Below are 238,830 nucleotides of genomic sequence, written 5' to 3'. Positions count from 1 at the left end.
AACTCTAAAAAAATAAAAAAGTAAACGACAAAATGGTGGCCATAATTTTTCAAATTTTTCAAAATGTTGGCTGGATTTCCACCACTTTTTCATTTATTATTTTTTTTTGAGTTAACGGAAGAAAATTAACGGAGGTTCACAACCGCCACCTTATTAAAAGGCGAAAGCAAACTCCGGCCAATGTAATTTTTAAAGTCCAGCCAACATCTTAAAAAATTTGAAAAACTACGATCACCATTTTGTGATTTACTCATAAAAAATTATATATAAAAAGTAATTTTATAAGTTTAGGTTGATATGTTTATTTATAATTATAGCTACTGTTTAAAATTAATAATAGAATAATAAATATCACAAATTACTTTTTAAAATGACCAAAATAAAATAAAATGAATAAAAAATAGTTGAAATTTTATACGTCTAAATCAATATATATATATAAAGGAGGATGCGGGCGTCTCTAGAATTGTTCGATTCAGTCTTCTGATTTTTCTTAAATTTCGAATAAAAAATATAATTATAATTCAAATTCAAAAAATTAGGTTTAATACAATTCTAATGATAATACAATTCTTTTCTTATTGGATTCTGAAAATAGTACTCCAGAATTTAGAAAAAGGATTCTAAAAGTAATTTTTTTTTCTTATTTAGGAATCATAAAGATAATATTATTCTTATTTTTATTTATACATTATTTTAGAAATTATTAAAGAAGTACAATTCTAATTTTCAAAAGTTATAAAATTTATAATTTTATTTTATTAAATTTAAATAGAATCCAAAATTTCCCGTTAGCACGATCCCCTTTTTTACCAATCGATGGACTACGTGCACAGTGGATGAGAATGCATGTGAATGGCTATTAGATTAATAATGATATTACTGGGATAGCAAGATCACCTGGGTAGTTAAGAAATTTTTCTCTGAAATAATTTTTCGAAAAATTTTTCGTTTAATTTTTCCAATTTTTTGAGAGAAAATAGATAAGATAGCTAAAAAATAGTAATCGTAAAAGAGATATATTCTAAGTAGTTAAGAAATAGGAATTTTAGCAAAAATATAATAGCTAAAATCTATGATATTCTAAGTAGTTAAGAAATTGAAATTCTAAAGAAAAGAGAGATAATTCTAAACAATTAAGAAATAGGAATCTTAAAGAAAAATATAATAACTAAAATCTATAAATTGGATATATTTATCCAATTATAATTATAATTTTATCATAATGTAAATGATTCTTAATTAGTATTTTGTTTGAGGGGAGGGCGGCCCAAATTATCTTTCATCTAAATAAAAATAAATTTTCTATTAGTATTATGTTTTACGGGAAAGCGGCTAAAATAATTTTTTATCTATGTTATAATATATTGGAAGGCCGCTTACAAAAATTTATATTAATTTTCATATTTTATATTAATGATATGTTTAACGGTAACATGAATCAAAATAACTTTTATGCAATTATAATATTAATTTGTATCAAAATTTATAAAAGAGATTCCTGATTAGTATTGTGTTTGAGGGGAGGGCGGCCCAAATTTATTTTTATCTAAATAATAATAAATTTTCTATTAATATTATATTTGACGGGAAAGCGGCTAAAACAATTTTTTTATCTAAGTTATAATGTATTTTTCTTTTACTAAAACGGGACCACGACTTAAAATAATTTTATCCGGTTATAATCTTTAACTTTATCATAATTATAATAATTTTGTCGTGTATTGTGTTTGACTGTAGGCGACTCGAACTAATATGTATATTTTAACTTTTTGTTATGAGTACTGTGTTTGACAAGAGAGCGGCTCAAACTAATTTTTATCTATATTGTTATATTTAATTTTATCATAATTATAATAATTATTGATTAAATTATCTTTGATGAGAGGGCGGTTCAAACAATTTTTTTTATTAGTATTGTGTTTGACAGGAGTGCCGCTTAAACAAATTTTTATATTAATTATAATTTTTTTATTAGTGATATGTTTAACGGAAACATGACTCAAAATAACTTTTATACAATTATAATATTAATTTGTATCAAAGTTTATAAAAAAATCATAACGCCGCCGCGAAGCGCGGCTTTATTCACTAGTTGATCTTATAAGTTACTATTATATTACTATTGGTTGTTATGTAAATGCGCATATTTTTTTGTAAATAAATAATTTAATTTTGTAAAAAGCAAATATTAAAACGTACTTTAAGGCAGAGTATGAGGCTTTCTGACCGGCCATAAATATTCCTCAAAAAAAAAGAAAAAAAAAAAAAAAAGACCGGCCATAATTCAGCTCCCAATGTAAATACCTGCGTCCAGGTCCAGCAGCCCACTTGATGATAGAAACATAGCTATACAAGACAAGCGAAGGTTGTCACATATCACAGTCTTGAATCAGTTAATTCATCGACGCTCTGCTACTCATGTTTCAAATTGGTCCCCGGATCAAGTGCCTGTTTGGCTGCAGCATGAAAAATTCATTTATAACATTAATACATACTATCTTCAATATCTAAATCATTTTTTATAGAGATAATTGCATATCGCATCCCCTAAGTATCGTTCAAAAACGATAGAGTACCTATACTTTAAGAAACTCAACTCGCACTCCTTATCTTTACTTCTCAAAACCGAGATGCACCCCCTGCCGTTAACTTCCATTAACTCAGTGCACTCCGCTAAGTCACTATATATATAATTGCAATTCGGACCCCCTAACTTACGTTCAAAAACGATATTGTACCCGTGCTTTTGGAAACCCAAATCGCACCACCTATCTTTACATTTCAAGAACGACACGCACCCCCTCCGTTGAATTCCGTTACCTTCCGTTAAAGTACTCTTTCGTCTCAATTTACATGTCCCTTTTGCTTTTTGAAAAGTCAGATTGACTAATTTTTGACCAACTAGTAAAAAATTATTCATTTACTATTTTAGGAAATAGAAAGTTACATATTAAAATATACTAAATTTTGTTTTAAAAAAATATCATTAAAAAGTAAATCTAGCCTGTTTTAATAGAGGTAAATAATAGGGGGTCCGAATTACAGTTAGCTCTATAATTTGCGAAATTCGGACCCTCTATTATTTGCGAAAACAAAAAGACTAGATTTTTTTTTTGATGATATTTTTTTAAAATTTTTTTGTTTAATTAAGTTATGCCCAAGTCAAAATGATTTTACATATTGAATGATTTTAAATTTTTAGTGACATATGTATTAGGTACTTAAAATATACACTATATTAAATATAAAAAATAAATATTATGTGATATTTATTATAAATAACACATAATTTTATCTATTGACTAAAATATATAAATTTTAATTATTCTGTTTGGAAAAATTGATCAATTTTTTTTTAAAAAATATCATCAAAAATTAAATCTAGTCTATTTTAATAAATACATATTTTCAAATAGTTGGTCAAAAATTAGTCAATTTAACTCCTCAAAAAGCAAAAGGGACATGTAAATTGAGACGGAGGAGTATTTTAACGGAAGGTAACGGAATTCAACAGAGGGGGTGCGTATCTTTCCTGAGATGTAAAATAAGTGATGCGATTCGAGTTTTCAAAAATATGGGTACAATATCATTTTTGAACGTAAGTTAGGGGGTTCGAATTGCAATTATATATAGTGACTTAACGGAGTGCACTAAGTTAACGGAAGTTAACGGCAGGGAGTGCATCTCGGTTTTGAGAAATAAAGATAAGGGGTGCGAGTTGAGTTTCTTAATGTGCAAGTACTTTATCGTTTTTGAACGGTACTTAACGGGGTGCGATATGCAGTTACGTCTTATTTATATCAACATTCTATCGAGATTTGGTAATGGACCTTTTATCCTTGTCTGGGACTTCACCTGCACTCTATCAGAAGCTGAAAAACTTGGTAGCTGTTTGGCAAAGGCTTTTAAGCTTGCTTCTGGGCTTATAAGTTAGAAACACTTATTTCGTACTGTTTGTGTAAAAAGTCAAAAAGTACTTATAAAAAGCTAGGAATGCTAGTTTTTGTTTTAAGGCTTCTACTTATTTCCCAAACACTTTAATCATTTATAAGTCTTAATTTTCTTCTAACTTCTACTGCACTTTTTTATTTTAAGCAAGAAGCATTTATTTTAAGTTTACCCAAATGGTCCCTTAATTGCATTTACAACAAAAAAGATTTAAAAGAGTCCACGTGTTTTGTGGAAAATAATGGATTCTGGGATGTTCCTCTATTAAATTTCTCTTTTAACTTGGTTAGGTGGAAATAAAAAAATATAGCAGAATTGACGGAATTTCACTGAATTAATTATGGTTGTGTGTTCCTTGCAAAAACAAAATTAAAAAAAATACATGGTTGTGCATTCAAGTTGTTTATTTTTATCTTCAGATCACATACCTCTGTTTTTCAGCTGCAAGTTGTTGATTTGCTGAAACATTCAAGGAACTCAACCCACAGGTGGGACATGAATTCAAATGGAAATTGTTTTGATATAATTAAGTCATTGGAGCAAGAAGGGTTATGAATATATTTCAGAGGTCCAGACAGCTTTTGTTTGAGGAAGAAATATTATTAACAGGTATCACTAGAGGAATAAATTTTGGGATATTAGTCATTTTTTTAAAATTCATTAATTTATTATTTATAAAAGATCATATTTCACTTTTCATGAAACAAAAAAAAAAAATCAAAAATCATAAAGTATATTAAATCAACAAAAAGAGGGTTAGTTTTGTAATTTGACATGCTTAGCCCACCAGTTTTTATATTTGGTGTCTGCAACAGTTTTTCTCTATTCTGGAGCTGCCGCTGTCAAAACACACCTAGGGTTCTTGCTTCTCGTTCAAACACAGGTACATCTTTTCTCCGCAACAATCTATACATACATATGCGCTTGTATGTATATTTATAATTGAATAATTGAATTTATTCTCATTCTTGCACATCAATTTTATTTTTAATTTTGAGATTGTTGTTTATATTCATATCTCGCATCACGATAGAGATTTCATGTTTAATCTGCTGTTTTTGATTAAATTTCGTTTAGATCTATGTGTTTTTTGTGTCGGTCTATTGGAGAGACGGTAATTTTTGTTTTGATTTGTGTTTTTACCTTTGTTACAGGTAATTTTGATTTCGAGGACTTGTATGTGTACTTGATGATTTTATGTGCACTATATTGTATCAAATACGTGGCGTGTCTAATGATGTTTTCGTCAATTATGTTTATTGTTATTGAATTTACTTTTGAATGTGCAGAAGTTATTGTTTTGTAGTAATTGTTAGTTAATTGGCTGTTTTTTATTTTTGATTTGAATGTTTGATGATTGTGTGTCAGTGTGTGGATTATTTATGGTTTGAGGTTGCCAGTTCTGTTATTTTCCGCCACATATTTTGCTTTTGGTAATTCTGCTGTGAAGATTATTAAAAGTTTTTATATTACCTTGTTAGGTGAAATGAAGCCTGTTTTCTGCGGTAACTTTGATTATGAGGCACGGCAGTCTGATCTGGAACGGCTTTTCAAAAGATATGGGAATGTTACTCGTGTTGATATGAAGTCTGGTAATATTTTGCGCATCCTCTTGCCATTTTTGATTGCTTTGTCTTCTGCTCAGGCAGATGCTTTTTCTCCTTCACTCTAGCGTTTTCTCTGGTTTATAACTTTATTGGTTCAGGATCCATGGTAGCTTATAATAGCACGCGGCACCCCAGTGCCTTACTCACAAGCTATAGAAACAACCATTCTCACCTATTGTGCTTGTGAATAGTACGAAGTGTTAAAAAGATATTACCTCTCCATAAACCTGACTTGAAATTAAGTCCGAGTGGCTGGTTTATTTGTATTCTCAAGCATAAGGTTCCCAACTTCTGTATGCATATGGAAAAATCCAATCCAAGTCAAGTTTGAATTCTAGTTTTGACTAGTGAAGGTAATGATACTTTTTTCTTTCAAAGTATATACACTTTCACATAGGCAATGGCATATCTCATTTGGGAAGAGTGGATTGAGAAATGTTGAGCAATTATTCTCAACATCGCTGGTGTTAACTTGGCCTCATTCATTGGAACAGATGGCTGTTTGAGTAAATTGACTAATCTAACACTAAAGACTTCATTTTAATATTATTGTTTGGTTGAATAAAGTTAGTCTTGAGAGAATTACTTTTTTATGCTTAGTTAACACGTCTTAAGTTGAATGTCGAAGCCCCCACTCCTAAATCTGCTACCATGTATATGGTAGCTTGAGAATTGAGATCATTCAACATTGCAGCACGGCTACAACTGCAGTTGTCCTTCCTCCTTGAGTTGCAGTGGGGTTATGGAGTATGTCTAAAAGAAAAGTGTGTTTTTTAGAGTGTAAAACCCCCGTACTCAACTAGTTCTTTGGCGCAGGACTACATTATGGCTGACTTACCACCACATTCCATTGCCGTGACGTGCCTCCTCTTCTTGTATTCTAGAAGAGCCACATCTTAAGGCACGACTGTCATACATTATCCTCAGACATTTGCCTTTATTCCTCTGTATGTGTCTTTTGCCCAGCCCTCATATCACAGACATCCTACCTCAAAGCAGGGCAACAGAAAAAATTGGAGAAGCCACAATGTTTTCATTATTCTAGCATGAGACTTCCACGTTTGGATTCTTGTCCCTTGACATCACTTAGTCCATTATTGAAGGTCTGTTACTGATTTTATTGGTCAATGGTTTGTAGATTTCATAAAAGTAGTATTTTATTTTGGGTCAAATGTAAACACCTTTTATCACTGATCTTATTGGTCAATGGTTTGTAGATTTCATAGAAGTGGAGTTCTTATTTCAGATAAAATTTCAAACACCTTTGGTTTTTCAGTGGAAAATTCTTTCTCCGCGAACGTATCCTTCCGTCAAGGAGATCTTATATCAGTTTTATCTGTGCACATGTAATTTAATTAGAATCTCATTTAATTTAAATGTTGCATATTATAGGTTTTGCTTTTGTTTACATGGAGGATGAGAGAGATGCAGAGGATGCAATTAGAAGACTTGATAACATTGAGTTCGGTAGAAAAGGGCGACGACTTCGTGTTGAGTGGACAAAGGTAATAAATGTGCTTTGATTATATACAACATTTTTTGATCTTTTCAGTTTCCTTAATTTTTGCGGTTGTAATACAGCAAGAACGTAGTGTGCGGAAGCCTGAAAACTCTAGGAGATCTTCATCTAACTTGAGGCCCTCAAAGACTTTGTTTGTTATAAACTTTGATCCTTATCATACAAGGACAAGGGACTTGGAGAGGCACTTTGATCCATATGGGAAGATATTGAACATAAGGATTAGAAGGAATTTCGCATTTATCCAGTTTGAAACACAGGAAGATGCCATCAAAGCTTTAGAAGCAACAAACATGAGGTGAGCTTACCTTTACAATTTCTATAGATTATAGTCTTAAGTGTCTACCTTTAGAAAGTAGGTATCACTATCTTGATACCCTCTTCTGTTTGTGTGCAGCAAGCTGATGGACCGAGTTATTTCAGTGGAATATGCTATAAAAGATGACGACGAAAGAAAAAGTGGATACAGTCCTGATTTGGTCCGTGATAGGTCTCCGCGTAGGAGAAATGATGATAGGGGAAGATCTCCTAGCCCTTACAGGAGAGAACGGGGAAGTCCTGATTATGGCCATGGTCATGGTCGTAGCCCTAGTCCTTATCGCAGAGAACGTGCCAGTCCTGATTATGGTCGTGGTGGTAGTGGTACTCCCAATGGAAGGATAAGAAAATCTCATGGCCGTGGAGGTAGTAGGAGTCCGAATGGAAGGGATATGAAGGCTGACTATGGTCGTGGGAGTAGGAGTCCTATCAGAAGAGAGAGGAAAGCTGACTATGGCCGTGGTGGCAGTCTAGATGGAAGGGAAAGGAAAGCTGACTACCGCCGTGGTGGCAGTCCTGATGGAATGGAAAGGAAAGTTGACTACGAACGTGGTGGTAGTCCTGATGAAAGAGAAAGGAAACTTGACTACGGCCATGGTGGCAGTCCTGATGGAAGGGAACGGAAAGTTGATTCCCACCGTGGTGGCAGTCGTGATGGAAGGGAAAGGAAAGCTGACTATGGCCGTGGTTCAAGTCCTAATGGTAGGGAAAGGAAAGTTGACTATGGACGTGTTGGCAGTCCTAATGTTAGAGAGAGGAAATCTGACTACAGTTTTGAGAAGAGTCCAAGCCCACCAAATGGTAAGGACCGAATCTCCTATGGCCGTCGGAGCAGCATTAGTCCTGAAAGAGAGTTGGTTAGTCCTGACCTTGTTCATAGTCCTAGCCCAAGAGAAAGGCTTAACCCTGAGTATGATAATGGTCACAGTCCAAGCCCTCAAACAGAAAAAGTTAGTTTTGATGATTACAATCGGGAGGCTAGCCCAGATTACAAGCCTGAAATGGGGGACAGTCCAGGATACAGTGGAGGAGAGAGCCCTATGCGGGACCACTGAGAATAGGTATGAAGGCCTGTTCATCAAAAAATTTAGACCTATATTTAATTTTGTTTAGATGCCGGCTTACATAGACCGTCTTTGAACTATTTTAAAAATTTACATCTTCACTATCTTATTTTGGTGTTAAAATCAACTCTAGCCTGACTTGCACAAAATTTGGAGTAAATTTGAGTGTTCTTTGTTAATTTCAACTATATGCTTTTGTACTCTTTAATCAAAAGAATTTTATTCCTTCTGGATTTAAAAAGATTTAATACTTCTTTACTACACAAACAATATTTTTTGCCCAGGAGTAAAATTACCTTTGGTGCTAAATATAATGTTGATGGGTGAATTGTTTTTTAGATATTATAATTTTTAAACTAATTTATTTGTATCCTTCTATCTGTTCTTAAAATCCTAGCTAGATTATTTTGTTGGTTCAGCAAAAAAAAATAATGATTTGTTTTTTCTTGATTATGCAGTCAGCCACTTCTGGTACGGGTGAGGTTATTTCTGGGTGAGATAACAAATTTGATGCTAGCTTAAACTCAAAATTGTTGTGTTTTGGCCGAATCGATGAATGCTGTGTTCCAATTTAATGATACATTGGAATAGAGCAGGAAAAAACCATGACAAAGCATCTGAGGGTTGATGTTTCCATCAATATTTTGGTTGTCTAGGTCATCTGTCTTTCATTTCTGTTGATTATGTAAACGATTTTAACTTCTGTATCTGATAGACCTATGCTGAACTCGCAACCATTGTATTAAATGCTTAATTAGCTGTCTATCGTTTCTTTGCTCTATGGTTGAATATACTTTGAATTTTTTTATTTTTTATTTTTTTGGTGCCATTTGTTTCTTGGTTAATGTTTGGGTAGTCTGGTTGGAACTGGTTGCTACTAGAGTTGCATATTATCATCATTATTATTGCACTGTTTAGTTGGAGGAAAATGGGTTCGGGCAGGTAAATTGGAACTGTAATTTGATACCAAAATCAGTGTTTAGATTGATGGCTTGGAATGGGAAACTGTACCCATTAGCTAATTAACTGGTATAATTGTCATTAGAGAAAATGACAATTATACCGGGTTTTTTTTTAAAAAAATGTATAAAAGTATCAATTTCCATGTTAGGCCAATTCTACTATCTTATAAATGCGTTCGAAAACTTCTGTCGCAAACAAGTCTACACTTTTTTGGAGTTCCTCTGATTTTCAGAGACATGTACCTACAAGTATATCTACGCCTGTTATAGTTTGCGCTCATTATGATATATACAATATACTTACAAATATATCTACGCTTTTTCAAAATAACTAGAAAATCAAAAATATATACCATCACTACACACACAAAGTATGGTCATGTAGTTTAGTATTGTTAGCCTAACCAGAAAAAATGATGATAATACCATTTTAAAAAATATATATATTGAAGTTCCATTTTTCAGATTTCTTCGTCTTATTATTCCTTTCGTCTTATTACTCCTTTTTAAAATATGTATTAAAATTCTACTGCTGGCAGATTATAGCCAACAGGAAACTAAATCAGATATATACATACAAGCAGGGTCGTGCCTGAGAGTGTGCAAGGTGTTGGACGATACAGAGCCCATAATATTTTAGAGGCATAGTTTATATGTATGTATTGTTTGAAAAAAATATTATCTTAGCAAAATTAAGTCCTTTTTTTTTTGTCTAGGAAAAAAATGTTATATTAGTCTTAATGATAAAGTAATTTATAATTTTTTTAATAAAATTAATAAGAAAAATATTTTAATAAGAATATTAATCTATTTGATTAGTAATTTAGACTACTAATTTTAATAATTAAATATAACGGTCAAAATTAGTTTTCATTTAGACAACTTGTACATTATATTATTTTTAATAATTTAATTTTTGGATATCTAATTTATTTTAAATTAGGTTTCTATTTAATGTTTATATATTCAATGAAAAAGTTAAATTAGAATTAATTAATCCATTAGTTAAAGTTTTACATCAAAATTTAATAAATTTTATATATAAATTAGTTTTTGTATGATTATATTTTTTTATAATTATTATATCTTACTATTTTTGTACTTGTTTTTCTAGTTTTTAATATTTTTATAATTATGTCAAAATAATAAAAAAATGATTAACTTTTATTATTTTATATAATTACTATTACTTTTTTATTGTTGCGGCACATATTTTTAATTTTGCACATGGCACTTAAAATTTCAGTCACAGCCCTGCATACAAGTGTATAAAATCTATAAGGATAATAATTAACTGATTTATGTAGAGTTTTAATATCGAATCAAGTAATATTATGCAAAAATTGAGTCTGATAAAATATCACCTTCTATAACTATAAGATTACTCGAACATCTAGACAATGTCTTTACCGTGTCATCAAGTATAAGAATATCATTTTCATGACTAGCACAGGACCGAAATAAATAGCAGATTCAGGATTGAAGGGAACCAAACATAACTTATTTGGATGTTGCAAATTTCGCAGAATTGAACAATTTATTGTTGACCATCTTTTCGATATCTATACTTGCTTATCTTTGCGGATTTTGTACTATCTTATTACATTCATCTGTATCAATTTTCGTTAGAATTTTATTGTTTCGACTTTTTGAACATTGTAACGTTTGTTAAATTCATCACTATTAATCTTCGTAAAAGTTTTACTTGTTCGACTTTTAGAACTCTGTAACGTTTTGTTACATTGTCATAAGTAAATTTTGTTATAACTGTTAAAAATATATATCGAGCATATACCGGTGCATAGTTGAGAGCATGTATCGTGTATAATTTTCGTTTTTTTGCCGATCGGAAGGTTGTGTCTTGCTTTTCATTTGAAATTGCAATAACTCATTTTCTCTCCAAACTATGTATTTTAGATGGCCGATTAACTCGAAACTATGATCTAATTAGTTTGCGATTTTATTATAAACGTATTTCAAGTTTGTTTTAATCGAATTTTGATGAAGATTAATAATTTTTTTAATAAATTAATTCTAACTTGTATTTACATCTTTTATGAAACCAGATACCCATATTAACAATTAGAGAATATGTCTATATTTTTAAAAAAGAAAATACTAATACTAAATGTCTAAATTAGAGTAATATGAGTACAGTGAAAGCTAAAACTTGAAAGTATCACTCATCCTGCTTTCCACTTTTTACCATATATAGTGTATATATGACATTTTAAAATCTCAGCCAAACAGTCTTATCAAAACACAAAAGAACTTTGCACTCTTCAAAGTTTTCAAGTGTTAATATTGCTTTAATTGTGAATTTATTAGGTGACTCGAGTGATGGGTCCCAACAAAGCTATAAAAGTAATCTTATTAAAGCCCAGATAAAATCTGAAATTGTTCCTCTATTTTTGTTTACTAATTGATTTTCATTTTTTTCTTTTTGGCAGCATGAACATCTTCAAGAAATTGATAACCTTAACTTTTATCCGCGGTATGACTCGTCACTCCAACAGGTCTTTATCAAACAGGTTACAAGTCAAACGAGCCCCCTTTTGCCTTCATCCGCATTCTTACTCCCGCTAACCTGGCTGATCATATATTTCTACATGGTAAAAATTTCACAAACTTTTATCCAACAATTCCACAAGTTTAACTTCTTGTGATCTGTTTTTTACTTTTGTGTTATTGATTGCACAGAGTCATACAATGTAAGAAATAAGATGAATAATCTTTTTACAATGTACTGATATTTTATGTGATTGTATTGCAGAAGTGGCTACATATACGTCGAAAATGAGAGGTCATCCTCGCCGTGGGGTTTCATTTTTCTGGAGTGATGTGATGTGTTCGTTTAACTGGGATCATCTTGATAAGATTAATAAGATTCAGGATTTGGACGCCTATGCGATTACAACAGTGATTATCCCAAGGAGTGCATGTTGTTATATATGAGATGGTCCCAAAGAGTATTTGTTGTTATATATGAGATGCACTTTTGAAGATATTCAAAAGGTTTTCATGTTTTTGCGGTCAAAGAAGATTAGCGTAGTTGTTGGTGCTTATTCGAGTTGCATCCCCCACAGTTCATCCACGGAATTCATCTGGCTTAGTGGGCTTACCGTCTCAAATTCTCCGTGCCTAATGCTCTGCACTGATGCTTCACTTTTAGGGGATTCTGGAAGCTACGGTTATATCTTTTCAGATTCAGCCGACAGATACTTGGAGTGGGATTATAATTGTAAGAGTGATTGACACTTTGCACCTCTTATGTTTAGGCACTTTTTTCGATTTGGTCTCAAACAATTTTTTTTGGCAGTATGCACCATAAAGTTTGCACTCTTTTGACCACTCTCCGTTTAATTGACCGTTAAAATTAACAGATGTGCGGTTACACTTTGCAATATCTAATGCTCATGAAAAAAGTTAAAACTGCGGGTGCAAAGTGTAAACCCCACATCTGTTAACTTTAACGGTCAATTAAACGGAGAGTGGTCAAAGGGGTGCAAAGCGAATCGCTTTTCAAACTTTATGGTGTATACTGTCAAAAAAAATTGTTTGAAACCAAATCAAAAAAGCGTCTAAACATAAAAGGTGTAAAGTGTCAATTACTCTAAAATATTAATATTATATTTTTTAAATATAAAACCCTTGATTTATATCGAAAGATTACAGCTGAAGCTTCAAGTCTAGGGATCTGTATGTATCTTGTATGTATATTCATTAGGTGAGTTTTTCAGCAACATATATGCGAAAATGTCGGGCACCAAGAATGTTCTTGACAAGAAAAAAAAGGGTGTTCATAAAGCAATTGCATCACTCATAACTCAGCTCAAGGACTTTGAGAATCTGTTAGAATCCCCTTCAACTTGTGCTGAAATCTTGAATTACTCTCAATTTGGGGCTCAGAAATCGAGGCAAGAACAATCAAATGCGGGGTTGGGGGAGAATCAAGTCAATCAATTGACAGTTTTGAGAAACCCCACGAGTGAGAAGGTGAAAGATGTGGATTTTAGTGGAATTGGTGAGGTGGGGTTGAAGGAATTGTGGGAAAAACTGGCTGAGAAAGAGAGGGAGATTGAGGGGAAGATGAAAGAAGTGGAATTTAGCAGGAGATTTGTCGAGGATCGGGCACTGGAGCTTGAGGTTAGGCAGAAGGAGCTTGATGATGGGTTTCGAGAATTGGAGTTGAGGAAGAGAGAATTTGCTAATAAGATTTCTGGGATTAAACGTTCAAATGCAGGTTTATGTGATTTTATGATTATGTTTTTGTCTACATGTTTTTGATAATGTTGTTGCATTGGCACGATTAGGTTTTTGTTCTTTGTTTTTTTATATTATGAATGTTTTGCTCTTATATGTATGGATTGGTATTTGCAATTGTATGAAGTGGTTAGTATGTGTTTTTGAAGATGTATAATACAATTTAGTCTCCTCAGTAATACCTAAAGGCTTGGAGGGACAGTTAGCTTAATTACGTGTCGCCGTATCGGAGATAAGGTTTATATGAGTTGGAACCCTTAAGAGAAATGTTATTGTCCTATCGAATGAGAAGGAATTTTCAACAAATATAATCCATTCTGATTCCACCCATCTACTAGCACCTTTAGATTTGTGAGATGTGGTAAGATGACATGTATTTTAGATAAATTTATTTTATAATTTGATGAGTTGTTTCTTGTCGGATGATTAAAATATAGTCAAGTATCCGTGCAGGCGATTTCTGCCAGTTATAGCGCTGTAGCCTGCATGTCCAGTCAAGCACTTAAGGATTTTTCTACTTTTTATTCTATTTTCTGAAGTGTGTAGTGTACTGCTCTGGCATTTTTCATGAATCCTTTAAAGGAAATCGTTTTGTTTGTTAGGAGTAATTTATAATGGCACTTATTTTTTGTGTCCAATTAGATAAGGAATTGGCATACATTCTTGACATTATAATAATTTTGAATTATTGTTTTTGAGAGAATGCATCTCCTTACATCTGGATCTCTGAAATGATAACTGATATTGTCAATGAGTTTCTTTAGGTCGGAGAGATTATTGTTGGACATTCATATATTTCTTATAGCAGGCACATGAGGTTAAATGCTTGCTGTTTAGTTGTTCATAGTGAGATCCTCTAGTGAAAGTGAGATATGGTGATTATAAATGTAGTAGATAACAAAAACACACTTGTAAATCCTCTATATACAAAATGGTATTTAACCTCATGCACTAAGCAATGCAACATCTGGTGCATCAGGTGATCACAAACAGCCTTTTAATACAGACAAATTCAATCAACTTGCTCACTGTTTGGGTACTAGCCCAGAGAGTCAGAGCCGACTGGAAGTTTAGAACATCAAACATCATGTCCTATACATGTTCACAAATCGAAGTGCACCCAACTGGCCAGCTGTTTGTTTGAGCACTTCTATGGTTTCTGATTTTACAGAGTCTCACTTTTAAGTAAAATAAATACATACTGATCACCAAACTTCCCATATATCTTACATAAATTTTTATTAGTAAAAGAAGCAGTATTTAGGTGTGCTAGTTTTATTTTAAAACTGGAATCTTTTGTTTTATCTTTTACATACTCTTTTAACTTTAAAGAATGACTTCCACACTATAAAAATTTATAAATTCTTATTAAAGTGATTAACTTAGAAGATTGATGCTTACTCTAGGTGTGGTGAAAGTAAAACAAGAACCTTCGTCTGCCAGTGCCAAGTGGGACGATGACACCCATCGAATTTTTACTGAATTATGTGTTAATGAGGTTCGGAAAGGCAATAAACCGAGGACCACCTTATCTAAGACGGGCTGGGCAAATGTGCGCAAGGAGTTCAGTGCCATTACCGGAAAAGTGTACAATAAGAAACAATTAAAAAACCATTGGGACTGCATGAAAGTAGAGTGGATTCTCTTTGACCAATTAAGGGAGAGACATACGGTGTTAAAATGGAACCCAGAGAAGAAGACAATTGTGGCTGATGATGCATGGTGGGATGCTGAAATCAAGGTAACTTCGTTATATTTGCAGTTTCATTTGTAGATAAGTTGCAGTGGTTTCTTATTCTGGCAGTCCTCTGTTTATCCCAGTGTACTGAGATATTTTGGTTAACATTACTAGGATTATAATTAATTGCTCCAGTGACTGATCGCATGACCTGCTCTGCTTTTGACTTTTGTGCTTATCCTTTAGTACCTTCAGGCTTCAATTATTAAGATTATTTGCTCTTATCCTATTATACTTTACCTGTTGACTCATCTATTGAGTTTTAATTAGGAGAATACCAGTGATGCGAAATTATGTTTTATATTGCATATGCATTCATTATAATATGTTTGTTTAATATCTTCATGCAATTATGAATGCAATTTCAAATATGTTTTATTATTATAAATACCTGAAGTAAGAATTAAAATAGAGTCAAAATTCTATTTAGTTGTAATGGCTTGTTCTGTGATAATATATCTGTCTGTGTTGTATATTTGCTGGAGCTTGAAATTGATATTTGGTAATATCTGTAATGCAGCAAACGTGTTAGTAGATGATCGTTGGCATGCTGTTAGATGGTTATCTCATTTTAAATGTTTACATTAGATATGATAATGATGTTCGTTCATTGTTTCAGATTAATCCAAAATATGCAAAGTTCAAGAACAAAGATCTGTCAATTATTTGGTTTAATTATGATATTTTATTCGGCGATGTTGTGGCGACTGATAATAGAGCACTAGTGCCCGTTGGACTCTCCCCCGATTTTAAATTGAAGGATGAAGATTATTTTATTGATGAGGGTGATGCTGCTGCTGTTGAAGGGGCTGAAGAAAGTGAGTGTGGTGATAGCCAAGCCAGTAGACAGCCAGGTAGTGATGATATTAAAATCCCCGTGACATCTGAGAAAAAATTGAGTAGTGGGACGAAAAGAAAGATTGGAGCTCTGTCCTCTAAAGATGGTATTGATTCCCTCGACAATGTGATGGCTTCTAATAGCACAGAATCAAGTTTTCATACAGCTGATGCCCCAAGTATTAAGGAATGTATGGACAAACTCGAGGAAATTGAAGAAATTCCGAAGAATGCTCCTCTCTACTGGTATTGCCAGAATTTGTTTACTAGAGCTGACATGAGAACGATTTTCATGAAACAGCGCTGTGATCGCTCTCGAGTTGGATGGCTAGAATATAACTTTAGCGAATATCTAAACAGAAAGCCTGTTTGAGAATGCTAGTATTTCCTTAAGCACTGGTATTTCAGATGGCTCTTCCGCGAAATGGTCCAATGCTGTCATAAAGTAGAGATCCAGAAACAGGTTGTATGAAGATAAATCTGTAGTGTTAGCTGTTATATATGCAGTAGTACTTTATCAAATTGTCATGGATGTTGTATGCAATGAAATGGCTATTTTCGTTGGTTTTAGTTAAAAATGGCTGTTTTTCCACAAAAAGAAAACGATTTTATTGACTTCTCAAATCATTCGACATTACAACCTACAGGGAGAAAGGAATTCCGGATGGGCTTCACCCTCCTGGAGCTTCATGAGTTCAAAAATTAAGATAGCATAAAACTTTACTTCTTATAAATATAGTTAAAACATTTAAATAACAAATCTTTAGAACAAAAGAAAATTTATTTTAACGGTTTGTCTTGAGACATTGAAGAAATATTACTATTACTTAATCGAGTTTTCATTATAAAATAATATGGATGTTTTATTATCTTATTTTTTTAGAATAAGTGTTTTTTTTTAAAAATGTAAAAAAAAATATTTTTTTAAATTTATTATTTAATCTGATTTATCTTTTTAGAAATAAGTGTTTATCTAGGAAAAGAAATGTATATGAATATTTTTTCATAAAACAATGACTTGTTTTCGTGAAAGAAGTAATGTCATATATCCTCTTAGTCACTATTTTTTATTATAAAAATATATATATATGTAATTTTATTTGGAACAAATTCTTATATTTAAAATACTAAATGGGCAGAGCCGCAAAGTATATAACATTGATAATCTCAAATTTATTATTAATTTCGAGATTATATAACAAATATACGCATGAAATCAGCGGTTACAACTGAGCACGATATATCCCATTCAAATAATATTATTCGTAAATATTTCACATTTTCACTCGCATATTAATCGTAAATTTTAATTAAATATTTCACCTTTTCAATCGCATATTTCTATTGTCAGGAAGAGGGTAAAAATGACAATTCACAGCTTTACATGTAGGACTTGTATATATACACCAAAATGATACGAGGCAAGTTAGGGTTTTGGATTGCAAATAAGCAGCAGAAGCGGCCGCCATGGTTCTCAAGTAATCTTACTCATTCATTTTCATCATGAATTCTCCTAGTACATATTGATTTGATTAATCACTTGAATTTTCATTCAGATCGATATCAAAATTTTCAATTTTAGTGAATTATTTTTCACCTAATTGATTTCTTTGATCGATTCTTCGTTTTATTTGATTAGAAGATTAGAATTTGATTATATATAAATGGTTTAATGTGTTGATTACGAGTCCTTTTGTTACAGATTGTTTTTAATTCATTTTCTATTTGATTATTGTTAGAAATGCTTTTAAGATGATGTAATTTAGAAATTTTATGTGTTTATCTGTGTGTTATACACGTGAAGCAGATGATTTAGGGGTTAGAGTTGAAATTGTTGATTATATTGCGTTGGATTTGAATTGTTGTGTGCTTGAATTGGGGGTTTTACAGGACTGAGCAATGCCGATTCAGTGGTGCCAAGATTTATCCAGGAAGGGGTATTAGGTTTGTTCGTGCCGATTCTCAGGTGAAAAACAGCTTGATTTTAAAGTCTTTTTATCGTATTGTAGAAATTGTGGTTTTGAAGAGTGGGATTCGGTTCTTAATTTTTTGTGTATTGGATTTTTAGGTGTTCCTTTTTGTGAACTCAAAATGCAAGCGGTATTTCCATAACAGGTTGAAGCCGTCCAAGCTGACATGGACAGCAATGTACCGTAAACAACACAAGAAGGTAAATTATCTTTAATTAGTTCTTATATGTTGGTGTCCATCTAAAAAGGCAAATAGAGTTGTTAAACTTTTTTCGTTTGTCTCCATATAAGCTGATGTAGCCAAGTTGCTTAGCTGTTATGTGTACTGTAAATGCACTTGCAGGATAGTGCTCAAGAGGTTGTTAAGAAGAGGCGCCGTGCAACCAAGAAGCCTTATTCAAGGTCTATTGTGGGTGCTACTTTGGAGGTGATCCAAAAGAGGAGAAGTGAGAAACCCGAAGTTCGTGATGCTGCTCGGGAGGCTGCACTTCGGTACTGTAATTTATTTATACGTAAAGTTGTTACATATCTGTTAATATCAGAACTGTTTCACACCATGGTTCTTTTAACTGCAGTGAAATTAAGGAGAGGATCAAAAAAACCAAGGATGAGAAGAAGGCCAAGAAAGCAGAGGTGACTGCTAAAAAGAGTCAAGGTAAGGCTAATGTGCCCAAAACCGGAAAGGGTCCCAAGCTTGGCGGAGGTGGCGGCAAGCGTTGAACGCCAGTTTGTGTTTCCTTAGATATCATAAGGTTGATAAGAGAATTTTTGCAGGTTTCCTGTGTTTAATATCATTGTTGTTTAGACAAACACTTCTGGATGGATGTTTTTATTTATGCTTTAAATGGTGCACAACATCAAAACACATTGCATTTCATATTACTTTCCCATTATTTTAAATCTATTACCATGAGGGGTGTTTTATTTGATTGTCTACACAAAAATATTTTTGCAGTTTAGTTTGTTGGCATTGAGCAGCTCATGGGTTAATGTGGTTATGTAGTAGTTTCAGAAGATTATGTGTTCTTTATAACTAGTGAGAATGATTAAAGGTTTTGGTTGCTTTTCTTTTTCTACGGAGCTTATTATTTTACATGGAAATGGAATGGTGTTCGCTGTCCAGTGGTATTCTGAAATTTCCTTGTTTAGCAATTGTAAGCGTGTCTTTGCAATTATTGGCGGTGAAAGTACCTAGTGATTAGAGACTTAGTGTTTCCATTATCTAAATCAACTATTTCTGCTGCTGCAGAACCAGTGGTAGGAGTCTGGGCTTGGCTCAAAATTTTAATTATTTTTTAATTTTCCGTTATGTTTTGCCCTATTACATTTTCAGAATTTCGTCAAAATTTATCATAATATATTATATTTCAGTCTTGTACCGGGTCTTTTAATTGGTGTTTCTGCCACTAAACAGTTTAGTTATTAATGGAAAACGGTTGCAAGATTTCTTGACTTCATAAAAGAGATAAAAAGTGTATTGGTGCAAGTATTTATTAAATCATATCAAAACTCATCTTATTTAAATACATCATCAAAACTTTATTGCTATAATTTACAGAAAAGAACTTTTTGAAGCTCGAATAAAAACGAGTTTAACGCATCAGAGTCCTAGTCTATTCCACAGTTTCTTTATCACTCCGCTTTTGAATACATGTTAGCTTGACTTCATACTATATATACGCAACTGTCAAAAATAATTATCGAGAACTTTTCAGTAATTAGTGTTAAAAAATTAATTATCGAGAACTATTCAGTAATTAGTGTTAAAAAATTAATACAACTTTAAGATAGATGTACTAGAATGTTTATGGCCTCATATAAACGCGTGTAATTCATTTACACGGTGAGTTGCTACTCCCTCCGTCCCTTTTTACTTGTCCCTTTTGAAAAAATAACGCATCTTAAGAAAATGTTAGGTGGATATCTTGTTTTCATATATATCTCTAATAAATGTAATGAATTAGATAGAGTTGTGTATATATATATATGCTAGTCAAACATTGGAAATTGTTACATTTTGAAAAAACATACAAAAAGTTGCTTTGAAAAGAGAAGTGAACAAGTAATTTGGGACAAATTTTTTTTTCAAAAGGGACATGTAAAAAGGGACGGAGGGAGTATTACATGTGTTCATAAACATTAAGAAAAAACGATCATATTAATTGCACTATGAAAATTTCACAATTAGAACTGTGTTTGTTGCAGTATGGGATTTTACTAGCTGGCGAATAGTTAAGGCAGCTGGCCCGTTTTGTAGTCATTCCTAACGGGTGTCACCTTCCTATTTGTACTAAATTTTTTAGAATTCAGGATATTTCAATTATTTATTTTATATTCCATACTTTATATACGAATTTTCTATGATGTACCTATGGTACACAATAGTCACTAACTTATATAAAAATACTCACTTTTGAGTGATGGATGGATATTAAATGTTGATGACCCATGCATTTACACGAATTCCACCAATCAAATTAAGCTATTTTCACGAGAATTGGTGCTTAACGTGCCCATGGACACGCTACAATAACCGTTTTATATAATACACATAAGGAAGATTTTAAATATTAGAATGCAGAATGTGATTTCTATAACACTAATGAAATAAATATATAAATTCTGCCTTTGTTGCCAGTAATCAATTTATATTGGGAGTGTTTAGCCTAATTTGAAAGAACAAATACTTATAAGTGAGATTATATTCATAAATGAAAAACAACTTTTATTTATGTGTATGTATATTCTTTTTTATAATTACAAATTATCATGTATAAAAATTATTATAATAACAATAAATATTATAAATTATCTTTTACGGTAGTTCTTTACACTAAAAATAAATCATTAAAAAGACAATATTTTCAGTTTTTCATATTATGATTTATAAGTGAGGAACTTATTTATAAATTCTTTATATAAACGATACTCTAGTGTAGAAGTTGGATTTAAAAGTCTCCATCATCGTATACTTGACGAAAATTTTATAATTTGAAATTCGAGGATATTCAGGATAATATCATATATAAACAACGTATAAATTGCGGATAAGATGATATTATATCACATTCACATGAAAAACCTGAGTCCTAAAAATTTTGCTTTTGTTGCCAATAATCATTTTAGATTATATACTTGGATGTAATTTGTAGTTTATAGATCTTGGATGGATGTTGATGATAACTACAAAACAGGTGGGACAACAAAAGAAACATTTTTGAAAAAAATTACTCCCTCCGTCCCGTTGGATTGTTAACATCACTTTTTGGCACGCTTTTTAAGACCTCTATAAAATATAGTTGCATGAGGTTTTTTTTTTATAAAAAAAATTCTGAATAAAAGTTTGATGTTTAAACTTTTATTCAGAAAAAAAATAAATTAAAAAAACATTATAGAACTGTACTCCCTCCGTCCCACCAGGTTCTTTACGTTACTTTTCGACACGCATTTTAAGGCTCCTATAAAGTATACTGTATACCTACATTATATATATATTTTTAAAAAAAATCTTGAAAAAAAGTTTGATGTCTAAACTTTTATTCAGAAAAAAAATAATTTTAAAAAATATTATTGACCTATTCTTTATAAGAGCCTCAAAATGCGTGCAAACAGTGAACGTAAACTACCTGGTGGGACGGAGGGAGTACTTTATAAGAGCCTCAAGATGCGTGCAAAACAGTGAACATTAACACCGGTGGGACGGAGGGAGTAGAAAGAAAAGAAACTGAAAAACTCCACTGTCCTACCTTTTCGCTTCACTACAAAATACGGGGTACATTATATGCTTCTTCTAATCTCTACGAGAGAGAGAGAGAGAGCAGCAGCCCATCTCAGCATCTCAGTTCTCTTACTTCAGGTATCTTCTTCATTTCATCTAAATTTACATTCCTTGAATAATAATTATGCAATTGAACTCAATTCACTATTATCTTTCTTTATAAAGTTCTGTGCTTTACTTGTTATATCATTGGTTAATCTTGCTTAGTACTTGTACTGTTGTTTTTTCATATATTTCTTGAAGAAATGATTCTTGATACTAATGGGTATGTGTCTACATCAAGTTGTTAGACAATGTTCTGTAGATTATCACCAACTTACAATCATCCCCACATGTGAAGAGACATAATTGTCAAAAAAATTGAGTTAAACAAATTGGTGGGCTGTTGTGGGTCATTAATCTTTTTTGGGTTTTTCCGTAATAATTCACCGAAAAATGACTACCAATTTACTTCTTCGGTAGAGGTTATCACTATAATTATAATTCACTGTTGGGAAAGGCTCAATGGTCCACAAAGAATATGTTAAAACAGCAGCCTTGAAATTGAAATCACCAACTGGATTGCATTTGCAAAGTCCGTGTTCATTTCTGCAGAAAAAGGCAGGGAATTATTCTTGTGAACTAATATGAAATCTGTTCTTGGTTTGAACTTTGTGTATACTTGTGTATATGGGGTTCTTTTCTTCATGGCTAGACAGTAGTTTTGCATTTAGCTACTACATAAGTCACAATAATATTCTTTTAAGCGAGAAATGTTATGAACTTGCACGCGATTGGTTTTTATATTTGAATTGTCCATTTAAATATGAATATATGATGGTGCATCATAATTTATTTCATGGGACATGTGTGTAATTGTGGCAACAATATCTAGAGTAGATAGAATAAGATTTCTTTACTTGCACGTTCTGGGAGAAGGGTGATCAGCTACCAAAGCTAATAGTTGGAGAGGAGCCAGGCAATGTATTTTCTTGTTGATATATGCTTCCTGCCTATTTAAACACTTTCTGTCCCCCAGAGTTAAGCTACTTTTCTTTTTACTGACCGGTGGCTATATTATATGAAGAGTGAAGGTAATATCTTCATAATCTGGAATTTGAGATCCCCTACAGTTTCATTAGCCATGATGAGGAACATAGAATTTCAGGACCCCTATTTGGCAGGAAATATTCCAGCAGAAATTGCAGAAAACTGGAAAGAATTTTTTCCCGAAAATGAGGATTTTAGTTGCGAAGAGGTTCTTGTTCAGCAGGTAATATTGAAATATGGACTGAGTTTCTCTTTAATAAGATCAAGGAATGTGATACTTCTCTAGAACACAGCTCTTATATTATTCGAGTTCAGCCAGTAATTTCATGATAATTTCCTTGTCATCTTGCAGGAGAGCGTTTATCTATCAATTCAAGAGAATGGAAGGGATAAGAGAAGCACCTCTGGTTGTAGCCATAGCAGTGATAAGAGTCATCTGGTTTCCGAAAAGGGTGGATCTTCACATGGTGGCAGTAATAATTCACAGGTAGCTTTGGATGAAGCTTTAGCTAGATCCTTGCAGGAGCTAGGAGATGACTTTGAGGATTTCTATCCACATGAAGACAATGGTGCTGAAGCCGGTAAGCCTTATGTTTGACCTTTAATTTGAATATGTTAAAAATTTCTAGTACGACTACTGACTACATCCTATTTGATCTGTAATTAAGTGTTGTTGTACTTTATTCTTTTGGGAGATAGGCTGGTAGTCGGGTTGTTACCTTTGATGCAAAACAAGTTACTAGAAAGTATAAGGAAAACGAAAGGTTACGAAATTCTTTACTAGAGTTGCTGCTTGTGCAGAAAAAAAATGCTGATAACACAAATATTTAACTGAGACGGTCTTTTAGCGACTAAAAGATAGGTTTGTACTTTTTTCAGTATAGGTTTAACCACTAAATCAAGCTCTGGATATCCATGATACTTAAAGGAATTCCAGCAAAAGGTTTCCCGCCATCTTGAAAGCATAAACCTATTACTGAAAGAATAAGCCTGTTACAGAGGCTCACATTACGTCCAATGTATTAAAGTATTGTAAATTTTGTTAATTGGGGTGGATTATGGGTTGCAAGTAATTGAGTGATACATCTTTACTGAATTGTAGTCACAACGAAGTGTGAGGTTGATCCTGACTATATACATACAAGGGGTTAGCATAATGCCATTTTGAGCCGAAGCATCAAAAGTAACCAATGAGTTCAACTATTATTGCAGGTGTGTCATTAATCCTAGACATCTACAGTACTTGCCTACCAAAGGCAATCATTGCTAGTTTACAGACTACAGTACAATTACATAATGATATTTCTGCACAGGACTCTCTCAAATTTTCAATGGCCCTTTTCCTCTTGTAATGTCTGACATTTTAATTATAGTTCATTGCAATAATGATTTTCTTCTTGAATGTTATGCAGGGACTCGGATTAGAGAAGTTAGTACTGTAGAAACTCCAACCAGGGTAATAATGAAACTTATTAGATTACTTTCCATTGTAGCATATACTGTTGATTCCAAAATTCTTAGTTCTAATGTCTGCAGGCTGTCACTCATAATCTGATACAAGATGACATTGATCCTGATAATATGACTTATGAGGTAAGAGAAGAAGCTGATGCCTTTAGTATAATCTTCTAGGCTGTAGCTCTTCTTGCCATTTATACATGACCTTTTATAAAAAAATGCCCGAAAGATATATATTACTACTTATCATACGTAAATTTATTAACATCATACTATCACTTTACACACTTTTATCTCATATAGTTTATGTTTGCCAAGTAAACTTTTGAGATTAGCGAATATGTGTTACTAGCTTTCATACTGGAGGAGCTATCAGTGCTACTTCAAAAAATAACCGTGAACAGTTTATCTAGATTCATTGCTCCTAAGTGTTTCTGTTTCCTTAAGATTAATAATGCTGACAAAGTTGAATGTTTTAATTGCAATAATATATTATTATCACAATTTTAAAGTCTCCGTTCTTCCAGTGATAATATCTGAAATAATTGTCTCAATTTTAAAAATTTTCCTTATGGTTTTGATCTTATACCACCCTATAATCTTATGAATGATAGATGGGAAAATAAGGAGACTAATGTTTATTCAAGTACTTTTTAAGCATATAGTTTTTCAAAGCACAGCTTATAATTTCTACATTCTTCAATTATCCACAGTTTCTTTCATCAAAGTAATGTGTGCTATTTATTTTTGTTGTAATCTAATGTTTTCTATTTACATATGTTAGCAATTACAATCATTAGGTGAAAGTATTGGAAGCGAAAATAAAGGACTGCCAGAAGAGCTTATCGCCCGTTTACCAACTTTCAAGTATAAATCAGGATTCTTTTCTAAGAAAAAGAAAGAAGAGTAAGATACATACATATACTTGATAGTCTTTCTCCCTGGCTTTTCTTGTTTATTTTGTTTGTATGTAATAAAATGTACGCATAGCTCTGTGTTTTGCTCTTGGGGAAAATTGGAAAACGTATATGACTTTGTTTTTTATATGTTACTTCTCATCCTCCCTTAGTCTGAATGTGCATGATTATAAATCATTAGAACTTTTAGAAGTCGGAGGTGAAATGGTGGAATAGAGGGTCAATGCGGAAGGGTTAAATTTCATGAAGTATACGCTGAAGCATTTTATTTAATGGTTTTGGCGGAACTCTGGTTGTAAATTTGCTATCATCATCTCCCATGAGGTGCTTATTAAAATTCCATCTTAGTTCCTGCAACAGGACCCAATATTTATTACTGATAATATTGCAGATCGAGTTCTTTTAAATAATATATAAGTTTGGATGTCCTTTGCTAAAATTATTAATTAGATTGACGTGACTATATGACATAAAGGCTATCAAATGTTTCATTCTATGCTCTCTTTTCCCGGAAAGTTCTTAGCAGAATGCCTTCTTCACTAGTACTTACTCTTATTAAATTCTGTTTTATCTATCTTGTGATAAACCATACAATAATTTCAGTTTAGCAATTTGGAACGATGAGTAATATAATGAATAAAATAAGAGTACTGTATTTTTATCTGCAACTTGTGGAAAATCTTGAACATGACAAAGTCAACGTTGCTACCTTTAGATTTTTAAAATTATATGAAGAAGTCATTAAATGGTTCTTGTAATCCAGGTGTGTGATATGTTGCATGGTGTATAGTACTGGAGAAAGGTTGATCAACCTGCCCTGTGCACACCAGTACCATTCTGCGTGCATTAAACGTTGGTTGTCAGTGAATAAGGTACACTTATCTTTCATTGTCATAAACTCATTATTCTTGCTGCATGGATCAAACTACATTCAAAGTATACTTAAATACTTGAACATCTAGATTATGCTTGAAATTGTGGTCGCCTAGACACTTGCCGTATTTATTTTAGTTTTGAGAAATTTATTATTTGTATCTATTCCTAGGAAACTTGCTCAACTTTGTCTTACGTTAGCTATCTATCCTAAAATTTTGATTAGCACCTTGGCAGATCCTCCTTTGACACTTTTAATCAAATTCTTGAGACATTAAGTCATCCGCCCTATGTTTTTCAAAGTTTCTCTATGGCATGAGACACTTAAAGGCAAGGTGTCTGTTTTTTCACTTTCTATGTTGTGTCTGGATTAGAAGAGGAATACCTGTTTTAGATAATAGCTTTGTCTCTATCTTTGATTTGATCATAAATTAAGTAATTTCTACAGCCTAATTCCACATTTCCTGAAAAAAGTAAAATTCATTAATTCATTCCTTTATATGATATTCTTTTCTGGAGAACTCGCGCAAATGTTAATCTAGCTTAGTTCACTGACAGCAGCATCACTTGTGTTATATGATTCCGTTAATGTCTAAAGATTTTTACTGGCACAGTTTGTCAATATAACTGTGCATTTCACACTAAATGCTATTTCTTGTTCTCATCTTCTATAAATTACACCTCTTTCTATTTCATCCTGCTTTGTAGCAATGCCCTGTCTGCCAAACGGAGGTGCAAGATGAATGAATTGAGGACAATATGCGAGGACTGAAGGCAAATGAACTCATGAAGTGCATGTTTATTCTGTTACGTTGTTGACTGTTAGTATCTAGTACAATTACGAAGCTTAAGTTATCGTTGTAAAAGATTACAAGTTTCTTACCTGCTCGATTATAAGTGCTCTCATATCTCATTGGCTTTGCTATGTAAACTGTAAAGTATCTCTAGTCAGTAAAAAAGAGGAAATCCTTTAATAGATAAATTTAGCAAGAGTGGCTTTTATCCCCCTCAGTCCACAAGCATACCATTCATCCCCCATTCCTCGCTCTTGTGATATTTGTTCTTCAGCTGTTCATTATTCATTAGGAGAGGGGAAAGCAAATTCATAGGATTCAAATAAAAAGAATACAACCCAAAACCTGGGAGCTCCAATTATCTATCTATACATTTTGAGATGACATTTTTATAGGGGAGACTGAGGCGATTGAAATCATAGGTTGTACAGTTGAAGAAAACTGGAGGGAAAATAAAAAATTCCATTGCCGGGAATCGAACCCGGGTCTCCTGGGTGAAAGCCAGATATCCTAACCGCTGGACGACAATGGATGATGATTAGAAAGATTCATACAATCTATTTCTACTCAATTACATATTCCCTACATACGGGTTGTGACTTGTTTTAACCCTACATATCATGGTCTTCCCGATGATAGTCCTAAACTCCAAAACAACAGCGGAAAATATTGTTTATTGTATGGTAATGAACGAATCACCAGATACATTATCATCAATGTTTTGCACTTCAAATGTTGGACTTCAGTGCAAATTTGCTTGAACAAAATTGCCAATGATGGCTTAATCGCAGCTGTAGAAAATATTGGCCAAAGACAAGACACAAGCAAAACCTAAACTCAACAAGCTCATCTCAGACGCATAAATAAATAATATATAAATTTCAAGCTAGACTAGTTTTTCTCAGAAAATTACACTTGAGGGTTTTGAAACAGTAAACACAACAAGAAATAGGAAACTAAAAACTATTGAACATATCTAATTTCTAGCTTCATGACATTTTAACTTGAGGTGTTTTAGTTCAAATGACAGAATTCATAGACTATTTAACTTGATAACTTGAGACATGTACAAAGGAGAAATGAAAGCTGGTCTAAGCAGAGCTACACAAGTTAAAATCATGCCTTCCAGCCACCATAAGCCATAGTTTCGTCGAGATCACTAAAAAGACCATGTTCTGAAAATTCACGAGCAATATCCTGTGCCAATTCGTCTGACAACTGAAGGTTTTGTTGTAATTCAGATGCTTTTTGGCTGCTTACATTATTGCCACCAGCAGCTGCGGAGGAATCACTATTGGAAATTCCCTTAAAACTGTTGCTTCTAGTTGGAGTGGGTCCATTAATAGAAGCTGCTCTGTTGCCCTGAGCTGCTGTTCCTACATATGTTTTGCTTCCCGATCCAAGACAATCTCTGCCCTCATTAACATCAGCACTGCATGTATTGCTGTTGCTGTTGATATCATGTAGCAGCCTCTGGATCATTTGCTGCTGCAAAGATTGGCTGCCGTGGGATGATTGCGGATGGTTCTGTTGCAGAATGCCACTAACATTAGGAGAACGCTGCAAAGGTTGCAGGACATTAGAACTTGAGAATCCACCGGCTGGTAAATTTTGCATGGTTCCAGGCAGTTGAGAAGCAGACCCTTGAAACGGCGAGGATGGCTTCTGGTTAGAATTGTTAAAAGCAGGTGGCTCATGTTGAAGTGAATTAGAATTCGAGTTAAATGAGTTTTGTCTCATCAACATATTCTGGTAGTTTGAAACAGCCAGGGAAGCACGAGGAGACCCACTTAAGGCTGCTCGCCCGACCATTTGATTACTACTGTTGATCTGATTATTTAGTCCAGCATTTTGTGCTACTAGCCTGTTGAGGGTTCCACGGTCAGTTGGAAGACCCTGAACACTTGCCAGCTGTTCCAACTCCTGCATCTTTTGCAACTGAACCTTGGCAGGATTGGTAAGTCGAGGAAACTTTTTTAGACACTCTGCAAGTAAAATAACAACTTAGAAAAGTCTGAAGAGGATTTATAGAAAATAGAAATTAAAACTTCATATGCAGGTTCAAGAATTCTAGTTCAGAAGAAAAAAAAATATTATATATTAATCAGTTCATTGGTTGACAAATACATTCATTTATGTGAGTAGAATATTCAGGGTAATCTAAAATCTTCTGCAAGTATAAAGCAGGCAGAAAAGAGATGTTAACAGCGAATTACTTGTCCCCGATTTCAAATGATCAAATACTAAAGTTCACCGTTGATAGACTCTACTTCTGAAATTTTTAATAGATACCCTAGCATTTTACCCCGACAATTCTTTCACCTCGAGTACCCAAGTGTTACATTTGACACTCAGACAGGAAACTTGACATTTCACCATGGGCTGAAAATGCAAATTTTCAGCTATTGTCTATTCCAACACTTGGACACGTGTCCATATTGGACACTTCCAGCTGAGACCAGGTAACATAGATCCTAGCTATGTTTACTGATGATTTGCTTGACAAGGAACTCTACATGGGTGATTAAATTATTGGTCAAATAATAATTTACTAGAAGTGATCATGTTTGAAAACATACAGAATCAGGGGGAAGTTGGTACTACATCGTTCCCCTTCTAGGACATTAGACTGGCCCAGGAATAATTATTTGAAAGGTGACTAACACTGCAAATTTGGTACTACAATTTAACTGAACAGTGAAACTAAATAAAGGGTAATAGTAGATTACCAATGGGTCCATCTTTCCGGTCTTTGCAGAAATCCATAAGATCTTTCATGCTGTTAAAAACCTCAGATATCTGTCACAAAGTAATTCAACTGAAGTTAAGATACTTCAAATCAACCAACCTTATATCATACTATTAGAATATAAAGTGAGAATCTACCTGTAAGCACCGCACATATCTTTTGGAAAATCCCAGATCATTTAGGGACTGCAACTCCAAACTCTTTGCAAGTTGCCGGCCAGCTGTCACCACCCTGACCAAAAAAACAGCAAGTTGTGAACATTGGGATCCACCGCGAGCCATGACTAAAATTTTAACCAACTGAATTGTGTGAAGGTAAGTAAAAGATTGGAATTAAGTAACTGATGATCTATGGCTCAGTCACAATAATCATAGACAAAACTTGACATATAGCAAGAGTATATGTGGGCTACTTCTAGGAGAAAAATGATTGACAAAAGGTCCTAAGATAAAATATGAAGCCAGCTACCGAACTAGTTAGCTAGATAAATAGGGGATTAACTACATATATCAATGAAACCCCTTCAAACAACCAGACGACAGGTTAAATGTATAAGAGGATACTCAAAAGTTCATCTTAAATTAAGTCACTTATATGTATCAAATATGATTAAGAAATTTGTAACTCACATATTGCTGTTGTTCTGCAAATCCTGCTGAGGAATCCCATCTTGTCCACTCTCTGTTATTGTACTTTGGCATTTCTGTGCAATCTGTAACAGCTGATTCACCTGGAAAGAAAAATTCTTAACCTTCCCTTTATTACATGATTCTTAGAGTGTTCATCTTGTACAAATTTACATGACCAATACTTTCATATGAACGGTCATATGACTTCGTCATTGATGAATAGAGCAGATAATACACTAAGAGAACATTTTAAGATACAAAAATAGTGGTTTATATTATAAAAAAGGTAAAAAAAATTAAAAAATCCTGAGTTCATTCTTACAGTTAATTCACCTCATATGAGAAACAGTATTTGTAAGATAACAAGTAGAACTTAATTAATTGATCCTCTAAATCCTGTCTCTTTATTAGTTCCAATGTTCACAGGACCTATACCTCTTAATTAACTAATAAAGGTAAACGAACAACTAGCAGAAACAGAAATTCTAAGAACTCGTCAATAAGGTTGACATGTTTATTGTGTAATCTACTGAGTACTGACCAATTATCTATAGCGAAGTTGCTAATCAATAGATGCAAATTTTCACCAGATATATTAAATAGTGAATCAAAATCGCAAACATAGTGCCATACGGCCCATACCTGTGGTGCAACCAACCTACGGGGAAGAAGTTCTTCATGGCGCCGTGCACAAAATTCCCAAGACAGTATCTGAAACATGTGTTGAGTTGTTCAGGAAAAATGAAGCACAACTCTATGTTATTCAATATGGGAAATGTAAGTATTGACCTTCAAGTCCGCAGTAAAAATCACACGCAGCTGACCCTCACGAACCACCCGAAGTTGCTCATACACAGTTTCTTGAACCGCTTTTCCATATTCCAGCATCATTATTCCAGAAGGAAATCTACACTCACGGGGTAAGTCCAAATACAAAAGCTCATCAATGACTCCGCTGCCAAATTTAATTTCATTCAGTCTAGGAAGCACTTCATAAGTTGCCTCTGTAGAAACCAGCAGCGAAGGTAAAAAGTTAGAATTGGGTCCACTAACATTAGACCATTGCAGCTCACAGTAGTAACATCAAGTAAAAAAAAGCTAGCCAATAAGGTCACAGCAAGACCTACTTAATAAATCAACAATTAATAAGTAATTCAAGACAGTCATATAATGAACCTTAGACTTTAAACATAAGAAACTGGCAATGAAAATAGGAAACAATATCTTCATTCAAAAGATAGATCGGTTCCCACTGTCTGCATTTTATATAATATTAAGAGGACAATGAACTAGAGATAAACTCAGTGCCTAAAGGATGTGCAATGGTCATCAAAGAAAGAGGGGAGGGGGCATAAAAGCTAATAAGTATAAGAAATATAACTGATTCGGATCTAACATATAACTGTCAAACAACAGTCAGTGAAACCAAAAACTGTCAGTGGTACCCAAGGCAAAAACTCACTGTAAGAAGATATTAGAGATCATACTGGAAAGAGCACAAAGACAACACTAATATAGAGAAACACTCACCAAATCCCCTTCCTGATTTTGAACCACAGATATCACATTGCCAAGCATCCTTCCAACCAGAATGAATACCATGAAAAAAAAATAGTTTGTGATATGCACGGCTGATTATTTGGAACAATAAATAATACAGTTATCATATCTTATCATTATCCTCGATCCTAAGTAAACAATCATGTCAAACCGGGGATCAATTGGTGAATACCATAAGGACTCATATGATGCGATATATTTGACTCATTTGTATAAATAAGAGATATAAACAAATAGCTAACCATGGCTGCCTGGGGGAATACGCCCAAAGAGTGAACCCCAACATTATCATACAACGACAAGCACCATCTTTTCTTTGCACGTGGAGAATAGTACTCGGCCACAAATTTCCTCCAATAGGCAAAAGCATTGTCCTGTTAGAAAGTTGATGTGGTTAAGACCTCATATCAGATGCAGGACATAAGCTGATACCAACTTACCAAGTTGAACAATACAAAATTTTTCACAATCCATTTATATAATTCAAATAGAAGTATGTTCCCCCTTTCCCAAAGAAAAGTCAACAAAAATTTACTCACAGCTGGCCGCCTCTGATGATATAGGTACTGCATTAGTCGGCGGGAACAAACACCGCCATCATAGGGTCGCTTTACACCAGAAGTAGGCTGTACCCCATGTTGAAGCTGCTGTCTCATCTTCTGCTGCTGCTGCTGCTGCTGCTGTTGTTGTTGCTGCTGCTGCAACAAATGGGCTCGTTGCACTTGTGGCATAGCCTGCAGCAACTGCTGTTGCTGCTGCTGCTGCCTAAGTCGCTGCTGCTGCTGAAAGAAAGCTGGCATAGAATCTTGTCTTTGCAGCATCTGTTGTATAGCCTGTTGTGGCTGGATGTCTTCCTGCTTAATATCCAGTCGAGGTTTCTTCTGCAAATGAGAAGTATTGGTGGTATCCTGAATAAAAGATCCAGTAACTCTTGGACCAGACGGAAGTGAAACTTGACCACCTAGAGCTGCAGGAAATGATGTGGCACTAGATGCACCTTGGTGCTGTTGACTCTGGTAGCAATTAGGTTCTTTAGTAGAGCTCTGCTGCACTACAGAGGACCCATCCATTACTGATGATCCCGAAATGCTTATGTTATTTGATGAGAATGACATAGGCGAAGCTGGTAATCGCATGTATGAATCTGTATTGATGCTAGCACTTCTCTGTAAATGAGGGCCCCCAGAAAGTCCCGAGTTTGCATCAGTCACCAATGAGCTAGCCCCAACACTAGGCCCAGAGGTGGGTACACTGTTTAATATCGTGGTACCTACATCTCCAGAACTTGGCCCTATATTAGAACGGAAACTCCCAGGAATTGAACCATACGAGTTTCCAAAAGAAGAGCTCAAGTGCGAATTTCCCACTCCATGAGACTGTCGATCCCCCTGGAAAAAGATACCAGACGTGGCAGATGAATTCACCATCCCTCCACCCACCCGAGAAGGTACCATTGGATGTCCCGCTCCCTGGTGGCTAGTATCCAAGTAACAATCCAAGCCTACCCTTTCTTCTTTCAAAACCAATAATCAATTCCAACACAATCTCCCAAATAGATTAAAATCTCGATAGCTACGATCCGTGCAAGATAAGCCCTGCTTACCAAACTCCCTAATTCAACCTTCAACACGGAAGGAGCAAAACGATTATCATTCTTGAACTAGTAAACCACAAAATTAACAGCAGATAAATAATAATCCATAAAACCACAGCAGCAAAACTTAGCAACTAAATCAAATTAAAATCAAAACTTCAACAATTGAACACAATATACAATCAGACCCACAACCCCTAATTTCTCCCCCAAATCAAAACCCTAACTTTCCACACCAAAAATCAACACCGCCATTACATAATTATTGCTAAAACAAGAAACAAAATCAAAATCAAAGAATCCCCCATCAATAATATGAGCAGTAAAATCAAGTAATCATCAACAATTATTATCACAAAACAAAACAAACAAACAACAACATACAACAAAACAATAAAAAAAAACAAAAAATTAAAAAACAAAAGAATAATAAACCCTAGAGAAAGTTAAAAGCGATGGAAACAGTGGAGACCTTGAGAGAGAGAGTCAATATATATATATAAAGGAGGATGCGCGCGTCTCCAGAATTGTTCGATTCAATCTTCTGATTTTTCTTGAATTTCGGAGAGAAAATATAATTATAATTCAAAAAATCAGGTCCAAGAATTCTAAAAGTAATACAATTCTTTTCTTTTTTAATTCTAAAGATGATACAGTTCTTTTCTTATTTGGTATTTCTTATTAAATTCTAAAGATGATACAATAGTATTTCTTATAGAATTCTAACAATGATACAATTCTTTTCTTATTTAGTAATCCTAAAAGAAATAGGATTATATTTATTCAAACTAATAATAATAGATAAAATACAATTTATATTTAAGTTATGTAAAGTAATATATGCAATTCTTATTTTCGATAATATATAATATATTGAAGATATGTTTAACGGGAACACGACTGAAAATAACTTTTATGGAATTATAATATTATTTCGTATCAAAATTTATAAAAAAGATTATTTATTAGTATTGTGTTTAAGGGGAGGACGGCCCAAATTAATTTTTACCTAAATAATAATATGTTTTTATTAGTATTATGTTTGACGGCAAAGTAGCTAAAACAATATTTTATCTAAATAACGCCGCCGCGAAGGATAAAAAATATAGTTATAATTCAAAAAATCAGGTTCAAGAATTCTAAAAGTAATACAACTCTTTTCTTATCGAATTCTAAATATGATACAATTCTTTTTTTATTTAGTTTTTCTTATTGAATTCGAAAGATGAGACAATTCTTTTCCTATTTAGTAATCCTAATAGAAATAGGATTATATTTATTCAAACTAACAAAATTATAGATAAAATACAATTTATATTTAAGATTTGTAAGGTAATACGTACAATTTTTATTATCGATTTAGTCTTATAATTTTCTTAAATTTCGAATAGAAAATAAAAGATTGTAAAGATAATAATCATTAAAAAAACTGATAGCAACAAAAATTAGAACCATAAAAGAATAATAATTTTTAACTAATAAATAGGCATCAAAAAATAAAAATAATTAACAAATAAAATAATATATAAAAAATAGGAATCATATATTAATTTTATGATAATGTAAATGGGTCTTGATTAGTATTGTGTTTGACGAGCACGGGAGGCGGCCCAAACTAATTTTTATCTAAATAATAATAAATTTTCTATTAGTATTATGTTTGACGGGAAAGTCGCTAAAATAATTTTTATAAAAGAATAATAATTTTTAACTAATAAATAGGAATCAAAAAATAAAAATAATTAACAAATAAAATAATATATAAAAAATAGGTATCATATATTGATTTTATGATAATGTAAATGGTTCTTGATTAGTATTTCGTTTGACGGGCACGGGAGGCGGCCCAAACTAATTTTTATCCAAATAATAATAAATTTTTCTATTAGTATTATGTTTGACGGTAAAGTCGCTAAAATAATTTTTTATCTATGTTATAATATATTTTTTTGTTACACAATTCAAAATAATCTGTAATTTTGTCATAATTAGAATAATTTTTAGTAGTATTGTGTTTGACAGTAAAACGACTCAAACTAATATCTAAATTATAATGTTTTGTTATAAGTATTGTGTTTGACAAGAGAGCGGCTCAAACTAATTTTGATCTAAATTATAATATTTAATTTATCATAAAAATAATAATTATGAATTAATATTGTCTTTGACGGGAGGGGGGTTCGAACTAATTTTATTATTAGTATTGTGTTTGAAAGGATGATCACTTAAACAAATTTTTATATCAATTATAATATTTTTCATTTGTGATATGTTTAATGAGAAGATGACTCAAAATAATTTTTATCCTATTATAATTCTAATTCATATCAAAATTTATCACGCCGCCGCGAAGCGCGGCTTTTTTATAAAATATAATCTCTAGAATTGTTCGATTCAGTCTTCTGATTTTTCTTAAATTTCGGATAGAAAATATAATTATAATTCAAAAAATCAGGTTCAAGAATTCTAAAAGTAATACAACTCTTTTCTTATCGAATTATAAAGATGATACAATTCTTTTCTTATTTTAAAGTAGGATGCAGCCGTCTCTAGAATTGTTCGATTTAGTCTTCTAATTTTTCTTAAATTTCAGATAGAAAATATAATTATAATTCAAAAAATCAGGTTAAAAAATTCTAAAAGTAATACAACTATTTTCTTATCGAATTCTAAAGATGATACAATTTTTTTCTTATTTACAAATCTTAAAAGTAATAGGATTACTAGCTATTATTGATAAAATACAATTTATATTTAAAATTTGTAATGTAAGTTAATACAATTTTTATTTTCGATTAGCTCATCGTCGCCATCTTGAACGGTCAGATTCTGATTATCACCAACTTAATTTGTATTGCTTGCAACAAAAAAAAAAAAGCAAGGATGGCCCTGTGTTTTATTTATTCAATATAACAATTATTGAACAAATATAATTTAAAAATACAATTCTTATTTTTAAAAGTTATAAAATTTATAATCTTATTATATTAATTTTTTTCAAATTATATATCTAAAAAATAAAAACCAGCATATTGCAGAATCTCAAATTGTCTAAACAGGTTTGTAGCGCTAAACTCCCATCGTTCCATAGTGGTCAAGAAGATTGCATCTCTATTATGAAAACATCTTTAAGATTTTCACAACCTCATTCAAATAGTATGCATTGACTTACAACCGATCTCGATAATAGTTGGATTCAATCTTATAATTTTCTTAAATTTCGAATAGAAAATAAAATTATAATTCAAAAAATCAAATTCACGGATCTTAAAACTCTTTTCTTATAATTTTCTTAAATTTCAGATTGAAAATAGTAATACAATTCTTTTCTTATTTAGGAATCCTAAAAGGAATAGGATTATATATATTTAAACTAACAATCCTAGATAAAATACAATTTATATTTAAGATTTGTAAGGTAATACATACAATTTTTATTTTCGATTTACTCTTATAATTTTCTTAAATTTCGAGTAGAAAATAAAGGATTGTAAAGATAATAATCATTAAAAAAATAATAGCAAAAAAAATAGAACCATAAAAGAATAATAATTTTTAACTAAAAAATGGGAAACAAAAAATAAAATTAATTAATAAAATAAAATAGGATATATAAAATATGAATCATATGTTGATTTTATGATAATGTAAATGATTCTTGATTAGTATTGTGTTTGACGGGCATGGGAGGCGGCCCAAACTAATTTTTATCTAAATAATAATAATTTTTCTATTAGTATTATTTTTCACGGGAAAGTGGCTAAAATAATTTTTTTATCTATGTTATAATATATTTTCTTATTAAAACGGGACCACGGTTCAAAATAATTTTATCCAATCATAATCTTTAATTTTATCATAATTAGAATAATTTTTATATTTATTTAAACTAACAATCATAGATAAAATACAATTTATATTTAAGATGTGTAAGGGGATACGTACAATTTTTATTTTTGATTTAGTCTTATAATTTTCTTAAATTTCGAATATAAAATAAAGTATTGTAAAGATAATAATCACTTAAAAAAACTAATAGCAAAAAAATTAGAACCATAAAAGAATAATAATTTTTAACTAATAAATAGGAATCATAAAATAAAAATAATTAATAAAATAAAATAGGATATATAAAATAGGAATCATATATTGATTTTATGATAATGTAAATTTTCTTGATTAGTATTGTGTTTGACGGGCACGGGAGGCGGCCCAAACTAATTTTTATCTAAATAATAATAATTTTTCTATTAGTATTATGTTGGACGTGAAAGTGGCTAAAATAATTTTTTATCTATGTTATAATATATTATTCGTTAAAACGGGACTACGGTTTAAAATAATTTTTATCCAATTATAATCTTTAATTTTATCATAATTAGAATAATTTTTATTAGTATTGTGTTTGACAAGAGAGCGGCTCAAACTAATTTCGATCTAAATTATATTGTAATATTTAATTTTATCATAAAAATAAAAATTATGGATTAATATTGTCTTTGACCGGAGGGCGGTTCGAACTAATTTTATTATTAGTATTATGTTTGACTGGATGACCTTTTAAAAAGAATTTTATACTAATTATAATATTTTTTTATTAGTGTGTTTGACCGGAAGATGACTCAAAATAATTTTTATGCTATTATAATATTAATTCGCATCAAAATTTATACAAAATTTATAACGCCGCCGCGAAGCGCGGCTTTATTCACTAGTTACGTAATAATTTATGTTAGCGCGTCTGTATGTATAGGTGTACGTATATAGAGGACTGGAGCTGTGGAGTTAGATTGCGCTTATATACCCAGCGGGAATTGCAGAGGAAGGTGACTGGCTGAACCGGTTAATACTTGTTTGAAACCGGGAGTGGCCGGTGGATGTGGGACACGTATTGTTGTTATCGAGTGACGTAATAAAATCGGTGATTAATCTTGCGGTCAGGAGACGAGGTTGCGTTTTGTGTTGTGGGGTATATCTTCTGATCGGGCAAAGGATACAGTACTCCCTCCGTCCCTCTGATTTCTATACACTTTCTTTTTCGGGATGTCCATTTCAAAACTTTCCTAAAATAGTAAACTTTTATAATATAAAAATCCCACTCACCCACTAACTTCATCTACTTTTCTCAATCTATCACTTAAATATTAATGGGTCCCACTACTTTACCTATTTTTCTTTCTCTTTCTTATTACTTTACATTACTGTATACACTTTTCTTAGTCTCCGTGCCCGATACAAATGTATATATCTCAATGGGGACGGAGGGAGTACATATGGAAGAATAGTGAAGTCGGGTTGTACAAGCGGCCGCTTGGGCTTGTTCGAGCAAGCCCAAAAAGTTTATATTCGTTAGTTAAAAATTGGGCCTCCCTTTTTCTCTGAGCAACTCGTATCCTTTGATCCTTTTCTCCTGCTTCGGTGACTAGTCCGATCTTCATCTGTTAGTAACCGTATCCTTGTAATTGGGCCGTATCCTTGTAACTGGGCCGTAACTTTGAACCATCACAACTAGATGACCATATAACAGATGGGCCGTGGGCTTTTCCCCAATTACAAATTAACTCTTACATCGTACAGAAACCAAAGTATGGGCCGTGGGCTCATCGTGCAGCAGCGGTAGATTATGAAGTGCTAGACAAATCTTTCCAACGTATGAGGATTGATAACAACAAGTTCAAGAATCTACTTATAAGCCGAAAGAAGTTGTGTTTGATTTTGGATTTGGATCACACTCTTGTCCACTCGACATATGTTTACAATGCCGAGGTTAGGAGCTTCTCTTACTTGGTTAAGTTGAGACCTTTTGTTCAAGAGTTCTTGAAAGAAGCCAGCAAGTTGTTTGAGATGTATATTTACACTCTTGCATCACGCGGTTACGCGTTGGGAGTTGCTAGGATTCTTGATCCTGATGGGGTTTACTTCGGGTCAAGAATCATCGCGTCAGAAGATTCTACCGAGAAATATGAAAAGAGCCTTGATGTTGTGCCTGGTGTTGATGAGAGTTTTGTTGTTATTTTGGATGATTTGGTGCGTGTTTGGTCAGGGTACTTGCGGAATCTTATTGTTGTGAGGAGGTACTTCTTTTTTGATCCGCCTAATAGGGTGTTTCGTGATGAACATGAGGGTTCAGGAGCTTTGAGCTGTGCATTGAAAATCCTTAAAGAGGTACATACTCTGTATTTTAGTAGAGATGATCTTTCGGGAGACTGTGATGTGAGAGACCTGTTAGAAATCGTTATGAAGAATTTATATCCGTTTGCTGTCGTTGATAACTATAAAAATGTTGAAGCAAGTGATCACTGATCAGACATGTTTTGAATGACAAATTCCTTCCATCAGCATTAGCCTAATTAGCCTGCTAGACTGAGTTATGAATGTTGCAGCCTTAAATCAGGATATGGATTATTCGTTTAAAGTTAATTTGTTTTTATTTAACCATGTAAATTGTTCTGCAAATGCTTCTTATATACGGAAAGAAAGTTTATTGTGAATGAGGCATTATTGGATAGATAATCTTGAGCATGGTGGCGGAATCAGGAATGACATTACATTTTGGTAAAGCTCATGGACAATAATTTAATGTAAGAAATTATCATAATTGAGGACAAAAAAAGTTGTTTGTTCCAAAAAAACCATATCAACAGAAATGTAATTGAGTTTACTAGTGCCGTTCGTCACTTATTGATAACTCACACTGGTGAAGGTTTCATAATGATCCAACTGCAGAGTGACCAGATGCTGCAGCTATGGAATGTGAACCCCTAGGAAATTTATTATTTGTTCTATAAAAAAGAGTTACGTTTGCCAAATATATACACATTTAGAGTTATTATCTTTTAGTTTTAGTATCTGTTTTCATATCTACCCTTAAGGAGGGAGGCTTAGAGCAACTCCAGCAGCTTCCCTATTTGGAGTCTTAAACCAAAATATGAGGAATATAGGAAAATAATCCACTCCAACAGTATCTTAGTGATTCCCTAAGAGCATCTCCAGCAGTGTCTTAGTGTCTTCCTTATAAATATTATAAAATATTGAATCCTAGTGATTTAGGACAAGATTTTGTATTTCAACTCCAACAATGATCCTTATAATTCATTCCTTATTATTATTATAATAATAAATTTGGAAAAAGATTGATAAAAGATGGAAAGAAGAGAGAAAAAATAAGTTACAATAAGAGAGAGAAATGATTTTTTTATTATAGAAATCAAATAAGGCATGGCTAGTGGTGCCTTATTAATAAGGCATGGAAGGAGGATCCTAGTGATTTAAGGCACCTCTAAGATACTGCTGGACCACTAATTTATGTCACATTCCTTATAATTGGACTTAGAACATGAAATAGGGAATCTGCTGGAGTTGCTCTAAATCACTAAGATCCACTAGCCATGCCTTATCTTTAGGTAACCTCTCTCCTCTCCTAAATCTTATTTTATAATAAATTTTGAATACAAACATGTTCTCTCTCTTCACCTATTGCAATAATGATAACTTTTAATGATAAAATAGTATATAAGGAATGAATATAAGGAAATATTGTTGGAGGTGAGAATAGCTATTATTATCTTAAGTCACTAGGATCCAATATTTTATATTATATTTAAGGAATGGGCTAAGATGCTGCTGAGATGCTCAATTGATAGCACTAGAATGGAAGCTAACTGACTAACTCCAGAAAATTTGATTGTGGTAGTTCACCAATTAATGTAAGTAGACTCATTCGGTAAAGCACAGTTCAAGTTTAAATGCGTCTGTTGTGGTCGAACAGAGGTAATAAACTTTGGCAAGAGGTACTAATGGTTCTGAAGCTTACACTTATCTGCAGAGCTTCTTACATCTGGGGGGTGATAGACTAAACGACTTTTGAGCGACGAATATAACAATATAGAGCTATCTTATCTTAACCCAAGATATCAAATTCTTGAGTAGAAACTTATTATGCTTTTGCTAACTAGTAATTGAAAAAATTGGGCAAAGGCACCTGCTCATCACTGTTAAACCTCTTTCGGTGTCATCCGTAATAAGTATAAGTCCCAGGTGCTTCCAAATGGATAATCATCTATCCTAGATTGTCTCGAGGAAGTCTATGTCAAAATATTTCAAATAATGTAAAGAAAGAATTCGTGTAATTGTGTGGGAGGGATGCACTCTATGCACAATATACAAACATTGTATGTGGTAAGTGCTTGGTTTCATAACACCTGCCTGGGTCTAACATTACACGATAATGATTATAGCTGAATTGATAATATGGCGTGAGCGTTTTCTTTCCATTGGTTCCTGATTCAAAACAAAGCGGGGCATTTTTTTTTTATTTGGAGTAATAGAACCTGCTGCTAAGTATTTTTCTGCTTCAGTAGATTATTACCAGAGCAGTTCAAGGCGTGCATTATATTATCCTTTCTTATGGTGTGTTTAGGATGTAAGATATCATTTCAAATACCGGATTTACCTGAATTCCAAGACGTATAGTATCTCACAGGACGCGGATTGCTATTCTTGAACCTCTCCAGCATGTTAATAAGATGACATTCTAATATCAGTCAAGTTTGAGTAAGTGATTTAAGATGACATTCTGATATGCCGATTGCTATTCTGTTGTATTCTAGATCCGAGGGAATTTAGGAAAATAGAGGGAAAATAATAAACTAGTTGAATGATTAAGACAAGACCTGCTTATTGCTCAAGGCCAATAAACATTTCACCCTGGTTCATTTAGGAAAAGAAGATTTCCAGCCTGTATCCAGCTTGGAGATGGGTCCGTTCGAGTTCATTGACGAGACTGATGAATTTATCGTTTTAAAGATGAAAAGGCTGTTCGAAGGAATTAGTACCACTAAATTATGTACATGGTCAGGATTAGCCTTGTTTTCTCCGAATGTAAAAAGATTGCTTGATTCCAAACAAAAAATGAGCTAAAATTTTCAGGAACAGAACATGTGGACTACTGGAGTCCCTGATACAAACAAAATCAATGTTAATTCAGTTTCCTCTTTATAATGTTGATTGGCATTAGGTGAGAATTTTCGTGATGTCGTTCCCTTGAACTTATTCCGTTCCTCTGTAGTTTCTACTGCAAGTAGGTGTAATAGTGTCGACTGGAGGTAATGACAGGAAGACGATTCTAGAATTCCAGTCGTATGATCTGCGAAAACACTGCTGCAGCTACTTTCATTCCTCTGAATGTTAATTGTACAACTGACTGGTAGGGTTCGTCATAACTCCTGCCTAATATGGCCGCTCAATCCTGTATTTAAGCATTTTCCTCCAGTAAATGTGGCTTCATCCACAATGTTAGTAACCTTTTAGGTAAGATACGGGGTCGTTTGGGCAAGCTTAAAAAAATGATTTTGTGCTTAAAGTAAAAAAGCGGATTAGAAATGAGAAGTAAATAAGTTAATAAATTGTTTGGAAAAAAAGTGGAAACTCTAAGAGAGAAGTTAGCATTCTCAGCTTCTTAAAAGTGCTTCTACTTATTTACGGGTTAAAAAAACGGAAGCCAGAAGCAGCTTCTGCTTCTCCAGTACAAACAAGCCCATAAAATTTTCATTTATTTCACTACTTTTAAATAAAATCCAAATTTTTTCAAATAAACGTCCTCAGAGCCGAGGGTCTTCAAGAAAACAATCCCCGTCGTTACAAAAAAACGCTTATACTTAAATGATAGGCGCCTGCCAACGATCGAAAAAAGGGATCGGTGTTTTTAGAATTTTGCGTAAATTTGCAAGTAGTGATGAATGCGATGGTTAGATTTTCGGATGCTTGCGGGATTCACATGAAAGTTTGCTTAAACATTGGGTCCAAGGAGCAAGATGGGCAGAGATGTTGTGACAAGCATGTGTACCAACTGAACCGAACCAAACCGGGCCCTGATGTATAGTAGCTTGCAAGTATGTATGGGTGAGCCTGCAGGCTTGAGCTGCAAGATGCAGACTGTTTTCACAGACGTGCATGTTATTATTCGAAACTTGAGATGCTTTGCATATGACAAAATGGTAAATGTTTTTGAGTCAAAGCAACAGACAAGCAAAGGCTCGAAGAATCATTTTGGATCTGTACTTTGTGTAAAAGCATTCCATAATTGTGTGTATTTTAAAAAGAATAAAGAGCACTAGAAATTTCCAGTTTGATCAAAAGAAGATGGATGGCAAAGTAGCGTGACTTGTATAGAAATTGGTTCGGTACTGTTGTTGGCTTGTTGCGGTATCAAAAAATTATCAAATTATTTTTTAATTTGATAACAATATTTATTTTATCGATATTACTTTAACAACACAACAGTTTTGAAATTATGATAATTATAAATTCAGTTAAAAACAAACTATGATTATAAATTTAGTTAAAAATTATAAAAAATTTCTCCGAATTTAGAACAAGATATGAAAATGTATAAATATTTTCAAATTCTGGTCTAATAGCAAACTTTACTGCTAATACGAGGACTGAATTGTAGATTGGGTTGTTGCGATATTATATAATTTTATCTCTTTTTAAAATAATATTTGTTTGAAGCCTAACTTTTTCTTGATATTTATTCCACTAAAATGTGCTCCTCTATTATCATCCGGCTCCGCCACGGCCCTATCTGTGCCCCCGACAAAACTTTCATTTCTGACATTTTATAATCAAATCTAACATTTATTTTCTATATAAAACTTTATTTGGGCTTGATAGTTTCTAACAATATCGTCTTTCAAAATTGTGCTACCAGCTAGAAAAAGTATTCGATAAATTTTAGTGTGATTATAAAATTCATAGAGATGTTTGATAATATTTTTAACATTTATCTTATTTAAATATAAATATATGTCAATAAAGTAAAGGTAAACAAGAATCGGAGAAATATTCTGCGACAGCAAACTACTTGACCAAGTAATGAGACTTGATACTAAAATTTATAATCATTTTACATAAAAATTGAAATATATATTTTTTTCAAAATACTTTCCCTAAACAGTTTTAAAACAAAATTGTTATATTTATTTGGATAAGTCATGGTTTGTCAACCGACTTGATTATCGATTTAAATTGTGGTTTAAACATTAATAATAAAATTAATACTCTTTAGTGGTTGGATTCTAAACCTCATTGCCCAGCTTTCGCATGCTACTCATCCATTAACCTATTTAGGTAGTGATTTTTCAAAATCCACATTCAGCATACATAATTTCGAGATACATATACATGTTATAAGAGATGGGATTTGAGAGTTTTGTCGACCCTCTTTATTTGGTATGCATAAATTCTTATAAAAAAAAATTAACATATACTCCCTCTGTCCCTCTCATTTGTTTACAGTTACTATTTTGGGATGTCCCTCTCATTTCTTTACATTACCATAAATAGTAAGTTTTCTCATCATTACACCCACTATCTTCCCCCACTATCTCATATTTAACAATAAAAACTACTATTACACCCACTAATTTCCTCCACTATCTCAAATCTATTATTAAATATTGATAGGTCTCACCACTTTACCCACTTTTCATCTAACTTTACTCATTTTTCATACATTGTCTTGGTCTCCGTGTCCCCCTCCAATGTAAACAATTGAGGGGGACGGAGGGAGTATCTTCTAACAAAATGAAAATCCTAAGTCATGAAAGTCGAGAATTATGTTAATTCTCTCTCGTCCATATTTATTAATATATTTTCCTGGACAAGCTAGAATTTTATAACAATCTCGGAAATTTATTGACTACCACATTTTTTCGTTAATAATTCAAAATACAGTGTTTTCATTTTTGTTTCGTTTATAATTTACACAGTACTTTCTATATACTTGGATTAAAACAAATCTGGACTAACATCTATTAAAAATGGTACTACAAATATCTGTATTTGTCATCTGAAACAAAGAGAATAAAAGCAAAGGACAAGCAACCAGCAAAAGCAAGATTAAAAAGGAAGTAATACCATCTCTCAATTGGGTGGTGTAGATCTCATGTCACTACAAATCCAGGGCCCAGATTCAACCACGTGAGACATTAATAAATAAAGCCAACCCACTGTCGGTGTTATTTTTTCGACAAATAATTAAACGGTTTGTTTAGTGTGTACCCATGAGCACATGCTAAGTGGGGAAACTTTTGTAATTGAGAGATTTTGGTTGGTGTATTTGCCGGGAGTCCACCATTATCAAGAGAAAGGAGCCAATCAAAATGATCCAAACACAATATTTTCCGCGCTTAGCATGTGCTTATAAGCACACCATAAAAAAACCGATAATTAAATACTTTGAAGTTGAGCTGAAGATAAAAATAAATGTACGCATTTGTGACGCTGACATGCGACTATAAAATTAAGATATTACCGGTCGCCTAACTTGAAATTGAAACCCCAACGTTTCATAATAGACATCTCTCGTTTTCTCATCTCGCTCTACGCTTCTTTTTCCAGCTATACTTATCTCACAAGAACATTTGTTTTTGTGATTAAATTTTTTAACTAAATTATCTACATCGAAAGACGCTCATTTCAAAAAATTTATCTTTCTGCGAACAGAAATTACTAAAATATATTACTAATAATTGACGAGTCCGTATCAGTTATTTTTTAATATTTTTGTGAATTATGAATTCTTCAATAAAATATTGAAATCTCGCACCGACACAATTGGGAAGTGAATCCGCAGGAGGCAGTCTCTGACTTCCTGCCCTACACACCACGGTGAAAGACGAACCAAGTTTGGGTTCTCAAGTCACAAGTTACACCCCTATTACACGGTTTAAACTTTAAACACTCCTTCTCCTTGCAGGTCCCATATTTTCCAATTTTAACACTCCTTCTCCTTGCAGGTCCCATATTTTCCAATTTTTTCCGGTAAATTTTGTGTGTATATATATACTTTAATAATTTTAATGATATAGCCTTGTTGAAATTCTGATCAAAGACCCTCTTTTTTAATTAAAAGTATGTATATTTTATGAAACTAATCATCCTTTAAAAATATCCTATAAATATGGAACTCCAAAATACTACTTCATGTCATTAGATTGGGATTTAAAAAAAAAATATCATGAAATTAAGAGTATATTAAATTCTTGGTATATTTAATTGAGATGTCAAATTATACTATAAAAGTTGGTTGTATTCAATGGTATTCAAATGTTGATGAACTTTTTTTATTTCATAAAATGACGAATTTTGTGGGATTGTTGAGTGTGTTTTAAAGTTTTTGGAATATCACCAAAATTCATGAGATTTTGAAGAATTGTCCTTTCTAAAAAATCTATATCAACTCGACGACATTTTATCAAAAAACTACATAAAATTATATAAAATCCCATTAAAATTTATAAACTAAAAATAACCCCATTAAAATCCTAGGTGAATATACCCCATTTAGTATTTTGATTTACTAATAAAATGATTAGATTGATAATAAAAAAAATTCAATTGATAACTTCAAAAGTACATATTTAAAGTTCCTTCAAAAAAGATAAGTATTAAATTAAATTAGACTTTCTTTTTATATTTTCTTCTATATATATACCTGTTAAACAAAAATTGAAAAAGACTGAAATTAGATAAATAAATACAGACAAAATTTATCAAGAATTTTAAATAGAATACTCTAGATAATTATATATTCTACATTGCTGTATTTAGTAAAAATAATTTTATAAAAATCTCTGATTAATTTTCAAACAATATTTTATCTATTTATGGATTATATTCTGATTTGATTTATTAAAAAATTCTAATTTGAACATATCAACCCGTTAGTTCAAATTACTAAAATTCACATATATAATGTTGCAGCAGCAGCAGCTGTATAATTATCTGGTGATCATGTGTTCTGGTTGTCCATTTTCTTTCTATTATACTACCTCCCCTCTGCTTCTCTTTCTCTCGTCTCTCCACAGAGTCTCTGAATTCTCCCTCGGCTTCTAATCTCTCTCGCTCTGCACTATTTCAAGCCACAATCTCATTTGCCACACAATCACCATCTTCATAATATCATACACCCTTGACTTTATCTCACCCCTCTTACAACTTGAAACATTCACCTCTTTCATTCATAACATAAACTCACTTGATATTAAAGCCAGAAGCTCTGTTTGATCAGCTTGGTTTTCAAGGTTTTTGCTTTGCTGGAATTAGCTGGCTTTGTCTGAATGTATTTTATATGATTGGTCTATTTCATGCTTACCCACCAGATTGGAAAATAAAAATAAAGTCAAAGCTTGAGTCTTTATCAGTCTTGAAACGCAGAAACACACTGTTTTGTGTGTTAAGTAGTATTTGTTGAGTGAAATTTGTGTTAAGAAGTGGAGAGAAAGATGATGAGGATGAGGAGTGGAATTACGGAAATGCCATCCAACAAAGGTGGCCCTGGTGGTGCAGAGAATGAGTGGGAAATGAGGCCTGGAGGAATGCTTGTTCAGAAGAGAGACCCTGATTCTGATCACCCTAGGGTTCCACCTCCACCTACTATTCGAGTCCGGGTTAAATTTGGCTCCATTTATCACGAGATCAATATCAGCTCTCAGGCTACTTTTGGTAACTCACCATTCTACATTGAAATTTCTGATATTCATTGATGATTAGTTTTTATGTATAGTTTTATGGTTGTTGAATAATATAAGATCATGTCGGGGCCTTCCTTTGATACCTTAATTTATTTATTTTTTGTAATGTTGATACCTTAATGATTTTGATGGACTAGTTACTTGACATAGTATTAGAGCGTTAATAGTGAATTGATCAATGCATTGTCCAGGAATTTTGTAGGCTAAATTACATTTTTATGGGTAGAGTAGGTCTTTAGTCTTGTCAATTGCCACCAGGGGATTGATGAATTGCGGTCTAGCAATGCTTTCGTTTTGTAGATTTAATTTTTAAGAACCTTGTACAGGATGATTTGTTAATGAAGTTGTTGTGGTGTTGCAGGAGAGTTGAAGAAGATGTTATCAGGGCCAACAGGGCTGCATCATGAAGATCAGAAATTGTTGTTTAAAGATAAGGAGAGGGCGTCCAAAGTGTTCTTGGATGTTGTGGGAGTTAAAGATAAGTCGAAGATTGTGCTTGTTGAGGATCCTATTAGCCAGGAAAAGAGGTATCTTGAAATGAGAAGGAATGCAAAGATGGAGAAGGCTGCAAAATTCATTTCCGAAATTAGTTTGGAGGTTGATAGGCTAACCGGACAGGTAATGTCATCTTCAATTATCTGAACTGAGTGTTTTTCCACTTTTGTCATATGTATTTAAAATGGTTCTAGAGTCTAATATAGTTGAGGCTTATGGAAATTGAGCAGGTGTCTGCACTTGAATCTGTAATTTCTAAAGGTGGAAAAGTTGCCGAGAAACAAGTTTTGAGTTTAACTGAACTGTTGATGAATGAATTGCTCAAGTTGGATGGAATTGTAGCAGATGGAGATGTGAAATTGCAGAGAAGATTGCAGGTAATAACACTTATTAAATTCTTGACTATTATAAGTTTATTTGCCTTGATGAGGAATTAAATCTAATACTGTGCCCTATTTTAAAGGTGAAAAGAGTACAAAAGTGTGTTGAAACACTTGATCTGTTAAAGATCAAAAACTCGAGCCAAAGTGTTATTGATGGAAGTGATATTAGCGATACTATTCAGCAGCAGGAGAATAAGCCCGAGTCAGTAGTTGAAAAGCGTGAAGAACAGAGGTATCCAAATGGTAAAATACCATTCAGAACTCAACCGCAATCAAGGCGTACCACTGGCCATTCGCAGTTACAGATGCAGCAGGACGCTGCAAGGCACTCACCATCAGCACCAGTTGTTATAACAACTCAATGGGAGACCTTTGATCCCGTGCCAGCAATGCCAACGCCTGTCCAGCCTGCTGCATCAAGCGGCAATAATACAGTACACCCGAAATTTACATGGGACTTGCTCTAATTGGGGAAAAGTATATGTTTTGAGTGTTGAAGTGTGTCTTTTTAGTTTGTCATTGTTGGTTTGGTATCTATTCCCCATTATTGTCTGTACTTAGAATTTTGGTAGCATCTCTTTTCTCTGTCATTTACTTGAGAAAATAAACGGGGCTACTACTACATACTGCAACATATAATATACATTTCATACTTCCTTCGATCAAGTTACTTCTTCCTTGTTTATGGCATCAATGAGAGTGTTGATCCCAGTAGCAATAGATGGATCAATTTACTTTCAAGTACTCGTTTCGAAGAATGTACTTTCAAGTGCTAATTTCAAAGAAAAATAAACAAAAGGTATAGTGTCTGCAGTGTTAAATCCTCCTCCTAGTACCTCAACGTTTTAGAAGAACCAGTAACAGGTTTTAGAAGGACGGGTAATTTAACATGGTACCAGAACCAGTAACAGGTTTTAGGACGGGTAATTTAACATGGTAACGGAGGATGTAGAACATGATGACAATGGATTAGTTTAAGTATCATACCTACAATTGGTTAAGTAGCCATACAATAACTATGATCGCCTTGAAACTTTTTCCAGATATAGATGAAGTGCACAAGTTTAAGTAACTCCAAAACTGGAAAGGAGATGATTTGGGAGATACAGGTGTTGAAGTAAGATAAGATGATTCATTTGCTTTGCCTCCTTGTGAAGGAAACTGAGCTATCATGGTTCTTGGTCATATGATTAGGTGAAATGGTGAATATCCAACCAACTCAAACGTTAGGAACTAGGTGTCACATTATGTGTCTTTCCAGTTTTGGTGTTTTGATGATTTTACCTGCATAAGATACCTTCTATTTTGAAAAGTTTAAAAGTATTTTGCAATTGTGCATGTCACGCGGTTTGGGATAGCACTTTTGATCTATATTGTCATTTGCAGTTGTCTTTGTTGCAACTACGGGTAAACGCCACATTTGCTGACTGCTTATAAATCAGTCGAACGATGTCTCTCTTATTTCTTTACGGTTCAATTGAGTTCTGTTGATTTAGGGTGAAAGCTGAAGTAGATATTGAATTGGCATGCATGACGTAAGAGCAGTTGATATCAAGAGTGTCGAAATATTAGTTATTGCAAAAGCTTATCAAGCCACTGGATCATTCTTTAATTTGAGCTATTCTGAATTAAGAAAATTTTATAAATTCTTGCGTCGCAGAGGAGAAAATATATATACGTGTCAAAAAAAAAAGGGGGGGTTTAAAAAATCCTGACAAAAAAGTTTAAATCTGCTTACATTAACAGCTGGGTTTGGTCTTTATTTGGGCTGGGCCAAGCGATATATGCTACTAAAGAATTTATGGCGACACTGATTTGTCTGTTTAATGAGAAGGTAATTGACAAAGCCCATAGGCCCAACAAACTGAATAGTTGAGAAATGGCATAAAACATTTTAACAAAACTCAATTATTAAAAATTTGTTAGAAAGTGACGGCAAATTATTTAGCCTTTCAAGTTCTGTAATCCGAAGGTTTTTGGATTTTTATAATGAGTTAATTGTAATTTATAACTCTTAAATTTGACTTAATTGCAGAAGAATTATTCATATTTTGAAACGTGATATTTGGCCTCCCAAACTTTAAAGAAATCAACGCAAAAAAAACCATCCAAAAAAAATATGTGTAACGAAATCAACGTTTTAGAGTTGTGTTAGCGAATGTAAACACTAGTTTAGCATGTTTACATTATAATTAATCATTAATTAAAAGATTTTTCCATCTTTATCTATGCGCTTACACCATGATTATTCATTAATTAAAAAGATTTCCCGTCATCGATATATTTCATATCGATAAGGAGACGTTAGTTTTCAATTTCTCATCTCAATACACATTTTTGTATTTTGAAATTTAACATGAAGATTTAGTAAACATCAATTAAGTGCAACGATGTCTATTTTGAAAACAAACCCCTAAAATAATCTAATCGGCATTCCAATATATACTTAAATTATAGAAGATTAATTAAAGTGAGTATTATTAAATTTTGTTCTTTAAAGTTAAATATATGTATTATTATTGAGGTAGATTTATTTAGGAAATAGTAATACTCATTCTATGGGCCTGGGCTAAAATTTTTATTTAAGACAAAATCAGTGGGTTCCCACCGCTCTGTCCGAAAAGTCCTGCAGAATAGTAGCGGTAGTACTTGTATCAATAAGTATAGATACAGTATACATACATTTGATCGCAGAAAATAAATATTGTAAGAGTTTGGAAATCAAGAAAAGGAATCTAAACTTGATAAGAGCTTCTGGGAAAATTCAATTAAGTAACAATAACTAGGTCCATTGACTATTGTGCCTATCCACACTCTGTAAGTCAGCTCTATACCTGGAACAAGAACTTCTTCATAAATCTCTCTCTCTCCCAGTCTCTCTCCTTCTCTCTCGCTGGGTCGCTGTATATAATTATTTTTTCTTGCTTTGAATGAATTGTTTATATAAATGTGTGGCAGCCTTCCAACCACTAACAGATCCCAACATCACTGTGCGTGTATTTTCTAGAGAGATTTCTAGAGAGAGATAGGGGTGGGGGCCACAAAAATCCCTACTTTGTATTTTAGCTTTACCTTTTACATTACATCACACCCTTCACTATTCTTTTACCACTTCAGTTCTTTCTGCTTTGCTGTACCAGTGTACTCTATATGCCTATATATATAGGAGTCTCTTCGTAGAGGATTAGGCTTTGATAATAGTGTGGAGAGATTTAAGAGAGAGAGAGTAAAAGGTGAAAAAAGTCAACTTGGTCTTTCTATAATTTGTGGAATTTCATTTTCATAACATGTCTTTGTAGAGGTATTGGAAAAGATCCCACCTTTTTATCTGTAATTTCATTTTAGCTTTCATTTTCTTGTTGACTCATGACAGCTAGAAACTGTCAAGCCATATTGCCTGTACCTTAACTGGGTTATTTGTGGTGGGAGAAAATATAAAGAGCAGCGATAGTAATTAAAGGGTTTTTTATGGTTGTGTATTGGTACCCTTTTATTTTGCTTCTTTAATTTTCTGAGTTTTGGTTGGTGAGAATCAAGGTCTTGTCATAACTTTCATTTTTATGACTTTGAATCTGATCACTGAGATGAGAAAGAACATCTAGAATATGTCCATTTTGGTCTAACTTTTGTGGGTTTCCTTGAGTTTGGATTTTTCGGTGAGAAAAATTTAAACAAGGGTTTGTTTTCTTGGATATTTATTTGATGAGTTTTGGGGGTTTCTTTGCTGGTGGTAGTGGTAGTGGTGGTGGCGGTGGTGATGCTAGGTTGTTGGTTGATAGTCCATACACTAACAATAATATGGCCATTTCTGCTATTCCTCACCATCACTTGCTTACACCACCTATTGCTCAGCCTCACTTCAACTCTTCTGCCCTCTCTCTGGCCCTTGTATGCTCTCTCTCTCTCTCTCTCTCTCTCTCTCTCTCTCTCTCTCTCTCTCTCTCTCTCTCTCTCTCTCTCTCTCTCCCTCCCTCTCCCTCTCCCTCTCCCTCTCCCTCTCCCTCTCCCCCCCTCTCTCTCTCATCCTCTCTCTCACACACATGAATGTGTATATGCAAGTGTGTTAATAAAGCATGTGGACTTATATTAATAAAGCATGTGGATTTATATCAGATATGTTAGCATGTTGATCTTCCCAGTGGTTTTCTTGATTGTGATTCAACCATAAATATTAATTTCCTTGTTTGTGCTGTAGTATAATTGTAACGTGTATATTATCTGGTAGATAAATAAATGATATTGGATTTTGTGTAGAAACCCAAGATGGAGGGTCTTGATGATATGGGTCTGATTGGTGGTAATTTTCATCCTGGTGCAATGGTAAGGACTAGAGAAGAGGAATTTGAGAGCAAGTCAGGCAGCGAAAATATGGAAGTTCCTTCCGGTGATGAACAAGAAAGGCCGAGGGGTAGATCTCAAAAGAAAAAGAAATACCATAGACACACTCCCTTTCAAATCCAAGAGCTTGAAGCGTACGTGTTAACACATTTTGCAGATTTGGCGTGTTTCAAGTTTGTTTATTAAATTACCGTGTCTTGATTGCTTTCATTTTTCATTAGTTCATTCAAGGAGAATCCTCACCCTGATGAGAAACAAAGGTTGGAACTTGGGAAGAGGTTGAGCTTGGAAAACAAGCAAGTCAAATTTTGGTTTCAGAATAGACGAACACAAATGAAGGTACTAATACAGATTCTTTTTTACTGTGTACGACGATAAATTAATTGAAACTGATGTTAATTATGTGATATATAGACTCAATTGGAGCGCCATGAGAATTTAATTCTGAAACAAGAGAATGATAAGCTTCGAATAGAGAACATTGCTATCAAGGAAGCCATGAGAAATCCGATTTGCAGTGGGTGCGGTGGAGCTGCAATACTCGGTGAGATATCGTTTGAGGAAAATCATCTTCGGATTGAGAATGCAAGATTAAAAGATGAGCTCAATCGCATGTGTGTCCTGACTAACAAATTCATAGGAAGACCTTTGTCTCCATTACCTGGTCCCTTCCCTCCTGCAATGTCAAACTTCAACTTGGAACTAGCGGTAGGAAGGAATGGCTTTGGTGGTTTAGGTCCTGCAGAGGCATCATTGCCCATGGGATATGATTTTGGCACTGGTGTTCCAAATGCTTTGCATGTTATGCCTTCAACCAAACCTGGCATGGCTGGGCTTGATACACCGTTTGAGAAATCGTTGCTTCTTGAACTTGCTTCAAATGCAATGAATGAGTTACTGAAGTTAACTCAGATTGATAATCCACTCTGGTTCAGAAGCTTGGATGGAAATTGTGAAACACTAAATTTTGAAGAGTACACGAGGACAATTACTGCTATTGACATGAAGCCTGGTCTGAGAACTGAGGGCACCAGAGCCATTGGTATGTCAACTATCAACAGTGCGGCCTTTGTTGAGATGATGATGGATGCAGTAAGTTGTTTAATTTCATATTTGGTTTTGATTCTTGTAGTTTTCTAATTCTACATATTGTTTATAAGATTTGATTACACACATGAGCATGAAAGTTGAGTGACAAAGAGATTGTTTTCCGAATTAACTTAATTTGTAATCCAGCTAGTTAATATAGCTATAGTGTTGGTGATGAACGTCTATATTTTCTGGACCATCTATTATGTGTTTGATTCGAAAAGTCTATATTGTATAGTTTTGGTGACTGTTTCATGACTTCACATTTGTATAGAATCGATGGGCTGATATGTTTCCTGGCATGATTGGGAGTAGCTCTACTCTTGATGTAATCTCTGGTGGTATTGGTGGCTCTAGAAATGGTGCTCTGCAGTTGGTATACATCTTCAGAATTGTTTCCTATATTATTATATTTCCTAACCAAGGGTACAAAATGAAGCTTGAAAATTTACACTGTAGATGCATGCGGAGATCCAAGTCATATCACCATTGGTCCCCACTCGTCAAGCGAGGTTTCTTCGATTCTGTAAGCAACATGGAGATGGGGTGTGGGCTGTCGTCGATGTTTCTGTTGATACCGTCTGTGAAGGTCCAAATCCACACACATTTATGCATTACAGAAGGCTTCCTTCTGGATGCGTTGTGCAAGATATGCCTAATGGTTATTCTAAGGTAACCGATTATACATGCTTAGTATGTTTCTTCCTGTATCTATCTTTGATCTCTCTTGTTTCTTTCTTTGCAATTTATCCTTGTTGATTCAGATTGTTCACAGATTGCTTTTGTTGCAATCGTTCCTTAACAAGGATCTATGTTCTTTTTTACCGCATTGTTGTAAAGTAATGGAGTGCTGATAGTCTAGCTTACTTGGCCCGTCCTCTGAAACAGTTTAAATTGTTTAGTCCTAATTATATAAATAGTACTTTGACCTCAGAATCTGAACCTTCTACGAGTACTTTAAGTGTTTTACCTGCGGAGATGCTGCTTAGATTTGTTTTTATAATATGATCTACATCTTTTAATCTTATATCTATACTTGTTTCAAGACAAGAAATGGATATTTTAATATCAGTGGATTAGTGGATACTTTATATTATATTTATGCATCTCAAATATAATAAAATAATTGGGTCACATGAGAAAGCCTTGGAAGTTCCATCCCTCTTTTTATAAGCTATATATATGACCTTTTTTGTCTCCCGTATTTTCTTTTACTAATCACAATGTTATACAAACTGGATACAGTTTCCATGTTTATCAAAACATGCAAAGATATGGCATTGATTTCTTGATCATTATGTTGCCTGAAAGGGAAAAAAATATAGCTAATTCTGCAATATTTCATTCTAAAAGGGAAAAATAAATAGCAAATTCTGCAATATTTCATTCTAAAAGGGAAAAAATATAGCTAATTCTGCCAAACCTTATTTATTACCTTGCTAGTATAAACCGATTCAAGGGTAACACTACTCTTGGTCCTTTCGAGAACCTGTTTTTGCGGCACATTAATATGTAATCCACACTTTTTTCTGGATTCATGCACAAATCTTTATGATGAAGTATCTACATGTGCATGTTCATGTTTGTAAGTAATTTCACTGCTTCACAATGAACTTATATTACAGACTGCTGGGGGGAATCCCAAGCTTCGTGTCTGTATTAAATTATATTAAGATATTAATAAAATATATATATAAAGATTTTAGGAGGAATCATTTGGTACTGACTACTGCTATACGTAAACAATTTGTACTCTGTTGTTTTTACTTTCAAACTGAAATGTACAATTTACCAAGTGAAATCCAATATTGTATTTTCTGCTGTTAGTGTTGTTGCAGTACTGCATTCTGTTGGTATGCATGAATACAATCTTCTATGTTGACTGTTGATATATTTAATAGTTATTTTGCAATTTTATCTTGCAGGTTACCTGGGTAGAACATGCAGAATATGATGAGAGTTCAATCCACCACCTGTACCGTCCTTTGCTCCGGTCTGGCATGGGATTTGGTGCACAGAAGTGGATTGCAACCCTTCAAAGGCAGTGCGACTTCTTGGCAAGCATCATGTCCTCTGCTGGACCCAGTGAAGACAATTCAGGTCAGTTGGCATCCCGTTGTCCCACTTGATTATTTAATTATAACTGTAACATGTGATATTAATATACATCCATGAAAAACAGTTATCACACCCAATGGGAAGAGAAGCATGGCAAAGTTGGCGCAGCGCATGACTCGTAACTTCTGTGCTGGAGTTTGTGCAACAAAGCACAAATGGGAAGTTGTCCAAGTCGGGAATATGGGCGAAGATGCAAGGTTGATGATACGTAAAGGTGTTAATGGACCTGGAGAGCCATCTGGCATAATTTTGAGTGCCACATTATCTGTTTGGATTCCTGTCCAACAGCAGCAATTGTTTGAATTACTGCAGAATGAAGAACTGAGGAGTCGGTGGGATCTTCTGTCCCATGGTGGTCAAATGCAACAGATGATCCGCATTCCTAAGGGACAAGATTCTGGCAACAGAATCTCTCTTTCATGTGCTAATGTGAGTTCACGTACTCTTACAGTATAAATTTAAGCAATTATATACTACCATACAAATCAAGCAGTATCAGCATAGGCTGCAGTGTCAAATACAAATACTTGATATTCTGACTAATTATTTATGTAAAAGAAGGAAAAAAAATTGACAGGGCATGGCTTCTTCTCCACTGAGCCATCTTATTTTATTCCTGTTGCAAGTTGTCTAGCCATACAAGTGCATGGTACCCCCCCTGGTCATTTCTGAATTTTCTGTTTAACGGATGCTGCAGGCTTCCGGTGGTAATTCAAATCAGAGTAACGTGTTAATACTACAAGAGACATCCAGTGATGCATTCGGATCACTAATAGTTTCGGCAGCTGTTGACATGTCATCAATGAATGTGGTAATGAATGGGGGAGACTCTTCATGTGTAGCCATCCTTCCGTCTGGCTTTGCAATAGTGCCGGATTGCTTTCCAGACTCCACAGGGCCTAATGAAATGGTGGGAAAAGAAAGTAGCTGCCAAGGTGGCGGTTCTCTTCTGACCGTTGGGTTTCAGATAATGGTAAGTGATCTCCCTGCAGCTAAGCTGACAGTAGAGTCAGTCGAGACCGTGAACAATCTCATTACTCGCACAATTCAAGGAATCAAAGAAGCAATCCATTGCAATTAAACAGAAAGGGCTGGAGTAAACTGACTGAGTCAAGAACGAACCGTGGTAAATCCAATGTCTTGCGTCGAGTAGCGAAGGATGATTATGAACTTGACAGGGAAGCATGCATGGAATGGTGGTTCGGGTATTGACTCAGTTCACCTACTGGAGATGAGTTAGCTCTTACTATTCAGTCACTTTATTTATTGTGTATCTAATTTGTTTGTTTGAGAGAGAATAATGGACTCCATAAACTCTCCTGTCTAGTACCATGTCTCTTGATTTCTTTCCTTCTGGTCTGGATACATTTTTTTATTTCTTAATCATTAGTGCTGTGTGAGGTTTGATCAAATAGCTCTTTATTTATTTATTTAAATAGCTCTTAATTTTTGTACTTCATATTTCCTAGTTGATGGAAAACATTACTTTGCGTTTCTTTTAGTTTGACGGAATTATAAGAGCTATGAATTATAAATTTGAAACTCAGTAAGATTGAAATTAACAAAGCGATAAAATATAAAATCTGAATTTAAAATCCGATTCAACAAAAATTTGATATATTCGAGTTTGGTCTGAAATTTTGAAACAAAATTAATAGATATCGAAGAAAACTTAAATAGAATAGGTTCGATTAAAATTTGACTTGATTAGATATATAATATTTTTAGTAATGATATTAGCACAAAATTATTCGATTAGGCGTGTGAATCCACGGACCGGACAATTATAAACTCAAATTTTTTCAAACTCAATTTCGAGCTTGACTTGATTAATTTTTAGTGAGATTTAAATATTTTATTAATCGAGTTCATCTCGTTTACACTCTATGATATAAGCTTCTGCAATGCATGTGTAATTGAAATGTGCATGTGTTAGTTGAAATGGAGTAGTTGAAAATTAAAATGGAGTGGAGCAGGGGCAGCTATGCGCTCTTATTTTATAAACTGAGCCGTTACGAAGTATCCCATGTTTCCTGGAATCAAGTTTCGATATTGCTAAATTCAATTTTAAATTATTCGCATGAAAATGTCTTATTAAAAAAAATCGGGTGAAAATGAATATATATTTGTTCGTAGCATATTTTTCTAATGCTGTAATGCACAATGCAAAAACGAATATTAAAAATTCGATTCCATTGAAAATATTGAAAAAGTTTATAAAAAGACAAATATTTATTGAATCATAAATCAGCGTCGGTATTTTCAATGCTACCCAAGGACAAAAACAAAACAGCAGCTTGACTTTTTTCCTAAGTTAAGCGCCTAATCGGTAATCTATAATTATATGTACATGAACACAAGGCTACTAGGTGTGGGTCCTAGTATGGTTCCATCTCAACATGTAATAGTATCTGTAATGTCGTAAACAAGATTTTGTAATGACCCAAATCCAAAAATTCAACATTAGAGAAAGAAGGCTCCTAGATGTGGTGCCTGTTTTCTTCTTCCCCTTTTTATTCTTCTGTACGCCCCTCTTTCCCCTTCTCAATTTCACCTAATATCTTTCCGATTTTGGTTCAAGATTGATTCTTTACATATTCATTGAGAGAGAGAGAGAGAGAGAGAGAGAGATTCTTAAACCATTCATTGGCATATTGCGAGTGTGTGTTTGTTTGAGAGAGAGGAGAGGGAGAGAGAGGGGGGAGAGAGAGAGAGAGGGAATTTCATTGATAGTGAGTGTGTTTCTGGGGTGTTCTGAAAATGGGTAATTCATTTGGGTGCTCAGCTTCTGGAGAAAGACTGATCTCAGCAGCTAGAGATGGTGATTTTGTTGAAGCCAAGATGCTTCTTGATTGCAATCCTTGTCTTGCTAAATACTCCACCTTTGGGGGCCTCAACTCTCCCCTTCACTTTGCTTCTGCTAAAGGCCACAATGAGGTCAACCCCCTTTTCATTTCTATGTCTATATCTGTATGTTTGTGTAATGATCTTTCTAGCTACTTATATTCTTTTTTGATGTATTGTATTGTGTTTAGATTGTTGCATTGTTAATTGAGAATGGTGCTGATGTGAATTCAAGAAATTATTGTGGCCAGGTGCAGTCTCTTTTCTTTTTTTGTTATTGATTTAATTTAGCTTTCCCAATTATTGGGTGTCAAGTTGATTTAGTGCTTCATACAGCATTGAAAGAAAGTTGCTTTACTTAACATCTGTAAGATAAATTCGATTGTGTGTGCGTGTGTATTGGGTTATATTCTAGTGACTGTGGATGGTGTGATGGATTTGGGTCCTATGTTTCTTTTATATTGCGAATAGACAGCATTGATGCAAGCTTGTAGATATGGGCACTGGGAAGTTGTTCAAACTCTTCTTTTGTTCAGATGTAAAGTAAGTTTTTGTTTATATATTAGTACTTTACGAAGGTTCTTTCTTTATTGATCATATATTTAATGCAATGCGCAAAATGTTTCGTCAGGTTACAAGAGGGGACTATCTTAGTGGGAGGACTGCTCTCCATTTTGCAGCCGTCAATGGGCATGTTAGATGTTTGAGACTGGTGGTAGCTGATTTTGTTCCGAGTTCCCCTTATGATTCTATAAATGGTCAAGCTAATGGCGGTGATGCTTCCAACTGCAGAAACAAACCTGATCAGAGGTATGCCAGTTTTTGTTTTCTGTTTTCCTCTCCTTTTAAAATTTAGTCAAGAGACCATGACATATTTGAGCAGTAGTATAAGTATGTGGGTAATGTTGCAACAGTAAATTTATGCCAGTCATGTTCACGCAGCCAAGAGGCAACAGTAATGTATGGAGGATTGAGCTTTGCTCCAAGTTAAGCAACTGTTAAGAGTGTATATGTGTGCTAATATATCTTCACTTAGCTTATACCTTAATGAACTGATCTGTAGTGGAAGAAATTAACCATAATCCTTAGCATTACAGAAGTAGTATCAATACCCTTTATTAATAACCGAAACCCGTTTCAGTGGAACATCGGTACCAAAGTACCAAAATTTGGTCATCATATAATATATTTAATTATTATTATTATTTATCATTATTATACTCCTATTAAAAGTATTATACTCCTATTAAAAGTTATAAGACATATATATTGGTCAGGACATTTTACATAACGAGTACTCATGATATAGAATTCTATCCTACTATAATTAAATATTTTAATTTTTAAAACCAAAACAATTTAACTTAGAAATTAACTCTATAAAGTTAAGGTATAAAGGAAGGTTCAGTTCTTTATTGCTGTATTAGGCTAATGGTTTCTTAACCCATTATCATAGCCGTGTTAAGTGTTGCTGAAATTTTATATTAATCAATATGTTTCCAGTAATCATCTCATGATCCTGTATGAATCTAATTTTCATATTTCAGCGCCTTGACAAAGTTTGTAAATAAGGCTGCTGATGGTGGTATCACTGCTCTTCACATGGCTGCACTGAATGGCTATTTCGATTGTGTTCAGCTACTGTTAAATTTCCAGGCGAATGTTTCAGCCGTCACATTTGATTATGGAACGTCAATGGATATGATAGGTACATTGTTATTCTCAAATAAAATCTATACTCGTTGTTTGCTTTTAATTTCTAGTTGTTACAACTTACTAACATATAAATTTACAGGAGCAGGGAGCACCCCCTTGCATTATGCGGCTTGTGGGGGAAACTTGAAATGTTGTCAGGCAAGAGTATAAAGAATATAATATTCTAATATAATTATAGACTTCTTGATGTTTGCGTTTTCTTTAAGTATTGACATGCCAATCTACTCTGCAGATCCTCCTTGCAAATGGTGCTAGTCGTTCAATGCTAAATTGCCACGGGTAATTGATCTCTGCTGGCTCCTCTTGCATTCTCATTGCTGTTGTACTAGTTCTTGTTTCTGAATGTTATTAGCTTAATGAGATTTCATACGCCATTTCAGGTGCCTCCCACTTGATGTTGCTAAGACATGGGGACGTCATTGGCTCGAACCACTGTTAACGCCTAATTCTGAGTTGACAGTTCCAGTGTTCACCCCTTCAAATTATTTGTCATTGCCACTCATGAGTATTCTTAACATAGCAAGGTAATTTGGGTTAGTATTATCCATATGTGCCCATAGGATAGACTCTGCAACCTAGAAATGTAATTTTGATTTATTTTGCTGTGAATCCATTGCTTGTCTCATGCCAGGACCTTTTACAGCAATATATTGAATTATGGCTGGGGGGCTATGGATTATTTGCTACACTTTCAAAATAATTAAGCATGGAAACTGGTTTCTAATGGGTGGAAATACTTGTAATCATATGATCTAAAAGACTAAAAGTCTAAAACAATGAAACCTATGGTAGAATCATTTTAATAACTTAGAATGAACTGAACCAGCCTCACTGCCTCAGCTTTGGGCTTTTATTCAATTTGAGTACGTGCTGTTTTGTTTTCCAATTGTTACATCAATATAAATAGTGTAAGAATTCTAGGTCTTTGTCTTCGCCCATTCCAAAGGATCTCATCTTACAGTTATTCATACTGTTCATCTCCACCATGTCCATTTGGCGGATGTGCGGATAACCGGCCTAAATAGCTGATTAATCGTTAGGTGGCCCCGGGTGGTGAAGTTTGTAGAGCGATGGGGAAATCTTGAAGGAGGGTTTTTTCACAGTCTCATATGTTGATTTTGTATTGTATATAATATTATATTTATATTTTGCATGTGTGTGTGTGTGTGTGTGTGTATGCAATATATAGATATATCAGATGGTGATTTTGATTTAAAGGAACAATATTTAATTTCTAGCGCTATAAAAATTTATCATATTGTTAAATACAATAAACTAGAAGTTTGATTGCACTTAGACAAGCCCAGGTGCATAAACAAATTAAGGTGGCAGAGTACCACTTTAATACGAAATGGGGGCCAAGGTTTGGAACAGTAACCATAAAGTTTTATAATGGTCGGTGTGTCTAGATATATGTGCTAGGGTACTATAAAATATAAATTAATTCGAAGTGAAGATGCTAAAGTTTTTTTGTTTTTTGTTTTTTTTTCCAATCAATAATTTTAACAATCCCTTCTTCCTTGTAGTTCTGAGTTATGAACTTTGATCAACTGAGTAGAAAAAATGAGTATGAGTTCATTGTATTCCAGTCAAATATCTCACGCAGGCTGTCAGTCTCAGCTTGTTTGGTTCTTCAAAATTCCTCTTTCATTGAGGGTGTCTATTTGTCTGGTGCATACACTTGCTCCGTCATTTATTTTTCAGTTATCCTTTTATTATATCGAATGGTCATGAAGCTGTATTTGCATTTTCTTTGAGCATATGATGTTTCTTTATGAAAAATATGGCATTCTTGATTGCATATATACCTTGTTTATCTTATCAAAATGATAAGGGGGATCACTGAATATATATATGGTGTTATCAGAGAGTTTGGTCTGCAGTCTTCAGCAACTACTGATGATACTGACAATTGTGCTGTTTGCTTGGAGAGGCCATGTACTGTAGCTGCTGAAGGTATACTAATTCTTTTTGTTATTATCATATTCTTTTAGGAAAGTTCTATCTGTCCTTAAATCACATGACCTTGAAGTCCATCATATTTTTGTCTTCATCTTTAGGTTGTGTTTAATTTAAAACTGACTTGTCAACCTTGATATTTCTAAAACATCTTAAGCAAGGCTGGGGAAGGATCCAAATCAGGCTTTTAAGTTAAAAAACCCGATGCTACTTAGGATTCAGCTGCCTTCTTAAATTCTTGAACTTAGTTAATATTCCCTCCATCTTCCAAAGAACCCTTCGTGCATTTTTTACTCTTCTGAAAATTAAACTAAGAGATCATTTTGAGTTAAAATGCCAAACATCATTTGGTGACGTATTTATTGAATGTTAAACATGAAATCTTAAATAAACAGCAAACATTGCTTTCAGATATAAATAGATCGAGAGTTAATATATTTTTGTAACGTTTTTAAAGAAAAGTTTGTGCAATTTGTTACAAAAACGGTCTTCGTATCTATTAGTAAAGCAGATGTTCCTGAAGTTGTGAACTTCCTAAAAAGAAAATAAAGATGAATTCATATCACATGTCTACATGTGGTAGCTATTAAGTATTAACCCATGGTAGCTTCAGTTTTATATCTGGTAGCTATTACCCCATGGTAGCTTCAGTTTTATATCGAGTATCAGACGGACCAATCTCTTGTTCATCGTTGGGCATCTGAACTTATGATATGAACTTGTTCAGGTCTTTCAGCTCTAACAAGTTCTGGTAGAGCTTGTGGTATTGTACCAAACAATGAAGAATGAACTAACAATTAGGAATATATAGCATACCCAAGCTTGTACACATATCATAGTGATTTTATTGCAACATTCTTCAAATTATGGAGCCACGGACCAATCTATTCTTTTTAAAAAGAATGAACAATAAAAAAAATAAAATAAAGAAGTCCCTCATAGGAAGGAATACTGTTCACAGCCTATAGTATATAACTGATATGTAGCATTTTTTAAATGTTACTGTTCTAAATTTTACAGGCTGCAGGCATGAACTTTGTGTAAGATGTGCACTTTATCTTTGCTCCACAAGCAATATTGGTTCTGAACTATTAGGTCCTCCTGGCTCCATCCCATGTCCTCTTTGTCGACACGGTATCATCTCTTTTACTAAATTGCCGGGTTCTCAAGCAAAAGAAATTAAACTAAACATGTCTCTCGGCCTATGTACCCCGTGCATGATACACACCCGAGAATCAAATCATTTGACACCAGCTTGCACCCCTGAAATTCGAAAGAATCGTGTAGCTTCGGTATCTTCAGATATATTTTGTCCAGTTACCTGTAGCCCGTTTCCTTCGGTTGCAATTCCTATGTGCACCTGCAATGATGGATCATGCCCATCTTTTGAACCTAGAGAAGGTGCAACCGAAGATGAATCTTCTCGCTCACAATCTCCATCTGTAGACGAAGATAAGATGTTAACAGTGAGACCAGAGAGAACTAGTTGCTCAAAAATGTTTTGGAGCAGAAGAAGCTGTAGCAGGGAGCAACAATGCAATTCTGAAATAAACTCTTGACTATCATAGCACAACACCTTCCAATTGTTTTTCTAGCCTAACTGATTACATTATTTGAAGAGGCAGAGCAAGTGTTTCTATGTTTGATGAGCTCTTGTTTTCTCGGCTCAGCTTTCTGGCGAACACTTTGCATGGGAAAAAGTTTAGAGATCCAGCTTTGGGTTTGCCTGGTCCCCTCATAGCATATTTGAGCAAGGGTTTCCAAAACTTCTACTGCAGGTAAGTTATTGAAGGATTGAAAATATAATGTTATCACATTGCTGACGACGTAGTAGTTCCTATAACAGTTGTAACTTGTATCGTATTGAAGCCCAGTATTAGAAGCGGGTAGATGACTGAGTAATTTTAACCGAGTCTTCTTGATTATGGTCATTCTGACCAATTCTGGCGCCAAGAATCTCTGTGGTGTATATGTATTATTGGGAATTTTGTGTTAATAGTTATGATTGCTCGTTTGCTGTGAGAGAATACACTTCTAAATTTACTACTATACTTGAATAATCATAGTTTTTAAATTAAATAAATAAAAATTATATGTAAGCAGTACTTACTGGGGCAGGAGTACATTCATTTGATGTAGGATGAAACTAATTTAATATGCAGGTGTCATAAATTAGAAAATGAACAAGTCCATGATTCAAGTGACAACCGTTTGTATATACGAACAGTGAGGGTATTTCTTTATGAACTTTTCTAAAATTGTAAAACAATTATTTTGCAGACATTTATTTTTTTACAGGCTTTTTCCGATAAAACATGTCGGCTTCTGCTTTTCTTGTTCCGTTTGTGTAGAAAGTCAAAAATACTTATAAAAAACTGAAAATGCTCGTTTTTGTTTAAGGATTTCTGCTTCTTTGCCAAACAGTTTAATCATTCATAAGTCTTAATTTACTTCTCATTTCTATTACCTTAAATCTACTATACACCGTAAGATTTACTTAAATTTACACTCTTATTTAAGTTGCATATGTATTCTGCCAATGTATTTATACCCACTATTTTTTTTCTGTGAGCAAGATTACTAGTAATTGACGTATAATAATCGAATTCAGAACCCGTGCGCCGTGCACATTATTATTTGAGAGAGGAATATAATGAAAATCACTGCTATAAAAATTAGGTATGATCCGTATCCTATGGCAGTATCCTTGCAGATACATATCCAACAACAATTGATTTACAAGCCACTATAACTTGGTGCTTTACAACTTTTGTTATAAAAAAGCTAGGTGTTGATCACTCATTCGACGCACAATCGTAATATAAGTATATCAAACCACAGTGAATCGGAATCCTACGAAATTAAGATATCAGATCCTAACATTAACCAGTAGAATGAAAAGTAACTTTCCATGTCCCAATGACAAATGTTTGATAGCCAAATATTATTTTCTCGAATCCATTTGTCTAGATTTGAGACGGACAGAGAATAAACCTTTACCACTCGAAGAGTAAACATTTAGTAGAATTGTGCACCTAATTGATTAAGCTAGTACAAGGTATCTCCAATACAAGAATGATGACTAAAGCCTTGAAGAAAATGGAGTTATTAATAAAAGAGTTACACATGCAAAACCCTAAAAACATCTCACACACAACAATCACGTACATATACATGAATCATGGTACTGCCAAGCATATGTATGGTACTTTAGAACAAATGTTACACAGTAGTACTCATCAGGATCTTCTTCTTGCAGCAGTTTCTCTTTGAGCATTGAAGTAGACAGCAGCCACGGGGAGACCCAAACCATACTCCTCAGAGAAGCATCTGGTGCTGAAATTGTCTCGCGATGACGGTGCTCCGTTCACTGCATGCCTTCCTCTCTGCTTAAACAGAACAAAAACGTAGCGGTGGATCCCTATCACCGGCTTTGGCGTCTCGTAGCTCAGTACTTCTCTTCCTGGTAAAATAATTTAGTTATACACTTGCAAAACTATTATCTATGAGTACTATCAAGAGGGTTTGTGCATAATGCGTGTCCTCATAGATCAGTGTTGAGTGGAGATTCTAACCGAAGGAAACGTCTGTTGTACCCGGAATATCAGTCACAATCCTGAAATTCACGTATCAGATAGAGACAACTAATTGCGATGATTAATCTGTTTATGTTGGTGCATGTGTGTACAAATAGTGAGTGTTTTAGTATACAATTACAAACCAGTGGATATGTTCCTTCAAATATGGATCGCTGGGGCTCGGAGCATCCGGGTCTGTCATTATCTTCAAAAATGCACACACTTTTAGATCTAAATCATAAGATACATTCGACAAAATGTAAAACAAACCAGTGTCTGAACCATGCAGAGCTCTTTTCTATCAGACTGGAGGTCGAGAGTTCAAATCTTGTAACAAAACGCACGAATTTATTCAAATAACAAGATAGAACAGGAGGGGAGAAACTAACTACTTATAACTTACAAGTGTATAAGCTTCCCTCAAGTCCTGACCACCGATCTCAACGCGAGGTCTCCACGTAATGACACTAGGCATAAGCTCATGACCATTGCAAACCAGCTTATTACTGTTATATGTAACCTTCATCTTCACACTAGGACTGAAAATATCCACCACTTCTCCCACAACTCTCCCTGCTGCAAGTGGCTCTATCATTCTAGACATGATCTCCTAATCAAAAATCAGATAGAACTTTAATTAAAACTTCTGGTATGCAATAGCTTTATATAGACAGACAAATGGGAACTAACATGAATAAAAAAAGCCCTTTACAATGAGTAGTGTTTCCAAACTGAGAAGGCCTCTGCCGACTCTCGCTTTACTTGAACCTTAGACAATTTCCTGTTAAGGAAATATATTCTGAACACCTAATTAATTTCCATTTCCAGAATTGTTTTATGCATTACGATACTCTACATTATATACGCACTGCAAATTTATATTCCATCGCATAAATTAAAAATCAATAATCTTGCTGGAGCTTGTCGACATGTTGAGATCCTCGCTTGTCTGTGGGTGATTGGCCTCAAGAGAATGAGGAATATAAGTTTGTGGTAGTGTATAGAATACAATATCTTTAGGCAATTGGGCATTTTAGCCATCAAAGTGGTTTTATCAAGCTCTATATTATAGACTGGTATTGCAGAAACAGGAAAAAAGTTAAGTTATCTTCAAGCAGTTGTGGAGAGACAGAGAGTGCAGAGTTAATTGTTTATCTGGAACTGGAAGATGCTCCCCAGCGGTTCAATTAGTTAAATAGTTTAAGACTTTGAGTAGGCATGACCATGCAACTTTCCTCATTGGTCCATGTGGTTTTTATGTAACCAGTAAAGACTTTCCTTGTACATAGCGGCACAGGGGCAGACGTGACATTCGAATCCTGTTAAGCAAATTTTCGGAAAATTAAAAAAATGTTTCATTTAATGACAACTATTTCAAAATTATTAAATTAAATGCTCGTTGTGATTAGAAAAATTGTATAATAAAGTTTCATATAAAAACTTGTACATATTCCTGTTTAAAATGTAATATAATCATCATAAAAGTATCTCAAACTATCGCCTATTAGTGTGTATAACGAAGACGGCATGGTAGTGGAATAGTAACAACCCAATACATGACACTGACCGAACACTTGAAAGAATTACGAACTTTATGATAATTGATCCACTATAAATAATGAGGCAACACCGAATCATATGTTGAATTCCCTGGAAGGTCGACACGTTTTTTAAATCTCAAAGTTGAGTCATATTCAAATTGAACTTTTCCCCATATTCCCATTTGATCTTTTCTTGATAGCTAGGGCTCCTCCACTAATATTGGTACATGTATCACACATCTTCTGTCAAAGTAAAATTCTTGCCGCTTTTAAGCTCCCTCCCTGGCTATCTTCTCTTTCACTGAAATCGCTACTACGTGTTCTTTATATCATAAGATTCCAACCTCAATTGAGTTTGAGGAGAATAGAAATGAGTTTTTATCAATAATACATTTTGTTGTAAAATTTCATTTTCATTAATCAAATTTGAAATTTGAATCTTATAACTAAACAAAGATTTATCCATGTTTGAATCGATCAATGTAATATATATTAAATTTATTAAAAGAAATTATAAGAAATATAGATTACTGCTATTGTGCGTCATTTTTTCTCATGAAATTTTGATATCGGAAAATAAAAATAAGATTTTATCATTTTGTGCACAATTTCGCAATGAGATCTCATTTCCTCCATCAATAAGATTTAAATTTTATGATCCAAACAAATACTTGATTTATGAAACTTTCTATTAGCACTGTTTAATCTTATACTCTTCTTCTTTTTCTTTTTAACTAATTTATATTCTATACTCATCTTCTTTTCTTATAAAAAAAATGTAAAATTTACCGCAAAATATTATGAATGTGTAAACATTCAATTTTATCTTTAACTTCTTTCATTGTAGAAAGTTGGAAGTATAATTTATTTATTTTGCAGTAGAAAGTTGAAAGTTGGTTGGTGTATCCTACTTTTGTTTCAGCCGTACACCGGCAGAATCTCTTAAAGAAATTACTACACGTAAGTATAAGTTATACCTAACCTGAAAAGCATAATAGAAGCATTAGCGAATCTTCTACTTTTGATATTTAAATTTATGTTCTTTTGTTGCTTCAAAACTTAACCTTCATATTTTTATTTTCTTATATTTTAAAAGAACCTTGGCCTCAAGTTTTATGGGCACCGGGTACTCGGTTTGTTTTGTTAATATTTGTTGGCTGTACAGAGTCATCTGCATTCTCAATACCCTGGACCGTGGTCTTTGTTAAGCTAATTTAAGCTAAGCCATATCCATTTCCAAGACGCAAAACGGCAAGTAAAGATCCATCTCAAAGAAGATTGTCGCAGAAACGCAAATTTACAAGAAAAGAAGGTTACTCAAATCAATTGCATTCCTTGTGCCAGAATAATTAGAAAGTAAAATGACAGCGGGGGGGAAATTGAAGATAATTAAGAACGATATGCATTACTCTTCACTAGACTGCTAAGTTGGTGGCATATCTTTGCAACCTGCAATATTTGATTCTTTTACGGAGGAAGACACATCGCATTTCCTGTTCTTGAGCTGGCAATTTTCATCCTCATCAGATTCTTGTTCATGTAAAGAACCCTTTTGCCTGAGTTCTTTCACCTTCCGAAATTCATCATAGTGAGCTCGACGATGTTCCCCAAAGCTATCCCTCTTTTCTGAACTGGAACCTGACCAAAAAAATGGGAAAACAAGAGGTGTCTCATTCCAGACAGCATCACAATTATAAATCCAAGAACAGCAAAAACCTGTAATAATGTTTAAAGTACACTCAGGGGCGGAGCCATGTAATAGCCAGCAGACGTCATAGCCTACCCTGACAAATCACTTTATAAATTTTCTTTTCTTTTTAATTAAGGTCTCAGTCTCTCAGATCTCTCTCTGTACAAGTGAAGCAAGCTAAAAAAAGACCATGTCATTAAAATGAATTGAAAATTATTAATATGCTTACTAATTTGGATTTTGGACCCATTAAAAAATATATTATTTTTTGTTCACTAAAAGAAGATTAAATTATCATGTAAAAAGCTAAATTTGAATCATAGAATTTTAGATAATACTATATGAAATGTGACTCTATTGGCTAAATATATGGCTAGTTCATTAAACTTAAAAGAGGATGACTTATAACATATAAAATAATTTGGTTAAAGTGTATGACTATATTTATAAAAAAAAATCTTGAAAATCAGATTTCACATAGTTTACCAAATTACTATACCATGTTATTTATTAACATTTTATAATACCAAAAAAACAATTATATAAACTGATGTAGTTAACATCTATCATATCTTAAGGACACCGAAAACTCCCGTGAAAAGAATTTGTCAAAGAAATTTTTTTGGCCCATCCTAATATTCGATTTTAGCTCCACTACTGACTACATTAGTGGCTAGTTCAACAAACAGTACTCCATGAACCATCAAATTTCTCCCTAATTAGAACCAAATCATTATTGAATTATGAGTATATTATGTTGCGCAATTAGTTACTCGCCAAAAGCTAATATCACAACCCCCACATGCGCGACCGGACCACAGGATCAGAAGGAGATAAGAAAGACAAAATAAGATATCCGTGCATGGTAGTATAAACGTGCCAACAGATGTACAACAGAAACAGATAAATTTAGATTAAATGCAAAAATAAACACTCACCATCTTCATCCATGGCGTCTGCCTCATCTTCAGAAGATGTCCATCCAGACCGATGAGAATTATATCTTCTGGAAGATGCCACATCACTCAACGCAGAACCTTTTTCATCTCCATGCACAGAATTGGCAGTACCTTCTTCAAAACTACAAGTAGGAGACAATGATCCTGCAACAGTCGACGACTTTCAGGTGGTACTAATGACAGGGGAATCTCTTATTAATATTACTGCTAGCAAGAGCTCAATAACATATTAAGTATCCAGTATAAAATAGTATATTATTAGCGGTCTATACATTTGAAGTCTAGCCGTAGAACAGAAGTGGGTGCACGAAGCATAAGAACTGACGAACTAGCATATGATCTATCAATCCATCTTAAATCGGCCCAAATCTATGGACTTCAAGTCTTCTTATATTTTTCAAAAGAATATCAACGTGAAGTGAAAAGAGTCCAAGAACATCTTCACATTATCACCTTTAAAATTTCTGAGTGTTGACAAAGGTAACAGGAGGTTTACTTTACAAATGCGCTAAACAGGCCTGTAGGTTTGCCTCCAAAAACAAAATGGTTTGCTACATGGGTCTAACTTTAAGTTGAAATTTCTGTTTTACACATTCCTAAGGGAAAGAAAGTTGCTTCATGACCAACATTATTTTGAAAAACTTTCCAAATCTTGCATACTACACTATATCACTTCGGCACTTGTTTTAATTTTCAAATGGAACGAAGAAACTCAATCTTATACAACCTACTTCATTCAAAATCCCTACATCAGATATTGATGGCAAGGACATATTATATGTGAGTGTGACAGTATGTCTGCTCAAGTAGAATACATGACATTTCAAATTAAAGAAACATATTTTCACAATTTAACCAGTTTAAATCCACCTCTCTTCTCTAGATTCCCAACTCACCAACAAACTGCCTTAACTTTTTTCATAGTAAAACTGTATAAGAATATATTTGAAATGCTAGCTAAAGTTTGAATAAGTATGACCACAAAAAAAGTAACACAAGTTGGGACTATGGAAGTACTGTTTAAACTAGAGAGCAAAAGTACTATTTTATGCACCCATCGCTATCAATTATATTGGGACTACTATCACTAATTGCCATCAATAAGTACTCTCTTACTGATGAGGATTGCAGAAGCCGTGAAGTGTACAACCTCCTCAACCCAGTTCCGAATTTTTGATTATTTTCAATATACAGCATGTGTCGTGAAGTGTACAACCTCCTCAACCCAGTTCCGAATTTTTGATTATTTTCAATATACAGCATGTGTTTATAAACAAATTTCATAATTAATAGTAGAATGCCAATATAAAGTTATATATTTAGTTTGGCATAGTTTTAATCAGGACGGTAACAACAGCCTAAATATTGTAAAGATGATCAGATCTTATAAATTATATTAGTTCAAAGTACCATCATCATCAATCATTTGGTGATATGGAGTCTTTGGTTCTGCTATTTTCTGCCTCACAGGTTTGTTTGCTTCAATTTCACACAGATTCGCTTCATTCCACCTCACCTTGCCGCTACTGCAACAACAAAGATACTGCATCAACCTTCATTTAACTGTTATGCATACATTTTTGAGAATGAAGCACCATTAATATATCTAAACTAGTGTTTCAAGTGATAATTATGTACAAAATCTGAAGTAAAATTTTTTGTAAGTAGAAAGCAAAGCAAAGCTAGCTATGAGGAATGCTTGTATGCCTATTTCCAAGTGTTCCATTATTTCAAAAAAAAAATATTGGAACCTGATGCAAAAAATGGGAGCTTAAATTGGTAATTTGAAATTGATATCTAACACAAAAAGTGTAGAATCAGAAATACCATCCATCAGTTAAAAATAGAAACCGCATCAATTGTAGTTTTATGAAAGAAAAACAAAAAGTTTAAGCAATATACATGAAGACGGGACCCAAGTTACGAATTCTGATGCACAAAAATTACCTCATTTCTGATTTGTTCCGGTCTTTTATATCTCAAGCATCAGAAAGTGGTTGAGAACAGACTGATTGCTGAAGTACAAAAAAACAGATTTACTAATGTTTTCTAGATAACTGTGAAAATCAGGTATTTTAACTCAAATATGAAAAGAACAGGTCTAATTCAAGGTAAAAGGTCATATCATAAAAAGGAAAGGTAGATTAAGCAGTAATATATGACAATTCAAAATTACATAAAAAAACATCTCGAGTTAACACAGCATAACGCTTACACGATGCAAAAAGATCATAACTAAAATGAAGCTCAAAAGTCTGCTTTGGTTGTACTATGCGCTCAGCACCATTAGCATTTAAGTTTATTTATAAAAAACAAGTAACTCAAAATCCACATTGCACACATAAAGGCCAGTAGACGTAACATATCTGTTCTTTTACATTTCCGCTAAGAAGTGCAAAATTAGCTCCTTTTAAGCAAGCACAGCATTAAAATGAAAAACAACAGGTCACATGTTTGCTGATGAGCCTTGTGTTCGCATGAGATATAAATGTATTACAAATTTTATGACATTGAAAGGTAAAGCTGCACAACAGGTTACAGGCCGAAAAGTGGAAATTAACAAACATGGATATCGGATGTCCCGGGACAACAGAGGATACCCATAGCTAGGCTATCCAATCGTGCTCTAAAGTGCAGATGTTTTAAATGCAATACAATCACATTGTAATAACAAGATAGCTAAATGCGGATCAAGCTGACAGGGGTACCAAGTCTTGTAAGAATTGAAACAAATTATAATGATATTCAACATCAATTCATCGCAACGTATCATTACAAAACCTTTGAAATTCGAAAATTGTGGTGAAAATATAGATGATAAAGCTTATACATACATACATTATACATACGAAACGGGGAAATTGCCTCGCCGGTACATCATACGACGTTGATTTGCGAGACCAACCGATTTATGCTGACACCGGGTAAAAAGATTTCTTTTTACAAATATCGGGCTGAAAACTGGATTCGTAAACGATCAAACAATATGTAGTGGATAATTGAAAATTAGAAAACCTAAATAAATAAAAAACTAATTCTAAGCGATTAAATCACAATCTCGCCGCGCTTCCGGCGGCGTTATGAATTTTCATAAATTGAGACAAAAAATTGTTTTAGCTACTTTTTCTTCAAACATAATACTAATAGAAAATTTATTATTATTTAGATAAAAATTAATTTGGGCCGCCCTCCCCTCAAACACAATATTAATAAAGAATCTTTTTATAAATTTTGATACGAAAAAATATTATAATTAATATAAAAGTTTGTTTAAGTGGCCCTCTTGTCAAGCACAACACTAATAAAAAAATTGTTTGACCGCCCTTCTATCAAAGACAATATTAATTAATAATTATTATAATTATAATAAAATTAAATATAATAATATAGATAAAAATTAGTTTGAGCCGCTCACTTGTCAAACACGATGCTAATAATAAAACATTATAATTTAGATATCAGTTTGAGTCTCCTTACTCTCAATCACAATACTAATAAAAATTATTCTAATTATGATAAACTTAAAGATTATAATTGGATAAAAATTAATTTGAACCGTGGTCCTGTTTCAAAAAATATATATTATAGCATAGATAAAAAATTATTTAAGCCACTTTCCCGTCAAACATAATACTAATAGAAAAATTATTGTTATTTAGATAAAAATTAATTTGGGCCGCCTCCCGTGCCCGTCAAACACAATACTAATCAAGAATTATTTACATTATCATAAAATCAATATATGATTCCTATTTTATATATTCTGTTTTATTTTATTAATTATTTTCATTTTATGATTCCTGTTTATTAGTTAAAAATTATCCTTATTTTATTATTATTATCTTTACAATCCTTAATTTTCTACTCGAAATTTAAAAAAATTATAACATTGAATCAAAAATAATAATTGTACATAATTATCTTACAAATTTTAAATATAAACTATATTTTATCTATGATTGTTAGTTTAAATAAATATAAAAATTATTCTAATTATATTAAAATTAATGATTATAATTAGATAAAAATTATTTTTGGAAAATTTTACTCGTTTATGATTCCTAAATAAATAAGAGAATTGTACTTGAACCTGGTTTTAGATTATAATTTTATTTTTATCCGAAATTTTAGAAAATTGTAGAATTGAATCCAACCATTCTATTCGAATGATTCTGTTGGATAGAAGAAGAATGCAAACATGAATATAATTAATTATGGTGTTGCAGTTGAAACCGGAGCTTATCATGAGAATTTTATGCGATCATCAATTGGGATGAAACTCAAATTTTTACTTCCTCGGTGCATGCCAATGTGCGAAATAGCCACAAGGTAGTAAGGAAATTCCTCGTGCTTGCAGTTGGCACTTAAATAAAAATAAATAGTGAATATAACGAAAGATTTAAGATTATGTGTCTTTTAAATAATTATTTTTTTTAAGAATTATACTATTTTCACAGTCCTTTTGTCTTTATAATATTTGAACCGGATTTTTAGAATCCTTTTTTTAGATTCTAGAGCACTATCCTGAGAATCCAATAAAAAAAAAGAATTGTATTACTTTTAGAATTTTTGAACTTGATTTTTTGAGTTATAACTATAATTTTTATCCGAAATTTAAGAAAAATCAGAAGACTGAATCGAACGATTCTAGAGACGCCCGTATCCTCCTTTATATATATATATATATATATATATATATATATATATATATATATATATATATATATATATATATATATTGACTAGTGAAAAAAGCCGCGCTTCGCGACGGCGTTATAAATTTTGATATGAATAACATAAAAATTATTTTGAATCATCTTCCCGTTAAACATATCACTAATAAAAAAATATTATAATTAATATAAAAATTTGTATAAGTGGCCATCATGTCAAACACAATACTAATAATAAAATTAGTTCGAACTTCTCTCCCGTCAAAGATAATATTAATCCATAATTATTATTTTTATGATAAAATTAAATATTATAATTTAGATCAAAATTAGTTTGAGCCGCTCTCTTGTCAAACACAATACTAATAACAAAACATTATAATTTAGATATTAGTTTGAGTCGCTCTGTCAAACACAATACTAATAAAATTATTCTAATTATGATAAAATTAAAGATTATAACTGGATAAAAAATAATTTGAACCGCGGTACCATTCTAACAAAAAAAAAATATATTATAACATGGACAAAAAATTATTTTAGCCATTTTCCCGTCAAACATAATACTAATAGAAAATTTATTATTATATAGATAAAAATTTGTTTGGGCCGCCTCCCGTGCCCGTCAAACACAATACTAATCAAGAATCATTTACATTATTATAAGATCAATATATGATTCCTATTTGTATATATCCTAATTTATTTTGTAATTATTCTGAACCGCCGTTTTAACAAAAAAAACATTATAACATAGATAAAAATTATATTAGCCACTCTCCTATCAAACATAATACTAATAGAAAAATTATTATTATTTAGATAAAAATTAGTTTGGGCCGCCTCCCGTGCCCGTCAAAACACAATACTACTCAAGAATCATTTACATTATTATAAAATCAATATATGATTCTTATTTTATATATCCTATTTTTTTGTTAATTATTTTTATTTTATGATTCCTATTTATTGATTAAAACCTGATTTTTTAAATATAATTCTATTTCTTTTAGGATTACTAAATAAGAAAAAAATTGTATCATCTTTAGAATTCAATAAGAAATACTAAATAAAAAGTAAAAGAGTTGTATCATCTTTAGAATTCAATAAGAAAAGAGTTGTATTACTTTCAGAATTCTTGAACCTTATTTTTTGAATTATAATTATATTTTCTCTCAGAAATTTAAGAAAAATGAGAAGACTGAATCGAACAATTCTAGAGACGCCCGCATCCTCCTTTATATATATATATATACTAGTGAAAAAAGCCGCGCTTCGCGGCGGCGTTAATTTTGCTACGAATTGAAATTATAATAGCATAAAAATTATTTTGAGTCATCTTAATCAATATTATAATAGCATAAAGATTATTTTGAGTTATCTTCCCGTTAAACATATCACAAATAAAAAAAATTATGATTGGTGTAAAAATTTGTTTAAGTGGAAATCTTGTCAAACACAATACTAATAATAAAATTAGTTCGAACCTCTCTCGCGTCAAAGATAATATTAATCCATAATTATTATTTTTATGATAAAATTAAATATTATAATTTAGATCAAAATTAGTTTGAGCCGCTCTCTTGTCAAACACAATACTAATAAAAAAATATTATAGTTTATATATTAGTTTGAGTCGCCTTACTGAAACACAATACTAATAAAAATTATCCTAATTATGATAAAATTAAAGACTATAATTGTATAAAAATTATTTTGAACTGTGGTCCCGTTTTAACAAAAAATTATATTATAACATAGATATAAAATTATATTAGCCATTTTCCCGTCAAACATGATACTAATAGAAAATTTATATTATTTAGATAAAAATTGGTTTGGGCCGCCTCCCGTACCCGTCAAACATAATACTAATCAAGAATCATTTACATTATCATAAAATCAATATATGATTCCTATTTTATATATCCTATTTTATTTGTTAATTATTTTTATTCTATGAGTCATATTTATTAGTTAAAAATTATAATCTATAATTAATTACAAAGATTTATAAACTTATAATGACCAAGTGGCTCATAATCAGAGGAAAAAGATATTGTAGTGAAGACAATAAAATTGCACAAAATATGAGTAAATATTTCATAATAAAACACACAAAAATTATTAGCAATATTTCATTATAAATAATTGCAATTATACAGTTACCTTACGTAAGTCCTTGTGCCCTCCGTTGTTGGATTGCCTCTGTATATATAAACTCAAGAATATTAATCTGCAAGGTTTTACAACAATTTTGAAGGTAAGAGCATTTGTATGAAGTGTGACTGTTACAACTGTGTCCCAAATCCCAATCTTCCTGTTAGCACTCTTTTCCAATCCCGCGGGATTATAAAAAAATTGATTCGATAGAGCTCTGAAAATATTAGAACAAAAGATGTGCCAAACTTTAAAAACTAACGGTTAACCAAAAGAGGCGTTCATAACTTATGCCCACCACCTCCATTCTCCATGAGTTCAAGCATAGCAGAGTGCAGACTAAGGGAAGATTCTTCTTCTCTTTAAACTCAAATATCTTTTATATATTTTAGAATCTGATAAGAAAAGAATTATATTGACTTTAGAATCCTTTAAACATATTTTTTGAATTATAATTATATTTTTTATCTGAAATTTAAGAAAATCAGAAGACTGAATCGAGCGACTCTAGAGACGCTCGCATCCTCCTTTATATATATATACTAGTGAAAAAACCGCGCTTCGCGGCGGCGTTATGAATTTTTTATAAATTTAGACAAAATATTGTTTCAGCTACTTTCCCGTCAAACATAATACTAATAAAAAAATATTATTATTTAGGTAAAAATTAATTTGGGCCGTCCTCCCCTTAAACGCAATACTAATAAATAATCTTTTTTGTAAATTTTGATACGAAATAATATTATAATTCCATAAAAGTTATTTTCAGTCGTGTTCCCGTTAAACATATCTTCAATATATTATATATTATCGAAAATAAGAATTGTATATATTACTTTACATAACTTAAATATAAATTGTATTTTATCTATTATTATTAGTTTGAATAAATATAATCCTATTTCTTTTAGGATTACTAAATAAGAAAAGAATTGTATCATCGTTAGAATTTTATAAGAAATACTATTGTATCATCTTTAGAATTTAATAAGAAATACCAAATAAGAAAAGAACTGTATCATCTTTAGAATTAAATAAGAAAAGAATTGTATTACTTTTAGAATTCTTGGACCTGATTTTTTGAATTATAATTATATTTTCTCTCCGAAATTCAAGAAAATTTAGAAGACTGAATCGAACAATCCTAGAGACGCTCGCATCCTCCTTTATATATATACTAGTGAAAAAAGCCGCGCTTCGCGGCGGCGTTATAAATTTTGTATAAATTTTGATACAAATTAATATTACGATAACATAAAAATTATTTTGAGTCATCTTCCGGTTAAACATATCACTAATAAAAAGTATTATAATTAGTATAAAATTTGTTTAGGTGGTCATCCTGTCAAACACAATACTAATAATAAAATTAGTTCGAACCGCCCTCCCGTCAAAGACAATATTAATCCATAATTATTATTTTTATGATAAAATTAAATATTATAATTTAGATCAAAATTAGTTTGAACCGCTCTCTTGTCAAACACAATACTAATAACAGAACATTATAATTTAAATATTAGTTTGAGTCCCCTTACTGTCAAAAACAATACTAATAAAAATTATTTTAATTATGATAAAATTAAAGATTATAATTGGATAAAAATTATTTAAAACCGTGTACACGTTTTAACAAAAAAAATATATTTTAACATAGATAAAAAATTATTTTAGCCACTTTCCCGTCGAACATAATACTGATAGAAAACTTGTGGCAGAGAGGAACCGGAAGTGATAAGCTGTAGCTCTAGCAACTGGTTAATTGGGAGAATACAAAGTCATGTCAAATCTTTTCAATAATGGCCTCACAATTTCATGAAAAAATATATACAATTTTTCATAAAAAGTCATTAAAAGTCTATCAATTATATTTTTCCACCAAAATCATTGATATATTGAATAATAACTGAATTTTAATAACTCTTTAAAAGTTGTAATTCAATACCTCAAATTTTGAAAGACTTTTTAAAAATCCTCATACAATACCTACTTACTTTTAAAGAGTATTTAAAAATCTTAATTGAATACACCTAGATTTTAAAGGTCATTAAAAATGATGATACAATACCACCCTCTAAGTTCGAGAAGACGTGAAAGTTGTTGTTGAGAGGATTATAATTGGACAAAGATTATTTTGAACTGTGGTCCTGTTTTAACAAAAAATATATTATAACATAGATAAAAAATTATTTTAGCCACTTTTCTGTCAAACATAATACTAATAGAAAAATTATTATTACTTAGATAAAAATTAGTTTGGGCCGCCTCCCGTGCCCGTCAAACACAATACTAATCAAGAATCATTTTGATTATCATAAAATCAATATATGATTAGGTTAAAATTTTATTTTCAATTTGAAATATAATTAAAAAAATTATAAGACTAAATTCAGTAATTCTAGACACGCTGAGTTAATAAATTTTATGATTCGAACTACTATTTAGACTCTTAAACACAGTTTTGATTACGGACCTAGTATTAGATTATTCTTCAATATATATTATCGAAAATAAAATTTTATAATATAAAATTCAACTACGTACATCTTCTATGTATCTTATCGAAAATAAGAATTGTGCATATTACCTTACAAATCTTAAATATAAATTGTATTTTATTTATTATTGTTAGTTTGAATAAATATAATCCTATTTCTTTTAGGATTACTAAATAAGAAAAAAATTGTATCATCTTTAGAATTCAATAAGAAATACTAAATAAAAAAAGAATTGTATTATTTTTAGAATTTAATAAGAAAAGAATTGTATTATTTTTAGAATTTTTGAACCTGATTTCAGTTAAAGCTCGGACTCGGATAAGATTGTGCCTTGTGTTGGATGTTGGATGCGACGTCGTGTTTTCAGTTAAAGCTCGGTTTTTTGTTACTCAAAATATGAGTAGCTTAATAAAAAACAATGATAAAAAATATGAGCAGATTCAATAACTATTAACTATTTTGTGTTTAAATAGTGTTATTGAAGGTGGAAATCAAATAAGAAAAGAATTCTATCTTCTTTAGAATTTAATCAGAAAATAATTGTATTATTTTTAGAATCCTTGAACCTGATTTTTTTTTTTGAATTATAGTTATATAGTTTCTATCCGAAATTTAAGAAAAATCAGAAGACTCCGCGCTTCGCGGCGGCGTTATGAATTTTTTATAAATTTAGATAAAATATTGTTTTAGCTACTTTCCCGTCAAACATAATACTGATAAAAAAATATTATTATTTAGGTAAAAATTAATTTGGGCCGTCCTCCCCTTAAACACAATACTAATAAATAATCTTTTTTATAAATTTTGATACGAAATAATATTATAATTCCATAAAAGTTATTTTCAGTCGTGTTCCCGTTAAACATATCTTCAATATATTATATATTATCGAAAATAAGAATTTTATATATTACTTTACATAACTTAAATATAAATTGTATTTTATCTATTATTATTAGTTTGAATAAATATAATCATATTTCTTTTAGGATTACTAATAAGAAAAGAATTGTATCATCATTAGAATTCTATAAGAAATACTATTGTATCATCTTTAGAATTTAATAAGAAATACCAAATAAGAAAAGAACTGTATCATCTTTAGAATTAAATAAAAAAAGAATTGTATTACTTTTAGAATTCTTGGACCTGATTTTTTGAATTATAATTATATTTTCTCTCCGAAATTCAAGAAAATTTAGAAGACTGAATCGAACGATCCTAGAGACGCTCGCATTCTCCTTTATATATATATATATATATTGATATATATTGATGATTGATTGATTATTATTTGTGAAAATAAAAAAATATCATAAAATTTAATGGATACCACCAATAAAACATAATACTATTTTTTATAGAACAAAATTATAAAAATTAATAGACATCAAATAATATATATTTTAGTTTCAAAGAATAAATCAAATACCAAAATTTATATATTATATATTAACGTATTCAAATATAAGATTAATTTATGAAATAAATAAATATATAGTTGTATAAATATATTAAATAATTTTATTAAGTACCAAACTTTAATTATATCAAAATTAGATCATTTAATTTAGTAAATTGAATAGATAAATAATTATTCAACTAGAAAATTATGGATTGCAAGTTACAAAAATTAGAAAATTTTAACTAAATAAAAGTTCAAAATTGATAAATTAAATCAGATAAATTTATTAATTAAATTTCGTGATTTGTTTATGTATTTGCTGTCCACGTATATATATACACGCTTGAACTACGAAGGAATTTTAAGAAATTTCAACGGTGAGAATTCGTAAAAGGAAGACGGCAACACTGATTCACAACTCGGGGAAGCCTCTCCCTTTGCTGATTCAAACCATCAATTTTGATGCTTCACTGCACTCACAACTGTGAGATATCCCACCCTTATTTACTTTAATTTTTCAATTTTTTTTACAGATTTTCTTGATCTGGGTGTTGAATTATATTGAACCCAGATGCTATAACAATGATATTAGTTTTCATATGGGTGATCCAATGTTTCTTTGATCGTGGGTTGCCTTTTGTTTGATTTAATTTGATTGAGATCTGGATTTTAATTTTGTTGTGTACTTTTGGGATCATTTTTCTTTGGTTTTGATAGATTTTGGATAGTGATCAATTGATGATTATATGGCAGGTTGTTTTGATTAATTAATGTGTTGTAGTGTGAAGTAAAATGGGTTGTTGATTGTTGATGTGAAGTACGGTTTGATGGGAAACTATCGAGTATTCTATAATGAGAGTATTTTTTGGGGGGGTCTAATTATCAGAGCTAAATGCAGTGTCGAGGTAAGATTTTTGGCAGAATGGGATGTGAAAGAGGTTAATGAGCTGAAGTAATAGTAAATATGAAAAAATTAATTCAGTATATGCTTGTATATTTAGTTTATGATGCGTTCCTGCTCAGATGGGCTGAGCTGCTAGAGCGTGCAGACATGTATGTATTTGGATGTACATGTACTGAAAACTTGTTTGTCAACTTCTCTGGCATAGAACTTGGTTAGCCTAGATCATTATTCATTTGTCTGTTTTAAATTACTCATCGACAATTGAGTATAAGAAATAGAATCATGAAGTATTTAGATGCAGGGAAATATGTTTGGGATAGTGGAGCTTTAGTTGTGAATCTTGTGAAAATCGATGCCTTTCATTAAATTTACATCATTGGAAGAACATGGCTCTTTCTAGAAGACGTGAATGCAAATAAGAAAGCATTTCTGGATAAGCTTGATCTAACATACATAGAATCAGGCTCTTGCTATTTAATCTGAGTTGGCAGAGCTAGACAAAGTGATATAATTTAATAGTGTGCATAGTTGTTTTAGCTATCATAGATATATAACTTAAATTCTGGCCTCATTTGTTTATTTTTTGTATATTCCAGGCTTATGATATGACTGGAGATTTACACCGAAGAATAAATCTCTGAGCATAGGGTGGGGACAGAGATTATAAAGAAGCAGCAATGTTTTCGTTGTTTTATGGATTCTGGAAGTACATGTTTACCAAGACAGAGTTCCATGTTCTTATTCTTGGAATCGACAAATCTGGGAAAACGGTAAAATTATTGCCTTTTTACTTCTAGATAACAGCATTGTTGTATTAGGCCATTTCATGGTTTCAGCTGTTATCCATATGCTGTGGTTCTGAGTGGACAATGGCTTATGCTAATTATACACTTTTAGCTTCTCAAGAATAATATTAGAAACAAATCATGCTCAAAGCATATAGACTTAAAAGCTTTATATCATAAAAATAGACACGTGCCCTCCTTTCCCCTAAAGAAAAGAGTTGTATTCATGTCAACAGCTAATACTAGACACTCAACCATCACAGCATACATCAAAACACAAGAAACCACAAACAAGTCAGTAATGAGCTTGCACTCTATAAATATTATTACTTTCCCATGGAAAGGTCGTGGTCACCTAGTATGGATAAGTTGAGTCACTTTACAATGAGTGACTCACTTGATACATTTGGACCCAATGAGTGTTGACTTTGCCAATTAACCCGAAAATAATGTAAATCTGGTTGTATACAACCCTTGATGTGTGTGTACCTGTATATTATATCAGTTGACAATTAACAGAGTTAATCATTTGTGGCAAGAGATATTAACATTCTTTGTTGGTAAATGTTAATAGAAATATACATCTGGTCTTTAGTTATAATACATCTCATGAGTTTTGTCAAGGTGATTTCCCCATTGGGACTTCAATTCTTGTTTTTTTGGAACATCACCTTTATTAGAGAGTGATGGAGGGAATGAGTCCTTTTGTGTTATGATTTGTATAGGACACATGCTTAGGTGGTGATTCTTTTTCGAATGAAATTATAGCTTGAAATATTATTGTAAATTTCCCCCCACTAATTGAAGTTATTTTAAGTGTGCATGAACAAACGTTATATACACGTGTTTATATAATTAAAATATACAGGATATCATTCTGACACGGAGAGTGTATGAATATTTTATGGTCAAGAAATATATAGTACATTGCTGGCATTTACAGAAATGTCAATACTCAAATGTTGTGGAGATGTGGAAGACCTTCCACAAGTATTGAGATTTTTAACTGTTTTCAGAATTGACAATACGGACTGTCTTATAAATTTGTTGTAGACATTACTCGAGAAGTTGAAGTCTCAATACTCAAATGTGGAAGGCCTTCCTCCGGATCGAATTGTTCCAACAGTAGGACTCAATATTGGTCGCATTGAAGCATCAAACACAAAACTTGTGTTCTGGGACCTTGGGGGTCAGGTATATACATGTTACTTTTGGTGGTTTATTTACATGCTAATTTTATTTTTCACCTTGGATATATCCTAGCTAATAGTTGCATATGCATATATCTTTATATCATATGTTCTATCTGAAAATTTTAAAGAAAACATAATGTATTAATGTATGTGTGAGTGTGTATGAGAAGCAAGATGATTGGAGATACTGCTCACTAGTGTAAGCGAAGGTGATTGCCCTTGTAAATTTGCTAGAACTGTCTCCACGTAGAACTATGCTAAAGGCCTTTCAAGCCACCATTACCTTGACCAATGAAATCACTCGTCCAAGAGCTGATCCAAAAATCTGCTAGAGCCATCTCTCCGTTGAATAGTGCTAGAGATATTTTGAGTCACTAATTTCACTGACCGATTACATCACTTGTGCATGGGCTGATTATTAACATAGGATGAGAATTCAGTGCTGAGATATACATCTAAGACGGGATTTGAAACGCCAGGCACTTATTTGCTAGTATTTTTTTAATTTGATGCCCATGAGTGTGAATTACTAGGTTCCCACACAGATAATCACAATCTTTGTTAAGGCAATGTCATTTCAGATTTTATATGGACATAAAGGTATTAACTGCTATGAATTTTTGTGTTATATTTCGTCCTTGAAACACCTTTGGTCATAGCAAAATACTGTTACAAAATATACATCCCCACTATCAGTGTTTATTGAACGTATTTGACGTGAAATGTGTCTCATCTATTTATTCCATCTATTTTATTATTTTTAGTGAAGTGGAGTTGCTCTTGTATTTTTTAAGGTTGGTTGCACTTTATTTTTAGCTTTCATACAAGTCATACACATTCATGTCTCCACTAATTAAAAACTTTGATTACAAAATGTTGGAATTTTTTTTAAAGTGATGATAAGTCGGGGATCATTTTTTTCTTCAAGTAAAAAAGAAATTTGCTTTCAGGTAGAATCATTCTGCTCAGTTGAGCTGTGGAATCTATTGTAACATGCATTAATATTTTATATATATATATATATATATATATATATATATATATATATATATATATATATATATATATATATATATAGCTAATAATCTAGCATCTTTGAAGTTTTCAAACCTGTTAGAACTCTATTATTGATGCAAAACATTTTATTGTTAGCCTGGTCTTCGCTCAATATGGGAAAAGTACTATGAAGAGGCGCATGCTGTAATCTTTGTTATAGATGCTTCTTTACCATCACGGTTTGAAGATTCGAAATCTGCACTTGGTAAGTACTATTCAGCTTGTTTAGCTCGTGTATAAGAACATAATGATTGTCCTACTTATTATCTATGGTATACCTTGTGTTACCCTTTATCTGAACTTGGTCTATAGAAAAGGTACTTCGGCACGAAGATCTGATAGGAGCTCCTCTTTTGATATTGGCAAACAAGCAGGTGTGTAAGCTAAATTCTTGCTCTGTCATCTAGCCAAGTAGGAAAAGTTGGACAATATTTTATGTATAAACTTTTTCTATAGGTTATCAAGCAAGAGAAAATGTGTTTTACTTTGAATATATTAGTTAACTTCTTTTACATGATAAAATTGAAGTAATTTCCCACATGTTTACTATATAAATTTAGTAAACATTTTTTCAGTTTTTGTTTATCATATATCAAGCTTGATAGGCTGGACTGAAGTTTAAGCTGTGATGTCAATGCTCAATCATAGCTACTAATGGGAGTACACACATTCTCAAAAACTACAAAATTTATCTGTAGCTCCAAAACAGAAAAGTTTGAACCACATGCTCCTGTTCCTCTTGTAGAATGCTTCTTTATATTTCATTGTTACTTCAATTGATATTCGTCATTTCTGGACTAAAATGTGATGCTCTACGACAGGATCTTGGTGAAGCCTTGTCAGCAGAAGAACTTGCACGGTATCTTGATCTGAAAAAGTTGGACGAAAGGGCATATTCATATGAAGCTGTTTCAGCATATGACGGGTGAGTAGATCCACTATGGATTTAGTAATCATGTAACTAGTGGGAATGGATAGCATTTATGTATTCTTTCCTCCACTGGAATGGAACACAGTAGGAAACAACATAATGCTATTATGGATTTAACTGCAGGTTGGGAATTAAAGAAAGTGTAGATTGGCTAGTTGAGGCAATGGAGAGAAGTAAAAGAACTGAAATGTTGAGAGCGCGTGCAGGCCTAGCAAATTCAGTGTCTAGTTAGAAGAGTTCATATCTACTTGGTATTAATGTACCAGCTTTTTGGTTAATTTAACGATTTAATGGATCAAACTGGTTCAAATGATTACATTTTCCATCAAGTTTCTTGTTGCCAGCATGCCACACCAAAACATACTTTTGGCATGTCATATCTTGATTTTTGGTGTATTTAGGAAAAAAAGATGATGTTTATACAAAATAGTAGAGCTTAGTTTATAAAAGATTTATAAATTGTAAAGGCTTCATGCTTTGATGGTCATGGTGAAGTTGTGTAAGTTACTATAATGCCTTCTGCTTTTGCCAATACCTTGTAAAACATTTCATGATTACTTCAGTTCCAAATCCATAATATGCATGAATTGCGTGATTTATATGTTCCTTCAGTTTCACTGTTATACAGCCAGAACCAGACGGCGACACTGTGTATCTGTCCGGGACACCATAATATTTGCAACCGTACACCATAATGCATTCCTGAAATGAATGAAAGAATGAAAATTTTATATACTTCTTCAGTTACCCCCAATTTTGGATACAAATTTCATTCCAATTCCCTTCATTCCATCCATCCAATAAAGAAAGCCCAAGTAGAAAAGATAAAAAAGAACTAAAGCAGGTTGCTTGAATATTATCATCCTTTCATCAAACCAAATGACCAACTTGAATTATATGTTCAGTGTTTTGTCTTTGAACAAATCAACGATAAGCAACTAAAGCCTACCATCAATGCTAAAACATGAGGACCTGGATCCAGTTACAAGTTGCAAACATCAAAGATGAAAAACGCCTAATATAACTTAAATAATTCTGCCAAACCTATAAGCTAAGAATTATACTGTAAATTATGGATGTTGACTGGAGGTTCTGTCCTGTATACTTTGGTGAAGGACAGTGCTGCCTGATGTCTGCAAGCTTCTACTGCTGCTTTGCGGTATTCTAGATGCTGCCGTAACTTGTTGCTCCCTATTTTGAGGCTTCTCAGCAGCACTACAACGTTGTGATATGTAATCAGTTGGGCAGAAACTATTTATGTTTGGAGGCATAGTACTACTGACTCCTTGAGTGTCTGATGAGCTGACTTGCTGCTGCAAAAGATTCTGCATACTTAAATCCTCATCCAGGGGTAAATCACCAGTAAGAGTCTTTACTGCAAATTCAATACAAGGATCCGACCATATATCCGAGAAAGACATTTCTGCTGATGACCCAGAATTCTTATCAGCCTGCTTATCAGCCTGGTTTTCTTCCCCAATCGGAATTACACCGGTTAAAGTTTTAATGGCAAACTCAATGCATGGGTCTTGCCATATATCTGCCATAGAGAAGTTTGTAGATGATTCAAGTAATGAATCAATAACATTAGCATGTTCTTTCTCTGCAGTTTCCTCCTTCGAAACAAACAGAAGTTTTTCCTTTTTGCCTTGATTTTCTTTAGAAAGCATTATTAAATCCTCAGCTTCATATTGCTCTCCAGATGCATTTAAAGGTTTCTCCTCTGCCGCTTGTTCTTTTAAAATAGGTGAAGGTTCCTTCTCCCCAGCCTGCTCTTCAGAGAATTGTAACTGTTTCTCCTGTACACCTGGCTCCTCATAATTTGCTAAGTTTGCCGGGGGCAAGCCAAGAGACAGTCTTTGATGCTCACTAGTCATAGTTCCCAATACAAATTTTCCAGGAAGCTCTTCTGTAGTAGGCAAGTCATGAGTTTTCCCACTAAAACTAGTTGTTGCTTCTCCTGACAGTTGAGCTGCGGGTCGACGAGTTCGATCATTAGTTTTTAGCTCCAATACTGGGTCTAATTCAACACCAGCAAGGCGCTTTGAAGACCGACGAGGAAAGTCAGATGAACTCTTGTCATTTGATTTGTTTATTCTGGTCTGGATCCTGTCAGTCTCATGTACTGCCCCATTTTCCACTAACTCTATAGGCACTGGGTCTAATTCAATGCCAGCGAGGCGCTTTGAAGCCCGGCGAGGAAAGGAAGAAGACCTCTTGGAATTTGATTTGTTTTTACTGTTCTCAAACTTGTCAGTGTCATGGATTTCCGCCCCATTTTCCAATAAGTTCTTAGGATAATCTTCAACCACTGGAGATGAAACAAGTGTATTTATATTGGAATCCGATTTCCCTTCTACTTGCTCCAAACTTTGGGTACTTTGCGAGTTCAAATCACTCTCTGTTACGTCACTTCTACCTGCCATATGCAATAAACATTAAACAAATGCAAAGGGATAGATGCAATCCAGTAAATTAACAAAACCAACCCGTGTGTCCATATGACATGGTTCACTTCCAAAAGATATCTTATTTCCACAGCATGAAATTCCAGTACTAGTAATGATGGGTTTTCTATCTTATTATTAATTACAGTAAAATACTAAAAGAGAAGGCAAACTAATGTATCTGACTAATGTTTTAGACTCTCAGAGGCTTTACATACAGAGGAAAATGGAAACTAAAACTGGAGACGAAACAAAAGCCAAAAAGATGCATGTTAAGAAGAGAATTGAAACATAAACAGAAGATGACAACTATTCAAGGTACAGCGAAACTGGAACAGAAGTGCAGTAGTAGCATATTATGAGGCTACATATATAAGCTTACTCTGATCAGAATTTGGATACTGGAGGCATATGTGATCTTCTGTGATGGTAGGAGTAAGTATCTCTTCTTTATTCTCAGTACCCGGTTTATCAATTCCTCCGTCTTGTACCTCCTTTCCTTGATCTATAGCAGGCGACTGACAAATATGCACAACAGAGAAAACACCCTATCACTATTATTGTGTCTTACCTCAACTCTAAAATCATGAATTGCAAATCATATCAAAGGAAAAGGTAAAACTTAGCATCAAACAAATGGGACACAAACAACATAAATCTTATAACTGTCATCTGGCATATATAATAGAGAACCATAAAACCCATTCATTAAACACAATGACTGAACTTATATAATAGAGAACCATAAAGCCCATTCATTAACCCAATGACTGAACTTGCAGTACTTGATTAAACAAGGAGAAAATGAAGAAAAGGATACATGTAAAAAAAAATTTCGATAAAACAGGCAATAGAGAAATAAAGCAGTTAGTGCAGGTAGGTAATACACGAACAGAGAAAAATTGGACAACTAATTACTGACCAACTTGATTTACAAACAGTGGCGGAAGGAGCAGTGAGACTGGGGGGTCCATTGCCCCTGCTTAACTCGTATGTAAAAATATTTTACAGGCTTCATTTTGTTGATTGATCTGGCTGCCCCGGCTTAAATTATAAAATCAAAACTTTTGTACACATAAATTTCCTAAGTCCATAGGTTAAAATAGCCCAGGCCCACCCAGCAAGTTCACTTAAAACAGAAGAAAGAAATACACGCACTAAAACATACAGTCAAGAAATAGAGTTAAGAAACAGAGTAAGGATACTCCCCATCTCGCCTAGCAAACAAAACACCATTCTCCGGAAGCTCTGATCAGAAATTTAATGACCATTATAATATTATGTTATTTATATGACGCCCCCCCTTACATGAATTTCTAGTTCCGCCACTGTTTACAAATGACAAAAACAATAAAAGTGAGAAGCTAATGAGCAAGCAAACTTACAGATATATTATCACTTTCCAGCTCCATATCTACATGATCTTTATTTTTGGGCTTGTATGAAGACTTTCCTAATACTCCAGTTTTAAGATAGCGCTTACAATCCTTTAAGGAGAGAAATACGTAACCACTGATAGGATCAGTGTAATACTGCAGAGAACAGATATCAGTTAAACCGTACTATAAACCACATCAAAAAACCATCTGCCCACTGTAAGTATGTTATAATACAAATCATTATACTTTCAAAGTTGATTTATGTTTCTCATTTAAAAAAATAAACACAGATAAGAGGGCCTGAGATTTTTTAAAGAATAAGTACCGAATCTCTTCTGATGCTTTTACCCCTTTGTGTAACTCTCACTTCCTTCATCCATCCAGGGGGCAGTCCTTCTGCAACAGCCTCCTCAACTACAACCTATGCTCTTCACATTATTAGAATCTTAACAGAATAATTACCAACAAAAACTAATTCCTCCACCCCAGAAAAAGGATCATTTTAGTATGTATAACCATGACTTAAAAATCCTCATATACATATGGATATATCAAAATTTCAAGATACCAAGGCTCCAGGCTCCAATGGATGGTAACTTTAAACCAGTTCCTGATAGATTTTACTCAAATTAATTATAAGTAAAATGACAATAATTTGAAACTATAGGATTTTAAACACCAATACATATTACTGAACTGAGACTCTTTTCAGCGTGGAGGAACTAATGTTGTGTTTGGTTGGATGAATGAATTTGGAAGGAATGGGATGAGATTTGAACTCATTATGAGTAAATGTACAAAGATTTTATCCCTTTGCTCATTCCACATGGAATGCTTTATTCTTCCTTATACCCATTTTCTTCCCAAATGTCGATAGAAACTTTGCATTCACTGTTTTTTTTTGTCAAGTCTTCCCCAATACCTCCATTGTTTTCCTTTATTTTCACCTGTTCTATTTCATCCCTTCTCCCCGACCAAACACAACATAACATATATAGGAAATACAAAATTACGAACATTTTTGTCAGATTGCACGATCATCTCCTTGCTTTTTTCTGGTAGTCTAGGAGGCCCGGGATCTTCACTACTGCCTTCTGATTTGAGCGGGAGATTGGATTCAACTCTGTTAAGATAACGAATCACCTCAGGTTTTGAGAGGAATTTGAGTTTTTGCGAAGGATCAGTATAGCACTACAATGAACAAAATAATTCAAAGTTAGAAGAAGCCTGAAGGCTTCACAAATCCTGTAAGAAATCCTAAAATTCAGTTTTGATTCAATATTAGGTTTTATTCATGTAATTGTGTATATTAACAGCTGATTTAAAGTTCTAATAATTACAAACTACTCATAGTGCGAATATATGTCTAAAGAACTGCTCCCCTTCCTCCAAAACTCCACCCCGTTATGAAAATATATTTCTAAAAAAGAGCAAATGCATCCCACGATTGGAATACTAGAATATTAGACATATGATACTAGCTTATCACATAAACTTGCCCAGTGGAACTGATGAAGCATGTCCTTAGAAAATAGTCCATCAACAAAACAAAGTTCAACAACTATGCTTCATAATTGTCTAACACTCTAAATCCATCACAGGGCGGTCACATTCTATTTTTCTTCATTGCGAGTTGAAAAAGATGATCCATGGTTTAATTTAAGGTAGAAGAAATCAAAAGTTGTATTTGTTTAAAAAAAGGTCAATTCAGCTGCGCACATATACTTGTGAGTTTAGGCAAGTTCTCTTCTTCTTTTTTTTTTTTTTTTGACTTGCGATTTATTTCCAAGTTTAAACTCACAAAAGACCACTACTTTTTAATTCACAATCTTGCACATACTCGCGCAATGCGCGAGTGAGCATGCTTTTTGCCAAAATACAATAATATGTTATCTCTCTTTTATTTAATTTAGGTCAAGTTCTCTTGCCCTCTACTAGTAGTAACGAGCCATAGATAAGCTTAGAAAAAGGAATAAAGTCTTGGATTGAACAGGTTACGGATCTGATAAAAACCCAACAGAATTGCTCTGTTTGCTGGTAAGAGAACTCATGGAGAAATGGGTCAAGGGAAAGTGTGGGCGGTAACAAAACTAAAAAGATTATAGTTTCAACGAGCAGTAGAATTCCATAAGTGTTCAGCGGAATCTTGCATCTAAACTAAAAAAGTAATTGTCCAACAAGAATGTGATATCTGCAACGTGTCTTGTATTATAGAACCAGGCATTATTTTCTTGATATATGAACGTTTTATTTACCTTGTGTTCTTATCTATACATAAATCATATTGTTTTGCCAGTATCTCTAAGGTGGAAGGCACAAACTCATAAAGAACACAAGTCAACTTTAAGGAACAACTCGGAATTGTAACCACACAATTTTTACAGAAAGTTAAAATAGTGTAAATAATTGTATAATGATATAATACATAAAAGGGAACAAATTTGATAAACATTCAAATCATTAACAAAATGATAGCACATGCATAATCTGAACTAATACAGAAATAGGTCAGTATACATCAACCAACCAAAGTTCAAGAACTATGCTTCAGGGTGTCTAACTTCATCTTAGGGTGCTCGTATTCTTCTATCTCTTTCATCGTGTTGTCCTCTCCAAAGTGCAACTCTTCTCAAATCCTCATTCAAAAGGCGCTGAGAAGAGTCGAAACAGAAATTTAGCTTAAAAAGATTGGAAAAAGAATTTAGCAAAAACAAAGAGATAAAAAGTAAGCTCCTTGGTTGGTTTTGAGGTGGAAAAGATCAAAAATTTTGTTTCCTCCAGTAAAAGGTCGATTGAGCTTTGCACCCAGACTTGCGAGTTTAAACAAGTTCTTTGATTTTGACTTGGAATTTGTTTCCAATTTGGAACTCACAAAAGAACTTAACTATATAACTTATAAATCTTACTCAAAGTCGCAATGCGCGAGTAAACACACCTTTCACAACACACGACTATATCCCATACCTCCTTTATTCGGTTTTGGTCAACTTCTCTTTTCTCTATTAATAAATACTTGAAAAAAAAAGGATCATGGACACACTAATTTATCACAATACTAAAAATACTACCTACTATTCATTGTTTTCGGATCCTAAACATACAAAAGGTTCACTCACTACTTTTGAAAATTGGCGCGAAAATTGAAAATAGAACAACACCCCTTATTTCTACCCATCAAACCTATTTTTCTTATAATTAAACACACTAACGCACTCATCATGTTTTTGACAAGATTCGAAACCCTCGATCTCCCGTTAAACGGAGCAGCGAGAAAGAGGTATCTTAACTATACCACAGTCCATCAATGAATCCCAACACACTCCTGCTAAACTTTTAACAAAGATCCCCCTTTCGCAACAACCCGAAAAATCATATAGCACACATACACCACCGATGTAAAAGGCACACAACACAGCAGTTAATCTAAGTAGATAAGTCTACTCAGATACATATATATACAAGATTAAAGCATGATTTTGAGCTTATACTGCAATAGATGTAAATAAATGAGTAATAAAGCTAAGTTAAACTGAGCAATTAGAAAAAAAAAGTATATACCTTGTATTTTCGACCGTTTTTTGAGGTTTTGACCGTGGAGGTCCAGCCGGCCGGAAGCTGCCACTCCGACGGCGAAGATTTCTCCGCCATCACTCCGCCGGAATCTGTGAAGAATGTTTATTAATGTTTAATCTGGTAAGTAAAGGAGAGTTGAGAGTGTTTTTGAGTCGAAAAAGTCGTGGCTTATTCAAAGCGGTATAACATTAAATGTGACTCCTCACATGTATGTACAAGTGCGATGAATGTTGAATCTCACGTGTTCTTTCACCCTTTTTTGTCTATTTTTAGTGTTTTCGTTAAAAAATTTAAATTGCGAGATAAATGCGAATTCTCATATTAGTCGATATTCAGAAAAAATTATTATAGTTTCTCAGTTGAAAGATCTTTAGAATCAGATTTTGGAAGTTACAGGAGAGGCTACGGTTACTTATTTAATATTTGAGAATATATTCATAATTCACACATATAATCTTCTGATTTGATTTTAATTCTTTTTCTGTGAAATAAAATGTAATTTTAAATGTTTTCAAATAATAAGTGATTGCGTTTTAATTTTCGATCAAAATTAATTAAATTGACAATCAAAATCGTCAAATATAACAACTAATTTTAACCAGAAGAATATACCGAAGAGGAGTATAATTTGTTGGACTGACATCTGTGCCCACAAGATTATACAAATTTAGCTGAGCAGTAGTGTAGAATTTGGGGGTTTTCTTGTTTTTATCGCCCAGTTGTGCTACTTCTAAAATGAGAACTAGTGACACAGCCGTAAATCGTAACCGAACGCCTACCATTGAATATGCGAACAAGCCGTGAAGGAAAGAAAATCTTTGGGTATTTCGTGTACTGGAAGCTTCAAGTGTGTGTTCTATTTATATGACTTAAATTTTACCCCATTATTTGTCAAAAAATAAAATAAAATTTACCCCATTATTGTCTAAGTAATGGATGATTTATTCGTAAACAAAAAGTTTTATTGATTATTACTAGGGAAAATAGATTTTTTTCCCACCGAACTTATTACTCCCTATGTCCCTCTCATTTCTTTGCAGTTATTATTTTGGGATGTCCCTCTCATTTCTTTACATTACTATAAATAGTAAATTTTTCCCATCATTACACCCACTATCTTCCCCCACTATCTCATATTTAACAATAAAACCTACTATTACACCCACTACTTTCCTCCACTATCTCAAATCTATTATTAAATATTGATAGGTCCCACCACTTTACCCACTTTTCATCTAACTTTACTCATTTTTCATACATTGTCTTGGTCTCCGTGTCCCCCTCCAATGTAAACAATTGAGGGGGACGGAGGGAGTATTTGTTTAAAAACCTACCACTGAACTATAATTTTTTTCTTTTTTGTCACTAATGTTAGGTTCGGACTTTTTTTTTTATCCCTAACGTTAGGTTCGGATTTGATTATTAACACTATGTTATTTTTTTCGTATTATTAAAATATAGTGTTAGTCTGCAATATAATGACGATCTGATATGTGTCTATATCTTTATGTAGTGTCCTAGGTAGTTTACCTTGCAGGACGAGAGTTGGACACGCATTTTGAGACTCCAAAAAATTTTAAAAATTATTTTATTTTATTTTTTCTGAATAAAATTTAATGTTGGTTTTTTTTTCCTTATAAAAACGTTGGATTTTTTTTTGTCACTAACGTTATGTTTTGATTTGATTATTAACAATATGTTATTTTTTTAGCATTATAAAAACATAGTGGTAGTCTACAATATTATGGTGATATGATATGTGTCTATAACATTATATACAGTCATTTATATGTCTCTTAGCTAGTTTACCTTGAAGTACGAGAGTTTAAGAGGCATTTTAAGAACCTAAAAAATTTAGTTTTATAAATTATTTTAAGACTCCACAAATATATAGCATCACTTGACTTTATAGTTATTTACCACTACTTGTCACGTATTTTAAGGTTCCCACTTTTTATAAATATAGTTCTATAAGTTAATTTTGAGATTTCTTTTCTGAGTAAAAAATCCGTACTCTCGTCCTCTAAGATAAACTACCTAGGACACATATGGAGTAATTACATATAAAGATATAGACACGGATCACTATTATATTGCAGACTACTGGAAAATAGATTTCCGAAAAATATCGTTTAGATGGTCGGAAAATTTAAATAAAGGTCTGATTTTAATTAAATATAATAAAATTTTCCAAAATGCCCCTTCAAAAGTTAACGGTAACGGCAGAAGATAACGGAAAGGGTGCAAGGTGTCTACGGGTTAAAAGTAAGGGACTGCATAGTGTTTATTCCAAAACTATTAGGTGCAATGTGCAACATGCTGAAATCAAAGGGGTGCCAAATGCAATTAACTCAAAATAATAACATTGTGTTAATAATCAAATCCGAACCTAACGTTAGTGACAAAAAAAAAAATCCGAACCTAACATTAGTGGCAAAAAAGAAAAAAGTTATAGTTCAGTGGTAGGTTTCTAAACAAATAATAAGTTGGGTGGCAAAAAAATCTATTTTCCCATTAATTAGGAGTTTTAAATTCTTTTCTCGAATGATACGATAATAACATAAATAATTCATTTTGTTTGGATGATTTATTCACATGTAGAGATTATTAGTCTGAACAAAATTAACATTTCATAGCATTTTTCATTACTGACCCTACACTTTCAATTTGTCAAAGTTTGACCTTTTGTGATTCTAATTTAAACCGTGCAAGTGTTGGGCTATTCACTATTTCAACCTTGAATTTCTGATTTCCTGAATGCAATAATCAGAATAGACACTTCGCAAAACTCACTTGTTAAGCTGTGTTTCTGCTAGCCTGCTACTAAAAAACTTTTCATAAAGCCAATCTTCTGCCACCCCTAGCATGAAGAAAAAAGTGTCACTTGCTGGGAATCAGAACAATTTTATCCGTCTTCCTTCTACAGAAGCAGTAAGGTTTGCGTGCTGTTTCAGTTGAAGAATTCCAAGTGAAACAGCATCGCAGACTGTACTAAATTGTTGACAAGATAATAGTAATTTCAAAATACCTGTAAATTAGATATCATAACTTCCAACACACTAGTAAACACGCAGAATTCGTTATTCTTACAACTTATGATAAAAGTTTAACTTATATCCCCTAAAATGGGAAATGAGATGAACAGAAAAAACATCATTCATTACTTTAATCACCACTTTCCCTGTTACACTGCTGTTCAGATGTGAAGGCCATTACTCTTTATCAGCTTCACCACCGGTCGTGGTTTCCTTTGGTTCTGGGACTACAGACTCTGATGGAGCAGCTTCTGCCGGCTTAGCATCACCTTCAGTCGTTTCACCATCAGTCACTGGTACTGTCTTCTTGATGGTTCCAACCTTCACATATTTGCTCATGAACTTGTATTCCCAATCCTGCAAGGCGTCAAGCTCAAATACACCAAGACCACTGATATCCGAAGTTAGATCACTGTCCTCAAATGACATCTTCGCAAGGGCTCTGCTCGCATCCTTTCCCGCGAACAGTGCATATGGTCCACCGGGACCATAAAACATCCTACACAAGTAGATGCACCACAGTTAGACATAGGTATAAATATGCTAAGTGATGGAACATTATGAATAAATACTGCATTTGTCGTTTATGAACTGATATAGATTCAGCAAATAACTATAAGGACTTGTCATGAGCGCATTATATCTCAGAATCACTACAAACATGTACTGTACCATCTACACGTCTTATCACAAGAAGCTACGTTCTGTGTTTTATCCGGCTAAAATTCTAAAACATATCCACGCTTGTCGCTTAACAATTTAGCTGTCCTCAAGTGAAGTTCTTGTCGTTTCATTGTCAACCAATTCCCTGCCGCTTGATTCTATTTCTACCACACAAAACAACACCTACTGCCTACAATCTATGTGCAACTAAAAGGACAGAAAACCGAAGATTCCCAACAACAACTCTCACACCTTTACTCCAACCCTAAGTTTTTGAATTTTAATATCATCACATAAAGTCCCTAGGTGCTATCTTTACCAAACGAATTCACTTATTTCCGACATACAATTATCTCAACCTCTCCACAGAAAATTACACACACATCCATCTCTACATACTAACCGAAACCAAATAATTTCAATCACAACAGCTTACACACACATCCATCTCTACATACTAACCAAAACCAAATAATTTCAATCACAACAGCTTAAACACTAACAAATAAATTCAATTCAATTAAAAAACACAAAATTCAAAATCAAATTGAATTCAATTAAACACAACCTGCTCTGAGAAACATCATAGATCTGGCCTTTAATAGCCATAAGCAACGGCTTATTAGGATCAGCGCCGTCATAACCTCTCAACTCCTCCTCGGTAATCTCGCCGAGCTGAACCGGCGGCGGCAACGGCTGCACCTCCTCTTCAGCGTCTCTAGACCGCTTGTACTGCGCCTCGGAAGACGACGAACCAAAAAGCTCCGAAACGACGTAGTATAAGGCCAGGCCCAAAGCTATGACAGTGAAAAAAGTCGCCGGAGATAAGCCGGTGTAGACTGTGATTGACTCTTTCAACGTCTCCCATAGTTCAATCGCCATTATAATTTTACTTGATTTTTATTTGGAGATAGATGATGAAATGAAAAATATATATATGGATCTTCAAGATCAGCAGGCCAATAATATTTGGGCTTTTAATTATTGTACTTACTGCCCCCATTCTGTAAATTTCTGGGCCGAGTCTTCTGTTTGTCCTATTTTGACTCTTTTATTTTGATGTAATTATTTTACCATCAAATTAGCATAAAAAATAACCGACGATTCTTTTGCTGTCACGATGCTTTTTAATTTGTAAAGTTATGCATCTAATTTTTCTCTAGCATCGCTCAAATAGAGACTTTAAATGCTAATAAAATATTGAGAAAGCTAATCTGATAATGAATGAATTTTTTATTGATTTAAAATCTAAAGATGTCAATAATTTTTTTATTTAATTTGGGGTCAGAGTTAAGTTTATGTATGTGCTTCAGATAATAATAATATGTAATAACTTAAAAACATACACGTAGTCGATAAAATAATACTCCCTCCGTCCCCTTTTACATGTCCCTTTTGAAAAAAAAATTTGTCCCAAATTACTTGTCCACTTCTATTTTCAAAGCAACTTTTTTTATGTTTTTTCAAAATGTAACAACTCCCAATGTTTGACTAGCATATATATATACACAACTCTATCTAATTCATTACATTTATTAGGGATATGTATGAAAACAAGATATCCACCTAACATTTTCTTAAGATGCGTTATTTTTTCAAAAAGGACAAATAAAAGGGGACGGAGGGAGTATTCAACATTCAAATATAATAAATGGCACCGTATGAGAAGAAAACAGAATTAGGCTACATTGTTATTACCAAAACCAAACAAACAAAGTATATTCACTCAAAGGACATCGAGTGTACTATATTACTTAATAAATAACATATGTAGATGGGAAACAGAAATATACAAGCCTCATTTGACAAATATTAAGAATGGTAATGAGGCATATTGGACATTATATGCATGAGTTATTCAAGATTTTCAGATTGCTCGGGATTTTACAACGTCGAGACTCATCTCACTGGGATCAGTTGCTTGCAACTCAGCTCCGATTCCATCCAATTCTCTCTTGAATCTATCCTTGGAGCTTGCGTACACCATCTTCATTCTCACCCTAGATGTATCCGGTGACCTGCAACAATCATCGACTCGATTATTTAAAACTGCTTCTCGTTAACCATAGGAGTAAGGTCCGCGTATATCTTATTTATTTCCCCAAGACATCCTGCTCGGGGATTAGACTAGTGACCACACTTTTTTCAATGAATTATCGCGTAAATTAAACTAAAAAAACAAATAAATAATTATGTTACCACGCAACAAAGAAGATCTTGCTTTTCTGGCAATTCTCAGAAGTGGTGAAATCAAAATCATAGATAGCATAGCGGCATTCATCAGCTGGGAGAGAATTGGTGAAATCATCGTAAGTTTCATCAGGGCCCCCGAGCTTGTCAACAACTACTTGTTGATCATCAATCTTGTAGATGATATAACGGAAGTTTCGCTTTGCTTTTAATTCCAGAAACTTGAGTTTACATTCGTCATGCACAGACATTCCAGATGCGGCGTTCGACTACGTATCATTGAAAACAACGTTAAACATAACAACAAAATTTGTAAGATATCGAGTTACATGCTACAAAACATAGCAACAAAATTCGTAAAATATCGAGCAACATGTTAAAAAAAAATTACGAAGATAGTTTTCTTAAAGTTGTTTTTCTAAAGTCGTTTTTCTTACAGATTTTCTTTATTAAACTATTCTTCTCCATAAAATCTGAAAGAAAATAATCACATATACCGGATACAACGGTTACTCATCTTTCAAGAGGGCGGGGGATATTGTAATCTATCGATTACTTCTCTTTCTTACGAGAGGTTGAGAGTTCAAAAACACATTGCATAACGATTCAAATTTGTGCGAGTGTTAATTGATGTGAAAGAAAGACAGACTAATACAACTTGTTACTTACCATTGTGTCTTTTGGCGTTGGGGAACGACCAACCGGCCTGTAAAATGAGAGAGAAATCAAATACAATTGAGAGAAGAGAAAATGTAAGACAGAAAATGAATTAATTAAAAGATCCTTCAATTCAATAGAGAAGGGGACTTTTTCAAATAAATGCGAGAGACACTTGCGGGGAAAAAACTACTTTTTTGAGGGTGAAAACAAAGCTTGGGAATTTCTAATTTTAGCCAACCATAAATCCTAAAGAATTCAAACAAAAAAAGGGAAAAACAAATATATTTTTCCTGTAACACCTTTTCTATATATGACATGCAGTAAATATAATTTTCCCGGATGTGATATTTGAAAGACTTTCTGTACTATTTTGATTATTTTCACTCAGTTTTACATGTAAATATAACTACTTTAAGGTGTATAACATGGAGGAAGTAAGGTTGAGAAGTTGCAATAGCTTTATGTGTTGTAAAATGAAATTAAATCTCACAGCTGATTCTTTAAAAGAAAAATTAAAATGTTATCTGGTACATGTAATACTGCAATTGTGGCAGACTATGGAAGGACAAACAGACAATTGTGCATTCATTCAAGCCAAAAATATAGCCTTCATCAGCCAACGAAATTCACAACTTTCGGTCCCTGATTCTTCTTTGTTTTTTCATTGCTTTCTGAAACCAAAGACGGAACTTTCTCATTAGCGGGTTCTTCGGCATCAACTATATGAGCATCCTCCACTGTAAAATCATCGTCAAGATCATCGCCACTGGTGAGCTTTGTCACCTGCCCTGTGGGTCTATCTTCAAATCTAGCTGCTGCAGAGAACATAGTCAACGAGAATTGCTTGGTTCAGATAGATGGCAATATGGCATAACAAACCGACAAAAATAGACATCAGTCTATATATTAGAGATGCAAAACACTTGACGGATGTATCAAATGTAATGTTCAGTTTACAAAGTGAGTAAAGAACAAACAATCGAGTAAAACCTGTACGCTATCAATTAGAAAATGGGCAAATATACGAACATACAGTTTTTGAAAATCCTCCAATATGAACCTTAAATTTTGACTCACTAAAAAACAAATAGTACAATAGAACATGGTCATGTGTTTACAGCAATGAACATCAATTTGGTTGTAATATGGAGTATTAAATAGCTAATTAGAGTTTGCACACAGTTTTAAGAATTACATCAAGTATGCAAAACAAGCTTTGCTTCTGTAAGAATTTAATATATAGTTTAAAACATGTCACGAGGAGCATCCAAAAAGAAACTAAATGTGACTGTCAGACTAGTATCACATAAAAACAGATCGAGGGAGGGGGTCCAGGACTCCAGTGAGGTCCCTGGCCCTTCCTGAGTTTGTGAACTTTTTTACTTCCATATACTAAATTTAATTGCTCTATATACTTAGAGCATCTCCAATGAGATCGGCTATAATGGTTGGCGAAATTGGACCTATAAGACATTATGTAAAATTTGTTGAACCTGTATCACATTTTGTTTCGATGATAATGGCTATATTTATCGACTATATTTTAAACATAGCATGTTATCATTATTTCAAGTTGTTATAAATAGAATGTAAAGTTTTAATATATTAATTCAGGCCCCCATGAAAAAACTTCTGCGTCCGTTACTGCACACTTCATATTGAGGTACCATAAAACAAAGTACTATCGGAATACTTACATATTTTGCCAAACCCAGTATTTCTGGTGCCTTTGTTTGGACAATCCCTTGCCAAATGTGTCACACCACTGCAAATTTTACAACAACCACCCTACAGAAATTTAAGCGGAAAATGTCAGTCTAAGACTTCGTAGACTTCTCTGGTTATGTCAGACAATCAATTTAATAAAAGATATGAGAAAAAGAAAGGTCAATTTGTACATTGGTAAATGATATATGGAATGAAGTAATATATGTGTATGATATCATATCTATGTACATAATCATGCATAAATCAATACACACACACACACACACACACACACACACACATAAATTGCAAAAAATTACAAGAGATCGCAATATCTGATGGTAAAAAATTGTACCTTTGGATAGATACCATGAGTGTTTTTAGGGCAGTTCTTGCTCAAGTGTCCACGCTCAGAACAGATAAAGCAATTTGCAAATTTGGTCCCTCCTGTACAAGTCATAGATTGCATTCATGAAAAATGCCATAGTGAATCGCGATCCATTTATTTTTTTATATATAAACAAATCTCAGCTCAGCTTAAAGATATCCTCCTGACAATATTATCAGCCTACATGCTCTTGTAACGTGCAAGTCTATATGATGTCTTTAAACATGATTACATAAGGGTAATCACAGACACAATCCTTTTAAATAATTACACAATTCTCCTGCTATCGGCAATACAACTGGCATGCTTCTACTACAATTAGTACATAAACAAGCTAATCTGACCCCAAAGAAAGAATCGAAGTACTGTCAACAATTGCCTATCAAAATTATGATACAAATTTAAAGCAAAAATATTGCAAGTAAAACTACAAAACAGGACAAGCATATACCAGATTATGTAATCTATATTTTGTGTACCCTTATTTAATCCCACCACAACCAACTTTGAGACTTTCAAAAAAATATGACAGCAAACAGAGCCAATAAAAGAGCTTCAAAGTACTAATAGGAAAGAAGAATATACACTACACAGCAGGACAACCATGAAAATGTGGTTTCCTCACACCACACGAGAGAAAAACCTATTCATCTATGAGGTTCTCCAAGATTATTTAGTCCATCCGAGAAGTATGGAATTTTACCACTGTAAAGTCTTATATTGGTTCTAAATGTTCAATCCGAATATAAACATAATTGCCAGTGTAATATTCTTAATAACGATAATAAGCAAGTTAGTATCATAAATTACTTAATCATCTGACTTTGCTCAGAGATATTCTCTGTACATACCCCAAGATACAATGAGTACATATTTTATAGTTCTGTATGAGTTCTACATTGTATGCTATGTAAGACATTCTTATTGTTTTTTATAATAGAGGTTTAAAGTCTTCATAATAAACTGAGGGCAGAGTAAGCCATCCACGAGCCAGGCCCCTTGTCAAAATGAGCAGTGGAGGACCCAAGGGGCAAGCAAATAATTCTCTAAATCACAAAAAAAATAACATCACTCAATAATGCCAAAGCTTGTGGCAATATTACATGCATCATGTTATGGCCTAAAATCACAGCACCACTATAGAAGTCTCATATTGTTAGCACACAACTCACAATATCATCTTAATTTAGCTTAACTAAGCATACTCATAGTAACTACAACTAAGTTATTTTGGAGATCTGTACTGTTTGTACAAAATCCAAAAGAGAATACGAGCCACTTAATTATGCAATATTACTTTTAGATACACTACCATGATGCAAACTAAATTACCTTCCTCACGTGGTTGAGGGCATTCTGCAAGAGAATGACTAGATTCTCCACAATTGTAGCATAGTTTCTTATCCACCGTGTGTTCATTCTTGTTTGGACAATTCTTAAGACTATGGCCACGTTGTCGGCACGATAAACATATCTACAAATATCATAAAATATTCTTAAATAAAATCATTATACAAAATTATTTGTAACAGTAAAACAAGTCACATGCAGGATGTTTAGTGGTCTAGACATAGAGTGCATTCTAAAATTTAGATTTACTTGTGAAATTATGCACGAGGGAAGTGTTTGATAATTTTAAGCAGGAAGGAGAATCCTCTTGGGCCCTATACAAGCCTACAATGATGCATTCATTGTATAAGGTTTATCTTTCCAACTATTACGAGACGGAAGCAATTGCTGAAACAAATTTCGTTGTTTTCATAATTTATTACACCTCAAAAATATCCTTCACCACCTCTTGCATAGAAAACACGTGATTCCAAATTTGTTACCAAAGGAGAAGCAGTCATTCCACACTTGGTACCAAAGGAGAAGCAGTGAATGCACCTCGATTTCTTTAATATGAAGATGATAAAACATCTGAAAATTGTCCAGATTCAACTTACCCAAACTTGAGGTGCTTAAATGGTCTTATGAACTACTAGGATTAAAACAAAGAGAACTTCATGAAGGACATGATCTCCACAGTCACTTATATATGAAATTTTGTTGTAAATACAAACATAAACATAGCTACCAGCAAATTATTGGTACGATGATCGAACTTGTAGCTTTAACTACTATAATCAAGGATTTACGCCAAAAACACCAATTAAAATACATATTCAAATCCAGTAGCAGTAATTAAGCAGTCTGATTTACAGCAAACATAAAAGAAAATCTCAAATCATAACTTAAAATCTACAGAGTCATAGTCATCCAATAATAAAATATGTCAAATTCCAGTAATACAAATTCACAAATGCATTACACCACATTCAAAAACCAGAAGTACTATTTAAAAAAAAACCCGAGTTTCCGGAAAACAGACCTTGTTCTTTTCCCACTGAGCTTTCTCAGGGCAATGTTTAGCAATATGATCAACTTCTTTACATATATAACAGCTCTCACCAGGCCTCATTCCAGGAACTCTAAGTGGGTGTTTTTTGTGACTCGATATTCTCTTGGTTCCCTTATTTGGGTCACTAGAATCTGCCTTTTTCTTCTTGAATTGGGGCTTGTTCTTCTTCTTCTTGTCTGGGTTTTTAGCTGGGGTTGGTTCTTGTTTTGGGAACTTATCTGGGTTTGCTTCTTTGAACTTTTTTCTGGCTATTCTTTGTCTTTGGCTCACCATTTCTGAGGAACAATTAAGCGAGTTGATAGACACAGATTGATGGACCTGTGTGTAAGCAAGGGTTTGCAGCTGCAAGACAATAAGGGTTTAAGGGAGTTTCGGGTTTCTTGAAACGGGTTACGGGTATGGATAGAGTTGAGTTTGACCCGTGTTGTCGATGAAATTTATGGGCAAGGCCTGACTGCCTGAGGGCCTCGGGGCTGTAAGTGACTTGTGGGCCTGTGTCTGCGGGGTAATAGATTGTGAATATGGCCTTTGTTCGAATTTTTTTTTTCTAATATTTGAGTTGATAATATATAATTATTTTTAAGTATAATAAAAATAATCATTTAATTAAAATCAGAAAAAAAATGTAATAAAACGTTGGATACATAATATTATTTTTCTCTAATTATTTGACGACCTTTACATTTGTGTGTAGTGATTGACTTTGTTTACGAAGATTTCGGGTTTGTTAATATTATAATTTAAAATTTAAAATCATATGATAGATAGTAATTTAATTAAATTTATTAAAATATTTTTCTTATAAATAATTTATAATTTAACAAAAAAATAATAATAGATCAATATATTATTAATTTGAATGATGATTTTTATTTATTGAAAATTATACAAATAAAAAAGTTGTTCAGATATATGTTTAGCTTGCCAATTTCGTTTTAAGCTGTTTTTTCAATTTAAAATTGAAAATCACCACTAATTAATTAATTAAATAAAGGATGATGCATCAATGGGTGATAGAACAAATAGATCTTTGGTGTTTTAATTTTTCTGAAACTCGAATTCGAGCTGAGTCAGCTTCCTTCAAATTTTGAGTTGACTTTATTCAAATTACATGATTTACATCCCTGTTTAAAAACCATCTCTTTCTTATTCATTTTTATCTTTAACTTTGATAGCACACATTAAAAAATTGCAATGACTAATTTTGTGCATAAATAACGATTTTAAAATTACTTAAATAGTTACATTGCAAAACAAATAAGGAAGAACGAGCACTAAAACACCAATCCTTGACTTGAACAATGTAAAAAAAAAATATAAAATAAAAATGAGGCACCAGGTTGAAACAGTTCACACCATAGATATCAATTAACGTCTACAAATATTGTGAACACAAAAATTTCGATCACAATTTTTTTCTTTTTTGCTAAGCACATTGTTCACGTTTTAATGAATAGCACTTTATTCCACCCCAAGGACTGCAATTTTTAAGAGTTGGATATGAGATTGATCTAGTCTAGGCTCCGAATTTCGGCACTTTAGCAGTAGAGATTAGAGAAAGGAAGTGCTCTGCAACAATCCTCCTTTGGATTTTCCCTGTGGCAGTCTTAGGAACAGAGTCTGTAATAAAAACCTTCTTTGGCACTTTGAAAGCTGCAAGATTCTTCTTGCAGAACCTCAACACTTCTGCTTCATCAAGGTCTGTTCCTTCTTGTGGAATGACGGCACAATTTATCTGAAATTAACGTAATGCATTATATATTGTTAGCTGCATATCAAAATACCGAAAACATACAGTAGGACCATGTTTTTTCTTAATCATGTAGAACTCCAAGCGTACAAACAATTTTTAGGTACTGCACCAAAACAACGTCGTTTCTAGTAGTCTCTAGGAGTAGAGGCAATGACTTTCACGGAACTTTTATACTCACAAATAGAGAGGGGCAGAACTTCTAAAGTCACATCCTGTCCTATCTCCGTGGGAGTTGGGACTATATTGGCTCAGTATCAAAATCATCCTAAAGTCAGAGATCCGTGGTCAACATGTACAAACAAACTACAGCATCTTTAAAACGGTGCTCATTAGTCTAAACCATCTTTAATGCCATCTTTTTTCAGTTGAGCAATATTTATTTACAACAACAATATATTACAGTAACACATCCTTTTGTAGGGAGTCAATGGTTTTCTAGAAGTTTTTTCGCAATGCAGATAGAATGAAGCCAATAAAGACTGTAAAAACAATTGGACAATAGAGAGATGTTCCTCACCTCTTCTCCATATTTGTCGTCAGGCACTCCGAAGCAAACTGCTTGAGCTATGTTCGGATGAGACAGGAGAACGGAGTCGACTTCAATTGGAGATATCTTCTCACCTGAAATTCATGTAAAGAACACATAAGTGAAACAAGTCATGGAAAGCCACTGATGATGCCACCAACATTTGAGCAAAGTAACATTCTCTCATTCCCATTTTACCAACACCCATTTTAGCAAAGTTAACTGTTATAGTAATTGTTCAACAGATTAAAGTGGTCAAATATAAAAATTAGATGCTTAAACTGGATATCTAACTCATGTAAACAGCAGCTAAGATGGGTAATAGTGATCCTTAGAAGCCTGAGTTTATAGTCACGAGTGTGTACACATCGACTGAGTGAATATTTAAGTTGTGCAATCAATAATTTCGCAAACAATGTTTTTTCCATCTTGGTTAAAAGATGTGACAAACTAAGGGGCATGTATGTTACTAGAAAATGTGAATTTATGAGTAAATAGTAAGAGCGAATACCTCCACGATTGATAAGCTCCTTGATTCTTCCAACTAGATGCAAATATCCGTTTGAATCCAAATAACCAATATCTCCAGTATGGAACCAACCGAACTGAAAGCCAGTTTTGTTTGCTTCCGGGTTATTTTTATAACCTTTTGTCACATTTGGACCCCTGATACAGACCTCTCCATTCGCTCCAGCTTCTTGTTCAATCCCATTTTCATTTAAAATAGCCATTTCTTGACCTACAGCTTTTCCAACCGAGCCGGGGATATGCGGCCCATTTTCAGGTAACGGGTTTGAACACATCAAATGGGTAGCCTCTGTCATTGCATAAGCCTCCAGAACTGGGGCCTTGAATGCTTCCTCAAGTCTCTCCAATATTACTGGGGCGAGCGAAGCACTACAGCTCCGAATAAAACGGAGCTTCGGGTAATCGGTTTCAGGTTTGACCGAGTGACGATCTAATATGATTTGATGTATTGTAGGGACAGCTGTGTACCACGTAGCATTATAATTTTTCATGTCTGCCCAGAAAGTTGAGGCAGAAAATCTACCAGCGGATGGTAGCGTTACAGCAGCTCCAGCTACGAGTGAACTCAGTAACCCGCAGATCAAACCGTGGACATGGAATAACGGAAGAACAATCACAGTCGAGTCTGACTCTGTAAGTTTGTAAACCGATATGATGTTTTGCACAGATGAAGCCAAGTTGAGTTGACTAAGTGGCACGCCTTTAGGTCGACTAGTAGTACCTGATGTGTGGAGAAATAGAGAGATGTCTGATGATTGGTTGATGATTTCTGAGACCGAGTTCGACTCGGATTGAGATGTAGAGAGTGTAATTTCTGAGTTAGCTTGAGGAAGAATGGCTGTGACATGCGGGATCTTCAGTGATGAAGCTGCAGCTTGAGCTGATTCATTTCCTTGTTTTGAAGTTATTAAGAGTTTTGACTCTGAGTCAGATAAGTAGAACTCAAACTCCTCAGATGTGTAGGCTGCATTAAGCGGGGCTGCCGTTGCTCGAACTCGAATCACAGCCAAAAACATAATGATGAACTGCAAATAAGTAATATAATATCAATTACAACCTGATGTTCACTAAGCAATATAGAACTTGAATCACTGCCAAAAACATAATTATAAACTGCAAACAAGTCATACAATATCAATTACCACCTGATGTTCACCAAACAATATAATCAGGAATAGTAGTTCAGATAGTAAACTGTGACCAAACACAAGAAAATCAACATGTTTTTATATTCATGCTGTCAGTTTTTCACCACATGAGCCTACCAGAGCTTCTTAGGAGAGTCGAAAAGTGGTTTTGCATCAAAAAACTGAAATAACTTGTTGCCTGACTACATTTGGGAGCATCAATCAAGTAATCCATGCTCAAAGCAATTTTCGGGGGGTTAAATACTAGAATTACTACAATTGAGTTGTTCCAAGGTAAATTTCCACCAAAAATGGGTCCTATGTTGGCTGCCAGGATTTGTTTTTGGGCTCCCTCAACAATCTTATACCAATGGAAGTTCTTTGGCTACTTATATTCAATTCAAGACAAATCTTTTTTATTTTTATGATGTGGGACTTGGATTGACACTCATTCAACAATCTCCCTTCAATCCAATTCTTAACCTTCGGGTCTGATGCCACTTGTTAGCCTCGCAACACCCATTAACTCCACATTAGTATATGATATTGTCTGTTCTAGACCGTGATCAAGCCCACAAGGATCTGTTCTTCACTTCTTCTCCTCCTAAAAGACCTCGTATTAATAGAATTATCAAGACGATGGGACTTTGATTGACACAGACAATGAGACTTGGATTAACACTTACTCAACATCCTAGTGATCCTCTCTTCACTCTAAAATCGAGGTTCCGAAACAAGAAAGAGTTAGAAAGTACTATTTGAGACATGCTACAAGCAGGGGTTATGCAGGGTTATAAAAGAGCTTCCTGCTTCCTAAATCCTCACAAAGGCCTTAAAACAGACAATATCTAAAATACAGAACAAATAAAAATAAATTGAAAACACGACGTCGTACAATTCGAATCTTGTCAAAGACAACACGAATACGTGAATTTGTTAATTATCAAAACAACCATGAAATACCTCAACAGTGTTGGGGAAAGTGAGAGCGACAACATCGCCAGGCTTAACCCCGGCCGCAACAAGCCGAGAAGCGCCTTGCTCAATCAGCTCATCCAACCGAGCATGCGTCAAATCAAACTCGCCGGACACCGATATCGCCCGCCGCTCCGGAAACTTCCCGGCGGCTCGCTTTAACAAACCGGTGAGCGTCAAATTATCCATCCCCACTTGTATATAGCTGTCTGTGTGTGTAATAAATCGATGAATGTGTTTAATGTGTTTGTGTAATTGACAGGAACGTGGTGTGGTGATATATATAGAAAGTTGGGGAAGCAAAACAGCCAGTTGGAAGGTGGTGACTGGAAAGGCGAGACTTGGGGAAGGTTGTACACGTGTCAGATGGAGAGTGCTTTGGGATGCGTGCCGACTTCTAGTGGCTCCATGCTCGAATCAACTTGAAATCTTGTTACTGCTACAAGTTTGCGATTTCTGTTTTGCTTCCTCGTCGACTTTGTTGACAGTTGTTCTTTTATTTTACTTTTTCCTGACTTTTAAAATTTATAATTATGATTATTGTTTGTTCAGGTATTTTAATATTCTAATAAAATATAAATTAATAAATTTTTTGAAATTTTTTTCCTAAACATACTTTATATATATCTTAGTTTTATATGTCAGTTAAATAAATTTATAAAAAAATAAGAGAAAGAAAGAGATATATATGTTATTTATAATTCCTGATGTCTTTTTTGTTAACATGATAAAAAGACGGGAATTCATGAATGAATTATTATACACTCGAAGTGAAGAACCCACTAAATTACGATACATGATATTCCAATTTCCAAGTGATTAAGATGTTTTTTTTATTTTTGTTTGTAATCAAAATTCTGGTCACGAGTAGTATGTTTGATAACAAATTTAATTGACTTGGTGATTAAGAATTATATCTACTTTTTATTTTCCAGAAAGACTAAATAATATTCAATTCAAATATTGTGGCGATCCCACTAAGAATATTCTAGATTTTATACGTACTAACTGTAAATAGAATGAATGGAAATATATTATTTTTGCATGAATGACTTTAATTTCAAATAATAAATATTTGTGTAAAAACACTTTTTTTAAATATTAGATTATTCACCGCACAGGCAAGTGGTTCAACGGTTTAAACTTTTAACACCTGTTGTGCCACTTGGCTTTTGCCTTTTCATCACCCCCAGGTGTACTGTTTTTTATACGCAATCTAATAATAAAATTTTTGCGAATAGACAAATATAACACGTACGAAGAAAAATATACTTGCGGTGTATTTATATTCTCATCAGCGGCCCAAGTAGAATTGTAGAAATAGACCGCGCCTGACACTTTCCTAGTTCTAGTTCTGATGCAAACACAAATTGTATATTAATAATTTTTCTAACCGAAAGGGTGTAAACACAAAAAAAAATAATCTAAACATGTAATCAAAATTTGCTTCTCACTCATAGGGACCGTTTGGCTTAATTTAAAAGAAGTGACTTATTAGTTAAAGCAAATAACTGGATTATAAGTAATAAGTGAACTTTAGTTATAAGTTATTAAAAGTGTATGGATAACTTTTATTTATAAGTTAATTGAGTGTTTGGTAATTTAAATTTATAAATTCATGCAAAATTGAAATTATTAAAACAAAGGAGACTTTATTAATAAATAAAGCTTATTACATATTGAAATTTTAAAAACTTCAAATAAAATACAAATACCTAAAAAAGCTCAAAAAAGCTAGCATTTCTAACTTCCGGCTTAAAAAACTCAAAGGAAGCACTTCTGCTTCTTTTGCCAAACACTACGTAAAAAGTAGAAGTAGCTTAAAGTGTCAAAAGAAGTCCAGAAATGCTTATTTTAAGTATTGCCAAACATCCACATAACTAACTTTTCATTTATAAGTTAAAAACAATTTGTTCAAAATCAAGTTAAATAAATAATAATTTGGAATTTTCTTAAGTTTACTAATTTAAAAGCAGTTTTTGAATTAACAATTATTATTCAAAAAAATATTTTTAAATTCAGGGAAACTATTTTTCTTCTGTTTTTGAACAAAAATACCATCTATATTATTAGCCGAGACAATTATTAAATAAATTACCAGGGTTAAAAAAGAGGGGCAGAAGGCTGTTTGTGTTTTGCCTCTAAATGGGTCCAGAAAGGCAGTCATCCATGTTGGACCTGGGTTTTCGTTGGATCGAAGAACCAGCGGCGAATTTTATTCCTGGGTTCCACATGATAATGTTTACCTCTCTAGCATCTAGAATTAAATCTCTGATAATTAGAAGTAATTTTGTCAGGAAAGAAATATGAAAATTTTAAAATGTTAGACTAACACGAAAAATTGTTTTAAAGAGTTTTTTTTTTAAAGGATTTGAAGAGGGAGTTCAAATTTCTCGAGACATATATGTTTTGATTTTTAATCACTGTAAACCAACTTAAAAACGAAAGTAAACTTTTTGGAATTAATTTGATTTCAAAACAAAATCAACTCGGGAATAAATAGAAAGTAAAACTTAATTATATATCATAATATTAAAATTATTTCACTCTACAGCAAATGAAATTGGTAAAATGAGTGGTGCTCCACAACAAAATGAATACGATCGATATATATTAGTAAAGTGCTCGACGAATATTAGCTAACAATTTTTTTTGGGTGCATAAGAATATTAGTGATTTATGATGGTTGTTGCCTATAATATAATCGGGGTTCATCCACTTTAACTAAAGTTATGGAATCTTTCTCGAAGATTGCTTTTAATTGTGAGAGAATTGTTGAAGAAACAACCACAAAAGTGAGGAATTATATGACTTGTGAGCTGCGAGGAAGAGGAAGTGTAAATTTAATAAGCTACTTTTACATCGCGCAATCATTAACTTTGGGCTTCAAAGCAGCAAGCCAACCCACAGCCCTTTCAATTAGACCGCATGTCTTAAAATAAAATTAGAAGAAAGCAGGCCCAGGTGAAGAATTGGTAAACTTAACTTCACTCGGGCTTGTTAAGTTAGCAATTCCACTACAAAACTAAACTTCAACATCATGAATAGGAAATGGTCTTGTAACTATTCAGCGAATAAATTAAATAAAAATATTATTTTTCATATGATCACATTTTTATATCATTGTTCAGTGTATAATTTTTGAATCACTATATTACTAGCATATGTAGATGTCAATTTCCCTTTATAATATATTATTCATAACCGAAATCAGAAGAAATATTTTATTAACCACTATATAATTGTGCCGACTCCGTCACAACTGGAAAACGTTCAATTGAAAAACTTCCGATTAATATCCTATAGTCGTAGTTCTTCCAATTCATCTCATCTACATTTTGATCGATTAATTGAAATTAGGTTTTTCTAAAATGGATTAATACCTGATTTTATGAGAAATTAATATAATGAAAAATATACGTTTTATCCCATAAAATACTTCGACTATTTTATAATCCACGGTCTTAGCCGACTTCTATGGCACTTTTTTCTTTTTCTTTGTCAGGCCTTGCATGACGCTTGAGTTTTACGAGATACAAAATATTAAAAAATAGAAATATAGAAATATAAGCCTTTAATAAAGAAGTAGAGAGAATATTGTACTGCTATGAATGTAAATTTATACCGAGACACGAGATGGACTCTTTACACTTTATAATATAAACATTGGCATTTAATTTGCTCGATTTAGTCCCTTCGAATATCGTTTATTACCCGAATATTTCTTCCAAGCTGACATTACTTTTTTGTTCTTTATCAACAAAGCAAGCATAACTCCTGAGGACCCTTTCAGGCTACAACAGCCAACACTCGTCTTGACTCCACTCAGAACTCCCAATTATAAAGCTAAAATTATAGTGCTAAGAATCAAACTAAACACACGGACGACAACATAAATCGGCAATGCCGAAATTTTAACCTTATTATAATTTTTTCAATAATGTTTGACCATAATAACTCAAAATGCTGCAGGCGAAGGTGTTCCACAATCCAGGACTACGAGGCTGGTGCTAGCTTCTGGTGCATCTGCTTGCTCCATCAGCTCACCCACAGCATTAGGTCCCTCTGCCACCATTAGCTTACCCGCACTCACCGGTCCGCCCGCAACAAGTCCGGAGCTTCTGATCTCGGCCATGCTACGTCGCGCATTCTTTCCTTGAGACTCACAAAGTTTCGGAAGATACATTCCTGTAAAAATAGTGCCCCATTAGCATATACGTTTTGACTTTTTGCATGTAATTTAAGATGTAAAATAGTACCTTCACCGGCAGCAAGATTGAAGTAAAGATCGATAATGTTAGGGCAGTTATTGTAACATTGAGTAGAGCAAAGCTTTGTGGCGAAGTGTGGCTCGAGGAGAGAATCAGACGAGATTCCAAGAACGTTCCTCTCCAGACCACATGCACGGATACATTCGTCGCTTTCAATCCAGTCCTTGAGTTTATCAGCCTCAATCTCCGACGCGCCGCAAGTGTAAGCTCCCTCGCCACTTCTACGCACGCGTTGCTCCAGCACACACCGCTTCCCACTTGAAGATATTGCATAGGCGCATGACTCCTTGTCTAAGTTCTCACATGCAATGCTTCCTGTAAAATGCCAAGAAAAAAAATTCAATTCTCAACTTGTCATATACAACTTAATACATATAATTAAGTTGTTATTTCAATTCTCTGCATATAATTTGCATTTCAACGAATATTAATTTCCGTTATCCTAAAATTTCAAAGCGCAGGGATGATAATTTAACCGAATCGGATACTAATACGACCGCAAATGTACCCAAGGTGCCTTGAGTGCAGAAGATAAGTGCAAGTGCCCAAACCGCTAAAACCGCTAAACTTTTAAATACATAGTTATAAGAAGCCATTTTTCAAAACATAAAAAAACTTGTTTCTCAGATGGCTGTGATTTGTGAACATTCATCTACAAAGAAGCCCTATAAATACATGTAAAAACACTGTATAGTCAGGACAAGTGGCACTAGCTAGGTCTAGATGAACGGTCGAGATTAACAACTGTAATAAAACAACCATCCAAAGCCCTACATATATACGTACACTATTGATGAATAATTAATGAACGATTGTCAAAATTTTCATTGGCATTATATAGCAAAATAATTGGAAAATTATTAAAGAGAATAGTGATATGTGGGTGCATAATTCTGTAGTGACTGATGGACTTGCAAATGTATGAATGCGTAACTGTAATCTGGAAAGGGTAGATTTAGATGAAGTTGTACACGCGTCAGGCGGTGAGTGTGTTGGTAAATGGTAAGTGCCGACTTCAATGTCTGATGGCTCCCAGTCAGGGTCCCGTACACTATCTGTTTTGTTTCTCGTTAGGATTGGACGTACTGCTTTATTCGTTTCCCATCATGCATCGCTGTGATAGTGTGATAATCCCTCCGTCCCATTTAATTCTATACACTTTCCTTTCTGGGATGTCCTACTCAATTCTATACATTTCAAAACTTTCCCAAATTAGTTAATGAGTCCCACCACTTTCTCACTTTTCTTTCCTTTTCACACTACTTTTTACTCCACTATCACTCTTTTATATATTAAAAATTAATGAGTCCCACCACTATACCCACTTTTCTTTCTCTTTCCCATTATTTCATACTACTTTATACACTTTTTTTAGTCTCCGTGTCCATTTCATATGTATATTATTCAAGGGGACGGAGGGAGTTCATTATTTTCATTTTCAGTATACATTTAGAAAACATTTTTTCTGTTACAAACAACTAAACAAGCAAAATATGGCCGGGCACTTAATACTTATAGCACGATTCCTGTTTTTGAACTCTTTTTATTTAGACATATGAAAGATGGGTGAAAGCTTTTGTGTATAAAAAAAATCATCACTAATAATGAGAATGTGATAAATAAAAATGTGTTAACTATCTAAAAGATAATTATTAACGAACACCCATTATAAAATCCGTTATTCATGATTATGTGCTAATTTACACGAGAAAACTGTAATGTGTATAAAAATTAGAATAATTCACGGCACAAGATGGAAGTCATGAAGAATATACTCCAAATTGAAAATGTTAGGGCAATATTTGTAGCTGTGCAGTAGTTGAAATGATCATTTCTATAACGGTCGAGTTTAATCAAATCAAACTGTATTCAATCAAAGATTACAGTATCAGTTTTAACTGTATTTCACGTGTCAGAACAGTAATTTTTGTTTGTCAACTCGAGACAAGTGTCAACGTGATCACATCACCGAACAGAGTGTATTCCCACAGTGGTGCTAGAGTCGGTCAAAACTAAAGTCAGGAACGGATCTCAAGTTTTTTTTTTTTTTTTAATTTCAAATTTGCAAATATGCGTTTATCCAATAACTCAGAAATGAAGTCAAAATTAAAAATAAATTGGAAAGTGATTTCAAATCAAGGATTTTAAGTTTTTCAAATTAAAGTTAGTTCAAGTTAATATTTTTTCCTTTTTTATTTATTTATAAAAATTATCTATAGATTACAATTTACTAATAAATCACTTTTTTTACTATCATATTTTCAGTAATTCATAAGTCATTAATAAATCAAAATTATTTAAACAGATAATTTAAATTACCAAATTAAGTCATATTATAAATTTGTAAATAATAATTTTAAATTCAGCCATTATGTACTCAAGAAAGAACCAAATTAAATGATTACCGCTCTTTATACCACCAAAACAATCGCAAATTAAAAGACCAAGTACATTTTAATAATAGAGTTAAATTCTATGGAGTACATAAAAACATTGGAGTATTGAAGTACAAATCATAATTTTTTAGTTTGATCCTATATAATATCTTTGATTATCCAAATTTTGATATAATCTATCATTTATAAGTTGTCTTGCACATAATTGTCAATTAATCATTAATATCTTTCAACTTTAACAAATATTAAGATTATTGTTCTGCTTATTAGTTATATTGCAGAACATAGAGTCCTGTGATTTATAAAAGTAATTATTCTACCATTTGATCACGATATTTATGTTGCAGAACATAATGTGCAGGTTGTCAAATATTTACAAATATTATTGGACAAAAAAAATTGAAATTTAGATGACTAGATTACATTTTATCAAACTTTGTACTTCAATACTTCAATTTTTTTTGTACTCCATAGAACTTAACTCTTTAATAATAACCTAGTCTTTTAAATTATTCTTGTTTTATTAGAAATACAGACATATTAAAACAAAATAGAGGTTATGGTTGATAACAAACCGTCACCCTTTCTTATTCATGATACCTTTTAGAGAATTATAATTATTTTAATAAATTTCAGAATGCGTAATAAAAAACTCATAACATGCATGAAACCACAAAGACAATGCCTTAACACTCGTCTACTCCATTGTGTTCGCCGTACTAGCTTTTTAATTTAAGGGAATGCATATTTTTATAACTGCACTATTTTATTGCCCTATATTTTTGAAATCATAATTTTTAATAAATTTATGTATTGTGTTGGAATTTTTAAAAATATGTCAGGCAAGAATTTTGTGAAATTTATAAATTTGGTAAACGCCAGCCCCTTGTCAATGGACTCTGTGTACGTGCACAGTAATTTGCTGATATCCAATTCAATATTGATGCTGATAAATATATTAACACCCGCAGATAGAAAACACTAAAAAGTTGCTGAGTATTCGGTTTTTACTTGATACTCAAACCTAGACAATTTGTGTGTAGCGCAAGCGAATTATTTCCTTGCAAAATACATTTATCTCCTCTCCACGTATGAAGTAACCTCTACGCAAATACATATATAATTAAATACCTCCGTAAATGCACCACCATCTCTGTGTTGGAATAATCTTAAACTTATAATTTTAATTATTTGTTTAGTTTTTAATATTAGCACCTGTTAGCCACGTCTATGCAGTAAACCAAGTGTTTAGTTTGTTTCAGGTTGTTTAGGTGAGTCATGGTGCAGTTAGGAGTGTGTTGGAGTAATTCTAGGTGCATGTTGTTGCTGATTTGTAGGGAGTAGTTATATCAGGTGTATTTAAATCTCTATGGTTTTTTTGAAGTTCAAGCCAACGAAATAATACTTACTGTTTTTCTTAAGTTCCAAAGAAAACAAGCTTGTCTATTCTATGAATATTAGGACTTTTATTTTCAACACTCTGATCACTCAGATAGAAAACAAAGACGAGTAAGATGCAGATAATATTTGTGAAATCGTTGGACAGCAAGACTATTGCCCTCGATGTTAAGTCCAGCGACTCGGTTGAGTTCGTGAAGAGACTGATTGTTCAAGAGAGTGGTGGTGAGTTCTGAGCTGACTGTACGAGTTTGCAGCGTTTAATTTGATGATATTTAACGTCTTGACTCGTTGCATGTTGGGTACGTGTTTTTTTTTATAATGTTTACTGTGTTTTGTTTGAGAAGCTGGTGCTGACGCGGAGGAAATGAGGCTGGTGTTTGCTGGTAAAGAGCTTGAAGATTATCATGTCGTTGCTGATTATGAGATCCAGAACGGTAATGTTAATAGTGTGTGTGTTTTTAATTAATGTATAGAAGTAGTTGCAATGAGTGACGATTTTAATGGTTGTGCAGAGTCGACGGTGGATGTTCTTGTGAGGCTGAGAGGAGGAAAGGGAGGGCATGGAAGGATCGATCCGAACTTGATTGTGTTGGCTCAAAAGTACAACCAGAAGAAGATGATTTGTAGAAAGTAAGGCTGAGTTTTTTTTTAAAAGTACAATACAGTGCATGCTTAATGATGTGTTATTATCTTTAATGATGTTGATTATGTAGTTTAATTGATTGAATAGATGCTATGCACGTTTGGACATTCGAGCCAAGAACTGCAGGAAGAAGAAGTGTGGACACAGCAACCAGGTTGGATTTATATTTTCATCCCATTTGTAATACTAGTGAACGAATACAAGGAAATACCTTGGCGCTTATGTTTTTTTGTTTGTTTTTGCAGTTGAGGCCCAAGTCAGTTCTGGATTCCAAGGGCTCGGGTTAGGAGTCATTCTGAGTTTCGCTTGAGTTATCTATTTTATATCTTGTAGAAGTTTGATAGTTGAGCCTTTTTGAGTGTAATAAGTGATTGGCACTATTCTAATTGCCGAAACAAGTTTCTGACTCGAATTGGTTTGAACCTTGATCACCTTATGTTAATGGTTATATGTGTGATTGCAAATAAACTATTTATCAATGGTCTCACTACAAGAAAAATGGCTAAAAGCTACCGTCAAAATATGGTTGCTTTTAGATAAAAGCAACCGAACTGGGTTGCTTTTGACTAAAAGCAACCGAACACTGTCGGTAGCAAATAAGGGGGTTGCTTTTCTCATTTCCGGTTGCTTTTATATAAAAGCAACCGCCTTGTTGGTCGCTTTTATTGAATTTTGGATTTGTCCAAATTACTTCATTTTTTTGGCGAAAATTTGAATTTCCCGCCGAAATCAAAGAAATTCTACCAAAATCAGTGGCATTTAATAAGCCACCATAATTATTTCCGGTTGCTTTTATATGGTAATTTCATAAAAAAAAATCATGCTAGTTTTTTGACTACCCCAATCAAAAGGTGCCCAACAACATTATATTAGGGGGAGGGATATGAATATACATCATCATATCAGAGGGAGGGGTATTAATAAAATTAAAACAATAAATATATCAAAGCTGCATAAAAATAGATATAACATTTTACACAACCTGTCCAACAACCCTATACATCATCTCCTGTTTGATCTCAATCAAACAGTACATACCAAAAGATTACATAAAACTAAAGCTAATAAATAACCATCCGACAAAGTCTAACTAATACATACTTTAACTGACTATGGACACAGAGGATAATGAATCAATGTACATCCTCCCCGTCGAGCTCCCCATTTAACAAGAAATCATTCTCCACCGGAACTTCAGGAACATTTTCCTACACAAATAAAAGTAGTCAAGAAATTGTTTTCCGAGTCTTCTTCTAACACATAAACCAGATTAGCAGATGTTCATGTATGTAAACCCGTCACCTATAAAATCATGAAGGGGGGCGGCACCTAGCTAGGGTTTATATTAAAATATATTTGAAGCATATATAGAGAAAAATTGTATGTTAAATTACATACCTATAATTCCAACATAAAACACTAAGATATCAGTGTACAGAACACACAAATCACATCTTACCTCCCTGTCTCCATCCCCTTCCACCGCTGCTATTACTAGCCTGCATAAAATACAATAATGTGATGTAAGGATCACATTTGCAGTGTATAAAACGACAACGAATGCCTAAATGCGAGGGTAAACTATTTTACAACTACAACAAATGCAGTGTAAAGTATATCATTCTAAGCATGTGATTATGTTCATTTGAATTGTATTTTCCTATCTAACACAATTTATCTCTCATTTGAAAATATCAGGTTCTGATGTAGCAAGATTATCACATAAATTCACAAAAAGCTTCTAATTCCAAATGTAAAAGGAGGCAGAAGTGTTCCAACAAAAAGGACACCTGTAAAGAAAATTTGGAGTGTAAATTTGAGAATTTCTGCATTGTACTAATGTGAATTTGTTTGTCCTTCCCGACAAATAAACAGAGGCAGCGATGAAAGTAGTATATATCGAATTAAAGATAGCTTATCAATTAAGCCGTCTAAGCTGAAAGATAATTTGGAGTGTGCTGGACCATGATGTGTCAGTGTCAGCCAATCGAATATACATGTTAAGAGGAAAAGTAAATAGCTACTGTAGAAGTAATATGAAGACTCTACAAATTTAAGTAAAGTGGGAAAGAGGGAAAGTGAAAAACCTGGGCTGATATGCGTGGGAACCCGAAAAAATAATTATTTTTTTTATTATTACATAAGTAGTAATAAAAAAATAATCCGAGTTTGACTTCTCAATTGTTTATTGTTTTATTTAAAAATTATTTTTAAAAAAATTAAATGTAAATTTATATATGTTTTGGTCTTTTTTTTTTTTTGGCAAAGTATTAACATTATGTGTTTTACCATTAAAACTTGTGAAAGATTATTATGTCAAAAATTATCAAACAGGTAACTTTTATTTGAACTTCATTATTTCAAGTGTGTTATTAAAATATTATTATTACTCCCTCCGTCCCAAAATACATGTCATTTTGATTTTTTTCACATAATTTGAGATGCAAAAATATTATACTTCTACATATTAATTTTCAAATTTCTTTTTCTGAATAAAAATTTAACATCTATATTTTTATTCAGAAAAGGAAATTTTGAAAAATAATATGTAGAAGTATATTATTTTTGCATCTCAAATTATGTGAAAAAAGTCAAAGTGACATGTATTTTGGGACGGAGAGAGTATTAGATAATTTTATTATCAATCAGTATATAACTATATATGAGAGAAAAAAACTAACTAAAAATAATTATTATATATTATAATATTATATTTACTTAGACTAAATGGTAGTTATTTGAATAATTGAAATAATAATGATATTTAATGTTAGTGAGATCATATCCGGCTCATTCGATGGATCATAAACTACCCGGTTAAAAAATTAAAAAAAATACATGATGACCATCGTCATAGTAAAGGTCAAGAACTTCTTGTATCCGTCCGTCCGCAGTAATTTCCAAGACTTTATTTGTAAGAAGTTCCCACAATTGAAATATTATATAGTTAGACATATACTTTGTACTAGTTTATAGCCCGTGCCATGCATGGATGATTTATAAAATTTGTGATTTTATTCTCTATTTTTTAAATTTAATTGAAATACAAAGCGATCATAATGGCAGAATTTTTAAATGTTTTGACTTAATTGATAATAAAAAAGTTTATTTGAACATGTTATATATTAAGGAGGCCCCGCCCGTAAAATAATACCGACCAGCTGATAAAACTCGACTAGCCAATAAAATTATCAATATTTCATTTTTAATAATAATAATAATAATAATAATAATAATAATAATAATAATAATATAGTATAGTATATAGTATAGTATAAACTGATAGTAGAGATTCATGATATTACTTTTAAATTGATAACATGAAGTAACTAAAAAAAAAATTAATGTATTTAGTTCAAACATATCATCGGTTATATATTAATAATTATATATAACAATATTCTTTTTAGTATGTATGTTGCATGTGTTATTTTTGGAAAATTGGTTTTTTAGGTATGAATCTAAAAGGATAATGTGTTTTGGTTAAAAAGGGTAGTTGCTATGTTGTCCAATATTATTTTGTAGAAAATTAAATCTTTGAATTTGGTTTTAAGCTCTATATCATCGTTTACCTGAATTATATAGAAACAAATTATATATATAATTTTGTCAATAAAAATACAAACAAATAAGAAAAATATTATATAAGAATAAAGTAGCTATATAAGAAAAATGTTATATAAGAATAAAGTAGGTATATAAAAATAATCGGTAGCTTTTATAAATTCAACTGGAATCGGTTACTTTTATAAATGCAACCGAAATCGGTTGCTTTTATATCTACAATTTTTAGTCCTTTCCGCGGGAATTTTCCCGCTTACTTTTACGGAACTTAAAAGCGACCGCCGGTTGCTTTTATATTTAAAAGCGACCACTTAAAAGCTACCGCCTATAAAAGCAACTAAACAAAAGCAACCGAATGTAAAAGCAACCACTTTCGGTTGCTTTTATGCTTCAATCTCTTATAATCTAAATTGTCTTTAAAAGCAACCACATACGGTTGCTTTTGAACCTGGTAGCTTTTAGTTGGTGGCTTTTGACCATTTTTCTTGTAGTGTCTGGTGATTAATTTGGTGGATGGCTGTTTCTCACCGATTCCATTATCATCTAATGCTGAAAAAGAGAAAAGGACAATCATCGGAAAAAAAATGTAACGATATGAGTAGCTAAGCCAACACATATATTTCATATTGATTCACTGGATTATGTTCAATTAAGCTGAAATACATATGTGAAACCAACTCAGAAACACAGATTTTACTACAGCACACAACCAAAACAAGTCGGGCCAAACTGGAATCCCAAAATATTCCTTATTACAACACCTTCAGTATTTTCATCCCTTGATGTATCAAAATGCTGGAGCCTCCGCTTCTTCCTCCATCCACATGTTGTCTGCAGCCGGTGCTTCTGCCTCCTCATCCATAAACTCCACAGCTTCGGGTCCATCCGCCACCATGAACTTACCAGCACTCACCGGCCCTGCTGCAACACTTCCGGAGCTTCTGATCAGCTCGCTCATTCCACGTCGTGTTCTCCTTCCTCGAGATGCACAGAATTTTGGTAGAAATAATCCTGTACATATTAAAGTTTAATTATAGTTATTGTATCAGTATTAGATAGAATGCTCTTTTCCTAATTTGTTAGTTCAGTAGTATTGAGTTGAAGATTCGGTATTCATTTATTTTTTTCTGAAGGCTCAACTCTTAGTTAAAAATCAGTAGTAAAAATATATTAGCGTTAACTTTTTTTAGTCTCTGTTTTTCAGAATCCTAATCCCGTCACTACCAGCAAGTATCGTGTACATATAAGTATATATAAAAGTAAAATTGTACCTTCACCAGCAGCAAGATTGAAGTAAAGGTCGATGATGTTAGGGCAATTGTTGTAGCACTGAGCAGAGCAGAGCTTCCTGGCGAAGTGTGGCTCGAGGAGAGAGTCCGACGAGATTCCAAGAACGCTTCTTTCCAAACCGCATGCACGGATACATTCGTCGCTTTCAATCCAATCCTTGAGCTTATCAGCCTCAATCTCCGACGTACCGCAAGTAAAAGCTTCCTCCCCACTTCTACGCACACGCTGCTCCAGCACACACCGCTTCCCGCTCGAAGATATCGCGTATGCACATGACTCTTTGCTCAGATCCTCACACGCTATGCTCCCTACAACAACAAAAAAGAAAAAATAGTTAATCATCACAAAATAACACATATAGCATAATTAATTAGCTCGTATAGCATAATTAATTAGCTCGTATAAGTGAGCACGGTTGGATAGCTCAAGTGGTTAAGAGCTTATCATCGGTCATCCTGGGGCTAGCTCACCCCGATATAGAACTTATTAGAACAGATACTCATTTGTAAGGTTATAAGTTGTTTTTGTCAAAAAAAATTAAAAAATAGCTCGTATAAGTAATTAATAAATTTTGTACCGAAGGTTCCTTGAATGCAGAAAGCAAATGCAAGTGCAGAAACTGCGAAAATCCTCAAGGCACAATTAAAAGAAGCCGCCATTGGAGATATATATATATATAGCGCGCAAGCTGCTAGCTAGGTTGGCTTGTATTTGTGTAAGTTGAGATGGTTGTGAATTATCATCTCTAGAGAAGCTCCTTATATACACAAAGTTAAGCTACTGTAGAGTTAGGAACAATGGCACTAGCTATGTGTGGAGTGTTTCAATTTAGACTATTAGCGCACATCATCTCGATATCTACATGTATTCAAAGCTTATTTTTATGTGTGTCCATGGGACCGACACATAGGTAACACATGAAGTTGAAGTACAACATGTTAGTTTCGTCAGTCTGGTGTGTGTAATTAGAATTATAGAAGCAACAACGTAATTATCAATTAATGTAGGCCAGCGATTAAGTTGACAATCTACTTGGCTTTGTGCTGATCGATCCATCCATCTCTTTCATCCCTTCTATTGAATGGAAGCTACTAGGATGAGTTAAACAATGTTCGCAATAAGCAACGCAGTGACTGATTTATGGTGCAAATCAGTCGTACGTGCTGTTAAGTGTAACTAGCACTCGAAATCCTAATTATTAGTTTGTTATGTGTGTGTTTATGTAAAAGTTCCTGTCATGTTTGTGACGTATAAATGTATGTGAGTCGTTGTGCTTACCTCTCTGGAGCAGAATTATCGAAAAATGGCTTCTATTATTGGTAATAATGCAAAGAAAATGGGTTTTTACCATCGACGAATTAACGAGAAATGACTAAACATCAGCACTACATGTGATTTTCGTGCCCAAAAATGCTATGGAGATGATAAGATTTACTGATTTCTTAATGCTAAACATGACGACGGGAAATTGAGTTTTGTCTGTACCAATTATTGATTTCCTTTAAAACAAAATAAAATTGGCTGATCGAATCCCCGGTCCAAATTGAACAACAAAATCAATATGAGTATCAAGCGTTTGTGGTCCGCATGCATAGATCGCCACCAAAACATAAAAACAAAAAAATGTTCTAAATTTTAAGTTATTATAGTTGTTTTTGTCTCGTCTTCATCCTCCCTTTCTCTATTTTTATGATTATAATACAAGCCTAATTTATTTAGGAGTAGACTACCTGTCATAATTTACACAGCTAAAATATTATTATACACACACATAAACAATCCTAAATTTAGAGAACGCCTGATGGAGGATTATCGGTCATATATACCTTGCCTTATTTTTCACCAACTAAGCATGGAGTTTTTTTTAAAATAATATGTAAATATTTATAATTTTTTTTAAAAATAAATAATAGTTTGTGCAAATCAGAATATTTAATATCTTCTAAATACTTAATTCCAATAATATATATATATATATATATTCCTTAAAATAAATTCTTAATTGGCTAAATAAGTTTATAAGTTTAACCAGATAGAACATTATGTATTTTAACTTCTTTGACAATTAAAAAGATTTAAAAAACAAAATTATGCTAATAACATATATCATCATTTTAAGAATTATGAGTATATATGGACTTGATAACTAAAATTAAAATGATTAAGAAAAGGAAATACAACTATAATTAATAATGAAGATGAAGGGAGAAACGGAGATGCAAAGTGAAAAGGAAAGATAAAGCTATAAGTTTGTGAATGATAGAAATGACTTATTGATTTATAAGTTATTTAATGTTTCAAAATAAGGAAATTATAATTTGTAAACAAAAAATAAGTTATGATTTATAACTTTTTTTTTTATATTTTTTGTACATGTGTCGAGTTTGAATCTATTAACCCTTTTAATTTCACCCGCTGCCCAGAACCACCGTACCAGGCTACCCCCAGCTTTAGATTGAAATACTCAAATTTATTAAAGACGAAAATTATGTGAGAAATAAACTTTGGACTTGATCGAGTTTGCGTAATTAATTAATAGCGATGACGTTAAGTAACTTCGTACTGCAGTACAGTACTGCTGTTGCGTTGATTCTAGAAAAGAGAGACAGACCTTAACGAACAAATATAATAAGATGGGTAGCAACGCCAACACATATATATAATTCACATTAATTAAATTGATTTGTTTAATTAAGCTGATATACAATCAAACATCTAACATTTCTTTTCTTATTAAAGATTAAAGATACTTAATTATATATATGTAAACGCAGATATTACTACAGCGCACAACCAAAACAAGTCGGGCCAAACTGGAATCCCAAAACATTCCTTATTACAACACCTTCTCTATTTTCATTCCTTAATGTATCAGAAGAATGCTGGAGCTTCTGCTTCTTCCTCCATCAACATGTTGTCTGCGGCCGGTGCTTCTGCCTCCTCATCCATAAACTCCTCCGCTTCGGGCCCCTCCGCCACCATCAACTTACCAGCACTCACTGGCCCTGCTGCAACACCTCCTGAGCTTCTGATTAGCTCGCTCATTCCACGTCGTGTCCTCCTTCCTCGAGATGCACAGAATTTTGGAAGAAATAGTCCTGTCCGTAAAAAAATATTTAGTCATAATTATTTAGTAGTCTTTTTTTGAAACACGACTTTTAGTTAAAAATCAGTAGAAAAAAAAATATTCTCGAAGTATAGAATTGTGTAAATTTAAGTACATAATTTTTTACGTATAAATGTACCTTCACCGGCAGCAAGATTGAAGTAAAGGTCGATGATGTTGGGGCAGTTGTTGTAGCATTGAGTAGAGCAAAGCTTCCTGGCGAAGTGAGGCTCAAGAAGAGAGTCCGATGAGATTCCAAGAACGTTCCTCTCCAAACCGCAGGCACGGATACATTCATCGCTTTCAATCCAGTCCTTGAGCTTGTCAGCCTCAATCTCCGACGTACCGCAAGTGAATGCTTCCTCCCCACTTCTACGTACACGCTGCTCCAGCACACACCGCTTCCCACTCGATGATATCGCGTAGGCACATGACTCCTTGTTCAGATCCTCACACGCTATGCTTCCTACAACAACAAAAAAAAAAAAGGCTAATTAATCATCATAAAATAAAACCTATAGCGTAATTAGCTCTAATCAGTAATTATAATTTTTTGGTACCTAAGGTTCCCTGGAAGCAGAAAGCAAATGCAAGAGCAGAAACAGCAAAAATCTTGAAGGCAAAATTAAAAGAAGCCATTGATCAAGATATATTAGCTAGGTTGGGGAAGCTAAGTGGCTACAATATTTAAGCTTGTAGGCTTGTTTTTGTGTAACTTGAGATGGCTGTGAAGATTCATCTCTGAAGAAGCTCCTTATATATACCAAGTTAAGTTACTGTATAGTTAGGACAGATGGCACTAGCCATCTCTAGATGAATTGACAAGAGTGAGAAGTGGAAAAACAGTGTTTTAACCCTAACCCCACACATATACTGATAGAGTGATCTGTAATTGCCTGAGTGATTCAATTTAGAATATTTGCGAATATCTCAATCTCTACACCACTAAATGTAGTCAAAGGCTACTATTTTATGTGTTTGTGGCCTATGGTACGAACGACACATAATTAATTAACACGTGAAGTTGAAATATAACATGTTAATTTTTTTTCTCTGGTATGTGTAATTGGAAATTTAGAAGAACAAAATAATTATGTATTGCAGAAGGTCAACAGTTAAGTTCACATCTACTTAGCTTTGGGCTCATCGATCTCTTTCATTCCTTTGATCGAAGTAGTGATTGGATTCGATAGTGAACGGAGGGGAACTAAGACTGTGTCTTCAAGTAAAGTAGGGCAGTAATGTTAACTGTCATGAACTCTCCAAAACCTTAAAGGTGGTGCTGTTAAATATTGCTGTTGATTTTAACGTATATGAACTGTTATATATACGAAAACAGCCTCGTAAGTTTGGTCAACAATGGATTATCTTGTTGGTAATATATTAAGGATCTGACGTTCGAGTGCCGAAGTATATTAGTTTTAAATGCCATCCGATAGTATCTAGTAGGGTAGTGTTATCTCTAAGCAGCCCATGCATGCAATTAGGCATGTAGTTAAAAAATTCGTCAAAGAACAAATATTCCGGAAGCGGAGCCTAACTTAACTTTTACATGTAACTGTACTGGTGCAAGAGCAACTCCGAACAGGGGCGTCAACAAAGGTGTCAATGTCATATATATAACACGGCATGACACTCTTATTAGCTCTTTATTGGATCGGAAGGAATGATATATACGAATATCAGGATAATACAAGATTATATTTCGGCAATATACTTGTCTACAGAGATCAGAGGGACTGGTGTATAATTTTACACTCTCTCACTCTCTGGCTCTCCCTCCCCGTGTATGTGCATGTTCCTACTTTCTATTAAAGATTATATTTAATATTAATTCTTCGAATACTATGCTCAAGTTGGAAAAATCAATATTATTTACTGAGAAACTAACCGCTGTAGTTTAACTAACTCAGGTAAAATTTCTTATAATAAAAAACTTACACCTGTAGTTTAACTAACTTCAGTATAGTGCTCTTACAGTTATAAGTGTTGGTGTGTTGTAATACAAGCCACCAGTGTAAACGTACTATTCGACAGAATCATCCAAGACCGAGATATTTTACACTTGGGAGTCAATATATTCTTAAAAATTTCAACAATCTTCGAATATTAAATGATCCACCATGATACGGAATCTGAGTTTCAGCAGTTTCAAGTATAACTCGATGAACACATTTTTTTGGTGGAAGAAGAGATGTGATACTGTATATAACATTTTCATGATTTAAAGTCAGTCTGGAAACAATTAGTTCGATATTTTGGACTTTGCAACATACCAAACTTGTAACTTCTGATAGTAGGCTATCACGCAAAGGACTTAAGAGTGATCCACGTTTATAAGCATATAATTAAACAGCAACTATCGAAATGATTTCAGATGTGTACATACATATAGATATGGTATGCTTTGCTCTTCTTTTGACTATGTTCCCATTTATATAAAAAGTAATCTGATTCCTTAATTCCTTGACATAATCTGGAATGATTGGGGGGTTTTCGTTTAGTCTAACCTACCCTCAGCAATACTCTAGTCTTCTAAGGTAACTATGAGAAGTTTCGAGATTTCCTCTAAAATTGTTACATGCTCGAGGGGATTCGAAACAAGATTTCATATTATTCAACACTCTAGAGGAGATCTAGAACATGATTCTATATTATTCGGCACTCCTTTTAATTGTTCGATTGAACCATCCATATAAAATAACTAACTCGTTTAAAAAGAATCTTATATGGTTAAGAGAAATATCACAGGTGTCTGGCCATGAAGACGAATATCAAAGACATATTTAAGAGTGCCCAACAAATGCCTTGTATGATGTCATATAACCATGACAACCTTTTATAATCTCTTCTGGCTTTATTTTTAAGTCACCACTTTTTTTGTCATATCTTATATTATTTTATAATAAATTATTTTGCATACTCCCGCATAATTTCGAACTGTCTTATAACCTTTCCTTTGTACATGATACTGATCTTGGGCCGGGGCATATATATGTTTGAGTTGAGAAGTATAAAAGTTTATTATTAGACAATCAATAAAAATTGTGCATCAGACCATCAGTTCATGATATGCCTGCATGTATTGCATTTCAAGTCAGAGCCCACAACGCTAAATTGCATCAATCTGGCTGCACACACTCTGGGCCAGTCTTGACAAAGTTGACACATTTTTCACCTATTCTCTTTGATCAACTAGAACCAAAAAAAGATTCATTACGATTGCCACACAGAATGAACAACAACAACTTATGGCCTACACATGCAACATTTCTTCACCATAGCCATCATTTCATGGAAGGACGACAATGCTTGTTAGGAGCTGGCCCTGTGTCTAGTAGTTTCGCGGCCTCTGTCATAAATTGATACTTCTAACCCTCCTTGTCGGTTTCAAAGTAAACACAGCGGGCTCTCACAAATCATTATCATTATCATTATCATTTTAGTCTTAGTAATCACAAGATTGCCTTGGGTTGGCTTGATGATCCATGCATGAATATTTTTTGATCAAATGTGGACCAGAATTAAGGCACTTTATAACTGTATTGCCTATCAAAAAGTGGAAGGAGAAGCATCTTGTCATGGAACAAATTTTTTTGTTGGCACTTGTGTGTTTGAGCTGACATATACAGATCCAGTACTAGTACTGGTTCTTCTAGAATCTAGACTTCTTTTCAATGAGTTAGCCGTGTTAAGGTGATGTAATGCATCTGGAAATCAGGACAATTTATATATGAATGTAATTTTATTGTTAAATTTTAGAATTAGAAAGCTTCTTGCATACGAAGAAAATTAAGATCTTTCTGTTTGAAAATATTAATCTATTTTTTAAAAAATTTAGACCGCACACTTAAAAGTATTATTTTTAAATAAAAATATAATACTAATGAATTTAATATTTCTTTTTATATAAAAAAATTTCAAAATAATATTTTTAAATAGTGGTCAAGGCAGTACCGTGCAAAGAAACAAAAGAGACCAACATATTTGGGTATGAAGTATCTTGAAATTTTCATAGATAGTGAAGGGCTTGGCAATTGAAATCGAGCCAGTGAAAATAGGAATGGGCCAAGTGTGAACCCACATAATCTCGTATGTCTCATCTCATCCTATATTGTACTCCCTCCGTCCCACCCAATTCTTTACATTGGGTTTGGGCACGGAGGTTAAGAAATATGTATAAAGTAGTGGAAAAGGGAAGGAAAAGTGGGTGAAGTGGTGGGACCCATTGATTTTTAATATATAAAAGAGAGTTGGTGGAGTAAAAGTAGTGTGAAAAGGAAGAAAAAGTGAGAAAGTGATGGGACCCATTAACTATTTTAGGAAAGTTTTGTGATGTAAAGAAATGGGTGGGACGGCCAAATAAGGAAAGTAAAGAATTTGGTGGGACGGAGGGAGTATTGGGCAAATTTGAAAATATTTTGGAACTTCGGTATGTCGGAAACTTGAGTATTAAGAATTTATTGTTATATGTCCATTTAAGATACAAACTAAAAATAATTTATTAAATAATTTCATAAATCCAAACTGTTGGTTAAAACGTATACTAGTCAAAACAATTATTTTTCAAATTATTAATAATTAATTACTAATTACTAAATATGATCATTATAAAATACTAGTTATATAATTTTTTTTCTAACTTACAAAGACATTTTGTATCCATGGGACCAGTTATATAATTAGTTAACTGTTTCTCAAAAATAATATGTTATTATAAATTAATATAAAAAGTTTATCTATTTAATAAGATATCATACAATGGAAAATCTGTTATAAGACTTCCACAAATATTCGATAAAAAACAAAGTCTTCCACAAAAAAAAGTCTTCTAACTAAAATTTTATAAATGAAGATTGACTCATTGGATCAAAGATTTTTCATATAGTCACTACTTTTTATTATTTTTATGTATAACAATTATCTTATACTCTATATAATTGAAAATGTAATACATATCAGTCCATCATATAATAGCACAGTTCCTCAGAGAATGATATATGGGTCTAGCTCCTCTTTTTGTTTTGGCTTTGGTTAAAGTCAATTTTGTGATTTCCTCCAAGAATGATATATAACAGACTATGCTTGCTTATAAAAAAAATATATATATATACAGACTATGCTTGCTTATCAAAAATATATATATATATATATAATAGCACAGTTTTTTTTTAAATAATACAAAAACATACTCCCTCTGTTTCATATTACATATTACATGTGATAACTAAAAATTGTTTCAAATTAGTTGTGTCATTTCAACTTTCAATACAATATAGTCAATAGTTGTATTTCCAAGATGAAGTTTATACCACATCTTACTAAATTATATTTTCTAGATCAAATATATCCCAATTCCCACATATTATACTTGGTCACTGCAATAAATATAATAATAAATGAAAGTTTTCTACAAAAGTTAGTTTTTTATATGTGATTTGTTCAGAAGTAGATGAAACGGAGGGAGTACTTACTTTTAATCAGCATTCAAATCAAACGAGGCAACCATTGTCTGGTTTAGTACAACATAATCTGAACACTGGATCGCCAGTTTCCACCCCCCCTTCAAGTGTTACACGCAAATGAAACAAACTCAACTTTCGGTCTGGCTATGAGGGAATCTTCGTTCTCTTTTCTTTATATGTTAAAAGGCAAAATCTAAGACCAATGCGGTGAAAACTAAGAAAATTTGTACGAAGACGTTTAACTTTTTGCAAAGGGAAAGAACGTGACTTCCAAAAAATACAATGCATACTTTGCATCCAAATTCAAAATTCACCTCATTTCATTCTAAATTAATTTGACTATAATAATTAGTTATTATTATTTTGAAAGTTTTATAAAAATAAAATATTGAATCAATATCAATACTAAATTATTTATATTCACCCAAAACATGCTCTAAGTCATATGGAAATTTAAACTAAATTTTATTTTTTGTATACAAGATATAATGTAACACCCCAGTCCCACATCGACAAGTGTGGAGACTTAAATTCAGTTTATAAGCATAAGTACTACTACTAATTGCACCAACAAATCATGATCTTTTGGGGGCATGTGGTGAGCTTGTGGATTACCCTAGTTGTTGCAGTTGGGCCAGTTTATTTGGGCTTATTTTAGGATTCAGATTTCGGGACTTGACCCGATTTTCGAAAAAGGCTCGGGATTTGACCCGGGTTGTTTGATATGGTATTCAGAGCAGGCTCTCGAAAGCTTGATTCGTCAAGTTGCCGGAGGTGGGGACACGAAGGCCGGTGGTATTATCCCGCAATGGACAGAGATCCGGAGGCGGGGACACGAAGCCCGCCGGTATTATCCCACAATGGCTAGAGAGGTTCGATCTGGGCCTATGGGCTATCCGTTTCGGCCTGACGAGGACGTCAGGACTTTAAGTGGGGGAGTTTGTAACACCCCAGTCCCACATCGAGAAGTGTGGAGACTTAAGTTCAGTTTATAAGCATAAGTACTACTACTAATTGCACCAACAAATCATGATCTTTTGGGGGCCTGTGGTGAGCTTGTGGATTACCCAAGTTGTTGCAGTTGGGCCAGTTTATTTGGGCTTATTTTAAGATTCGGATTTCGGGACTTGACCCGATTTTCGAAAAAGGCTCGGGATTTGACACGGGTTGTTTCATATAATGACTTAAAATTAGAAACGAGTCACAAAATTAGAATTATTTATATATAAGTTATTATTTTAAATTATTTATATTCACCCAAAACAAGCTCCAAGTCATATCGAAATTTAAACTAAATTTTTTTTATACAAGTAAGATAATGACTTAAAACTAGAAACGATTTACAAAATTAGAATTTATATATGTCCATATATATATATAGGCCAACATTCCAGAGAGGGACTCCTTATATGGAGTTACGTAGTGCGCCACTATAAATCATCAATTTTATTATAAATTCTGTTATAGAATAAATATAAAACGTGATTCTAATACAAAATACTATAAAATAAATCTATTTTAAGTAATTCTACACTTAAAATTTGATTAAAAAAAGTATATTTTCGAAACTGATTCTACAACAGAATAATTCTGGATGATTATTATTCTGTTATAGAATCATGTTGAGATATTGCATAATTTTGGATGATCTTTGGAATAAAAAAATTGTATAACTTCGTTTTCGATTTAATAATCAAAATTTGCAATTATATTTCATAAAAAATATAATAGAATATATATTATGTATATATTTATAATGGTGTGCTACGTAACTCCATATAAGAGGGTATGCTATGGAGTGCTACCCTATATATATATATAATTAGTATCTGAAATTTGAGAAAAACATGATTTTCAAAACTGGTCCTATAGTAGTATAATTCTGAATAATTCGATTGTGGAGTAATATTAATTGGAATATTTATAATTTTTAATAATTCTTGACAAAAAAGGTTATTATATTCTGTTTATAATTATTTCTTTTATGAAAAGTGATAAATATAGTATATGAATTTATTATGATATATAACGCAAAGTTTGGAGGGTCATCGTAAAAATATGATTGCAATACTAACCGAGAGAATACAAGATTTTAGATTTATCACCAGCCCAAGTAACGGTCTTGAAAGTGAAAGTCGAACCTAACCTGTGCAAACCACTTTGAAACGGAATTAACTACTGACGTACACCACCGTCCAGCAGCCGTTATTTGCTGTACCTTGGAGTCAATGACCTACTCTCACAGTTTCACGGCTATAAGTCCTAGCTCCTAGCGTTGTCATAGTTCATTAGGTATACTTGCACTTTGTTTTTTTCTCAAAATAATTATTATTGCCATAAATTACAAGTACTAACGTTACCGGCCTCAAGTCTAAATTTTTCCTTTCAAGCCAACAATTGTTTGAGTTGTCGGCAAGATTGAGACTTTGCACAATTCAAATGAGTTAAGTAGTTGATGTACATTCTCTTTCCAGCGTTTTCAAAAATACAAAAAAAAACAAAAACAAAAACAAAAGAGAAAATTTTAGATATTACCAGACACCTACAATATTATTTAGATATTAAATAAACCACACTACCTAAACACATAATTAATATTAGATTGAAATAATTTACATTTCCATTGACCAAAGTGCATAAATTTAATCACTAATATTCATTCATTGTTCAAAATAAGTTATATTTAATAACTCAAAATTAGTTAAATCTAATAAGTTAATTATAAAGTACTGATTAATTATTTTTTTATTGTTACAATTTATAATTTTAAAATTGAATATTGGTACTGAGAAATTTTCGAGTTGAGTTGGAATCCAACTTAGAATCAAAATGAGTATTAGAACCAAAATGAGTATGGGAAAGAATGAAATATTCCTTTTCGAATTGGGAGTACAATCACCGAGGTACGGAATGGGATGGGGTAAAAAATAAAATTTATAAATATTTATCTAAATCCACTTTCTTTCGTATTCATTCCTCCCAACTAAACACAATATTAAACTATAATTTAGTATTAATTACTTATAGTTATTAGAGACGAATGATGTTAGTTTCCAAGTGTCCCGTCCCTGGTGAATACGCCCCCAATAGTGGCCTCCCATATATCCTCCCGCATGCCCAGCCAAGAAGAAAATGATTAAGCAGTCCAGTCCCTTCTCATATCCTATTGACAGCAACAACAATGTTATTATTGTACATATAAATGCTTTCCTATTGTGAACATACGTGCAACCGAAATTATCTTCTAGAGATTGTGCATGACCGAGTCTTAGCTAGTGACACATATCAGTGAGATCTCAGAGTCAACGCACTATTCACTAGCTACCATATAAATCTTGCTCAACTTATGGCTCCCATTTGTTAATTTGGTCACATCATAAACCCATGACAATTTAAATACACAACGTATAAACTATTTTTAGACAGCTGTGCATGTTTTCATTTTACTACTTTTTCTCCATTTTTTGTTTTACTATCGCTCGGGAAGCCAAATATACAGTACGCTTTGATGTTCGAAGTGCAATGCGATTCACACGAGATTTTCGTAGCTGACGAGGCAACAATATAACGTTTTTTAATGGAAAGTACAAAATCAACCTTTATTAGATCCGCTTAGAAATGGACTCTGGAAAAAAGTCAAATCTATTTGGTTTATTTGGATTGGATTGTTTGAATTGGTGTGTGATTGCCGATGTAAGATTTCAAGCTCGATTGATCGTAAATAGTCCATTTCAGACTCTAGTTTAATTGTTCAGCTAGACTTTGGGACTCATGTTTGATTGTATACATGTTGATTATTTATAATCATTTGAAAAAAATCACTCCCTATTTTGCAGTTCTTCTTGTTTAATTCCGATAAATAAACGACTGACATACCAGATTTTAAGTTGAATCAAAAAAAAAAAAGATTTTAAGTTGAATCTAACAAATTGATGAGCAAATCTACTTTCCTCACGAGTACTCTCAGAGAAAGTGCAGTTAAAAAAATATTACTATATAAATTAGATAACTGTTAAACAATAATTCTTTTGTTACATATTCGAATAATAACATAAAAAAATAATATATCTCATGGTGAGGTTTAATAATAAAATTTATAATAATTTCTCGCAAAAACTGAAAAAAAAGCTTACTCCAAAAGTACATGGGACATTCTTTTTCCAAAAACATTTTTTGAATTTAAAGCTTTTATTGAGAAATGCTATTTTTAAATTTACAAAACAGTTTTTCACATTATTTTTAGTAAAATATATGTTAATGTCTACAACAATAATGTCTTAGTCTTGGTTGATTTCTTAATGAGATAATAATATCTAGGAAATAATGTTTACTATATATGACTATTTTCTTTAGTTGGTGGGACTAATATTTAACTTGGTAAATGAAAAAAAAATAATTAATATCACAATTATATCTCATTTTGAATTATATATATAACCCAAATAGCATAACAATTTAATATACATATTTTTATGTTAAATGTAATTTCTAATAATATCTTTTTATTCTTAAGAGGATAACTAACAAAGGGAAACTCAAACAATCAGTTTCATTTTTTTTTATTATTTGTTTTATGAAAAATGTTATTCCTTTGCTCTTTGTTTTGGTTTTAGATTAACCCAAAATCCCTCGTAATCTATTTCCTGCCCCTACTAGGTATTTCTTTTTCTCTTTACTGATTTTTATTTCATTTTCATTTATATTTTATTTCATAAATCTTTAACTTTAGAAGTAATATGTAAAATATTTTTGATAATCAAAAATAAATTTTAATTTAGTTTTTATAAAATAATTTTAATATAATTTATAAGTCAAAGTATTTAAAAAATAAATAAAATTTTAAATAATAAAATGTATTAAATTATAAACGTAAATATATTTGACACTTTTGATATCATTTAATATTTAAAAATCAAATATAGAGATAATATTATAATTTTTCATTCCGTTTACGGATTATATAATATTATAAAGAGACTGTTGAATTATATAATAATTTTGAATATAAAATTTTGATTGGATGTATGTTATTTTCTGGTTCAATATGTTTTTTTTTATTTTTATTAATAACGGTTCAATATGTTCTTGTTATTCATATATATACTCATGTATAATCATCTCATTTTATTTAAATTTGTGACTGGTTATTATTAACAACTAATCTGATTTTATTATTTAACGATGTTATATTTAGAAAGAAATGTTTCATATAATCAATTTGCGATACAAAAAAAAAATCGTATATGTGAAAAGATAAAAATTGGGTCTAAGACATGATCAATAGACGATGTATTTTCTAGTGAAATATTCTCTTTTTCTAAATTACACTATTATTTGTTAGAAGTCACACTATTGTTTGTCAAAGGTCTCCGAAAATTTGAAGAAATGTAACGCAAGATCCCTAACGAATCCAATTTAACATTCAAAGAGACGGTAACATGTAAGAAATTGCATAGGCAACTCATACCATGTTATACTACTGTTACAAAAACATCTATCAAAACGAAAATACGATTGGACGGAAAACACAAGTTCAGTCCTGATAAAATTCTTGAAAGAATCTCATCACGTCTTGAATGACGAAGCCCAACTACGGTACATTTCATTATTATATTTTGACTTTATGAAAAAGCAGATCAAGTGAGATGAGTTTAATAATAAAAGTGGGCCAAAACACTTTTACCCTTAAGAAGACTGGAGACTTTACTGGTCAAAAAAAATCTGTAGGGACGCCGCCTTGTTGCGAGAATGTGTACTCGTTCCGGGCCGCAGGAACATGTGATTAGAAAAAACAATTAAACTAGTTAACTATAATGAAGTACATTTTAGAATTCGAGCCTTTGTTCAAAAACAAGTTAAATACAAGATCTGACTCGTGTACGTATTTTTCCAGTCAAATTTTGACATTAGATCCTATTCTTGTTCTATAAATACCCCATTTGTTTCTCTCAAACCATAACAAACCATCTGATATCCACATACACGGAGAGCTTTACCTCTATTTATACACACATTCATTCAAGTTCATTTTTAGAAATAAGTGAGACATGGAGTTGCTTTGGTTTTTTAAAGATGTGGGATTAGCCTTAGCTATTCTAGTGTTTTTGGGAGTGATTAAGATCGTTTACAGGCTCTGGATATTGCCAAATATGGCTTACCAGAAGCTCACGAGGAGTGGGTTAAGTGGCCCGTCTCCGAGTTTTCCTCTGGGAAACATTGATGATATGGTGAAATCAAAGACGAAGAGGATTCAGAGCGATTCCTCTTCGTCTTTGTTGGGCATCATCTCCCATGACATCCATTCGAAAGTTTTTCCTTATTTTGCTCAGTGGCAAGAGTCTCATGGTAAGTACTATTTCATTAGGCTATCAGTATTATACACATTGTGCTTGCATGGATTGGAAATTTACGTTATGTGGTGGTCTAATTGTGATTTTTAATTATTATTTTTTTGTTTTGTTTTTCAGGCAAAGTATTTACCTATTGGTTAGGGACAGAACCATTTCTCTACATTGCCGATCCCGCGTTTCTGAAGAAGATGTCTTTAGGTGTTTTGGGCAAGAGTTGGGGAAAACCGAGTGTTTTTAGAAATGACCGAAAACCCATGTTTGGAAACGGCTTAGTCATGGTGGAAGGTGATGACTGGGTTCGTCATCGACATGTTATAACTCCGGCATTCTCTCCGGCCAACCTCAAGGTACATTGCTCAATCCATAATACACGATTTTTTATTTTTTTTTTTGGTTATATTTTGGGACGACCCAAATAATTAATTATAATGTGAAATTTGCATTTAGGCCATGGGAAGCCTAATGATTGAGACGACAAATGAAATGCTAGACAGATGGACGTCCCTGATACACTCCGGCCATCAAGAAATCGACGTCGAGCGAGAGATCATCAGCACTGCCGGCGAAATCATAGCCAAGACGAGCTTCGGCATGAGCTACGAAAACGGCAAAAAGGTATTGGAAAAATTAAGGGCCATGCAACAAACTCTATTCAACTCCAATCGTTACGTTGGAGTCCCATTCAGCAAGTTCATGTACCCTAAACAATACCTCGAAGCCAAAAGGCTCGGAAACGAAATCGATGTCCTTCTTCTCTCAATCATCAACGACAGAATCAAATCAAAAGACACCGAGAGTGGCGCTCAGAAGAATTTGCTGGGCCTAATGCTGGCTGATAATTGCGTGGATGGTCGGCTAGTGAATTCTTTAACAACAAGGGAGCTGGTGGATGAGTGCAAAACCTTCTTTTTCGGAGGCCACGAAACGACAGCATTGACACTGTCATGGACATTGCTTCTCTTGGCCATGCATCCGGAGTGGCAAAACCAACTCAGAGAAGAGATCAGACAGGTTGTCGGAGACGAAGTTGTGGATGCCACCAAGCTTGCCGGACTAAAGAAGGTAAACTTGCTATAGTACAATCACTACATCTTCCCAAACACATGCATTCTTTGGTTCAATGAAACTAATGGTTTTAACAACTTTTTGAGCTGCACAATTGCATCTTACAAATTAGGCCTTACTTGCACACAATCACATATATCCGCTTACTTGAAATTAGTACATGTGTACTAATTGAACAATTTAACTACTACATCCATGAAAATCAAGTCTTTAAGCTTTCATTTTTTTGTTGTCCAAAATTTCTAAAAATAGTAACTTTCACGATATAAGAATAATCTCATCCACCATACTTTCATACACCTTTTTAATTAAATTTATGAATTAAATATTCACCTGCATTTTTTACTCTTTTCAATTATTTTATAATTGAAAAGAGTAAGAAATTGAGAGAATATTTAATCTTATAATATTTAAATTGGATAAAAATGTAATTAATTAAGAACTTTGATCATGCATATTAGAAGTGAGGAGGGGGAGTGCAGAATTGAGTTGTGTTTTTTTTTTTTGCATGGGTGTGAGTGGGAGATGCATGCAAATATGTGAGTGGAATATGCGTTCAATGCGCGTGTACATTGTGTGGTCAGGGTTGAAAGCATCCACGTGTTACCCAGATTCTTTTCAGGAATAACAAACACTAACACACAAACGTTGACATTCCACCTAGATAATGGGGCTGTCCGATGGTGATGCTAGCACCCAATTTCGGAAAACGACTGTACAGTCTGTAGTTGTCCATTTCGGAGTAACTAATGACAGCTCAAACTCTTTTTCTATAACCGACATCAAAAGAAAGCTCTAGAATATATTATCCTCACTCGCATTTATATATGGCTGATTATTTTGGCCGGAAAATAATAAATCCATATTTTAAATACTAATACATCATAGTAGAATAACTACTGGTATTCTGTATTATTTTTAATGATAGATTTTGTAGGACTGTTCGGTGAATATGATCATGTTATAATCTTTAATTGTTGTTTCAATTTGCAGATGGGATGGGTGATGAGTGAAGTTCTGAGGTTATATCCATCAGCACCGAACGTCCAAAGACAGGCAAAAGATGATATTCGAGTGGACGAGGTGACGATCCCGAAAGGCACAAATATGTGGATCGACGTGGTGGCCATGAACCATGACCCCGGCCTCTGGGGCGACACGGTCCATGACTTCAGGCCGGAGAGGTTCGAGGCCGACATGCATGGAGGGTGCAACCAGAAGATGGGTTATGTGCCTTTTGGTTTCGGAGGAAGAATGTGTGTTGGTAGAAACTTGGCCACCATGGAGTACAAGATTGTTTTAGCCCTAATTTTAACTAGGTTTTCTTTCTCTTTGTCACCTTCGTATTGTCATTCGCCTGCTATTATGCTCTCCCTCAGGCCAACTCAAGGGATGCAATTAATAGTTAAACCTCTCGAGAAGTAGCTGCGAAGATAGATATATGTTAGATTGATTGTATATGTAAGTCTGAGTTATGCTGTGAACTACAAATATATTTTTATTAATTTGTAATATATGTGTAATATTATAATTGGAAGGAATTACATATATCTATTTGTGTTATCGTAAGTTTGAAATAAATTTATTTATGAAAAGATATATAAATTTATGCTTAAAAATTTATTAAAATATTTAATTCTAGAAATTGTTATGTTAGTGTGGAATTCTCTTCCTAAAACGACATCCTATTTTTATTAAGAAAAAGTCAACATGCTCAACATATATGGCACATTACAAATATTAGACAACACATAAAAATTTGATTACATTGAGGAGAAAAAACATTCTTGCCTGCATCCCATCATATTGCTAAATCTATAATGACCTGAGTAAATCTCACATTAATTATAAATTAAAATTATATATACATTTAAAATAAAAATAAATTTTATTTTAAAAATATACCTCATCATTAAAATTAATCTTGCTAGTTTGTCGGATAAGTAAAACTATAATATTTAATGTTGTTATTAAATTAAATGATATCAAGTGCAAGCCTCACAACTAAAAAAATTAATTCATTAAATCTCTTAAATTAGAAAGTTAAATTTTAGTTTTATACTCCCTCCTCCGTCCTTTTTTAGTTGTCACATTTCTATTTTTATCGGTCAAATTGACTAGTTTTTAACCAAAGATTATAAGTCACTTTTTCATTATTTTGAAAAACGAAAAATTACACCTTAAAGTAGATTAAAAGTTATTTCCAGTGATATATTTTTTTTATATTATCAATTCACAAAATATTAATAAATTTCAGTCAAATTTTGGTCGATTTTTTATTAGTTCATTTTTTCCATTTCAAATTATTTGAATATTTAAATTAAAATTCTAACCTAAATATTTTGAAAGAAATGTTCATTTCACTTCTTCATATTGTTTCTTATAAATTTCATTATAAAATTTAAATATTACAGATAATTTATTAATTTCTTATGCATAAAATTTCTGTATAATTTTTTATTTCATCTATTCACCTCATTCCATGGAACACAACCTTAATTTTCAGGTGCTTGAAAACACAATGCTGAAAACACAAACCGCTACGATCTCATCACGCTTGAGAGACCAAGTTATATAGCAAGTAGAGTCGGTGGGTGCTCACTGCTCGGTGCATGAGGGACGTATTTAGAGGGGTGCAGTGGGGGTACTTGTCCTCACTGATCTTCCCAGTAAATATATATTTTTAGTATCATTTTCAATAAATTATTTATTTACCCTCATGATTGAGTGTTTTATGTTAACCCAGAGGCAGAAGTTCGATCTCTTCTGGCAGTTTTTATAGCAAATTTTTTACCCCTGTTCTTTTCTTTTTCTCTCTCTTATATTTTGCCCCCACTAGTTCAAAAGTTTAGCTAGGCCCCTGGGTGTATGCGTCCTAGAGGCCTGAAGCAAAAAAGCAGGCAGACACAGATTATAATTTTCTTTCGAAAAACTCAATAAGTTGAGTTATAGTGAATCTTTTATAAAGTAATTTTGGCAAAAATGCATGGCATGTTTACTTATTTAGAAAGGTAAATGAATATGCGCTGCAAGCCTGCTATAATTTAAAGCCATGCATGCATATTCCAACTTAGAAAACTTCTTTTTTTAATTGGCATCCCCATCCCATGACCACGACTCCACGAGCTTCGCGTTGAATCTTTCTACACTAGTATTCCTAGCTGCACGTGTAAAAGGAAACAATTAACACTGGATTTTTAAAATATTTATTAACTATATTATAGTATAGACACACAATAATTTAACTTTATAGGTCTTCAGAAGTTAATACTTTAGTCTTCATGTCCGAGTATACTGTTTCAAGGACTAATTCTCAAAGGCAAAAGGTGGTAAACAATTGCTCATGATCAGTCTACCGCACACTTGACTTGTGTTAATTTTATTAATTTTCGGTTGTATTGGAGTAAATAGATATATATACATAATGTTTATTCTAATAACGTATCAGTTAGATAATACTCCCTCCGTCCCAGCAGGATGCTTACGTACACTGTTTGCACGTATTTTGAGGCTCTCGTAAAGTATAGTTCTATAACGTATTTTTAATTTTTTTCTTTTTTTGAATAAAAGTTTAAACGTCAAACTTTTTTTCAGGATTTTTTTCAAAAATAAATATATAATGTAAGTATACTTTATAAGAGCATTAAAATGCGTGCCAAAAAGTAACGTAAAGAATCTGGTGGGACGGAGGGAGTAAATATTCTTGTAAACGGAGCGAAGATACTTCATTTCCTCCTCAAAAGTTCCAATCATTCGTATGCATCCATATATCTCATAGATATATAAGTATAAAATATGTTATCAAAAATATCATTTTTTTTTTACTAAAACACATTATCTTTTTTAGATTTTCTAATTAATTTAAAATTAATATATTATAATTAACACGAGCGACATGTATTAAAAGTATAACATTATATATAACTATTAATAAATAATCAGTGATATTTTTCAACTAAAATATATTAACATTATTTTTAAATACTCTAATAGTCTTACTTTGAAAGTAATATTATAAATTTATACTATATTATATATTATTATATTATTAAAGTTTAAACAGTTGATCGGTCCTCTGTAAGTCGAGTTTGTTCAGCGGATTGGTATTCGACGACCAACAGAACTTCTTGATATATAACTTTTTACAATATATCCTTTATTATCTATTAAACCAAAATATTGATCGTTTGGATTTATACGTCTCTTTAATTTATAATATTTTCTATATTATATTATTAATCATTAATAATGAAATATTAAAAGGTTGATTGGTTGGTTTATATATGAGTTTATACGTCTTCTTAAATTATAACATGTTAAAAATCACATTTTAACATTCTCCTTAAAATACACATGTTCGAGCTAATTTTTAATTAGTCCTTTGACATACTTAATTATTAAGAAATTATTCAACCATCAAATAAAAAATTTATTTAATCATATTATTCTCTCATAATTTTATATTTTAATAATTTATATAACTTAAAAATATTTAAATTATAATAAGTATCATAATAGTACATAAAAATTATGTATTAAAAGTGAACAATAATAGTTATAACCTAGTCATTTAAATTGAGTTAATGTCAATGTTAACTTCTTTTTTTTATATATAAAAAAGAATCAATTCATTAATTGAAAACCATACAGCATCTACAAGTATAATTTGAAAGCTATGTGGAATTTAACATATATTATGAATAAAATCTGAAGTTCATATTTTAAATAATATATTATTTAATTTATATAAAATATTTTAATGATCAATTAGTCTGGGTAGATATAATTATTATTTAAATTGATAGACTTCTTGAAGCATATGATTGAAAAATAAAGTTTATAATTATTATTACCTTTATCGTACCGGTGACTAGGATCCATTTTGTTGCTTGTTATTTGATCATACGCAGATGATGGGTCCAAAATATCATTTTATTTTGTGCCTTTTATGGTGCGTTTCATGGTGAGTATTCCAAATGTATGATGTCCATTGTCCATGGTTATCTAAACGTATCCTGGGTTTAAGAGATATGCTCAGACAGAATTTTGAAATGATAATTTTAAAGCACATCGCGTCATTTAAGAATCGCCTATTCGCTGGCTGGCTGCTTAAGTCGAATATTACTTGTATATTTGATTATACATAACAATAAAGGTATTATCCCGAGGCTGTTCTTTGGGGAAAAGATCTGATAAAGAACGCATAAAGTTAAAAAAGATTATCAGACTCTTATTCGTATAATTTAAAAATAGAGCCATTAATACAGTATGGATTATATTAATTGTTAATACAAAGTGCATCATGTTTATTTTATTTAAATATGATTTCCCTAATCAATTATATATTTATCAATTGAAGTGCAGTAACATTGAATCTATATCGATTTCATATTTCTTTACGTAATTTTTTTCTTTGCTAGTTGTGGTTTAATACTACATACCTACAATCCCTATGAATACGGAAGGATGATTTTTTTAAAAATTTTTATAAAACAACCATATATAGCTCATTGAAAATGTAATAATATCAGTTATTCTCAATGTAACTAATAAATAAATATATTTATTATTAGTATTTTATATAATATTAATGTATAATAAAATATTTATATCATATATAATGCTTTTATAATTTAATTTGTGACATAATTTTGTTAATATTTTAGTAAAAATAAATTAAAGGTTGGTTAAAATATATTATTTGATTGTTTAATTTTTTTCTTGAAAATTAGGACAACACTAATTAATCAAGTAATTAATTAATTACATACTAAGAATACATGTGGAACCACTAATTAATCAATTAATTAATTAAAGTGGGGCCCACATGGTGCGTCCACAAGTAGAGCCTACACGTGGGACCCACAAATTAATTAAATCACTCATTATTTAGTTAATTTAATTGATTAAATAATTTAATTTAATTAATTATTTAAATAAAGTGGTGCCCACATTAATTAAAGTGGGGCCCACATGATGAGTCCACAACTGGAGCCTACACGTGGGATCCACTAATTTCTTAACACATTATATAATTAATCTAATTATTTTAGTAAAGTGGTGCCCACACGTGGGGCCCACTAGGGGTGGAGCCCACACGTGGGACCCACTAATTAATTAATTAATTAATTAATTTATCAATTAAAGTGGGGTCCATGAGTGGAGGGTACATGTGGGACCCATTAATTAATTAATTAATTTTGGCCGTTGTAATATTACTTTGAGTAGTGTTTAATTATGTCAAAATCTTCAGGGCTATTGTAATACATGCTTAGATTAAGCGTTTCAATAACCCATATATATGACCATCAAATTTTATTGGATTTTAAACAATCACAATTAAATATCATCGAATTTTTAAGTATAATTTAAAATTCTAATTAAATATCATCAGATTTGTAACATAATTTAAAATGATAATTGAATATACCAAGATTTTAACTGATTTTAAAAATCTCAATTGAATGCACACTAATTTCATGAATGAATAAAAATCTTTTAAAATCTCATTGAATACTCAGGACAAGAGGTCACCACTCAAGAGAAGGGTATACAACCTTGACAAACCAACACATACAGGCTCATCTCAGGCACACAAAACTGACAAAAGCGATGGCTCTTCCAACTTGGTTTGTCAGAACTGTTGAATTAGCATTGGCTATTTCATTTGTCTTGGTAGTGTTAAAAATTGTTTACAGCTTGTGGATATGGCCAAACATGGTGTACAAGAAGCTGAGAAGGAATGGCTTAATTGGTCCTTCTCCAAGCTTTCCTCTTGGAAACATCAAACACATGGTAGCTGCGAAGAACAAGAGAGCTTCTGCACTATCTTCTTGCACCACCGTAAGCCATGACATCTATTCCAAAGTCGTCCCACACTTCGCCGAGTGGCAAGAATCTCATGGTAAGAACATGATAATTTTTCGAGACAAAAAACGACTTTGTGCATTAAATATTTATCATAATAAATTTTGGAAAATGCTTGGTGCATATAATCATGTACAAAATTTTATACATAATGACATGTGGTGGATTTTAATTGAAATGAGCCTCTTGTATTTACATCTAACAACCCCAATTAAATAAAATTCACCATATCAATTGTCACCTCGTCATGTACATAATTTTGTGCACCTACTGCTACTCAAAATTTTTTGCTATTGCAGGAAAAGTGTTTATCTACTGGCTAGGAACCGAACCGTTTCTACGTATTGCGGATCCTGAGTTTCTGAAACAAATGGCCTCGGCTGTTCTGGGAAATAGCTGGGGCAAACCGGATGTTTTCAGAATCGACAGAAAAGCGATGTTCGGAAATGGCATAGTTATGCTGGAAGGCGACGATTGGCTTCGACACCGGAATGTTATTACCCCTGCATTCTCTCCGGCAAATCTCAAGGTGACATTTTAAGCATATTACAAGATGTTTGTTTGGCGTACTTGTGTGAACAGTAATACTATATTAGCATGCAAAGGAATTTTATATGCAGCTCTTATGTATTATTTAATTTCTAAAATAAATCTTTTCCTTGTGTATAATGCAAAATTAGGTTCTCGCACTAACACTTTTTGCGTAATTAATAACAATATATTTGATATCATAGTTGTCCTTATTGTTGCAACTTGTATTCGCTCATTGACTCGCTGTGTTTAGTTCTATTTTCATAATGCAGTGGGCATCTGAGTAAGAACTAGACATCTGAATGTCTCGTTGAGTTGCTTGACAAAAAAAAATAACTAAAGTTTATTCTAAATAGTCAAAACTTTTAATATTTCGATATTAAATTTTTAAGATTTCGACTTTAAACGGAACTACGTGGCTACCTGTAGTATAATTAGCATATATCCGATCCAACTTTCTACAGGCCATGGGAAGCCTAATGGTGGCCTCAACAAACGAAATGCTGGACCGATGGACCTCTATTATCAACTCGGGTAGCCAAGAAATCGAGGTCGAATCAGAGATCATAGCCACAACTGGGGAGATTATAGCCAAGACGAGCTTTGGAATGGATTACAACAACGGCAAAAAGGTGTTTCATAAACTGAGGACCATGCAGCAAGTTCTGTTCGCTTCCAACCGTTATGTTGGAGTCCCATTCAACAATTTTTTCTGCTATAAGGAATACTGTGAAGCAAAGAGGCTTGGTGATGAGATCGATGCCCTGTTTTTAACAATCATCAAGAACAAAATTAAATCAAGGGAAGCGGGTGCTCGGGTTGGCATAACTAATGCTCGTCAAGAGAAGAATTTGCTGGACTTGATGCTGGCTGATAAAGATTGTAGAAGGACTCTGACCACTGTAGAGCTGGTTGATGAGTGCAAAACCTTCTTCTTCGCAGGCTTTGAAACGACAGCTTTAGCGTTAATATGGACCCTGATGCTCTTGGCTATGTATCCGGAGTGGACAAATCAACTTAGGGAAGAGATCAAACAAGTAATTGGAGATCAAGTTGTCGATGCCACCAATATTTTTGGACTGAAAAAGGTTAATTAAATTTTTTGGAAATTAATTAGTTCTGCCTAGGAGATCATAAATTTGTCGGTTCAGCATATAATTATGTTCTATTTGCTTTGCAGATGGGATGGGTGATGAGTGAAGCATTAAGATTATACCCGTCAGCAGTAAATGCACAGAGGCAAGTCAGAGAGGACATTCGAGTAGGTGAAGTTGTCATCCCTAAAGGTACAAATATTTGGATCGATATGTTGTCAATGAACCATGACCGCGGTCTTTGGGGTGACACTGTAAACGAATTTAGGCCAGAGAGGTTTGAGGCTGATTCTGTGCATGGAGGCTGTCTCAGCAAGATGGGGTATGTGCCTTTTGGTATCGGAGGAAGAATGTGCATTGGTAGAAACCTTGCAATCATGGAGTACAAGATTGTGTTAACCTTGATCTTGACAAGGTTTTCATTTTCGCTATCGCCTTATTATCAGCATTCCCCTGTTCACATGTTGTCTTTGAGGCCTTGCAAGGGGCTTCCCCTGGTGTTTCAACCGATTAATTAGTTAGGCAGACTAAAAGTTTCTGCAAGTCTGAACATGTTTTTTTTTATTTGTCTGAGCACCTGCAAGCCAGAGAACCTGATGTCATAAAAGATCAGTACTTCAATTCAGCGTTTTACTTAATTTATGCTCAGTTACTAGTTTTTTTTTTTTATTATTTATTTGATTATAGTGGGGCTATACATTGGGTCCACTAGTGGTGGAGCCCACATGTGGGACCCACTAATTAATTGATTAATTAATCAATTAATTATTTAAAGTGGGGCCATATTATGGGTCCACAAGTGAAGCCTGCACGTGGGACCCACAAATTAAGTAATTAATTTCAAATAAAAGCAAGAACTATGTGGGTGTTTGGCTCGTTAGCTTCTGGGCTTAGAAGCCCATTTCACTTATTCTGTAAGTGTTTGGCTTCAGCCGGGCTTAATATAAGCACAAAGAGCAGAAAAAAAAGCTACAAAAACTGGTTTCTTTTGTTCTCTAACTTATTTCAATGCATTGTTTCCTGTACGTGTCTATTTATTGTTTATGTATTTAAGCTTTCTCGTCTCTATGTGCCCATTCATTTATAATTTTTTCCACAATTTTCTCCTTTTTCTATATATAATATAATATATAATAGATATAGATATAGATAGCACTCCATTACCGACCTTCATATATTGAGTTTCGTAGTATACCACTACATATATATATATATATATATATATATATATAATTTATATATTTTTTGTGAAATATAATTACAAAATATTAATTAGTTTACCAAAAATACTAACCGGAAACGATAATTTTTTTTTAATTCCAAAAATTATACAATATTCTAACACGATTCTATAACAGAATAATAATTATCCAGAATTATTCAATTACGGGAACCAGTTTCAAAAATCAACTTTTTTGTTTTTACATTTTGAATCTGTAAATATTTCATGTATTTAATAATAAAAGGTCTTGTATTATTATAATTTATTTTTAAATAAAATAATTTATATATTACAAAACTATACTAACTTATAAGTTATGTTATCCAAACACATACAAATCTTATAAGTCACGGTATCCAAACACTTCTGGTAACTTATAAGTGCAAATCAACTTCTCACTTCTTATCCGCTTCTTTACTTTAATCAATAAGTCATTTCTTTTAAACTCAGCCATACAGCCCCTATATTATAACAGTGGTTTTACATGGTGGCAACACTGTCATGTCTATTGTAACACCGCATTTCGATTATTGTAATATTACTTGAGTATTGTTTCATTATGTCAAAATCTCTTTGGCTATTGTAACACGTGCTTGAATTAAGCGTTTCAATAGTCCATATATGACGTAATGACCATCAGATTTTAATGGATTTAAAACAATCCCAATTAAATACCATCCTATTCTTAAGTATAATTTAAAATCATAATTAAATATCATCAGATTTTGTAACATAATTTAAAATTTCAATTGAATACACCAAGATTTTAATGAATCATAAAAATCACAATTGAATATGCCCTGATTTCATGAATGGAAAAAAATCCTTTTAAGGGTTACTACGAGGTCATACCACTCACGAGAAGGGTATACAACCTTGACAAACCAATTCATAGAGGCTCATTTCAGGTACACAAAAGTGACAAAAGTCATGGCTCTTCCAACTTGGTTTGTCAGAACTGTTGAATTAGCATTGGCTATTTCATTTTTCTTGGTAGTGTTAAAAATTGTTTACAGCTTGTGGATATGGCCAAACATGGTGTACAAGAAGCTGAGAAGGAATGGCTTAATTGGTCCTTCTCCAAGCTTTCCTCTTGGAAACATCAGACACATGGTAGCCGCAAAGAACAAGAGAGCTTCTGCACTATCCTGTTCTTGCACCACCATAAGCCATGACATCCATTCGAAAGTCGTCCCACACTTCGCCGAGTGGCAAAAATCTCATGGTAAGAACATGATAATTTTTCGAGACAAAAATCGAATTTGTGCATGAAATATTTATCATATTAATTTTTTGTTGTTGCAGGGAAAGTGTTTATCTACTGGCTAGGAACCGAACCGTTTCTACGTATTGCGGATCCTGAATTTCTGAAACAAATGGCCTCGGCTGTTCTGGGAAAGAGCTGGGGCAAACCGGATGTTTTCAAAAACGACAGAAAAGCGATGTTCGGAAATGGCCTAGTTATGATGGAAGGCGACGATTGGCTTCGACACCGCAGTGTCATTACCCCTGCATTCTCTCCGGCCAACCTCAAGGTGACATTTTAAGTATATTACAAGATGCTTGTTTGGCGTACGTGTGTGAACAGTAATTATATGCAGCTCTTATGTAGTATTATTTATTTACAAAAATAAATCTTTTCTGTGTACATAATGCAGAATTAGGTTCTCGCACTAACACTTTTTGCGTAATTAATAACAATATATTTGATATCATAGTTGTCCTTATTGTTGCCACTTGTATTCGCTCATTGACTCGCTGTGTTTAGTTCTATTTTCATAATGCGGTGGGCATCTGAGTAAGAACTAGACATCTGAATGTCTCGTTGAGTTGCTTGACAAAAATAATTATAACTAAAGTTTATTCGAAATTAGTCAAAACTTTTAATATTTCGACCTTAAACGTACGTGGCTACCTGTAGTATAATCAGCATATTTCCATTCTACTTTCTACAGGCCATGGGAAGCCTAATAATGGTGGCCTCAACAAACGAAATGCTGGACCGATGGACCTCTATTATCAACTCGGGTAGGCAAGAAATTGAGGTCGAATCAGAGATCATAGCCACTGCTGGGGAGATTGTAGCCAAGACGAGCTTTGGAATGGATCACAAGAACGGCAAAAAGGTGTTTCATAAGCTGAGGACCATGCAGCAAGTTCTGTTCGCTTCCAACCGTTATGTTGGAGTACCTTTCAACAAGTTTTTCTGCCATAAGGAATACCGTGAAGCAAAGAGGCTTGGGGACGAGATCGATGCCCTGTTTTTAACAATCATCAAGAACAGAATTAAATCAAGGGAAGCGGGTATAACTGCAGATCATCAAGAGAAAAACTTGCTGGACTTAATGCTGGCTGATAAAGATTGTAGAAGGACTCTGACCATTGAAGAGCTGGTTGATGAGTGCAAAACCTTCTTCTTCGCAGGCTTTGAAACGACAGCTTTATCGTTAATATGGACCCTGATGCTCTTGGCTATGTATCCGGAGTGGCAAAATCAACTGAGGCAAGAGATCAAACAAGTCATTGGAGATCAAGTTGTCGATGCCACCAATATTTCTGGACTGAAAAAGGTTAATTAAAATTTTTGAAAATTAATTAGTTCTACCTAGGAGATCATTTTGTTGGTTTGGCATATAATTATATTCTATTTGCTTTGCAGATGGGATGGGTGATGAGTGAAGCATTAAGATTATACCCGTCAGCACCCAATGCACAGAGACAAGCCAGAGAGGACATTCGAGTCGGTGAAATTGTCATCCCTAAAGGTACAAATATGTGGATCGATATATTGTCAATGAACCATGACCGTGGTCTTTGGGGTGACACTGTAAACGAATTTAGGCCAGAGAGGTTCGAGGCTGATTCTGTGCATGGAGGCTGTCGCAGCAAGATGGGGTATGTGCCTTTTGGTTTCGGAGGAAGAATGTGCATTGGTAGGAACCTTGCAATCATGGAGTACAAGAATGTGTTAACCTTGATTTTAGCAAGGTTTTCATTTTCGCTATCACCTTATTATCAGCATTGCCCTGTTCTCATGTTGTCTCTGAGGCCTTGCAAGGGGCTTCCCCTGGTGTTTCAACCGATTAATTAGTTAGGTAGACTAAAAGTTTCTGCAGCATGTTTTCGTTCATTTGTCTGAGCACCTGCAACCTAGAGAACCTGATGTCAGTAAAAGATCAGTACTTCAATTCAGCGCTTTAGTTGATTTATGCTCAGTTTATAGCAAGCTTGTTGATTCTTGATCACTATTTTGGTAACTGATTTAGATAATAATTTGCAAAGTTGCAATATGTTAACTTTAGTTTTCAGAACTTGCTAGTGTTAATGCAATCAGGGCCTAATTAGATATGCCCTGACCCAAAAAAAAAAAAGGAGGCCTAGACCATCTCCAATCATAATTTTATAAATAAAGCAACTTCATCTTCATTTTTCACCTTTTTCACTTTATATTTTTATCCAACTCCAGCCATTACTTCATTTTATAAATAAAGCAATTTTAGCTTTATCTTCAAGTTCAACTTCATATATAGAGTAGGATAGTGCATGACTTTATGTATAAAGATAGAGTAATGGATGATTGGAGATTGATTACTCTATTTATAAAGTTAAAAGTGAAGAAATATGAAGTTTAGAGTGATAGTTGGAGATGCCCTTGTATATATATAGCTCATATGTGATGGAGGATCAGAATCTTCAATGGGCCTGTGAGGCAAAGTAGGGCTTTTCAAAATAAGATTTATTTTTGGAAAGAAAACATATTTCCGTAAATTTCTATGAAATAAATATAAAAATTCATATACGGAATTCCATTGATATAAGTATATATTTTCGAAAAATAATACATATATTGAGCCATAATTTAGAACAAGGAGGTTAATCAGAAAATAATGAATAACAATTTTCGTATACTTTACTCACACTTTAAGATGTTAGATCAAATACATGAGTTTGAAATATTACAAACATGACGCCATTTCTAAGACAAGAATTAATATGTTTTCATGCAGATACGATTAAACTCAACAAATTAGAAAAACAGATAGTTCACCTCAAAATAATAAATATCATCAATTTTCTAATAATTCAACAAATTATAGTCCAAATGAATATGATCTCTCAGTCTCTCACAAACATATATAACAAATTATTATATTCAGAATATTACCTTTTCTAGTAATTTGGATGATATCAAATCTTTGTATTGCATTAGAATAAGATTTGATACTTGAAATTCTAAAATCTCATATCTTTAGAAGGCATATTAGATCCTTTTGTAAAAACAGGAAAAAGAAGGGGAAAAATGATATTTCCGCTGATCGTCAAAAATATATAACATGATATACAATTCTTAAAATGTATCGGGTAATTATTTTTGACCGGAGTTCTGAAAACGGATATTACTCAACTTTGGAATTAAAAATCAGATATTTTTTGACATTTTTCCTCTAAATATCTATATTTTTTGGAAACGTCCATATATTTAGGTGGTGTTTGGCTACGGCTTTTAAGCCGACTTCTAGGCTTATAAGTTAGAAGTACTTATTTCGTACTGTTTGTGTAATAAGTCAAGAAGCACTTATAAAAAGCTAGGAATGCTAGCTTTTGTTTCAGGACTTCTGCTTATTTGCCAAACACTTTAATCACTTATAAGTCTTGTCTGGCTTCTAACTTCTACTCCACTTATTTATTTTAAGCAAGAAGCACTTATTTTAAGCTCAGCCAAACGGCCCCTTATACTTATTTTGATATATGCGCATCTAAGATTTTATATTTCGTGTACGTGTACTTATTTTATTTATTTGTTCTCTCTCCACTGGGCCCTGATTCAGCCACCGGTCCCCTTGCCTTATAAATCAACCCCATGTGAGAAAACATTAACAGATACAAGCTTATTCGAGAAAGAGAGAAGCTAGATTATCTAAAGCCATGGAATTGAACTGGGTTTTCAAAAATGTTGGATTAGCCATCGCGACGATGCTTCTCCTGGTCTTGTGTAAAATAGTTTTAAGCTTCTGGTTATGGCCCAACATAGCATACCAGAAGCTTAAAAGGAGTGGCATAAACGGCCCTTCTCCAAGTTTTCCTATGGGAAACATCACTCATATGGTAGCTATATCAAAGAAAAGCAAACAATCTCCCGTTAATACCAATTTGACCACCCACGATAATTATTCAACGGTCTTTCCCTACTTTGCTTTATGGCAGAAATCTTTCGGTAAGTCTCGACTGTTTCAGAATCCTGGTTCCGCGATATCGTTACATATGATATGAACTTTGTTTGTGATGATTATGTGATTATATTTTGGCAGGAAAGGTGTTTGTGTACTGGCTAGGAACCGAACCATTTTTGTACGTTTCGGATGCGGAGTTTCTGAAGCAAATGAATGCAGCTGTTCCGGGGAAGAATTGGGGAAAATCAAATCTTTTCAGAAATGATCGGAAACCAATGTTTGGAAGTGGCTTAGTAATGGCTGAAGGTGAGGATTGGGTTCGTCATCGGAATGTTCTTACGCCAGCTTTCTTACCGGCCAACCTTAAGGTGACAGATTCCGAATACAGTATTTTTTTCTTGAAAGATACTCATTTTATTTTTTTAAGTAATGTAAATAATTAGAAAGTCATGATATATTTGGGTTATGGTGGTTACAATTTCTTAATGATAATAGGCAATAAATAGTATATTTCTTAATTTACTACTACTGATAAGAAAAGCAATAAGTATTTGCAGTATATATTCATAAGTAGTATTCTAGAAAGCGTATTAAGCTGTCGCAAACGACTGTCTAAATATATTTGGTGTCTAAAGCGCATCAATTTTGTACAAAACAGGTGATTGAGCGTTTTTGAAAATTAAACAGATTATTAGATTATTAAGCGAATTAAACAGTCATTAAGCGGAAGAAGCGGTCAAAACGATAATATGATTATAATTATATCAAAATTTTATGAAAAAAGTATTATCATCAAGAATATTATAAGTTTAAATTATTAACAAATCTAATCTAAAATAATAATAATATATCTGAATATAATTAATTAATCCGCTTAATGAGTCCGTTTAACGGCTTAAGCTCTCTTGCGGCATAGAACCGATTTATCCTTTTTAGAATACTTTTCATAACTCATAAAGTGTATTAGTCTAATTATTCAAGAAAAACATGTAGGCCTTGGCAAGCTTAATGGTAGCATCAACAAATAATATGATAGACCGATGCACCAACATTATCAACTCTGGGCAGCAAGAAATTGATTTCGAAAAAGAAATGATAACGACAACAGGGGAGATTATAGCCAAGACCAGCTTCGGTATGAGCTACGAGAATGGTAGAAAGGTGCTGGAGAGACTAAGAGCTATGCAACAAGCTCTGTTCAATTCCAACCGTTATGTTGGAGTACCATTTAGTAAGTTTTTGTGCCTGGAGAAATACCGGGAAGCAAAAAGACTAGGTGACGAGATTGATGCTCTTCTTCTGGCGCTTATAGAAGACAAAACTAAATCAAAGAAAGATGGAGATCAATCTTGTTTTTCTGCTGATCGTGAGAAGAATTTGTTGGACATTATGCTAGCTGATTACGAGAGTGCTAAGTCGTTAACAACTAAAGAAATGGTGGATGAGTGCAAAACATTTTTCTTCGGTGGCCATGAAACAACAGCTTTGGCACTGACATGGACTCTGTTCCTCTTGGCCGTGCATCCCGAGTGGCAAAATCAACTCAGGGAAGAGATCAAACAAGTTGTAGGAGATCAAGTTGTAGATGCCAGCATGGTTAATAACCTTAAGAAGGTACATAAATACTTTTATCATCATATACTGCTAAATTTAATTTAGTAGAATCATTTGTTTCTGATTTTTAATTTTTTGAATGTTGTTGCAGATGGGGTGGGTAATGAATGAAGCTCTACGATTATATCCGCCTGCGCCTAACCTACAAAGACAAGCAAGAGATAACATTCAGGTAAACGAGGTGATTATCCCTAAAGACACCAATATCTTGATTGATGTTATGGCAATTATGCACGATCGTGGCTTTTGGGGCGACACAGTCCACCAATTTAGGCCTGAGAGATTTGAGCCTGATAACTTATATGGAGGATGCGAACACAAGATGGGGTATGTGCCTTTTGGTTTTGGAGGAAGAATGTGCATTGGTAGAAACCTTGCAATCATGGAGTACAAGATTGTGTTAACCTTAATCTTGAGTAGGTTTTCGTTCTCGCTTTCACCTTTCTACACTCATTCCCCTGCCATCATGTTGTCTCTTAGGCCTGCCAAGGGAATGCCCCTCGTGGTTCAACCTTTGTATTAGGTTGGCACTCCGGCAGGTTAGATTAATTTTCGATTGTGTGCTTTCCAAATAACGTGGACAATTGTAAGCAGACATATTCTAGACCTTGCAATCTTAGATTGTCTGTTGCTAAATAACATTTCATATTATTACTTATATATGTGTTTCTAGTACTTGTATGCATGTGTTTGATCATCTTTGAGTTTGTTGCAGCACAGCCTATCTCATTGCAGCATAATTTTTTTACGCCGCAAGGCTGTTTCATAGAGATAATTTTTCTATTGTGATGCAAGTGCAAATATTTGTCCCATTGTTTGGACAAGTTGCACCGCGCACTGTTGGTTCCGTAATGAATGCAGTAGCTAGTTGCTACTTTCTTAGGTGTTGATCATGGTTTTCTTGTTCTCGGTTTGTTGCTGAATATTTACAAGATAATTTTTTCGCAGAGCAGGGCACTTGACGGTTGTATGACCATAACTAAAAATGAATTCATTTTTTAAGCGAAAACAGTTTTTATAAATCAAAGAGAGCGTTTGGTCGTATTTTAAAACAGTATTGACATCTGGGTAGGCGAAGCTGCCAAGTTTTTATAAATCAAAGAGAGCGTTTGGTCGTATTTTAAAACAGTATTGACATCTGGGTAGGCGAAGCTGCCAATGCCATCCGTAGAGGTACAAATATGTGGATCGATATAGTGTCATGAACCATGGTTGTGGTCTTTGGTGTGACCGGTGACGGTTCTGACGATTTTAGACCGGGGAGCTCTGATGCTGATGGCGTGTGCATGTAGGCTACAGCAGCAAGATGTGGTATGTGCCCTTTGGGTTCAGACTTCAGAGTAAGAATGTGAACAAACGGTGGAGACCCCTAAGACCTGATGAACCGATTAAAACATCAAATTTATACCTAATTAAATTGAATACAATGGTCAGTACTTGATTTCAGTGTGTTAATTTTTTTCAGCTACTGTCAGTGTGATACTTTATTTCTACTCACTTTGTTACTTGTTTCCTGCTGTATTTTGTTGTTAATCAATACTAGTAATGACTCTGTTAGTCACCAATTACTACTACATAAGAGCAAGCCCAATGCAATTCCCTATTTTCAACCCCTAAAATATTATATATTAATTGTTGACCTAAAAAATTGGGGATCAAAAAACTATTTTGCTCCAACGGTGTTCCCTATTTGATTCCCTATATTTAAATATATATATAAAACTCAAGGAAAGAGAAAGATTGAACTAATAAATAACAGAAAAATAAGAGAAGATATGAGCTGGTGATGACATGGAGCATTCAGGGGGTTGCTTTTTCATCCCTCAAATAAGGGGTTGAACTTTCTCTAACCTAAAATTAATAGGGGATAGGGAGTTGCGTTGGAGGAGCTCTTTTTGTTCTCAATCCTCAAATCTCGTCCATGTAGATCAAATATAAGTAAGGAATGAGTGCATTGGAGTTGCTCTAACAAATTGCATAACCATGAGAGAGTAGCTAATCAGATTTCAAATTTCACGAAATGACAGTATTTGACGCTATCACGGAAATGACTTCTTCTAGACATGCATTTGCAGTGGCAAAATTAGCTCACAAGACGAAGTTGCAGATGCCACCAAACTTTTTCTTCTCACCGAAGAAGGTAAACTAGTCATGGAGCCTGCTCTGTTACAAAATATTTTAGAGTATATTACACTTTGTAATCCCAGATTTTGGCTCATTAGCAAATCAGATCCTAAACTTTGAAACATGATAGTTTGTAACTCTAAATTTCATTTAGCTTGTATATATATTAGTTTCCAACAGCTACTTTACCCATGTGACCTCAAAAATTATGTATTTTATTTTGAAATTATTTCTGAACACACAACGATGTAAAACAATTTAAAATAACTTTTAAAATATTATTTATATAATATTTTCTCACTTGTACCCTCATATAAATGCACAAATGTAGACTATTATTCAACCCTCATTAATTATTATATAACTTTCAAGAATGGTAATTTTGAAATATTGCCAATTATATATTTGCAAAGTGGACAAATATTATGAGACAAAAATTTCTTTCAAAAGAGACTTGTATTGTGAGACGGAGGGTGTATCATATATTCAAATAAATTTAACTCAAGCCGAAAAGATTCAGCTGTTACAAAAAATATACCGGACTCATCTATGTATCTATGTATCTAATATTCCAATATCATTCTTCCATGTATTTATTCTGATATCTATGTACAATATGCATAAACTCTTTTTAAACAGGACCCGCTGAAAAGGCAAAAAAAATACTTCCTACGAGTATATTTTATTTTGATTCTCTGTGGGCCTCTTCCACCCCTGGCCCTCTTGGCATATAAATCCACCTTCTCACAAGTGTAGCTTTAGAAAACATTACAGATACAGGTTTATTCGAGAAAAAAAGAAGCTAGATTAATCAAAAGCCATGGGATTGTACTGGGTTTTCAAAGCTGTTGGACTGTTATCCATGGCTGCGATGCTTTTTACGATGTTGCGTAAAATAAGTTTGAGTTTCTGGATATGGCCAAACAAAGCATACAAGAAGCTTCAAATGAATGGAATAAATGGACCCCCTCCAACATTTCCTATGGGAAACATTAATGATATGGTAACCATATCAAAGAAAACTAAACCATCTCCTGTTAGCACCGACTTGACTAGTCATGATAATTATTCAACGGTCTTCCCCTCCTTCGCTTTATGGCAAAAATCTTACGGTAAGTCTCGACTGTTTCAGAATCCTGGTTCCGCGATATCGTTATATATGACGTTAAATTTATGAATTTTGTTTGCTTTTGGCAGGAAAGGTGTTTGTGTACTGGTTAGGGACCGAACCGTTTTTGTATGTCTCGGATGCGGAGTTTCTGAGGCAAATGAATGCGGCTGTTCCTGGGAAGAATTGGGGAAAATCAAGGCTTTTTAAGAATGACAGGGATGCCATGTTTGGTGATGGCATAGTTATGGCGGAAGGTGAGGATTGGGTTCGTCACCGGAATGTTCTTACGCCGGCTTTCTTTCCGCCCAACCTTAAGGTCACATATTTCCGATGCATTTTGTTTTGTCCTGACATGTTTCCGATATGTTTTCCTTCTGTAACATACTCATTCTACTTTTAAAAAATAAAAAAAAATTGTAAAAATCATGATAGTGGGCCCGTTTAAGAACCGTTACTTTTAAAACGGGTTAAATATCACATACATTACTCGTTGGGTTGAAATGTATGAAGTGAGTCACTCATTACAAATGTGACTCAACATACTCACTGCAGTGAAAATTTTTATCAACTTGGATATTAAAAAGTTGAAATTTTGTATCAATTTAGTCATTGACAGATGGTGTTCTTGATTCAAATTTTATAAGTAGCAACTAAATCGAGTCACTTTTACAATAAATGACTCATTTGATATATTTAAATACAATGAGTGATGTATTTGATATTTATCCCCTTTTAAAATTAACGGCTTACTTTTTTTAAAATATATACATATATTTTGTAATTTTTTTGAATATAAATGTTGAAGATGTTTTTCATTGTTTTGGATAAAATTATTACCGTACGTAATTTATATTTAGTCAACCGAAAAATTGACATATGAATGAATAATGATTATGTAATGTGTATTTATCAATTGCCAACATATAAAAATTGTCAAGAAAATAACATGGCTGTACTCCTAATAACCTGTGAAAATTGAGATGCTTTACATATACATGTGAATGAATAATATTGACTTGAGCAAATATGTGTAGGCCTTGGCAAGCTTTATGGTAACATCAACAAATAATATGATAGACCGTTGGGTCTCCATTATCAACTCCGGCCAGCAAGAAATCGATATCGAAAAAGAAATTATTTTGACAACCGGAGAAATTATAGCCAAGGTAAGCTTCGGTATGACCTATGAGAATGGAAGGAAGGTTCTGGAGGGACTAAGAGCTCTGCAACAAACTCTTTTCACTTCCAACCGTTATGTTGGAGTACCATTTAGCAAGTATTTGTGCCTTAAGCAAAACTGGGAAGCAAAAAGGCTAGGTGAAGAAATTGATGCTCTTCTTTTATCGGTTATAAACGACATTACTAAATCAAAGAAAGTTGGAGATCATGCTAGTGTTGCTGATGATGAAAAGACTATACTGAACATGGCACTGGCTGATGATGAAAGTCTCAAGTTATTAACAACTAAGGAAATGGTGGATGAGTGCAAAACGCTTTTCTTTGGAGGCTATGAAACCACAGCTTTGGCACTAACATGGACTCTGTTTCTGTTGGCTCTGCATCCCGAATGGCAAAATCAACTCAGGGAGGAGATCAAACAAGTTGTTGGAGATCAAGTTGTCGATGCCAACATAGTTGCTAAACTTGAGAAGGTACACAAATAATTTTGTTATATACTGCTACATTTAACTTAATTAGTAGAATGAGCACGGTTGGATAGCTTAAGTGGTTAAGAGTTTATCCTCTGTCGTTCCATGTCTCGGGTTAAGGCTATAAGCCATATTTGTCAAAAAAAACTTAATTAGTAGAATATTTTGCATCTGATCTTTACTAATTTCAATTGTGTTGCAGATGGAATGGGTAATGAATGAAGCTTTACGTTTATATCCACCTGCACCTAGCCTACAAAGACAGGCAAGAGACGACATTGAAGTAAATGGGGTGATCATCCCTAAAGAGACCAATATCTTGATTGATGTTATGGCAATTATGCATGATCGTGGTTTTTGGGGTGACACTGTACACCAATTTAGACCTGAAAGATTTGAGTCTGATATCTTATATGGAGGCTGCGAAAACAAGATGGGGTATGTGCCTTTTGGTTTTGGCGGGAGAATGTGCATTGGTAGGAACCTTGCGATCATGGAGTACAAGATTCTTTTAACCTTACTTTTGAGTAGGTTGTCGTTCTCGCTTTCACCTTACTACACTCATTCCCCTGCTTACATATTGTCTCTTAGGCCTGCCAAGGGAATGCCCCTCATAGTTCAACCTTTGTATTAGGTTGGCAGAGTAAGATTAATTTTGGACTGTGTGTTTTTTCAAATAAGGTGGACAATTTGATCCAGACATATCCTAGACATTTGCTGGTTTTGTTGCTTAATGGCATCTCATTTTCTGCTTTTACATGTGTTTTTATTGCTCCCTATGTGTTTGATCATCTTTTTCATCAGTAGCTAAAAGTAAACATGAATTTACTGATATTATTCTCAAACCAAAAGGATGACTAATACTGGAATCATCCTGCTGGCTGCTCCTGATGTTGCTGCTAGCTCAGATCAAAAGAGTCTGTTGCAGCAAAGCCTATCTCATTGCAGCGTAATGTTGTTATGGTGATTAACTTTTTTGGCGATACCACAAGGCAGTTCCGTAAGTATTCTTTTTCTGCTGTAATGCAAGTGCAAATATTTGTCCCATCTTCTGGACAAGTTGCATCACACGATATTGGTTCCCATATGAATGCAATTCCTACTGTCTTAGATGTTGATACTGGTTTGTTTGTAGATATTTTCAACATGAATTTATCGCTTCTCAGTAACGCTTAGGCTACGTTCACTTCGATGTAATGAAATAGTGGAGAATGGAATGAAATTTGTACTCTAAATTGGGGTTGACAGATAGAAAATACATATAAATTTTATTCCGTTTTTGGAAGGAAATCAAGGAATGTTCATTTCACTTCTTCGATCATATTTCTTTACAATCTTCATTCAATTCCATCAAAGTGAACACGAACTTAGTTTTTAGAAAATTGGGCGGCCTTTTGGTAGCCAGTGTTTTGAACCAGTACCAGCTTTATACAACCCTGTTCATGATAATAGATAACTCAGGCCCTTCTATAGGTTTTATTACAGAGATCCCCCTGGTCATTGCCACAACGAACGGATTGTGGTTCTTATTGCTATTGCTAACATAGACTGAATGAACTTAATCTCAAGAGACTGAAAACACACGAAATAAAAATTAAGCTTTTTTTTATTTGTCAAATTTATGAAAGTAATACAAATTCAATCAATTATAAACATGTGTGCTAAAAAAATTAACCGAGTATCTAAAACATGACCCATTACCCTCTGCACACAGGATAAACCAACTAAATAATATACCAATGGAAATACTAGTAGCTAAGAGTTATATCTTTTTTTCTTTTATGCACCATTAGAGTCTTAGACCTTTTGAACCTCGATTGAAGTTTCGAAATCTGCTCATGGAAAAATTAGTTAACTTGATTAGTATAACGGCATCTGTGCTACGTCCCTGTATAGTGTAACGGCAATTGTGCCATGACTCCTCTGCTAAAACGACCAAAATTTAATTGTATGAAGCGCCTTTCCTTGTTGTATTAGCCTATTAGGTTGTGGCAAGTACGGTCACAGGGATAAGCACAATCAATCTCCTTGGTGACCCTCCTCCCAAAGTACCAATCACCAACAGCATCTGCAATTGTCTGCAAGAAAATTCTGGTAAATGATGATAGCAGAAAGCCATAATACTTTTCATGAGATTTGTATTACAGAAACATTCGAACAGAAAACCAAACAGAAATGTAAAATATGATTAGTCGAACCGAAATAATTGCGGCTATTTGGTTCGGTTTTCGGTTAACCAGACCAACTGCTTATCCCTACTCGGCTGCTCAGCCTGTATTATCCCCCACAAATTTGCTTTGCTTTAAAACAGTGACAAGTTAAATTACCTTGCGGATCAACTCTTTTTTTTCTTTTTTAGAGTTGGTTTAGCAAAGGACTAAAATTGTCAAAGTATAAATATAGTAGAAATGACTGTTACATTAATCAAATTGTTATCATGCTCCATGAGGTTATGTACCTTATTGTGCACTCTTGGTGAGTCAGCTGCATACCAGGTATCTTGTGATTCACTTTGGCAGTGAGCAAAACAGGAATTTATAAACATCCCTCCCCTTCTTGAGTATTCGTAGAAAATATACAAAGCTGCCAGCATTTCTCTCCTGAGTCCTGAACAACCATACTGTCAATTATTTTTTTAATTATATGAAGGGTATATCAATGTTGATAAAGTTATTTATCTTCTGAAAAGACATCAGTGCCAAGAAAAAACAACCTTGTAAAATATCTATCTGTAGGGGAGTACATGCTGCTGGATTAAGCTTGCAGCGATTCCAATGTCCATGCGGATCAGCAGAAGGTGGCACAAATATATGATGAAACTGTGGACAGAAAAGTTTATTTTCACTTATTATCATGGCCTCGCATTTAACAAAAACCATCTAGGTTGTTAAACTCGTAGTAATTGACATGAAGAAGATGGAGAAAAAGTCTTACTTGGTACACATCATATGCTGAATTTAAAACAAACAAAGGTGTCCTAATATATCTCATCGCATGCTGCGGGAAGAAACACTGCAAGATAACTTCTTGTTATAATTTAAAAGCTTTATAATAGTTTAAACTAAATGAAGTGTCTTCAACTATTCATACTTGAGCCGGATAGTAGAGAGACATTGTGCAGTTTTTATCCAGGTTTTGTTCTACCCCCTGCAGCAATTACAGGTCGAACAAGTTATTCCTATTTTGCTCACAACAATTTACTGAACTAAGTGGTAAAACAACACCAATCGTTACAATTTTTTAGTTTTTTTAACTACAAAAAAACTATTGATAACCCACTTTACGATCTGATTTAAATTTAAATCCCATTTTTCCATACAATTTTAATCATTACCTTCTAAAAAAAGTGGCTGTACAAAGATTATATATCAAGAAGTGGAAAAAAATGTCTAAAAAATTCTTCTCTGACAAAACTGCATACCTGTAGGGAAATTAGGTCTTCATAGAAAGTTCTAATAGTATGGTTCAGCATTATGTCTCTGCTGCACAGGGGAAATTATCACAAAATAAAGACAAAGTAGAAAATTGTAAACTGGTACTTAAGATATGAGTAACCTACGCATCCAAGAAAAATCCGGCATCACTTAAGCATTTGACACTGGCATTATTTGGCAGATAACTGGTGAAGTTATCACAGTGTAGAAAAACTGCCAGACCCCCTGCAGAGCACCCGGAAAGTAAAGCCTGAACAAAATGAAGCAAGATAACTCAAATAAAACTATGCAATTGAATATATTTGAAAGTGCACATTCTCTTGCTAAGCAAACACAGTTTCTTTTCTTCACTCGCATGCCGTATACTCACATGTCGCATTGATGAACCAGTCGGTTGGTGCAAGCATTTGATTATAAACCAAATTGTATAACTTATTAATAGATAACTTAACATTATAGTAATTAGTAAATCCACGAAGAGAAACAAAATAGAGTATGATATGAATTGAATATATCACCTTAAGCAGAGGACTACACCTTTTTTGCATAACGTAGACCTTTGGGGAGAAGATCTAGAATAACTGATTGCCAAATCCTTTGCCCTCTAAAATAAAGTAATGATGTCTGTTTTTATTCGAACAAGAACATAAAAAAAAAACAACTATTAGTCAGCATCATGACAACTACAACTTCCTGTATATATACAAGGAGGTTTGGCAAGTACTTCTACATGGTTTCAATTACATTGGTAGGTTAAATAAATTATAAGCATCTTTAAGGAGTTGTAGGCACACGTTGCATCTTTCACCTGAAAATTCTGATCTTTGCAGGAAAAAATATACTATGGGCAGATATCTAAATTTTTCATTTTTCTATGTCTTGGTATTCTTTTCAGGCAAAAGAAAGTGACGTTATAAAGTTTTGGAAGTTTCTGAAACTAACGTCAATCTCAACCTGCATATATAGAATGTTCAAAGAAATGCAAATTGCAGCAACAAATAGCTATTTATACTTCTTTTTAATAGCTATCAATGTTTAAAGACACTTACCGCGCTAACACTATCCAGATCACCTAGTCTGAGTTTTAAGCCAAGAAACTAAGATATGGGACGGGTAATATCATAGGAGTGTGTTCACAGAGAATATACCCCATTGTCAAATTTGGCATCCCCGGCAAATGAAGCACCGTCACAATACCGAATCTTCACACGGTTCCAATTGTAAAAATCTGCCGAAAAAGCCACACATTCTATAGCTTAGTTGTTACTAAATTCAACATCATATAGTTTGATTCCATTGAAGTAAACAAAATTGTTCAAAATATTTTTAGTGCAACACTACTTCATACAGAATAGCCGTGATTGATAGCATCATTGCATATAGACATGCTTATCCTGGAGAGAGAATACCAGAGTGCCCCCTTCAACACCAAAAGTCTAAACCACGTGAAGTCTTAGGAGAGTTTGTAACTTAACATGGTAAGATTGGGAGATGTTATTAGTTTGATTTCCTTCAACCTCATCAATCGCACATATTTATAAAAATATACTCACTTAAGACACATTATCGGATGCTATATACAACAGAACCTCTGTAAACTAACCTCTATAAAGCAAAATCATTTGGGACCAAAAAAATATCTCTATAAGGATTTCATTCCTAAAAAGAAGTCATTTTTATGAAGAGCTATATAGTGTTGGGACCATAAAATTTTACTGCAAGGTTGTTATTCTTATACAGAGTAATACTATACCGAGGTTCTACACTTCAACTAAAATATTAAATCAAATTATGATCTTATCTTAACACCTTCATATTTTAGGAGAACATGCTCATAAACAGCATGTAGGAACTTAGTTTAACATGAGCGTGAGCTCATGCTCATAAACAGCATAAACAGCATGTAGGAACTTAGTTTAACATGAGCTAGCCAGGGTGTAATGGATTATATGACCAGTGTGTTCAGCCAACTGCCCCAGTGATGAGTGTTTTCTTGTAACCATGTGAATATGTGATGTCTTCATTTACATATAATTTTGTCAATAATGTGATGGAGTGATGTGGGTGCCCCATGCACGCCACACTACCACTGTACCACAGACAACAACAAAAGATTTTAATAAAAAAGTAGAAGGGCTCAAGGGCATGATTATTCAAATGACAAAAGTAGTTAATGGGGACTCTGACTTGCCTGGGCAATGACTTTTATAACTTGTATCTACTCACTATTATTAGGTGACGAGCACAAATAGAACATGGATAGTTTTGGCATTTAACAGTCTTCAACTGACAAATTGGGCTGGCATGGAAGAAAATATGTTCAAGGTACTGGGCTAGCACGGGTAGTGAAAGCTAGCTGGAAGGAAACAGGCACAAAAGCAATTAGCTGGCTGATTGCTGCACAGGCCTCAATAATTTATCACGTGTAAAAAGGTCAACAAAAGTGATTGTGATTGACTTGTTTCTTTCTTCTATGATTCAAATCCTAGTACAAAATCGGTTACTTCTCCGTCCTTGTCGATTCTATAAGTTCACTGTTTAGCACGCATTTTAATGTTTTTGTAAAACGTGGGTTTATAAAAAAAAATTGAAATTTTCATTTTATGAATAAAAATTTAATAAATAAATTTTTATTCTGAAAAGAAGAATGTTAAAATGTTACTCCCTCTCATTTCTTTACACTTACTATTTTGGGACTCTCATTTCTTTACGTTACTATAAAGTAAGTTTTTCTCATCATTACACCCACTATCCTCCCCCACTATCTCATATTTAACAATAAAAACTACTATTACACCCACTACTTTCCTCCACTATCTCAAATCTAATATTAAATATTGATGGGTCCCACCATTTTACCCATTTTTCATCTAACTTTACTCATTTTTCATACATTGTCTTGGTCTCCGTGTCCCCCTCCAATGTAAACAATTGAGGGGGACGGAGGGAGTATAGAACTATACTTAGAGAAGCATTGAAGTGTGTGTCGCCCCCTGCGACGTATACTGTTCAGGAAGACGGAGGGAGTACTTACTAAACAAAGGCGCAAACGAGTAAAAAATGTTTTCCTCGTAAAATATTCATAATTTGATTTTTAATTTTCTAATAATTTATAATTAGATCAGTTTTCCAATATTTCGACTAATTCGGAGAACTAACACTCTTACCTACTGAACATGAATTCATAATTCGACTTGTTATAAATACTGTGCAGAAAACTGAAAAAAGAGAAGCGTACCAGGATTTAGAGAAGCATTGTTGCTGAGAATGCCTGAGAAAACTTCCCACTTGTTCATGTAACGTGTAGAACCACGGCGTGTCTTAGCTCTATCCAAACATGAATTCACGTCATTACACCACCCACCACCCTGTGTGTTTTATGATTTCCATATTAAATACCGCAGAATTATTTAATAGGGTGGTACATTATTCTCGGGTTCACGCATTTGTGTAGGATTTTACAATAAATGAACCACAACAATATTCTATTATTTCTTTTTTGGGTATGGGAAATCTATTTTTTGATTGGACATCTCAAGTTACTCCACCCAATTGGCCAATACGTATCTATCCAGTACTGTCCCACTCTATCTGGGTCATTTGTTTTGTACACATTCATTACCATTATCACAAGTTCATAACATTTGAGAAATATAAATATGTTAATTATGTCACAATGTCTTATTGTTCTAAGAGGCCGTTTGGCCAAGCTTAAAAAAATGCTTCCATACTTAAAGTAAAGAAGTAGAGTAGAAGTGAGAAGTAAAAAAGTTAATAAAGTGTTTGGAAAAAAGCAGAAGCTGTGAGAGAAAAGCTAGCATTCTCAGCTTCTTAAAAGTGCTTCTGCTTCTTTACACAAACGGGTCAAGAAAAGCAGAAGCCGGAAGCAGAAATTACTTCTGCTTCCCAAACAGCCCCTAAATCTATGTGTTCTGCTATTACAAATTTTAATAAATCAATTATATCAGATTAAATTAAAAACGACATGACCCGAAACCCGACAAACCTTGAACCCGAAACGAGGAGAATGTTATGTGCGAGAAAGGATAAAGAACAAAACATTGCCAAACCCAAGAAGAAAGAGTGTCCTGGACTCCCAGTAGAGAGCAAAAAGGGAATTACTCATTTTGATAATAGTACTATTAATTAATACTTTGATTATAAAGAAGACAAGAAATGACAAAAAGGAAAAGCAATCAAATAGGAATAACAAAATACACCCCGAAAAGTACCTCAAACTGAAGAAGCCAATTGTGAACTCCAGCTCCGAATCCTCTGTGCAAGTGATAAGCTGGTAAACTTCCGTCCAAGCAATCTATATATATACATACATAAATATGTAAGTATATTCACACATCGAGACAACTAAAAAAACGCTCGTAAGATTCGGACTCTCGACATCCGATAAACGAGAGCGGTGCTAAGCGAGTAAGAGATCATTTGCAAATATAACTGTAAGATTAATTAGAGGTGAATTGAACATACAAGCGCCGAGGAGAGAAGCGTTTCGAACTAGAGTCATGTTCACAAGCAACCTGCTATCGGAATAAATGTGCTTCGGTGCGCACATTAGCAGCAGCAGCGTAGTAAACAGCATTTTCATTCTGCTTATCATCTTTTGAAGATCTGGACTGCTTGTGTGTTTCAGTTTTTAGATGAGGAAAAATTGAAAGAGTGAATGAAGTTGAAACGAAAGAATTAATTTAATAACGGAGTTGTGATGTGATGAGTTAAGGAAGAGAGAGTTGAAGAAATGGAGTCATGAAGAAATGTAATTATGGAATGAGATGGAGGGTGGGTAAATCAGGAGGGAAAAGTATGGATGTTATATACGCACGAAAGGAAATTGTGCGCGTGTGAGAGAAAAGGACAGATAACAAAAGGAAGGAATGAAGTTTGGATTGGGTTTTAGCTTTGGTGAGAGGCAACGGAAATCAGTTATTTTCGAGCTCCATGTGTAAGGATGGGCATTTCACCCATCCCGTCTAATCCCGATTTGATCCCGGTTCTTAAGAGGTCGGAGATTTTGGATTTTTTTAGAGACACCGCGTAGCGAAATGAAAGTCATAAAAAATTGTCAGATAATTAGTGTATCTCATTCCAATCCATCGCGAAATTCTCTCTTCGTTGATCCGTTATTATAATAAAAATTAAGGTAAAAAAATGGGGCGGTTCGGACGTGGACTTCATTATCCAGCCATGTCCCATATATATTTTTTCCCCGTCCTATTCCTCGCGGGGATTTATTTTTAATCCTCATCCCCGCCCCACCGAGGATTTAATATAATTTTGCCCCGCCCCATCCCACCCCTGCGGCTATAATGTTACACTTTAAATAATTACTTTAAAATTTAGTAATTTATTCTTCAAAATTTAATAAAAATATATGATACATGTATATTGAAAGCAAAAAACCAAATATAATAGAAATCAAAGAGACATGTTATATATTGTAAAATTATATTTTTTGTTTTATAAAATAATAATATTAAATATATTATATTAAATATAATTATTTATATATATTAAATATATGTGGGACGGGGCAGGAAATCCCCGCGCGGATTCATCAAATACCATACTTGTCCTATATTTTGGGGGCCAGAAAATCATTCTCCGTCACTACTCCATTCCCCATATTAGCGGCGCGGATCTGTCCGATTCAGGGCGGGTTCTCCATTTCCCCACCCCATTTTTAACGTTAATAAAAATATTATATTTATACCAATCCTCATGTAATTTATACTCTCTCCGTCTCAATTTACAGGTCTCTTTTGAAAAAAAACACGCATACCAAAAAAAAAGTTGGTTAGATATAAATTTATCTCATTTATCATTAATTAGTGCATTGATAAGTGAGAATAGAGTTAAGTTTCAAAAAAATCACAATAAATATAGGGATTTAGTGCATTAAGAAATGAGAATAATGTTGAGTTTCAAAAAATTCACAATTAATATATAGATAAATTTGTATGGAAAGAAGAGCGACAAGTATTTTGGGACAACTAAGAAAAAAAAATAACACATATCAGATACACATATCATTTTCCCCAAAATTCATTTTCCCCAAAACTTTGGAATTTGGATTTCCACTATCAGATAAAACACATATCATCAAACCCTTGTGATTCCTTCGTGCAATCTTAGGGCCTACCTTCTCTAGCTACACATGACATTAGTAATCCGTTTAGTCGTCCATTTGTTCTAGAACCTTAAACTCCATTGACAAGTAGTTTGCAGAATTCCCGTGAAATATTCAATAATCGTAGTTTAGAAATGAAAGTTAGTTTAATATAGTTATAATTTTGTTAACATGATGATTGTTTTTAATCTTATTAACTTTTGATTTTTATTAGCATGATGGTTGTTAAAAATTTATTACCATTTGTTTTCCGATTTACTGCCGTAAAAGCTGGACTGCTTGCAATTTTTAAATACTGCAAGCAAGTGAGTTAATAGATCTTTTAAATTAAATTCCTTTATATCCTAATTTGATCAAGTTTTTAGTATAACTTTGGAAAAAAAGGTCTCGTTTTGAGATATCTATAAAAAATATACAATTTGAAAAATATTTGATTAATTGTATCTAATTATAACTTTATACTAATTTGTTATATATTTTATTATATGTAGGGACGAGTTAAAAGGATCGAAGGTAGTATTTCTTCTATTTCATATAAAATATTTTGTAATGATGATTAATCGAAATGAACATAAAAAATTTAAAATATTCATAATATGTAATTTTTTGCCGTTTTACAACATAAATAAATCATATCAACCTTGATTAGAATGGTGGATACGGAACGATAATATAGAAAACAAAATTTTTAATATTCAGATTATGTTATTTTTTACCGTTTCACGACATTATGTAATATTCAGAATTTGTTTCCAGAAAAAAATATGTGAAAAAATATTTTAACTATAGTCAAAGAATTTTAAAATATGTGAAAAAGGTCAAAAGTGGATATTCAAAAGGGAAGGAATAGATATTATTTTTGTGGTATTTAGAAGATGATATTTATAATTTAAGATTATGAATATTTGTTTGATTTTCTTAATAAAATACATTTTACTAAAATACTTATGGCAAATACTGGTTATTCTCAGTACAATCTTTAATGTACAAATTTCATAAGACAAAAAACTGAACTTGAAATCTATTATAATATTTTGTAAATTAATTATTTTAATGATAATTTTAATCCTTTCCATTTAAAATTAAAAAAAAATATATATTATGAAATTAAAGTATATTCAACATTTTAATATTATATAATCTTGAAAAATGACTTATCACAAATAGAAAAATGAATTTTTAATTAAAAATTTATAGCTATTTTAAACTATTTACCTAAATATTATAAATGGAATGTAAATTTTTTGTTTTATTTATTTATATAATTTATATTCATTTTTCATACTCTTTGTATATTTGATGTAATATATTGAATGTTTCCGCTTACGGTATTTGATTATATAAATGGATTAATTATCAATTAGATCGCTTGCTACACTTCAATGAATTAAGTGGATCACCGAAAAATTTATTTGTTATTTTTTATTTCTTGATAAAAACATATAGCTAATGACGATTCATAAAAATGTAATTAAAATAATGTTTTTTTATTAAACTAAAAGTTAAAATTTTATATAACCAAACATAAAGAATGAAACTTAATTTACTTTTACAAATATATCAATAAAACAAAGGATAAATAAATAAAATAATAAATACATATCATAAAAATATGTTTTTAATATAACAGGTATACGAGAATAAATGTTTTTGAAAATATAAAATGAAAACGGTCTACGTAAATCAAAAAGGAGTGAGTAAATTAAAAAGGAGCGAGTCAGACGGTTGTGGATCGAGTACATATAAAAGCCCAGTTATAGAGTTCAAACAGAGGCCCAGTTATAGAGTTCAAACAGTGGAAGTAAGCACATATGTGAAAGCTGAGTTTTTTTTCTTCCCTTTTTTATTGAATGCAACAACTAAATCAATAATAAAATCTTAAACTATTCAACAATTATCTTATCATTTGACTATTTATATAGCCAATATTTAATTTGTAATTAATTTTTCTGAATTTTAAGACTGATTTTGTATAATTATCCTGTATATCCTGTTTATAGAAATCTCTTTATAATTTAAGAGATTTTGAAAGTTTGTGTTTAAATTGTAAGAGCGTCATATAAAATTTGCTGAACTTTTAAAACATTTTACTTGAATGATATTGATTATATTCATTGACTGTAACTTGAAAATAGTATATTATTAATATTTTAAATTGTTATATAAACCACATCGCTATGGCAATGAGTGATGTTTAATTTTTTAACAGATTTTTAATGACATGTGATGGTTCGACAAATATATTCATCTACAGGAGTTTGGTTATAATTATAAATAAAGGAGTAGATATGATTGGAGCATGATTTTTTTATATATAAAATTGATTATATTTTTTATTTTTGATGTGATAAAACACATTTGACGTAAAAAAATTCGTGGTAGAAATTGTTTTGAAAACCATAATTAACCATCTAATATTTTATCTTAAATCCATCAGACTTCTCACAGATAACATGAAATCACCGGTCAAATTCGTGAATCATTATCAATCTATTCATCAGACTTCTCACAGATAACATGAAATCACCGGTCAAATTCGTGAATCATTATTAATCTATTCATAAATGGTTTTAATACATCTAGAGTCTTTATTACTGGACAGTGCTTTTAAATTTTAATTCATTTAATAATAAAATATATTTATAGATTGAAAAATGTTAAGTACTCAAGAAAAAAAAATCTCAAAAGATCTCCCAAATTCCACATATAATTCCGCTATTAAATATCAAACTGCTAAATAGATTTGAATCCCTAGCCGTGATTAATATAATCATTTCAAATTGAAACATCATCTGTTTGGAACATTTTTGAAAGAATATTTTGATTTAAATGACATTCTTTATCTTACTCCCTCCATCCCTATTTATCTGTCCACTTTGGAAGTAAAAATTTGTTCCTATTTATCTGTTCATTTATATTTTCAAAACTAATTTAATGATAGTTTTTCAAATATATCCCCATAATTTCAATTTTCAAGGCTTGACTTATTTAAAACTTGGTTGAATTCATGTTTTCAAGACATAAAGTAGGGTATTCCACCATTTTAATGAAGAAGTTTATACAATCAATTTTTTTTGGTATGTGTTTTTTTTCCAAAATGGACAAATAAAAAAGGACGGAGGGAGTAATATTTTATGATTGAAGTCGGGCAGCGGGGGACCCGATTTATTTAATTCCCACCGGTGAACGGGCAAGTTCACAAAACCTTTATTTCAATCACTATCGAAAACAAAAAGCTCAATTTCTCCAATATTACTATTATTATCTGGTAGGTAGGAGATAGGACACATAATCGTAGATTTTACCAGTGATAACATTCAACATTCACACCCCACTCCAAAATCAAACATCATCATCTAAACCCTAAATCCAAACTTCTCAAATTCAAAACCCTAGAATTCACCATGACTTCTATGGCTACGACATGGTGTCCTAGCTCATTTCAGCTCCGATTAGCCCTCACTCGTCAGAGACCGACGGCTCAGTTTGTGCGATTTCCCCGAATTAATCGCCTGGATTTTCGGTACCGAGTGTATTGTGTTGATGGAAGTGGAAATGGCAATGTTACTGAGTCTGTGCGGGTGGAGAATGATGCTTGGGCTGGCTCGAATTCGAAAAGCCCCGGTGACGAGTTTGCTGGATGGTCTGGTGTTAATGGGAGCGAATCGGATGATTCGAAAGGGAACAAGTGGAATGGAGGTAAGTTAGGTGTATGTTGTGGCTGTGATTTTGTTGAATTAAGTGAGTGTTGTTGTTTGTGTGGTTGAATTTGGTGAATTTGTTTCGGTAGTTACGGTTTGAATGGGGGAATGTATGCTAATTGCAGACTTATATGAATTTTGTTGTAACGTTTATTTAGTAATGCTAAGAGTGGATGTCAGGTAATTACATAAATACAGATAAAGTTGTTTATAATTTGTCGTCAAGCTTTGGTTAACAAGATTGGAGTGTTTGACTGTGATTTGTGGTCATTATTAAATTTGTCGGTTCTAAGTTTTGAAGTGAGAGATAAAAACTTTGGGAACGATACAAATATTTCAAAGTCTTTAATAAGGCTGCTATAAGATAAATGTGGTAAGCAGCTTCTTAGGTAAAAGTGATCGGAGCAATTGCCAGTTGTTTGACTTGAATATGCACATATATTACTTTCCCTAGCAGGAAATCCCGCTTTCTCTGTACCGTTTTCTTTGTAGTCATTAAGTACTTTCAATCTCTTCTCACTCCAAAATGAATAGAATAGAGATCAAATTCGAGTGCTGCCGCAGATGTATGTGCTGTCTACATCTGTGCACTCGATTGCCTTTGCATATGATTGCAATGCCTACTGCCTATATTTTTTTGAAAGAAGTGCACGAGTCCTGTCAGTAAGGTTTTAATTTTTGCAATCTCAGATACTCAATACCTGTATGGGTACTTTGATAGTATGGAATTGAGAGCAAATAATTATGCAATCCTATGTAACCAGTTTTCTCTGGCGCCAATACTAGCTACGGAATTCAAATGATGATAATGTTATATCTTTTATTGATATATAGAATAACTATTAAGGATTTTATGCTTCTGGTGTAGGTAAATTTATGATTCGGTGTAGGTAATATCTCTTGACAACTAATAACGCTTTTAAAGTAGTTTGTTATCAGGGATTGTGGGAGCTGGAGTTGCTGGGGTTATTTTGTTTGCTGGACTATCCTTTGCCGCGCTTTCCATAAGCAAGAGAAATTCCAGTACGTGCTTAATAAGTTCTGTTTGTAACTTATATTAGCTATACTATTAATTCTTTTTATATCCTTCTATGACCCCCATCTGTAAGTATTTTATTGGTTCTACAGAACCAGAAGAATATATACTGCCGTCAACCACAAAGCAAGAGCTAGCATATGATACAACTGATATTAATGATAATGCTGAGGAGCAAAAAATTGAGGGGAAGAGTCCAACACCAGACACTAATAGTAGTGAATTCAGGCCAGAAATGGATCAGGATTCTACTTCTTATAAGGAAGCTGATGGAGCCGTATCCGAAACTAGACTCAGTCCTGAGAAAGATATGGCCAACTCAACTGATCTTGGTGATGTTGACAATGATAATTCCATTCTAGAAGATCTGCAAAATGAAGTTGCTCATGATGACATACCCGTTGCTCCAGATGGTACTACACTACCTTTCGTTGTATCCAACGCAGTAGATTCAGAAGAGAGACTTGCAGAAGCTTCCAACATAAATTCTGAATTAGAGAAAGCTTCTAACGATTTTGAAGTGGACAATTCACTAGTCTCAAATACTAGTAACACAAGTTTAAGTAAAGACCTTCATGAGGGAGTGCCCACGTCAAATGAAACAGAAGATTCAAAACTTTCAGCGGACGTGTCATCGTCCGGTGTCGTTGCCGACACTCCTATCGCGCCTTTAGATTCTAATATGTCGGTCAATTTAGAGATAGATATTGGTTTAGAGGATCAGGTATCAGGCCAAGAAGATACGGAGACTATAGGTTTGCAAGTAGAGAGCGAAGGTATCGATGTAGTCAAGATGGTGGAAGTCTCAACTGAGCAAGTATCGCTAGAGAATAATGTACCTGAAGGTGGACCATCTGCTTCAACAGTGGTTTCTCCACTGGCTTATCCTGTGGTAAATGAGTTAAACGAGAATGGTTTTGATGATACGAAATGGAACAAATCGTTTTCTGACTCGAATCCTGAGGATTTATCATTTTCTGCCGGCATGCCTGCTCCATCTGCAGTTTATCCAGCTCTACAGGCATTTCCAGGGAAGGTTTTAGTTCCTGCAGTTGTTGACCAAGTTCAAGGGCAGGCATTAGCAGCTTTGCAAGTTTTAAAGGTAACTTACTTTCTTTTTCAGCAAATTAGTGAAGTTGGTGTAGATGTAGAAATCGTCTTTTATCAACAAATGAACTTAGTTACCTTTCAAATTTTTGGGCATCATACATGTGTGTCAGCCAAATACTTCTTGATACTCCGAGGTATAGGTTAATGTTAAGTTCATGCTTGTGTTGATAAGATCAATGGGCACGAATTATACACTGTGGCACTGTTTCCAACCATCTTCTTATAAATTACTAATTTACTTGTAAGGTCAGCCAAACGACCCCATAATTACACCTTAATGCCTCTTGCTAGTGGAAACGTAGTTTTAATTATATAATTGTATGTTATCACGTCAAATATTGTCCCCTATATATTCTTTGTATAATTATACAAAATAGAAAATGATTTGAAAATAGAACGTTTTATATTTCTAAGTTTTGAGTACTTAATCTGCAAGAATAAATTTTTCAGGTCATTGAAGCTGATGCTCAACCTGGTGACTTGTGTACTCGTCGGGAATATGCTCGCTGGTTAGTTTCAGCCAGCAGTGCTCTATCCAGGTATGCATGTGTAGCATGTTCCTTTGTATTTTTAACTACTGTAGGGAGATGAACATGGTAATAGAAGAAAGTGACATCAATTCATTATTTGAAAATATTTTGTCTCATATTCCTTGTAGGAACACTGTCTCGAAAGTTTACCCTGCAATGTGTATAGAAAATTTTACTGAGCTTGCCTTTGATGATGTTACACCTGAAGACCCTGATTTTCCTTCAATTCAAGGTGATGATAGTAAAAGATATTTTTTGCTTGAAACTATGTTGTTGTGGCCTAGTTTTTGAATGGCTTGACCTCTCAGGCTTAGCGGAAGCTGGGCTTATAGCCAGCAAGCTTTCAAGACGTGACATGCGTTCTTCTTCTGAAGTTGAAGAGACTCCCCTCTGCTTCTGTCCTGAAAGGTACACGTCTACATTGTTTCATCACACTTTCATTTATAATATTAAATAGTCTGTTTTATAGTAGTGCTCCTGCAGATGTAATTGTTCACATTTCTCTGAGTTATTTAATTACCAGAGCTATGTGTAACATCCATCAAGGAAAACTTCGAACTTTGTTACTCTCCCTAAAACAATTACTCCCTCCGTCCCTCCCATTTCTTATCAAATGGGTTGGGCACGGAGGTTAAGAAATATGTATAAAGTAGTGAAAAAGAGAGGAAAAGTGGGTGAAGTGGTGGGACCCATTGATTTTTATTGTATAAAAAGAAGATAGTGGAGTAAAAGTAGTGTGAAAAGGAAAGAAAAGTAGAGAAGTGGTGGGATCTATTAACTATTTTTGGTAAGTTTTGAAATGTAAAGAATTGAATGGGACATCCCAAAAAGGAAAGTGTAAAGAAATGGGTGGGACGGAGGGAGTATATTTTACAAAGAAATAATATATTCAATTGAACGCATAAATTTAAAACTGCACTTCAAATTACAAGACAAATAATTAGCCTACTTCCATAGTAAAAAGTTGGTCAACTTTATATATATCTAATCTAATACTTTAATTGTGCACGACCACAAGTTAAAAAGGAAAGGTCAAGCTCCTGCAACTTGCTCTCAACATTTTAGTCCCACTAAAAATTTCTTTACCTGCCGGGATAAAGAGAATGAGTTGGCAGTAAATGAAAGCTCGGATATGGACAAATGATAACTATTTGAATTTTCAGTATTTTACAACAGACTTGCTGAAGAGTTGCAAACTATAAGAGAGTAAGAGACAGTATCAGTAATGGGCTAAATGGCAGTTTCAGTTCCAAAGTTTGGAACTACATAGTCTGAGGATGCATATATTAGACCCTAAAGTCGATAAAAACGACATTTAATCCTCGGGTTGAAATATTTTTGTGAAATTTATTCCTGTACAAGGTCCTTTGTTATTTTTTTTGTGTCATCCTTTCTAAATCCATTGCGTACTTTACCATTTCATTCCCATATTAACAGTCATAGGGCCATATTGTAAGCTTTAGGATCACATTTAGTGATTTAACATTAAAGTCTGATATGTATCCAACCTTGAAGCTGAGCTCCAAATGCCATTTAGCCAAGTAGCCCCACTGTGCAGGTAATGTTTGACTCACAATTGTGAATATGCAATCTTCCAGGATAAATTGTGTAAATTTACACCAACACCTAAAGATTAGCAAGTTTAGTGAAATCCAACCTAGAAATAAAAATTAGAAAAATTTCTAAATCACATCGAAATATAGCCTATATAGTATGCAAATTGATCGTTGTGGGATGAAGAAATTACAATGAAGTCGGATTTAAAAAAAGCTCACTGATTGATGTGAAAAATCAAATTAGAAACGGGGCAGATTATGTGGGAGGGTGTATTTTAGTTGTGTGTGGTGACATATATGGGGCCATTAGATTAGATTCATCTAATGGCTTAGATTTGTTTTAAGTTTCTATTTTAACTTTTGTTTCTATTTGATCACTTTCCTATCTATATATATTACCCTAGCCCAAAAATATTGATACATCATACATGTATGATGTATTATACTAATTATACATATAATTAATTCTGCAAAGCATTAATTTGTAAACTAGATACAAGTTACGGGATGTGTTTCATTTTTTTTAATAATAAAACTATTACATAGATATCAGTGAATTCTTGTTTCTGCATTTTAGCAAATATTGGCAGTGTTTTTATGATGTATTTTATTGCTTAGTGTCTGTCTTTTAATTTGACATCTCTTTCTCCAGTCCCTTGTCTCGTCAGGACCTTGTGAGTTGGAAGATATGTCTCGAGAAAAGACAGCTCCCAGTAGCTGACAAGAAGGTAATAGCAGTTCAATCCACATTTAATTGCATCAATCATTTATATTAAGATAGCATTGTATAAAAGCTTGAGATTAATACACTATTTGCTTGACCAGATTCTCCAACAAGTTTCTGGGTTTATAGACATAGATAAGATCGACCCAGATGCATGTCCTGCACTGGTTGCTGACTTAACAGCTGGAGAGCAGGGAATAGTAGCCCTTGCATTCGGTTAGTTTGATTCCTATCTGACTGTGTCTTCATTAGATTTTATCTTACAGGATTTTGAATTATATATTTATTTCACAGGTTATACAAGACTATTTCAGCCTGATAAACCAGTCACAAAAGCTCAAGCTGCTATTGCCCTTGCTACTGGTGAATCATCAGACATAGTTAGCGAGGAACTTGCACGTATTGAAGCAGAGTCTATGGCAGAAAATGCTGTTGCAGCACACAGTGCATTAGTAGATCAAGTGGAGAGGGATGTCAATGCTAGTTATGAGAAAGAGCTTTCGCTAGAAAGGGAAAAGGTCGATGCTGTGGAGAAATTGGCTGAACAAGCAAGGGCAGAACTGGAGAAATTAAAATCTGAGCGAGAGGAAAGAAACATTGCGTTGTTGAAGGAACGAGCTGCTGTTGATTCAGAAATGGAAATAATGTCAAGGCTAAGGCGTGAGGTTGAAGAACAGTTGCAGAGCCTGATGAGTGACCAAGTGGAAGTATCTTATGAAAAGGAAAGGATAACTAAGCTGCGGAAGGATACAGAAATGGAAAATCAGGAGATCACCCGGCTACAACATGAACTGGAAGTGGAGCGAAAGGCTCTGGCTATGGCCAGGTATGCAGTTTACATACTAGAAAACTGATTAATGTTATATTTGAAGTGCCAAATCTTTTGGTATGAACAAGCTTCTGTATAAAATAATTTAGGACTAACTATGTTACTAAATCTTTTGGTGTGAACAAGCTTCTGTATAAAATAATTTAGGACTAACTATGTTACTAAATCTTTTGGTGTGAACAAGCTTCTGTATAAAATAATTTAGGACTAACTATATTACTATGGATGCCTGCGCAAGGCGAGCGAGCATTAGCCCATAGAGGTAGTGATTGGCTACATGTGCACTCAGTGCTAGCTTGCATTCGGAGGGCCATTTCATAGAAATTAATTCATCTGTGAAAGCCGCTACACTGTTGAATCATTATCATGTTTATGTATATGATTCGGTTACCTTAGATGCCAAGCCCTTGTTAGTTTTTCTGTTTGTATGACTAGCACCGATATGCTAATTCTTAATTTATCTTGCAGGGCTTGGGCCGAAGATGAAGCGAAAAGAGCAAGAGAACAAGCTAAGGTGCTAGAAGAGGCTAGAGATCGCTGGGAAAGGCGTGGAATGAAAGTCATTGTTGATGATGACCTCAATGATGAGGCCAATGCTGGGGTTGCTTGGCTCAATGCTGGAACTGAAACATCAGTCGACGGAACTGTTAGCAGAGCTGAAAGCTTGGTGGATAAGCTCAAGGCAATGGCATATGATTTAAGAGGGAGATCTAAAGAGACAGTTGACCAGGTCATACAAAAGATACTTGTTTTGATATCTGTCTTAAAGGAGTGGATAGCAAAAACAAGGGACAACAGTGTAGAGGTAAAAAATGTTGTGGTCACCAAAGTAGCAGGGTCTTTGCAAGAGTTCCAAAACAGTTCAAGTGAGTTCGTTTCATATGCCAAGGAAGGGGCAAAGCGTGTTGCAGGAGACTGCAGGGATGGAGTTGAGAAACTTACACAAAAGTTCAAGACCTGAATGTGTCCCCGTATCCTCTTCTTTTAGAGTGATTCCAACAATCCGATTTTGCCTAGTGCTAAATATGTACTTCTATACATACTTGTCTTATTTTTACCTGTAACCTTGATGATAATGCCCTAGTATACTTCAGTGACCCGCCTGTGGTTAATGTTGTGTTGTACACACTTGTATCCTACAGTCCAGTCAGGGGTCTAGAGTGACAGCTTGTCTTTGTTGAATAAACCTTGTAATGGTTATAGGAAATAAATCCCCAGTCTCTAATTCAGGCCAATTGCTCAAAGACCTTTTTGGGATACAAGACCCAAGTCAATTGGTTCTGAAGAAAATAGTACTCTGTTTCAACAATAAAATGTTTGCAACATCAATGTCTTCTCTCTTAGTTGTATATGAACTATGAAGCTGCTCCATGCTTATTAGGCTTAGCTCATCCTCTCCATGTCTCATTCATTACTATACTCCATGTCTCATTCATTACTATATGTTTTTTTTCACATCTTGACACAAACTTTAATGCTCCATAATTTATAACTGTGTTTTTAAGATTTTTTTTGCTGAATAAAAGTTTAAATTATTAAAAAAAAGAAATCTTAAAAACAAGTTATATAATTATATTTTAGCGAAGCATTAAAGTGTGTGCATGTTTCAATATATACAACTCAGGGGACGGAGGGATTAATATTTAAACAGCTTCCTGAACATCGATTAATTAATTTTTAGCCCAGGATCCCACTGCTAAATGTACCACTTGCTTAGTTGCTTTGCAGCCGTCGTGCAGATGACGTCTAAATCTGCACATTTGAGTGATTAATTTAGTGCCTGGTACCAACTCTGGTATTATAATAATCTGTGCTTGTCCACACTCTGAACTCTAGAGCATATTCTGAATATACTAGCTAGCTACTACAAGTACCATTCTGCAGAAGATTACGAGACTAGTACTCCTGAGTCCTGATTAGTTGGGTTTGGAGTTGACTTGTAACCAGGTATTCCCTCCCTCTTTCCACATTTTCTGTTGCTTTTCTCGCTCTCTTTTTCTGTATAGTTCATTAATTCGTTTTATATCACTTTTTGTTTGAATGATCGACCGATTTGGATCTTGTTTTTTGATCAATTTCTGGTTGTATATACTCCTTAAAGTTTAATCCCCCTGTTTTTTTATCACTCTCAATTTTTCCATGATTAAACTACAATTCCATTATTTTTGTTAAGTGACAGTTCTTCTAAAATCTCAAGACGTACCCTCGCTTGAAAGCCCGTTAACCTGAAGGTTTTATGAGGAAGACTTACGAGGATCATATTATATTCTTACAGTTTTGAGTATTGTAGTCTTTTCTGATCTTATTCCTTACATGATACACTTGCATTCACCGGTTTTGAAGTTCATCTCTAACCTTTTATGAATGTGTTTCAATCCAAACTAAGTCGGCTTACAGAGTACAAACAAGTGAATTTATCTGTCTTGTTACATATAGATTCTGTTAAATCTTTAGTGATTCATGTATATTTATGTACTGAATCTTAGATGTTTATATATTAACTTTTATGTTGGGTTGCAGTAGAATTTGAAATTATGTCTGTACATGCATTTTTTTCTTCATAATCTGGCTACTAAGAATTGCAGTTCCTAACTTCCTAAGTATCCAGTTCAGTTTTACTCTCAATATTTACATGTTAGATAAGCCTATATATCCACTGGGCGTAACTTGAGAGCTACTCTTGTCATCTTCAAAATCTGAAACTATCTAATATGTCATTTTATTAAGCCCACCAACTTTGCTGATGGAATAACAGATTATGCCGAGATGGATGTCAAGCTAGCAACAAGTTGTGTCAATAGCTCTTTTAAAACGGATGCTCAATCCCTCCTCCCTGATCTATCTTACAAACACTAAGTCCAACCTTAAATGTCCATTATATGTGGCCTCCCGCTCCTTGAATGTGTTTATTGTCTGGCATGTGCCAGTTGGGCATGGAAACGTTGTCTTCACACTGCAGGCCATGACAGTGAGACTTGGGGCCTAGCCAGTGCTCAAGAATTTGAGCCGGTGCCTCGGCTATGTCGGTATATACTAGGCATTTATGAAGATGATATTAGGAATCCAATTAGGGAACCTCCAGGAGGTTATGGGATTGAACCAGATTGGTTGCTTCTTAAGAGAACTTATGAAGATACCAATGGGCATTGCCCGCCATATATTTTGTATGTTGATCATGCCCATGTTGATATCGTTATTGCCATCAGGGGACTTAATTTGGCAAAGGAGGGGGATTATGCAGTACTATTGGATAATAAGTTAGGTAAAAGGCAATTTGATGGTGGTTATGTGCATAATGGACTACTTAAAGCAGCTGGTTTAGTTTTGGATGCGGAGTGTGACACTTTAAAGGTATTGATGGAGAAATACTCAAATTATACTTTAACTTTCACGGGGCATTCACTTGGCTCTGGTGTTGCAGCACTATTGGCCATGGTGGTGGTACAAGATCTCGAAAGATTGGGTAATATATCTAGGAAGAGGGTCAGAAGCTATGCTATTGCTCCTGCCCGATGTATGTCTCTGAATTTGGCAGTGAGATATGCAGATGTTATCAATTCAGTTGTGCTACAGGCAAGTAACTTCTCTCTGTTGCAGGTCTCAACTATACATTATTTTGTTGTTTTAGCTCTCAATTTGTTAAGTTACCAGCTTCCTAAAACTTGAAGGCTTAGAAGAAGGCTTAGTTGGATTATACCTCATTTGCATAAACTGGTCAAGGGAGTAAAATTATACTAAATTTTACAAACTTGCATCATCTTCTTTGTACTATTTTCAAATTCTTTTCAAATTGCTGCCTTGAAAAAAATAGGATGTAGTGTGATCCCTTGTTTTTCAACAGCACCCTAATGTTGGCTTATATTTGCTGAATGCAGGATGACTTTCTGCCACGAACAGCCACCCCCTTGGAAGACATATTCACGTCTATTTTCTGGTAAAGTACAAATCAGAATATATTATTTCTTGGTACTTCCTGCTGCTGTTAGGATCCCAAAGTTACAATGCTCTTGTACAAGCAAGTTAATATGTAATTAAGTTTTTCTGCTTATCCAATTTACAGATACAACCTGCAAGTATTTATTTAATCATGGAAGACTTCTTGAAAGTCGGTTTAATATTTTTTTTATAATTTATATATGCTAAGTAATATCTCTGGGTGTTGTACTAAACTCTAAAGTTTGCATAAAATTGTCAGTTTAGTTAATTAGGTATATATAAGATGTTTGGATAGTTTTTATCTTTAAACTTTTTGAAGTTTAACGTAAGTCTTATATTTCCTTCTGACAGTTTGCCATGCATACTATGCCTAAGGTGCATGAAAGATACATGCATATCAGAGGAAAGGATGATCAGAGATCCTAGGAGGTTGTATGCACCTGGTCGCCTCTATCACATCGTTGAGCGAAAGCCCTTTAGGTATGTAAAAGTGCAATGAACAGTGAGACTTCGTGTACACTGAATCAACCTGCGGGTTGTTGATTACCATAAAATCTGTTAACTCAGAAGCTTAACTCTAAAATACCGTCAACAGCTTATTCTTCATGCTGCCATTGCTCAGATATGTTGAAGGTGATGTTGTGTAGCATGACAGACCCTATCTGCAATTAGTTTATTTCTAGGAAACATAAATTCCCCAAGGTCAATCTTAAAATTTTGGTGTTATGCAATTCTTAAAAAGCATCCATACTTGAAATAAATTTGGAACAAGATAAACCTTTAATATAAACACTTCAGTCAATAAGGTGTTCTTTGTGTTGGTCAAATTGTCAATTCCCATCATTCTTAATAACAACAAACCTGCACATGTATACACTTTGATAAGTTAATTGATGACTTGGGATGTTTATCAAATGACTGACCAATATCAGCACTGCAAGTCTGTATGAGTTTCATTTTGTTTCATTAATGATCAGTTTGGAATTTGAATGTTTCACGTACATTTCATTTTTCTAGATGTGGAAGGTTCCTCCCAGTAGTGAGGACAGCAGTACCTGTAGATGGAAGATTTGAACACATAGTCCTTTCCTGTAATGCGACTTCTGACCACGCCCTTATTTGGATAGAGCGGGAAGCTAAAAGAGCTCTGGAAGTGAGTTAGCATTTCGTATTTAACTAGTGGCTAATTGGCAAAGGCAAAATATATTACCTTAGCTCCTTTTCTTCGTTCCCCTCTGCCTAAACCAATATGCTTGTCCAGCTAAGTCATAATTACCGACAACAAAATATAGTAGTAATACTCTTCCCCACAATGAAATTGATAATTAATGTTAGAACACTAATGGAAGATAATCTGATTGTCGTTGTTCACAGCTTGTCATAAATCTCTGGTTCATGTCAGTATGTCACCTATAACCCCTTGCAAGAATAGAGTTCAGTATCTTATTACTATGCATAAAGTATTTTTTCTTCTAAATCTTGTTATTGTTCAGATATTGCTAGAGCAAGATCCTATTACAGAGATTCCAGCAAAACAAAAAATGGAGCGACAGAAAACTTTGGATAAAGAACATAGCAAGGAGCACAAGGCTGCACTGCGCAGAGCTGTTACATTGGCTGTTCCCCACGCTTTTTCACCTTCCAGATACGGAACCTTTGAAGACCAAGAAATTGGGGAGAACTCAAACATGTCGAGTGGAGATTCATCGAGTGAGATGAGTTGATCACCTGTTTGAAACGATCGAGTCTGGTAACATACTACTGCAAAAATCATACCCTGAAGATTAATATGTAAATGCAGCACAAGTCCTAAATGTACAGTACACATCATGCATTGTTGTTAATAATTCATCATTCATTTGTAAGTAGTAGCTTACAAGCTAAACTTCATTATTCGTTATTTTCATGGTGCAGTGTCTTTCAAAGGTGTTGTTTGATTTGAATGTGTAGAATTTTGACTAAATAGAAACTGATTGCCCAGAAAGATGAAAGACTGAAAGCTATTTTCTTGCAATTGTATGACTGACAACTAACAGTCTAACATCATATTTTCTTTGAAATAGGGCATACAAAATATCCTCTTAATAATGCTGTGAGATTCCTCAGAAATTATTTTTAAGCAGGAAAGCACTAAAAATGTGATAGTTTTATCATTTATGTTTTTATAAGACAATTCTTGTTATGTGTTCTGCCGAAATAGTGCATCATTTGGGGAAATCCTGTATTTCTGTCGGATTATTAAATAAATAAGTGTTAATAAAAAGCACTGCAGTAAAAAAGTAAAAAATCAGCTATAGTAACTTTTTTTTTAATTCGAACAACAGGGGTTGTATTTGGTCCTCGAGGCTTTTTCTTATTGTGGAGTGGGTGTTTTGACTAGAATTTCTTTAAAATATATTAATTATGTTAAGTTTAATAAAGACGGTTTTTTAGATTTAAGGTTTTTAAAATTTTAAAAGCTTTTCAGAATTTAAATTATTATTTATATTTGAAATATTTAATTATAATTCTATAAAGATATTGAGTTTTGATGAATTTGAGATTTTTTATATTTTATAAAATGATAAATTCTGATAAACTTCATTATATATTTTATATTTTATAAAATTCTCTCTAAAATTTCTATGATTTTAATGGATTTGTGCGACTTTAACAGATTTTGCATGAACTCCGTCACATGGTGTAGAATCAAAATCAATTTATTTTATTAAAATTTATAAATTATTATTAGTTTATGTAATTATACTATATGCGGATCAATGTTTTATCCCGTTTTATAAATAAATTTTAAACTTAAAGTTTAGTATTTAAAATTTTGCAATTTTTTTTTTAGAATTTTACACTACATCCTGAACACATGTTTTTAATGTTAAATATCTTTGAAAAATACAACTACTCCCTGAAATATTACAGCAAATGGTGAAATTTTGAAAAATAAATTAGAATCGATGCGATCACTATATATTTACTATCACCATATTTAAAACTGTGATCGCTTGTTAGATTGAATGTTTCAAGTAAGAGACATGGCAACCCATCTCTCAATCTGTCTTCTCCTCGCATTCATTTTTTCCTTCTCACTTGCTGATACGTAAGCTCCCCATCTTTCCATTATTATTTTTTATTTTTTTACATTTGATTTATTATTGATTATTTTGTTCTTGTTTTTTACTTCTACTTCTGTCTCTACAACTGTTTTCTTGATACATTTTAGTGTTCTTGGTGCTTTTTTAGTGTATGCTGTGTGTTTGAATTTATTTACTTGCAGGGTTTGGATTGGAACGTGTGAGTAAATGCTGAATTGTTGAGAGGTTCTGAAATGTATTACTGGTGATTTTATGTCTGTGAACTTTGGTAGTATGTTGTATGAAGCTTATATTAGGTTTTTTTTTTTTAAAATGTTGACCTGGGACTCAAAATTAGGATTTATTTATTTGATGAATGGATCGTTATGAACCTCAGTCATTCAATTTAAACATCTTGCGAACTTGTTGACTCGTAGAAAGATTTGTCAGGAATAACGAGTAAAGCAATCGATTTCGATTAGGCTTTGATGGTGCAAAAGCAGTGAAGCTCGTCATTAACTTTAGTACAATAAGGTTTTATGACTCAAAGAATGTCTGTAATCTCCTGTTCTGTTGATTAGCATCAGTGGTCAGAAAGTTTTGGTGAAATTGTAATTTCAACTTCTTACCAAAATTTGTATATAAACCTTGAAACATGTGGAAACTATAATACTTGCTTTCTTTTTGAAATAGGGTTTGATTGTTGTAGAACATGATCGGAATCCATATGGAAAAGGTGAAGACCATGCCGGTCTTTAGCTTCAATGGTTAAGTGGGCTCAGATTTATAAAATGTTGCAATCTCCATATTTTTGTCGAAATTTTTCCCTTTTGCTTGCTGTGTTTTGTTAGTTATAACAACATAACCGTCTTTATTTTGGTAAAATGCTGCTGAGAGCCATTTTATATATTTTTTTACTTCAGAAGTAGAAAGGAATTAAGAAGCAAGGAGGTGGACCAAGATACTATTATACAGCTAGCTCGTCCAATCCCGTCAATTAAAGTCAATCCCACACGCGCAGTCCAACTCTCTTTGCGACCAAGGTCAGGTACATCTTCAGTCACTTTGATGCATTGGTGTAGAAACATGTGTTTTATCTTTGAAGGAGCTGTTGTAGCATATGCATCATAACAAGGGAAATAAATAAGTTTCTGAAACTCTCAAGTCTTAACAAATTTTGAAGATGCTATTGACACTAGTTTTTTGTCATAGGGTCTTTCTATATAAAGGTTTTTTATCAGATGAGGAGTGTGATCATCTAATTTCATTGGTATTGGACATTCATCTCCTTCACACTATTATTATCCTTTTTTCATTCCTTCATAAATTGGATCCAACTCCGTTGAATCCGATCCTAAAGTACTTATTGGACTACTATGAGCTACTGATCCTTGGATTCCTTTGTCTTGGTTCAGGGCCATGGAAAGAAAGAAGAGTTTGTCTCTGACTTTGATAATATGCAAAACGTAAGCAAGCTACTTGCATTAAAATGGAAGCATGTGCTGAAACAAACAATTGCATTATAATTTCTGAATTTGCTACTTGGTTAAAACTGCTATTTATATGCTTTTTAAGATCTTATTTTTGCTTCCTGAGTGTTACGAGTTTCCTACTCTAGTTTATAGGAAGTTTATAACTAACTATTTTCCTACTCTAGTTGAGATTTCTAATTCACATGAATATTTAAGGCTGTTCCCAACAAGAATGGCGTTAAATCTGAACTATTTCTACAGATGCTTATGCACTATAATTCTTCCCTCCAGTCTTTCTACAAATTTAGACTAGAAAAATATTCAAACAATTTACAAATAGATGACCCCTCTTAAAGCCTACTCAAGTCATTCATTAATCTCATCATTTCTACCAATTTATGCGCCAACTTTGTCTAAATTAACTCCTCGAGGAAAAGGAGAAGTATATTTATATACTCATATATTTGATTATTTTAGTGACATTTTTAACCATATCATGGAAAAGGTTAGGATGTATTAACAGTGCATCATTTAATCTGCAAACACATATATTATACGCAAAGCAATAACTCTGTGATGGAAGGGAGTAATCTAGTCTGATTCTATCTCGCTTTAGACTCAACAAAATTTAGCTTGTGCCAGCCAATAGACAGGTTACCAGGTTCCTTACAGGTTTCATTGTACGAAATTGCTGTAAAAAGTAAAGTTTTTTCTGGTTTACAGGATGAGATGATCTCAAGGATTGAAGAGAGGATTTCAGCTTGGACTTTTCTTCCTGGAGGTGTTACTTTCATCATGTTTCTTCACTTCCTAAAGTTGTTTTTGTATTGTGGTTTAAGCCTTATGTGGTGTCTTATGTCATTGCTTAATGTTTTTGGTGGTCTAGAGAACAGCATGCCCTTGAATATTATGCATTTCGGGCCTGAAGATAACAAACAGAAATATGACTTTTTTGGTAATCAATCCAAGCTGCTGCTTACTGAAAATATAATGGCAACAGCTATATTCTATCTCTCCAATGTCAGTCAAGGTGGTCAGATCCTCTTACCTGAATCAGATGTAAGTAAGCAACCATGTATGCTCTGTTGTTATTGCTCAAGTCGAATGTAAATCAATTTATTTTTCAGGATTCACAGTTGGGAAATTCTCATGTTTGGTCCGATTGTACTAGAGTCGGAACTGCCCTGAGACCTACTAAAGGAAATGCAGTTCTTTTATTTAACGTCCACCCAAGTTCATCTCCCGACAGGACTAGTTCTCATGCTAGGTGCCCTGTTCTTGAAGGTGAAATGTGGTGTGCTGCCAAAATTTTCCACATGCAAGTTGTTGCCCGTTCAAAGGCGGAACTGCAGGTCGAACTGCAAGTAGATGACAGTGATTGCACTGATGAAGATGAGAGCTGTCCGAAGTGGGCTGAAATTGGGGAGTGTGAAAGAAACCCGGTGTTTATGATAGGCTCTCCAGATTACTATGGGACTTGTAGGAAGAGTTGCAATTCCTGCTGAGGGATGACCTTTCTCAGTTGCGGTAGAAATTTACTCCTTAATGATTTTTCTTATAAAAAGCACGAGAGCTTCACCTATACTGGGAATAGTAGCTGATCTCAGTGAGATTCACCTCAGTTAGCTAGGATGGGAATTGCATCTTATTCCAGGAAACTTACATTGCAAATGCCAAGTATTATTATCTTTGTTTGTGATGAACCACACTTTGTGATCTTCAGAATTATTACAGTAATTGTTACAGTAAATGATTTAGCATAATCAAACTCCACATACAGTAAAAAGAGAACATTCACACATCAATTTATCCCACACAGTAGTATTTTAGTTTCCATTTCTCACTCCCACCATAGAGAACTAGTTCCTCTAAACTTAAGCTTATCAATATTAACTGTTCTTTTGTCCATGTAGAAGAAGGAAAGTGCGTCTAGGTTTCTTGTTTTTTTTTTTTTTAAATAAAAAAACTCCCCGGTCCGGCCGAACTGTCTGATCAGATTACATCTTAATATTACCTCAAAACACACATATAGGCTATAGCACTAACACATAATAGGAACACAAGATTCATTGCAAAAAAGCTTGATTTCTATAAAGTTTAAACCTTTATTATAATAACCCACCACTAAAGACAAGCATAACTGTATAAAAACAGATACAATTTCAGGGTAAATTTGGGTTAAAAAACATAATTGAACAACCCATACGATGATAGATATGAGAGAACAGACCAATACAAGAACATATCAAGAGGTAGCTTTTGCAGCTGGCTGTTTGACAGAACAAGAAGACTTGAAAGCTTCAATATGAGATTGGCATTTAACATAATCTCCTTTATTTTCTTGCAAGCATTTCTTCAGGGCTTCTACATCACAGCCTGATGCTATTTTCTTGTTCTTCTCTCCTTTGATTTCCTCCATTGTCTGGTGTTGATTCTTCTTCAGATCCACCTAAATTATTTATTTGTTTGAAGATTTGGATCAGACCCACCTGCAGAGCAAGAATTAAATCAAAATTTTACTCAAATTAAACAGCTTTTTCCCAAGAAAAGTACACAGATGTTGCTGGAAATTTGGTGATGATCAATGAGCCCAGTTTATATAGAATGGGTTTAGTTCGGAACAAGTGGGCCTTTATAGCATAAAAAGGCTGAAGGATACCAAGCCCAGCCCAATCATTTGTTTATTGGTAAGGGACTTTCCAGTTTCCACCTGTGTTAGCGAGTGTCACTATGGTAGTTAGGGCGTCAGTGTGTACACGGTTCGGGTTGGGCGGGTTAGCAGAATTTATTGACCCAATCCGATTAAATCGGGTTTTCAAAATTTCAACCCAACCCGAACCGTATAAAGTTGTAACCCAAACCAAATCGGTTTGGATTGGTTTGGTTATAATCAACATCCAATTTTTTACACTAAAAATTACTTTAACAATCTTATCAAAGACATAAAATTAAATTCAGTTAAAAAAAAATAAGTAGTAACAAATAATGTACAAATATATTCATGAATTTAGTCTCATATTCATAAATTTATTCTCATATATATTTAAATAGCAAACAAAAATTAATATATTAAATTTAGGGCACACAAATACAATAAAACTAATTGGACTAGGTTAATATGTGATGAGATAGATATATTTAATATGTTCCCATATTTTTTAACCGGGTTGGGTTGGATCGGTTTATAAAACTCGAAATCCATGTCCAACTCAATTAAATCAGGTTAATACTATTTCAATCCAATTACTAATCGGGTTAAAAAAATTCGGATTAGATCGAACGAAATATGATCGGTTTGGATCGGGTTGGTCGGTTTTGCCAACCCGTGTACACCCCTAATGGTAGTAGTTCTATTACTCCTCCATCCCAAATATCCGAGCTTAGGGTTGGATTGATTATCTAGTTTCGAAATTTGTTTTTTTAATTTTTTTTCTAAAATTTCAAATTTTAATTTTTATTTATAAAAATAAACAATACGACAATATGATAAATATACCTTAAATTATGTGACGGAAATCAATGAACTCGTCTAATTTGGGATGGAGGGAGTACTTTTTAATTTTTATCACTTTCAAAATTTTTGTTACATAAAATAAATAAATTTTGATATGTGATTTTAAAAGTTACACTCTTTAAATATTTAATATATTATAATTATAATTAATTATAAAAATAATTAAAATTACAAATGGAGATGAGGCTCAATGGCTCATCCGTGTATGATTTTACGGTTACCTAAATCAAGACATAAGTATAATCAATATATATTTTCTCATTATTCATTTGATTTTTATTACATATTTTAAAATATGTAGATGATATATTCTATTAATTACTCATTAATTTTGGGAATAAAATTTTACTAATATCTTTTTTATTCGACCTATTTTTAGAAAATAAATTACATATCATTGCTTGTTTTGTATTTTAATAAAGAGACATAAAATTCATAATAGCTACTAATTTGGAACGAATGGGGTAGTATGTTTATATATTCAATTACAAATAACATAGTAATATTTAGGATATTGCACAATGATTTTTAAAGTAAATTTCTATAACTTTATGGGAACTTTTCTACAAAAAGAAATAAAAAGCGTGCTCTTTTGGTCTTAATAATAATACAGGTCTACAGGATACTAATAATCACAGAATCACAGACATTTAATTTTTATTCGCACCCCTTTATTTAGAAAAAAAAAACAAAAATACTCACATTTACAGCAAACGCCATTACAGAAATACCCTTGACAAGATCTGGAGCCTCCCCAAACACAAATTTTAAAAAACAACCCCTATACAAAATTAACGGCTCCTGCAGTTTCAATTCAAAGACTTCTCTGACACTCTAGTTTCTTCTTCTCCCATTACAAATACACACAATCAACACACATCTATACTCACATCTGTAGTTGTAGACTCGATGCCGCCTCGCGGTTCCAATTCATCTCGAAAAGTTCGAATAATCGCAACAATCCGTGGCTATACGGATCAAGAATCTGGGTCGATATCTGAGAATTCGTTGCCGTTGATCTCTGTGTATAAGCACGGTGAAGGTGGATCAGATGAGAAAGTTACCTTGTCGTTCGGAGAACAACCGGCCTGGTAAGTCATTATTCTTCGAAAACTGTTGCTGCGTATCGTTTTTTTGTTTTTGGAGTTTAGTGAAATTATGTGGAATTCGAAGTGTTTGTGTGCTATTGTAGGGCTTTAATGAAGTTAATTTTATGTATTGGTTGTTTTCTAGTCGGAAAAATGCGTATGATATGGATTATTGTTATGGACAAAATGAGGATTCGAGTTTGATTTTTGTGAAAGAAATTAAGCCTTTGATTTCTGGAGTTATGAATGGAAAAAATGCGTCGATTATTGCTTTTGGAGCTAGAGGCAGCGGTAAAACATGCACAATTCAGGTTAGTCCAGTACCCTTGTAGTATTGTGTAATTGATTGTATATTTGTTAGTTTTACTATGTAAACTAGGTGGCTTTAAAATTGTGTTGTATTGTTCTGATTATTGACCAATATAAAGGGCTCTGAGGATAAACCGGGCTTGGCAGCTCTTGCAATGGCGGAAATTCTTTCAGCAGTGGAGGAAAATGGGAATTTAATTGCAGTATCTGTGTATGAGGTGTACCAGGATAATGTATTAGATGTTTTGGATGCAAACAAGAAGGTTCAGCTATTCGAAAATGCTCATGGATATACTGAATTAAGAGGGATTTCTCAGGCAAGTCACGATTCTATTCTGAGCATAACTGTTAATAGAACATTTGGTAATACATCGAGTGTATAATTCTGTTATCTTGATTGCTTTGTAGGTTCGTATCAATTCGATGTCAGAATTTGTGAAATTGTATTATAATAATGGTACACGAAAAGCTACAGAGAAGGTAGGCCCTAAGATTGCACGAAGGAGTCACAAGGGTTTGATGATATGTGTGTTATCTGATAGTGGAAATCCAAATTCCAAAGTTGTGGGGAAAATGAATTTTGTTGACCTAGCAGGTACACACTTGAACTATAACTGGGATCCTGTATCTAGCATATGTACTAATATTTGCTACTGCTTATATTGCACAAGGCTACGAAGATGCAAGAAGAAATAGTATTGATTGCGCAAATCCGGTGGAGACTGCTAACATCAACAAGTCTTTGTATGCCTTGTTAAATGTTGTGTATGCCCTCAATACAAATGAAAGTCGAGTGCCATACCGAGAAAGCAAACTCAGTCGTGTACTGCAAGATTCTTTTGGGGGTAGCAGCCGGGTGTTGCTCCTCACTTGTTTGGTAAGAAGTAATCTTATTGGTACAAGAAGGTTTCTTGATAATGCGTAGACTATAGATGAGTACTGAAACTTTGTCGCATGGTGATAATTGTTATCTAATCTGTTGGAATGTAGAATCCTGTATGTCAAGATACAATGTACACGGTAAGCTTGGCCTCACGGTCCCTTCAAGGCACCAATGGACTTTCAGACACAATGATCAGAAGCAGCGTGAGTTTAGCTAAACCAGTCCAATCATCGATGAAAAATCAGAAACTTCCAATTCTTTCTGATGCGACAAATAAAAAAGTTGGCTCAACCACAATAATGAGAAGCAGCAAGAGTTTAACTAAACAGACACAATCATCGGTTAAGAATCAGAAACCTGCAACTGTTTCTGCTACAAGTAAGAAAGGAAAAGAATCACAATCCCGTTTTCATAAAAAAATTGTTGCCAAAAGCGGGAGGTATTGCTTTGACTTGTCTATTCAGCTATTCCACTATAATGTGGAAAGTGGGTTCATTCTAACAAATTTAATGTCTCCTCTATTTTAAGGAAACTCTTTGATGATGGTGTCCCTTCAACTACCCATAAAGAGGTAAATTTTAAAATTCTTTCAATTGTTTTTAGGAGTTTCTCATAGAAGGCATGATTGTATTTGAGTAATTGGGATAACTGAATGGTGTTTGTTCAGATCATGTTCATCATTACAGTTAATTATCTGTTTGTAGCATTTCACTTTGTTGATTTTACTTGAAATCAAATACATAGGCAAAGTTAGCCGTGGATTGTTCTTCTGCAATATCTCTGAATGAAGCTGTTGGTGTTGCTTCATCTCCAAAGAAAAAGGTACAATACACAATGACATTCGCATCGTATAACTCACTTTGTAAACGGGAACATTTAATCATAATATAGTTTTCTGCAGGAAGAGACTATCGAAGATTCCTCCTTAAAAATCATGGACTCTACCGAGATATTGGAGAAGGTATTCGCTAATGAATCAATGATTATATGTTTAGGCCTATTGCTAAAGATCTAGTAATAATATTTTGTTGAGCTAATGCTAGGTTAAACTATTCAATTAGAAAATTATAGTATATTAAACCTGCATTGTGCTAGATATTTGTTTTCAGTAAATAATTTGTCATCACTGATATAACATCTAATCATATGTTTCATATATTTACATATCTTACATATACTGAGGCTTATTGGATTCATTCAGGAAAATTTACTAGCACCTGCTTACCACGCATTAGAAGATAAGGTCATTACACTGTGCTAGAAGTTTCTTTTCATACACACACACGTTTCTAGATATGCTAAAGCTTGTTGGATTCATGCAGGAAAATTCACTAGCACCTGCTTGCAATACATCAGAAGAGGTCATTAATTTATCATTATGATATAATCATTAAAAATATCAGTACCAAAACTTGGTAGTATTTATACAGCATATACTTTATTCCTTTCCAGGTTGCTTCTCCACTCATCTCTGATATTGACTTCAAAGCATTATCCCCTCTTGAAGAGGAGAGTAAGTATTAGCAAACCTGCTGACTTTGAGTTAAATATTGTATAGTATATATCTTCTTAAATCTTTGTGCTTAATCCACAGGTGATATCATTAAGGAGGAGAATAATAACTCTCAAATATTGGAAAAATCACCACCACTCAGTTCACAACTACGAGAATTGTCAAATAGCATGAAGTCTTTGTATTCTTCTACACCTTCAGTAATAGCTACACAGGACATTAGTAATCCGTTTAGTCGGCTATCTGTTCTAGAACCTCAAACTCCTCAAACTCCATTGACAAGTAGTTTACAGAATCCGCGCGAAATATTCAATAATCGCAGTTCAGGAATGAAGGTTAGTTTAATACAGTTATAATTTTGTTAACATGATGGTTGTTTTTAATCTCATTAACTTTTGTTTTTCATTAGCATGATGGTTGTTAAAAATTTATTAACATTTGTTTTCCAATTTACTACAGCAAAGTCTGGTGAAGGACTGCCTGCAATTTTTAAATACTGCAAGCAAGTGAGTTAATAGATCTTTTAAATTCCTTTATATCCCAACTTGATCAAGTTTTTAGTATAACTTTGAAAGAAAAATAATTGATTATTTGTACCTAATTACAACTTTATACTAATTTGTTCTATATTTTTTTATATGCAGGGACGAGTTAAAAGGATTGAAGGTAGTATTTCTTCTACTTCATGCATAATAAAATATTCTACATCAGCTTAATTTTACAAATAATATTTATTTATGTAGGGTATTGGAGAAAAGAGAGCGACTTACATTCTTGAGCTTCGTGAAGAGTCCCCTGAGCCTTTTAAGAATGTAAGAATATAACTCATTTATTTTACCATACTTGCTATATAAGCATATCTATATGCACATTGATACTGTTTTAAAATTTGTATTGCAGCTTGATGATTTGCAGGATATTGGGCTTTCAGCAAAGCAGGTATTGCCGCCACTATGAATTAATTGTCTATAGTCTACATGATTCCTATTTGTACATCTGCAATTTCTAGAAAAAATTGCTCCTTAAATACATTTTTTTTAAAATTATTTGCAGGTCAAGGGTATCATGAGAAATGTAGCTGGAGACCTTTTCAATTAATCTGATTTTGCCTATGAGTGATGTTAAATGTGGCAACCCAAAGTTGCCTCCAATGTGTGTCATTGCCAGTGTTCTATCTATTTCGAGTCTGTAAGGATTTGTAGTTCTGCAATTGAAAGTTCATATGTTTATTTGCCGTAATTTCAAACGGGTAGTAAATCATAACTCTCCTGGATGTATTTTGGACATGCATTATGTGATACATTTATCATTTGGTGGATTGGTCCTTCAAGTAAAATGACAGACCTGGTTTATATTATCTATTTATAATCTTAGTGTTTTTTTATATGTCCATAATTGTGAGTGTGAGTGTTTGACAAAAATTATGTTAAAATTATGTTTTTCAAAAAAATAGAAAGATAAAATAATAGTTGATGAGTCCAGATCCAAGCACCCAAAAACACCCATTTTATTTTAAAACTTTAGTGTTGATATTTGAATTTGAAAACAAAATTTTGTTGATTTTAAAATTTAAGTACATATAATCAATTGATGTTCTAACTCTAATATAATTTACTCGTTAAATGTAAATATTTAAGGAATTATTTTATGTCATTAAATTTTTTGTGACAAAATTATAAAATTGCAACATATTATTTTTGAATAAAATTTTAATCATATAATTTCATAGTCATTACATTTTTTATACAAAATATTATAAATTATTAAAAATTTAATTTGTTAGGCCGAAAACTCAAATTTTAGATTCATTGAATCTGAAATTTGAGAACAGTCAAACTAGTGATTAGATAAAAATAATTTTTAAAGTGATTGACATAATTAAAATTAAAATTTGAATGAGATGGAAATTTACAAATGATTATATATCCACTTATTATAATATTAATACTAAATAATTATATTTTATTAAATATAGCATGAATTCTTTTCGATAATAAATCTAATCAATTTCTTATACAATAATAATAATAATAATGAATGAATTTCCAAAATATTATTAAAATAATCGCGGTAGTATCTTCAAATAAGAAAATCAATTGAATTTCTTACATAAAATCAACAAACTTGTATGCTTTTAAGTGAAATTTAGTTGGTGCTTCAAAAATTACGTCCCTCCCCCTTTTTCAAGTAAACTGGTTCTCATATATATACACAAGCATCGATATATACATACAACCTATACATACACATATATACACATTCCTTATCACTGTACTGTAGCCGCCTTTCCGGCAATCTCAAATCTCTCCGATCGCCGTCGATCTCTCAACTCTCATACACTGTACGTATACACACACCTATACACACACACACTCTCTCTTGCTTTCTGTTTCAACTCGTTTATAAGCTGATCACAGATCAATGAACCTCAAACCCTAGTTTTTTTTTTTTGTAATTATTTTGTTTTTTTAGTTTGATCTGATTTTATTAATTGAATTTTAAATCTGTAATTAGTGTTTTGCGTGATTTTTACTTGCATAATTGTGAATTTGATGTAATTGAAATGTGATTTGCTTATTTTATAAATGTCTGTTGTGATGATTTGTGATTGTTGTTTTAATGTTGAAATTAGATGATTGTTTTGTTAGCAATGTGTGTTGTGAGAGGCGGTGGATCTAATTTAATTTAGAGTTGAGGAGATATTGGAGTTGGGTCCGGTTTCGGTGTAGAGGATTTGAGCGGATATTGGATTGTTTATCGTTGTTATGGTGTATGCTGACTAAAAATAGGAAGTGATTTTTATCATGACAGTCTGGCTTCCTCACCTTGTGGAAAACGGAAATGCAATGTGTTTATTTTTTACCTTTTACTACTTAGGTCGGGAGTGATTTTTAAGTTAATAATCTAACTCTTTGTTTGTTGTTACTACGTAGTGCACACGTACTACAACTGTTGATTAACAAGTGGTTTAGAGTTTAAACTGTCTTAGTTTTCAGAGCATTGTTGTTTATGTTTCGCTTAAAAGTTCACAGCAGTTTTGAAATATACAGACCTTTTTCATACTGTTTTTCTTATGGCATCTGAGTGTCAGGCTATCACAAAATCATTCAACGGGAATTTCGTATAGATTTGATAATAAAGTTATAGGCGACAGGGAAAAATTAGGCTTTACTGCCTTAATGACCATCAATATCTGAGTATCTTATATGCCAGCCTTTACCTCCCCGTGATACTATATTCACGTCTTACACTGTGACTAAAGTCAATATGCATTAATTCTTTGTTGCACCAATGTCTTCATCATACTCTCTTTTAAGGTGTGTGTCTTGGATCGTTTATCTTGTATCTCTTTATCTGTTATACAGATATGCATCTTGGTAGTTAAGTTTTGAAATTGTTACAGAGATTACCCGAAAGTGGTCATTTTTGCCTAAATGCCAATTCCAAGATTGAGTACCAGCATTACTTCAGATGTAACGAAGTCAGTGGAGGGGAATGATTCTCTAGACACTTTTATTAGACAGGCAGTTGGAAAGGAGCCTTATCTTTCTTTCTCAAGGACAAATGATAGTCCAGTGCAGTGGATCCAATTACTGCACGCTCTAGACCAACAAGGTGCTTAACCTTTTTTGCATTTTTGTTGGTAGTTGACAATATTTTTTAAAGTGTATAACTATAGTTGGATGTAAGGACCATACCATTGACCAATTCTTGCACTAGGAGCACATTTTCCACCGCTCAGGCACTCCCTGATTCTCCTCTAATTGTCACAAATTTATCAAATCACATATCATTATCATGGTAGATGCTATATTTCAGATCAAATTAAACATTTAAAAGCAATAATACCATTCTTCCAGAAGTATACTTTATAGCATTAGCAACCTCGTGAGAAATCTCAAGGTGATCATCTTGTTGGTTATGTGGTTAGCAAGGCCAATGGCGGGCGTAAATAATTAGCTTCAATCACACATCAGGCCATATATGTTTTTTTTATAATAATTTTTTCTAAATTTTACTATGTCAATTATTGTAAAGTACCTATTATCCAAATACAAGACAAATTATACATTGAAGAGATAATATAGCTTAACGGGGGCAGTACATGGTTTTTTATATATATAATAAGAAACTTAATTGAAGTTCCTTAAAAAAACATGTTACTACTTTTGAATTGGCGGTGATTATTTATGTTTTGACAAATTACTATATATGTATTACTCGGCATTAAATTGACAAATTTGATTAATTAAAATTTCACACCATATTATTATTGAAACTAAAAAAAATGTGATTGTATAGGTAACAGCTTCAAGATCATATTTACTGAGCAGACCACTTCACTTTAGTATCACAGCAGTGTCGTCTTTGTTATGTCCCACGCATTGCGTCAGGGACTAGAGTGTGTTTATCTTTGTTTGTCCACGTAATATCTGAATATGGTGCTCTCTGGTTGTTTCTAGTTGCGATAGATGAGAATCTTGGCTTAATATACAAAGGCTGTAGAAAGCAGTTTTCCTTTTTTAGCAAATCAAACATCGTGAGTTCATAAGTCGCGGTAGCTCGAATAAAATACAACAGTCTTCTTTGTTATTTAGTATTTGGTTTTCTTGAGTTATTGCCTTATCTTCTTCCCTTTTAAAACCTTTTGTCCCTATTATTCAGGTTTAAAGAATTTAAGGTCCCCAGACCCAAATCCAAATCGATCCTCAAATTTATTAATTCTTTTAGTCAGTATGTATCACTGTTATTAGATCTTTGTTTTGATTAGATTCTGCTTGGCGAACAAATCTAGGATTAGTACAAAGTATTGCAAATTTTGTTGTGTTCAGCGAGAATAATTTTTTTCCTTTCCAAACAGATCTTGATAGTTATTTCTTGTTTTCCTTTCCAGATCTTCCTGGTTGGCCGCTGCTAACACCTTTGAAGGTTCAAATGCAGAAGTGTGACAAGTGTTCGCGGGAGTTCTGCTCTCCGATTAACCACCGGAGACATATACGGATGCACCGGCGGTCTTTAAACGTTAACAAGGTTTTGTAACTATATTCATTATTATATGTGTTTCATATCTGTATTTAAAAAATTAAAAGCTCTTGAGATTTTAAAATTTTGGCTTTTCATATTAGATTATAATAAACAGAATTTCAGTTTGTGGAACACAATTATAACACGAACATGTGTAATTGAATTTCTCATTAGAGTCGATAAAAATGTCTGATTATATGTTATCGTAATAAATTGCAGGAATCTCATAAAAGTAGGGATTTGTTGGCAGCATTTTGGGATAAGGTAATGATTTGGATCATTGGATGGTCATGTATTTGAAGGTCATCCTCTTATTGCAATAAACTTATAACCTGTTTTATTGTGCAGTTATCTTTTGACGAGGCTAAAGAAATTGTATCATTTGATGATGTGGTTCTGGAGGTATAGGCATGGTCCTTGCATATCTTATATATGTTCCAATTGCTTGTCACACAATTACTCTCTTGAAAATTTATGCAGTCTAGTATTTCTGTTTTAATTTATCATACTAGAGAGGATTACATATTGAGCTTGTATAAAGTGCAAATGCTTCAAAATAAAACTGGGTGTTGAAGAGTTGTTCATTTGGGTTGATAACTATTGAACCAACTTCCTTGCATCATTCTTCTTTTCTCAATATGTGGAATCTTCCTTTTGTTTGACTATTGCTTAACTCAATTTATCTAGGAAGTTTCTGGTTCTTCAATAATAAAGGCATTGGCATCATTCATCTACAAGCCAGGATTTTTTGCTCTTTCACAAGTCTATCAAAAGGCTGGCTCTTCGCTCTTGGTAAGGGATTTATTTGTGTGGTATCCTTTTTATCTTTGCGACCATCAAATCAACACCTATGATGTTTCATATATAATTTTGATTCACGCAACTTTCAGTGCCCCTTTTCCTAACATTGTCAAGTCTTGTAGGATGTAATTCAAGCTAGACCTTCCAGGCTTCCAATATCGTCCCAGGAGCTATTTAGCATACTTGATGATGCTAGTGAGAGAACATTCTTATGCGCTGGCACAGCAGAATCAATGCAGAAGTACGTATTTGACAGGGAGGCTGGAAAAGTTGCCCTTGAGATGAAAAACTTGGTTGCTTGCACCAGCTTCCTTATTGAACAAAAACTGGTATGTTGAAATTCCTATATATATTTCTTGGTTACTTTCTCAATAGATATTACCCCCCCCCCCCCCCCCCCCCCCCCCCCTGAGATGAAAAACTTGGTTGCTTGCACCAGCTTCCTTATTGAACAAAAACTGGTATGTTGAAATTCCTATATATATTTCTTGGTTACTTTCTCAATAGATATTACCCCCCCCCCCCCCCCCCCCCCCGGTCCACACACACACAGAGAGAGAAATAAGAAAAAGGAAAAGTTTGAAGCTGAACAAGAAACATGGTATTACTTGATTTCTAAATGTAATAAACGTAAATAGAGCATGGAGTCTCAAATTTCTACTCATATGAAATTGTCTTCAATCCTGGTGCACCTTCCTGTTGCTACCCACCATTTTTTTAAGAGAATACATTTAATAACTAAATTAGTTTTTAAATGTGCTCAGGTTAAAGCATGGCTTGCTGACAAAGATGCTGAAGCTTTAAGATGCCAGAAATTGCTTGTGGAGGAAGAAGAAGCTTCCATGAGAAGGTAAATTGAACTATGTGTATCGTGTAGTGCCTATTTCTGACAAGCGATTAGTTCTGCTACTCTGTTCATCACCCTGAGATTTAACTCTCATGGATTGAGGATAATTTGAAACCACAGGATTCTCATTCCACCAAGTATATAAATCCTTATTCCTGTATATGTAATAAAGATTATTTGCAGTTCATTCCCTTTTACTAAGGGAACTGTTTGTACTTGTCATGAAGTTGTTCAACCAATATTGCTGGTGGAAACCAATTTAGCATACAAGCCCATTTATTTATTACAGGCTGCAAAATTCCATAATCGATATGCCAGATATGTTCCTACTTGTTCTTTACCCTAGGTAGTTCCAATGTGAAGTGGCACCATTGCATGAAAAAGAAATTAAGGAAATGGGTGTCCTATATGGATAGCGACTGTACCATTGCCAACAAGTTCTTATGATGGCTAAAAGTTTTAATAGTTTTTTAGAATGGATCAGTCTTATATACTAGGCCGTAATGTTGGATTACTATTTATTATACTTTATTTTTTACTTTGTAGGCAAGCTGACTTGTTGGAAAGGAAGAGACAGAAGAAGCTTCGACAGAAGGAACAGAAAGCAAAGGAACAATTCCGTGAGGAAGAACCTCTGAAGAATATGGTTGATAATGTATCAGAGAGCTTGACATCTGCAGAACCTTCTAGTCCTACAACCCTTGTAGATTCACATCTTTCAGGTGAAGGAACCTCTGATGATGTTCCAACAGTCCTTGTGTCTGTATCTAATAATGAACCTGCAGAAACTGAAGCCCAAGGTGTACTCAGCAGTGAACCTGTTGATTTATGTCTTGCCCAAAATGATGAACACAGGAAGAGTCGAGGAAATGGCCGTCAGCATTTAGGGTCAACCAGATGGCAGGTGCCAAAAACACAAAGAATTGGATGCAATGGCTGTTATCACGGCCCAAGTTCAAATGTGGTGAAAACTGAACCTACACCAAAGCACATTTTCCACAGGGATGCAAGGGCTGCCCCAGTCAATCGCAATAAAGTGTGGACTAAAAAAGCCAAAGCAGATAATGGGGGGAAATGTGCAGCAAGCAGAGGGGTAGTGGATGTGAATCAAATTGAGCAAACTGGCTGTGCAGTTATGATTGGATCTATATCCGTGACGGTGAGAAATTCTGAGGCAGAACAGGCTAGTAGTCAGTCTGAAGCTCAAGATTCCTGCGATATCAAGCATGTTAAGAAAGTTGTTGCTCAAGACAAGCTGATGAAAGAAGATGTTCCGAGTAGCACAACTCGGTCTACTGTGAAGTGTTGGATGCCTGTGAGCAGGCATGAGAATATAGGTCGAGGTCAATCTGCTCAAAGTGACAATCAAGAATCTGACAACAATCCAATTTCGAGAATTGGTGGTGATAGTATGATGCCAGGTAATAGTGGTTTTTGTTCTTGCGAAATGGAAAGCAGTTATGGTAAAAGCAGCGAAATCATGGAGACAAAAGACTCGCACTTCTCCACTCACCCTGCAAGAGCGTTTCTCGCTGAAAGTATGTTAATATTATGTCATATATTGTGAAAGCTAATTATTTTCTATTGATAACTATCCCTTTCTGTCAGAAGCTAGTTTTAGTGTCTAATTTCTCTTAAATCAAATGCAGGATGGAAAGAGGCCGTCTCAGGGGAGCATGTGACCTTGGTCCTATCTCCAGAATCTGACTGTCAGCTAGCATCAATGATCAAGGAATGCGACGTTAGTGGCGTAGCAGGTAACAGGCCGGCCAGAATTTCTCCAAGCAACAGGCGCCAGAAAGCCAAATCCAGAACAAAGTCTGAAAAGAATGTCCAAATAAAATACATTCCCAAACAGAAAAATGTTACGTAGGTAATAAAAGGAGAAGAATTAGACTGTTATACAAATTGTGCAGTTAAAGTGTGCCGCAATTACATCATTCCTAGCTTCAGGGGTTCCAGCTTTATTCGTGGCACTCCAGTCGGAGGAAAATATTTACAGTTTTTTTTTATATTTATATCGTTGAAATTTTGGGTAGATGGGGATATTGTCTCACTGTCTAGATGAACTCTTGCAATAAACTGGGTCTCTAGTGCAGTTGCATAGGTTTTTTTGCAGTGTATTCTATTTGTTTCAGACCTATTGATATTCTCTTTCAGTACAGCAGCAAAACCCCAGTTCAGTAGCAGCAATATATCTCCGATATCAGATGTCAAATGTTTTTACTCTTCCCTTATAGTAACCAATAGCTTACAGGAAATAAATATGGCTTTGCTTTTGTGTTTTTCATGCGAAATAAAAATCTGTAAGCTAAAACTTGTTGGACTGGATCTACAAAGGCCAATCTATTATGGTGGATTAGTTTACATAATCCAGATTCCAGCGATCCAAAATACAGTTACTTTTGAAAATATGTGAGCGTCAAAACTGGATTGGAATAAGAATCGGGATTGAGAATGCAACATGAGAGTGGGTATCTTAAAAATATATAAGAAATAATTTAATTTTTAAGTAAGATTTAGATTTCTCATTTATATCATTATATTGCTAATCCAAACATCTATTTGAGATTTCGATTTGAGTTTGAAATTTCGAACGTTAACGAGACTCTTTAAACATCAATCAAGCGCTACGTACATTTTAATTCCGCTACTTATATTTCAGCTCCGAATAAGACGGTGGTTCATTCATTTTTGCCCCAATAGAAAATTACCACCCATCTCTCTCATTTGTAGCCACGTAACCTCACTGAGTCCCAAAAGTCCTCACAACTAGACACGTATCACCTCACCTCAATATTCTTCACACAACACCCAAATCATATCCATCACAAACCACAAGAACTTTTCAGTTTTCACCCTTTTCTCCTGCTCTACTCTCATCTCTTCTCCGATCAAGAAAATAAAATAAAAAAAAGTTAAAGAAAGATTGTCAAAAAATGTCAGGAGGGGTTGGTCCAGTGAGTGAGATAAGCACCTCAAAAGAACAAGAAGACGAGGCCACGGTGAAGGAGAAGCAAGAGCACAAAGTATTCAACAAACCAAAAAAAACCAACAGCTTCTCGTCTCTCCAACAACTCAACGCTCTGGCCGTGATCATAGTCCTCTCAGCCAGCGGCATGGTCAGCATCCAAGACTTCGCCTTCGTAGTCTTCACTCTTTTCTACATGTACTTCATCTCCAAGGTCGCTTTCCCCACCTTCTCTTCGTCAGCAGAGCCTCCCGTCTTCGGCGAAAAAAACAGAATTTTAGGCCTCTACGTGTTCACCGGAGCCCTGATCGGCCTATTTCTCCCCATAGCTTACATATTCGAAGGAGTCGTGGAGGGAGACAAAGAGGGTATCCAGGCCGCTGTGCCACACGTGTTTCTTCTGGCGAGCCAGGTGTTTATGGAAGGGGTGGCGTTTTCGGACCGGTTTTCGCTTCCTATTCGGGTTTTCGTGCCGGTGGTTTATAATTCAGCGAGGATTTTCACCATCATGGATTGGTTGAGGACTGAGATATCGAAAGGGCACCGAGAGTTTAGTGGGAGCGAGAGGAGATTGGTTGTTGGGAGAGGTTTGGCGGTGGCGAATTTGGCGTTTTGGAGTTTTAATTTGTTTGGGTTTTTGTTGCCTTTTTATATGCCGAAAGCCTTCAAGGCTTACTACGCTTCCTCGCCCGAGATAAAGAAGGCAGCTTGATAGTATTAGATTGAAAATTAAAAACCGTGTATCTACCTGGTTTTAGAGTTCTAGTTGTGTTTGTTCCTAAGATATGCAATGGGATTGTAATTTTAGTGTTTCATGGTTCAATCATGGCAATAATCCCTTGTTTTGGTCTTTTAATTGCTAAACCTGTTGAATTCTTTTTTGAAGCCAGTCGATTTTGCTCGATTCCAAACTCTAATAGGTACCAGTGCTATGAGTTTATGACTTTATGGTGGTAATTGACTAATCACTGTAATAAATATGAAATTCTGCTGGTGGAAAAAATCTTCCAAGAAAGACTTATGATATGCAGCAAGGAAGTAATTACAAGAATTATAATTTACTTTTGCTATATACTGAAATAAGTGAGAACTGTAAAATTTGGGGGGAAATGAGTAGCTAATAAAAATGAAATGGGAAGAATGACTCGTATTGCATGGCCACCAGAATTGAATTTACTAAGTTCTCCAGTTTCATTCATCTCGGACACACGATATGACTCGTCACTTTGCTTCATAGTTTAAACTTTAAACCCACCCCATAACTCGTTATACTAGCAGCAGTCAGGGACTCGGGTAGAGAGTTGATATATATCGTCAATGACTAATTTAAAACTGCGTGCAACCAGAACTGATTACAGCACCAAAACACATCCTCAACGATTAGCTCCACGGACAAAGCTATGTATCCATGGAAGACTTCCCAACAACAAGAAGAGAAAACTGATGGAAGACTTGTAATACACTGTCAAAAAGATGTACTAAACTCAGTTCATGTTCTTTACCCCTTTGTTCTCTATACTGGTCGTTTTTACATTGCAATGTGAGAAAACTTTGTGTCCAAGCACCCACAAGAAAAAACTAACTATACCCTATGTACTACACTCTGGTATTACAGTTTGATAACAATAAAAAAAATTCAAATCAAGACAAATAATTAAAAAACATCAAGTAACAAAAATAAATTGTGAGGGCAAAAGAGCCAACACATTATAAGAAAGCGCCAACTGCCAAGTTGCCAGGTGTTTGTCACCTTTTAGCTTCTTTATTGAGCTCCCTCTTTTCCCTTTTCCAGTTTCTCCACCGTAAAAGAAGGCCACATGTAAAATTGCCATTATTCATTGGAGAAACGTGATACCAAGGTAAGCAGTGCACGAGCACTCCACCATGGGACCTTCATTACAAGACTCAGGCTGCACATCAGGTAAGAAACGGTTTAGTACCAACCATCTGCATTCATAGTAGTGGAAGGCTAGTAAAACCTTTCCTATCTATGTATACTTTTTGGGCAGGTCAAAACAAAACCCTCACAATCATAGTAGTTTGCTACCCTAACAATCTAATTGTTGGGTACATCAAAGTAACATTTTTTTGTATACTGTGTTGTGTTACAACTTCTGTAGTTCTACCGACTAAATCCTGTTGTGTAATTATCTAACATCATTATATCACAAAAGACTCAAACAAGACAAGTTGTAACATTAAATATTCTAAAGGTTAGCTACTACTTAAAGTTAAACACTTTACTTATAGAAAGACAATCAGTATGAGTTTTCTATAAAATAAATGAGCCACATTCATACTGCTTCCATTTCGCTTGCCTGTGTATCTTGCAACAGAACTGTTGCCATGTATTTGTAAAAGCCTTCTTTCTTGACCCAAAGCATAGATCTCCTGCATTCTCTCCGGCCACACTGAGTTTAATCTCCGAGCAAAATCTTCTACTTCCCTACAATTCCACAGATATAAAGTATGTAATATCCGCACAAATCAACAAACTACAATCACAGTGCAATATGCAACTGTACTCCTTCGAGAGATTGTATAGGACTAATCAGAATGCTAGGAATCAATCTAAATGCATACTGCAGAATAGTTTTGTGGATTAAAAATTATATACAGGCGTATAGTAGATGCAGATTGTTAGGTTACTTGGACAAATTCTAGAGGACAGGGGGAAATTGCAGATATCCTTCCTCGAGGGAATTTGGCCCTCATTTGGGGGTAACATGACCAGAGTTTCTGCATTTCCACGCTAGCTCAGGGCCTCTAACCCTCACTCGAGGGGCATTAAACTCAAAGGTGTGACACTTCACTCAAGGTTGACTTGAGTTGGTATTTTCTTGGCCAAGACATTATTTGATTTATTTTTTACTACTTTTATATTATTCTAGAATTTTATGAACCATATATATTTGTACTTTTCTTCGGTTTGAGTTGGTTAAGATTGAAGTTTTAAAACTGAACATCGTTTATAATTAACTGGTTTAGATGCTATATCATGTATTTAAGCTTTCACTACATCGAAAGTAAGCATCAATTTCGGAAATCTAAAAGTCCAAAATCACTCATATTTTTACTAGAGGGGCAATAAGTCTTTATTATATGCCAAAATCTGTTAGCTACAAATTCTCAGGTGCAAATTATGAACCAATAATATAGACTTTGTAGTACAGACGAGCAAACCTGTCAATTTCTTCCTTCAAAGCAGGATCCAATCCATCATCAATATCCGCGTCATCAAAATCAAGATTGGATAATAATGTGGCAGATGATGAATCTTGCAACATTAAAGCTCGATTTGAGCTAGAAACATCTTCCACTGCACCATTATAGTGAGCTGAATTGAGACTCTCTGTTTCCTGGAACCATAGAAAAACCACCAAATCAAACAATAAGTTGATGTGAATCCTTAAATGAGAACTCTGTGCCAAAATCATGTGAACGAAAAGATCATAGAGGCAGAGAGACAGATCAAGAATCAGGCATAACCAAGCAAACCTTCTCGCGATTTTCATTGTCATTGTTTGATGCAGAATTTCTTGGTTGATCTTTTCGTCTACGGTTTTTCTTTTTATTTTTGGCAGATCTAACACATTTTGAGTCTGCAAAAGTTAAAAATTCCTATAATTATACTTAGTTTTGTAAAGGAAAATGTTAATAAAAACTGAAGTCAGAAATTAAAAACACCACAATATATGTAGATGTATAAAAATATGAAAGGGCTTTGACATTTTCTGATTTTCACGAAGAACATAGAGCAGATATGTTGCACATTCTCATTAAAAACAAAAGATAGGAAAAAGAAGTTTGCCGGTATAGAACCGCTGGTGAAAGTATTTATCTACTACAGCAGAAAATCTAGTACTAGTACTAGCTTTTAAAATTCTTCAGTAAGAACATGCATTACTCTGTATATAAATTATAAACAAGTAAAATATGCAATTTCAGAATTTCTCGTGCCAAATGTTTTGGGAAAATGCTATATGGACATGTACTTTTTATACCAGAACTAGATAAACAAGGTGAAACAATACAAGATACTACTTCACAGCCATGAAAGACAAGTAGTTGTGATTAAATTCAGCATAATATAACCCGAAGTCCTAGACTACCATTAATGTTAAAAATTAATATAGTACTAGATGATGGATCAAAATTTCTAAGTAATTGTCCTCCCAACAATAACATGCAAAACGATTATATAATGAGAGAAAAGAAGTATGTCGTTATTGTAAGACTAACCACCGTCACCACCATTTATGAAGGACAAGAGATCATCCACAGAACGTTTATCCATGTGCTCCTCTGCAACCTCAACATTCTAAAATGGAAGAAAGGAAAAATAAAAATGAAAAATGTAGAAAGTAAAAAAGTAAAAAAGAGAGAATTCCTGTTAGTGCACATGCAACAATTTTTTAGTTAAATTCTGCAAACCATATTTGGTTCCTTAGTACGAGATTTCATATCCACGCTCATTTAACATTGAAAAATATGCTTTACTAGATATCATATACAGCTTGTAGAAGGTCAGTGAACTGAGAAACAACATTATATACATATTTAGTCACCTTTACTTTCTCTCTCTCTTTCAATTCTTTCCTCTTTCTTGCATACAACCGATTCAGGAGCCTGATACGTGGGTCATCTGTCATGTTTCTTAAGGGCTCTAATTTTTCTTCCTGCCAAATTTAGTTCTGTGAGGCTATGAAATGGAAGACAAAGGTTTTACAAGTTTGCATTAACCTTGTTTTTTGGCAATGAGTACCTCTGTAAGATCATCAGGTAAATGAAATGTCTCGCGAATTTCCTCAGGAGTTTTGCCTTCAATAATCCGAGCAAGTGCACGGCTCGTAAGATCAACCAAAGGCCTCAACTGCAGGCTATCAGCAGCGGACGTTAACTCGCATAAATTTTTGGTGTCTAACCGGATAAACTTCTCATCATAAGTTTTCAGCTCCTACAAAAATGAAGAAATTAAGGTTAATAAGATTAGGCCATTGCTAATTAACAGAATAAGACTAAAGTTCCAACTTCCAAGGTAACGTTGTATTCTCTAATCATTACAGCCTGGCCAGAATTAATGAAGAAATTTCAAATATTATCTACAAGTTCATATTTATGTGTGGGTTAATGCTCTATTTCATCACTCTACTCGATCAAAACTTTCAGTTGACCTACCGAGTCAAAAAAGTTTTCAGTCAACTAATTGTACCATTAAAAACTTTCAAATAGGCCACTCCGTCAGTCTCCGTTAAGTTTTTAACGGGTTAATGTTCAATTTCATCACTGTAATCAATCAAAATTTTCAGTTGACCTACCGAGTAAATGAAAATTTTCAGTTAACGGGTTAAGTTTGTAATTGAGATTTGGGGGTTTCATTTATACTGATTCTGGGCAAGAACTAAGGGCGTAGGCGTGTAGATCTGGCTAAACGGTTAGGTGGTTGGCAGTTTTGATGGCATGGTTGAATTCCTGGTATCATGAGGATATGATCTGGAGTGGGATGAATAAAAATCCGGCAAGCTCCATGACGCCGTAAATGGCGGTGCTCGGCCGGAAAGAAAAGGGGAGCCATAATCTGGTGGTTATGGCAAGGTGAGGGAGGGTCCATTTCCCTTCTTTCTTCTACGTCTATCAGAACCTCCGCTAAAAACATGCAAATTTGTCAAAAATTTGTAATTCTGTTAAATTTAACGGTAATCCGTTAAAGTCAAAGATCACTTAACGGCGCTGAAATTTTGTTTAAACTTAATCACATGATTGCAAGTTTTTAAATACTTTATTATTTAATTGAAAACTTTTTTCACTGGGTAGGCCAACTGAAAGTTTTGATCCAGTACAGTGATGAAATAGAGCATTAACCCATTTATGTGTTTAGTAATGTTTGAGCCAGGAATCTTTCTAGTAACGACCTCTTTGCTCTTTCTAAGAAGAGGTATGGTATGCATCTGCATACATCTTACCTCCGAGACCCTGATCTGACACCGAGTATGTTTGGTTTTCTTATTAGAGGAGAGCAAGGAAATCCTACCTTATTAGAGTGACCAGGTAACTGATGAAAACGACAGTAATCCAGTATCAAGCCCAGGACCGCAGGATTCACCCTCTGAGGAAGTTTTATTGCATAATTTTTGGAAGATCCCATGCCAGTCTGAAGTACTTCTCGACATATCATGGGGCAGAACATAGCAACCTCTTCCTCTACTTCTTGGATTGAGCCATCAGTAGTTTGGAGCCAGATGTAAGACTTCATCTTCATAGACACAAGGAAAAAGTAAGGAGAGAAACATTAATTTTCTGGTAAGAGTAAGAAAGAAATAGCAAAGGTACATATAACACTTCTTGTTCTCTATAAAACAGGCTCTTGATGAAAAATCTACATATACATTAACAATCTTCAAGATATCAAAATGCTCAGCTAATTATCTGACATTAACAAACCATTTTTAGCTCAGATTCCAGTTACAGCCTTACAGGTTACTGCATCAAAAGATTCAAAACTCAAAACGCCAACCTAGAGACCAATACAAATACAATATTGAGAGAGAGAGAGAGAGAGAGAGTATACAACTCGTTGACGAATAGGGTGCTTAACTACTACTATTGGCAACCAAAAAATATAACAAAAGCCAATTCATTTACATAAATGTCCATACAAATACCTCTGGTCTGACGATAGCCATTGGCAGTCCCCACACACATTACACGTCCAACCTTGGAAATTCCTTTAGAATTTGCACAATATAAGAACCTTATAACTTCCAAAGCTTCGTCACAGGATAGTTACAGCTGTAAACTGAGATGCTTCTTAGCGAAGGTACCTAAAGAAGGTTCTTCCACAGTAGATAAACTTTTTCGGATGATAATATAAACTCTTAAAGTAGTTGAATCAAAAATCGCACAATGCCTTACACCTATATGCGAGTATAATCTTTGTCTTATTAGATGGCTGTCTTGAACTTGTCTCTCTACTCAAATGTGTTGCGAAGAATGTGCTAGGCCCAAGAAATCCTGAAAAGCATAAATCAACGCTGTATTAACTTAAAGCTAAGTAATTTATTAATAAAAGTAACATTCGTGGATGTCAGCCTACTATACATATTTAATATATCCTTTGCTACTTCTTTAATAATATTTACTACAGAGGGAGGGTTCAGCTGGAATTTCTTCTATTGACACTCTATAATTTTCTGAAATGTATTTAAAAGTGTATATCAGGCGAATATGACAACATGTACAATATCCACTAAAGTTAAAAACTAAAAAAGTTACTACAGCAATGGGTTTTATCCTCGTTATTTCCAATTTTGCAGGTGCCTAGTCTATTTGACTATCTGTCTAATTGTGACACGATTAATTAAAAAATTTAAAACATAGCAAAAGAACTTCCAAAATCATGCTTGCAGAGAACACAATTCAAGATACAAACTACTATCTAATACTGTATTAAGATTAGAAGATACAAGCTACCGCAAATTCCCATAAAGTAATTGAATCAATCCACGACAATCTTTCGCGTTAACAAATCAAATCATTCAAGGTAAAATAACAATATAATCATTCAAATTGTTCACAGAATTAAACATAGCAATCAAATAATCAAGCTCTAATTAATTGAATCAAAACACGACTAATACAAAACACAAATCGCGAATCAAATAAGCCAGTAAACAGCACAAGGACTTCCTAAAGCAAGCTCAACTACAAAACACAATTCACGGATAAAAAACCGATTGCAAGACACAATTGAATATCGATATCAACAATTACATCTAATAATCAAAGTTCTAGTTGCGCATCGAATTACACACCAAATCAAATCACTCAAAGCAACAATTACACACACATACAATCCAACACACAATTGGCAACAAAACAGATTCAAATTGAATGATGAAACCATATAATTAAGCTCTAATTCTGTAATTCATAGAAATGAAACAATAAAAATGAAAACTTCGATAGTAACGCCACGAAAATAAGTAAAAAAAAGAGGTTAAAAAGAGAAAAAAAGGAGATAAAATGTAGAAAATGAAAGAGATTGTACCTGAAAGTATGGAGTGAAGAAGGAGCAATGTTTGTGTGTATGTATAGGTGTATGTATAGGTGTGTGGGGGGTGAATAGATAGGGGGGAGGGGCTAGGGTTAGTATAAAACCAGAAATTTTTGGGTGAATTGGGGTTGGGTTGGTTGTGAGGAGATGGTTGTGTTTGGCACGTGATAGTCGTTGGACTCGCACGTGACTGGCTTTTAGACGGTTAGAAACAGATGCCGTTAATGGATGAGTTTAGTTATGTTCCACACTTCCAGTTAGGTAACAGTAAGATCTTCTGGGAGATAGGATAGGTAAATTGTTTGTATTAATGGAGGACGGATAAATGGAGTAATTTATAGCGTTATTTATTTATTTATTTTTGAAATAAAAATTTATAGCGTTATTAGAATTTAGATTAATATGTGTGATTTTTGATTGAATTTTTCTAATATTTTTATATGTCACTTTATTTCAATTGAATATTTATAATATAAATACATATACATGAAATTCTTAAAATTAGATTTTTACTCTTTTCCAAACCAAAAAATATAGAAAATTTTACTATGAAGTTGTAATTTCAAGTATAACAATTTTGGTCAAACAATTTCGAACTTGTGAATGGGAGAGAAAGTTTAAACAATTTATATGATTAATAATTCATATAAAATGATATGTCATAAACAATCCTGATATATCAAATTAAAGATGTAAATATAAACGGAGGGAGTAATTGATATAAAAGGATGTACATTCAGCGGAGTTGTCAAATCTTTTGATGATTTTGTTTAAATTATTGTGTTCCGCCGCTTCCTGAGACTATTCCAAAAATATCCGTTTCGCACTGTCCCAGGTTTCAGAAGAATGTCGATAGATATGCTTTGATAGTAAACTTCCTCTTCACACACCTGAGGACTATTACTGTTACATTTATAAAAAGGGTCGAGGTCCCAGCAATCGATTGTTGGGGAGCCCGAACACACAATCTTTCAGTAGTCCAATGGACAAATCAGCGGTCATGATTTAAAAACCGTCCAGCGCTAAAAAAAAAGGGTCGAGGTCCCAGCAATCGATTGTTGGGGAGCCCGAACACACAATCTTTCAGTAGTCCAATGGACAAATCAGCGGTCATGATTTAAAAACCGTCCAGCGCTTTTTTAGCGCTGGACAGAATTTCCCTCGTGCAGCGCTAAAAAAGCGCTAGACATATTAAAATTTAGTTTTAATCCTGGCCGCTGGATATGCATCCAACGGCCAAGAAACTGTATGATTTTTAACAGGCCCCTAGCATACGTATGCTAGGAGCTGGACCCTTATAAAAATTGAAGCCAAAGTGTCAAAGTAGCACAAATTCATATTACATCCAGTACTAGTGTATACAGTATACAAGAAAGAAACAGTTCAATTAGCATTCGATGATCGATGTATTTGAATACAAAAACGTATTATAGAGTACGGACAAATTTTCGCCACACTTCTAAGGCTCCATAAGGAACTCCTTGTCGGCTTCTAGTTTCTTCATAGCATTAGCTTGCAAACTGATATCTACATCGATGCTTTTCCCTCCACTCTTGCCCTCATGCAAAAACACCATCCCATCAAACCGGTTGTTTATCCCACTTCTCACACTCTCCGGCCTTCCCCAACCAAAGTCCACGTCGTAAACCTTGAACCTCGGTGAGCTTGCCATTAACACGCTATTTGGCCCGGCATCCTCAAGCCTAACGATCTTCGGGTTTTTCTCAAACAACTTGCAGGTTCCTTCAATGGCTTTAGCATCTTTCTGGTTAATAGCCTTGTGGATCAATTTTGCACTGTACAAAGGTGGCTGCGTTAACAAAAGTCCCACTGTACTAACTGCAAATGCAGCTTGAATTAGGTTTCCAAAGTAGGTTCTCGGCATGGGAGGACTTATTCTTTTCCGGATGTCTGCAAAAACGGCTAAAACAGAGTGATCATCTGGCTTCAGTTGGCGAGCTCGAGTAATTGCACGCCACGCATGGCTAGAGAAAGCTTGGAATGTTGAGATAGGATCCGAGACGTTGGATGAGTTGAATTGACAATTGACTTCATTTCTTCAATTTTTGAGTTGGAGAACTTGAAGATTTTGTCTCTTATCAGTGGTAGGTCCTGGTTTGGTGGTTGAAAATTGAATGGCACACGGCTGTTCCGGGCTGCTGTGCGGTTGAGAAATGGTGGGATCAAAAGGGTGGGAGACCTATTGCACGTGTTGGCCCATGAAGTCATGAAATGCCACATCGAAGTACCATCCAAGACGCCATGGTTGAAGGCACAGCCTAGTACCAGTCCATCCTTGAGTTTTGTGAGCTGCAGATTTAGAAAAATCGGATGAGGATTTTGAAGTGAAGCCTCTCCGGTCTCGATGTTGTTACTTGTTAGGCTTAACGAAGAACAACACAAATGACAGATAATCGATGTTCTCAGGCCAAGGCAAAAATGCATATGATAAAAGGGTCTGTGAAAACATTGGGCACAAGAAAAACAGGCTTAAAGCTTATCGTACGTAACCATTGAAAAATATTCAGAAAAAAGCTAGAAGGAGCCGAATCGAATAAAGTTCAAGACTCGGACTCATAAACGACCAATTTTGATACCGATGACTCAAGAATCCGCTAACAATTGTATGTGTATAGTGTTAGCATAGCACCTTGTTCATGTACAAATTCACCAACAACTATATAATTGCCTAAATAACATGATCTCCGCTAACAAGTATGTGTATAGTGTTAGCATAGCACCTTGTTCATGTACAAATTCGCCAACAACTATATAATCGCCTAAATAACATGATCTATCCCGCACCTCATTTGACTAAGCTACCATGAATAATTGAATACTAAAACAACAATCCAACACAGTGATGATAAATTTTGTGCATGAAGCATTTTTCGATGATAAAATACTAAAACGCAAAACAATTCACATGAATAAGCAATACCTGAATAGCCAGCAATGGACGATGGAACCCCTCCAAATTGTAAACACCAGTTAAAGGCACCAAATCTATTAAGTCATTCGCACTCTCAGCAGTCATCAATTCTGACACCTCTCTCACCTCCATGGATGCCACCACCACCTCCACACCATTCGAATCATCATCATATTCCACCCTAACAACCCCGTCTTCATCTCTCCCTAAGCTCCCAGCAAGTTGGTAGAAATCTTGCAAAACCACACTTAGGCCATCCTTGAGTTTGTCTACCATGTTTTCAAAATCGACCCCTCTGTATATTATAATCTTCTGCGTGTACTGGATGGATAAGAAAGGGAGATCAAATGTAATAAGCTGGCACACTTTCCTGCCTACTAATTTCTTCGGCTTTACATAGGTTTTGCTCAAAAATTTTAGCTTAAACGTGTTCGTCTCCATAGTTATGGACTCTCAAGAAATGCTAATACGTTATAAGCGTTAAAGCTTATAGTATAGAGGTTATGTTTCTTTTGCAGGATGATTACTTGGTTCATGAATCTACTTACGCAAGAGAGTGCTTCTCCCTTTGCCTTGCAGTGAATTATCATATTCACTCAGTTTAAATAACACATACAGAATATTTAATTGTTAATTTTCCCTGGATTAGTTTTCAAGTGAAATCGAACTCTCTGAATTATTAGCGAAATAGTCTATTTCTCCGACTACTTCAATCGAATAAATTGTAACTAAAATTTTAAATTATTCTTATAAAATTTTAAAATCTAACAATTACATTTTAAAGTAGGTAACAAATGCTTTTTACTGGTATAAAATCTTAAATTCTAGTCGGAGGGAGTACTTATTGTATTTGATTGCTAATATAAAATACTTAATAGAATATTAAGTTATTTATTCTTTCTAATAGGATACTGAAAGAACACTAAAGAATTTTATTTAGCCACAAAAACAAACTAAAAACTATATTCCGTAAACTTTATTTTATTAGAAATTTGGTGACAGATCATTATCGGACTTAGAATTTCGTCACTGTATTAATATTTATTATGCCTTGTTAATTAATATATTAATAATAAACTATATTTGTATATGTCAAGTGTATTATTATATTATGTAAAGTCAACCTAAAATTAGCGGTAGAAGTTGAATATATGTTTGGATGATTTTGATTTATTAATGATTTATGACTTATTAAAAATATAATAATAAAACAAGAAAATTTATGTCTTGTGAGTAAACTTTTTCAAAAAAAAGTTTAAAAAAATTAATTTTCTTGAAAGAAATACCTCAAACTAAATTATGGTTTTAAGTCAGTTTCCAACTTATTTCTGACTTTAAGTTAGCTTTCTATTACACAAACAAACATTTTTCAATTTAAAATCGGAAAATCTCTGACCTTAAGTCGGGACATGGCTCTATTACAGATTTACTCAGTGTTTTGACTTTTTGTCATGCTTTTGAGATAGGTAGTGATTTTTATCGGCTCCTTACTACAAAGACTTTTTAATTATGCAATCACAACAATATTTTCATCTAAATAAAAAATAGTTATCGGTGTGTGATCCGTTGCTACAAAGACCTTTTAATTATGCAATCACAACAATATTTCCATCTAAATAAAAAATAGTTATCCGTGTGTGATCCGTTGCTACAAAGACCTTTTAAGTTTTAATTATGCAATCAGCAGTGGCGGAACCAGAGGGGGGCTAGGGGATGCTAGAGCCCCCCCTAACGTTGAAAAACCAGTGTTTTTTTTTCCAACCCCCGCTGAATTATTTCTGTCAATATAATTTAAGGTACTTAGATCGAGTTCAAAAGATTCCTTATTAGTATCCTAAGTCATAATTTAGGATATTTCATGAAAAATGTTGATCCAACAATATCCCAGTAACATCTTATATCACTAGGTTAACCTCTTGCATATCTCTCTCCTTGTTCTAGCTAATCTATATATTGTAGTAAATTCTTACATACTCTTTCTCTCTCTGCTTTAGACTTGTTGTTAGTCTAGAGAGAGTCTGATTAACAAATACATTCAAACATATGTGGCGTTAAAAAATCGTTCTCTCTCTTAGTCTAAACATACTCTTTATCTCTCTGCTTTGGACTTGCTCTCTTTGCAAGTTTTGGGTTAGTTGGTGTAAAGTGTTGAGTTAGTTCGGAGGTCTACAACCATCATGTGGCGTAAAAAAAAATTTATTCTATAAGTTAACTTTTTTTTCCGACGCCGCTTCTTACTGCTGTATTTATGCTAATGCACCCTAACAACGGTCTCTTTCTGGCCTTTTATCCAATCAATAAGTGCAACCTAGAGAGATGGTCGTCTCTCTTTTGATGAATGTGATGTCGAGGTTCAGTATTCAAATTTCAATCAGTCGTTTACAATCTCACTTGCTTCCAATTTTGAACCCCACCTTAAAATTATTCCTAGTTCCGTCATTGGCAATCAGACAAGTATTTCAAAACACAGGTATACCTGTTAGAGCCGGCCTGTGTTCAATAATTCAAAGCTGGGAATTTGGGCTGTGACTTGTGAGCAACCTCGTAATCAACTAAACTGATTCCTCCGCTTCAGAGTCCTGGGTTGCTAGACGCAAATTTTGAACCATGTAACGTTGTACCGTGTACGTATGGACTACCGGTTTCTTTGATTATTGTTCCCGCATAGTCGACGCCAACTTCCTCTGCTCTTTGGTCAAATTTATCATAATTTGACTTTGATTTTATATAACGATATGAGGTTTAATCTGCTAAGCTTTTTGTTTCTTAGAAATTGTCAGCTCTCACTTGAGCTCAGGACGCCCCTGCATATAGACCTCTTACCCAGGACTCCAAATCACAAGATTATATAAAGAGCTTCTTAGCAAAATTCAACACTTAAATAGGTCGCCAAAAGTTATTGAATAATACAATCATCCCACAATTTAACATAGAATGTGCACCATGTTCAAACACAGGAACTAACACATAACAAATTAAACAGCAAACCAAACATAATAACAGTACTCCACAAGAACATAATTATACGAAACACTTAAGCCTCCATGAGAAACTCCTTGTCCTTCTCCAAGTTCTCCATTGCCGCGGCATCCAAGCTTATCTCAATGTCGATGCTTCTGCCTCCACTCTTTCCTTGATACAAGTACACCATGCCATCAAACCTGTTGTTAGAGCCACTCCTCACACTCTCTGGTGCTCCGTAGCCAAAGTCCACTTCATACACGTTGAATCGCGGTGAGGATCCCACCGCCACACAGTTCACTCCAGCATCTTTGTATTGGAAGATTATAGGGTTGCTCTCCCATTCATCATTACGCTTGTTGATGGCTTTTGCATCGTGCATGACAATGGCTTGTTGCACAAGTTTTGCTCCGAATTCGGGTGGATTGGCTAGCAACAATCCAGCTGCAGTGACAGTGAATATGGCCTGAATCAGGTTTCCGAAGTAACTCTCAGGCATTGGTGGGTCCACCCTTTTGCGGCAGTCTGCGAAGATGGTGAAAACAGTGTAGTCCTCTGGCTTGAGCTGCCTGGCACGTGTGACTGCATTCCACACGTGTGTAGAGAGGGCTTGAAATGTTGAGAAGGGCTTTGAGTCCTCACTTGGTTTTTCGTTGACTTTTGCTTTGATTTGGTCAATTGCTGACTCAGAAAACTTGAACACTTTCTCTCTGAGGGGTGGTGGGACCGCCTTTGGCACGTCACCGTTTTGAGGTGCGGCAGCTGCAGGGGGTGTGAGGTCGAGCTTCACGCGCGTATCACGTGCCTTGGTACGGTCCAGGAAAGGAGTGACGGAAATGGAGGTGGCCCCTCTGCATATCTGGGCCCAGGAGTTCATGAAGTGCCACGTGGCGGTACCATCTAAGATAGCATGGTTGAAAGCACACCCGATCACAAACCCATCCTTGAGCTTGGTAAGCTTTTGGATGGAAACAAAAATGTATTAATGATGTCAGATCCAAAGGTGGTTGGAAGTTTAATTAATGATATTTTAAAATTTCATAAATACTGTAAATAAAAATATAAAAACAAAATCTTCATTTAAATATTGTAGATTACAATGGACTGACCCCACCACATATTCTGTCATTGTGCCCCGGAATAGAAGCCAAATTCAAGGCTTTTTTACTTGTGTACTTACTATTATACACCACTTAAATCAGCTCAGTGTATTTCTCCCAAAAAAAGACATTCAGATTTATTCTGACAATTTAAATGGAACCACTATATAAATACTCGTATAACAAACATCCATCTGCTTTTTTATTCCGAAACTCACTGGCTATAGACTTTAAAGGCAAAGTAGCTTGCAGGAAGTAATTAGCAAGAGATGAATATATGATCCAGTTCAATGTATTAGTGCATTTTTTTATAATTAATAATTTGCTTAAAAAGACACGGAAATGAAATGTGAAACCATTTTACAACTCGTAGGTTGTCAATGTATAGAGTGTCTCTCAAAACAAGTACTACTAGTAGTATATAGTGAAGAAAATCCTTTTTGCTTTAAGCCTAGGCAATGCACTAATCAAGACACAAATTGTCTATATGCTTATGAATCTATCTATATTATAAAAGCTGTTGTTTTTTTACCCTTGAAATGACCATTCCACCCATGTGTATTTGTTGTATTTCCAGAAACACTTATGTACAATACCCGTATGTATACGTTGGTGTCATCCACACCTTCCTTTCCCTTACCAAAGCTCCACGTGTTGCCCATCCCTCTCTCTACGATTCTCTCCTCCAAAATCATCTTACTACATTCAAAATTTTCAAATTTAACTCCTTCCGCAGGTAAAGCTTCTGATCCCATTTTGTTTTTCGCCGCTTTTCATTGTAATCCAAGTGTCTCCATTCATTGTATCACTTCTTCGTTTATATAGTTTTTCAGTTGTAATACATGGATTCTTTAGAAAGAAGCCCTCTCAAGTCGTCGGCATAGGAGTTGGGTAATTTTTTGTAACCCATCTCCTCTCTTCCTTTTATAATTTGTATAGATTTTGTTATGTATGTGTTGTTTGCTCCTGTAATTAGTGTGGTTTGCCTATATCTGTTATTAGGTCAAGATCAGTTTGAATTTGGCCACGTTGATTGTAATAGTACACTGAGCTTTGTAACTCAAGTGGATGGGTATGGTATAGTCTTATTATTTCCGTTATTTTGTTGGTTATATATCTTGCACAGTCTGATTTTAATACATTTACAAATTTATTGCAGTGTACATGTTTGATAAAAGATCTAAAAGGGATCTTTGTGTTTGATATTTTATAATTACTTTATAAGACTTTAAGTCTGATACTTCCAGTAGAGCTATGTTCATTGTTAACATAAATAACATTTATCGGGAATATGGGTTGTAAATGGATATCTTAAATAAATTGACTCAAATTTTGTCTCCCTTAATTTGCAGTTTCTGGGAAATCATCCAATACATGTCAAACTTTCAAAATTAATTGTAATTGTGGCAGGTAAAGCTTCTTCCTGTTTAATTCTTTGCTGCTCTTTAATTAGTTTAATCCAAATGACTCCATTCATTGTATTAATTCTTCGTTTAAAAAATGTCCTGCACTTCCTGTTGTAAAGTTTTGCTGCATGCCTATTTATTCACTAAACAAAAATCATCCGCGAAAAAACAAAAAAAATGAAAGAAAATATATTAACTAAATATTTAATGTTATTTAAATAAAACAAAATTATTTAAAGTTTCTCTATCAAAATAAATAAAATAAAAAATTTAAATGGAAAAACTTCGAAAACAAATAATTTTAATTTTTTCTTAATATTGGATAAAGAATTTAATTGTAAAGCCCGCGGAGCGGGCAAACATACTAGTACAAATATATCGAACAATTAATTTTGCCAATACTCTATCGATTTCTTAAGATATGCTATATTCCGAAAGACGTTACCCGCTTGGCAAGATTAAATTGGTAACACAGGCAACAAAACTCAACAATCATGGTATTATCACAAATAAAATATAATCGAACGAAAATGTTAGAGCATTCAAAAATTATCGAAATTTAACATTGTTAACATTTAATGAGAAAGAAATTTATTTATTTCTAATTAAAAAAATTGTACCTGGACGCCCAACAATGGCCTCTGGAGGCCTTCCAAGTTCAAGACACCATTGTAAGGGACCAGCTCCTTCAACCTAGCAGTTCCCTCCTCCTTGGTCAGCTCATCAACACTGATCTCCTCCGCCGCCGCGACCACCACCTCGACACCATCCATGTCATCATCGTACTCCACCTTAAACACACCATCCTCGTCCTTCCCCAGCTTCCCCGCAAGTTGATGAAACTCCTCGAGAACCAAAGCAAGCCCATCTTTCATTTTCACCACAAGATCATCAAAATCAACCGCCCCTTTGTAAATCATCAGCTTCTGGTTATAGTAAAAGGCTATGTAAGGGAGATCAAAAGTCACCAGCTGACACTCTCTTCTTCCCACTGCTTTCTTGGGCTTCACATGGCTTGTGCTGATGATCTTCGCCTTCAACATGTTCTTGCTCACCTCTTCTTCCACAGCTTGAGTCCCCATGATTCTTTTTTTTGATTGAAATTTTTTATTTGTTGGAGATGATGTGATGGTAATGATACAGAGAGGGAGAGATTTATATAGAGATAAAGAAGGGGAGATGAGGCAATGTGGATTGAGGTAAATATCTTTGAAAAATTACAACTACCTGCTAGCTTATGTGGTTGGGAGAGCATTAATGGGATTCATGAATACAGTTGTGAGACATTAATTCTGCTTGCTGCTGTATTGTTGGTTTCGGTGGGAGTTGAGTTGAGATCCCAGTACTCTGTTATCTGATATCTCTCATTTATAGCCCCTGTATTGCTTTTTTACATTTTTCAAATATTGGACGTTTGACACTTTTTAAGTGCATAGTTATGATTAATATTTTTAAAATTTTCTTTTTGTGAATTAAAGTATAAGATTAATATTTTTATTAAAAAAAAATTAAAAATAATAATTCCAAATATACAGTCAAATTTTTTAGAATTGTGTGTCAAAAAATTAAACGTCAAATATTTGAAAACAGGTGGAATAACTAGTTCGTTGGTGGATATTAAAAAATCAAACATGAATTGTGTTCAAGAATATTGAGAGAGATATGGGGGATATATCATAGGTTTTGTTTGACATAGGTTGGATTTTAATTTTTATTACTCTCTTCGTTTCTTCTTAGTTTGGTCATTTGAGATGTCGGGACTGTTCGAGACAAATGATTAATTTACGATAAATATATAAGACCAAATATATATCTTGTTGGATTCGTATTTATGAATATTTTAATACGATAAAATTTTTAAATTTTTATATTTAATACTAATATAAAACCAAAGATATTAACGATAGAAAGTGTGCATTGGTAAACGTGTCCAAGGCAAATGAGAAAAGTAATAAGGGACGGAGGAAGTATTGTTATGCAATGATGTTGAAAAATATATTAATAATTAATTGATAACCGGAAATAGAAGAGTTAAATCTAATAAAAAACTTATAAAATTGATAATTTCCTTTTATAAAATCCAAAACTTTGGGTATAACAAATATTTAATAAATTATTATAAATGATATTTAAAGAATAGATCTAATTTAGAGTAAAAAATGAACACTGTTAATATTTATAAACTTTTGTCTATATTAAATCTTTTGAATCGGGGTTATATTTGTGTCACAGAGGCAGTTTGGCTGGGGATATGAGGAATATGAAATCATTTTTAGTTGGATTTTTTTAATCTTCATTCCCATGGTACGAGTATCATTATTACTGTTCTTTTCTTGTTTTTTAAAAAGATATTAACAATAATAACAGAAAAAATATTTATACGTACAAATAAATGTCATCATTAATAATAAAATATTTATAATTTTTTATTAAAAAAATAATTTAATTTAATTAATAACATGATAATATTTTTAAATTAAATAGATTCTGATTCTTAATTACTTGACTGACCAAACCACCCTTAAGAATGGACCAATACCGTAACGGACTAATTAAAATCAAAATGTCATTTGACGGGAAATGTCACCCAAGCATTGATCCAAGATTGTGTTTGTGCAGACTTTAAAATAATTTTTAGGTTAGACTATAAAAGTTTATTTATTTAAGAAAAATTAGGCCTAGCATAAAATCAAAAATTAGCGGTTATTATTCTTTTTATAATTATATATATAAGTTAATATCGTCATTTAAATATAATATATATCAATTTCATTTTCCAAATAATTCAAAAATTATTTATAATGTGAGATTTTTAAAATATTTACACTTATTATTATAATAATAACTTTAAATTTAAAATTATTATTGAACATAAACTTATGTTAAGACATTATAATATATATTACTTTATTATATTAATTGAAAATAATATATATTATTATTATTATTTATTTTAATTTATCAAAAATAAAATATATCATAGAAATATGATAGTTGGTGTGGAATCTTGTCTAGCACAAGGGAATTATTCAGAATTATAAAAAGAGGATTATCTCGTTGAAGTTGATTTTTTTATATATAATCTATGTAATTATAATTATTATTATATATTTAATTTTTCTTTGCTAAAAATTATGTATGGTCGGAGATTTTTTTAATATTATTGTGTAATCATCATTTACCTGTGTATATCTTGATATTATATTATTAATTATAATTTCTTGTAGATCAATTTCACTAAAGTTAAATGATTATCAATATTGCTATATTTTTTTAAAAAAATTGATTTTTAGTGTTAAAATATTATTAGCGGTTCAGTATATAACTCCCTTCAAATTTTACTAACTTTTTGTCTAAGACTTTTAATTTTAATTGATTTAATAATATGACTAATTGTGTCAAAAAAAAATGACTAATTGATTTAATGATATGAGTGTATGAACAACTTAATATTCAGTCCTATCATTTATGTTGAATATAGTTATGCACGTGATAATTTTGCAAGTGAATTAAATTAAATTTTATTTTTAATTTAATAAATTAAAAAGATACCCGAAATTTAATACAAATTATTATGAAAAAGGAAAAAGGAAAAAGAACATGAATAATTTAATTTGAATATTTTCGTATTAATGTCTATCTATGTTTGCAACCAGTTACAGGGACCAGAAATGACTTAACACCACCGGAGGGTCCGAGGGTCTGGAGCCCTTTCATGTATGATGTATTCATATCATGCCATGTATGATATATTGTGTTTTCTTGGTGATGCTAGAACAATAATTTCAATATTTGTTTCTGTCGTTTATATTTACAGGTTTCACCGAATTAAGCTGCTGTTAATTTTGCAGTAACATATAAAAATAAAATTCATGTAAAAAGTCACAGTGTAAACCACATTCACGAATTCATGACAGTCCCGGACCAAAGTCAAGTTTGAGAGCGATAAAGTAGTTAGCAAAAAGTAGTTTTGTGGTTGAGGTTTTATGTGTTGTACACTAGTCATTTACTTCGTATTTAGATTGATTAATTGATAGTACTAATGTTGCCGCAAGTAGTTAGCGCTCCAGCAGTTTAGCGTTTTCAGCTTTCAACTAATTTGTGGGTTATGTTTTTCTTCATACTTTATTTTCAAACTCTTCGACCTTATATATATCATCCATCATCAAATTGATACTGATCAAAAATACTTTTTCGAAATCCAAACCGAATCTGTAATTTGGTTACAATTTTGATTTTCAATTTTTTCACTTTCAATTTTGTCGAAAAGTCAAAGTGAATTTAAGCGAAACGAACCATCTTCTGTTCTACCTGCTAGATGCCTATATAAGCAATACTTGAAATTAGAGAACTTGCATTCATATATTTATTGTTTTCATTTTTATTTTAAATTATTATAGCTAAAATATATATATTTATCGTCAAATTGCAACCTAATTGATAATAATTAAATAGATTTTTTTGAAATCAAAACTGAATCTATAATTATTGTGTATGTATAATCCATTGCCATAACACGTTGATAATAAATCATTTTAAAATATTTTAATTAACATAATTTATTAAGTGTACAGAATTTTTCATAATGACTTGTGGTATTTGAGATTATTCGAGAGAGAAAAACTCCTTTGCTCATGATGTTCATCAAGCCCTAAATAACCGAGTAAAAGAATTAGCAATATTAATGCTATGGAGCTCATGAACGACAACATCCCTACTCTGAAAGCGATTACATTTATGCGATTGCCCAAAAAAATAATAAAGGACAAAACAACATCAATTGAATACTCCGAACGCTAGGCAGCAACCGATTTGTAAAAGATCGAAGACCAATTACACATATAGGTTGTGGTTGGTTAGAAAGTAAAGGATGTTTATTTATGAACAACAAAGAAGGGCATTCATAATCATATTTTGATTGTGGCCATGTGACTTTTCACCAATTTTTATATCGGGTCCATGTGATATTTAAAAGCCAAGTATTATACATGAAGGCATCCATGTGATTCCTATGTAACATCCTCTTCTCAATTGTGAATTACTATTTACCTTTTATAACTATTTTTTATTTTTTTATAGATTTTTATACGTATCTTAAGAAGTTTGATTAGTTAAACATATTATTTTTATACTATTAATAAATACAGATATCGTTGTTCAAATGTTAAGGTAATATTTTTGAATATTTGATCAAAGCCCTTCTACAAAATAGAAAAAAGAGTTAAAAAAAAAAAAAAGAGGCTTACACAAAGTCATACTTCAAATCATTCACCACTTGTCGTTTTCTCATTGGTGATTTTTAATGATAAAAATAGAGACATAATTAAGGTACACATTTTTGTTTCATAGGATTGGAACTAATACGAACCGCTACATTTCTGTAGGCTTTTCTTAGATTCTTACTAATAGTAGCTTTCGTTTTCTAGTTTTAAGAACTTAATAAGTCACCATCTTATATATGAATGGACATTATTAACTAACATTTCATGGAAGATTAGGATCTAGTGGATACCTGTCTCATAAATTTTGATGGGGAATGTTGATTAGATTCAGGAGCTAAGTACTAGTTAGGCAACATGACATGTCTAATTTGTCAAATATACTAAGTGCCATAGAAATTAGTCTTCAATTTGCTCACCATGAGGATGTCTTCATATTTGTTTCATCTTAAGCCGGGGATAATCAAAAAAAATTGTCGGGGCGCCGAGTGAAATCTAAGTATACGAATTACTATTTATTTAATATTTTTTGATTTGATGAGCAGATATCGTATTAATAATAACAATAATAGTAATAATCTAACTTGGTGGTATCCCCAACAAGCCATCATGCAACTTAATTGGGTTGTGCCCTAAGCTTAGGTGGAACCAAAACTTTTGAGAAAATCTTAAAAATTCAAATTAAAGAACCCTAACAAATTACAAACTCAAACTTAATATTCCCTCCGTTTCAAATTACATGTCCACTTTCAAAAATCACATAATTTATAAAAATTGGATTTCGAGAAAAAAAAGGTGTATTAAGTCATTAATTGAACGTAATAAGTGCCATATGGTTGACCTTGTAAATATAAATTTGAAATATGTGAAGCTGAGTTGATTTTAGAAATATAATTTACATTGAAAATTGAAGTGGACATGTATTTTGAAATAAACTTTCTTTTTTAAGGTGTACATGTATTTTGAAACGGAGAGAGTAATAAATCTTAGTGAGTCTTAGGGGCTGTTAGGCCGATTAAACTCACTATATATAATAATATAGTGAACACAATCCAAGACAAACACAAGTATAAGAGAATAATTCAATAAACTCTTATTCACAAAACGCAGTAGTTTACAAATAATCTCTTAGTGATTTATACTTTATCACTAAGAGCTGCTAGGTTACACGAATACTATTCAATCGATAACTCATCTAGAGTAAACCCTAAGCTGTGTTTATATACACAGTTACATGATATCTACTGATTGATTTACAATTATCTGCTTCCTAAAATAATCTAATCAGTAGCTATCCTTCTGCTGTCCTGATCTGCACAATCTCTCTTGATCTTTATCTTCCTTACTTAGTCAGATATGCTCCTGAAAACCAGCCGCCTGCAAACTCTGATCATCGCTTAAACTCTGATCCAGCTGGCAGTTGTTAAACTCTGATTTCCAGCTAAACTCTGATATTTGCTTCTGCACACTAAACAAGTTAGATACCTATGACATCATCAAATATGTAACAATCTCCCCCAACTTGTACATTAGACAGAATGAACAAGTTCTATATATTTACTGATGATGTCAAAAACAATCAAGGACAAATGCATGAAGTAACTGATCTGCATAAATAAATTAATACTCACAGAATAGGCAGAACTAATTACAACTTACAGATCACAGCAGAACTAATTATTCAATCAGTCTATACCCATAGCTCTCCTTAACAAACTTGGTAATCAGATCTTCTTCAATTTGTTTCAGAGTTTGTATCATTTGAGCTTTGACAGTCTTCAATTCTTCATCTTCATCTCCTGTCTGGTATATGGCTGATCTCAAAGCATTAGCTTTGCTTCTCTTCATTGCTTCTCCCAACTGAATGACTCTAGGCCTGTCTGCTTCATTATTATAACCCAAGATTCTGGTGTTTGCAATAGTCTCCATGACAGAGCTATTCTTTTCCATGCTGATTTCAGTACCATCATCTTGAGATATTTGTGGAATGTATTCCTCATCAGACTTTATTCCATAGAATCTTCTCTTTTCACTGATTGTTTTCTTCATCAGATCTGACCACCTCTGAGTAGCTTCATTCTTGATCTCCAACATATAGTGAAAATGCTCCAGTTCTCTCAGAGATTTCAGCAATAAATCAGCTTCTGATATCCTGTACACTCTGCCAGATTCTAGAAATATAGCAATCTTTTCTTTATCTTCTTTCCCATCATGAGTGTCTACCAGAATCTGTACTGACTCAACTTTGTCAAGATCTTTCTGTGTAACAGCTTCTCCTACTTTTTCAGTCAGAGAATAAGGATCTCTGAAAGTAGTTGCTGAGCCTGTTTGAATCTTTTCTTTTCTGTGACCAAGACCAGTCCAGTCATAAGCTTCTTTTCCTCTAGTTCCATGAGATCTGATTCTGGTGAGCAGTGAACTTTCTTTGTACAGATTTGTACCAAGACTCCCATATAAACTCTTTTTCTTCTTCTGATCTTGAGTCTTCTCAGAATTTAACTTTAACCAAGAGGCTTTAGTGTCTTCAACTTTCTCTTCTTCAACTGAAACTTTAACTTGAGCATTGTCAGAGGTTAAAGCTATATCAGATATTTGCTTGCTTTCACCTCTTCTTCTTCTGATTAATCCAGCTTCTCTTTCTATAACTTGATCAGATACATCAGTAATTATATTTGCATTTCTGCTCAGCTCTAGCATCCTCTTAGAAGGAATCTCTGATGCTATCTTGATCATTGACTTCTTTATCACAGGAGTAGCTGAAGGAACTCCATCAACAGGTTTCTTTCCTTTGTCTGCTATATCAGATTCAGATTGAGTCTGAGATCTAGTTCTTGGTCTGTTGATATCAGTGTAGTTTACTTCACTGATTACTATTCCCTTTTGCTTTGGAATTTTCTGCTTCTGAGAGGAATCAGTAATCTGTCCTTGCTCATCAGACTTTGTTTTGCTGACCTTCTTCTTCTCAGCAGCCAATCTTTCTTCTTCAAGTCTGATGGCCTCAATGTCAACTCCTGGATTTTCTTTTTCAAAAATTTTCCTTGCCATGGCTTCATCAATTGCTTGCAAGGAAGGAGATTTATAGAAGAGAGTGGTTTCTTTGCCTCTGAACTTCAGAGTTTGACAAAATTTCTGAGACTCAGGGTCTCCAGCTTCAATTAGCTTTTCAGCTTCAATAACCAGTTTTTCTTTCTTCTTCTCCACTTCAGAGTTCACAAGATCTATCTCTTTAGATATAGCATCTGAATCTCTGACAGCTTTGGTTATGCTCTGAGCTTGAGTTACAACAGTCAACTCCATGGATTTGTGTTTTTGAGAATCTCTGGGTGGTCTCTCAGAGTTTACTACTGCTTCTCTATTGTTCTTCTTTGTTTCTTCACTTCTCTGCAGCAACTTCAGCTTTTGCTGTTTGTTCATTTCCCCTTTTTGTTCCTCATCATCATCTGGCTTTTTTCTTTTTAATTTCTGATCAGGTTTGCATTTGTCTTTGAATGTTTTCTCCCCCTTTTTGACATCAGCAGAGGTGAGAACCTGGACCAGCTGTGCTACAGAAGCACTCAAATCTGCCAGAGTATAATTCATTGAAGCCTGAGCAGCTTCAATAGAGACAAGTCTATCTTCCACTGAAGGTGTTGTGGTTCTGCACATTCTGTGATTATAGGACAAGTGACAGATTCTCCTTCTGGCAGACTCAGAGAATGGAAGAGGAGAACCTGGAACTGCAGGAGCTATAAAGGGAGTGGATTCCCTAACTGGTGACAGTGTTTTAACTGGGAAATCAGCCCTTGCTGGTGAAGTTTCTCTGACTGGCTCAGAGATTATAGGGGTTGATGTGACTTCTGTCCCATCATCATCATCTGCAAGAAAAATACTCAGAGTATGTGACTCTAGAGCTTCAGTAGCTGCCTGAGAGGTTTCTGCCATTTGAATCTCCTGAACAGGAGCTGCAACAATATCATCAGGTTGAACTAAAGAGTCTTGAATTAGCTGAAGGACCATTTCTATTTGTGCATCCTCTGATTGACCAGGTGCATCAGATGGTTTTTCTGATATGTCAGTATCAGCTGCAATTTTCTCTTCAAGTGGCATTGCAGAGATAGGTTGAATCAAAAGTGGCTCTGCAGAGTGATCAGAGAATGGAATCAAGGGTAGTTCAGGATCCTCTGACTGTGGTGGTTCCACAGTCAGATCAGTAATAGAGGTTGGCTCTATTTTCTTTCTCAGTCTCTTTGCTGGTGGAGGAGGAGGAATGTCTTCTTCTGACTCAGAATCTGAGATTTTCTGAAGAAATCTTCTTTTTCTGAGAGGAGGGGAGGGTTTGGTTGGGGATTTAGAAGACCTGAGAATCCTCTTGGGTGAACATTTTTCAACTGGTTCTTGTTGGGAAGAACCAGAGGGTAGTGTGTGAGTAGATTTTACAACTGGCCCCTTTTGGGAAGGACCAGAGGTTGGGACTGGTTCTGGATCAACAGTAGAAGGTGAAGGCTGTGGTGCATTCTCATCAGAGAATAGAGCTGAATACTTATCAGGTAGAGCTGCTCTTAATTTATCCTGTACAGTCACAGGAATGGCAAATACAGGCACCTGTGGTTTCTTGCTATCTTTCTTAATAAGATCAGTAAAGGCACGTTTGGTGATCTTAAAGGGTAATTCATTACTAGTTTCAGGAATGGGCACATCAGGAAAACAATAAGAGAATATAAGCTGACAGAATCTAGCATAATAGACTATATTCATATTCTCTTTTCTCCTATCACCAATGAATCTCAAGATAGATGTAGCAATATCAAATTTGAGATTATGAATCAGAGAGTACCCAATCTGTTGACTGAAGATGGGGATGGCATCAAAGTTGCTACATTTGTTGCCGAAAGCCCTGGTAATACAATCATAAAAGAAGCTCCACTCCTTGCAGAGATGTGGACGCTTAAGTTCCCCCATTTTGTCTGTGCTTGCAGAATACCCGAGAAAGATCATCATATCACGCAAAGTCTGAGTAGGTACTGAAGCATCATATTTCTTTTCTTCAGGAAGATGAAGAGCCTTCCTGATGGTTGCTGGTGAGATAGCATACTCTTGACCTTCATAGTTGCATGTAAGAGATGGAGAACCATTTTCACCTCCATCATCGTAGTTTGCTGATCTCCAGAGAGTGAGGACTTGAGAAGGAGAGATTAGCTCTGGTTGAGTCAGAGCATACATCAGCTCACTGTGAGCTAAGAAATCTTGAATAAGATGAAACTCCTTGGGTGCTTCATCATTATCCAGAATAGCTGAGTAGTTGTTGGTGACAAATTTTGCTCCATTGTACTCGAAGGCAGTAGTCGACATGATTTCTGAAACAAAAATGAGAGTTTGAGGTTATGCAGGTGTGGTGTTTGACAAAATGTTGGAGAGAAATCGTGAAGAGGGTTTGAGAGAGAGAGAGAGTAAAGATCGTGTGTGAGAAATGAAAAATTTCAATTTCTGACAAGATATATATGTATACGCATGTTGGTGTGAGATAAAAGCTGTAGTGGGGCACGTGGCAGGTTCTAAACGGTAAAAAGATGTGGTAGTGGAGAGGTAATTATGAGTGGCGTGTGAATCTGAACAAACATGCACCGGTTACCAATAAGACACAAATAATTACCGTGTTTTTCTCCACTCAGGAATTCAAATGGTTTTTCTACCGTTTGATAATTAAAATCTAATATTACCTGACCAAAATATTTATTTTAACTCGGACTTCGATCAGAGGCTGACCATTGACCAGAGTTTAAATAAATGACTTATTAAGTGACAAACCAAAGAGAGATTATTGAATCTTGTAATGGAGAGAGATAAATATTCAAGGTTTTAACAACACTTGCTCCTCAGAGTTTGCAAATATTTATTGAACTCTAGTCAAAAATTACTCGAAGCCAAAGAAAAATTGTTAATCACAGAAGTGGAGTGAGGTGTGTGTTAACATGAATATTCTAATGTCACAGAGATTGTCAAATTTCTTAACTAATATTAGAAAGAATCAGATAATAAGAAAATGTTTTAAGCATCTCATAAGCCGAGTTTCTCACAAATGGATCAGAGTATACTTATTTCTTCTCTTGGAATCACAAATGTCTTTTGAAAGGAAACTCCTCATGGTAAGTGAGTCATAACCTTTATTTAGACTTTTTGTTTTCTCAGAGTATTTCTCCAGTAATCAGAGAATGTGAAAAGTCACCAAAAAAAATTGTTTCAATTTTTGATGCATTTGCTTAATACCAGCAGTGCACTTGGTTCTTTCCTTTCACAAATTTTCTAAGATCTCAAAGGAGTACCTGAGATTATTTCTTTTGTTTTTCTTTTCTTTTGATTTTCTTTTCTGAGAAGAAATATCTTGGGGATCCATAACTGAAATATATTAACTCTTAGCTCATAAGAGGAGAAAAGCAGATTCTTTTCTGAGTACATATCTAATATTTAAGAAGTAAGACAGTCTAGGTAACAAAATTAACTCATGTGTTGTGTGTTAAGGATTTCCACAGCTGTAATATCACAAAGTTCAGACTTTAGAGAGGCTTATGACTAGATTCAATTAAGTGCAACATATTCTTCACAGGAATATCTTTCATCAAGAAAAATTCAAGTAATCAGAGTTTGTCGGGTCAGAGTTTAAATATCAGAGTTTATCAAATCAGAGTATAATCATCAGAGTCTTGATCAGAGAATAACAGATGCAGTTGTAGATCATGTTAACAATAACAAACATTAACAGATATAGTATTATGCAATGTATCAGAGTTTAGAGAGGACCAGAGATCATCCCTAATTCGTTTACAAGCCTTGTGAATGTTGCTTCAGCCAGAGGTTTGGTGAAGATATCTGCCAACTGCTGATCTGTTGGAACAAAGTGAAGCTCTACTGTTCCTTCCATCACATGTTCTCTGATAAAATGATACCTTATGCTGATGTGCTTGGTCATGGAGTGCTGTACTGGATTTCCTGTCATAGCAATAGCACTTTGGTTATCACAATAAATAGGAATTTGAGTCAGAGTTAACCCATAATCCAGTAGTTGATTCTTCATCCATAAAATCTGAGCACAGCAGCTTCCTGCAGCAATATACTCTGCTTCTGCAGTGGATGTGGAAATAGATTTTTGTTTCTTACTGAACCAAGAAACTAATCTTCCTCCTAGAAATTGACAGCTCCCACTTGTACTTTTTCTGTCTATTTTGCATCCTGCAAAATCTGCATCAGAGTAACCAATCAGTGTAAAGTCTGATTCTCTGGGATACCAGAGTCCCATCTCAACTGTTCCCTTGAGATATTTGAAAATCCTTTTGACTGCTACAAGGTGTGGTTCTCTTGGATCTGCTTGAAATCTTGCACAAAGACAGGTTGCAAACATGATATCAGGTCTACTAGCAGTCAGATATAGAAGTGAGCCTATCATACCTCTATAGTTAGTAATTTCTACTGGTGATCCAGTATCTTTATCTAACTTAGTGGCAGTTGCCATTGGAGTGGTGGCAGCTGAGCTATCCTGCATGCCAAATTTCTTTAGCAAGTTCCTGGTATATTTAGACTGATTAATGAAAATACCCTCATCAGTCTGTTTGACTTGAAGTCCCAAAAAGTAGCTCATCTCTCCCACCATGCTCATTTGATATCTGGACTGCATAAGCTTAGAGAATCTCTCACAGAGTTTAGGATTAGTAGACCCAAAAATAATATCATCTACATAAACTTGTACTAACAGCAGATCATTACCATGGTTGAGATAAAATAGAGTTTTATCAATTGTACCTCTGTTGAAACCACTGTCCAAAAGAAATTGAGCCAGAGTTTCATACCATGCTCTTGGTGCTTGCTTTAGTCCATACAGTGCTTTATCCAATCTGTAGACATGATCTGGAAATTTAGTGTCCACAAATCCTGGAGGTTGTTCAACATATACTTCTTCCTCCAGCTCCCCATTGAGAAAAGCACTCTTGACATCCATCTGAAACACTTTGAATTTCTTGTGTGCTGCATAAGCCAAGAAAATTCTGATTGCTTCCAATCTGGCAACTGGGGCAAAAGTCTCATCATAGTCAATTCCTTCTTGTTGAGAGTATCCTTTAGCCACCAGTCTGGCTTTATTTCTTGTAATTACACCATCACTGTCTGTTTTGTTCCTGAAAACCCACTTAGTACCAACAATTGATCTGTTCTTTGGTCTTGGTACAAGTGTCCAGACTTTATTTCTCTCAAATTCATTTAACTCCTCCTGCATTGCTGTTACCCAGTCTGCATCCTTTAAGGCTTCTTCCACTTTCTTTGGTTCTGTTTGAGATAAAAATGAATGAAATAAACACTCATTTGCTGTTGCAGTTCTGGTTTGTACTCCAGCATCTGGATTCCCAATAATCAGATCTGGTGTATGAGACTTTGTCCATTTTCTTTCATGTGGCAGTTGATTTCTGGAACTAGATCCTCCCCCATGATCCATGCCAGTATCATTCTGAGTTTCTGATGCCTCTCCCCCATTATCCATGCTATCTCCATGAGCATTCTGAGTTTCTGATGCTCCCCCTGAAGATGTGTTCTCCTGATTCTCTGATGTAGAGTGATCAGAGTTTGAGGAGTCAGAATCAGAGTTTGTGTTTTCTGCCGAGTCTGCAACATTTTCATTCAGATTTTCATTTTGAAAGTGCTCCCCCTCAACATGTGCTTGAGGTTGGTGATTAGAAGTGACATGCTCTGATATTGTCTCAGAGTCAGAGTTTATGGAATCAGAGAATGCATCTTCATCTTCAAATCTCAGTTGCTCATGATCTTCAAAATCTTCCATTCCAGTTATTTTCTTATCATCAAAGGATACATGAATGGATTCCATGATTACCCTTGTTCTCAGATTGTAAACTCTGAAGGCTTTTGTTGATAGAGGATAACCAACAAAAATTCCTTCATCAGCTTTTAAATCAAATTTGGTTAGCTGTTCAGGATGATTTTTCAGAACAAAACATTTACATCCAAAAATATGGAAGTATTTGAGATTTGGTTTTCTGCCTTTAACCATTTCAAATGGAGTCTTCCCATGTTTGTTAATCAGAGTTGCATTTTGGGTGAAACAGGCAGACTGCACAGCTTCAGCCCAGAAGTAAGTTGGTAGCTTTGCTTCCTCCAACATGGTTCTGGCAGCTTCAATCAGAGTTCTGTTCTTTCTTTCAACAACACCATTTTGTTGAGGTGTTCCAGGTGCTGAAAATTCTTGTTTAATGCCATTTTCTTTACAGAACTCCTCCATTTTAAAATTCTTGAACTCAGTGCCATTATCACTTCTGATGATCTTTACTGCATCTTTAGAGATCTTGTTCAACTGTTTGACATGCTCAATCAATAAAGATGGTGTCTCATCCTTGCTGTGAAGAAAATGTACCCATGTATATCTGGTAAATTCATCAACAATGACCAGAGTATATCTCTTCTTTGCAATGGACATTATATTTACTGGTCCAAAAAGATCAACATGCAGCAGATGATAAGGCTCAAGAATTGAGGACTCAGTTTTACTTTTGAAGGAAGACTTCCTCTGTTTTGCTTTCTGACAGGAGTCACAAAGTCCATCTGGAGTAAAAACTGATTTTGGAAGTCCTTTCACAAGATCTTTCTTCACAAGCTCATTTATATTGTTGAAGTTCAGGTGAGATAATTTCTTGTGCCAGTTCCAGCTTTCTTCAATACTGGCTCTGCCAAGTAGACAGATTTCAGAGCTTTCAGAATTTAAAGATAGCTTAGCTTCATAGATGTTGCCATGTCTGTATCCTTTCAGAACAACTTTTCCAGTTCTTTTACTAATGACCTCACAGTGTTCTTCCAAGAAATTGACATGATATCCTCTGTCACAGATTTGACTTATGCTCAGCAGATTATGCTTAAGTCCTGAGACAAGAGCTACAGATTGAATGATGACATTTCCAAGATTGATATTGCCATATCCCAAAGTTTTCCCTATGTTGCCATCTCCATAAGAAACATTTGGGCCAGCCTTCTCCACAAAGTCTGATAGCAGGGCTTTATTTCCTGTCATATGTCCAGAGCATCCACTGTCCAGAACTAGGATGTTTTTCCTGTTGCCCTGCAATCACATACATAACTAATGATTAGTTTTAAGGACCCAGACTTGCTTGGATCCTTTGTTCTTGTTAAGTTTGTTAACACTAGCAGCGGAAGATTTATCAGAGTTTATATCAGAGTTTGTGCTAACAGACTTTTTAACAGATGCTGAACTAGGAGAATCAATCTTTTTCCTCAAAGAGGGTTTTAATTCATAATAATCATAATATAAACTATGGTATTCCTTACAAGTGTAAATGGAATGCCATAAACTACCACAATGAAAACAAGGATTCTCTGGTCTAAATCTAGTATTCCTAGTCTTAACTTCTGATTTTGGAGACATAGCATTTATGTCCTTATTTTTCCTGCAAAAAGAAGCAAGATGATTAGGATTACCACAATTATGACAAGTTTTCCTAGGAGCATTTGGAACAGGCATGTAATTGTTGCTTTTGTTTATTCCAACCTTTCCATTCCTGTTTTTCCTAGGTTCCTTAATCCTGTTTTCTTTCTTAACCTCCTTGAGTTTATGCTTAAGCTGTTTCTGAGTCATTAAACCAATATTAACCTGTTTAGGAGTATCAGTCTTTGATTTGTCCTTAGTCTTTGATTCTGAAACAAATCTTACTGGAACTACCTTAGGTTTTTCAATTTTAATGGTTTCTTGTTTATATGACTCAGCTTCATTTTTATCAGAGTAACCTAACCCTTTCTTCCAGTTTCCACTTTCTAAGATATTCTGAGTAGTCTTACCTGAGTTAGTCCAAGTTCTGATTATCTCTCTTTCCTTAACAAGTTCTGATTCAAGAGAAGCATTTTTCTTTAAGAGTTCATTTTTAACAAAGATAGCATCATCCCTTTCCTTCTGAACTTCTAGCATCAGAACTAATTCCTTTTCAAGATAATCATTCCTTTTCTTGACATTTAAGTTCTCAGATTTTAGTCTTTCATTTTCTAAAGTCTGATCTCTATAACTAACATGCAGAGTTTTAAGAAACAATCTTAACTCAGTTATATCTTCAGTATCAAAGGCAAGAGTGGAATGAGGTACCTTTGTTTCAACAGTCTCAGTGCTGTTGTCCATATTTGCCATCAGTGCATAGTTGACTTCATCTTCTGATTCTGATGTGTCTGCCCAGCTTCCTTTCTTTGTGATAAAGGCCTGTTCCTTTTCTTTCTTAGCTTTCTTGCACTCAGTTGCAAAGTGGCCTTTTTCTCCACAATTGAAGCAGGTGTACTTAGACTTATCAGATTTTCCAGATTTTTCTACTTTGCCTTCATTCTTTTTGAAGACCTTTTTGTCAGAGTTTCTGTCTTTGGTTGAGAACTTCTTCCCTTTGTTGAAGTTCTTGTAAGCCATCTTCTTGAAGCTTTTTACCATTAGTGCTGCCAGCTGCATCATCTCAGTATCACTGTCATCAGAGTCTGAAGGCATATCAGAGTCTGAGTCAACATCAGAGTTTGATGACTCAGTATCAGACTTTTTGACATGAGCTTTTCCCTTGCTTTTCATAGTTGATTCTTCTTGAACTTTTAGGGCAACTGGTTTGGGTTTTCCACCATGTCTTTTGCTCCGTTGTTCCATTTCAAGTTCATGAGTTTTCAACCTTCCAAAAATTTCATCCAGGGACATCTCTTCAAGATCATGATTGTCTCTTATAGTGGTCACTTTCAAATCCCACTTTTCAGGAAGAGCAAGCAGAAATTTGAGATTTGAATCTTCCAAATCATATTCTTTGTCCACAAGAGACAAGTCATTCAGCAGCTTGACAAACCTATCATAAAGATCAGTCAGTGATTCACCAGACTTTGAATCAAAGTGTTCATACTCTTGAGTAAGTATGGTTCTTCTGTTCTTTT

General features: G+C 33.7%; 35 protein-coding genes, 2 long non-coding RNA genes, 1 other non-coding gene and 1 pseudogene across 56 annotated transcripts; 22 read left to right on the top strand and 17 right to left on the bottom strand.

The window, feature by feature from the left end:
• Positions 1–4,766: 4,766 nt before the first annotated feature.
• LOC108227700 (serine/arginine-rich splicing factor RS31) lies at positions 4,767–9,274 on the top strand. 3 transcript variants are annotated; one of them, XM_064079402.1, is made up of 7 exons: positions 4,781–4,834; positions 5,433–5,543; positions 6,375–6,661; positions 6,951–7,063; positions 7,140–7,375; positions 7,475–8,456; positions 8,918–9,274. In XM_064079402.1, exons 4-6 carry the CDS (start codon positions 6,968–6,970, stop codon positions 8,448–8,450), a joined length of 1,308 nt encoding a protein of 435 aa, XP_063935472.1. In that variant the 5' UTR covers positions 4,781–4,834; positions 5,433–5,543; positions 6,375–6,661; positions 6,951–6,967; the 3' UTR covers positions 8,451–8,456; positions 8,918–9,274. The 3 variants fall into 3 exon arrangements, with proteins under 3 accessions (XP_017258487.2, XP_063935472.1, XP_017258490.2); XM_017402998.2 differs by lacking the exon at positions 6,375–6,661 and having other exon boundaries at positions 4,767–4,834; XM_017403001.2 differs by lacking the exons at positions 4,781–4,834; positions 5,433–5,543 and adding an exon at positions 5,550–5,911.
• A 3,632-nt stretch (positions 9,275–12,906) lies between these two features.
• LOC108227444 (L10-interacting MYB domain-containing protein) lies at positions 12,907–16,837 on the top strand. The gene is made up of 3 exons (XM_017402584.2): positions 12,907–13,664; positions 15,091–15,425; positions 16,042–16,837. The coding sequence occupies exons 1-3, from the start codon at positions 13,178–13,180 to the stop codon at positions 16,630–16,632; spliced, it is 1,413 nt and encodes a 470-aa protein (XP_017258073.1). The 5' UTR covers positions 12,907–13,177; the 3' UTR covers positions 16,633–16,837.
• Positions 16,838–17,620: 783 nt separating this feature from the next.
• LOC108227443 (large ribosomal subunit protein eL24) lies at positions 17,621–19,106 on the top strand. Its single transcript, XM_017402583.2, has 5 exons — positions 17,621–17,737; positions 18,150–18,225; positions 18,328–18,429; positions 18,573–18,721; positions 18,805–19,106. The coding sequence occupies exons 1-5, from the start codon at positions 17,727–17,729 to the stop codon at positions 18,947–18,949; spliced, it is 483 nt and encodes a 160-aa protein (XP_017258072.1). The 5' UTR covers positions 17,621–17,726; the 3' UTR covers positions 18,950–19,106.
• Positions 19,107–21,924: 2,818 nt separating this feature from the next.
• Positions 21,925–27,197, top strand: LOC108227442 (E3 ubiquitin ligase BIG BROTHER-related). 2 transcript variants are annotated; one of them, XM_017402582.2, is made up of 8 exons: positions 21,925–22,085; positions 23,074–23,259; positions 23,389–23,617; positions 24,449–24,492; positions 24,573–24,629; positions 25,279–25,400; positions 26,175–26,283; positions 26,993–27,197. In XM_017402582.2, exons 1-8 carry the CDS (start codon positions 22,011–22,013, stop codon positions 27,029–27,031), a joined length of 861 nt encoding a protein of 286 aa, XP_017258071.1. In that variant the 5' UTR covers positions 21,925–22,010; the 3' UTR covers positions 27,032–27,197. The 2 variants fall into 2 exon arrangements, with proteins under 2 accessions (XP_017258071.1, XP_017258070.1); XM_017402581.2 differs by lacking the exon at positions 21,925–22,085 and adding an exon at positions 22,401–22,607.
• A 341-nt stretch (positions 27,198–27,538) lies between these two features.
• TRNAE-UUC (transfer RNA glutamic acid (anticodon UUC)) lies at positions 27,539–27,610 on the bottom strand. Its single transcript has one exon. It is a non-coding gene; the product is annotated as a tRNA-Glu (tRNA).
• A 319-nt stretch (positions 27,611–27,929) lies between these two features.
• LOC108227570 (probable transcriptional regulator SLK2) lies at positions 27,930–34,085 on the bottom strand. Its single transcript, XM_017402788.2, has 9 exons — positions 32,556–34,085; positions 32,259–32,390; positions 31,987–32,035; positions 31,246–31,460; positions 31,099–31,167; positions 30,457–30,557; positions 29,965–30,058; positions 29,808–29,877; positions 27,930–29,063 (listed from the first exon to the last, which is right to left on the bottom strand). Exons 1-9 carry the CDS (start codon positions 33,468–33,470, stop codon positions 28,195–28,197), a joined length of 2,514 nt encoding a protein of 837 aa, XP_017258277.1. The 5' UTR covers positions 33,471–34,085; the 3' UTR covers positions 27,930–28,194.
• Positions 34,086–39,262: 5,177 nt separating this feature from the next.
• Positions 39,263–39,913, top strand: LOC108226319 (RNA polymerase II C-terminal domain phosphatase-like 4). Its single transcript, XM_017401262.1, has one exon. The coding sequence runs from the start codon at positions 39,263–39,265 to the stop codon at positions 39,911–39,913; it is 651 nt and encodes a 216-aa protein (XP_017256751.1).
• A 7,461-nt stretch (positions 39,914–47,374) lies between these two features.
• Positions 47,375–49,691, top strand: LOC108224313 (BAG family molecular chaperone regulator 1). Its single transcript, XM_017398864.2, has 4 exons — positions 47,375–48,118; positions 48,509–48,765; positions 48,873–49,019; positions 49,106–49,691. Exons 1-4 carry the CDS (start codon positions 47,899–47,901, stop codon positions 49,490–49,492), a joined length of 1,011 nt encoding a protein of 336 aa, XP_017254353.1. The 5' UTR covers positions 47,375–47,898; the 3' UTR covers positions 49,493–49,691.
• Positions 49,692–52,140: 2,449 nt separating this feature from the next.
• LOC108225245 (homeobox-leucine zipper protein ANTHOCYANINLESS 2) lies at positions 52,141–58,000 on the top strand. Of its 3 annotated transcripts, none has more exons than XM_064078895.1 (9): positions 52,141–52,258; positions 53,280–53,497; positions 53,585–53,702; positions 53,778–54,455; positions 54,727–54,828; positions 54,912–55,124; positions 56,378–56,552; positions 56,635–56,999; positions 57,268–57,789. In XM_064078895.1, exons 2-9 carry the CDS (start codon positions 53,289–53,291, stop codon positions 57,649–57,651), a joined length of 2,244 nt encoding a protein of 747 aa, XP_063934965.1. In that variant the 5' UTR covers positions 52,141–52,258; positions 53,280–53,288; the 3' UTR covers positions 57,652–57,789. The 3 variants fall into 3 exon arrangements, with proteins under 3 accessions (XP_063934965.1, XP_017255563.1, XP_017255562.1); XM_017400074.2 differs by having other exon boundaries at positions 52,191–52,326; XM_017400073.2 differs by lacking the exon at positions 52,141–52,258 and adding an exon at positions 52,494–52,913 and having other exon boundaries at positions 57,268–58,000.
• A 939-nt stretch (positions 58,001–58,939) lies between these two features.
• Positions 58,940–65,138, top strand: LOC108227849 (E3 ubiquitin-protein ligase XBAT33). 2 transcript variants are annotated; one of them, XM_017403212.2, is made up of 10 exons: positions 58,940–59,507; positions 59,606–59,665; positions 59,886–59,957; positions 60,046–60,224; positions 60,962–61,122; positions 61,210–61,268; positions 61,363–61,409; positions 61,511–61,654; positions 62,998–63,086; positions 64,110–65,138. In XM_017403212.2, the coding sequence occupies exons 1-10, from the start codon at positions 59,331–59,333 to the stop codon at positions 64,646–64,648; spliced, it is 1,527 nt and encodes a 508-aa protein (XP_017258701.1). In that variant the 5' UTR covers positions 58,940–59,330; the 3' UTR covers positions 64,649–65,138. The 2 variants fall into 2 exon arrangements, with proteins under 2 accessions (XP_017258701.1, XP_017258702.1); XM_017403213.2 differs by having other exon boundaries at positions 59,430–59,507; positions 59,890–59,957.
• A 968-nt stretch (positions 65,139–66,106) lies between these two features.
• LOC108227850 (CEN-like protein 1) lies at positions 66,107–67,497 on the bottom strand. Its single transcript, XM_017403215.2, has 5 exons — positions 67,380–67,497; positions 67,071–67,277; positions 66,811–66,872; positions 66,665–66,705; positions 66,107–66,552 (listed from the first exon to the last, which is right to left on the bottom strand). The coding sequence occupies exons 2-5, from the start codon at positions 67,269–67,271 to the stop codon at positions 66,329–66,331; spliced, it is 528 nt and encodes a 175-aa protein (XP_017258704.1). The 5' UTR covers positions 67,272–67,277; positions 67,380–67,497; the 3' UTR covers positions 66,107–66,328.
• Positions 67,498–69,521: 2,024 nt separating this feature from the next.
• On the bottom strand, positions 69,522–73,901 carry LOC108227851 (protein phosphatase inhibitor 2). Of its 3 annotated transcripts, none has more exons than XM_064079016.1 (5): positions 73,696–73,901; positions 72,805–72,872; positions 72,272–72,383; positions 70,837–71,002; positions 69,522–69,846 (listed from the first exon to the last, which is right to left on the bottom strand). In XM_064079016.1, exons 2-5 carry the CDS (start codon positions 72,807–72,809, stop codon positions 69,632–69,634), a joined length of 498 nt encoding a protein of 165 aa, XP_063935086.1. In that variant the 5' UTR covers positions 72,810–72,872; positions 73,696–73,901; the 3' UTR covers positions 69,522–69,631. The 3 variants fall into 3 exon arrangements, with proteins under 3 accessions (XP_063935086.1, XP_017258706.1, XP_017258705.1); XM_017403217.2 differs by having other exon boundaries at positions 70,837–71,001; positions 72,268–72,383; positions 73,692–73,898; XM_017403216.2 differs by having other exon boundaries at positions 70,837–71,001; positions 72,268–72,383; positions 73,696–73,897.
• Positions 73,902–81,938: 8,037 nt separating this feature from the next.
• LOC108224676 (uncharacterized) lies at positions 81,939–87,068 on the top strand. The gene is made up of 7 exons (XM_017399360.2): positions 81,939–82,077; positions 83,094–83,267; positions 84,336–84,476; positions 85,628–85,736; positions 85,844–85,905; positions 86,353–86,456; positions 86,586–87,068. Exons 2-7 carry the CDS (start codon positions 83,175–83,177, stop codon positions 86,692–86,694), a joined length of 618 nt encoding a protein of 205 aa, XP_017254849.1. The 5' UTR covers positions 81,939–82,077; positions 83,094–83,174; the 3' UTR covers positions 86,695–87,068.
• Positions 87,069–87,327: 259 nt separating this feature from the next.
• On the bottom strand, positions 87,328–94,057 carry LOC108228066 (methyl-CpG-binding domain-containing protein 13). 2 transcript variants are annotated; one of them, XM_017403542.2, is made up of 7 exons: positions 93,847–94,026; positions 92,816–92,939; positions 91,306–91,479; positions 90,614–90,709; positions 90,295–90,441; positions 89,292–89,427; positions 87,328–88,881 (listed from the first exon to the last, which is right to left on the bottom strand). In XM_017403542.2, the coding sequence occupies exons 3-7, from the start codon at positions 91,327–91,329 to the stop codon at positions 87,533–87,535; spliced, it is 1,752 nt and encodes a 583-aa protein (XP_017259031.1). In that variant the 5' UTR covers positions 91,330–91,479; positions 92,816–92,939; positions 93,847–94,026; the 3' UTR covers positions 87,328–87,532. The 2 variants fall into 2 exon arrangements, with proteins under 2 accessions (XP_017259031.1, XP_017259030.1); XM_017403541.2 differs by lacking the exon at positions 92,816–92,939 and having other exon boundaries at positions 93,847–94,057.
• A 2,818-nt stretch (positions 94,058–96,875) lies between these two features.
• On the bottom strand, positions 96,876–98,506 carry LOC108224594 (membrane steroid-binding protein 1). The gene is made up of 2 exons (XM_017399265.2): positions 98,128–98,506; positions 96,876–97,395 (listed from the first exon to the last, which is right to left on the bottom strand). The coding sequence occupies exons 1-2, from the start codon at positions 98,439–98,441 to the stop codon at positions 97,074–97,076; spliced, it is 636 nt and encodes a 211-aa protein (XP_017254754.1). The 5' UTR covers positions 98,442–98,506; the 3' UTR covers positions 96,876–97,073.
• Positions 98,507–99,224: 718 nt separating this feature from the next.
• On the bottom strand, positions 99,225–100,543 carry LOC108225076 (actin-depolymerizing factor 7-like). Its single transcript, XM_017399888.2, has 3 exons — positions 100,419–100,543; positions 99,759–100,018; positions 99,225–99,577 (listed from the first exon to the last, which is right to left on the bottom strand). The coding sequence occupies exons 1-3, from the start codon at positions 100,419–100,421 to the stop codon at positions 99,427–99,429; spliced, it is 414 nt and encodes a 137-aa protein (XP_017255377.1). The 5' UTR covers positions 100,422–100,543; the 3' UTR covers positions 99,225–99,426.
• Positions 100,544–100,835: 292 nt separating this feature from the next.
• Positions 100,836–105,337, bottom strand: LOC108225075 (uncharacterized protein C683.02c). Its single transcript, XM_017399887.2, has 5 exons — positions 104,876–105,337; positions 103,837–103,978; positions 102,472–102,563; positions 102,107–102,197; positions 100,836–101,224 (listed from the first exon to the last, which is right to left on the bottom strand). The coding sequence occupies exons 1-5, from the start codon at positions 105,176–105,178 to the stop codon at positions 101,022–101,024; spliced, it is 831 nt and encodes a 276-aa protein (XP_017255376.1). The 5' UTR covers positions 105,179–105,337; the 3' UTR covers positions 100,836–101,021.
• A 908-nt stretch (positions 105,338–106,245) lies between these two features.
• LOC108228006 (oxalate--CoA ligase) lies at positions 106,246–110,146 on the bottom strand. The gene is made up of 4 exons (XM_017403455.2): positions 109,803–110,146; positions 107,696–108,737; positions 107,176–107,279; positions 106,246–106,640 (listed from the first exon to the last, which is right to left on the bottom strand). Exons 1-4 carry the CDS (start codon positions 110,001–110,003, stop codon positions 106,422–106,424), a joined length of 1,566 nt encoding a protein of 521 aa, XP_017258944.1. The 5' UTR covers positions 110,004–110,146; the 3' UTR covers positions 106,246–106,421.
• A 3,389-nt stretch (positions 110,147–113,535) lies between these two features.
• Positions 113,536–114,721, bottom strand: LOC108226884 (uncharacterized). Its single transcript, XM_017401881.2, has 3 exons — positions 114,594–114,721; positions 114,074–114,400; positions 113,536–114,002 (listed from the first exon to the last, which is right to left on the bottom strand). Exons 1-3 carry the CDS (start codon positions 114,679–114,681, stop codon positions 113,773–113,775), a joined length of 645 nt encoding a protein of 214 aa, XP_017257370.1. The 5' UTR covers positions 114,682–114,721; the 3' UTR covers positions 113,536–113,772.
• A 3,147-nt stretch (positions 114,722–117,868) lies between these two features.
• LOC108226814 (ubiquitin-ribosomal protein eL40y fusion protein) lies at positions 117,869–119,001 on the top strand. The gene is made up of 5 exons (XM_017401807.2): positions 117,869–118,104; positions 118,227–118,316; positions 118,395–118,512; positions 118,613–118,679; positions 118,771–119,001. Exons 1-5 carry the CDS (start codon positions 117,996–117,998, stop codon positions 118,810–118,812), a joined length of 426 nt encoding a protein of 141 aa, XP_017257296.1. The 5' UTR covers positions 117,869–117,995; the 3' UTR covers positions 118,813–119,001.
• Positions 119,002–119,451: 450 nt separating this feature from the next.
• On the bottom strand, positions 119,452–120,578 carry LOC108227005 (uncharacterized). Its single transcript, XR_010284755.1, has 2 exons — positions 119,985–120,578; positions 119,452–119,733 (listed from the first exon to the last, which is right to left on the bottom strand). It is a non-coding gene; the product is annotated as an uncharacterized LOC108227005 (long non-coding RNA).
• Positions 120,579–122,665: 2,087 nt separating this feature from the next.
• Positions 122,666–124,232, bottom strand: LOC108224984 (uncharacterized). The gene is made up of 3 exons (XM_017399763.2): positions 123,957–124,232; positions 123,361–123,687; positions 122,666–123,100 (listed from the first exon to the last, which is right to left on the bottom strand). The coding sequence occupies exons 1-3, from the start codon at positions 124,036–124,038 to the stop codon at positions 122,877–122,879; spliced, it is 633 nt and encodes a 210-aa protein (XP_017255252.1). The 5' UTR covers positions 124,039–124,232; the 3' UTR covers positions 122,666–122,876.
• Positions 124,233–126,118: 1,886 nt separating this feature from the next.
• On the bottom strand, positions 126,119–127,227 carry LOC108224871 (uncharacterized). The gene is made up of 3 exons (XM_017399616.2): positions 127,046–127,227; positions 126,625–126,951; positions 126,119–126,477 (listed from the first exon to the last, which is right to left on the bottom strand). Exons 1-3 carry the CDS (start codon positions 127,122–127,124, stop codon positions 126,251–126,253), a joined length of 633 nt encoding a protein of 210 aa, XP_017255105.1. The 5' UTR covers positions 127,125–127,227; the 3' UTR covers positions 126,119–126,250.
• A 10,590-nt stretch (positions 127,228–137,817) lies between these two features.
• Positions 137,818–140,913, top strand: LOC108226784 (cytokinin hydroxylase). Its single transcript, XM_017401776.2, has 4 exons — positions 137,818–138,295; positions 138,418–138,647; positions 138,748–139,362; positions 140,359–140,913. The coding sequence occupies exons 1-4, from the start codon at positions 137,998–138,000 to the stop codon at positions 140,788–140,790; spliced, it is 1,575 nt and encodes a 524-aa protein (XP_017257265.1). The 5' UTR covers positions 137,818–137,997; the 3' UTR covers positions 140,791–140,913.
• Positions 140,914–145,921: 5,008 nt separating this feature from the next.
• On the top strand, positions 145,922–148,494 carry LOC108226317 (cytokinin hydroxylase-like). The gene is made up of 4 exons (XM_017401259.2): positions 145,922–146,269; positions 146,532–146,761; positions 147,228–147,851; positions 147,944–148,494. The coding sequence occupies exons 1-4, from the start codon at positions 145,978–145,980 to the stop codon at positions 148,373–148,375; spliced, it is 1,578 nt and encodes a 525-aa protein (XP_017256748.1). The 5' UTR covers positions 145,922–145,977; the 3' UTR covers positions 148,376–148,494.
• A 1,449-nt stretch (positions 148,495–149,943) lies between these two features.
• Positions 149,944–152,284, top strand: LOC108226316 (cytokinin hydroxylase-like). The gene is made up of 4 exons (XM_017401258.2): positions 149,944–150,304; positions 150,385–150,614; positions 151,035–151,649; positions 151,739–152,284. Exons 1-4 carry the CDS (start codon positions 150,010–150,012, stop codon positions 152,168–152,170), a joined length of 1,572 nt encoding a protein of 523 aa, XP_017256747.1. The 5' UTR covers positions 149,944–150,009; the 3' UTR covers positions 152,171–152,284.
• A 1,648-nt stretch (positions 152,285–153,932) lies between these two features.
• LOC108226688 (cytokinin hydroxylase-like) lies at positions 153,933–156,538 on the top strand. The gene is made up of 4 exons (XM_064079091.1): positions 153,933–154,294; positions 154,389–154,618; positions 155,244–155,864; positions 155,956–156,538. The coding sequence occupies exons 1-4, from the start codon at positions 154,006–154,008 to the stop codon at positions 156,385–156,387; spliced, it is 1,572 nt and encodes a 523-aa protein (XP_063935161.1). The 5' UTR covers positions 153,933–154,005; the 3' UTR covers positions 156,388–156,538.
• Positions 156,539–158,712: 2,174 nt separating this feature from the next.
• LOC108226621 (cytokinin hydroxylase) lies at positions 158,713–161,505 on the top strand. Its single transcript, XM_017401609.2, has 4 exons — positions 158,713–159,100; positions 159,186–159,415; positions 160,134–160,751; positions 160,951–161,505. Exons 1-4 carry the CDS (start codon positions 158,809–158,811, stop codon positions 161,380–161,382), a joined length of 1,572 nt encoding a protein of 523 aa, XP_017257098.1. The 5' UTR covers positions 158,713–158,808; the 3' UTR covers positions 161,383–161,505.
• An 816-nt stretch (positions 161,506–162,321) lies between these two features.
• LOC108224941 (pectin acetylesterase 9) lies at positions 162,322–169,174 on the bottom strand. 3 transcript variants are annotated; one of them, XM_064078835.1, is made up of 12 exons: positions 168,668–169,174; positions 168,415–168,497; positions 167,421–167,550; positions 165,331–165,410; positions 164,720–164,806; positions 164,308–164,432; positions 164,170–164,230; positions 163,839–163,895; positions 163,683–163,760; positions 163,462–163,567; positions 163,207–163,368; positions 162,322–162,826 (listed from the first exon to the last, which is right to left on the bottom strand). In XM_064078835.1, exons 1-11 carry the CDS (start codon positions 168,795–168,797, stop codon positions 163,256–163,258), a joined length of 1,050 nt encoding a protein of 349 aa, XP_063934905.1. In that variant the 5' UTR covers positions 168,798–169,174; the 3' UTR covers positions 162,322–162,826; positions 163,207–163,255. The 3 variants fall into 3 exon arrangements, with proteins under 3 accessions (XP_063934905.1, XP_063934903.1, XP_063934904.1); XM_064078833.1 differs by having other exon boundaries at positions 163,207–163,355; positions 164,170–164,227; positions 168,668–169,172; XM_064078834.1 differs by having other exon boundaries at positions 163,207–163,355; positions 168,668–169,171.
• A 4,389-nt stretch (positions 169,175–173,563) lies between these two features.
• LOC108227554 (uncharacterized) lies at positions 173,564–181,139 on the top strand. The gene is made up of 10 exons (XM_017402767.2): positions 173,564–174,023; positions 174,965–175,048; positions 175,154–176,163; positions 176,622–176,710; positions 176,830–176,933; positions 177,010–177,109; positions 178,910–178,985; positions 179,083–179,197; positions 179,276–179,807; positions 180,279–181,139. The coding sequence occupies exons 1-10, from the start codon at positions 173,729–173,731 to the stop codon at positions 180,769–180,771; spliced, it is 2,898 nt and encodes a 965-aa protein (XP_017258256.1). The 5' UTR covers positions 173,564–173,728; the 3' UTR covers positions 180,772–181,139.
• Positions 181,140–181,582: 443 nt separating this feature from the next.
• Positions 181,583–185,683, top strand: LOC108225508 (uncharacterized). 4 transcript variants are annotated; one of them, XM_064080530.1, is made up of 7 exons: positions 181,583–181,757; positions 182,566–182,836; positions 183,017–183,383; positions 183,686–183,744; positions 184,098–184,226; positions 184,764–184,899; positions 185,240–185,683. In XM_064080530.1, the coding sequence occupies exons 2-7, from the start codon at positions 182,679–182,681 to the stop codon at positions 185,468–185,470; spliced, it is 1,080 nt and encodes a 359-aa protein (XP_063936600.1). In that variant the 5' UTR covers positions 181,583–181,757; positions 182,566–182,678; the 3' UTR covers positions 185,471–185,683. The 4 variants fall into 4 exon arrangements, with proteins under 4 accessions (XP_063936600.1, XP_063936599.1, XP_017255886.1 ...); XM_064080529.1 differs by having other exon boundaries at positions 181,600–181,757; positions 182,566–183,383; positions 183,686–183,717; XM_017400397.2 differs by having other exon boundaries at positions 181,600–181,757; positions 182,566–183,383.
• A 1,046-nt stretch (positions 185,684–186,729) lies between these two features.
• Positions 186,730–189,971, top strand: LOC108225608 (probable prolyl 4-hydroxylase 12). 2 transcript variants are annotated; one of them, XM_017400530.2, is made up of 7 exons: positions 186,730–186,837; positions 187,735–187,854; positions 188,024–188,081; positions 188,227–188,277; positions 189,007–189,064; positions 189,170–189,342; positions 189,420–189,971. In XM_017400530.2, exons 1-7 carry the CDS (start codon positions 186,755–186,757, stop codon positions 189,786–189,788), a joined length of 912 nt encoding a protein of 303 aa, XP_017256019.1. In that variant the 5' UTR covers positions 186,730–186,754; the 3' UTR covers positions 189,789–189,971. The 2 variants fall into 2 exon arrangements, with proteins under 2 accessions (XP_017256019.1, XP_017256018.1); XM_017400529.2 differs by having other exon boundaries at positions 186,731–186,837; positions 189,411–189,971.
• Positions 189,972–192,571: 2,600 nt separating this feature from the next.
• On the top strand, positions 192,572–196,959 carry LOC108224979 (kinesin-like protein KIN-10C). Of its 3 annotated transcripts, XM_017399756.2 has the most exons (18): positions 192,572–192,888; positions 193,031–193,196; positions 193,314–193,511; positions 193,603–193,789; positions 193,866–194,071; positions 194,185–194,516; positions 194,606–194,648; positions 194,822–194,899; positions 194,979–195,038; positions 195,279–195,320; positions 195,400–195,438; positions 195,530–195,590; positions 195,672–195,925; positions 196,050–196,096; positions 196,235–196,256; positions 196,334–196,402; positions 196,491–196,529; positions 196,644–196,908. In XM_017399756.2, the coding sequence occupies exons 1-18, from the start codon at positions 192,707–192,709 to the stop codon at positions 196,686–196,688; spliced, it is 2,070 nt and encodes a 689-aa protein (XP_017255245.1). In that variant the 5' UTR covers positions 192,572–192,706; the 3' UTR covers positions 196,689–196,908. The 3 variants fall into 3 exon arrangements, with proteins under 3 accessions (XP_017255245.1, XP_017255246.1, XP_063936511.1); XM_017399757.2 differs by lacking the exon at positions 195,279–195,320 and having other exon boundaries at positions 196,644–196,959; XM_064080441.1 differs by lacking the exons at positions 195,279–195,320; positions 195,400–195,438.
• Positions 196,960–197,730: 771 nt separating this feature from the next.
• On the top strand, positions 197,731–204,452 carry LOC108224381 (uncharacterized). Its single transcript, XM_017398970.2, has 10 exons — positions 197,731–197,931; positions 198,994–199,205; positions 200,485–200,621; positions 200,835–200,879; positions 200,964–201,017; positions 201,303–201,407; positions 201,539–201,745; positions 202,181–202,266; positions 202,810–203,801; positions 203,913–204,452. The coding sequence occupies exons 2-10, from the start codon at positions 199,025–199,027 to the stop codon at positions 204,134–204,136; spliced, it is 2,031 nt and encodes a 676-aa protein (XP_017254459.1). The 5' UTR covers positions 197,731–197,931; positions 198,994–199,024; the 3' UTR covers positions 204,137–204,452.
• Positions 204,453–205,082: 630 nt separating this feature from the next.
• On the top strand, positions 205,083–206,090 carry LOC108226314 (uncharacterized). Its single transcript, XM_017401257.2, has one exon. The coding sequence runs from the start codon at positions 205,203–205,205 to the stop codon at positions 205,944–205,946; it is 744 nt and encodes a 247-aa protein (XP_017256746.1). The 5' UTR covers positions 205,083–205,202; the 3' UTR covers positions 205,947–206,090.
• Positions 206,091–206,692: 602 nt separating this feature from the next.
• Positions 206,693–213,428, bottom strand: LOC108228067 (SKP1-like protein 21). 2 transcript variants are annotated; one of them, XM_064079642.1, is made up of 11 exons: positions 213,282–213,419; positions 212,147–212,245; positions 211,897–212,055; positions 211,266–211,487; positions 210,000–210,191; positions 209,803–209,913; positions 209,477–209,555; positions 208,733–208,836; positions 208,418–208,593; positions 207,553–207,680; positions 206,693–207,144 (listed from the first exon to the last, which is right to left on the bottom strand). In XM_064079642.1, the coding sequence occupies exons 3-11, from the start codon at positions 211,915–211,917 to the stop codon at positions 207,140–207,142; spliced, it is 1,038 nt and encodes a 345-aa protein (XP_063935712.1). In that variant the 5' UTR covers positions 211,918–212,055; positions 212,147–212,245; positions 213,282–213,419; the 3' UTR covers positions 206,693–207,139. The 2 variants fall into 2 exon arrangements, with proteins under 2 accessions (XP_063935712.1, XP_017259032.1); XM_017403543.2 differs by having other exon boundaries at positions 211,897–212,245; positions 213,282–213,428.
• Positions 213,429–214,622: 1,194 nt separating this feature from the next.
• LOC108226313 (BAHD acyltransferase DCR-like) lies at positions 214,623–216,771 on the bottom strand (annotated as a pseudogene).
• A 2,275-nt stretch (positions 216,772–219,046) lies between these two features.
• Positions 219,047–222,969, bottom strand: LOC108228109 (BAHD acyltransferase DCR). Its single transcript, XM_017403596.2, has 2 exons — positions 222,307–222,969; positions 219,047–220,138 (listed from the first exon to the last, which is right to left on the bottom strand). The coding sequence occupies exons 1-2, from the start codon at positions 222,766–222,768 to the stop codon at positions 219,254–219,256; spliced, it is 1,347 nt and encodes a 448-aa protein (XP_017259085.1). The 5' UTR covers positions 222,769–222,969; the 3' UTR covers positions 219,047–219,253.
• LOC135147334 (uncharacterized) lies at positions 220,632–225,728 on the top strand. Its single transcript, XR_010284839.1, has 3 exons — positions 220,632–221,352; positions 221,633–221,690; positions 225,343–225,728. It is a non-coding gene; the product is annotated as an uncharacterized LOC135147334 (long non-coding RNA).
• The last annotated feature ends 13,102 nt before the right edge of the window (positions 225,729–238,830 follow it).

Source organism: Daucus carota, chromosome 6 (genome assembly GCF_001625215.2).
Source record: "Daucus carota subsp. sativus chromosome 6, DH1 v3.0, whole genome shotgun sequence".
NCBI lineage: Eukaryota > Viridiplantae > Streptophyta > Magnoliopsida > Apiales > Apiaceae > Daucus > Daucus carota.
The sequence above is the reverse complement of the archived record's forward strand: the minus strand, read 5'-3'. Positions and strand labels throughout refer to the sequence as shown.

What these genes read in the sequence shown, in the direction of transcription:
- LOC108224676 (XM_017399360.2), top strand. Translation starts at nt 83,175, where the DNA reads ATGTTTTCGTTGTTTTATGGATTCTGGAAGTACATGTTTACCAAGACA. An exon ending in TCGACAAATCTGGGAAAACG is followed by an intron (nt 83,268 to 84,335) that starts GTAAAATTATTG and finishes AATTTGTTGTAG; the next exon opens with ACATTACTCGAGAAGTTGAA. An exon ending in AGATTCGAAATCTGCACTTG is followed by an intron (nt 85,737 to 85,843) that starts GTAAGTACTATT and finishes CTTGGTCTATAG; the next exon opens with AAAAGGTACTTCGGCACGAA.
- LOC108224941 (XM_064078834.1), bottom strand. Translation starts at nt 168,797, where the DNA reads ATGATAAGCAGAATGAAAATGCTGTTTACTACGCTGCTGCTGCTAATG. An exon ending in ATTGGCTTCTTCAGTTTGAG is followed by an intron (nt 167,551 to 168,414) that starts GTACTTTTCGGG and finishes TAAAACACACAG; the next exon opens with GGTGGTGGGTGGTGTAATGA. An exon ending in ATGCCAAATTTGACAATGGG is followed by an intron (nt 164,807 to 165,330) that starts GTATATTCTCTG and finishes GAATAAAAACAG; the next exon opens with ACATCATTACTTTATTTTAG.
- LOC108226314 (XM_017401257.2), top strand. Translation starts at nt 205,203, where the DNA reads ATGTCAGGAGGGGTTGGTCCAGTGAGTGAGATAAGCACCTCAAAAGAA.
- LOC108227700 (XM_017402998.2), top strand. Translation starts at nt 5,438, where the DNA reads ATGAAGCCTGTTTTCTGCGGTAACTTTGATTATGAGGCACGGCAGTCT. An exon ending in TCGTGTTGATATGAAGTCTG is followed by an intron (nt 5,544 to 6,950) that starts GTAATATTTTGC and finishes TGCATATTATAG; the next exon opens with GTTTTGCTTTTGTTTACATG. An exon ending in TTCGTGTTGAGTGGACAAAG is followed by an intron (nt 7,064 to 7,139) that starts GTAATAAATGTG and finishes GTTGTAATACAG; the next exon opens with CAAGAACGTAGTGTGCGGAA.
- LOC108227849 (XM_017403212.2), top strand. Translation starts at nt 59,331, where the DNA reads ATGGGTAATTCATTTGGGTGCTCAGCTTCTGGAGAAAGACTGATCTCA. An exon ending in TTCTTTTGTTCAGATGTAAA is followed by an intron (nt 59,958 to 60,045) that starts GTAAGTTTTTGT and finishes ATGTTTCGTCAG; the next exon opens with GTTACAAGAGGGGACTATCT. An exon ending in AGAAACAAACCTGATCAGAG is followed by an intron (nt 60,225 to 60,961) that starts GTATGCCAGTTT and finishes TTCATATTTCAG; the next exon opens with CGCCTTGACAAAGTTTGTAA.
- LOC108226884 (XM_017401881.2), bottom strand. Translation starts at nt 114,681, where the DNA reads ATGGCTTCTTATAACTATGTATTTAAAAGTTTAGCGGTTTTAGCGGTT. An exon ending in CTGCACTCAAGGCACCTTGG is followed by an intron (nt 114,401 to 114,593) that starts GTACATTTGCGG and finishes GGCATTTTACAG; the next exon opens with GAAGCATTGCATGTGAGAAC. An exon ending in CAATCTTGCTGCCGGTGAAG is followed by an intron (nt 114,003 to 114,073) that starts GTACTATTTTAC and finishes CTATTTTTACAG; the next exon opens with GAATGTATCTTCCGAAACTT.
- LOC108224381 (XM_017398970.2), top strand. Translation starts at nt 199,025, where the DNA reads ATGCCAATTCCAAGATTGAGTACCAGCATTACTTCAGATGTAACGAAG. An exon ending in AGGCTGGCTCTTCGCTCTTG is followed by an intron (nt 201,408 to 201,538) that starts GTAAGGGATTTA and finishes CAAGTCTTGTAG; the next exon opens with GATGTAATTCAAGCTAGACC. An exon ending in GAAGAAGCTTCCATGAGAAG is followed by an intron (nt 202,267 to 202,809) that starts GTAAATTGAACT and finishes TTTACTTTGTAG; the next exon opens with GCAAGCTGACTTGTTGGAAA.
- LOC108226316 (XM_017401258.2), top strand. Translation starts at nt 150,010, where the DNA reads ATGGCTCTTCCAACTTGGTTTGTCAGAACTGTTGAATTAGCATTGGCT. An exon ending in CGAGTGGCAAAAATCTCATG is followed by an intron (nt 150,305 to 150,384) that starts GTAAGAACATGA and finishes TTGTTGTTGCAG; the next exon opens with GGAAAGTGTTTATCTACTGG. An exon ending in ATATTTCTGGACTGAAAAAG is followed by an intron (nt 151,650 to 151,738) that starts GTTAATTAAAAT and finishes TTTGCTTTGCAG; the next exon opens with ATGGGATGGGTGATGAGTGA.
- LOC108227554 (XM_017402767.2), top strand. Translation starts at nt 173,729, where the DNA reads ATGACTTCTATGGCTACGACATGGTGTCCTAGCTCATTTCAGCTCCGA. An exon ending in AGGGAACAAGTGGAATGGAG is followed by an intron (nt 174,024 to 174,964) that starts GTAAGTTAGGTG and finishes GTTTGTTATCAG; the next exon opens with GGATTGTGGGAGCTGGAGTT. An exon ending in CAGCTTTGCAAGTTTTAAAG is followed by an intron (nt 176,164 to 176,621) that starts GTAACTTACTTT and finishes TAAATTTTTCAG; the next exon opens with GTCATTGAAGCTGATGCTCA.
- LOC108226317 (XM_017401259.2), top strand. Translation starts at nt 145,978, where the DNA reads ATGGCTCTTCCAACTTGGTTTGTCAGAACTGTTGAATTAGCATTGGCT. An exon ending in CGAGTGGCAAGAATCTCATG is followed by an intron (nt 146,270 to 146,531) that starts GTAAGAACATGA and finishes TTGCTATTGCAG; the next exon opens with GAAAAGTGTTTATCTACTGG. An exon ending in ATATTTTTGGACTGAAAAAG is followed by an intron (nt 147,852 to 147,943) that starts GTTAATTAAATT and finishes TTTGCTTTGCAG; the next exon opens with ATGGGATGGGTGATGAGTGA.
- LOC108227444 (XM_017402584.2), top strand. Translation starts at nt 13,178, where the DNA reads ATGTCGGGCACCAAGAATGTTCTTGACAAGAAAAAAAAGGGTGTTCAT. An exon ending in GATTAAACGTTCAAATGCAG is followed by an intron (nt 13,665 to 15,090) that starts GTTTATGTGATT and finishes TGCTTACTCTAG; the next exon opens with GTGTGGTGAAAGTAAAACAA. An exon ending in GGTGGGATGCTGAAATCAAG is followed by an intron (nt 15,426 to 16,041) that starts GTAACTTCGTTA and finishes TCATTGTTTCAG; the next exon opens with ATTAATCCAAAATATGCAAA.
- LOC108224871 (XM_017399616.2), bottom strand. Translation starts at nt 127,124, where the DNA reads ATGGCTTCTTTTAATTTTGCCTTCAAGATTTTTGCTGTTTCTGCTCTT. An exon ending in CTGCTTCCAGGGAACCTTAG is followed by an intron (nt 126,952 to 127,045) that starts GTACCAAAAAAT and finishes TTGTTGTTGTAG; the next exon opens with GAAGCATAGCGTGTGAGGAT. An exon ending in CAATCTTGCTGCCGGTGAAG is followed by an intron (nt 126,478 to 126,624) that starts GTACATTTATAC and finishes TTTTACGGACAG; the next exon opens with GACTATTTCTTCCAAAATTC.
- LOC108224979 (XM_017399756.2), top strand. Translation starts at nt 192,707, where the DNA reads ATGCCGCCTCGCGGTTCCAATTCATCTCGAAAAGTTCGAATAATCGCA. An exon ending in ACCACGCATTAGAAGATAAG is followed by an intron (nt 195,321 to 195,399) that starts GTCATTACACTG and finishes GGATTCATGCAG; the next exon opens with GAAAATTCACTAGCACCTGC. An exon ending in ACGAGTTAAAAGGATTGAAG is followed by an intron (nt 196,257 to 196,333) that starts GTAGTATTTCTT and finishes TTATTTATGTAG; the next exon opens with GGTATTGGAGAAAAGAGAGC.
- LOC108226319 (XM_017401262.1), top strand. Translation starts at nt 39,263, where the DNA reads ATGAGGATTGATAACAACAAGTTCAAGAATCTACTTATAAGCCGAAAG.
- LOC108224594 (XM_017399265.2), bottom strand. Translation starts at nt 98,441, where the DNA reads ATGGCGATTGAACTATGGGAGACGTTGAAAGAGTCAATCACAGTCTAC. An exon ending in TATGATGTTTCTCAGAGCAG is followed by an intron (nt 97,396 to 98,127) that starts GTTGTGTTTAAT and finishes CTACTTGTGTAG; the next exon opens with GATGTTTTATGGTCCCGGTG.
- LOC108226814 (XM_017401807.2), top strand. Translation starts at nt 117,996, where the DNA reads ATGCAGATAATATTTGTGAAATCGTTGGACAGCAAGACTATTGCCCTC. An exon ending in GATTGTTCAAGAGAGTGGTG is followed by an intron (nt 118,105 to 118,226) that starts GTGAGTTCTGAG and finishes TTGTTTGAGAAG; the next exon opens with CTGGTGCTGACGCGGAGGAA. An exon ending in TGATTATGAGATCCAGAACG is followed by an intron (nt 118,317 to 118,394) that starts GTAATGTTAATA and finishes ATGGTTGTGCAG; the next exon opens with AGTCGACGGTGGATGTTCTT.
- LOC108227443 (XM_017402583.2), top strand. An exon ending in TTGTTCGTGCCGATTCTCAG is followed by an intron (nt 18,226 to 18,327) that starts GTGAAAAACAGC and finishes TTGGATTTTTAG; the next exon opens with GTGTTCCTTTTTGTGAACTC. An exon ending in ACCGTAAACAACACAAGAAG is followed by an intron (nt 18,430 to 18,572) that starts GTAAATTATCTT and finishes ATGCACTTGCAG; the next exon opens with GATAGTGCTCAAGAGGTTGT.
- LOC108224313 (XM_017398864.2), top strand. Translation starts at nt 47,899, where the DNA reads ATGATGAGGATGAGGAGTGGAATTACGGAAATGCCATCCAACAAAGGT. An exon ending in CAGCTCTCAGGCTACTTTTG is followed by an intron (nt 48,119 to 48,508) that starts GTAACTCACCAT and finishes GTGGTGTTGCAG; the next exon opens with GAGAGTTGAAGAAGATGTTA. An exon ending in TTGATAGGCTAACCGGACAG is followed by an intron (nt 48,766 to 48,872) that starts GTAATGTCATCT and finishes GAAATTGAGCAG; the next exon opens with GTGTCTGCACTTGAATCTGT.
- LOC108228109 (XM_017403596.2), bottom strand. Translation starts at nt 222,768, where the DNA reads ATGGGGACTCAAGCTGTGGAAGAAGAGGTGAGCAAGAACATGTTGAAG. An exon ending in GGCCATTGTTGGGCGTCCAG is followed by an intron (nt 220,139 to 222,306) that starts GTACAATTTTTT and finishes TCCATCCAAAAG; the next exon opens with CTTACCAAGCTCAAGGATGG.
- LOC108227442 (XM_017402581.2), top strand. Translation starts at nt 22,512, where the DNA reads ATGGTCCACAAAGAATATGTTAAAACAGCAGCCTTGAAATTGAAATCA. An exon ending in AAGAGGTTCTTGTTCAGCAG is followed by an intron (nt 23,260 to 23,388) that starts GTAATATTGAAA and finishes GTCATCTTGCAG; the next exon opens with GAGAGCGTTTATCTATCAAT. An exon ending in CTGTAGAAACTCCAACCAGG is followed by an intron (nt 24,493 to 24,572) that starts GTAATAATGAAA and finishes TAATGTCTGCAG; the next exon opens with GCTGTCACTCATAATCTGAT.
- LOC108226688 (XM_064079091.1), top strand. Translation starts at nt 154,006, where the DNA reads ATGGAATTGAACTGGGTTTTCAAAAATGTTGGATTAGCCATCGCGACG. An exon ending in TTTATGGCAGAAATCTTTCG is followed by an intron (nt 154,295 to 154,388) that starts GTAAGTCTCGAC and finishes ATATTTTGGCAG; the next exon opens with GAAAGGTGTTTGTGTACTGG. An exon ending in TCTTACCGGCCAACCTTAAG is followed by an intron (nt 154,619 to 155,243) that starts GTGACAGATTCC and finishes AAAAACATGTAG; the next exon opens with GCCTTGGCAAGCTTAATGGT.
- LOC108225508 (XM_017400397.2), top strand. Translation starts at nt 182,679, where the DNA reads ATGTCCATTATATGTGGCCTCCCGCTCCTTGAATGTGTTTATTGTCTG. An exon ending in TCAATTCAGTTGTGCTACAG is followed by an intron (nt 183,384 to 183,685) that starts GCAAGTAACTTC and finishes TGCTGAATGCAG; the next exon opens with GATGACTTTCTGCCACGAAC. An exon ending in AAGCTAAAAGAGCTCTGGAA is followed by an intron (nt 184,900 to 185,239) that starts GTGAGTTAGCAT and finishes GTTATTGTTCAG; the next exon opens with ATATTGCTAGAGCAAGATCC.
- LOC108225076 (XM_017399888.2), bottom strand. An exon ending in AAGATCTTCTTTGTTGCGTG is followed by an intron (nt 99,578 to 99,758) that starts GTAACATAATTA and finishes TGATTGTTGCAG; the next exon opens with GTCACCGGATACATCTAGGG.
- LOC108226784 (XM_017401776.2), top strand. Translation starts at nt 137,998, where the DNA reads ATGGAGTTGCTTTGGTTTTTTAAAGATGTGGGATTAGCCTTAGCTATT. An exon ending in TCTCTCCGGCCAACCTCAAG is followed by an intron (nt 138,648 to 138,747) that starts GTACATTGCTCA and finishes ATTTGCATTTAG; the next exon opens with GCCATGGGAAGCCTAATGAT. An exon ending in AGCTTGCCGGACTAAAGAAG is followed by an intron (nt 139,363 to 140,358) that starts GTAAACTTGCTA and finishes TTCAATTTGCAG; the next exon opens with ATGGGATGGGTGATGAGTGA.
- LOC108225075 (XM_017399887.2), bottom strand. Translation starts at nt 105,178, where the DNA reads ATGGTGAGCCAAAGACAAAGAATAGCCAGAAAAAAGTTCAAAGAAGCA. An exon ending in CCCTCAACCACGTGAGGAAG is followed by an intron (nt 102,564 to 103,836) that starts GTAATTTAGTTT and finishes TGACTTGTACAG; the next exon opens with GAGGGACCAAATTTGCAAAT. An exon ending in TACTGGGTTTGGCAAAATAT is followed by an intron (nt 101,225 to 102,106) that starts GTAAGTATTCCG and finishes TGTTCTCTGCAG; the next exon opens with CAGCTAGATTTGAAGATAGA.
- LOC108227570 (XM_017402788.2), bottom strand. Translation starts at nt 33,470, where the DNA reads ATGGTACCTTCTCGGGTGGGTGGAGGGATGGTGAATTCATCTGCCACG. An exon ending in AAAATCAGGAAGGGGATTTG is followed by an intron (nt 31,461 to 31,986) that starts GTGAGTGTTTCT and finishes TGGTTTCTACAG; the next exon opens with AGGCAACTTATGAAGTGCTT. An exon ending in TTTTTACTGCGGACTTGAAG is followed by an intron (nt 31,168 to 31,245) that starts GTCAATACTTAC and finishes CACATGTTTCAG; the next exon opens with ATACTGTCTTGGGAATTTTG.
- LOC108224984 (XM_017399763.2), bottom strand. Translation starts at nt 124,038, where the DNA reads ATGGCGGCTTCTTTTAATTGTGCCTTGAGGATTTTCGCAGTTTCTGCA. An exon ending in CTGCATTCAAGGAACCTTCG is followed by an intron (nt 123,688 to 123,956) that starts GTACAAAATTTA and finishes TTGTTGTTGTAG; the next exon opens with GGAGCATAGCGTGTGAGGAT. An exon ending in CAATCTTGCTGCTGGTGAAG is followed by an intron (nt 123,101 to 123,360) that starts GTACAATTTTAC and finishes TAATATGTACAG; the next exon opens with GATTATTTCTACCAAAATTC.
- LOC108228066 (XM_017403541.2), bottom strand. Translation starts at nt 93,936, where the DNA reads ATGGCGGAGAAATCTTCGCCGTCGGAGTGGCAGCTTCCGGCCGGCTGG. An exon ending in AAAACGGTCGAAAATACAAG is followed by an intron (nt 91,480 to 93,846) that starts GTATATACTTTT and finishes TGTTCATTGTAG; the next exon opens with TGCTATACTGATCCTTCGCA. An exon ending in TGGAAAGTGATAATATATCT is followed by an intron (nt 89,428 to 90,294) that starts GTAAGTTTGCTT and finishes CATATTTGTCAG; the next exon opens with TCGCCTGCTATAGATCAAGG.
- LOC108226621 (XM_017401609.2), top strand. Translation starts at nt 158,809, where the DNA reads ATGGGATTGTACTGGGTTTTCAAAGCTGTTGGACTGTTATCCATGGCT. An exon ending in TCTTTCCGCCCAACCTTAAG is followed by an intron (nt 159,416 to 160,133) that starts GTCACATATTTC and finishes AAATATGTGTAG; the next exon opens with GCCTTGGCAAGCTTTATGGT. An exon ending in TAGTTGCTAAACTTGAGAAG is followed by an intron (nt 160,752 to 160,950) that starts GTACACAAATAA and finishes ATTGTGTTGCAG; the next exon opens with ATGGAATGGGTAATGAATGA.
- LOC108228006 (XM_017403455.2), bottom strand. Translation starts at nt 110,003, where the DNA reads ATGGATAATTTGACGCTCACCGGTTTGTTAAAGCGAGCCGCCGGGAAG. An exon ending in GGAGCTTATCAATCGTGGAG is followed by an intron (nt 107,280 to 107,695) that starts GTATTCGCTCTT and finishes CATGAATTTCAG; the next exon opens with GTGAGAAGATATCTCCAATT. An exon ending in ACGACAAATATGGAGAAGAG is followed by an intron (nt 106,641 to 107,175) that starts GTGAGGAACATC and finishes CGTTAATTTCAG; the next exon opens with ATAAATTGTGCCGTCATTCC.
- LOC108225245 (XM_017400073.2), top strand. Translation starts at nt 52,728, where the DNA reads ATGAGTTTTGGGGGTTTCTTTGCTGGTGGTAGTGGTAGTGGTGGTGGC. An exon ending in ATAGACGAACACAAATGAAG is followed by an intron (nt 53,703 to 53,777) that starts GTACTAATACAG and finishes TGTGATATATAG; the next exon opens with ACTCAATTGGAGCGCCATGA. An exon ending in ACCCAGTGAAGACAATTCAG is followed by an intron (nt 56,553 to 56,634) that starts GTCAGTTGGCAT and finishes CATGAAAAACAG; the next exon opens with TTATCACACCCAATGGGAAG.
- LOC108228067 (XM_017403543.2), bottom strand. Translation starts at nt 211,917, where the DNA reads ATGGCTATCGTCAGACCAGAG. An exon ending in TACCTGATGATCTTACAGAG is followed by an intron (nt 209,914 to 209,999) that starts GTACTCATTGCC and finishes TAAATTTGGCAG; the next exon opens with GAAGAAAAATTAGAGCCCTT. An exon ending in TTGAAGGAAGAAATTGACAG is followed by an intron (nt 207,681 to 208,417) that starts GTTTGCTCGTCT and finishes GTGGAATTGTAG; the next exon opens with GGAAGTAGAAGATTTTGCTC.
- LOC108225608 (XM_017400529.2), top strand. Translation starts at nt 186,755, where the DNA reads ATGTTTCAAGTAAGAGACATGGCAACCCATCTCTCAATCTGTCTTCTC. An exon ending in GTGATCATCTAATTTCATTG is followed by an intron (nt 188,082 to 188,226) that starts GTATTGGACATT and finishes GTCTTGGTTCAG; the next exon opens with GGCCATGGAAAGAAAGAAGA. An exon ending in TCCTCTTACCTGAATCAGAT is followed by an intron (nt 189,343 to 189,410) that starts GTAAGTAAGCAA and finishes TTTATTTTTCAG; the next exon opens with GATTCACAGTTGGGAAATTC.
- LOC108227850 (XM_017403215.2), bottom strand. Translation starts at nt 67,271, where the DNA reads ATGTCTAGAATGATAGAGCCACTTGCAGCAGGGAGAGTTGTGGGAGAA. An exon ending in TGAGGGAAGCTTATACACTT is followed by an intron (nt 66,873 to 67,070) that starts GTAAGTTATAAG and finishes GCATTTTTGAAG; the next exon opens with ATAATGACAGACCCGGATGC. An exon ending in TACAACAGACGTTTCCTTCG is followed by an intron (nt 66,553 to 66,664) that starts GTTAGAATCTCC and finishes TTATTTTACCAG; the next exon opens with GAAGAGAAGTACTGAGCTAC.
- LOC108227851 (XM_017403217.2), bottom strand. An exon ending in CCAAATGATTGATGATGATG is followed by an intron (nt 71,002 to 72,267) that starts GTACTTTGAACT and finishes CGACTGTTGCAG; the next exon opens with GATCATTGTCTCCTACTTGT. An exon ending in AGACGCCATGGATGAAGATG is followed by an intron (nt 69,847 to 70,836) that starts GTGAGTGTTTAT and finishes TTTTTTGGTCAG; the next exon opens with GTTCCAGTTCAGAAAAGAGG.